Source organism: Cervus canadensis, chromosome 21, assembly GCF_019320065.1.
Source record: "Cervus canadensis isolate Bull #8, Minnesota chromosome 21, ASM1932006v1, whole genome shotgun sequence".
In the NCBI taxonomy this organism is placed as follows: Eukaryota; Metazoa; Chordata; class Mammalia; order Artiodactyla; family Cervidae; genus Cervus; species Cervus canadensis.
In genome coordinates this window covers 50,843,784-51,098,890 of record NC_057406.1, presented here as the reverse complement: position 1 = coordinate 51,098,890, position 255,107 = coordinate 50,843,784, and the positions used below count along the sequence as shown (strand labels likewise).

The 255,107-nt window shown below is 40.7% G+C and overlaps 1 long non-coding RNA gene across 3 annotated transcripts; it reads left to right on the top strand.

Annotated features, from left to right (window-relative positions):
- The first annotated feature begins 47,137 nt into the window (after nt 1-47,137).
- LOC122423545 lies at nt 47,138-196,140 on the top strand. 3 transcript variants are annotated; one of them, XR_006264173.1, is made up of 4 exons: nt 47,138-47,278; nt 86,327-86,445; nt 195,523-195,644; nt 195,923-196,140. It is a non-coding gene; the product is annotated as an uncharacterized LOC122423545 (long non-coding RNA). The 3 variants fall into 3 exon arrangements; XR_006264174.1 differs by having other exon boundaries at nt 195,523-195,648; XR_006264172.1 differs by lacking the exons at nt 195,523-195,644; nt 195,923-196,140 and adding an exon at nt 132,060-133,186.
- The last annotated feature ends 58,967 nt before the right edge of the window (nt 196,141-255,107 follow it).

The window sequence follows — 255,107 nt, the reverse complement described above, 5'->3', positions numbered from 1 at the left end:
TGACAAATCTCTAGGCAGATTTTAGTACATCTTTCTCAGTAATGGATAGATCAAGGGGACAAAACTATGAAAGAGTTGAAAAGTGAAAATAATGTATATGATCTCATGCTCAATAAAATATAAAGTGAAATACTATTTCAGATTGTGTTTAGCATGTCAACTTTTAATTAAAACTAAGAAAAATTAATCCTACAATTTTATGAATACACACATATGTCTTAAGACTGTATTTTAAAAAGTAAGGCTTTTGTGAAGACAAGATTCAGTAAAACCATTTCAGATTGGGAGAGGTATGGGAACAGAATTGAGGATGCACATAGGGAAATGTAACTTGTTAGTATTCAAGTTCATGTATTGGATTCTGGGTAGATAGGTGATTTTTCCTTATTAAAGTAATAAACAAAAAGGGAAGATCATTTAAATAAAATTTAGGGAATTTCCCTGATGGTCCAGTGGCTAAGACTCTGCGTTCCTGATGCAAGGGGCCCAGGTTTGATCCTTGGTCAGGAAACTAGATCTCACATGCCACAATTAAGATGGAAGTTCCCACATGCTGCAGCTAAGACCCAGTACAGTCAAATAAATAAGTAAATATTAAAAAATCAAATTCAGTGCAGCTGAGTATCTACGTCTGTATCTATATCTGTGTCTATATATGTATATCTGGAGATGGACTGCCCAAGTTAAAATTCTGGCTCTGCAGTCGGTCTCTCTGTACCTTAGTTCCCTTCTGTGTAATATGGAAGTATAATAATTATGTTTATTGCATCATGGTGAACACTAAATGAGCTAATGGATTTAAAGTCCTTAGATCATTATTTGACATAGATTAGGGGAGCAATACATGGTAGCAATTAATACTATTGCTCCTGAGAGAAAAATGACTTTTTGGATGTCCCACCCTTCTTTTCTCTTGGGTTTATTCATACTCATCCTTGATTCTTTCTCTTCTGAGATAATTAAGATAGTTCCGATCTCTTTAAGGCCCACTCCTTCACTCAAAACTCTGAATGCTGTCCTTATCTCCCCTGCCTCCCTGTCCTCTTCCCACGAACGAGCCTGTCCTTTCTTGCTTCTCCAAGCTCTTTGTATCAGTAAGGTTTGGACCCGGAAAACAGAAACCACTCTAGGTATCTCAAACAGTGAGGGGTATATTATAAAGAGTTGGAGACTCTCAAAGCTGAGAGACTCTCAAAGAGCTGAGTGTGGGGTGAGCAAAAGTCAGGAAAGTCATTTCTAGCTTTCAGGAAAACCGAATATGCACACCATTCTTTCCACCTGAAGCAACTTTCCTTCCCCTTCGATAAGTGAACTCTATCCAGCCTTTAGGACTTGGCTCCACAATCCCTTCTTTTGGGAAGGCGACTTGAAAATGTTAATAAATGTTAGCCTCCCCCAGTCTCCCAGCTTTTGGCGGAGGACACAGACTCCTGAGTCAAAGACACGGGAAGGCTTATTACTCACAGAAGTAGCAGTTGCCAGAGTAGCATCCTTTTCCTGTCCTGGTTCCCTGAGTTCGGGTTCTACAGGGTGAGCTAACGAGGCTTGGGTGGCGCTTGCACACTCAGTGGGTTGTATTACAGTGGAATCCTGGATTTAGAGAACCTGAAACTTTTCTAATGGGTTGCAAGAAAACCTGCCCAAAATCCGTCCCAGGGAGAGCCTTTATCTTTATTTTACTGGACGGTAAAAAAAAACTTGCTCTTTCTCTGAAGGGAAATACTATTTATATTTTCCAAGACTGTTTGCTCTGCAAATATCCATGAAAAATTCATCTCACCAAAAATGCAGTAAATGTTTCTGCTCACAAGATGGTAGAAATTTGAGAGACCGTGGAGAATTTGTCTCATACCACTTATTACAGTTTATTGTAAGTGCTTGTTCATTTGATATTTTCTCTAACTGTACTGTAAGTCGCTTGAGGGCAGGGTACAATCTCTTTTCATTGCTTTATCCCTAGGATAGTGATTGAGTGTGTGTGCGTAGTTGCTATTGTGTCCAACTCTTGGCAATCCCATGGACTAGAGTCCACCAAGCTCCTCTGTCCATGGAATATTTCAGGCATGAATCCTGGGGCGGGTTGCCATTTCCCCCTTCAGGGGGTCTTCCTGACCTAGGGATCGAACCAGAGTCTCTTGTGTCTCCTGCATTGGCAGGTAGGTTCTTTACCAATGAGCCATCTGGGGAGCCCAGGACAGTGACTAGTGCATGGTAAATGAAGTAAATATTTGTGGAATGAATGAATGCCCTCAGTTCTATGTGTAACAAAGGGTTGGGAATGGTGCTCCATGTATAGCTATTCTTATCTAAGGCTAGAGCAGTTTCTGGGAAGCAGTGCTGGGATTCTCTGAAAGGGTCATCGCTTCTCTGGATCATGCTTGGTCAACTATTTGGGAATGCGATTTCAGGAACAGGAGGATATGATGATGAGGTGCCCAACATTCTTCTCCTTTTCCCTCTTCCAGAGCATGTAAGTTGAGTGTACAAAGCCTCAGGAAAATTGCTGTGATATTTATTTGAAGTCTAATGCTATTTCTAGGCTGGTGAGTGAATGAAAGTCGCTCAGTCATGTCTGACTCTGTGCAACCTCATGGACTATATAGTCCATGGAATTCTCCAGGCCAGAATACTGGAGTTGGTAGCCTTTCCCATCTCCAGGGGATCTTCCCAACCCAGGGAGTGAACCCAGGTCTCACACATTGCAGGCAGATTCTTTACTAGCCTTGCCACAAGGAAAACTCTCTAGGCTGGTAACTGGCAGGTATTTCTGGTACAAGAAGAATCTTTAAACAATCCTCAAGGTATTTTGATAAAACAGTAACATCCACTGGAATGTAAGCTCCATGGGGGTATTTTGGAGATAACAGATCCTTAATATATTTTGTTGATTGCATTAAAGAAGTAAATTTATTGAGTGCTCACTATATGCCCAAATATACGACCAGGCATGGAGCTAAGCATTTAATATATTTCATTGGCACAGTGACACTATGAAGTAGGTCCTATATTAGCCCCATTTAGCTGACAAGGAAACTGAGGCTTAGAGAAATTAAGACTCACCCTGACCACGTTTGCAAGTGCTAGGCTAGTGTTCAGACCTAGGCATGACTCCACACAGAGCATCTTTGCCCACAGAGTGCCAAGGTTGGAGAGTTATCATTTATGGAGGAGGGTGGTAGAATGTTAACATATACTATGCTTTTCACTGGATCATTTTCTGATCCTATGACTTGAAGATTTGTAGCTTGACAAGTTTTATGCACTTGAACAAGATCAGATTGCTGATCTGTGAAACTTTTTGCCCTATAAAAATGTTATTTAATACTTTCACATATTTTCATCTCAACTGTGTGCTGTAAACATCTCAGAAAATGTGGTTTTCAAAAAGTAGCTTCAGAAACATTAATATTCTGAGTACAGGACATGCTTTGGTTCTCCAGACATGCCTGGCATCACAGTTTCACCTGGACCCTGAGGTCATCCAGAGGACGTTTTCATAGAAAATGGGGACCAGGGAGAGGATATTTCTCACCTAAGACCTGTGAGGACCAAAACGCACAGTGGAAAAGAACAGTGAAGACAGTGGCCACTGAAATCATTGAGCTAGATTAGCCGGGCTCTGCCAGATATTAAACCTTTACACTGTCAGAGTGAACTCCTGGCTGGAAATCTGAAGGGACAATTTGAGAAAACTCAAGCTCCCCAAAACGAATTTGCTGCTTTCAGCCATGACAAATCACCACAGTATTCAACAAGCCCAGTGATTACTGCGTTAGAGGACATAACCAGCATTGTTACTCCAAGTTAATATCCGAGGCTAAATATTCATTTACATCATTAGTGTTAGGAAACGCAGCCAGAAAATATTCAGGAGCCCGCTCTGTTGGCCGAGTCAGCCTGAAAGGAATCGCATCCTGTCAAGGGCTGAACTGAAGGCTGGGTCTTTGTGTGACTGGCATCGGTTCCAGTCCCGCCAGCAGACACACAATTCCCCGTTGTCCCTGTGATCCACGCTTCACCTTGCCTGTGGGGCAAGCGTGGTTTGATGTGACCTCTCTGAAGGCTCAATGCTGTGCCTCACCCTGTTGTCAGAGGAGGCTGGCAAGCCCAGGGACCACGGGGACGGGGACAGCAGTCACCCTTATTCTCCCGCGCTCGGTCACATAGGCAGTAGGCCACACGTACTAATGATCATTTAATAAGCATAGCCGTCTGACGGCAGATGACAACGTTTGATTTTGCCATGGAGATCGGAGATCTGGAAGCCAAGGAGTTTCTGTGTCATTGTGTTGGGAGTTTGTGGAGAATTAAACAAAATTAGATACAGCTACTTTCCTTTCTTATGAAATTTTCTCTCATTGAGAACAAATATATACTTTCTCCCCCTGATGACAAAATGGCTGTTTTAGAAGCTTATGGTATAAACTGTTTTAAATTCAAAGTAGCAATAGAAAAAAAAATTCAGTGACAACCACAATGAATATTTTGGTACATCTCTCTCTCTCTTTTTTTTCCCAGAGAGATCCTATAATAACTGTGATTTTTATTATTTTTAATTACTTTTTTCTATTATTTTTTATTGGGGTATAGCCACTCCACAATGTTGTGTTAGCTTCCACTACATAACAAAGTGACTCAGTCACATGGATATATATATACGTGTGTACATATATATATATACACACACGTATATATATGTATATATACTCCCTCTTGGGCGCCCCCTCTTCTTCCACGCGTAATCCCATCCACCTAGGTCACCAGAGAGTTTTTGTTTAGTCGCTAAGTTGTGTCTGGCTCTTTTGCAACCCCATGGACTATAGCCTGCTAGGCTTCTCCATCCATGGGATTTTCCAGGCAAGAATACTGGAGTTGGTTGCCATTTCCTTCTCCAAGGAATCTTCCTGACCCAGAGATGGAACCTGCGTCTCCTGCACTGCAGGCAGATTCTTTGCTACTGAGTCACCAGTGCTTCCCATTTATAATTTAAGTGTTAAGTCCATTTTATAAAACAAGTTGGCCTCATACTAGACACACTTTTGGCATCAGGTTTTTTTCCACTTTGTATGCTGTAAATATTTTATTGCCTTTTAAAAGAAGAATTCACTGGAGTATAGATGATTTACAATGCTGTGTTAGTCTCAGGCGTGCAGAAAAGTGAATCTGTTCCACCCACACACAGATCCACTCTCCTTTAGATGCTTTTTCCATCCAGGCCATTACACGGTACTGAGCTGCACAGTAGGTCCTTATTAGTTTTGATAAATAATCATCTCTTACCTAGTTGTTTCTTTTTTTTGTGGCTGTTTGGTATTCCGTGATGCAGATGGACTTTTCATACACAGGGTGTGGAGGAAAGGCAGAGGTTTAAACCAAAGCTCTATGAGGGCCTCAGTTTCCTCAGCTGTAAAATGGGAGTGTGAATATTTGCCTGGCAGCCTTGGAGGGTTGTCATGACAGTTTAAATGAGTTTCTGTGAAGCCTAGAACATGCTAAGCTCATCAAGAATTCTTGTTTATAGGTATGTTTATGGAACACTTGGGTAGCATTTCAGAGATAGGCCATGACACTGGAGTCTGTCTTCATCCTTTGGTCTTAACCCACCAAACATCAGAACCCAAGTTATGTCAAAACTATAATCCCTCAATTCTTCCTAATGCAGATTTTAAAGTTTTGGGTAAAATAAAACTTCTAAAGAATCACCACACACTTTTATGAAGTTGTCTTCTTTTCAACAAAGAACTGGTGTGACTGACTCGGCTTTCCTTTGCAGGTCTTGCGAGGGCTTTAGCCTTCAAACAGAATCACTGATGGGCTTTGATGTGAAGTGAAAGTCACTCAGTCCTTTCCGACTCTGCTACCCCATGGACTTTGCAGTCCATGGACTTCTCCAGGCCAGAATACTGGAGCGGGTAGCCTTTCCCTTCTCCAGGGGATCTTCCCAACCAGGGGATCGAACCCAGGTCTCCCACGTTGCAGGCAGATTCTTTACCAGCTGAGCCACCAGGGAAGCCCAAGAATACTGGAGTGGGTAGCTTATCCCTTCTCCAGGGATCTTCCCAATTCAGGAATTGAACCAGGGTCTCCTGCATTGCAGGCGGATTCTTTACCAACTGAGCTACCAGGGAAGCCATGGACTTCGATACTGGGTGGGAATTCAGAGGAGCCTCTCAGGGTCCAGGAATTAAAACATTTTGATGAATACTAATTTTTAGTAGTTCCCCAGATAATACTCTTTTACTTAAAATAGAGTGATAAGAACTTGCCACTCAAACCACTGAAATCATAGGTGTGTGCGTGCCCAGTCACTTCGGTGTGTTGGACTCTCTGTGACCCTGTGTGCTGTAGCCCACCAGGCTCCTGTGTCCATGGGGTTCTCCAGAGTTGCCATGCCCTCCTCCAGGGGATCTTCCCGACCCAGAGATGGAACCCACATCTTTTACGTCTCCTGCATTGGAAGGCGGGTTCTTTGCCACTGTGCCACCTGGGAAGCCCACTGAAATCCACATCCTTCCATATTTTTGGTTCCAAAACCCAACTCGGCTTTCCTTTGACAACAGAAAACCCTGTTTAGACCAACTCCTCCCAAGATGAGCAGCCCTTGACTGTGTATGTCCTGCTGCTACAGAGGTCCCTCCCGGGTTATCCTAACCTCCTGATAAGAGGGTAGGGCTGGCAAGGAGTTGTGCTTTCCTTCCTACAATGTACAGAGAAGGAAATGGCAACCCACTGCAGTATCCTTGCCTGGAGAATTCCACGAACAGAGGAGCCTGGAGGGCTACAGTCCATGGGGTCGCAAAGAGAGCAACTATCGCTCACTCGCTCACTCCTACAATGTGCAAAGTGTTAGGGCTCATGTTGATCACCACATGAGGTGGGGTGAGGCAGGGTTTATTTTTTAAAAAAAGGAAAACTAAAAGAATTCAACTTCTTTACATTGATTGCTGCCCAGACTAAACGTTAGCCACTGCGCCGTTTTTCATGCTAACGAGAAACTCTCTGATGGGGAATAAACCTCTGATCAACTTGTGTTGCCGAGAGAGGGATGGTTTTAAGAAGAGGTTATACACATCCTTCCTCTTGGAGGAAATGAACTTGGCGGATTGCGCCTCTTTATTGATACAGTTTTCTCTCCCCCTTTCTTTTTCTTTTCGAAATAAGTCCCCTGGAATGGTCGGGCGATGTGGGAAAATATTGTGACACTCAGGCCTGTTTACGTTTGCGGGGGGTGGGGTGGGGGGCGGCTGTTTTGTTTGCCTCGCCGGCCGCTGGGCCCCTCCTTTTCATGGTCGGCGGTCCCCCGACAGCTCGGATTCCTCCGCTGACATCTGCGGTAATGAGAGGCCTGACGGGAATAGATTTACAAAATGATGGGCCCACAATAGGACGGCGCTGTCCCCCAAACTTCGCTGGAGATAAGCAGATGGGGTCTGAAAACAGAGCGTTTGAACCGATTAGGTCGAGGTGACCGCCTTTATTCAGCGCACACTGGAGCGCTATTCGCGCCGGACCCCCCCCCCCCCGCCCCAACCCCAACCCCGACTTCCCTGCCGACCCCCCTTCTCCCCCCAGCGCTCGCCTCCCCTGGTTTGGAGCCGGGAGGGCCGCCGATGGCCGCCTTTCTCTGCCTCCCGCGCACTCGCCTTGGAGCCCGGCCCTTCCCGTCCCCAAGCGGAAGCCTGCTGGGCACCCACCTCGTGCCAACCGACTGAACGACAGAGAAAAGCCACCCCGCACGCCGCATAAAGAGAAGCCGGGGCAACACATGGGGCTTTCCCACTCGGCACAAATGATGGCTGTTTGTGCTAGTTAACCTTTTTCGGAGCCCGGGTCGCCCCTGCTGGGAGGCCGGGCCAGGCTGCAGGGAGTGCAAAGCCTGGCAGAGCCCGGCGTCGCCGGCGCGCCCGCCCGGGGCCCCCAGCACGCGCCGCCGCCTCCGCAGAATACCAAAGCCCCGGCCCCGCTCTCCATAAGTCAGCCGGCCCATGTGCTGCTGACAGCTTGGATTCCAGAAGAGAGGGGCCTCCAGGAAAACTCCGCACACCGCTCCTGGTGACCCGGACTGCCTGGCACGGTTTACCCTCCGAAGCCCTGAAAAGGAGGCCATGGAAAGGTTCCCACCCCGGGCTTTATAATGTTCGGTGTCTCCTCCACTAGCTGTGTCAGAGGCAACCTCCTTTGTACTTTGCAAGCCTAGAGTCAGGTCGTTAATACACTTTTTCTTTTCGCTGTATGTTTGTATTTTTAAAAACTTTTTAATCTTGTATTGGAATACAGAGAGTTAACAATATTATGATAGTTTCAGGTGAATAGCAAAGGGACTCAGGCATACATATACATGCATCCATCCTCCTCTAAGCTCCCCTTCCGGTCCAAGTCCCTGGGCTACGCCGTAGGTAGGATGCTGCTGGTTATCCGTTTTAAGTGTAGTGGTGTGTACACGCCCACCCCAAACTCCCTGACTGTCCCTTCCTTCCACCGCCCTCGCCCCTCGACTGTAAGTTCGGTTCTCTAGGTCTGTGAGTCCGTTTCTGTTGTGTAATTTCATGCGCATTATTTCTTTTTGGTTTCCACATTATCTCTGTGCTCATACTACCCTGAACACTCTGCTAATACTCTTTTTAATAACTTGTGCCTGGAGCTAATTAACTGAAGCAAAACCAAGAGAGGGTGATTGTATAAATGTGTTTCTAAGACCCATTCTCTGGGTCTCTGGGGAGAATTTTGACCGGTGTCAGAGCTGTAATGCTAGCTAAGGAAGAATGAGGACAAAAGGTGATCCTTTTGTGAAGGAAATTTTTGGAAATAGCTTTTCAGGGCAAAGTGGGGGGAAGCAGAAGTTTAAAACCAACGGGAGTGCCATGCCCAGGTGGAGGGCTGGTATTGCCACAACACTGAAATAGCCAAACGTAGTAAAAGGAATCAGATTTCTGCAAATTGCAGGTTGAACTAATCAGTGGAAATGCATTTATTCCAGCTGCCAGGGTTCTGAAGAGTGGGACTCCTACCCTCCAGTACACTCCAGAGAACAGTCTGTAGAGCTCACGTCCTCAAACCCCCCATCCCTGACTATCTCCTGCTGCCAGCCCAGACCTGTGGGGTTTTGTGCTAACTCAGTGCAGCTCGTTTATGAGGTGGTATTGTTCAGAATGGGGTGTTCACCTGGCAATGACTTTCCTGAGAACGGAGGGTTTGCTCAGGCACAGTTGAGATAGTTCATTAACCAGGAAAGCCATCACAGCATTTCCACAAATAGGTGAACAAACTCTAGCAATACAGATATCACATTCTGAGGAAAACCACCTCAGAAACAAAACCTTTGTTTATCAAAAGAAATCATAAAGGATTCACTAAAACATAATATTTGTGGCCACCAGTAGTGGTAAAGAGAAGAGGGACATAAGAGGATGCAAAGGTTGGGACCTTGAGCTACTGTTTATTGGGGATGTCTGAGATGAAATAAAAGTTAAGGACATCAATCATCTCTATTTTTTAAGTCCCATCCTTCATGGAAGCTCTCACGTACTTGGAGGATGGGCATTAATTGATTTTCGTAAAACCATAGGATGAAATATTAAATTTAGTTTGCAGTGGTGCTTTTTTTTGAGGTGCAAGCTCTCATAATCCTTTAGAAACATAAATGGTTCAAAGAACATTTAGTTTTGGGTTCACAACATTTGAATTTTGTCTCTGCTAGTCATTGGTTGTGTGATTTTGAACACATCTGTTAACTTCAGTGAGTCTTGCTGCTGTGGACTAAATGTTGTGTCCCCCTAATATTCATATAATTGAAGACCTAACCCCTGTACAATAGTAATCGGAGATGGGGCCTTTAGGAGGTAATAATGTCATGAGGGTGGAGCCCTTAAGAATGGAATTAGTGCCCTTAGAAGAAGGGACATGACAGAGATGACCTCACCCTCCACTGTGTGAGAATATAGCAAGAAGGTGACTGTTCCGAGCCAGGAAGCCAGAGTAGCTTAAATATACCTAAAAAAAGTAAACTGTGTCTTATTTTGCCTGAGGGTTATATTACTTCTTTTCAAAGGTATCTTGGTAATTCTATTTTATTGTTATTCTTTTGTTGTTCAGTCACTAAGTTGTGCCTGATTCTTTGCAACCCCATGGACTGCAGCACACCAGGCTTTCCTGTCCTTCATATCTCCCAGAGTTTGCTCAAATTCGTGTCTATTGAGTCAATGATGCTGTCTGACCATCTCAACCTCTGCCACCCCTTTCTCCTTTTGCCTTCAGTCTTTCCCAGCATGAGGGTCTTTTCCAATGAGTTGGTTCTTTGCATCAGATGGCCAGAGTATTGAAGCGTTAGCTAAGAATACTATTATGGATTCTTTATTGTTCTTTGTTGAGGACTAAAAGATGTAAATTGGAAAGTGCTGCATGATTGAAAAATAAAACACACTAGGCTTCTTGCAAATAGCATAGCTAGTTAAGAGAGCAGTCTCTGAAGTTAGACTGCCAGGGCCACTTGTCCAGTTCTGCTTCTTACTGGCTGTTTAATATTGAGAAATTAATTAACTGATGTTTCAGTTTCCTCATTTGTAAAGTGGTAACAATAACAGCACTTATCTGGTGGGGTTGTTATGAAGATAGACTGAGTTAATATACAAGAAATGCATAGACCAGTGCCAAGATTGATCTCCTGTTTTCTCCATCGTAATGATCATCATCATCATCATCATGGTCACATTTTGTAGTGAAATGTTTCCACACATTAAGATAAATTCCTGCGGATTCTTTACTGTCTGAGCCACTAGGGAAGCCCTAAGGTAAATTCCTAGAGGAGCTGAATTGCTGAGTCAGAGCATTTCCCACACAGATCCTTTAAGACTCAAGTTCAGTTCAGTTTAGCTGCTCAGTCGTGTCCGCCTTTTTGCAACCCCATGAACTGCAGCATGCCAGGCCTCCCTGTCCATCACCAACTCCCGGAGTCCACCCAAACCCATGTCCATTGAGTTGGTGATACCATCCAACCATCTTATCCTCTGTCGTCCCCTTCTCCTGCCCTCAATCTTTCCCAGCATCAGGGTCTTTTCCAATGAGTCAGCTGTTCACATCAGGTGGCCAAACTATTGGAATTTCAGCTTCAACATCAGTCCTTCCAATGAACACCGAGGACTGATCTCCTTTAGGATGGACTGGTTGGATCTCCTCACAGTCCAAGGGACTCTCAAGAGTCTTCTCCAACACCACAGTTCAAAAGCATAAATTCTTCGGTGCTCAGCTTTCGTTATAGTCCAACTCTGACATCCATATGCGACCACTGGAAAAACCATAACCTTGACTAGATGGACCTTTGTTGGCAAATTAATGTCTCTGCTTTTTAATATGCTATCTAGGTTGGTCATAACTTTCCTTCCAAGGAGTAAGCATCTTTTAATTTCATGGCTGCAATCACCATCTGCAGTGATTTTGGAGCCCAGAAAAAGAAAGTCAGCCACTGTTGCCACTGTTTCCCCATCCATTTGCCATGAGGTCATGGGACTGGATGCCATGATCTTAGTTTTCTGAATGTTGAGCTTTAAGCCAACTTTTTCACTCTCCTCTTTCACTTTCATCAAGAAGCTTTTTAGTTCCTCTTCATTTTCTGCCATAAGGGTGGTGTCATCTGCATATCTGAGGTTATTGACATTTCTCCTGGCAATCTTGATTCCAGCTTGTGCTTCCTCCAGCCCAGCGTTTCTCATGATGTTCTCTGCATATAAGTTAAATAAGCAGGGTGACAATAACCCCATCTAATAGGTCCAGTAGTAAATTTGGCAGCTGGGCTAGGTGTGTTTTGTCATTAGCCTTTCTTGGACACCAGAAGAGTCAATGCTGATCAAAACCAGATGCAGGTACTGCAATGCTGAGCTTCTCCAGTCACGGTGACAACATAAGTGTCCCTGAGAACATTTCCTGGAGGTGTCTTGTGGGTCTCTCGGCACTTAGCTCACCCACGTCCTGTCTATTGATGGATCTGGGAACAGTTCTGTTCGTTATGCCCCTGAGCAGCCATTCATCATGAGACACCCTGTCAGGGAGTGATCATAGCCACTGTGACAAATAAATGTACTTAGCGAGTTATATGGTTCAAATAAATCAAAGTTGATTTGGTCTGGTCTCACTGTGTCACTGGGCTAACAGTCATTCTGATAAGTGGCAAGGTTGATGACCATCTGGGTTTGCTAGGTTTGTTCACGGGTAGCATTTTAAGGGGAGCAAGCGTCCAGGGTTAGCTGTCGCTTGGTGTGAATGGGGCAGCGTGCCTGGGGGAGCAGCGAGTGAAGTGTGTCTCCCTCATTTGGGCACATTGGGAAATGTGACTGGGCATGTCTCTCTTGCCCCCACTCTGTGCCCCAAGGAAGCATGGCTGGACCCAAAGGACCCTGTTCTCACCCACTTTTTGGTTCCTCCCTGTAGACCCAAGCTCTCCTCCCAGACAGAAGGAAGGAGTGGGGGTGGTGGGAGAGACTCAAATCACTGGCTGATTTCCTGTTTGATCTTCCTTTGTAGGTGAGCTAAAGGCCAGAGAACAAACAGATAATAAAAGAACAAGAAATCCTTGAAAAAGGAGAGGCAGAGTGGGTCTTAGGGTTTGTGAAAATAAGCCGAAAGGGAAGATCAGATTCTGTTATCCTTTCAATCTGCTTACGCTGAGTAAAAAGAATAATTGAATTAAATTGGCAGAAGGAACATTTTTGGAGGAGCAGGGGATGAATAGGCTTCCCAGGTGGCACTTGTGGTAAAGAACCCACCTGCCAATGCAGGAGCTGTTTAAGAGACTGAGGTTTGAACCCTGGGTCAGGAAGATCCTCTGGAGGAGGGCATGGCAAGCCACTCCAATATTCTTGGCCTGGAGAATCCCACAGACAGAGGAGCCTGGCAGGTTATGGTCCAGAGGGTCGAACAGAGTTGGACATTACTGAAGCGACTTAACACACATGCACACAGGAGTTGAATAACAACTATGTTTACCCAAAGTTTATAGCACATGCCATGTCCCCAGACATGCCTGTGCCTTGAGTGGATGAATGAGTGATGGTAACAATAAGGTCTTATAGACCTGGATTTTTATCTTAGATTCAGCAGTTTTTATCTCTGTGGCCTTAGGCAAGTCCTATACACATTCTGACAAATCTAGACAACATATTAAAAAGCTGAGACATCACTTTGCTGACAAAGATTAATATATTCAAAGCTATGGTTTTTCCATAGTCATGTACAGACATGAGAGCTGGACCATAAAGAAGGCTGAGCACCAAAGAATTGATGCCTTCAAACTGTGGTGCTAGAGAAGACTCTTGAGAGTCGCTTGGGCAGCAAGGTGCTCAAACCAGTCAATCCTAAAGGAAATCAACCCTGTATATTCACTGAAAGGACTGATGCTGAAGCTGAAGCTCCAATACTTTGGCGACTTGATGCAAAGAGCTGACTCACTGGAAAAGACCCCAATGCTGGGAAGGATTGAAAGCAAAAGGAGAATGGGGTGGCAGAGAATGAGATGGTTAGATAGCCTCAGTGACTCCATGGATGTACGTTTGAGTAAATCTGGGAGATAGTAAAGGACAGGGAGGCCTGGCATGCTGCAGTCCATGGGGTCACAAAAGAGTTGGACGTGACTGAGCGACTGAACAACAATGGCAACACTGATACTGAGCCAAGTTAGATGAAAGAAATAATCTTGCTATACAAAGATAGTCCTCAGACTAACATATTTCAGAGCTGGGGTTATTTTCCTCTCTGAGAGTGCGAGGGGTGTGCTTACCCAGCCACAAGAGCCTGCTAGATACCAGCTCCTTCCATCAGCCTCTTGACAATGAGGCTTGTTTCCAAGCTGCCTTGCCCAGGAGTTGGGGGTAGTTTTTTTCTGTTGTCAGGTAACCTGGACATCATGGTTTTCCTGTCTTCTGTGATCCCTACCCTAGGTCTTGTGGGTCGTTTATACTCCCCATTCACTCCCCACGTTAGTCAAGCAGAGCTTGTCATTTGTGCCTTTGAAGGATGTCTGGGTTTTCAGTGGCCGCCTCACCCCTCCACTGCCAGGTGGCCCTCAGTGGTGCCAGCTCCCGCCCCCAGAAGCCTGTGCAGCGCCCTCTGCCTCCTGTGCCACCGCTCTCTGAATGGGACCTCGTAACCCTCACTGCTATCTCAAAGTAGGGTATTCAAATCCATGGTCTTGTCAACCCCATTTCTTATGGTTGGACCCTGACAGCTCCCCGGCTTCTTTAGTCATCAGTGACCAGTTTGCATGTGTGTGTGTGTGTGTGTGTGTGTGTAGGGGGCCTGGAGGAGGGCTGGAAGGGCTTCCTGAGACCCTCATAATCATACCGATAGGCACCTGCTTACTCCATTAAAGCATAAGGCATGTTCTTGTCTCCTTGATGGGTGGACCTGATTTTCATTGTGTCTATTCTAGTCCAAGCTTGTGCCCTGTTTCCAAAGAAGTCATTGCATCAACTGTGTGAGGCACTCTCATCATTTCCACTTTGTGGAGGAGGAGACAGATTCAGAGGGTTAAGGCATTTCCCCAAACATTACATAATTTCTAGGTGGCTGATCTAAGACTCAATTGCAAGCATTAAAAACATAACAGTTGAAGTGAATTAAATAGCTGTCTGCTTCGTATCTGGTACTAAGTAGCTAATACAGAGGGAACAATGTGAAGAGTAGACTTTAAATTTACTCTTGGCACATGACTGAGAGGCAAACCTGGGATGTGAGAATAGACTTGAGTTCAAATCCAGATTTTTTGCTTCTTCCTTGTGTGATCTTAAATTAGCCTCATATTGCAGAACTGGGAAGTAGGATGTATGGGAAATAATAATGAGATCAGCTGCCCAGAATGTGGGGTTTGGGGAGAACAAATATGAATGAAAAAGGTAGATTGGGATTCATATTGTTCTTTTGTCATTTGTGGCTGTCAGTTGTTAAAAGAATGACTTTGAATATTCTCTCTACATTTTGATGGTTTCTCACCTTGCAAGTCCCAGTCCCTGGACTCTCTGACACCTGGGATGCCTGTGTGCGGACAGGTTCTGTCAGATGGGACCACCCAAATGAGAACTGATTTAGAAGACAGGAGTGAGAGGAACTGGCCACACACGGGGGTGAGTCAGTCTTTTGGGTGTGGTGGAGCAATAATACACTCTTCATCTGGGGCGACAGTGGGAGTTTCTGGTGCTGGTTCCCAAGAGAGGAAGCTGAGCAGAGTTGGCAGTAATATGTCTCTAGAGAATCCCATGGGGTGTCTACTTTACATAACTTTTAATAAACCCCTCTCTGCTTAAACCAGCCAATGTAGATTCTGTTATTTGTCATCAGGGACTCTGACAAATATGTCACACTGAAGCAAGCCTGTGAGCCAATTTATGGCTTAGAGTTCAAGGAAACATCTGTGTATCTCTCTCAAAAGTCAAAATTTCTTTAACCTTCCTATCTAGACAGAAGTGTTTTCATTTCTGCTGGGCCTTCAGAGGCATTCAGGTATTTCTATTGCCTTTGCAATATTGCTCAATTTTTTTTTTCTGATTTATGGTGATAAAAAAGGAAAAAATATGGAGGTATAATCCACAGACATACCAGCATTTTACATCTTCTTTCAGAAGAAACTATTTAAAATGATGATTCAATGAATTTTCTTTCAAATCTCAATGATGTCCTCTGTGGCTCTTCTTTTCTCTGAGAAGGATCTTGCTAAAGACTGTCTTTAAAAGCTAAATTTTAGGGGTAACAGAGATCCACTTTGGGAGAAAAGACATTCCCATTAAAAATTTGATAATTCAAGTAATACGGTTCCCAGAGTCCAACCTCTCTTGTGACACTGACCTATCTTAGGGGTATCTTCAAATCAGAAAATACCAGAAAAGAAATTTTAGCTCATTGAACTCTCTAACCACTCACCTGAAATGGTCTAATTTGTGGGTGAATCAAGTGAATCACATCACTCTTGAACTTCAAGCAGGCTGATGCCATTTCCTGTTTGGCATCAGCAAAGACATCCCAAAGGCCTCATTCACATCCCACTCCAAGTGCTATGACCTTGACTGTGCTGTGCTGTGCTTAGATCGCTCAGCCCTGTCTGACGCTCTGCGACCCCATGGACTGTAGCCTGCCAGGCACCTCTGTCCATGGGGATTCTCCAGGCAAAATACTGGAGTGGGTTGCCATGCCCTCCTCCAGGGGATCTTCCCAACCCAGTGACCAAATCCAGGTCTCCCACATTGGAGGTGGATTCTTTACCATCTGAGCCACCAGGGAAGCCCGTGACCCTGACTACTTCTATCCAAATCTCTTGCTGCAGATTGCAAGCTTCCCAGTCCACAGTTTTGTTGGTACAGGAGTGTCAGCTTGCAGTAAAGGCAGGGCAATATGGATATGAGCTCCATGATTAGTTATACTGGTTTGACTGGAGCCAGCAGAAGCAACTACTTGCTTGTCTCACCCAGAGTTCTTCAGCAGAAAGAGTTGGATGGATGAATATTAGGGTCTGTCTTACTGTGTCACCGATCTGGTTTGCCCAAACTTCTTCCTTCCAATATTGTGTCACCACTGTATAGGGAACAGGCTGATTGGACAGCCTGGTATGACCACTGTCCTGGTCTTTCTGGGCAGTCCCTTTAGCAGATCTGTAACTGGTCGGCTCCTTCCAGGGGCTGTTGCACCATGGTATGTGCTGGGGTCAAAAGTAAATGTAAAGTCGCTCGGTCGTGTCTGACTCTTTGTGACCCCATGGACTGTAGCCTATCAGGCTCCTCTGTCCATGGGATTTTCCAGGCAAGAGTACTGGAGTGGGTTGCCATTTCCTCCTCCAGAGGATCTTCCTGACCCAGGGATCGAACCCGGGTCTCCAGCATTGCAGACAAATGCTTTCTTTACGTCTGAGCCACCAGGGAAGCTGGGGTCAAAGCCAGGCAAGAATCTGTGCTCTGTTAAATCTAGTAGATACTAGTTGTGTTAAATGGATGCGTGTTTTCTCACAGCTTCTGTCATCTGTTTACTCCTTTATTGTAGAGCCCTAGTTTTTTGTCAGATGTTTAACTCTACCTATTTATGAAAATGGTACTCGAACTTGAACACACATTAGATTATGTGTTTTGCTCCCTATCAGGCTTACCTCCTAAATTCTTTGTATGTGGAACTTTTGTTTTATTCCTTCTTTGAGAAAATACTAATTTGAATAGAAGCAAAAACAAATTCCCATCTCTTCCACCTTTATCCTTTTTTAAAAATATATTTATTTCTTTATTTTTGGCTGCGCAGCAGTGCCGGCTTTCTCTTGTGGAGCGCGGGCTCCAGGTGCGAGGAGTTCAGCAGTTGCAGCAGCTGGCTCACTAGCTGCGGCTCACAGGCTCTAGGGCATGGCTCAACATCAGTGGTGCACGGGCTTAATTGCTCCGAGGTATGTGGGATATTCCCCAACCAGGGACTGAACCGATGTCCCCTGTATTGGCAGGCAGATTCTTAACCACTGGACCTCCAGGGAAGTCCTAACTTGATGCTTGTTCATTTTTAAACCTCAGTATCAGGACCTCCCTGGCAGTCCGGTGGTTAAGACTCTGCTTCCACTGAAGGGAGCACGGGTTCTATCTCTGTTTGGGTAAGATCTCGTGTGCCTCGAAGCCAGCCAAAAATAAATAAGTTTAAATGGTTAGCTCTTTAAAAAAAAAAATCAAGTGATATGGGCTCCTTTGAATGATTGCCTAGCCACAGGTTGCTATTTTATGTTCTTTAATTATGATGAGAAAATATTAAGTAGTTCAAGTCATGAATTTCTTATGTTTGCAGAATCTCTATTAAGGTTAATATTTCTTGGCTTAGTTTAAAATAAGTTTCCAAGGACTAACTGTACAATTTGTATTTCTATCACCTAGGAAAAAGCTCGTTCCAACACGCATATGTACTCTCACACATCTTTCTGATACATAATGCTGGCTAGAGCACAAATATAAAATATTATTTAGTCTTTCTCTAGGTACAACCATCAGTGAGTTAAAAATCCAGAAAGCGTTTCTACTCACCATATAAAATGGAATTTAAGAGCCTTTCATTTATTTTAAGTAGATTATTGCTCCATTGTATGTAAAACATCACATATGATAGTTGGCTTTCTTGTTCCAATGAAACATCTCTTTTTATTACATACAGTTAGCATATCATTAGAAAGCAGGCAGTTTGAAAACATCATATTTGTAGTTCACACTTTTTTTTGGAGCCACCCCTTCTGTAGCAGTTGAAGGCCTTGATTTGCACTTCACTGATGAGGGGCCAGAACACTGAGGGATTTAGCTTTTCAAGCTCAGATTCAACTCCAATGTGCTGGAATGGAATACAAAGTACAGCTCTGCATTCATTATCACTTAATTATGCAACTAGTTGGGTTTTCAAAGGCATTTTCCTCCCCAAAGCAAAATCTGTGCCAGGTACTTTTGTTTCTCTGGAATGACATTTTCATATTAAAAAAAATTAAGTTTTCTTCCATTGCAAATTTAGGAATACTCTTATGTCACTTTTACCCGCAATGGTCTATTTGAGAACATAGGGCACTGTTCTTTTTTTTTTTCAAATAAGTTGTTCTTAAATGTAAAATAGCAACTATAGTCTTTGTCTTGCAAGTGATTTAGCCAAGGAGGAAAATAATCAAATCCATTTTGTGCTTCTCTGATTTCATTTTTATTGCCAGTTTAAGAGTCACTAACACAAAAACTAAGAACAGTGAATCTTTCCATCCTCCAGACTCGGGTTTTTCATCCTCAGCTCTATTGACATCTGGGGCTGGGTAGTTCTTTGTCGGTGGGGGCCTGTGCTGGGCCTTATAGATGTTCACCAGCCTCGCTGGCCTCTAACCGCAAGCTTCCAGGAGCACTCTCTCCCCTCCTTGCCTGCTGCAAATCATGACAACCCCAAAGGTCTTCAGATATTGTCAAACGTTCCCCTGATTGAGAGCCACTGGTCTGGAACTGGGAGAGACTAAAGTAATTATTTCTGCACTCTGGTTTTGTACTCTTTCCCTGGCTGGTATAATTGCGAATCATTTTCTGTAGTCTTCAGTTCTTCATTTTACAGCATCATACCAACAAACTACTTGGATGTGGAGGTTGTTATACTATTTCTGTCTAAAAGCTTTAGTGGAATTACTTAGAGACTTATCTCTCAGGCTCTGTCTTACCCTGCCCTGCCCCGCCCCCTTACTCATTTTCAAAAGTGAAACTATTTTTATTCTTTCTATGATGTCAGGTCATATCTGTCCTCTTCTCAAAACCCTCTAGTGGTTCCCGCCTGAGTCAGAGGCAAAGTATAGTCTTTCCAGTGCCTCAAGGGTCCTCCAGGATCTGGCCTCTCTCCTAACTCAGACTTTACTTTCTCTGGATCCCTCCTTACCTGTGTCAACCACATCAGTCTCCCGGCTGATCATGGGTACAGTGCAGCGCATGCCCACCTGTGAGTTTTCCCTGGTGTTCCACCCTCTGACCTGAATACCCCCCCACCCCCCTGAACTCAGAGAGCTGTGTGTGTCCCTCCCACAGTGTCTCCAGGTTTCTGCTCAGATGAGAGGCCTCTCCTATCAACCCATCCCCCATTCCCTACCATTCTCTATCCCCCTCCCCCGCAATCCCCCATCCAGATTTATTTTTCTCCAAAACACCTGTCACCACGTGGCATAGTACTCACTCATATTCTGGCTTCCTCCATGGACTGTGAGCATCAGGAGAGCTGCGCCACCTCCCTTTCAGAGGCTGTCCCAGTGTCGGGCACAGTGACCTATCCTGCAAGTGTTTAGTGCTCAATAAATGCTTGTTAAAGCACTGAATGCTCTTTCTGTCAATGCATTTAGTTCAGGTGGGTTTTGGTTCTGTTTTAATTTTCTTGCCAAATTAGAGATCCAGATCCAGAGATGGACTATTATCCATCCTCAGAGAAAGACCTCACCTCCTAATCTGAGGGTAATAAATTTTTTTTGTTGTTGTTGTTGTTATGAAGGGAAAGCCTGATTATAGAGCCTGCATTTATTCAGGACTTTTTTAGTTGCAAGGGGCCAAAAACACCTAACTCAGATGGGTTTAAGCAAAGAAGGGAAGGTATTTGTTTGTGTAATTGATATTCTGGGTCATAACTGGCCTTAGGCATGGCTGGATCAGTTATGAACTCATGGCCTCAGAAATTCTTTTCTTTCTGGAATCTCTGCTCCCTCCCTATGGCTTCATCTTTCTTTTCACATGGTGGCAGGAAATGGCCAAATGGAGCTACAGGTTTCCCTTCTACCAGTTTGCCAAACCTCCTAGAAAGAGTTCCGCTTTCCTGAGGGTTCGTGCAAACATCCTGACCTTTGAATCGGTTACTGTGCCATTTTTGGGACACATGCCCCATTGGACAGATGAATTGAAAGTGGGGGGTGAGTATTTTCTTAAAGGACTGTTAGCAAACTCTTGCCTGAAGAATCTGGAATGGATGCTGGGCAGACAGCAGTAGGTGTTTTAGGTGTCTGTACACAGTCAAGGCCAGCTTCCTTCCCATCCCCAGCCATGACAATCCCAAAAGTTTCTCAAAGTCTCACTGGAGGGCAGGCCACTTGGACTGTTTGCTATAAATTCCATGAAAGGAACCAAAATATTACTGAAAATGTAATGCGAGCGGGAAAATATGTACTTCCAGTCGAGAACCATCGTGATGGGAAAGAAAATATGGCTCATCTTCTTGGGAAGGGACCAAGACTCCCAAGGAGCAGGCACAAATCTGAGCACTTACCACCCCAACTGCTCTAAGGAGATTGGTCAGGGTGGACTTCTGGTTTGCAGAGTAGATTAAAGCACATTTGAAGCAAGAGCTTATAGGTAGCTTCCATTTCCTAACAGTGAAGCTAGGGCTTTAAGTATGTAAATTTTAAAAGTATATTTGTATATTTAAAGACTTACTGTAATGTAAAGAAATATAAAAATTTAAATATTTAAGGAATAGCAGTTAGAAAGGCATGAATCCATTACTGACTTCATCAGGGATGTTACATTATTGGCCAATTTAGAGACCAAGGGACACATGTCTGCTTGCCCTGCTTTTAGCTGCACAAACTTTTTGAAGATGTGCAAACACATCAGTGGCTCTTTTGAGTAAGTGAATATATGTATGTCTCTAGAAAGTGTGAGAGCAAAGTTAGGGGAAATAAGAGAAAGGAGAGTTGAGTGATGGAGTGAACCAGCTTGAAGTGCCTTACACTCCCAAGTGAGGATTAAAGGGTGTTTTTATAGTGATAATCTTTGTTACAACTCACATATGCATGTGTTTGAGATGTATGTACATGTTTGTGCATAAACATGCATATCTGTAATGCGTGCCTGCTTCCCTGGTGGCTCAGCCGGTGAAGAGTCTGCCGGCAGTGCAGGAGGCTGGTTCCATTCTTGGGTTGGGAAGATCCGCTGGAGAAGGGGTAGGCTACCCACTCTAGTATTCTTGGGCTTCCCTGGTGGCTCAGCTGGTAAAGAATCCGCCTGCAATGCAGGAGACCTGGGTTTGATCCCTGGGCTGGGAAGATCCCCGGCGAAGGGAAAGACTACCCACTCCTGTATTCTGGCCTGGAGAATTCCATGGATTGTATAGTCCATAGGGTCACAAAGAGTCAGATGTGACTGAGCGACTTAAAAAAAAAAAATATATATATATATATATATATATATATGCATGTATATACACATATGCTATATACACATACATGTATTATGTAATTTTATTATACACATTTTATAATATAGTTATATAAATGTATACTATTAGGGCTTCCCAGGTGGTGCTAGTGGTAAAGAACCTGCTTGCCAATGCAGGTGACATAAGATCCCTGAGTGGGGAAAATCCCCTGGAGGAGGTCATGGCAACTCACTCTAGTATTCTTGCCTGAAGAATCCCATGAACAGAGGAGCCTGGTGGGCTATGGTCCATAGGGTCACAAAGAGTCAGACATGACTGAAGTGACTTAGCATGCACGTATACCATTATTGATATATTATAAATTATATAAAATATAATTCTACTAAATATATTTTAAACATATAAAATATTTGTTTTGGTTCTCTTTTACTTCTTCAACTTTCTAAACATCACTGGGCTCCAACTGAAGGTCATAATGAGACTCACATCTTTGATGAATGAAATTTTCTTCTCAAAGGTGTATCTAGCCTCTCTGCCATTTCTTCTTTGGGAGCTATAAAAACTGGAACTCTCACCTGGGAGCCTCTGGAGAGTCAGGTTGGAAAATCCTGTCACCCAGCCTCATGGAAGGGTACCTTGACAACTCTCCAAGGGGGCCAGGTGATGTCTGTCACTTCCTAGCTGCTTGGGAAGTGTTGGGAGAAGAGGGGGCCGGCCCTGATGTGCAAGGACAGGATACAGAGGAGAAGTGCAGTGTGCAGAAGTGCAACCAGGATTAAAGATGGGCCAAAACCCAAATTGCAGTCATTAGAAAAGAGGCAAATATACTATTACTGATTTCACATCAAAGTTTTCTGTTCTTGAATACTCATGACCCAGCTTCTTTTGAGTCTACAGCACAAAGGAGGGAGGGAGTGTGATACTGTCATTTTATCATAGATGAAAAGATTGCTTCAGAGGGATTTAAAGAAAATTATATCTCCATGTCAGAACTCCCTGGGTTCAGAAAGTCTAAAGGTCTAAGATGAAACAGGATGTGGAAGTTGTTATTATGTGTTTAGGGAAGAAAAGAGAAAGTGTCTGTTAGGATTTATTATATACCACCTGTGGGTGTGACCTCTGAAAGCTTGCTGGGTTGTACTGCTCAAAACAGGAATTCAGAATAAAAATGTGAGTTGCTTAGAGTCAGGGTCCCCAGGTATAATATCCAGCACGTGCTCTGCTCAGAAGTGATGCTAAATTGGTTCAGGCTTGGAAACGCACTGTGATTTACCATTTTCTTTCCTTTGACAGTCTCATCTGTATTTTAATCAAGGATGCTTTTTTGGTTATTGTTTAAATTGCATGTTCCAGTCTGTCTACAGGTATTCAGTCTTGGCTCAGGGGCTGAGATTTATTTTTTTTTTTCCTTTGAAAATGGCAGATTTGGAAATGTTCCGGGAAAATGGTTCTTCCTTGAGCTTCTTAGTTGGGTGGTGATTAACTTCAGAAGGAGGGAGATACTTTATAGACTAATTCTTGTATCCTTCCCAATTCTTCAGCAATAAACATTGTATAATTTGGAGCAGAAGGTAGTGTAGGATTAATACCTACCAAATGGTGCAGATGGGAAGGGGCATGAGGAAACCCTAGTGTGAAAAGATCACTCTAAGCATGCGATTGCTGAATTGAGTGCTTTACAAATTATCTATTTCTGGCATTAGATGGGCTGAATGTAAATAGCATCCTAATCACCTTTTGGCTGTATGGACTTGAGTAAATAACTTAACATCCTTAAGCCTCAGTTGACTTCATCTGTAAAATGGGGACAATATTGTAGCTACCTCAAAGGGTTCTTGTGATGATTAACTAAAATGTTGCATATAAATATAAATATATATATATATATAAATGTTGCATATAAATATATATATATATATATATATATGTATATATTAGGTCCTAGGAAAGATTCTATCAAATTAGAAAATGAGGGAAATTTTAGAGAAGAGTGATATTTCTTCTTAGCAGGGGGGTGGACAACTGCAATACTGTCAGTCTTATATTGACTGAATTGCTTTTCTGGTTTTTGGTTGTGGGCTTTCAGATTTGACTTGGGACTTTTTTTCCTATATAAGTGTTAATATGGAAGATTGTCATGGAAATGACATACCAAATGGCATCAATTTTGTTAAGAGAAACTCAAAAGCTTGCAAAGCTGCTGGGAATAATTTTTCTGTGACTCTCATGTTCACCCTGGCAGCAAAACAGTCCCTCTACTCACAAGATTTATTCACATTTGCTGATCACATGGGCACCTTCCATTTCTTTCTTTTCCTTTAGGCTTTGTATTTTCATCACCATTAATTAAGATTTCAATCTTACAATTCTTCCTGACATTAGACACTTTGCCATCAATTCTTGAGCACCAGTAGATTCTGTGGCTTTCTTCTTGACACGTGTCTGTGCTTGTTTCATCCTTAATAGGATGCTTGCTGAGTTCACCTCTAGGTGTCCACCCTACACTCCATCCATTCACTAGTATGATCATAACTGTCCTTCATGGGGACTGGAGGAATTTGCGGTTTTGTTTCTAGCAAGTTCTGTAGAATTTTGATGATGGAAGCATTAGAAATCACTAATAAACAGACAGGGAACTGATGATAATAAAAGCATGCTGGGTTTGTGGTATCATACCATCACCACGATACTGAACTACAAAAACTCAGAAGGAACAAATCACTAACAATGAACCTCAGCAATCCTTTAACATTTACTTTTCTTCTCACCCATTATATTGGGTTGGCCAAAAAGTTAGTTCAGGTTTTTTCCATAACTTTTTGGCCAACCCAGTACTAGAGCCTGGGCATCCCAAGTTGAATCAGAACCATTCACAGCAGCTTAATAGAACTGCAGATCGACAGATCCACCACCAGGAGTTGTGATCTGGAGGTGCTGGAGGAAATCTGAAAAATGCAACAAAGGGATGTGATGAAGAGTCATTGCAGGGAGGCTGGGAGGGAGGAGGGCTGCTCATTTATGTAGATGACTGAGAAGCCTCTCTGAGAACATGCAGGCGGCTCTGAGACCTGAAGGATATGAAGATGTGGGCTCTATGAAGACTTGGGAAAGAGAATTCCAGGCAGAGGGGGCAGCCAGAGCACAAGCGCGGTGTGCTTGTGAAGGAGAAAGAGAAACAGTGCGACAGAGAAAGGAGAGAGGCCCAAACCTCAGTTATTTAAAGGTCACTTTACGGAGTCTGTGTTTCATTATCATTGCACTGTGCTGTGATTTACATTTTAAAAAGGTCACTCCAAGTGGGCTCCGTGGGTCACACCAGGCCCACGGCCTGGGTACAAGCAGGTTGGAAGCTGTTAGGAAGTCTTGGTGAGAGCTGATGGTAGAAATGATGTCTCAATTGGAATGGAAGGATGAGTAGGAACTGGCCAAGTGAAGAGGGTGGAGAGTGGAGAGTTTCAGAAAGAATGGCAGGTGCAAGGTGCCGAGGTGGAAAGACGTGCTGTGTGAAGGTAAAAGAGGAGCTGCAGGGCAGAGAGAGTCCAGATGAGATAGACTCCAATGGATTACTGAGATAAAAATGGTAAGTATTCAGGATGACTGAAGGATACTGGTATCTTTTGAATGACAACCTTGTTTTAGGTGTCAGCACTTTCCATATGTTAATAATACAGCCTGCTCTGATTTTTTCACGAGAACTTAGAAATTTGGGGACTTGTTTCTTTATTTTTAAATGTTAGCAAGGTAGTTTAAAAAAAAAAAAGAAGCAAGCATTTTTAAACCCAGCATGTCTGTGGGCTGGATTTGGCTTATGGCTTTGCGATACGTGGTCTTTGAGCAGCACAAAAACCAAATGATGCCTTTGTGCAAATTAAGGAAGGCATCTTTCTCTATATTTCCCTCCATCTGAAGGGTAACTGTCATATTACACAGACATACCAGAGAGGACTGTGATGAACATGGCCCTACCATGGTTGTGCAATGTGGAGTTTGCACAAGTTAGCAGCCTCGTCTTTGAACAAGAATACAGGGTGGGAAGAAGAGACAGGAAAACAAGAAATAGGAAGGGCAGTGTGTTCGTGAGTCAGCTTGCACTGACCCCTCAAAACTGCTCGTGCATATCTTTCCCCAGCTCTGCTCTCACTAACATCACGTTGGAAGTTGGAAATCAATCATGCATGTTTGGAGTATTTACATCATGGAAATTGGCAACAAATCAGGGCTTTATCCTCCCAGAGAGCTGGTTGTTAAACACTGGTGAGGGCACAGCGGGACAAGATCATATCCTGGAGGGCTGAGATAACCCTGAAGGATGTGGGTTTAGACTATAGGCAAGGAAAAGATGACACAGTGACCTAATCGGAACTCCTCTGCATTCCTGGCCTCTTCATTCAAAGGTCCCTCCACTTCTGACCTAACTAAAACTTGTTTTCCTTTGACAAGATGACTTCCTTTGCACCCCCCTGGGGTAGAAGCTGTTCATCCTCACTTATCTTTGATCACACACAGAAGAAAGAAGGGAACAATATTCTTGTGTCCCCCTACTGGCTCTTGCAACCATTAACAATCCCCTCTCCTTTGACATACCTGGTATGTTGCCCAAACATCCTTTGCTTGACCACTGAAACTTAGCAGAATTACTGTTCATTTTCCCAAATGAGAGTTTGGTGCCTCCCTCCCACCCTTCTCATCGACTCTAAGGTCATCAGTTTCCTGGGAGACTCTGCTCATGTGGATGGTCCAGCATTCTAATCTCATGATCGTTAACTTTGTCAGTGTCAGGGATACCTCGCCTTAGCTCCACTTCAGACACACTCACCTGCAGCCGTATCCTGGATTGCAAGGCCAACTTAGGAACTGTTGTATCTTTGAAATGTGGTTATGATGACACCTTGTCTGCAAGCTTGAATTAACAGGGTTAAGTGACATACTGTATGGAAAGCATCTAGAAAATGCCTGGTATTTAACAGGTATCCAATGAATATTTCTTTTCTTGCCTTTTCAAGACAGAAGCATAATTTTGAAACTCTGGTATTTCTTCTCCCTTTATTTTAGAGTGTTATTGGAATTTGACGTAAATGTCTGATGCTTATATAGTAAATCCTCTGCTAGGTGACATCCTTAGAGATCTGTGTTCTCTCTAGCACTCAGGAGCTGCTGGCATCCAATATTATGGGTGGCAATTGTGCTAACATGCACAACACAATACCCACCCTTTTAATTACAGAACATTCTTGCAGTAAAGTGACACTGATTCTCATCTGATTAATATTTATAGTTTTCAGTTTTGGCTAAATGCCAGCTATCTTCATCATGTGAATTTCCTCAGCTTCTCAGCTCCCCTTTGCTGCATCTTTTCCTTTAGCTTATTTGTGTGAGTATATATCTTTGTTCTGCCCAGTTCAAGAGTGCTGTGGATTCTTTAAATTGCAAGCTTTCTACCTATGAGGAATTTTTAATGTGCAGTTGTAGCTAAATATAAGTAATCAGGATGAATTTCATGTGACTTTTAAGAAAACCACTTGAATGATTACATTTGTGGGGGTGCAGGAAAGTGTCACAGTGAACCATAACTTTGATTTTTGCTCAATAATTGGTTCTCCTGATTAATAAGTTAAAGGAGCATTAGATATCTCTCATCTCTACCCTCCTTTTGGTTATATTTATAAATCTTCCATTTGCTTAAGACTCAAAAATCTATATTCTGACATATGGGCCACATCTGAAGCAGCTAGTACTAAGGAATTTATATTTTTTCCAAAACTTTTGCAAGTGTGGGAATGTGTTGGCCATAGTAATAGTTATGATGCACAGTTTGTTACATATTACTATTGAAAAATATCCAAATTCAGAATGTATCAGAGGTGAAATTATTTTCCCTGAAGCAGAAAGACCATACATATTAAGGATTTCATCTTCCAAATCTCTTTATCATCCATTTCACTACCAGTGGCACCTATCTAATATGTCCTCATTATTTTGTGTTTTGACAATTTCAGTAGCAACCTAAATGCTTTCCTAGACGCCTTTTCATCCAGACTCCCACTCTCATGCTTAATGCTGTTCAGTGGTAGCCCACTCCCCAGGGCACTGTTTTTTTAGAAGTATTTCAAGGGGAAAGAGTAGGGTTTCCCAGCAGTGCCTGGTGGGCAGGGTTGTGGACAGGAAGCAGGATGTCAGATCCTATTCCTGTTTCAGCTAAGGCAGCTGTATTTTGGTCAATTTCATTGTATTTGAGTTTCTTGCAAGATTCAGCTTAAAACAAGTGTTCTGCTCTTGAAAAACTATTGGTCTTCAAGACAAAGTCCACATTCTTGGCACGATATTCACGTCTCTTCCCCACATGCCTCCACACCACTGGTCCATCTTCCTCTGTCTTCTCTCTTGTTTGGCTCACAGTGAACTCTTCATTCATTCCTTAAACAATATGTCTTGAAGCCTTTGCTCATTCTGTGATTTCTTCCTCTGGAGTTTCTTCCTTACTAGGAGAATACATTGTTCATTTAACAACTATTTTAGAGCATCTGCTACGTTCCAGGTTCTGATCTGGGTGCTGGGGATGCCTACTGACTCGTCACGGTCCAGTTGATGACATCTGTACAGCACTATCTAGACAAAAATCATCTGATGCTGCCTCTATACTTCCATGACACTTTGCTCTACTGATAATATTTTCTAATTAATTACATTATGCTCTGGTTTTTGTGTGTGTTTCTTTTTGAGACAGATATCCTACTTGTGGGTATATTTTCCCCTATCTAAATTGTCGATTAGGTGCTCAAGAAATGTTTGTTGGGTAAAAGAATAAAGAGTTTAAAAAAGAATCAATTTAGGACTTCCCTGGTGGTCCAGTGGTTATGAATCCTCCCGCCAATGCAGGCGACACAGGTTTGATCCCGGCTCCAGGAAGCCTCCACATGTTGTGGGGCAACTGACCTGGTATGCCACAACTCCTGAGCCTGTACTCCAGAGCCCGAGAGCTGCAGCTAGAAAAATGCCCGAGCAACACAGTGAAAGGTCCCACCTGCTGCAACTGAGACCTGATGCAGCCAAAACTAAATAAATATTTTAAAAACTCTAGGTACCCCTGTTGAACAGTGAGTACCATGAGCGAGGGGTCTTTGTCTAGTTTGCCTTACACATGGCAGGTGTTCAATGATTATTTTTGAACTGGTGAAGGGGCCTCATCTCTGTTGTGAAGCCAGCAGCTGTTGAAGTGGGAATAGAGAAGATGAAGAGCATTTTGAGGTGCTCTTGGTGGGGAAAGCTGCTCTGCTGGGTGGTTGGTGGGGTTGAAGGTGCCCTGAACATCCCCTGAACAGTCTGTAACAATCTTGGGGTACTTATCTTTTGGTTTCAGTTATCTTTTCTACAGTGGGAATGATGCCATGATTCCGTCTATTCAGAAGTAACTTTTGAATCAAAGAGCATGCCTTCTAAGAACTCTTACCTTTAATTCTGGAAAATTAAAAAAGCAATTTTGGATGGGTAGATTTTTTAAAAATCTTTTAAGCAAGTTTATACATTACACGCTTGTTTTTCTTTTTCCTTCATCTCATGAAAAGCACATAGATATTTTTATGGTTGACTTTTTTCTCTTACATTAAATGATAGGAACAACAAATAAATGTAACAGTAGATTTTGAAATTTTAATCACAAAATTAGCCTAATTCATGGTGTTCATATCTAGAAATCATAAAAGTGTGGGAGAAATTTATTTGATGAACATGAGATTTTAGTTGGAGAAGTTATAGAGGGTCAATATCACAAACATGATTTAGCATAACTTTAAATATGGATTTTGTTAAAGAAAAGAAAAATGACTGTAACAAAAGACTGGGGAAAATTTGAGGTTAGTAGACAATGTAACAATTTCTTCAACACCAAGGGTTGACTTGAAAAGAGGACAAATTCTGTTTCTGCAGAAAGCAGAACTGCAGGAAGTGGGTTTGAGTTACTAAGTTAGTCAAACAAAGACTGTTGGTTCCTCAAGGGTTGCCAGCTTCTGGAATGAGATCTATTCTAGAAAGATTTGGGAGTATTCTTGACTCAGAAAGCTTTAGAAACATGCTGGGATTTTACCTGGCTGAAAGTGTTTTAGATGGTGGTCTGGGAGGGAATGGGGGCATCCAGCTTGGGACTCAGTGAATCTCAACTTTCTACTGCTTCTGTTATTCTGCAAAGGAATAAAAGCAGTTGGCCAGCACAGAAAGAAAAAAGAAAAACAGATATGAGTTGTGATTAAAGCTGAACAACTCCTTGGCTCTTTGTGGGCTGTATTAGGTTTAGGTGGGGCAGTTAACTGTTCCTTGTTTATGATTGACCTCTGTTGGTGCAGCTGGTGTCCTTGACCAGTTGCGGGATGGTGTGGAGATGGGCAAGGACATAGCACAGATTTTCCTGGAAGTTTCTAAACCAGAGAGCATGACTTGGATCAAATATAATCCCAGTGGCCCTGTTCTCATCTGCAGCCTAGCTCTGCCCCCTGCTGTCGGCTGCATCACTCACTACTACGCTTCTCCTGTCTTCAAAAATTATCTTGAGTGCAAAGAATAGCAGTGGGTGGAGGAGGAATTTCAGGGTTTCTTGGGGGTTTTTATCTTCAGAACTATCCCCTCCATGGAAAAGCAGCCCATTCAGGTAAGTCCAAAGAGCAGGTGTCACTCATATTCTGATCTCCAACGCTCCCCCAGTCTTGGCGATGATCTGCAGACCAGAATGTCAGAGGAGAGGTTGGGAAGTTATCTGGGACTTGGCTGGTAGGCTGGAGCCCAGGAGGTTCTACCCGTGATGCTGACCCCATTGCGGCTGCCCAGAGATTGCAGGGCGCTCTGAACTGCGTTGCGCCCGCAGGGACTGGCTGAGCGGGCCAGCTCCCTGAAGAGGCGGAGGGCGGCACCCACCGCCCCCCATTTCCCGCCCCCGGACCTGGCCCTCGCAGCTCCAGGTAGACGGGAGGGTCGCAGTTCTCGCCCTCTGGGTAAGTCTGCCCTCTGCCCCACCTCGAGATTCCCGCCGCCTCCGCGAGTGGAGGCGGCTCGGGTGCCTTTGCAAAGCCCGAGGGGCAGCGGCGAGCGCCCGCGCCCGCCACGGTGATCGCCGGCCCCCTCCGCCCGGCGGACCTGTCTCAGGGCTGCGGGCAGCGAAGAAGCGCCCAGCTCTCGCCCCCGCCGCAGCCGCCGCCGCCGCGGCGGGACGAGAAGCACACGCTCCTTAATCCCCCGCCCCCCGTTGCCCCGGCGACGGCCCAGACGAGCAGGTGATGCATTGACAGCGAGCAGATGGTCCCCCGCGGAGGCGAGCGCGGCCCACAATGAGCCCCGCGCGGCGATCCCACTGCCGCCCTCCCCCGCCCGGCCGGCCCGCTGCGGCCCGCATGCTAATGCGGAGGGTGGAGGGGGGGGTGTGCTGCGGGGGCTGCGGGGGCTGCGGGGGCTGCGGGGGCGGGGCCATGGGGCCGGCGGAGGGCACGCCCCACCCTGCTCTTTGCAGGCCGGCTCACCTCATTTTTCTGAATGCCCTCCCCAAATCCCTGCGCCAGAATAGACCCGCTCCCCCGCCCGGCCCGCTCCGGCTCTCTTCTAATTCTCCCCAAGTGGTTAATTTCCATTGAACTAAACGCTTAACCCCCTCCTTCCGTGGCCCTTACCCCCATTCTGCAGCCCCTACCCACATCTGCTCCCTGCTGGCATTTAATATTCAATTTTGGAAGACCAGAGGAATGGATTTAGCATCGCACCCCCTACCCCCACCCCGCGCCCGGTCCCTGATTCTAGAGTTGGCCTTGACACTTTCTAAATGTGTACAAACCTATCGTTTATCTCACATCCTTCACCCTCTTGCTTCAGGACGTTTAGGCAGATTCTCTTGGCTTTTCTATCTGAAATTTCAAAAATAAATCACTCTTCTCTTGTAACCACCGTGCTGCTCCCTCCAGGGAAACCTTCCCCATTCACAGTCCCTCCTCCTCCCATTGATTTGACACCCCGCCCTCCTCACCCTATTCACCGCTGTGTGGCAAACTGAGGCGATCTTATAGTAAGTGCATGAAAACTGCTAGGCACTATTCACAATTTTAATACTAACTTCATAGCTGTCACATAAATTCATTCCCGAGCCTACTCTATAATGGCCAAGAAGGAACTCTGAGGGAAGAAGAAGAAAAAAAATCTGAAGACCCTGTTCTGGTGTCTTTTTTTGATTTGCAGGTGTTTCTTGAAACCATTACTACAGTAACTACAGATAGCTTTTTCTAGCTGCCACATAGGGTGCTGAAAGAAAACAACAACAAAAAACCAACCTCCTTTTCATTTTACAGTAGATAAAAAAATGCCAATAAAGGCTTAAAAAAGGGACGGAGGGAGAAAGAGAAAAAGAGACTAGTGAATAAAGTTGGGACAATACAGGGTCACAGAGCTGTCGAACCAATGTCATAGTGTGGCTGTCGGGCAGGACTACAGAAAACTTCTTGTTTCTTGATTTTTATGGAGATTTGGTCTAAGGCATGTAGCACTCTCTTAACAGGTTTAGAACAAGTGGCAAAGAAAGAACTCTTCACAATAAACTCCCTTCTGATGGGCTTTATGCCCACAAACACCTGGGATTTACAAAGAGGCATTGCAGAGGAGAAAAGGAGGGGAGAGGGCCAGGCTATTGTGGGGAAATGATGCCTCATGTACTCGTGGTCCTAAGAGAGGGTCGTTTTATTTTAAAACTTGTCTTGGATGCTCGCTGTGCAAACTTACAAGGACAAAAGAAGCATTAGGCTCTCCTAGTGGCTTATAATGACTTTTTCAAATGCTTCTAACTCATTTTGGGGCTTCATTTTGATAAGGTTTCAAATCAGTGAATTTTGTAGTCACCAGAATTCAAGGAAAATCGACTTATAGGATTTTGAAGGCAGAAAAGTTAGAAACCATTATGTAAGACTTAGGGGGAAAAGTGGTTAGAATGTTCACTTGTGGCACATACAACCTTTGCATTTATGTAAACATTTTATGAGCTTTTTTTCTCCAGGAAGGTTAATAATTTTATGCTTATTTCCTTCCAGTTTCTTGCTTTTCCTTCATTTTTCTTTTTGAAGGTTTTAATTGTTGTTTTTGCTTCTCTTTTTGGCTTTTTCTTTTATTCTGCTCTTTGTAGTTTCTTTTCCAATAATTTTGGGAGATAGGTTAAAGAATTACAAAGGGAGAAATTTCCTTTGGATAGAGTGGCCAAGTAAAGATACTCGGAGAAGATCTAACCTGTAAAGCAAGTGGAGGACCAGACGGAAGGTCAAGAAAAAGAAGCATGTGTGCAGAGATCCTAAGGCAGAGAGGAGCTTGAAGGGTCCTGGGTCTCTGAAAGAAGGTGGTGTGGCTGGAGAACTCTTAAGTGGGAGAAGCATACGTGAGATGACATAGAGAGCTTAGCCAGGACCAGATCATGGAGAGCTGTGTCAGGCATAGGAGAAGACTGTATTTTATCCTAGAAAAAGTAGGGAGCTATTGAAGGAGTTTAAGTGAGGGAGCTCTTTGATCGAATTTCTGTTTTTAGAAGGTCATTACTGCTGCTCTGTGGAGTATAGTGAGAAGAATGGAAGGAATAGGGAGTGAGGTGACTGGTTAGGAAACTGTTAGGAGGCTGTTGTAATAATACAGATAAGAAATAATGGTGTCTGGATGAAGATAGCATTAATGGAAATGAAGAGAATGGATGGATTTGGGATCTACTTTAGAGAAACAATGATGGGACTTGATGGATGGGAGCATGTGAGTGAGGTGATGAGAGAAAGGGAGGAACCAAGGAGAGAGGATGTAGGGCTGAAGAACTTGGAGACAGTGGTCATACTATGGAAATAGGGGAGAGAACAAAGATGGGAGACAGGCTTGAATAAGGGTGTGAGGCAAGAAATCTGTTTCAACATGTTGTTTCTGAGCTGTTATTGAGAGGCCAAATCAAGATGGTAGGCTTAGGGACAGACACCTAAGAGGCCCTAGGCCCCCTGTTGGGCTTCCCAAGTGGCAATAGTGGTGAAGAACCCACCTTTCAATGCAGGAGACTTAAGAGATGTGGGTTTGGTCTCTGGGTTTGGAAGATCCCCTGGAGGAGGGCATGGCAACCCACTCCGGTATTCTTGCCTGGAGAATCCCATGGACAGAGGAGCTTGGCGGGCTACAGTGCATAGGGTTGGCAAAAAGCTGGACATAACTCAAGTGACTGAGCACGGGCCCCCTGTCATTCCTTAGCTTCCTTGGGATCTTTAACATTTCTTGGCAAGAAGGCATGAGCTGAGCTGCAAAGATTCCCTACCTCCTGAATCTGAACTGGGAATACTGAGCATCAGAGGATGAGGTGAAAAGTATTGAGCTAGGGAAAGATCCATTAAAGATCATAATCAAATGGGTGACTTGAATAAGCAGAAGCTATGAAACGTACTTGAAGGGGAGGAAATTATTTGTTAGAGGAGAAAGTGGCAGAGAGAAGTAAGTTTATGTAAAGAAACTGTGCCATGTGACTAGAGTAACATTAGAATGAAGGTGTATAAAGTCATGAAGTTGAGGTCTTTACAGTCACTTTTGACCCAGACTGAATCTCTTAGTTTAGACTGTGAAATAACAATAATGACGTGCAAATTGCTGGAAAGCCTATTTAAGAAACAAAATAAAACAAAACCACAAACACATAAAATTGAGAATAAGAAGAGATGTATCTAAAAATTAGGGTTTATGTTCAGAAAATCATTCCCTTCATTCCTTCATTCCCTTCAGTCCTGGTTTCATAGGGTAAAGGCTGATGTTCTGCATCAAGCTAATCATCTATATTAACATAGGCCAAATTACTCTCTGAGTAATGGGCTCCTGATAGAGATGAATTGGGGATTGAAGCTTGAGTTCAAGCCAGAATGGAATTCCCACTCTGTCCAGTCTGAAATGACTGGTTATAACTCACAAGGAAAGTAGTGATTGGCAGGCCTATTGCCAAGGTCTGTGAGGTATGCTTACCATATCGACCCCAGGAACTTGCCTTGTAGAAACCAGACTTGCTATGTCCAGGCACAGGAAGGCAGACGGGTAAGCAAGGTGAAAACACAGAGTCAGAGATATACCTACATGACCTTCTTCATGATGTGACTCTGGATAAATTTAGCCCTATAGGTATAAGCTTTTCTCCAACCTCACCAATTATCTCTTGAGGGGGGTACCATTTCTATATTTTCCCTTGAGGCATAAAACAGAAGCTAGTATACCTATAATTCCAAGGAAATAAAATCCATGAACCAGAGTTTCCTCTTAATTTAGTACATATAGAGATTTAAAATAGAAGAAACCCCTATGTAGAAAAATTTTGGGGGGATACATTTAAAAGCCTCAACAAAATTATCATATTGACATGCAAAAACAATTAAAATTCACTCAAGAGAGATGGAGGGCTTAACTTAAACAGTAGTCATGACAAAGATGAAAAATGCTTTCAAATAATTAACTCTCAAAAAGGCTCTAAGCCCAGACAGTTTTACAAGCAAGCTCTTTCAATGTTTTAAAGAAACAGAAGTTCCACATTACGGAAACTGTTATAGTACATAAAAACTGGTGAAATTTTTAAAATGCATTTGATAGCCAACTGGACAAAAGTAGTGTAAAAAAACAAAGTCAATAAAATGTTTTGCTTGTGAATATAGATGCCAATATCCTAAAATACCCATGAACACATTAAATTCATCCCTTTACATAAAACACATTATTTTATATAAATAATATATATATATTGTCTCATATTTTATATGCCCAGTAGATACTATTTCAGGATAGTTTTAGTGATAGTTTTGATGTTGGGAATTGTAAGAACCAAATATATCACAATAGTTGATTGAACAAGAAAAATCATAGGAGAATGCAATTAAATACTAGATATTTTGATAATATACAACTATTCTTTATAAAAATTTTTATAAATTAGAAGCAGGCAGATACTTATTTAATATAATCTATCTTAATGTAGGAATCATTATCATACTTATTGAAAAATACTGGAGGACTTTCAAATTATAAATAAGACAAGGATACCTACAATGTAACTGTTATTTTATATTATCCTGAAAAGTCTAGGAAATGAAATAAAACATGAAACAGAAATAAGTAGGATAGTCAGTTGAAAAGAAGAGAAAGACTACTAATCGCAGATATTTTATTGCTCATTGATAAAATCTGAGAAAAATCAATGAAAAAATGATCACTTTGAATAAGTTGTATGTGTGTGTATGTGTATGTGTTGCTCAGTCGTGTCCAACTCTTAAAGATCCCATGGACTGTAGCCCACCAGGCTCCTCTGTTCCCGGAATTCTCCAGGCAAGAATACTGAAGTGGGTTGCCATTCCCTTCTCCATAGAATCTTCCTGACCCAGGGATTGAACCCTGGTCTCCCGCATTGCAGGCAGATGGATTCTTCACTGTCTGACACCCATTTACAGGGATACCCATTGAATAAGCTAATTGATGCCAAATAAAAGTGAAAATTTGATAATTTAAAATTATTAATAAAGATAAGTATATATGTGTGTGTGTATATATATATATATATACATACATACATACATACATATACTTTAAGGTCAAATTTGGAAAACTGGAACATAATTTTCTAGAAAAACACAATTAAAAAAATGACTCAAAAGAAGTAGAAAACATAAAGAGCCCTGTAGATCTTAGATAAATTGAATCAGTAGTTAAAAATTTTCCCTGAAGAACACATCAGGATAAGATTTGACCAATACAGTCATTCAAATATTTAGGGTATAGCTAGTTTCAACCCTATACAAACTTCACCAACAATTAGAGGGGAATATCCTCCAAATCATTTTATGAAGTTTGGATAATTGGTACCAAAACAAGGCAAAGACATTCTAAGAGGGAAAAAGTCAATTTCAGTGATGATCATTGAAGCAATAAAGCTAGATAAAATAGTAACAAATGAAATCCAGCAATGTAGTAGAAAGAAAATACATTTTGACCAAGTTATTTTCATTCTATGAATACGCGATTTGTTTAATATTGGAAATTTGATTAATGTAATGGCACTTTAACAGATTAAAAGGAAAATATGAACATATTAATAGATGCAGAGATGATATTCAATAGAATTCATCATTTTTTCCTAATTAAAAACAAGCAACATCCCCTCACCAAATCCCCCAAATCTTTGCAAACAAGGAAGAGAAGAAAACTTGTTTACAAAGTTCTTAACAAAGCAATCTACAGAGAACAAATAAATAAGCAACAAACATACTTGATGCTTGCTTTCAACTGTTGACAATTATGAATAAAGCTGCTATAAATATCCAATCATGCAGAATTTTTTTTTTTAATGGAACCCAAGTTTTCACATCCTTTGGGTAAATACTAAAGAGCATGGTTGCTGGATCATATGGAAAGAGTGTGTTTAGTTTTGTCATTTTGAGACCTTTTAAAGAAATTTATCAGAAGTGCCTCCCACTTTCTCTAGCCTTGCCCTTTCTACCTAGAATATGGTGGTGGTGCTGCTGCTAAGTCACATCAGGCATGTGCAACTCTGTGTGACCCCATAGACGGCAGCCCACCAGGCTCCCCCGTCCCTGGGATTCTCCAGGCAAGAACACTGGAGTGGGTTGCCATTTCCTTCTCCAATGCATGAAAGTGAAAAGTGAAAGTGAAGTCGCTCAGTTGTGTCTGACTCTTTGTGACCCCATGGACTGCAGCCCACCAGGCTCCTCTGCTCATGGGACTCTACAGGCAAGAGTACTGGAGTGGGTCGCCATTGAATATGGTGCAAATCTTAGTAATTCCTAGAACTCATGGGGGCCTGTGCATGCAAGCTTTATTTATTTCAGTGTATCAACAATAAATCTGTTTTGGGGAAAAACATGGATGTGTACTACCACTAAGCTGTTCAGTGCTATTTTAGAGATGTAAGCTAGTGCAGTAAGACTATAAAAAAATGGAAAGGAACAAACATAGTGTCACTAGTAGCAGATGATACAGTTGTTCACACCAAAACCCCAAATAATTTATAGACATATATTTGAGAATTAATATGAGAGTTTAGCTAACTTGCTGCTTTAAAACAGTATATAAAATTAAATCACATTTTTTGAACCCTTAACATAATTAGAAAAACATGTAATTTAATGTTTTGCATTTATAGTGCAAAATAAGTAAAACTGACCAAACAAAAAAATCCCAGTAGTACCTAAGATTACATCTTACCAAAGACAATCAAGAACTTTATGTGGAAAAGTATATAATTTTATTGACAGTCACTGAAAAGAAATATGTTCATAGTTAGGATGATTCAGCATCTTAAAAATGTCATTTTCCTCATTGTTTCATCGTGGTTAAGCTATTCTTTCTCCATCTGCTGTTTATAGGGAGTTGAGCTCGTGGAATGGATGTCTAAAGAGATATAGCCGGGAGCAATGGGAGAAAAAGCATTTTCATTGACTCTAAACCAGATTCTTTGCAGTCAGGATGCAGGTAGTGTATGAGAGGTAATGCATCTTCTTACATATTTTTATGTCAGTAGGTTTACTCCATTTTAGCCAACAGTTTTGGTTCTTGATTCAGTGCTGTTGGTCTTATAGTTTGGAACATCCCCTTCAGTTCAGTTCAGTTCAGTCGCTCAGTCGTGTCTGACTCTTTGTGACCCCATGAACCACAGCACGCTAGGCCTCCCTGTCCATCACCAACTCCCGGAGTTTACCCAAACTCATGTCCATTGAGTCGGTGATGCCATCCAACCATTTCATCCTCTGTCATCCCCTTCTCCTCCTGCCCTCAATCTTTCCCAGCATCAGAGTCTCTTCCAATGAGTCAGCTCTTCGCATCAGGTGGCCAAAGTATTGGAGCTTCTGCTTCAACATCAGTCCTTCCAATGAACACCCAGGACTGATCTCCTTTAGGATTGACTGGTTGCATCTCCTTGCAGTCCAAGGGACTCTCAAGAGTCTTCTCCAACGCCACAGTTCAAAAGCATCAATTCTTCTGCGCTCAGCATCCCCTTAGTTTCCATGTTTATCCACATCATTGTAAATTATAGCATCCTATTTTAATCCCCTCATAAAAAATTTTGCCATGCTAAGGATACATTACATCTCTGCTAGGAAAACCTGGAGAGACAGCCCCTATTTTCTCTGCCATTCTTTCTTTTGTGTACTTAAAAGATGGCTCTAGATCATTAGGGTGTGGCTTATCTCCTCACTTTAAAGCAACTGGTTTACTCCTGATAAGTTCCATAAGTCAAGGTTTTTAAGAAAAGACAGAGACTTTTCCCTGACATATAACCATCTGGTAATGTTAAGAATGATACTATATTCATTGCCTTTTCCTGCTGTAACAAATTATCACACACTTACTGGTTTGCTGCTGCTGTTGCTGCTAAGTCGTTTCAGTTGTGTCCAACTCTATGAGACCCCACAGATGGCAGCCCACCAGGCTCCCCTGTCCCTGGGATTCTCCAGGCAAGAACACTGGAGTGGGTTGCCATTTCCTTCTCCAATGCATGAAAGTGAAAAGTAAAAGTGAAGTTGCTCAGTCATGTCTGACTCTTTGCGACCCCATGGACTGCAGCCTACCAGGCTCCTCCGTCCATGGGATTTTCCAGACAAGAATACTGGAATGGGTTGCCGTTGCCTTCTCCGACTTACTGGTTTAAAGCAACACAAATCTGTTATTTGTGGTTCTGCAGGTCTTATGTCTGACGTGGGTCTCACTGGGCAATCAAGGTTGCGTTCCTTTCTGGAGACTTTGGGGAGCTTCTGGTTCCTTGCCTTTTCCAGCTTCTGGAAACCACCTACATCCCTTGGTCCCTGTCACCTTCACTGCAGCAACACTGGGTTGCTCTTCCTCATAGTGTGTTTCTGACCTTGTTTTCTGCCTTCCTCAGCAACTTTTAGGGATCCTGGTAATGACACTGGGCTCACCTGGATCATATAGGCCAAAGCCCTCCCCTCAGTGTCCTTAAATAAATCCCATTTGCAAAGTCCCTTTTGCCATGTAAGGTAACATGGTTGTAGACCTCTTAGAGGGTGGCCAGGCTGTCCACCATCACTTCCCATCCCCATCACCTTGCTTGCTCTGCTCTGGCTACGTTGCCCCACATCCAGACTCAGTGCTTACCATTCTCTCTCTTTTGCCTCGGGGAAAGCATTCTCATAGCTCCTTTACTTGGTTCATGCCTCTGTCCAGACGCCATTCCTCAGAGGGCCTGGCTCTATCTAAAGTCCATTCTCTGCTTTTCCCCCCTTTTATGGTGCTTCCTTTTCCCCCATAGCTTGTTTCTCTGACTCCCCTGCTGGAAAGTCAGCTTCCTGAGGGCAGAGACTTGGTCAGTTTTGCTTCCCTGGGTCACCCAGCATCTAGCCCAGTGCCTGACACATAGGAGCGCAAGTAAATGCATAAATAAATCACATCCTTAATTGCATCCTTTAGCACAACCTTTTCTTCAGTGAGCTGGACCAAAATGAAATCTCTGCAATTAGAATTAGCTAAATTTAAATTGAAGTATGAAAAGTATGACCATTGCACTTGGCTTTTTCACTGAGAATGCTATTTGAGAACACAATCTGAGTAGCCAGACTTAAAACTGACATCAGGAAGTGATGAACTCGATGTGACGCATTAAATATCTTTCTGTGAATCACCCTGCTGCTGATTGCACCTTTTGAGACTGGAGATTGATAATAATAATACCATCACTTTTGCTACCATCTATGGAATACTACTATGTGCCAGTTACTAAGCTCTTTGCATGTATTATTGTATTTACTTTTTTCACTCCATGTGGTTTTGGAGCACACATTTAGTGTTTTGTCTATCCCAGGAAAGTATTTTCACCACTCAGTACTTCTTTTGAGAAACTGCTGCTAACACTGTCACAGGTGGTCCTGAGGATAGCCTGAGCGCAGGACCTTGGCAGTGGGTGGGCAGTTGACCCAGTCTGGACCAGTCAGAGTCCCCATAGTGGGAGTCCAGTGACTGACACAACTGTCAAGCCAATCAAAATTCTTTTTCTCAATTTTTAAACTCCAGTTGAGAAGAGAGGGTTCTTTTTCCTCTTGGGTCAAGAACTACAAGGATTTGAACCCAAAGCTGCCTCTGGTCTGTGAAGTAAATAGCTGGAAAAAATGGAGCAGGGACCAGAGTTGAAAAGTCCTGACTTATGTATTATACAACCTGGTTTTCTGCATTTGATGGATGAACAAACATATCTCAGAGCAGACTTATATACTTGCCAGAGGTTGAGTAGCTAGTAAAGAGTAAATGGGGGAATTTGAGCCACAAGTCAGCCTGACTTCAACAGCCATATTTGCTTTCACTTTGATGTACTGCATCCCGGCCTCTCAGATTCATGAATACCTCTACATATTCTTCCCATCCTGTGTGATTTCTGAAAACTCATAACAGTGAAATGCATGCCTTGTATTATTAGCAGAGAATGTCTTGGACAGTTTTTGATCATCTATTCATCTTATATTCTGATGAGTTTGTTTACTTGATACTCCAGGGCTGGAATGACTTATTTGCTTCATCTTTTGTGCCACATCTAACAGATTAGAAATGGCCACCTAGAGCTTTGTGTTGAGAAGGATTCTGAGGCTTCCTCTTGGCTAACAGAAAAGGAGGAAAGTAGAGTGAGGAAATGAGCTACTAAATTCACTTCAACTGTTTGATAATTTGGATTACATTTTGGAACTGTGGAGCTATAACATTTTAGTGTTCCAAGAGTGTTGTATCAACAACGAAATTTTTCATTTCAAAGAATGTTTCAGTTGTTAGCCAGAGGCTTACCTGTGTGCCAAACCAAATCCAGTAATCCCATCACTAACAAGATGATGGCATCTTACTCGGAGCACCTTCCTCTCCAAAACACCCAGACAGTCCTATCCCACAGTGATAGGAACAGAGACATGACCTGAATTTAGATTCCAGAATGGAATGTCATTAATGAGACCACTTTTCTGGTGAGAGAGATGTTAAATCACAGCCACCCTGAAAAATTGTCATGCCCCAGTATTGTTGAACGTTTTCTAACAGCCAAATTGGGCCTCACATTTTGTGGGTTGGAAGTTCCATTTCTTCATCTTTGGACCAAGTTACTTAGCAATGGCCAATCAAACTATGCGCCCACCATATTGTTTTGCGTGTTTGACTAGAACACTGACAGATTAATAGGAAGGGTAAATAGCAGAGCACAACTGCAGGGGCCCAGTGTGGGGCGGCAGGATTGACTGCTCCGGACTTTGTTGTGTTTGCTCAGAGGAAGCCGCAGCAAAAGCCTGCTGGGACGAGGTGACCTGGGTCACAGGCATTTGTTTCTTGTCTCTATAGAAAACAATTGTCTTCTCAATGGAAGATGGCTTTTTCTGAATCTACATGGTTCCACTGATGAGGAAGCCTCTGCCCTTCCATGGTGCTTGCTAAAACACACACATACAAATAAAACGGCCACACAAAAGTTCACATTTACTGTATTCCCCAGAGATGCCATTGATTTAGGTTAACCAGGAGAGAAGCCTAACTTTGGAAAGTTTATCTTGAGGGTCTCTATAAACCTTCACTTCTTCATAGCTAACTCCCAATCTTTCATGTTTATGAAGTTTTAAAATGGTCCAGCTACCTCCCCATACCCCTGGTTCTTGAGGGCAGAATCCATTAACATTTAGCACTGTTGACTTTGTAAATTCCAGCTTTGGTGGAAGGACATTCTAATCTCAAAATCGCTCTACTCTGAATTGGTAGGAATGAAATATGTTAATAATAATAAAAAAAACCCACGTTGGGCAAGGTATAATCAACCCAAAGTGATGGCTTTATCTCAAAGTGAGAACTATGTCTTTAGTGGATAGATTGCTTTGAATTTTTTCTTTAGAATTATGTTTAATTTTAATAAAAGACCTCAAAGGATTCTACACCAATTTTTCACTAATCTTTCTTGATCTCTCTCTTTGCTTCTATATTATTATAGCAAATAATATTATATTAGTAAATATGTGTATAATTAATTAGTAAATGTATTGAAGTGTTATTGGTAGTTGTGGCAGGAATCATTTTAGTTCCTGGGTCTCATTGAGCCTTATGCATTTCTTAAACTGAAAAAAATCACCATGGAGGGGGAACCTCACAAACACAAGAAATAAAAACCTCTCAGTGAACTAAAAACTAAGACCAACCTCAATGTTAAGAAAAGTCAAGGCATTTGCATTGATATAAGAGCCTGGTGGTGCTAGTGGTCAAGAATCTGCGTGCCAATGCAGGAGACAGAAGAGATTTGAGTTCAATCCCTGGGTTGGGAAGATTCCCTGGAGGAGAGCATGGCAACTCCAGTATACTTGGCAGGAGAATCCCATGGACAGAGGAGCCTGGCAGGCTGCAGTCCATGGGGTCACAAAGAGTTGGACACGCTGAAGTGACTTAGCACTCTAGCCTTTTATTGAATTAAAATCAACCAGTTATTCATTTGGCACCCACTCTGTTCTCTTCTGGTGGCTCAGACGGTAAAGAATCTGCCAGCAATGCAGGAGACCTGGATTCGATCCCTGGGTTGGAAAGATCCCCTGGAGAAGGAAATGGCCACCCACTCTGGTATTCTTGCCTGGAGAATTTAATGGACAGAGGAGCCTGGTGGGCTATCGTCCATGGGGCTGCAGAGAGTTGGACCTGACGGAGCACCTAGCACACTGTGCTGCCCTGAGGAGAGTTCCTGTCCTTAGGGAGCTGATGGTCTTGGGTGAAGAATGGGGACTGAAAATTATTCAAGGAATTACAATACAGTGTGCCTGGCGCCTCGGTGTGGTAACCCTAGGAGGCTACAGACAGGTACAGGGGAGGAAACTATAATTTCTCAAGATAGCAGAAGATGCATGCCTTTCTAGTCTTGTGGCTTTTTCGTATTAGAGCTTAATTTAATCTTATTTGTAGAGTGTGAAAAAAAGAACAGCTCTCTAGTTTGATGCCTATATTATAGAAACATAAGATGTGGGGAAGGAATATTTTGCTGTAATTTTCCTGGAGGCAGGAAATGCATCTGTCTCATTCACTGTGATGGTGTGAACCTGGCACTGGTTCTGGACCCCATAAATATCTGTGGAATATTTATGGATGATGCAAAGCCCAAAGACCTCTGTTACCACTTTTTAGCTGTGTAACCTTTAGCATGGCCTGGGGTTTCTCTGCATGCCCATGTCTTCACCTGTCATATGTAACACCCTTCCATGCCATAGTATTGTCATAAGATCAACTATGTGGAAAGTCTTAATTTAAGGACTTTTCTTGTGTTTACTTATTTCACCTTCCACAAAAAATATGAAACAGGTAAAATTATTATCCCACTTTACAGATGATTTTGTGAACTATAAAGTACCATATGACTCAAATAAAAGGCATTGTAATGAAGATTTTTAATATTCCAGAAGACAAAAGTATAGGACTAGTCCTCTACAAATCTTGTGTCCATGAATCTCTTGTCTGAGACTCTGTGTTTGTCCTACTCTGCCTTTCTCTCAGATTCTTGCTGTGAGAATATTTCAGGAGCCCATTTAATTGAGGAACTTTGGGTTGTAAAGAACTAAACACTTTACAAATCTCCAGAAAGAAAAATGTATGTTTTTGTTGTGAGTACACAGCACTGGATTTGAAACCAGAAAGCCAGTGGGACTTGTCCCGCCTAGAGCGACCAGCTCCTCTTTGTCTAGGGGTGCAAGGCATCTCTGTGCTCCTCTTCACACGCACTCATCTTCCTCCCACTTCGTGTGGCCCTTTCGGTATCCTCATCGCTGTGGTACGTCCGTGGTTACCATGGCCTCTCCAGCCCCATCCTGCCACATGGCTATTCAGTGTCTACTCTCTCGATTCTTTGGATTATTTACCCATTATTCTCACTTTCATGGGCTTCCTAGGTGGCCCTAGTGGTGAAGAACCCATATGTCAATGGAGGAGATGTAAGAGACGTGGGTTCAATCCCTGGGTTGATCCCTGGTTTGATCCCTGGATCCCTGCATGGCAGGGAGGGCATGGCAGCCCACTACAGTATTCTTGTCTGGAGGATCCCATTGATAGAGGAGCTTGACGGGCTACGGTCTATAGGGTCACAAAGAGTCAGATACGACTGAAGAGACTTACCATGCCCTCACTTTCATTCTTGACGTGGTCCAGCTCCTTTTCTCATGCCAGGCACTTCATCATTCTCTACCCAGCTAATGGCCCAAATAGCTGAAGTGGAGGGGCGAGTGGGATCCTGTGCTGTGGTGTCTGGTCAGGGCTGTGGCCAGCAGCTCTCTTGGGAAGGGCTTTGAGCAATGAGACAAACGCAGGGTGAATATCTTTCCTGTATCTTCTATTGCTGTCCAGCAACCAGATCTAGTATGGAACTGAGATACCAGTTTGTTTGTTAAATTTATCAAATAGAGCTTTTCATTAAATAGTCTCATGTTAAAAAAGAGAAGAGGTTGATAGAAATGATAAAGTTTCTTTCTAATTTTAAAAAAGGTTGTATTAAAACATTTTGTGTTTAGCTCTTTGGTGAGTAATCTTTAAAGTAGAAAAGGGTTTTGGAGTAATGACCCCCCAGATTTTAAGTCAAGTTGGATAAGGAGTGTAGTGATTTTTTTAGTCTCTGTATTATGATCAATTAGCAAGAAGCTATGCAATCAATTTGATGGACTACTAAGTACATTTGTCACAAAGAGTTGGATATGACTGAGCCAGTAACACACACACACACACCTTGGGCTTCCCTGGTAGCTCAGACGGTAAAGAATTTGCCTGCAATGCAGGAGACCTGGGTTCAGTCCCGAGGTCAGGAAGATTCCCTGGAGAAAGGAATGGCAACCCACTCCAGTATTCGAGAATCCTAGAGAATCCTCAGGGACAGAGGAGCTTGGTGGGCTATAGTTCATGGGGTCGCAAAGAGTTGGACACAGCTGAACAACTTGAAGGTGGGAGGAGAAGGGGATGACAGAGGATGAGATGGTTGGATGGCATCACTGTCTCAATGGACATGAGTTTGAGTAAACTCTGGGAGGTGGTGATGAACAGGGAGGCCTGGTGTGCTGCAGTCCATGGGGTTGCAAAGAGTCGGACACGACTGAGCGGCTGAACTGAACTGAGCAACTAAGACACACAACTACATTTTAAAAATGAGAACTAGACCAAAAAGAATAGAGAAGATCAGTATGTTGTGTACCTGGTAAGGTATTTATTGCTTGCTGACACTTCTAGTTCATGTGTGTCGGTGTTCATTGGCTATGATGTAAGATGCATTTTTTTTTTTCCCACCATGGGGCATGGCCAGAAGGCTTGAAAGCTACTAATGCAGTAGTTGAGAATTGGATTTGAGGTCCTATGACTCTGGATTCAAATTCTAGCTTTACCATGTAGGAGCCGTGTTACTCTTTAAGTCACAGTTTCCCCTTCAGTAAAATGGGTTTAATAAGACTTACCTCATATGGTTATGATGCTAAGAAAATGTGGATAAAGTGCTTAGCACTACACTCAACAAATGGTAGCTTATTTTACTATTTTAACTGAAATTGACCTCTGTTAACTGTTAATTTGATTGAGTAATAGAAGCTTCTGGGAATTCTTTACATTCAATACATGGATTCACTTTGCTATACAGCAGAAAGTAAAGCAACATTGTTAAGCAACTATACTCTAACAAAAATTAATTTAAAAAAAGACGTGGCTAGGTAGCAGGATCTGGGATAGGAAATGGATGACAAATAGAAAAGAGCAGAGAAAATGTCACAGACATTTTAATGTCAACTGAAAAGTCCATTTCTAGATATTCTCATGCGCTCCAAAGTGACTTCCAAGTCTCTTTGTCAATGCAGTCATCAAAAATATTAATATTCAATATTGTTATGAATGCTCAAAAATCTTCAGAGACTTTTGAAAGAAAAGTAGGAGACCTGGTAGCTCATGGGCTGAAGATGGGAAAGGAAAAGATGGAGAATAATTGTCTTAGTCCATTCAGGCTGTTAAACAAAATACCATAATCTGTGTGGCTTATAAACAGCAGAAATTTATTTCTCACAGTTCTGGAGCCTGGAATTCAGAGATCAGGGTGCAGCATAGTCAAGTTCTGGGGGAAGCCCTCTTGCAGGTTGTAGACTGCTGACTTCTTGCTGTGTCCCCACAGGGTGGAAGGGGACCTCTCTGGTGCCCTTTCATGAGGGCATTACGCCATTCATGAGGCTTCACTCTGATGACCTAATCACCCCAAAGGCTTCACGTCCTAAAACCATAATACTGGGCATTAGAATTTTAACATGTAATTTGGAGGTGGTGGTGGGACACAAAAATTAGTCCATAGCAATAATGCAATGGAACAGGAGGGTGGGGAGGCTAAGGGATAGGGGAGCAGGGGAGAGGTATTCCAGCTTATTACTTGAATGAAAAAAAAAAGCAAAAAGATAGCACTAAGTCATGTCCGACTCTTGCGATCCCATGAACTGTTGCCCACCAGGCTTCTCTGTCCCTGGGTTTCTCCAGGCAAGCATACTGGAGCGGGTTGCCATTTTCTTCTCCGAGGGAACTTCCTGACCCAGGACTTGAACCCAGGTCTCCTGCATTGCGGGCAGATACTTTACCGACTGAGCTACGCAGGAAGCCTTGATGATCTTACTACTGGAATAAGGTATGACTTATTTCTGTATCACCAATTGCTCTTAATACAATGAATAAAAGTGTCATTTTATTACACTCGTTGTGTGAGTCAGGAGTTCAGCCGAAGCACAGTGGGGATGGCTTGCTTCTGCTCCATGAAGTCTGGGGCGTTAGCGGAAAGTCATGAAGACTGAGACCGACTCAGATGGCTGTGGACTGAAACGGTCTGGAAGCCCCTCCCTCACATGCCTGGCGCCCGGGCTGACTGGAAGACCGGGTTCATCAGGGACTGTCCATCAGTGCATCTCCCTGGGGCTTCTCAACAGGATGTAGACTTCCTCAATAGGGGCTCCTCAGTGAGGGCAGTCAGGCTTCTTACATGATGGCTCCAAGAGTAAGTGTTCTCAGCAGACCAGAAAGAAGATGCCTTTCATCAGTGGTAAATAATCTGCCTGTCAATGAGGAGAGGATGGCAACCCACTCCAGTGTTCTTGCCTGGAGAATCCTATGCACAGAGGAGCCTGGCCGGTTACTGTCCATGGGGTTGCAAAGAGTCAGACGACTGAAGCTGTTCAATACACAGCCAGTCAATGTAGAATGATGTAAGCGATGTGGGTTCGATCCCTGGGAAGATCCCCTGGAGAAGGAAATGGCAACCCACTCCAGTAATCTTGCCTGGAAAATTCCATGGACAGAAGAGCCTGGCAAGCTACAGTCCATGAGGTCACAAAGAGATGGACACATCTGAACATGCATGCACAGAGGCAGGGAAGACTCACTGGTATTTGATTTTAGATTGTCATGAGGTATCTTCAGGCTAGACTGAGTTTCCTAATGACACTCCTGTGGTTAATTCTGAAACATAAGATCTGCAGTCTGTGACTCCTCTCCTCCCAAAGGACCCTCTCCGAGAGCTGGAAAGTGATGACTGGTGAACTGCTGGGTAGCAGGCTTGCTGGTCTGGGGCAGTGCTGCAAAGATATGAAAATTCAATGAGGAAAAAGTTTATTTACCAAGCAAGAATAGCACTGAAACATGTATATTACCGTATGTAAAGATAGATGACCAGTGCAAGTTCGATGCATGAAGCAGGACACTCAAAGCTGGTCCTCTGGGACCACCCAGAGGGGTGGGGTGGGGAGGAAGGAGGGAGGGGTTCAGAATGGGGGGACACATGCACACCTGTGGCTGATTCATGTCGATGTGTGGCAAAACCCACCACAATATTGTAAAGTAATTTGCCTCCAATTAAAATAAATAAATTAATTTAAAAAATTATTTACCAAGCAGCAATGAAAAGTATCTCCTGTCTCCCCATTGTCTCCACATTTTTAAATTGGTTTTATTTTTACTGAAAGTTGCTACTGCTTAGGAACTGGGTTGGGAATTAGAAGAATTCTTGGTTTTTAGTCCCAAATTCATGGTTAAATGGTCAGATGACCCCAGGCAAGCTGCTTTGCTTTCAGTATATTGTATGTTCTTGGAGGTCACTCTGTTTCCCATGGCTTTCCAAATATGTTGACTTTATAGCAAACCAAAGCCATACATAATGTATTGTGTATGCATAAACTACAAAAGCGAGTTTTGACCTGAACTTACCACAGATTAAAAGCTCAATGTTGATGAAAGTACATTAATATGAGACTCTTACTTTGCTGTTGAATAGATTGTCTAATTGCTACAACTTTTCTGGAAAGCAGTTTGGCTCAATTTTTATTATTTTTTATCTAATTTCATTCAATTTTTAAGTTTTCAAATTTAATTTTTTTATTTTTGACTACTCCATGAGATTTGTGGAATGTTAGTTTCTTGACCTGGGTTTGAATCTGTCAGAAAATAAGAGCATGGAGTTCTAGTCACTGGACTGCCAGGGAATTCCTGGCTCAATTTTATGCATCAAGTATATTGAAATGTCCATATCCATCGATACCTTTCATCGCTTCTGAGAATCTTTCTTAAGAAAATAGAGTGTGAGACCAAGATTTCTGTACGAGGGTTGTCACTACATTGTTCTGTTTAGTTTTGCAGTAATTGAAACCACTTAAGTTGTCTAGTAATATGAACATTCTGTAACTTACAGGTGCCCAGAGATAGTGATATTCTGTGACTAGAAGAATCTTATTTTCAAAAAAGTACTTGTATACAATAAAGTTACATATGTGCCAAGTCGATTCAGTTGTGCCCAACGCTTTGTGACCCACTGGACTGCTCTGTCCATGGAACTGTCCAGGCAAGAATACTGGAGTGGGTTGCCGTGCCCTCCTCCAGGCGATCGTCCTGACACAGGGATTGAACCCATGTCTCTTACTGCTCCTACATTGACAGGCAGGTTCTTTACTACCGGTGCCACCTGGGAAGCCCATAAAGTTGCATAGAGTAATTAAAATCTGCATTGAGAAAAACTGGAAGGAACTGTATCTGGATAAAAGATATCTGGGTAAAAACATCTGGATAAAATTATTGATGATTTTGTCCCTTTTGAAGTCTTTCTGTTTTTTAAAAATCTATAATGAATGTGTGTTTTCGTCAGAATCAGAAAAGGAAGTGAATGGTACTGATAGATGTCTTTTACAATTTGCTTTTTTGTTTTAGTCTTGTTTCTGCTCAGAAAGATAGCTGTCAGGTTAAGGCCTCTCAGAGTCTGACAATCAAAACGCTGTGTCTTCTGCCCCTTTCCTCCCCCAACTCCCCACTCCCTCTAACCCCAGTTGGGCTTCCCATACTGGGCACTGGCTTTGAAATTGTGACATGGAAAAATCAAGCCTGGATATTCCAGATGTTCAGCCCTAGACAGTATATGAAAAAGCAGAGACATCACTTTGCCGACAAAGGTCCATATAGTTGAAGCTATGGTTTTTCCAGTAGTCACGTATGGATGGACCATACCTGAAAATCTATCTTTCCAGTTCAATTGGATGATAAAGAAGGTTGAGCACTGAAGAGTTGATGTTTTAAAACTGTGGTGTTGGAAAAGACTCTTGAGAGTCTCTTGGGCTGCAAGGAGATCAAACCAGTCATTCCTAAAGGAAAGCAGTTCTGAATACTTATTGGAAGGACTGATGCTGAAGCTGAAGCTATACTTTGGCCACCTGATGAGAAGAGCTGACTCATTAGAAAAGACCCTGATGCTGGGAAAGATTGAAGGAGGAGAAGTGGACAGCAGAGGACGAGATGGTTGGGTGGCATCCCTGACTCGATGGACATAAGTTTGAGCAAACTCTGGGAGATAGTGATAGACAGGGAAGACTGGCGTGCTGCAGTCCATGATGTCGCAAACAGTCAGATGCAATTTAGTGACTGAACAACACAGTTTAGCTTGGAATTCTTGGGTGGTGATGGAGTCTGCAGGCACTAGGGTGGCGTGCATGTGGCCTCCTGGAAGAAGGCCTCAAATCTACAGGGCTATTAGCTGGATTTTGCTGGAGTAAATTACCATTGCTTTGTAAGAACATTGACGAATTACCATGAAAATGCTGTCATCATCAGCACAAATGTTTCTCAAAGCTTCACTTCAGTGGGATTTTTTTGGTCCAGATTCATAAGATTCACTTATTAGTTCTCAGAAAAGGAAAGACTAGGCCTTGAGGTTATTTGCACTTTCCTTGAATTCACTGGACTCTTTTTTTCCTATAGGGCTTGTTTTGTATCCAGGCTTATGCACAACTTTTATAAAAGGCAGTAGCAATTCTGTGTGCACTTGAAATGGGAGAGAATTCCCAAGCCATTGCCTCCTGTTAAACACCAAGGAGATTACCTCTTAGTCAAGAGTAAAAGAGTCTGAATTAGGGACAATGGGGATTTCACCTTTAAAAGTCTGATCCAGGAAACAACTGTGGGTTACAATTTGTATGCGGTTTGCAGTTTGAAGTTTAAGCTTCTGGTTAATAAAATGACATAAGCAAACTATAAATGTGACTATCACATGCATTATGTTTGCAGTTCCTTGGGTAATAAGTACCTTTCTTAAAGCAGAGTCCTATTGTCAAAATGGCTATTCTACCCTAAGCAATCTATAGATTCAATGCAATCCCTATCAAGCTACCAACGGTATTTTACACAGAACTAGACCAAAGAATTTCACAATTTGTATGGAAATACAAAAAACCTCGAATAGCCAAAGTAATCTTGAAAAAGAAGAATGGAACTGGAGGAATCAACCTGCCTGACTTCAGACTCTACTACAAAGCCACAGTCATCAAGACAGTGTGGTACTGGCACAAAGACAGAAATATAGACCAATGGAACAGAATAGAAAGCCCAGAGATAAATCCACGAACCTATGGACACCTTATCTTTGACAAAGGAGGCAAGGATATACAATGGAAAAAAGACAACCTCTTTAACAAGTGGTGCTGGGAAAACTGGTCAACCACTTGCAAAAGAATGAAACTAGAACACTTTCTAACACCATACACAAAAATAAACTCAAAATGGATTAAAGATCTAAATGTAAGACCAGAAACTATAAAACTCCTAGAGGAGAACATAGGCAAAACACTCTCCGACATAAATCACAGCAAGATCCTCTATGACCCACCTCCCAGAATATTGGAAATAAAAGCAAAACTAAACAAATGGGACCTAATGAAACTTAAAAGCTTTTGCACTACAAAGAAACTATAAGTAAGGTGAAAAGACAGCCCTCAGATTGGGAGAAAATAATAGCAAATGAAGAAACAGACAAAGGATTAATCTCAAAAATATACAAGCAACTCCTGCAGCTCAATTCCAGAAAAATAAATGACCCAATCAAAAAATGGGCCAAAGAACTAAACAGACATTTCTCCAAAGAAGACATACAGATGGCTAACAAACACATGAAAAGATGCTCAACATCACTCATTATCAGAGAAATGCAAATCAAAACCACAATGAGGTACCATTACACGCCAGTCAGGATGGCTGCTATCCAAAGTCTACAAGCAATAAATGCTGGAGAGGGTGTGGAGAAAAGGGAACCCTCTTACACTGTTGGTGGGAATGCAAACTAGTACAGCCACTATGGAAAACAGTGTGGAGATTCCTTAAAAAACTGGAAATAGAACTGCCATATGACCCAGCAATCCACTTCTGGGCATACACACTGAGGAAACCAGATCTGAAAGAGACACATGCACCCCAATGTTCATCGCAGCACTGTTTATAATAGCCAGGACATGGAAGCAACCTAGATGCCCATCAGCAGATGAATGGATAAGGAAGCTGTGGTACATATACACCATGGAATATTACTCAGCCGTTAAAAAGAATTCATTTGAATCAGTTCTAATGAGATGGATGAAACTGGAGCCCATTATACAGAGTGAAGTAAGCCAGAAAGATAAAGAACATTACAGCATACTAACACATATATATGGAATTTAGAAAGATGGTAACGATAACCCTATATGCAAAACAGAAAAAGAGACACAGAAATACAGAACAGACTTTTGAACTCTGTGGGAGAAGGTGAGGGTGGGATATTTCAAAAGAACAGCATGTATACTATCTATGGTGAAACAGATCACCAGCCCAGGTGGGATGCATGAGACAAGTGCTCGGGCCTGGTGCACTGGGAAGACCCAGAGGAATCGGGTGGAGAGGGAGATGGGAGGGGGGATCGGGATGGGGAATAAGTGTAAATCTATGGCTGATTCATATCAATGTATGACAAAACCCACTGAAATGTTGTGAAGTAATTAGCCTCCAACTAATAAAAAAATTAAAAAAAAAAAAAAAAAGCAGAGTCCTAAGAAACTGCATACAGGCTAAACTGCATACAGGGGATTTAGAAGGGCAGGCCACCTTTATGAGGATGAAAACTGTACTTTGTCCATTGACTACTCTTTGAATGCTAGCATTTTATATTTGTCTGAACACTTTTTTGTTGTTGCTGTTTAGTCGCTGAGTCCTGTCTGACTCTTTGCGACCCCATGGACTGTAGCCTGCCAGGCTCCTCTGTCCATGAGGTTTCCCAGGCAAGGATACTGGAGTAGTTGCTATTCCCTTCTCCAGGAGACCTTCCCCACTCAGGGACTGAACCCGTGTTTCCTGCATTGCAAATGGATGCGTTCCTATCTCTGGTTAAAATTTAAAAGCAGGCTAAATAAAATCAGAAGAGTGGTTAGCAAGTTTATTAAATAATATAGTATTCAACATAAATATTTATAGGCTGAATTTATACTACCAGTTAGAATTATAGAACTTATACTAGAATTAGAATTTAAACTACCAATTTTGTTCTTACAGTGTGATCACATTCAGAAATGTTATTTCTCCAAGGCACATTGTGTGAAACTTTACCCATTTTGTATTTATTAATTTAAGTTTGCTGTTGGTATTGATTTCATTTTAAAATGAGTGGACCTGGCTAAGGCAGACTGAGAGGGCCAGGTAGGAAAAAAAAAATCTATCTTTCCTGTTTTTTTTCCTAATCTGCATATAGATAGATTACCTAATACAAGGGTTACATATATGCTTTTGCAACCAGCAAAGTAGACAGAAAAACAATCTCTCATTTCCTTGAAATAATTAAAAAAAAAAAAAAACCTAAATAGAAATCCACTAAAATAGAGAAAAGTTTGGCTTTTTGTATTTGGGTTGGCCAAAAAGTTCATTTGGGTTTTTCCATACCATCTTAGCAAAAACCTGAATGAACTATTTGGCCAACCCAATATTATGTCAGGAAGTTTACAATCAGAATAGCAACATCCCAGCATTTTGTGTCAAAATACAAGACATTTTGTGTCAAAATACAAGGCATTTTGTGTCATTAAAAAGCATATGTTATTTTGAATTACAAATGGCAGCATTGATACTCTGAGTATCAAAATATCTTTCTCCAGTCCTGCCCAAAGACACAATGTGGGTTTAAGCCCTTATGACATCTAGATTTTTCAAACAGAAGTCATTTTTTGCAGTGCAATGGCTGAATGGAAATGCAGGAGGTCTCCTATCATTGGAACTCTGCAGGCTCATGGTCTCTTGGTTGCAGAAAAGAGCAGCTGTGCTGAAACATAATTACTCAACCCAGCGTTGCCCCCTGATCATGGAGGGCCCCACAGTTACCCCTTCTGAGGAAGCAGAGCAGAGGATGCTTACTTCTCAGCCAGTACAAGCCAGTGTCCTTGGTGAGTTAGGGAGAAATCCTCCATGTGAATTCCAGTTGCTTGACTCAGGATGCAGTTAGTACACTCTTATAATTATATTCAGAGATGAGGAGCAGTCTCAGAATGCACTGTGCACAGAAATTCATATCCATCCAATCATTTAGCAGAAATCGCCTTTCAGGGAGGAGACACCTCCCATCCACCTCCATACGGTTTTCAGATAGGGACATACCACTTTACAATCTCACCAACAGTAAGTTGAGCATTCCTCTTTTTCTTTCTTATTTATTTATTTATTTTTTTCCCCTTTTTCTACATTCTCATAAACATTATCATAAAGCCATTCTGACAGATGTGAGATCATATCTCACTGTAGTTTTGATTTCATTTTCCTGATGATTAGTGATGTTGAGCATCTTTACATATGTCTGTTGGCCATCCATATGTCTTCTTTGGAAAAATATTTGGTTAGGTACCCTGCTCATTTTTTAATCAGATATTTTTTTATATTGAGGTATATGAATTCTTTGTATATTTTGTATATTAATCCTCAATAGGATATGTTGTTTGCAAACATCTCCTCTCATTCAATAGTCTGCCTTTTTGTTTTGTTGATAGCTTCCTTCACTGTGCAAAAGTTTTATTTATTTATTTATTTTTTTAGTTTGATGTAGTCTCATTTGTTTAATTCTGCTTTTGTTTCTCTTGCCTAAGGAAAACAGATTCAAAAATATATTGCTAAGACTGATGTCTAAGGAACTTACTGCCTATATTTTATTCTAGATGTTTTATGATTTTAGGTCTTTCATTTAAGTCTTTAATCTATTTTGAGTTTGTTTTGTGTATAGTGTGAGAAGGTGGTCCAGTTTCTTTCTTTATTTTTTTCCATATAGCTCTATTCAGTTCAGTTCAGTTCAGTTGCTCAGTCGTGTCCGACTCTTTGTGACCCTGTGAATCACAGCACACCAGGCCTCCCTGTCCATCACCAACTCCCAGAGTTTACCCAAACCCACGTCCGTCGAGTTGGTGATGCCATCCAGCCATCTCATCCTGTTGTCCCCTTCTCCTCCTGCCCCCAATCCCTCTCAGCATCAGGGTCTTTTCAAATGAGTCAACTCTTCGCATGAGGTGGCCAAAGTACTGGAGTTTCAGCTTCAGCATCAGTCCTTGCAATGAACACCCAGGACTGATCTCCTTTAGGATGGACTGGTTGGATCTCCTTGCAGTCCAAGGGACTCTCAAGAGTCTTCTCCAATACCACAGTTCAAAAGCATCAATTCTTCAGTGCTCAGCTTTCTTCACAGTCCAACTCTCACATTCATACATGACCACTGGAAAAACTGTAACCTTGACTAGACGGACCTTTGTTGGCAAAGTCATGTCTCTGCTTTTTTTTCTTTCTTTCTTTTTTTTTTAATTTTTTTTTTTTTTTTATTAGTTGGAGGCTAATTACTTCACAACATTTCAGTGGGTTTTGTCATACATTGATATGAATCAGCCATAGAGTTACACGTATTCCCCATCCCGATCCCCCCTCCCACCTCCCTCTCCACCCGATTCCTCTGGGTCTTCCCAGTGCACCAGGCCCGAGCACTTGTCTCATGCATCCCACCTGGGCTGGTGATCTGTTTCACCATAGATAGTATACATGCTGTTCTTTTGAAACATCCCACCCTCACCTTCTCCCACAGAGTTCAAAAGTCTGTTCTGTATTTCTGTGTCTCTTTTTCTGTTTTGCATATAGGGTTATCATTACCATCTTTCTAAATTCCATATATATGTGTTAGTATGCTGTAATGTTCTTTATCTTTCTGGCTTACTTCACTCTGTATAAGGGGCTCCAGTTTCATCCATCTCATTAGACTGTTTCAAATGAATTCTTTTTAACGGCTGAGTAATATTCCATGGTGTATATGTACCACAGCTTCCTTATCCATTCATCTGCTGATGGGCATCTAGGTTGCTTCCATGTCCTGGCTATTATAAACAGTGCTGCGATGAACATTGGGGTGCACGTGTCTCTTTCAGATCTGGTTTCCTCAGTGTGTATGCCCAGAAGTGGGATTGCTGGGTCATATGGCAGTTCTATTTCCAGTTTTTTAAGAAATCTCCACACTGTTTTCCATAGCGGCTGTACTAGTTTGCATTCCCACCAACAGTGTAAGAGGGTTCCCTTTTCTCCACACCCTCTCCAGCATTTATTGCTTGTAGACTTTTGGATAGCAGCCATCCTGACTGGCGTGTAATGGTACCTCATTGTGGTTTTGATTTGCATTTCTCTGATAATGAGTGATGTTGAGCATCTTTTCATGTGTTTGTTAGCCATCTGTATGTCTTCTTTGGAGAAATGTCTGTTTAGTTCTTTGGCCCATTTTTTGATTGGGTCATTTATTTTTCTGGAATTGAGCTGCAGGAGTTGCTTGTATATTTTTGAGATTAATCCTTTGTCTGTTCCTTCATTTGCTATTATTTTCTCCCAATCTGAGGGCTGTCTTTTCACCTTACTTATAGTTTCCTTTGTAGTGCAAAAGCTTTTAAGTTTCATTAGGTCCCATTTGTTTAGTTTTGCTTTTATTTCCAATATTCTGGGAGGTGGGTCATAGAGGATCTTGCTGCTTTTTAATACGCTATCTGGGTTGGTCATAACTTTCCTTCCAGGGAGTAAACGTCTTTATTTCATGGCTGCAATCACCATCTGCAGTGATTTTGGAGCCCCCAAAAATAAAGTCCGATACTGTTTCCACTGTTTCCCCATCTCTTTGCCATGAAGTGATGGGACTGAATGCCATGATCTTAGTTTTCTGCATGTTGAGCTTTAAGCCAACTTTTTCACTCTCCTATTTCACTTTCATCAAGAGGCTCTCTAGTTCTTCTTCACTTTCTGCCATAAAGGTGGCGTTATCTGCATATTTGATTTTATTATTTCTCCTGGCAATCTTGATTCCAGCTTGTGGTTCATCCAGCCCAGCGTTTCTCATGATGTACTCTGCATGTAAGTTAAATAAACAGGGTGACAATATACAGCCTTGACATACTCCTTTTCCTATTTGGAACCAGTCTGTTGTTCCATGTCCAGTTCTAACTGTTGCTTATATAGCTCTATAGTTTTTCCAATACTGTTTATTGAAAATGCTGTCTTTTCCCCATTGTATATTCTTGCCTCTGTTATTATAGATTTGTTTTCGTGTGTATGCTCAGTTGTGTCTGATTCTTTGTGACCCCATGGACTGTAGCCTGGCAGGCCCCACTGTCCATGAAATTTTCCAGGCAAGAATACTGGAGCGGGTTGCCATTTCCTACTTCAGGGGAACTTCCTGACCCAGGGATCAAACTCATATTTCTGGCATCTCCTGCATTGTCAGGTAGATTCTTTACCACTGCATCACCTGGGAAGCCCCAGTTGTATATTAATTGACCATATAAGCATGGGTTTCTTTCTGGGCTTGCCATTGTATTCTGTTGATCTATGTGACTGTTTTTGTGCCAGTAACATATTTTTTCGATTACTGTAGCTTTGGAGTATAGTTTGAAATCAGAGAGTATGATACCTCCAACTTTGTTCTTTTTTCTTAAGATTGTTTTGGATATTTGGGATCTTTTGTGGTTCCCTACCAACTTTAGGATTCTTGATTCTAGTTCTGTGAAAAATGCCATTGATATTTTGATAAGGATAGCATTGAATCTCTAGATTGCCTTGAGTATTATGGCCATTTTAACAATGTTAATCCTTCCAATTCATGAACACAGTATATCTTTCCACCTGTTTGTGTCATCTTCAATTTCTTTTATCAGTGCTTTATAGTTTTCAGTGTACAAGTCTTTTATTTCCTTGGCTAGGTTATTCCTAGGTATTTACTTTTTTTGATGCAATTGTAAATGGGATTATTTTATTAATTTTTCCTTCTGATAGTTTGTTATTAGTGTATAGAAACACAACTGATTTCTGTATATTAATTTTGTTTCCTGAAAAGTTACTGAATTTATTTATTAGTTCTAATAGTTTTTTGATGGCATCTTTAGGGTTTTCTCTATGTAGTGCCATGTCCTCTACAAATAGCAGTTACTTCTTCCTTTCCAATTTGGATTCCTTTTAATTTTTTGCTTGTCTGATTGCTTCAGTCAGGACTTCCAATATTATGCTGAATCAAAGTGATGAGAGTGGTCATCCTTGTCTTGTTTCTGATCTTAGAGGAAATGCTTTTACTTTTTTAAAAAAATTATTTATTTTAGTTGGAGGCTAATTACTTTACAATATTAAAGTGGTTTTTGCCATACGTTGATATGAATCAGTCATGGATTTACATGTGTTCCCCATCCTGAACCCCCCTCCCACCTGCTTTTACTTTTTGACCATGGAATGTGATGTTGGCTGTGGGTTTGTTATATATGACCTTCATTATGTTGAGGTGTGTTCCTTCTATACAGACTTTGCTGAGAGTTTTTAACTCATAAATAGATGTTGAATTTTGTGAAAAATTTTCCTGTATCCGTTGAGATCATCATATGATTTTTATTCTTCATTTTGTTAAGGTGATGTTTCACATTGACTGATTTGCAAATATTGAACCATCCTTGCATCCCTTTGATCATGATGAATACACTTTGAATATATTATTGAATTTGATTTGCTGATATTTTGTTGAGCAGTTTTGTGTCTATGTTCATCAGTGATATTAGCCTATAATTATCTTTTCTGTGGTGTCATTGTCTAGTTTTGGAATCAGGGTGATGCTAGCTTTGTAGAATGAGTTCAGACATGTTCCTTCTTCAGTTTTCTGGGATAGTTCAAGAAGAGAGGTATTGACACTTCTTTACATGTTTGGTATCAGATCTAATCCCTTGAATCTATTTTTCACTTCCACTGTATAATCGTAAGGGATTTGATTTAGGTCATACCTGAATGGTCTAGTGGTTTTCCCTGCTTTGTTCTTGCTGACTCTGTAGAGCTTCCCCATCTTTGGCTGCAAAGAATATAATCAATCTGATTTTGGTATTGAGCATCTGGTGATGTCCATGTGTAGAGTCTTCTCTTGTGTTGTTGGAAGAGGGTGTTTGCTATGATCAGTGTGTTCTCTTGGCAGAACTCCATTAGCCTTTGTCCTGCTTCATTCTGTACTCCAAGGTCAAATTTTCCTGTTACTCTAGGCATTTCTTGACTTCCTACTTTATGCAGGTCAGGAAGCAACAGTTAGAACTGGACATGGGACAACAGACTGATTCCAAATAGGGAAAGGAGTACGTCAAGGCTGTATATTGTCACCCTGCTTATTTGACTTATATGCAGAGTACATCATAAAAAACGCTGGGCTGGATGAAGTACAAGCTGGAATCAAGATTGCTGGGAGAAACATCAATAACCTCATTATGCAGATGACACCACCCTTATGGCAGAAAGCGAAGAAGAACTAAAGAGGCTCTTGATGAAAATGAAAGAGGAGAGTATAAAAGTTGGTTTAAAACTCAACATTCAGAAAACTAAGAACATGGCATCTGGTCCCATCACTCCATGGCAAATAGATGGGGAAACAGTGGAAAGAGTGACAGACTTTATATTTTTGGGCTCCAAAATCACTGCACATTTCTAGGAATTTATCCATTCCTTCTACATTGTCCTATTTGTGGCATGTACGAGTCATAGTAATTTCTTATAATCCTTCATATTTTTATGGTATAGGTTGTAACTTCTGCTGCATTTCTGATTTTATTTATTTGGGCTCTCTCTCTATTTTTTCCTTAATGAGGTCTGGCTAGAGGTTTGTAAGCTTTGTCTTTTCAAAGAATCAGCTTTCAGCTTAGTTAATCTTTCTCGTTTGTTTTTTTTAAGTCTTTATTAATTTATGCTCTGATCTTTATTATTTCCTTCCTTGTAGTAAATTTTGGGCTTTGCTTGTTGTTTTTTATCTAGTTTCTTTAGGTGTTAGCTTAGATTATTTAATTAATATTTTTCTTATTTCCTGATGTGGGACTATGTCTTGAGTTTCCCTCTTAAAACTGCTTTTGCTGCATCACATAGATTTTGGATCAAGGTGTTCCCATTTTCCTTTATCTCAAGAATTTTTAAAATTTCCTTTTTGGACTTTTAGGCTATCTTCCACAGCTTGTCAAAAATGGAAATAACTCTCAATTTTAGAAATGATGATTAGATGGATCAACATAGCTGAATCTTAAACTCCACTGTATCTATCCTTGGGTCTAGACTAAATAAGTTTGCAAGAGATTTGGATATTACGAATGTGCTTATTTTTCTTTAAAACATCTTACATTTGCCTATCACTCTGTAATTTCCAAAGTTCTTTTCTGTATATTTTTTCTTTTATTCTTGAGACAGCCCTAAGATTGAAAAAGGGTAGTAATTTTATATGCAGTTTTCTATTTGTGGAAATGGAGACTCAGAAAGGTTAGAGATATACTGTATGTTGGCTATGTCATTTAATCAAGGTATCAGTTTTACAGTGGAGGAAACCAGAGCCCAGAGAAGTTAGGTAACTTATTCAAAATTACACAGCTAGTAAATGCAGAGCTGAGTCAAGAATTCAAGAACTCTGGACTCCTATATCAGAGCTCTTTCTACCACCCCCTGAAATTAATCTCTGATCCAATTTCATGAGAATAAATGCAGACACGGCAAATACAATATCATTTATGTCCATGTGTCTTTAAGTGTTATGGAAATATTTTGTAAATGCAAAGTACATCTGGAAGGCAGTCTTTGCATATTTCTCTAATCAGGATTGTATTGTTCAACTTCTTAGCAGACCTAAAATTTCCTGATTTTAATTTGTAAGCACACGGTATTGTCTATCCTCTAAAATGGACAAGGCAGAGAGGGGGAGTTCAGGAGGGAGGGGACCCATGTATGCCCATGGCCGGTTCATGTTGATGTATGACAGAGGCCATCAGAATATTGTAAAGTAATTATCTTCCAGTAAATATAAAGAAATGGATTAAGAAAATAAATGGACAGTGCAATGCAGGATTATGTTGTTCGGGAATTAGGAAGAGCTGCTTGTCATCTTCAAAGCAAGAAGCTCTGATTCAGATTTAAAAAAAGATTCCATTGTTTGTTGTCTGAGCTAAGTGACCAGGGTGCCAGCAGTCTTTTGCCTTCTCTCCAAGCATATGTTCAAAATGGCATATTTGCATATGTGTAAGAACATGAAATAAAATTTCACCATAATGCAATAAATGGGGTCCAAAAATTTGATTCTCATAAAACATGTTGCCTAATTGGAGGTTAGTGGAAGACAATATTTTTAGTCAGTCTGTACTGTTCCAAAGACCACTAAAGATCAATGTCGTGGTGTTTTTAACAGATTGTATGTTGCACAAGAAAATCCTCAAATGACCATGGTTAGTCACTTTCTAACATGTCTTTGAGCAACTCATCTTATGGTAAGAATTTAATCTTGTTAGAGGGTGAAAACCAATTGCCTGATATCCAAATTCACATTTAATGGATACTTATGCTGACACATATATTTAACTCCTAGTTTATGGATAGACTTTCTTATTTTGTTGATAAATAGGCTGTTTATAACCCCAAATCCACTTTCTTACAGGAATTTTCCACGTAACAACATTTTCTAAGTGTCCAAGGCTGAGCCCCCAGGCAGCTCATGGTCTTCTTATTAGGTTCTGAAGCCAGCCTCTTGCATGTGCAGTTACTCAGTTCTCTGCGACCCCAGGGACTGTAGCCCACCAGGCTGCTCTGTCCATGGAATTTTCCAGGCAAAAATACTGGAGTGGGTTGCCATTTCCTCCTCCAGGGGGTCTTCCCAAAGAAAAGCCAACCTCAGAAATCTTTTAAAGCAAAACTTTTAAACTCAGTCCTGTTGCACAGATGGATAGTAACTCAGTTACCTGAGAGCCCAGTTCTAGGATCCCAGTGTAGGACCTTAGCAGAAATGACTAGGGACAAACCAAATCTTCTTCTTGGTCTGGAGGATACAGATGAATCACAATTCCCAGCCTCCCTTGCAGCTGGATGTAGCTATGGAATTTGTTCTTGTCAATAGATATTTATGGAAGGGATAGATCCCATGTCCAGGCTTTACCCATAAAAATTTTACCCCAGTGATTCCAACATTCTCTTATTTTCTATTTACTGTTTAGAAGAGAAGATCCCCAACCCCTAGGAATTGACCAAGCAGAGGTCCCTGACTCCTTGTGTTGAAGGCTACCTGATGATTACCTGCATGGATTGTTGGATATACAAAAAATAAATTTCAACTGTGTGAAGCCACTGAGCTTAATGAATTTATCTATCATAGCAGTGAGGATTCACTTATACTCCTATGAGTCCAGTGTCCTTGAAGATAAATCACTTTGGTCTAAACTCTTTGGTAAGTTGGGACAGAAGCCAGGAGGAGGTTCAGGGTACAAGGAGCTCTCAAGGTAGCTGAGGAGGAAGGCTTCTTACAGCAAAGATATGGAGAAAGGCAAGGGTATGAGGGGCCTCAATAGTAGGTGTTTACTCAGCCGTGAAAGAATGTCTTTTAGCTGTTGCAAGTGTTCCAGATAGTGAAAAGTCAATGTCATCAGCAGCTCTGCTTGTGCATAGCTTGCTTCATACAAAAACTTTCTTAATTGAGAGATTGACTTTATAAATATATGTAAGTAATCCTTCTTGAACCACCCAAGTTTTAATTTAAGGCTGTTCTATAGCTGGAGAAAATATGAAACCCAATTGGGGAGCTGTAGAAGTCATTAGATTTCCCCTCTCAGATATGTTATGAGGCTAAACACGGCCAGGATACTGAGATCCATCCTGGCAAATAAGAGACCTCTAATGGCTAATGGTTGAAATTAAAAGACGCTTACTCCTTGGAAGAAAAGCTATGACCAACCTAGACGGCATATTAAAAAGCAGAGACATTACTTTGCCAACGAAGGTCTGTCTAGTCAAGGCTATGGTTTTTCCAGTAGTCATGTGTGGATGTGAGAGTTGGAATATAAAGAAAGCTGAGCGCCAAAGTTGATGCTTTTGAACTGTGGTGTTGTAGAATATTCTTGAGAGTCCCTTGGACAGCAAGGAGATCCAACCAGTCCATCCTGAAGGAAATCAGTCCTGAATATTCATTGGAAGGACTGAAGCTGAAACTCCAATACTTTGGCCTCCTGATGCGAAGAACTGACTCATTTGAAAAGACCCTGATGCTGAGAAAGATTGAAGGCAGGAGGAGAAGGGGACGACAGAGGATGAGATGGTTGGATGGCATCCCTGACTCAATGGACATGAGTTTGAGTAAACTCCGGGAATTGGTGATGGACAGGGAGGCCTGGCGTGCTGCAGTCCATGGGGTTGCAAAGAGTCGGACACGACTGAGCGACTTAACTGAACTGACTTGGCTGACTTTGGCTTGAAGACTCCCTGAAGTTCTAGATGCACTCTCCTTGATTGCATGGCAATCTAGGAAGCTTCCACCCAAAAGTCCTTCTTTCCTTCTTTTCCTCTGTCCTTCCCTTAGGGTCAGGTTCGTCCCTCCCCATTTTTCCACAGATATTTCCTTGAATAAACTTCTGCATGTCTAGTCTGTTGTGGTGTTCCCTAGTCAGAGGACCTAAATTTAATCCAGAAATCATTCTCATCTTTCTGTTGGAAGTCTGATTCTCTTAAAATGTAAGGAATTTGTGGCTATCTCATTTAGTTCCTTGATTGGGTGAGATTCTTTTATAGACTATGAGTATTTCCCCTTGAGCTGTACATAGAATCTTGGGCAAGGTATGGTCACAGAGACCCCTGTGACCCACCTAAGAAATGAGAAAATCAAGTTGCAAAAGTCCCTGAGAAGATAACTACTTGCTTTTAAACTCCAGGATTCCTAATGGAGATGGGAAAAATGATGAACTAAAGGATTCACTAAAACCATACTAGGCTGAATGTTTTCCATCTGGGGTCTCACTGGATTTTTAAATGAAAATCCATTTCAAGTAGACACTTTTTATCCCAAACATGGAGTGAAGTTCTTTTTTTTTTTTTTTTAATTTTTTTATTTTTATTTTTATTTTTATTTTTTTATTCTTTGAATCAGCCATGGATTTACATGTATTCCCAATCCCGATCCCCCCTCCCACCTCCCTCTCCACCCGATTCCTCTGGGTCTTCCCAGTGCACCAGGCCAGAGCACTTGTCTCATGCATCCCACCTGGGCTGGTGATCTGTTTCACCATAGATAGTATACATGCTGTTCTTTTGAAATATCCCACCCTCACCTTCTCCCACAGAGTTCAAAAGTCTGTTCTGTATTTCTGTGTCTCTTTTTCTGTTTTGCATATAGGGTTATCGTTATCACCTTTTAAAATTCCATATATATGTGTTAGTATGCTGTAATGTTCTTTATCTTTCTGGCTTACTTCTGGAGTGAAGTTCTGATAAGAGGCAGAGCTGATATTTGAACCCAGATCTTCTCTATTCCGTAACCCTTCATATTCTTTCTCCTTGACCACATGTTTCTTCAGAAAGCAGTTTTGCAGTGAAGTTTTAGAAAAGTAGTCTGCTTTCTTCTTACAAGCTGGTGCTAGAAACTTACCAGTTTCAGAGTCTGTGGAGGAGGAAAGGCCTCCTTCCATAGTTTGTTGGAGTTGCCCTCCCCAGCCCCCTACGTCTTCTTTTTGTGAAATGTCTCATAATTAAAAACTAAAGATTCTATACAGACACAGAGGCTTTTCAGTATGAACCCCATTTCCAAAAGTGGTTATTATGCATGGATGTGCTTAGAGAATTAGATTTCTGTAGTCTTGACTTTAATTGCCCTGTCTAGATATGTGATTAAGCTTTTGTTCTTTGTTTCAAAATGACCAGTCAATGGAGTTGTGTAGTTTTAATTTTATCTGAAGTGTAGTTGGAGAACAGGCAACAGAGCCTAAGGCTTTTTTCCCCTTATCCTTCTCAGTTACTATGGCTATTACTTCAAAATTTTCAGATCTTATTAAACTCCAGGAGTGGTATGAAATAACATTATGTGATGGCCAAGTTTATAAGGACAATGTGGAATTTTTTTTATTAAAAAGATGTAATACAAAGTGGGAACAAAGATCGAATTCTATTTGTGCGTTTACCACCCGACACCAGCTCCTTCCCCAAGACAAAGCATGTCCGTGTGAATCTTGTGGCAAGTCGAGGAAAGCATAGTTTAATATAAAACTGTAGGTCCCTGTCTGGAACATCTGTTACCATGGCAACTGCTTTAAAAGCCTGGAAGACCAAGCTATTTGGGCAACTTAACTATACGTTTTTGTAAGTATGTGAACTAAAAATATTTAAAAAACAGACACAAGTAGATCCCCATTCAGCTGACCTGGTTGACACTGAGTTAAGGCATTGCTGTGACAACTGGAGGGATTACACAAAGAAATGTGGTTAAGGAACAACAGCTTCTGTCGGGAGACAGTCTGGGTACCATGACTGTCATTTTCTCAACTGCCTTCAGGGAGATGGTCAGCTGGATGCGGCTTACAGCCCCCCTGCTAAACAAGTACCATTAGCTCCATCTTTTCTGCATCTGTCAACCACAGATGGAGGTGCAAACTAACCATTTCCAGGGCACAAACTCAGAAAAGAGAGAAGTAAATTTTCTCAGAGAAAGACGGGATGCCCCCTGCCAGTGACTCCTATTCCTAAGTATATTCAAAGTGAGTCTTTGGTGGGAAAGTGATCCAGGGATTTGGTCTTACCTACACATTCATTTGGAACTGCAAATTCGCCCAAATCATCCCCTTCTCATCAGAGGCAGTAGGTTTAAAGTAGAAAAGAAATAAAGGTTTCCAGTGACTTATAGCCACCAGGTTGAAATTCTGTGAGCATTGTAGTTCTTCAACACATATTGGTGATCAAGTTAACTGAGGAAAGATCACAAGAGGGAGATGAAGCGTCAGGCTCAGGTGTCCTTCCTCTGTGTCATGTGTGGACTATTTAATCTTCTCAGAAATTGCATTTTCAGAACCAGCAGTTGGACCAGGCAATCTCTTTTTTGAGAAATCTTTTCATCATCCTGATGAACTTTTCAAAGAAGATGATATTACTTTAGAAATCAAAGAAGACATAAATAACCTGAATGCATAAAGGATTTTCCTAGATTATTAGTTTATTTGATGTGTGTGTATGAATCCTCAATAGAGTCTGATTTTTTGCAACCCTATGGACTGTAGCCCACCAGGCTCCTCTGTTCATGGGATTCTCCAGGCAAGAATATGGAATGGGTGCCATGCCCTCCTCCAGAGTATCTTCCTGACCCATAGATTGAACCTGCATCTCCTGCAGCTCCTGTATTGGCAGGCAGATTCTTTACCACTGAGCCACCAGGGAAGCCCCAATTTATTTGATAAAGAGATACATTAGAAACAGCCTTGAGTCTGTGAGGAATTTCTAAATGAAGGAATGCCAAAGGGTTCAGATTGAAGAGGGAAGTTGCAACCAAATTTCAAAGGTCTACTGACAAACCTCCATCTTTAAGCAAGAATTGATTTTTTTATGGGAAGGTATGCAGTACTGTGTCCCCAAGGAGACAGCAGAGGAAATATTCAGTGTTCAATTTCTAAATGCTTACTTTATGTTTTGGTCTTTTTTTTTTTTCCTCATGTGTGCTATGTTTCTGTTATTTGCATAACAAGAATGGTGGATATTGAGTTTAAAGTCTACTTTTTCCTGGTCCAGAGAACATGGCAGTTCTAAAACTGGAGGTTTGAGTCCAAACATTAGTGAGCTAAGGCAGGGGTGAAAAGTCTCTGACTGAATTTTGAAAAACCCTGTTTGTTCCCAGTAAATGTCTTATAAATGTCAAAAGCCTTCATACTCAAAGGAGGTCTGTTCTAGAAACATCACTGATACCAACATCAAGTAGACAAAGAAGAATCTGTAGATCTTGGATTCTTAGTAAGTGAAGTTATTAGTATTGGAAAGTTAAAAGGAATACTGTACAAGTAGATGCTTGAAATGTCTCCAGTGTAACTCATAGACACTTATTCAGAGTTTGACAGGATCTCCTCTCTAAGGAGAGAAAAGGACAGAAAAGTTTATTTTTAAGAGGAAAATCAGGGAAAGAAGAAGAGGACTCTCATAACTTAGGAGGGGACGAGTGGGAGAGAGATTTGACTTCTCAGTGTTGAGAGGACCAGAGGAAAGGGCAGCAGAGGAAAGGTGCTGAAGAGAGTTTATTTGAAGGAAAAGACTCCTTCAAAGACTTCTAGGAGAGCAGAAAAGGTAGGTCTTACTTTTTTTGTTTCATGTGTATAGCACAGTGATTCAGTTATCCTTATACATACATACATATATATATATATATATAATACACAGTTGGAAAGATCCCCTGGAGAGGGGAATGGCCACCCACTCCAGTATTCTTGCCTGGAGAATTCTATGGACAGAGGAGCCTGGTGGGCTACAGTCCATGGAGTCGCAGAGTCGGACACAGTTGAGCGACTTTCACTTCACTTCACGTTTATATATATTCTTTTTCAGGTTCTTTCCTCATATAGGTCATTACAAAATACTGAGTGCTATATAGTATGTCCTTGTTGGTTACCTGTTTTATATATAGCAGTGTGTATATGTTAATCCCAAACTCCTAATTTATCCTCCCCAGCACTCCCATCCCCCCGCCCCATTTCCCCTTTGGTAACCATAGGTGTGCTTTATATGTCTGTGAGTTTATTTATGTTTTGTAAATGAATTCATTTGTATCTTTTTTCTTTTAGATTCCACATATACTTTTATATGTGATATCATATGACATTTGCCTTTCCCCGTCTGACTTACTTCCCTTAGTATAATCTTAAATCCATCCATGTTGCTGCAAATGCCATTATTTCATTCTTTTTAATAGCTGAGTAATATTCCTTGTGTGTGTGTGTGTGTGTGTGTGTGTGTGTGTACACGCATGTGTGTGACCACATCTCCTTTATCCATTCACATGTCAACAGACATTCAGGCTGCTTCCATGTGTTGGCTATTGCAAATAGTACTGCTATGAATATTCGGGTGCATGTATCTTTTCGAGTTAGAGATTTCTTCAGATATATGCCCATTATAAAGGAAGAAACCAAACAACCCAATCAAAAATATTTTCTAGATATATGCCCAGGAGTGGGATCGCTGGGTCATATGGCAGTTCTGTTTTTAGTTTTTTTTTGTGAAATCTCCATACTCTTCTTCATGGTAGCTGCACCAATTCTCACCATCAGTGTATGAGGGTTCCCTTTTCTCTGCATCCTCAACTACGTTTGTTATTTGTGTTCTCTTTGATTACAGTCATTATAGCAGGTGTGAGGTGGTATCTCATTTTGGTTTTGATTTGCATTTCCCTGGTGATTAACCATATTAAGCATCTTTTTATGTGCCTGTTGGCTAGCGGCATATCCTTTTTGGAAAAATGTTTATTCAGATCTTTTTTTAACCAGTTGTTTTTTGATGTTGAGTTGTATAAGCTGTTTACGTATTTTGGATATTGGATCTCATTGCTTATATAATTTGCAAATATTTTCTCTCATTCAGTATATCATCTTTTTATTTTGTCAATAGTTTCCTTTGCTGTGCAAAAACTTTCAATTTTAATTAAGGTCCATTTGTTTAGTTTTGCTTTTATTTCCTTTGCTTTATGAAACAGATCCAAAAAAACATTGCTTTAATTTATGTCAAAGAGTGTTCTGCCTGTGTGTTCCTCTAGGAGTCAACATGACTTCTTATGTTGCCTTAGTAGTCTTTAGGGTACCCATCTCTCCAGTTACCCAGTTGGGTAATTTCAGATGTGCACAATGTTGCAGAACAGAGGTTTCAAATGGATGTCAGCATTTGATACAGATGTATTTAGTTTTACCCACATAGTGTTTTAAAAGTTTTTGAATTATTGCCAATTCTAAAAATAACTCAAGGGATTTCACTTAGAAATCCAGATTTCTGGATGGCTGAGGATTAGATGGGGTCCATGCTCTTCCATTTGCTGTAGTTCTTGTTTTAATCCTAACTCTGTTCCAACAGCAGGGCTGTTTTGGGAAAATTACTTAAACTCCAGAGCTGGGTAGGTTTTCTATTTTCTGTAGAGTGGAGAGAATGTTAGGTTCATAAAATGATTGCTAAGGTTAGTGGATATCGACTAAAAGAATGAATGTGGAAACACCCAGCAGAATTGGAGGGTCCAGTAAAATATCAGTTTCCTCTTTTACCTTCTGTTCTTTTTTTCTGTTATATAAAATAGACACCTGTTACTTGGTCATAGAAACAAGGTGAGCAATACAGTTATGTTGGCAATATGTTCAATAATAACCAACATTATCTGCTTTGATGTTTGATGTCAATTCACTCTAAAGTACAGAAGTGCTAGCTAGCACCTTCTCGACAGCCTGTAAACAAACTCAAAACTTCAGTTTCTTTTTACGGCTCCCTGTCTTCACTTGGCACCTCTCTCCATGGACTGTGAACTCTTTTTAGTCAGATTTAACACCTGCCCTGTTTACTCTTGTTCTTAGCACTTAGGGCAACACATGCACTAATAGGAATTAAGTACATATTTGTTGAATGAATGATTATATGAAAGGAGATAATTATATATAGAGAGATAGATAATTATGCACATATAATTATAATACATAATTAAATATTATCTGGTAATTATATAAAACTAAATATAAAATTATATAAAATCAAATATAAAATATAGTCAATCTATCATATATTTATGTTATAGAGAATTTAAGTATATAACTAAACATAATTATAGAAACATAAAATATATATCTGGGAGAGAAGTACTGCACATATAACTAGAAGGGCAATTTCTGTTTGGAATTATATGAAAAATTGTTTTTTATTCTTTAAAGTATTCATGATGTCTTAATTCATTAAAAAATTTTTCTTTTTAAAATATAATTTGTAATATATGGAAAGCATATAGGACAGTGTCTGACACATAGAAGATGTTTATTTGTTTATTCAAGAAATTGATCTACATTGTTCTAATCACAAAGCACTGTTATTTGAATGATTTGTTTAAAAAATGAAAATTCAATGTATACCAGGATGGAAATAAAAAATGTGCACCTAAAAGAGTAGTTACAGGATGGAGGGCTGATAGAGGTCGGCAGGAAGAAGCCAGGATGGAACAGTCTAGGGCTCTAGTTGCCAGACTGGAGTGTCAGCAGTAGGGTTTTCCTGAGGGAACCTCCCCTCCGTCAGTCTGCTCAAGCTCTGGGTGCCTCAGCCAGCGCTCTGTTACTTGCCCGTCTGTGATGTCCAGCGCTTGCCACTGTCACAGCTCACAGAGTCGTCATCCCCGTGTGACTGTGAGACCTGAAAAGCAGGTATGAGATCATCAGTCACTTCTGTCCTTGCTTTTGCAGGGAAATGGCAGTGTGCGCGCACACTTGTTATGGATAGTAGCTGGCATTATCTTTTTGTAAAAATCTAGGGGAAAATATGTACACCAGATTTTCTAGTATGGAATAGAGGCTAGAGGAGAGTTTTCAGAGTCGGGGGAAGACGAGCGTGTGAAAATATGAGTGGAAGTTTTAAAGGTTACCCTACAGATACTTGATTTTTAAGAGGGAAGAATTTGTCTATAATGATTGGATTTCCTTTAAAGTGGAATGACATTTCTCCCTTTCTCAACAGAAGGTTCTGGTTTTCTTTAGAGAAGACATTTCCTGGTGTCACAGTTGCCCATCTAAAAATTGTGCCAGGCCTGAAAGATGAAGGATGCTGCCATGTAAATCCTGAAAATGGGGTTTCTTGACATAGCACTTGGCTCTCAGCCCACTGCTACTGCTTCTGAGGACTCTTCTGTGATGAGTTTTAATCATTCATTACTGACTGAAGCTTTATCAGGGGCTGCTCACAGTCTCAGAAGCTGTTGCTCCTGGGTGGCAGGTTCACGAAGATGTCTGAATCTGAGATTATGAAAACTTGGGACATATAGGGGGGCTTCCCAGTTAGCAGAGTGGTATAGAATCACCCTGCCAATGCAGAAGACCCAGGAGACTCAGGTTCGATCCCTGGGTTGGGAAGATTCCTTGGAGGAGGAAATAGCAACCCACTCCAGTATTCCTGTCTGGAAATTTGCATGGATAAAGGAGCCTGGTGGCCTACAGTCCACGGGCTCACAAAGAGTCAGACACTGCTGAGCACACACACACACACACACACACACACACTCTTACACACACACACTCACACAGACACACTCACACACACACTCACACATAGGGACATATGGGGGGCAGGAAGAGGTGATAAGTTTTTGGTTGTGTGTAGAAAGCATTTCTTAAAACAGTTCAGTTTGAAATTGTTGCCCCAATTTCCTTTTTCCTTTTCATGATCAAGTTTTAATACAAAGGTTTCACATCTGAAGAAAAAAAAAATTAGCTCATTTCTGTAAGCCAAAATCTTTCAATTTGTATTAGTAGTAACTGACATCAAGATGTGTAGACATCTTGAAAAATGGAAATTTCTTCTCCCTTTTCTATTCACCATTCGAGGAAGAAAATTTTCCAATGAGCTTGGGTTGGGGAAGAGATCCTAGACATCATGAGCTCTTTGGAGACTAAATACTTGGAAGGAAATAATACTGTTTTTGATAGAGTAAAGATAGTTGATTACCAGTGAAAAGTGATACTGGTCACATATAATCCACTGCTTTCTTGCTAAAGAAATGAATTTATTCCTTTTCCATTTAATGGTATGCATTCGTATTCTCAAATTTAAAAATGATAGCAATATAGTAACATTTCACCCACGGATAACGGGGATCAATGTAGCATTTCTCAAAGTGTGATTTGTGGGCATACATGAGGTTAATAGATGTTCAATGTAAAAAAAGGGCTATGTTCAAAGTTTGGCTAAGGTTGAATGAGGTCATAATGGTGGATACTAGTACACTCTCACTCCTGTCCCTTTGAGAATAGATTAGGACACGGGACTGCAGAGGGAAGAGCCTGTGAGGACACGGCAACAAGGAGCGGAAAGCCAAGAAGAGGGGCCTCAGAAAATAGCAACCCTGCTGCACCTTGCCTTGGGACTTCTAACCTTCAGAGCTTTGAGAAAACAAATTTCTGTGGTTTCATCCAACACTGGCTAAGCCAGTGTACCTTTCAACTCACCAAGAAGGAAGCTGCCGCACTGATTTGGCCCCCTGACCAATGACCTGCATTCTTCATCTGATTTGGAGGCAGACACATCTGGGTTGGAATCCTTTGCTACCCTGGGCAACTCACATGACCACTTTGAGCTCTGCTTCATCTGCAAAATATTTCTGACAGCACCTGTTAAATGGTTTTGTGGTGAATATCAATGAGATAATACACATAGAACACCCAGCAAGAATAGTGCATTGAGACTAAATGTTACTTTAAAATTTATACCTGTTTCCTTAGTTTTTGCAGTTAGAGGTCTATTGTGAAACACCCACATGCTCTGGAGTAGGCTTAAAAGAAGCAGGTACCCTGACTGAATGATCTTGGCAAACCTCTCAACCAAGAAAATTGTGTTCCCAATGTCTTCAGCTTCAACAACAATAACACCTTCCCTCTTTTGTTGAGCACTTGAGAATCAAGTTAGTTTTAAAACTGTTATGGAAATTCTCAAACATCATGCTATTGTATCCACAAATTCTTCAGTATGCATCATTCATTGATACGGATGTCCGTATCTACACCTAAATTTACATTTCTTTACGTTTATACATCAGACCATACTACGATTTGTTTTTGTTGTTATTTAGCCGCTACCTAAGTAGAGTCAAACTCTTTGCGACCGCATGAACTATAGCCCACCAGGTTCCTCTCTCCATGAAGTTCTCCCAGCAAGAATACTGGAATGGGTTGCTATTTCCTCCTCCAGGGGATCTTCCCAAAGGGATCAAATCCACATCTCCATTGCAGGCAGATTCTTTACCGCTGAGCCACCAGGGAAGCCCATGCTATGATCATACATAACAAAATGAACAATAATTCATCAACACAGTGAAATATTAGTTCCCATTTCTTTTTCCCAACTTGTCTTAAAAAATGTCATTTTATGTTTCATAGGATTGAATCAAGATTCAAACAAATTGAACACTCTGAATATGCTGTTCTTTCTTTTATGTTCTCTTTAATTTTGTGACACCCTCCCTTTCCTCTTCCCTCTAGCCCATGCCATTGTTTTGTTAGAGAAAATAGGTCATATATTTGTAAAATGTCCCACATCCTGGATTTCAGTGATTGCTTCATTGATATGCCTTTTAACTTGTTCTCCCAACCTCTATTTTTGGGAACAGCTGGTGAGATCTAGAGGTTCCATTAGACATTGACACAATTTTTTAGGGAAGGTGCCTCAAAGATGGTGCTATGTTCTTGTTATATCATATCATGAGGCATACTAGTCACCCCCTTTTTAGATATTTTAAGATTGATCAATGAACATAGATGGTGTTAACATGATCCTATCACTGTAAATTCCCCATCCGCCATTCGCTAATAATTTTTAACATCCGTTTTTAGTCATTTTAGTATTAATTGTAAAAGCAATCAGCATAGCCCCATTTTTGCATTGAGTAACAAGCTGGCAATTGCATAATTTTATCATTCCTTTGGCACTTATTAGCTACAATATTCCTATAAAGAAGAACTTTCTGACATCAACTATTTGGTTACTCAGGACCACAGGAAAGGAAGGGTAAAACATTTCCTATGGTTTTACTCATTTAATGAATATCTGTGTGGCCCAGGAATAGTGTTAAGTGTCGAGACACAAGAGCAACCATATCTGCACTCTACTGTTAGGAGGCCTGAAGTGAAAGTCACTCAATTGTGTCTGACTCTGCAACCCCATGGACAAGTCTATGGAATTCTCCAGGCCAGCATACTGGAGTGGGTAACCTTTCTCTTCTCCAAGTGATCTTCCCAACCCAGGGGTCGAATCCAGGTCTCCTGCATTGCGGGTGGATTCTTTATCATCTGAGCCACCAGGAAAGCCCTGGACCCAGTTAGGAAGCTTGTGGACCCAGTAATGCAGATGATAAATAAATGATTGCCATATTGTGTGGGATATTATACAGTACTTGATTCTGTGGGAGTCCTTCTGGGATTGGGTCTTATATTATTGCTTTTAATCTATTTTGTATAGTGCATTAATTTGTTAGAGTTGCTGTAACAAAATACTATGGACTGGATGGATTAAACAGCATAAATTTGTTTTCTCAAAATACTGAAGGTTAGAAGTCCAAAGTCTAGGTGCAGCAGGGTTGTTGTTTTCTGAGACCGCTCTTCTAAGCTTTCAGCTCCTTATTGCTGTGTTCTCATATGGTCTTCCCTCTGTAGCTCTCTGTGCCCTGATCTATTCTAAAAAGGACAGTGATAAGATTGGATTAGGATCCACCATTATGACCTTGTTTAACCTTAATTATGGGCTTCCCAGGAGGTGCTGGTGGTAAAGAGCCCTCCTGCTAATGCAGAAGACATAAGAGACATAGGTTCAATTCCTGGATGATGAAGATCCTCTGGAGGAGGGCATGGTAACCACTCCAGTGCTCTTGCTCTATCCCATGGATAGAGGATCCTGGTGGGCTATAGTCTGTAGGGCTAAAAAGAGTCAGACACGACTGAAGCAACTTAGCAAGCGAGCAACCTTAATTATATCTTTAAAGGGATTATCTCCAAACACTCACATTCTGAGGTAATGGAGGCTAGGACTTCACCATATGAATTTTGTGGGGACACAGTTCAGCCCATAACATAAAGTTGTTGTTGTTCAGTCTCTGAGTCGTGTCTGACTCTTTGTGACCCCATGGACTGCAGCGTGTCAGGCTTCCCTGTCCTTTATTATCTCCTGGAGTTTGCTCAAACTCATGTCCATTGAGTTGGTGATGTCACCTAACCTTCTCATCCTCTGCTGTCCCCTTCTCCTCCTGCCTTCAATCTTTCCCAGCATCAGGGTCTTTTCCAGTGAGTCAGCACTTTGCATTAGGTGGCCAAAGTTCTGGAGCTTCAGCTTCAGAATCAGTCCTTCCTGATGAATATTCAGGGTTGATTTCCTTTAGGATTGATTGGTTTGATCTCTTTGCAGTCCAAGGGACTCTCAAGAGTCTTCTCTAGCACCACAGTTCGAGAGCATCAATTCTTTGGCGCTCAGTTTTCTTTACAGTCCAACTCTCATATCTGTACATGACTCCTGGAAAAACCATAGCTTTCACTATATGGATCTTTGTTGGCAAAGTGGTGTTTTTGCTTTTTAATACTCTATGTTTGTCATAACATTCCTTCCAAGGAGAATAAGGTAAGGCTGAATATTTATGCATTGTCTCTTTCACTAGCTTCAAGCCTTTTTAGGGAGCAGGAACCTTCTATTACAACTCATAAATTCCTAATACAGTTCTAGTAAATTTCTAGTAAGAGGTTTCTAGAAAGTTAAGTCACAATGAAAACATTCATTGAAAGCTGTGTGAAGGAGAAAATAGTATAACTCTTGTTTCTTGGGCACTTACTGTGGATCAGGCAAAGTAGTTGACATATGTTACTTCAGCTTCAAAAGGACCCTCAGTTAACTTTTAAGGGAGAGGAACTTGAGAGGTAAGAGATGCTGACTTATCTGGGCAGTCATAAGGACTAAGTATAGGATGCAAGACGTGAACCCACAGCTCATGGTTTTATCACAATATTATACAACTCATGATATTTCAGTTCAGTTCAGTCACTCAGTCGTGTCCGACTCTTTGCGACCCCATGAATCACAGCACACCAGGCCTCCCTGTCCATCACCAACTCCTGGAGTCCAACCAAAGCCATGTCCATCGAGTCGGTGATGCCGTCCAACCATCTCATCCTCTGTCGTCCCCTTCTCTTTCTGCCCTCAATCTTTCCCAGCATCAGGGTCTTTTCAAATGAGTCAGCTCTCCGCATCAGGTGGCCCAAATTTTGGAGTTTCAGCTTCAACATCAGTCCCTCCAATGAACACTCAGGACTGATCTCCTTTAGGATGGACTGGCTGGATCTCCTTGCAGTCCAAGGGACTCTCAAGAGTTTTCTCCAGCACCACAGTTCAAAAGCATCAATTCTTCAGTGCTCAGCTTTCCCCATAGTCCAACTCTCTCATCCATACATGACCACTGGAAAAACCATAGCCTTGACTAGACGGACCTTGGTTGGCAAAGTAATGTCTCTGCTTAACTTAACATGATATTTAGGAATGTGTTTTATAAATGGTTGGTCTTCATAAAAGGTTAGGTATAAATGCAGTTTGGTGGAAATAGCATGGACTCTAGGGTCAAAATGGCCTTTATTTAATTCTCAACTCTATCGCTCCTCACTGTGTGGTCTTGGACCCTTAGTTTCTCTGAGCCACAGTTTCCCAGCCTAGAAAATGGAAAGAATGATAACATGACTTAATGGATTGCTGTGAGCATTTGAGAGGCTGTATACACAGATCTTAGCACAATGTCTGAAAGATCAGATTCTGGGTGATAACTACTCTTCCAGTCTCTTTACTATCCTTCATATGTTTCTATACTCAGTGATTTTTCTTATTTGGTGATAGGTAGTTACCACAAAGGAATGAAGATAAAGAGGGTTTAGTAATGGATTACGTTATTACAGCTGACCTCAGAGCTGCAGATCAAGTTTATAGGTTCATTTATAAGTTCATCCCCACAGTATGTATCTTGTGCCCTCTGTGTGTGAGAAAATGGAAAAGGCCCTGTCTACAGGAGCCTGACCTCACAGGGCTTCACTTCTAGGTGAGGATTGATGTAGATGTTTCTAGCATTAAGTGCCAGGGCTTTCCATCCATCTATTTTCCAAAATGGCCCCAATGTCATACGATACAAAGATTATCACGGAGGCATAAACTGGACAAACCACCAGTGCCATGCACTTCCTTTTAAATTCATCTTCAGTTAATAAGGTTGAGTGAATTTCTATGTTAAGCAAATAAAGAATTTCATATATAAAAAATAGAAATATATATATGAAATCTCAGTAGAATTACCTAGGAATATAATTTTCCACTTGTTATCTTTAGATGAGTCGCTGAGAGTTTTGACTTCATTCAGAGTGTTCATTTGCTAATTCTTTTTTGGCAACTCATTAAATTTTAACTAGATGCACACTCTTTCTGCTTAACTTGGGGGGAAAAGCATAGTTTAAATATCTGTCAAGTCCGTCATCCTTACTCGTAGAAATGTGCCTAATTGTAAGCCTCGAAACGCTGATCTGCCAGGAGGAATGCCACAGATGTCACCCAGGGAACGTGCACATGTAGAAATGGTGGAGCCCAAATCTCCCCAGAATTTTCCTGGTGCATTAATACTGAAGGGCTTGATTTGGAAATTTCCCATTCAACCCTACTAAAGAGTCGGGGGTGGGGTGCGGAGAGAAAACCCACTTATCTTAAAGATTCATGATTCAAGCGCCTGATAGAAGCTGCAGTTTCCATAGTGCTGGGCCCTAGATTTCCCTTTAATGTAATTAAGCCTCGAGATTTATGAATACAACAGGCCAGAACTTGATCCGTGTTCATTTTCAATTACTGCAGTGAAAGGGCTCCATCCAGATGTCTCTATTTACCACGTTCAGGCAGGCCGGACCGAGGGCTGCGGGGGGAGGGCCCACAAATTGTCACACTTGTTAATTCTTCACAGAGGATACTCAGCCGAGGTCCTGGCTTTGACCCTGTGACAAAAGGCCGGGGGCCCCCGGGGCAAGGGCGTCAATGCTTCCAGGGACAACACGGTGACCCACGGGGGTCACTCCCTCGGCTTTGTAGGTATTTGTGTAAGAATGGGGTCCAGTCCTTATTTTTATTTTTGTTACAGTTCTGGGAGCATCCAAAGGAAAAGCCTGGCTCTGATGTGAAAGACAAACATATATAATGAGAGCATCAAGTGTCCCCTGGCAACAGTAACCACGAGAAAATGCTACAGGGGAAACACACAGTATGCAGTGACCCACATAATCCGGCCTATTTGGGAAGCATTGTTTTATTTTTCTTTTGAAGGGTGGTGTGTGTGTGTGTGTGTGTGTGTGTGTGTGTGTTTTCTTTTTAATGTTCCCAGGTCTGCAATTTAGTTTTGTCGGGAATATGGGAACACAATGTCTTTTCTCTTGCTACAGTTACAGTCCTACTTGTTCTATAACCACCTAATACCCACCTGCTAGCACAGCCTAAAATATTCTATTTTTTCCCCCTTTATTTTTTCCTTGACAAAATTTCTGTGCTTTCCATGACCATTCTACAGGTTTCTTAGGCGTGTGCTAAGGGCTTTCTTACACTAGTGTGGACGTTTGCATTGAGGTATCATTTTAAAAGGAAAATCCCTCACAAAAGCCTGAGAAATAAGAGCCCAGCGGGAGACTCCGAACCTCTAATGAAATGTACTGCATCCGTAAAAAGCCCCAAATCCTACCCCACACTTTTCCTCTGCGGCGTGTGTCTAGCCCATCATTTTATTTTCTCAACTCATAGACCAGAGTCGTTACTTTGTGAACAAGAATGAATTGGGATATGGCTTTTGTTGAACAATAATTGGCTGTTATATTAACATGTGGCTCAGTAAAATGGAATTGTTGGCCAATTCTCTTCCATTTCAGAAGGTTGTTTCTTGAAAGTACTGCAAATCTCCTCCTTGATTAGCCCCTTTAAATCAATTTTGAGTTTTTCTTTTTTGAATCATGGCCTTTACAGACCTTAAATTCATTTCGGTGAATTTAAAGAGATTTGAATAGAACAAGGGATTGTTCAAAAATAAAGCTTTCACTCAGACATATTCCATTCTTGTGCTTCAGAGCAACACTTCTTTTTTTCCTTCTTTAAGAAATGATTTAATGATTCAACACCAAATCTAACAGAGTACGTTATACATGAATTTTTCCCTCTGGCTCTAAGGCATGTATTTCAGGTACAAATAGCATGTTTTCTGACCATCTTATTTTATTTAATTTTTTTGGAAGGTGAATGGACCAAGTATACAGGGCCAGAGAATAGGACTGAGGGTTTTGTGATTAGTCACTCCTCGAAGGCTCTTATACCGGCAGTTTTAGCAATTTATTTGTACCTTTTGCAGAAACACTGGTGTAGACTTCAGGAAACCCTGCAACCTTCAGTTGCTAGAGGGAATTAGAGCCAAGGGTATGTATTGGAACCGTTGTTTTGTAGCAGTATTGAGACAGTGCTACTGTACCAGAATATTAGTTCCGCCAAATTTCAGTTAGTTCTTTTGCTACTTCTGGCCAATAGATCATGTTGGCATCAGTATGTGTGTATGCTGTGTTAAGGTGCTTCAGTAGAGTCAGACTCTTTGCGACCCCATGGACTGTAGCCCGCCAGGCTCCTCTGTCCTTGGGATTCTCCAGGCAAGAATACTGGAGAGGGTTGCCATGCCCTTCTCCAGGGATCTTACCAACCCAAGGATTGATCCCATGTCTCTTATGTCTCCTGCATTGGCAGGCGGGTTCTTTTACTATCACTAGTGGCACCTGGGGATCTGGTATCAGTACACTTTATTTTCTAAAGTATTTTTGAGTTTACCTTTATTTGGTCTGAATCTTCTCATTGCCTCTTTACCTCCCTTCTACATTCTTTTCCTCCCTTCTCTCTTTTTCTCATTTCTTATTAGTCTCAGTGGATTTTCCCCCCCGTACCTCTATATTTATGTTTATGGTGATAATGACCCAGTAAAATGTGTGTGTGTGCCCAGGACAATGTGACTTTTCCCCTTTCTAGTATTTCCTTTGAATTTAAAAAATGCAACATTATATGAAACGCATATATATATAAATAATTTTATATGGTTAATAATGATTATGGAAGTTTTTGTTGCAGAAGACTCTGTCACGAGTTCAGTTTTGTGGCAGAGAACCGTCTGTGTAAAACCCCTGTAGATGGTAGGTTTGGGTTCTAGGTGGCAGAGCATGGTATCCCCAGAGGGGACAGAAATTGAAAATCGAAAGAACCAAAGGGTGATTCTCACCTGATCTTCTCTGGAAAACCTGGAGAAGCCAAGTTCAATTACAGGAATGGACACAAACAGGCCCAAAGGACTGGTGTGTATACTGAGCAGAACTGAAGAATGTGGGAGTCCAGCCTGGAGGACTCTTGGAGGGGCCATTCGCACCCCCCTGGGATCCTTACAGTCGTGGATGGCAAGGTCCCCTCTCATCACACTGCCCCTGGTCAGTTTTAACCCACACAACCTCCAACCTGGGGCCAAGGTGACCCTTCTAAAATGTACTTTTGCTTAAAAAAATCACACCGTGGCTTGAAACCTTCTTATACCTCCAGCTCCATAGCCTCCAGAATAAATTCCAAACTCCTTTACATGTGCAAGGTCCTTTGCCGTCTAAACTGTTTCTTTTCCAGCTTTTATCTGCCACTGAACTCCCTATCTTCTCTCGGCCTGCCATCTCTCTGGACTACTCACGGTTCCCTGAAGTTACCATCATGTTCCCGGGTGTGTGGTGTGCGCTCCCTTTCTGCCCATCTGACATTCAGGACCAAGTTTGGATGGTGTGTTCCTTAGGAAGTCTTCTGTGATATCCCCGGACTGGCTTGGATGGCCCTCCTCTAGTGGAGCTGTTTGAGACTCACCTGTTTAATTTTCTGTTCACCAATAGACTCAGAGAACCAGAAGCACATGTGTAAAGAATGCCAGATTTTGTCAACAGTAGAGACAATATAAGTAAGCTGTATGATATGACTACCAACTCTGCTCACCCTATCCCACCCTCTCGTGCTTAATGACAGAAAGCAACAATAAATTTAATGGACTATTGCATATGAAAAATGAGCTTCTAAAAGCAGTTTTTGAACACTCTGGTTAGCAACTGTCTACAAATTATTAGTTCTTACTTGAGTAAAGACACTGGTCTATGCCAGACCTTCTTGCCATATCCAAGTAGCTTCTTGCAATCTTGTTGGAGATCAAATGATCTCAGTAGCACTGTGTGTTATGTAAGAGCCTATGGGCTTTCAGTGAGGACTGCACGCTTCTATCTAAGAGGGTCACATGGCTGCTGGTATCAGAATTTTCCTATCTTTGTTTTGAAATTTCAGAAAACCTGTGTCTAGATGTTGATGGATCCAGAAACCTGAATTTTTCAGAGGTGAAGATGATTGTATTGAGAAAACAATATAAGTTCTCAGTCAGTGAAAGGAGGATTTGGTTAGGTAGTACTTTAGAAATAGATCTGGGTTGACATTAATTTAAATACCATTCCCATGCTAGCTTTAGAAATAAATAGCTATTCTAAGTAGCTCTTGGATATAAGTCAGAGCCCCAAAGTTATCTTTTAAAAATGTCTTTGTGAACAAAGTTGGATTAGATTAGAAACAGAGTTCAACTGGTGTTCTTTTCCAGAAATGTTTTTTACTGTCAATTGACTTTATTTGTAACTGTTTTTCTATTTGAATCTCATGTATTATAATAGGATATAATAATATATACCTCATTGGCTTCCCTGATGGCTCGATAGTAAAGCATCTGCCTGCAATGCAGGAGACCCAGGTTCAATCCCTGGGTTGGGAAGATCCCCTGGAGAAGGAAATGGCAACCCACTCCAGTACTCTTGCCTGAAAAATCCCATGGACAGGGGAGCCTGGTGGGCTACAGTCCGTGGGGTCGCAAAGAGTGACTTCACGTTTCACTTTCATTGGTTCATTTATTCAACTGTTGAATCATTCATCCATTTATCCACTTATCTGTTCACTCCTCATCCTTCCCTCCACCCATCAATCCAGTTGTTTCTTCTCCTACCTATGTCTGCATCCATCCATTTATCTACCCAGTAAAAGTTGTGTAAGCATCTACCCAGGATTAGGCATTTCTTAGTCATTGAGGGGATTCAGAAATAATCAGGGCAGTCTTTCTTCTCAAAGTGCTTAACGGTTACTAATGGTCTCTTGAAAGCAAAAGTAAAAGTGTTAGTCACTCAGTCATGTCTGACTCTTTGAGACCCCATGGAATCAGGCTCTTCTGTCCATGAAATTCTCCAGGGAAAAGTACTGGAGTAGGTTGCCATCTCCTTCTCCAGGGGACCTTCCTGACCCAGGGATCGAACCTGACTCTCCTGCATGGCAGGCAGATTCTTTACCATCTGAGCCATCAGGAAGCCCCAGACTCTAATGGTCTCTTAGAGCATTAAAATTAAGACCTGAATATGGAGGAAAGAGAGCCAAGGAAGAAGACAGAGTGTGATGCCGCCATGCAGCTGGGAAAGTGTGAAGGATGGTGGGGACCCTGAGGTATGTGGAAGAGGAGCTGAGTGTGTCCGGGGGAGAATGGTGCCTGTGGCTGGAAAGGCAGTTTGGATAAAGGGGCAGAGGGTCTTAAATGTCAAACAAAGGAGTGTGGAGAACCTGGGGTGATTTCTGAGCAGGGAAAATAACACAAAGGTTAACTATTCTTTAGGAAGATCAATCCAGGTCAATTTGGGAGATGGATTGGAGGAGAGGGATAAGAGAGAGATAAGAGGCAGAGAGACTGGTTAGTGCTTCTAGATAATTAGGTTTGCTCTGATCCGGGTCACTTATAACACATGGACTGTGTCACAGTTAAGTTAGGGGACTTTCCCATTAAAACTCCTCCGGTACTGGTCATATTTCAGGAATAGAGGAGAGCGGTTATGTTTATGTGACTCTTTGGTTTACGTCCAATGTTGACTTTCTCCTAAGTGTTCAGGAGGGTGATTTGTACATTGAAAAGTACTGTTCTTGAGCTGGAACCTTCAGGTAGCTTTTGTTGGAGTGACAGATGAAGGCTTAGAGAAAAGATACAATTATCTAAGTCTAGGTTTGAGATTGGGGGAAAGAGGGGCCTCTTCTCTTAGTAAAATAACATCAGCATTAGAAACCTTTGTCCTACACGTATTGGTTGTGATATCTTTTGTGTAACTACGGTGAAAACAAATATTTGACTCATTAGTGATATAGCTTGCTTTGAAACCAATGCTGGGGATATGGAAAACTAAGACAGATGAAGAATTCTAATTCCCTTCTCAAGGTCACCGATTTCAAAGGAAACAAAGTTAGCATCATGCACAGTATGACCAGTAGATTCCTTTCTTACAGGGTGGATAGAGTGTTTGCAAAGTTGTTTGCTGTTGTGGCTATGTAGTTGCTAAGTCATGCCTGACTCTTTTCAACCCCACGGCCTGTAGCCCGCCAGGCTCCTCTGTCCGTGGAATCCTCCAGTCAAGAATACTGGAGTGGGTAGCCATTCCCTTCTCCAGGGGATTTTCCCGACCCAGGGATTGAACCTGGGTCTCCTGCATTGCAGGCAGATTCTTTACTGTCTTAGCCACCAGTTATGTAAGGGCAAAAATATCTTTGTTCTCTCTGAAGCAAGCTCTGTTTTACGTGCCTGCATGCAGTTGTTAACAGAGCACATGTACAAATAAACTCCTTCATTTGGGGGAGTGGGCTGCTTTCATGCTTCCTTCCATTGTAAGAGAATATCTTATCCCTACCCATTGATCATTCCTGCTGAGCCTTGTCAAAAAACAACCAACCAACCTAAAACTTCATTGCAGAAATGGGCCTTGGTTACCACTAGGTTTCCAGCCTCCCGAGAAAATGTGCCCGTTTCCCTGGTCTGTGGAGCTCTGCCCAGGGCCACACGCTGTCAGCGCCCCTTTCCCTATAATGCAGTAAACCATTTAGTTCAGCGGATACTGTCGGATTCTGAGAACTTCAGCTCTTCAAATCAACTGAGACGCAAGCTCTGGGAGTCGACACTTTTTTCTGCCTTTCTTGTGTATCACTTTCTGTATTATTTTATATAAATGCACATGCCCCTGTTGAATAACATATATTTTAATTGTAATAAAAAAGGAACCAAAATGACTCTGTACTACATGCGTGTGCACACACTGAATTGTAAAAGGCAAGTGAGAAACACTTCGAAACAAAGGCAGGGGGCCTCAGTCTTCACGGCTTGGTCATGCGGACCCATCTCAGAAGAGGGGGAGACTGCAGAAGCAGGCCAAGGGGTTTTCTCTTCCTGGAAATGGGGGGACATGAGTAAAATTTGGCACTTTCTCAGCATAGCAGCTGTGCCTGTCTTCACAAGAAAGCGCCGTCATGCAATCCGTGAATTCATGTTAAATAATTGCTCTTTGTGTAAGGTGACTATTGTATGCTGTCCCTCATTATGAATATCTTGCAGTCTAATTTTCAGCACTCTTAATTCCGTTCAAAGTGAGATGAAACTCTGAAAGCATATGTTACTGTAAAGCTCGAGTCACAGACTGCTGTATATTTTGCAGATTATTCAGCAGCTGTCTTAAAAATTAAAGAGCAAAGAGCTACCTCGTCTAAACGCTTATCACGTGGCAGAGGCTGGATTGACTGATTGGTGGGCTGATTCAGGGAGGTGGTGGGCGAGGCGTGAGCTCTGCATTCGAGGGCGTGGGGATTAGAGCTCACAGTAGCCCCTCTACACTGAAGAGGGGCCTGACGGAGGACAGCATCGTTGTGCAGAGCATGCGGGCAGGAGCCAGTGTGGCTGGGCTGCCTCTGGGCAGGCCCGCCAACCCTGGCTGGTGCCAGGTGAGGGGAAAGCCCTAAGAACAGGCTGCCTTAGGTATGGTGTCACCCTGTGGCTTTCTCCCAGTAGCAGGTGGAGTAGTTTGAGGGACAGGTGAGACTATGTGAATGTTTAGGTTGTGGTAGTTTAGTCAGTAAGCCGTGTCTAATCATGCGACCCCATGGATCGTAGTCTGCCAGGCTCCTCTGTCCATGGGATTTCCCAGGCAAGAATACTGAGTGGTTGCCATTTCCTTCTCCAGGGGCTCTTCCCCACCCAGGGATCGAACTTGCGTTTCCTGTGTCTCCTGCATTGCAGGCACTTCTTTACCACTGAGCAGCCAGGGAAGCCCGAATGTATAGATAGTGTATTAATTTCATTGACTTGACCAGAATCCACGAGAAAAGGAAGGGGTCTCTGGTACCCAGAAGTTTTCAGACACTCATGTTTGAATTGACAATTTAATCAAGTCAGTCCCCTCTACATATGTACTTTTCTTTTTTGCTTCTTTTGATTCCCACGAGGCACTCTTCCTTGGGGAGACCTGTGCCACATCCAGGGGGGTCTCACAGGGCTTCCTAACTCTCTGACCACAGTGGGCTTATCTAGCACCACCTTTATAACCATGTCATTATTGTATGCTAGCCCATCATGGGCCATGCCATCCTGACTCAGCTATAACTAAGTACACATGGCCCTGGCATGCTCCTGTGGTCGAGATCTTGCAACAATCGTTCTCTTAATTCATTATGTCTTATAAACCCATTTGGTAGTAAGCTGACATTCATAGGTTTCCACTGTCCTTATATGTTTGGTTCTCATGTTTGGTGAAGGCTGGCTCTTCCTCAGATAGTTAAACTAGTTTATTTCTAAACTATAACTTTTCTTGACCATATATATGAACACCATATATATGAAAGTGAAAGTTGCTCAGTAGTGTCTGAGTCTTTGCAACCAATGGACTATACAGTCCATGGAATTCTCCAGGCCAGAATACTGGAGTGGGTAGCCTATCCCTTCTCCAGGGGATCTTCCCAGCCCAGGAATTGAACTGGGATCTCTTTAGCAACTGAGCTACCAGAGAAGCCATATATATATACAAAACAATTGCGTGAAGAGTGGCAATAGTAGACACTTACTTGTGTCTGACTCTTTGTGACCTCATGGACTGTAGCCCACCAGGTTTCTCTGTCCAAGGGATTCTCCAGGCAAGAATATTGGAGTGGGTAGCCATTCCCTTCTCCAGGGGAGCTTTCCTACCAAGGATTGAACCTAGATGTCCTGCATTGCAGGCAGATTCTTCACCATCTGAACAACTAGGGAAGCCCATATAATTTGATTATATTTATATATATATAGGTATCTTTATATCACATCGTAAGTTTTACTCACCATTTGAATCCTCTATTATCAATTGATACTTCATTAGACTGGTATTAGAAGAGCTAACACAGGTAAGATGCCTGGGTCAGGTAGGTGTTTGGTAAATGATTGCTTTTGTGATTATCTCCCCAGGTCCTGGAGCTAGCAGAGGAGGGATAGGCACAGCAACCCAGGCTCCAGAGCCCACATGTTACCTGCCTCGCTCATGGCACATCCTTCCACGTGAAAAGGAAAGCCAAGTTCACTCTTTGGTATGGGGGATGAGTCTCTCTCTACTGTTTAATTCCAGTTCATTTGATAAATACCGTAACATATGTTTGTGTTACAATTCTATCTGGTTATTACCATTTACTGGAGGTCTAATAATCTTCATGTTCATTTGAAAGCCTGTTCATTAAGAAAGGACCCAGTATTCAATGTATTTCTCATTTTGATTCCAAAATCTGACATTTCACTTGTGCTGTTTCAAAGGGTAAAACTTTGGACCTGGTGAAAATGTGAGTTAGCAGGATGAGTTCCAGAACATATGCCTAACGCTGGGGTATCAGATGGCGTTGCACTGCCTTGGTAACCAGTCCAGATGTGGCACCTAAGTGCTTGCAGCGTCTACTTAATTACGTCTACCATCTCAGAGCACTGGGGTTAGCTGCCAGTACTCACTGCATCTGTCACACAGCCTGTTCCCAGGGGAACAATATTGGGCTCTTTATGACTTACATTTAGAGTGGGGTTGAGGTGGGGAATTCAAGTCATCAGTTTTAAGTTTCTCTCTCTAATTGTCCCTATTACAGATTTTCTTTCAGTGGTTTCACTTTTGAATAACTGTATTTTATAATACACAATGATATTATATCAAATAGAAATAGAGAGTTCCAAAAAGCTTAGGTTGCTACAGTTTTTCATAATAAAATTAACAGGAGGTCCTCCTTGATCACTACTTAGGTTAAAACTTCTGCATATTAAGAAAGGTTAGTAGGTTAAATATATAACCCCATTAGAATGGTGTTATTACAATAAAAGGTTAATGATTTTTTAAAGAATATATATATATATATATATAGCAAATTAGTTGCCCATTAGCTTGATGTAATGCAGAAAGCTGACAAGTGAATTTGCAGGTGTGTGTTGTGCAAGAAGTGTTGTGAGAGGATTGAAATCACAGCAGAATAGTCTTTCTTTCTGTACTGCTGTTTTGAAGGGAGTTAGAATAATGGTAAAAGTTATCAGTGTATATTTGGCAGCATTTTGGGGATGGATTTAATTCAAATCCCCCTTGTTTAGTAGCCAGCCTAGGATCCCTGGGACTATCATTTAATCTTCCAGGCAGCTTTCTTGCCTGAATAGAGGCCGTACGAACTCCTCTTCAGAGCTGTTGAGATGTGCTCAGTAACTTCTTTCTCCCGACCCTGTGCTTGATTTTTCAAGAGAGTGGATGGACCTGAACTTACAGTCTTTTTCTTTTAACCCGATTTGCTGATCTGAAAGGACAGAGGTCAGTCTCCTCCGATCCCCAAGACTGGATCATTTTGGAAATTGTTCCTATGTTCTCACCTGCCCCAATCTCCCAGCTGTTCTTGCTGAAGCAAAGTTTTGATCCCAAGTGTCCTTCTTCTAGCTCTTTCCTAGGCATTACCCAGAGCACAGGTGGCCAGTGGGGCACATGTTCCTCCTCCACCCTGAGACAGGATGCTCTTTCCCATGAAACCCGAACGGTCTCAACGTCCTTCTTAAGGCAGTGTCCAGATAGCTGCCACCAATGGATCTGAGTTGGTATTCTTTATCCTGACCTGACAGCCCTAGAGGAAGAAAATTTGTAGCACACAGATTTGAATGCAAAGAACTTGACCCAAAGACGATCCCACAAATATTTTTACCTTCCTTTTTACACGAGCACAGAGAGATTAAATGTTACTCAAGAGATTAAGTGTTACTCTTGAATTCAGACCCAGGATTAAAATTTGGGGCTCTTGACCTCAAAATTAAGCTTCCTTTTAGTCTAGGTTTTCGATTTTCATGTATGAAAGAAAGGGCTGTCTCCCTGGAAATGGGTGGCTGCAGGAAGCAGTGAGTTTGAAGTCTTTGTGGAGTTATCCAGCCACAGACTGGGTGACAGTGGGGTGGGAATGGGATGCGGCCATTCACACATCCACTGGGACGTCAGATTAAATCATCTTTAAGATGTCTTCTGGGCCCCTGATTCTAAGATTCTCTTTACAATGTCACTCAAGAATGCAATTTCCTGAACTTCAGATATTTCAGGAAGTAACTTCCATGTCTGGCGCTCATTTGTTACTAGACATTCAAGACTCTAAATGACATTTCGGTTAATTAAGTTTTGTCTGGGATCATATAACACATTCAGCAATTCTGATCGTGTCAGTACATTTGCTGATTATAAAGTTATTGTAGACTTGTAAAAATTGGGAAATTTGGAAAATAAGGATTGTTACATAAATACCTAATATTTTAAAGTCAAGGCACTCTTAAATGCATGACTAGATATCATGTCTATTTTTTTCAGTAGGAAAGAAATCTTATTCATCTGAGCATCCTTTTAAAAAAGGATCTGTAAGAGAGTTGATAACTTAAGATAATTCTAGAATACGAAATTTCAAAAAGTACACATCTGTCCACTTCTGACTGCAATAAATGTTAAGTAGATTTTCAAGATTTTTTTCTTTTTAGTGGGTATCAGAGTGATGTTCTTATTGAACGTTAAAAGCCACAGTAAGCCTCTCTTGTCTCCTGCCTTCCCCTTGCAGAGCTGTAAATCTGACTTCTGCCTGTCCTATTGTTCAGAAAAAAGCAGACATATTGTGCTGATTGCTATTAAATTAAAGCAGAAAGGGAGAGACACAAACGTGGAAGGCCATCCTACCAGCGGGGCTACCTCTGTCTTTTATTTTGCATTTTGGGAGGGTCAGAAAGTCATGACAGGCATCTGACCTCTGATAACCTCTTTGGTGCTTCTGTGTGCAGTTTTTTGGGGAAGAACTTAATTAAATACAATTGAATTTCCCTGCTAACACTGCCACTGAAAGGACTCCTTTTAGATGGCGCGGTGTTTGCTGGTGAGGAACAAACAAAGATGCTTCTTTTGTTCCTCAAAGAAAAGTTTGCATATGTTAGTTAAGGATTTGTGATTTCTTTTGACTGGATTGGCAGGTTCCTAAAAATTCAATGAGACTTCTGAAATGGTACCCACAATAAAAGAGGAAACATATAACTGACTGAAAGCCTAACTTTCCTTATTCCTGATAATTATTGTTAAGGCTAATATTTTTCCAAAGAGTTTACTATATTTATTTGTACTCAAGTAGAAATTAGGATTATAGATTTATAATGAGGTTACTAATATTTGACCACACAAAATATAACTTGTCCATCTCCTGAAATCTCTGGTCACCAGAGGAAGAGAACTTGCAGCAGATGTAGTTTTAGTGCTTTTTTTTCAGAAACTATAACAAGAAGTGTTGACAAAGAATATACAGTTTTTGGTTATGAACCATTTATTATTATGCATATTAATTGTTAAATAAGAAGCCTGTCTGTAAGTTACAATTTGATAAAAAACAATAATTACATAAATATGTGGATTAGAAATCCATTTTCCCATTGTTATTCTTGGGCTTCTGAAATCAGTAGCTGACTCTTAGAACCTGAGGAATCAATTTTATAATAGTGCCATATGAAAAGAATAGGTTATTTTATTCAAGTTTGAGTCTTAGTGCCTATTTTAGGAGGAATTAGGTTTACATCTTCTTCGATTCAAAGAACTTTTTAATCCTGAGATGATTTTGTTTTCCTTGAGGAGAGGATTAGAAAAAGGAATTGATGCTTTTGCATTTAAAGTTGATTACTGTGTGTGTTAAGCCTGCTCCCTCACCTCCACACCCTTTCCCTCTATTTCTGAGCTTTCCCAGGTCTCTAGTTATTTAGGGGGAAAGTCAACATTGACCCCATTGCCCTTTCTGGTTTCGGTCTCATCTCCTGTTTTCTATTCACGGCTGAGCTCCGAAAGGTTGAGTGTTCTACACTTAACGGCTCTTGTGTCTGCTTCACTATCTTTCTGAAATCTAGTTTTTATGTTCACCCCTGTGTTGCGTACTGTGTACTCCAGATGAAGTCACCAGCATCAGGACCACCATGTAAGAAGGCAGGAAGGGTGTACCCTACCCAAGGCTCCAGGCCAAGGGGATAAAAATCAGGCTGAAATTCAGCCCCATTTGCTGGTAAACCAACTCCTGTTTTGGGACTGTATCTGCCCAGAGCGGGTAGGGTTTTTTTTTTTTTTTTGCACTTTCCCCAAAGTCTCCATTGGGTTAGCTGTAGCTTCTTTGACCGTATCCTTGGTCAAGTCTCAGCCTTTGCTGCCTGATCTTATTCTTTAAAATATAGACCTTTTAAAAGATAATAAATAAGCATGCAGTCAAGAGGGAAATCATTAGTTTTTAAAGAATCCACAATTCTTTGCCAACTGGTGTCTGCCCAAGACAGTTAAAATCTTAAATCACCATGGGGTTGGGATGAATTATATTTTCTGTTTATATAGCAAAATGCTAGTTGAAGGAAGGAAAATTCAAAGCTGGAATCCTTATGAGAAATTAATGTAAGCATCTTACCAGATCACTCTCTGCCTCACACGCCTTAGCCCAGTCACACTGAAATATTCACGAAAGATCCCAGAACGCAGAGAACTAACACAGGTGTAGCTACTCGGCAGGTTTGTGTTGGACTCTAGCTCCCCTGCCTCCTGCATGTTCACTGGAAGGACTGACGCTGAAGCTGAAACTCCAATACTTTGGCCACCTGATGTGAAGAACTGTCTCATTGGAAAAGAGGCGTGGGAACGCTGGGAAAGATTGAAGGCGGGAGGAGAAGGGGATGACAGAGGATGAGATGGTTGGATGGTATCACCGGCTTGAAGGACATGAATTTGAGCAAGCTCCAGGAGTTGGTGATGGACAGGAAAGCCTGGCGTGCTGCAGTCCATGGGGTCGCAAAGAGTTGGACACGGCTGAGTGACTGAACTGAACTGAACTCAGCACCTCCACTTCCTTAGTGATTTTGCCATGTTGTTTTAGTCACTAAGTCAGGTCTGACTCTTTTTTGCTCCCATGAACTGTAGCCCACCAGGCTCCTCTGTCCATTAGATTTCCCAGGCAGAAACACTGAAGTGGGTTGCCATTTCCATCTCCAGGTGATCTTCCAGACTCAGGGACTGAACCCACATCTCCTGAATTGGCAGATGGATTCTTTACCACTGAGCCACCAAGGAAGCCCGAGTCCTGCTGGTACAACCTTTTAAAACCAGTTACCAGCTACAGAGATTAGTAGATTACTACCTTGCTGTGTGGAAATCACTGTCACCTGGGAGCTTGTTATATAAAAACAGAATCTCAGGTCTCACTTGGAACCTTCTGAATCAGGATCTGCATTTTAACTAGTTTCCAAGGTGATGTGAATGCCTTATAAAACGTAAGAAGCACTGGGTTAGTAGCAGGTACCTTAAAGATTAGTCTATTCCCTAACTCTCCCAATATATAAGGAAACATGTTTGTTTATGAAGACTCAGGAAATGATATTGGGACTGTTGCAAAGAGAATGAAATATTGACGAGGTCTTGGTCAAAATCAGGAAGTAATTTTCAGACGAAGAAAACCTCTAATGAAACACTCCACATTAGATTAGAACTAGGTAGATGATCTAAATATTTAAAATGGTTTTAAACAAGGGAGAAAAATGTTTTTCAGTATAATACCTTGATCCTCTGCTTGGAAATAAAACATTTACCTTTTAAAAGTGAGACCACATGTCTTGAAAGATACATACACACCATGTCAGGGCAAACACATCTTTTAATTTGGTGGCAGTTAGATGACTATGTAAGGATTTCAAAAGCTACCTCCTGGCTTCCGTTTTCCATTCCAGTCCCAGGGCAAAGCAAGTATTTGCTTTTACCATAGCGGACATCCAAGTTCTTGGGAAATGTTTCCACAAAGCCAGCTGCCCTTTAAGAATCCCCCTGGGAACCATTGTTTCGGTTACTAACCGTCAAGTGCCTACAACCCCCGTTTGCAAAGGTATTTGTCTGATGGGGAGGGCTTATGTGTCTTCAGCTCTTTTTGAGGAGGACACTCAAGACTCTTGTTTGGAAGACTTTGTCCCCTCTCAGACCTTTGGGCTCATTTGAAGACTCCAGCCCAGCCATCCTCTTGCAGCCTGAGGAAAGCAAAATAAATAAACACACCCAGCCAGCCCCTCTGTAATATCTCATGTATGACAATTGTTGGGTTGAAAATTCTGAAGTGCTTTTCACTTTGAAGGCTTCGTTGGATGAGTGTATTTTTGGAGCAAAGTTCCTGTTGATGAATGCTGGGACCACCTGGAATTTTGTCTTTTTCCCTTGCTCTCTAACCAGTTCCGGAATAGATTTTTCCCTGGGCAGGTCACCTTTGTTCTCCCTACCACTGACCTTCTCTCCTCCTTTTTAAAAGGAGCCTTGCATGCATTTAATGGCTGACCTTTCATGCCATGGGCTTCCAGTGGCTCAGTGGTAAAGAATCCGCCGGCAGTGCAGGAGATATGGGTTTGATTCCTGGGTCAAGAAGATGCCCTGGAGGAGGGCATGGCAACCCACTCCAGTATTCTTGCCTGGAGAATCCCATGGGCAGAGGAGCCTGGCGGGCTCCGTGGGGGCACAAAGAGCCGGACACGAGCACACACGAAACAATGGAGTCCACACACCATTTCATGCCGTATGCTAACTTGAGCAAAAAGCTGTCATCAAGCACTGCTTTGGAAACTCGAGTTAACAGAACTGCCACTGACAGAGACCTGGTTACTACAAACTGAGATGCAGGGCTTGGCCAAGGACTTCACTGAGGATCCAGTTTTTATGCTTCACACATCTAATAGGTAGCTCAAGAATGTAGAATCTGTGTGTGTGTGTGTGTGTGCAAGTGTGTGCATGCCCGTGTGCATAAACAGAACAAAAACTTGAACTCTCTGTCACAGACCACCTGTTTTCACATCATTGTGGTCACAAAGTGTTTTTTTTTTTCATTCTTTCTCTTTTTTATATAGCTGAGCTGTCCTATTTTTCAGTAACTTGCCTCTTCTCTAACATATGGGCTGTAACCGTGTTTCTTTTCATTAGACCTGGGCCTTATTTGTCATTTACACCATACTTTTGCCTTTCTCTTTCATTTTGAAAGAAAGAGAGGTTCTATTATTTTAGAGCAAAGCACCTCTGGTTTATGTGGCGACTCTTGTGGCTTTCTAAATGCACTTGATTTAGCTTTCAATGTGTAATTACCGCCAAACAAGTTAATTGCTTTATAAGTGTCCAAAATCCCCTGGTTTAATTTTGCTTTCATTTACCAACCTTCATTATACATCCACTGTTCAACATAAACACAAATGATTGTTAATGAATGCCTAATGCCATATTCATTAGAAAATCAGGTTAATGACTGGCAATGAATATCCCAGCTACTTTATTTTTTCAAGCCTTCTTTTTTTTTTTTTGCTTGTTGATTACAATAGCTTTTTTGTTTACCGAAAAAGTCTACCTGCATTCTAGGCTTGCTTAAAAGTTCAGGATAGAGCTTTTCTAAGGAATCAGATAAGCCCATCTCTGATTCTTCTTTCTTCTTACAGCTGCATTTACTCTTTAGAGAGAGTCTCCTATTAAAATGAAACAGAATGCACAGGATTTCCTTGGACTGTTGGCTACCATGATGGCTTGTTGTTTGGAGAGCAGAAATCTCAGGATGGCTGTGTACAGATGTTCAGGTGGTGCACTGAACAACCAAAGTGATGTATTGTTTGTATCACACATTCTGTGAATGATAGCACTCAGTTGTTCATATACAACAGGCAGAGCTCTGAATAGTGGTGTTGAGAAATCTCCATTGATTTAAAAGCAGTGTAGTTTGGGACAGCATCCAGTTCTTAGTGCTGACTGCCCTCGGCAAGTGTTACCTACTCAGAAGACAAGCAGGTGTGTGAAGCAATGTGGTTGGAGTGAGTAGCAGGAAGTTCACTGAAGATGATTGAGTTGGAAGTTATGGAACTGAGCCTAACTCTCCATCTGGTGATTCTTGCTTTGTAACTGAGATTCCGTCTCCTTCCTGAAGACAGGGTGTTGCTTTCTCAATCAAACCTAATAGCTAGACTTTGAAGACCAGATGTGCTCATAACTGAATATAGGACTATGGGATAGATCTGGGAGTCCAGACTTTGAAATTTGACCACTGGCTTGTCATTGCATGTGTGCATAGTTTTGAGCATTTTTCTCATCTATTCAATGAGAATGTTGGTGATTTAGGATCTCTTTCAGTTCTTACACTCTAGATTCTTTAATACATGGGAGAGGATCATCGGAGAGTCTACCTGTTTTCTTTTAGGATCACGGGAGAGTCTACCTGTTTTCTTTTAGGATCACAGGAGAGTCTACCTGTTTTCCTTTAGGATCATGGGAGAGTTCACCTGTATTCTTTTAGGATAATGGGAGGATTCACCTGTGTTCTTTAAGTACGTTGGTAGGATGCTTACCTGTGCCCAGCACAAAGTTGATGTCAGGGAACAGATAGCTCCAATCTCTGGTTCTTTTCTTACTTTGTAAAAGTAGACTCTTCCTTTACTGTGTAAAAAACACATTTTCTGACCTCATGAAGAGACAAATAAGTGGTTTACATGCCTCCAGCTGCACCTGCCAGGCAGTACCCCGTGGGGTATGTTTATGGTATCACTGAATCTCAGTGCTCTGAAAGCTTTCTAGGCACCCTCCACTCCCTCAATGGTTTCCTCCCATCATTTGACTGTTTTTCTTCCTCCTGGAAACTCCTTCTTCTCTTGTCATACTCTTTCAGTCTTGGTTACTTTGATCTCAGAGATGCTACTCTAAGATGTTCCTTCTTCCAGTTTTGTCTAAGTCAACATAATCCACACTCCTTTGCTCCCCACACACCTGGATCGCATGTATCTCTCATTTATAGCATTTAGTATCATTGAAAATTTGCCTTTATTTATGTGATTCTTTTGCCTACCATCTTCTGCTTTGGACTCTAATCGCCCTGAGGAGAGGGAGTGGTGGAGTCACCGTTGCTTTCTTTGGTATTTCGTCATACACTTAAGTCCTGGTCATAGCTCAGTCAGGGTCTCTCCTTCTTAACACCAGGTCATTTGGGCCAATAAAATGCTGAGGCACAATATTAGCAAACACTGACCAACAAAAAGCCAAAGACCTTGAGGACTGTGACTAGCCAAACAAAAAACCAGCAAGTTGCAAAACAGAAATATGAAAATAATTCCTGATACGGTCTTTTTAAGGTTTTGTATTTTAACTAAAACTAGACGACTCCTTACCATTGTCACATCCTCATGGATGTCTTTCCTGACCTCCCTGAATGAACTTACTGTATCTATTGTATATCTGTGTCAGTTAGATTTCTGCAATGATGATTCTGCATAACAAGCAATTCCTAAATCAGTAGCTTACCATCATCAGCAGCCATTTTTTATTCATGTTTGCAGGTCATGTTTGCATGTTTGTGGGTTGGCCTTGTCTCTGCTAGCCACATCTGGGATTGGCTTCAGGCTGTGGGTTAGGTTTGAATCTGTTACATTTGCCTCCTCCTATCTGGGACCAGCAGCTACTTGGGGCATTTTTTTCTCTTGTCAACATACAAATGTAAGAGGCCCAGCCAAGCCCTGCACATATATTTAAAACCTCTTCTCATGTCACGCTTACAAACATGTCATTGGCCAAAACAAGTCATGGGGCCTTGGTCAGCACCAATGGGACAATGAAACGTACTTTATTTACTCAAGTGGGACATACTTCAAAGTCACGTTGCAAAGGGTATACATGTTTAATTCCATTTCATCCTAATACATCACTGTGCTGTCAAAATTCTTAGTTTCTCTCATTCATAATATCTGTCACTGTTGAAAATTTATGTTTATTTGTATAATTCTTAATTACTACCTATGTCTTCCTCTGGACTCTTTTTTTTTCCATTTATTTTTATTAGTTGGAGGCTAATTACTTTACAATATTGTAGTGGTTTTTGCCATACATTGACATGAATCAGCCATGGATTTACATGTATTTCCCATCCCGATCCCCACTCCCGCTTCCCTCCCCACCCTCTGGACTCTTGATGGTAGAAATTGTATCTATTTGGCCTCACTATTGTTTCCCTAGCACCCTGGACAGTGTCCTGGCCAATATCAGGCACTAAGTGAATAAATAGCCATTGTCTGAATTTTTAAATTGAAGAATAATTGATTTACAATATTATATTAATTTCAGGGATACAGCATAGGGATTCAGTATCTTTACACTTTATAATCTACTAAAAGTTATTGAGATAATGGCTATAATTCCCTGTGCTGTATTCCTGTTGCTTACCATTTTATACATCGTCGTTTGTATCTCTTAATCCTGTGTGACTAATTTGCCCCTCCCCATTCCTTCTACCTGTTGGTAACTGCTAGTTTGTTTTCCATATTTATGAATCTGTTTCTGTTTTGCATATGCATTCATTTATATTATTTTTTAGATTCTACATGTAAGTGATATATAGCATTTGTCTTTATCTGACTTACTAAGCATAGTATTCTCTAGGTCCATCCACATCACTGCAGATGGCAGAATTTCATTCTTTTTCATGGCTGGATAATATTCCATCAAAAAATAAAAGGAGTAGATTCTGATCTCCCCCCAGTTTAACTCAGGAATGGAAATATAGCTTTGTAAGAATTATTAAAGTGGTTCTAAATGCCTTGCTTCAAACTTTTCAGAAATCCTCCAGCTCTACCCCCATTGTGAGACATGCAACCCTCTGAAAGAACAGGGTGTCCCACGTACACGCGAGTAAGCAGGCTGTCCTTGGCAGGACTGTGTCCATTGTGTCATCATTTGGAGTTCAGTCGCTTGATACTCTTGATTTAAAAAATAGTCACAACCTAAAAGTTAAAAGTTATGTTTTATTTGGTGGGAATTTTTAGGACCTCAACCCTGGGAAACAGCATCTCAAGTAATCTTGAGAGAACTGTTCGGAGGTGGTGAGGAGGGGGGAGGAGCCAGATTATATAGAAGTTTTGCAACAAAGGGCAGATAGTCTGAACATCAAAAGATTATTGTTAATTATAGAAAACCAGATATCCCAAGTTAAAGAACTTTGTGCTTTTCTGTGTATGGGAAGATGCAAGAGTCTGGGCTCAGTGGAATCATCCCTTTCATGTGCCCCTCAGCTATCCTGGGCTGCTCTCCTGTGCTTGTTCACATCTGAGCTCCCTGGGGGCTCACCATTCGGAGTGACTGCAGCCTGGTACCTGCTGGATCACAGGTATTCTTCTCCTTCCTGAGCCCTGGGGGCTCACCAGCTCACATTGGAGGTCTGTAATCTCTGATAGCTGTGACATCCATGTTTACTGATATGGCAGGAAATAGTCCATTTCTCAGTACATAAAATGATTTGTTCCTTCACTTAAAAAATGTATAACTGGAGAAAGATTTATTTTTTAGATTTCAAAATAAGGAGAATGCTAAAAGACATTTCCCATCGTACTTTGGATCCCTGTTTGAAAATCATTCTACCCCTTTTTCCTTTACACACAGATATGTGCCCTGAAGAAAATAAAAAAAAAAAAATCATGTATCATTAATCAACCTGACGAGCAAGAATAGAAAGGCAGTGCTTGTATTGGTATGACATGCAGAAAAGAGGATAATGATGCCATCTTAGTATAATCAATAAAAAGAAACAACTGAGTCCATCAAGCAAAAGGCTGATGTGTTAGTAGTGTTTTCCTCAGTCTACCTTGTACTCGCGAGTGGCTAATGATCCCCTCTTAGGGAGAGCGTAAGTGACTGTCCTGCAGTGTGCATGTGCATGTCTGTAAGTGGCTGTGATGTGCACGTGGAGATGGTCGCCATAGCTGGCCCAGCCAGCTGTCATGGAGCTTTGGTAGCACTAGGTTTAGTCCTACCAGAGCTTGTTTTTTTTTTTTTAACAAAAGTAGGACCAAGGGGAAAAAAGAACCTTTCAGCCAACACTGAAATTTACATCCTAAGGGCTCTAATTGCCTTCATTTCCTTCCTATTTACCATGAAGAGAAAGGTAATGTTCTTTAGAGATGACCACAGAGCTCAGGGCTTTAGAGATGACCACAAGGGCTTCCCTGGTGGTTCAGCTGGTAAAGAATCTGCCTTCAATGCGGGAGACCTAGGTTCAATCCCTGAGCTGGGAAGATGCCCTGGGAAAGGAAAAAGCTACTCACTCTAGTATTCTGATCTGGAGAATTCCACGGACTTTATAGTCCATGGGGGTTGCAAAGAGTCAGACACGACTGAGCAACTTTAACTTACTTCCTTACAGACCTCAGAGACACTGATGAAATCAGAAAGTCCTAAAGCCTAGGGGAGGGGACAATTCTAGTTTTATCATCAATTGTTTCCACTTTCCAAAAATTGTGAGCAGAATTGCTCTAAGTTACTGCTTGCTGAAAAGTAGTGTATGGTGACTGGAAATAGAAATCAAGAGTAGGAACCAAGTGATATAGAAAATCACATGTTAAAAGATGAAAGTAAAAGGCCAGCTGAGGGAAGATGCAAAACATGACCTTGTTAAAAAACATGACCTGGTTTTCTAACTGCTAAAACTCAGGAACATATCTAAATAAGGCATCTGCAATATGTTGTTTCATTAGTTATTTTTCCGTTTGGACCTTGAGTAACTGAAGGGGTTCCATGACTCCCAGCATGGACTGTATTGTGGAGGAAACAGACTCCAGTAAAATCCCCTGAGTTTTGCCACTCCACTCTTCATGCACAGGCTCTGAGAGGTCAAGGCTTCTTAAGAGGGGACCACAGGCCCGTTCACTTGGCAGAGAGTGGTGCAGGGGACAGTGAGAACCATACATTGCTAATGAGCTTGTGCTACAGTCTACACAACTTCTCAGGCTTACAGACAGGTGCCACCTGAATACCCACCACTCCTTTCCTCATGGCGAGGACTGAGAAACAAGTGCAGTCCTGTGGAAGCATCAGCATCAGCTGGATCCTCTTTCAAATTGTTGAAATCTCCTCCCTTTTCTCCTCCGTTCTCCTCCTTTCTGCTCCTCTTCGTTCTCATTCTCTGTGTGTGTGACTTTGGAGGAATTATAGAAGTAGGAATACAAAATTTTAAGATGTACATCTTTCAAAGACTTTCATATTATTTGTCATTGTTTGTAGTAGATTGACTACTATACATTTTATTACGTAGTATATATTATACATTGTATATTATGTGTGGTACATTGTATATTATTGTATATAGAACATATTTTATGTAATATATTAGACATCATATATAATACTACATGTATTATGGGCTTCCCTGGTGGTTCAGATGATAAAGAATCTGCCTGCAATTCAGGAGACCTGGGTTTGATCCCTGGGAAGGGAATGGTTATCCACTCCCGTATTCTTGTCTGGAGAATTCCATGGACAGAGGAGCCTGGCAGGCTACAGTCCACAGGGTTGCCAAAGAGTTGGACACAACTTAATGACTAAACAACAATAACAACTGTACCTCAAATAACTATATGGTGTGTGTTCTAATATCATACATTACATGTTGTATTCTATTTACTGACACCTGTGGGGGTCAGCTGGCGGTCCTAAAACCAACAGTAAAGGAAACATCTTTTCCTTCTAGAAACCCATCATATAGTGAGAAACAGAAATAGTGGAAAATAAGCAGCACAAATACATAAGGTAATTGCAGGTAATGAAAACTGCAGTGGTGTAAAGAAGTAAGTTGGGGTACTGAGGTTGAGGTTGATTTATGGTGACAGGCGGTTGCTGCTTTAGCTAGGGTGGGGTGGCCAGAGAGGCCCTTTTTGAAGAGGCAGTCTATAAGAGGAAGACACTCAGGTAAAGCTCTGGTTGGCAGAAAGTTCTTGGAGGTAGACTGCACCTAGCAGAAAGAACATCCTGGAGACGGTCTGGGCTTAGCACATCTAAGAGCTGACAGAATGTCAGTGAAGCTGGAAGCAGATAGAGCAGTGGGCAGGCGCCAGATTATACAGGAACTTGTGTGATGAATTGTGGCCAATGAAGGGAGCTTGTATTTTGTTCTGCTTGTAAGGCAGAAGCCATATGAGAGTTTATTTTATGGCTGGGGATGCAATGATCTGATTTGCTTTTTACGTTTCTCTGGCTGTTTGCATATGATGAAGTGTTGGGGAAATAAGAGACCTTGAGTCCCAGCAGGAAGTTACTAGAATGCTCCAGTGGTGGCTGGGACTAGGTTCATGGCAGTTGAGTGAGTGAGAAGTACAGGAGTTGGAGAAAAGGACAATATTGTTTATATACTTTGAAAATTATCTCCAAATTATTGAAACCAAAGCTACCAATTAGCTTGGAATAAATGTAATGAAATATTTTTAAGACACATATGGAGAGAAGTACAAAAGGTTATTAAATACTTAATGATTAAAGGAGGACCTGAATTAAGGAAGAGACTCTAAGCTAAGGAATGAGAGATAATCACAGTGTTTTTGTTGAAATTCAAGAGCTTATCCTACAAGTTGTTTGGAAGATCAAAGACTAAGTATAAATAAAAGAGTTATGAAGAAGAAAATATGGGAACTTCTATCAGCTATCAACACTTTCATAAAGATACAAGACAATGAGCTATTGGATCAAGTATAGACCAATGAAACAGGATAGGATATGTAAATCTTATATATGAGAAGGGACATTAGATACTGGTGGGAAAAGGAAGAATTCCCTAATGCATCTTTCATCAGTTCGGTTCAGTTCATTCGCTCAGTCGTGTCCAACTCTTTGCGACCCCATGGACTGCAGCACGCCAGGCTTCCCTGTCCATCACCAACTCCTGGAGCTTGCTCAAACTCATGTCCGTTGAGTCGGTGATGCCATACAACCATCTCATCCTCTGTCATCCCCTTCTCCTCCTGCCTTCAATCTTTCCCAGCATCAGGGTCTTTTCCAGTGATCATCTCTCATAGCATATAGAAAAGTAAATCTTGGATGATTTTGTGACCCACATATGAAAGGAATAACTTTCAGAAGAAAATAAAAATATTTTTGTGATATTAAATGTTTAGAAAGGTTTTCTTCAGCAAGGAATGTAAATCACAAACTTTGAAAGTATGTTGATACATGCTTATGTATGGCAGAAATAATACAATATTGTAAAGCAATTATCCTCCAAATAAAAGTAAATAAATTAAAAAAAAGAATAACAGTATAATGATAAATTTTACTACCTTAAAACTGAACTTATTTTTCACCAAAATTTTTTTCACTCAGTTTGGAAAGATGAATTAACAGTAAATATTCAGAAAGTAAATACTAACAAAGGATTGGTATCTCGAATATCCAGAGGATTCATAGCAGTTGGTAAGAAAAAGGTAAATAATGGGGTAGAAAAATGAGCACAGGATAGGAATTGACAATTCACAAACAGGAAAGCTGAATATCCAATAAATGTGCTAATTGATGTTTAGGTTTACTTGTATCTATCAGTTGACATAAATTATAAGATCTTAAGTTAACAACTGTTGGCAAATGTATAGAGAAATAAGAAGTCTTGTACTCGCTGCTGTGGGATCACTTTGGAGAGCATATTCATGAGCTAACATAGTAGTAGAATGCAAACATTTGTCCCAACAATTCCCATCAGCTGTGAATTTAGAGACTATGTGTACTCAGGGACAGACACTGAAGAATGTTTTTGTTGCCTTAATTTTTGGTAATGATAAACTGAAAAGACATACCTGTCTATTAACAGGAGAATGGATAAATACACTGCAGCATATTTATACAAAGGACTGTTGCAAGAAATTTAAAGGAATGAGTTAAAGCTACACATACCATCAAGGATAAATCTCAATAACCTGATGCTGTGTGGATAAATCAAGTCACAGAAATACTTCCACTTGAGACATAGACAGACAAGTCAGATAGTTGGCGGTAAAAGTATTTTGTTGTTCAGTCGCTCGGTTGTGTCTGACTCTGCAACCCCATGGACTTCAGCACACCAGCCTTCCGTGTCCTTCACCATCTCCCAGGGTTTGCTCAAACTCATGTTCATTGAATAAAAGTGTATTTCACATCAAATCTGGATTGAAGGACTGAGCAATGTTTCAAAAAACAAAAATATTATATGTCATTTTCCTGCTTACAAACCTCGAACAGGCTTTGATTTAACTCTCAGTACAATCCAAGGTCTTTATTATGGCTCTAAGACCTTGCACCATCTGGACCCAACTACCTTCCTAGCCTCATCACACATCTCTTTTTCTCCAGCCTCTCTCTACTCCAGCTTTCAAGCCCACTTTGCTCCCGGGCCCTTTGCACTTCTTGTTCTGTCTACCTGGAATGCACCTTGCTCCCTCCCTTCTTCCAGTTCTCAGCCCCACTTGCCTCGGAACTAGAGAAACCTGGTTGGATGGAACATGCAGGATTGGAGCTCTGCTAAGTAAATCAGTTTGGAGTTACCCATTAGTTTGTGCCAAAGGATCTAAAACAATGGTGTCCAAATTTTAACTGCAAACTCCTAACAATGAAAAAATAAATTGAGTGGCTGTCTCCACTTACTTACTTACTGTCTCCAGTTTATTTACATATGTGTATTACTCCATTCATTAGCATTCTATGAACTGTGTTATAATGTATTTATAAATTGGTTATCCCTGGTTGCTCAGAAAGTAAAGAATCTGCCTGTGATGCAGGAGACCCAGGTTCAGTTCCTGTCTCAGGAAGATCCCCTGGAGAAGAGAATGGCTACCCACTCCAGTGTTTTTGCCTGGAGAATTCCATGGACAGAGGAACCTGGTAGACTCCAGTCCATGGGGTTGCAAACAGTCGGACAAAATATATCATAAATACATACTGCATCAAATTAAAAAATGAATGAAATAAAGAAGTGAATATTATTTTTTTATGTCTAATCATGATTTGTATATCTTTAAATAATGTCAAGAAACATTATACACAACAAGCAAGCAACCTTAGTTGCTTAGTCATGTCTGATTCTTGCAACCCTTTGGACTGTAGCCCACCAGGCTCTTCTGTCCATGGGAGTTTTCAAGGCAAGAATACTGGAGTGGGTTGCCATTTCCTTTTCCAGGGGATTTTTCAGACCCAGGGATCAACCCACATCTGTATTGGCAGGTGGATTCTTTACCCACTGGTCCATTGGGGAAGCCTCTATTTTACACAAGGGTTATTGTTAATAATAGTGGGTATAAATTTTTTATATAAGTAGCTTTATATATATATATAAAATCTTTAGAAGTCTTCTCAATGAATTTCAATTATCTTGACCAACACTGTGACAACTTATTTGAGATTGTCATTCTTTTTACTGCATAGTGTGGCAGATGAAGGTATCTTACTAGAAAAAAGAGGATTGTTGATTCAGCCATTGTCTCAGTTATTTCAACAAATCCTGATTCTGTGTCTGCTGCGTGCTAAATGTGAGCTCCTAAGCACAGGGCCCAGACTGTCTGTCTTGGTTAGATCCTCAGCTCCGGACAGTATGTGTGGTGCATGGTAGATGCTTTCTATCTGTTTGAATATCCAGTTGGCAATTGTTGAATAAATGAATGAATGAGCTGAGTGCTCTGCAGGTGCTGGAGAGACCCAGGTGAGTCTCTGACCCTGCTTTTCTATTGCCATGTTTAGCTGTTGTTCGCAGAATGACCTTGCTTTGGCCTTGAAGCTTCTACTCTGTCCCATTGCCCCCAATAGCCTTGTTTCCCTGCCCACAGCTCCACACTGGATAGGATTTGCTCTGCCATGGTTGGGAGTCAAGCTCGGAGGTTGGATTCCATCCAGACCCAGGACTGGCTGTTCACTCACCCCACACCTCGTTGCTTGTTTCCCTTTGCTTTGCTAGAGCCTTTCTTGGTAGCATTGTTGGAAGATAGTTGTTCAGTTCAGTTCAGTCACTCAGTCATGTCCAACTCTTTGTGACCCCATGAACTGCAGCACGCCAGGCCTCCCTGTCTATCACCAACTCCCGGAGTTTACTCAAACCCATGTTCATTGAGTCGGTGATGCCATCCAACCATCTCAGCCTCTGTCGTCCCCTTCTCCTCCTGCCCTCAATCTTTCCCAGCATCAGGGTCTTTTCCAATGAGTCAGCTCTTCGCATCAGCTGGCCAAAGTATTGGAGTTTCAGCTTCAACATCAGTCCTTCCAATGAACACCCAGGACTTATCTCCTTTAGGATGGACTGGTTGGATCTCCTTGCAGTCCAAGGGACTCTCAAGAGTCTTCTCCAGCACCACAGTTCAAAAGCATCAATTCTTCGGCACTCAGCTTTCTTCACAGTCCAACTCTCACATCCATACATGACCACTGGAAAAACCATAACCTTGACTAGATGGACCTTTGTTGACAAAGTAATGTCTCTGCTTTTTAATATGCTGTCCAGTTTGGTTATAATTTTCCTTCCAAGAAGTAAGTGTCTTTTAATTTCATGGTTGCAATCACCATCCACAGTGATTTTGGAGCCCCCCAAAATAAAGTCAGCCACTGTTTCCACTGTTTCCCTATCTCTTTGCCATGAATTGATGGGACTGGATGCCATGATCTTCATTTTCTGAATGTTGAGCTTTAAGTCAACTTTTTCACTCTCCTCTTTCACTTTCATCAAGAGGCTCTTTAGTTCTTCCTCACTTTCTGCCATAAGGCTGGTTTCATCTGCATATCTGAGGTTATTGATATTTCTCCTGGCAATCTTGATTCCAGCTTGTGCTTCCTCCAGCCCAGCGTTTCTCATGATGTACTCTGCATATAAGTTAATAAGCAGGGTGACAATATACAGCCTTGACGTACTCCTTTTCCTATTTGGAACCAGGCTGTTGTTCCATGTCCAGTTCTAACTGTTGCTTCCTGACCTGCATACAGGTTTCTCAAGAGGCAGGTCAGGTGGTCTGGTATTCCCATCTCTTTCAGAATTTTCCACAATTTATTGTGATCCGCACAGTCAAAGGCTTTGGTATAGTCAATAAAGCAGAAGTTTTTCTGGAACTCTCTTGCTTTTTCAATGGTCCAATCAATATTGGCAATTTGATCTCTGGTTCCTCTGCCTTTTCTAAAACCAGCTTGAACATCTGGAAGTTCACGGTTCACGTATTGCTGAAGCCTGGCTTGGAGAATTTTAAGCATCACTTGTTAGGATTTGTGAAAAAAATACTTTGTCTTCTGAAATGTATGCTTTCAGTTGGTTTCACATTTCAGATCATAGTCAAATCAGTGATGGTGCATTAAACATCTATTTTAAAGTTATGTGCTATTCAAGTCTTGTATACAAGCTATAGTTGTTTCATGTGGAGAAAGATATGAGAATTGGTCATAAACAGGTCAGTAACCCTCACACGCATCCTTTCCATAGCAAGTACTAAAACAGATATTTGAACGAATGAACCAGAGGTGGCTGGGTGAACTGAGGGCTGTAAGGAGTAGGTGAAGGTAGGGCAGGTCCTAAGACTTGTGTTCTAGAAAATAGCATCATTTTCTCAGCAGGAGTAAGTGTGCTGGATTAGGAAAGGAGGGCATTTTCAGACCTTTTATGAGAGTAATTTCGAAAGTAGAGAGTCTTCATCTCAGCATACCAGGTAGCAAGCTTGTTCTCTGTCTCCTCTCTGATTTTCAGTAGCTGGTTAATCCTCTATGACCAAGGTGGTCTGAGGACACCTTTTATATTCAACTAAGTGCTTCTGCAGATATTTAAGTCTAGCTTTTCTAATACCCAATATAAAAGTTTGAAAGGAAAAGAGATGAGAATTCACTTGCTTTGGAAAAAATAATATTAATTGCCCCAGATGATATCTGGCAAGTCAGGATCCTACAGAAATGATAACAAGCTGCAGATGGCATTATTTCATCCTTTTTTTAAATGCCTGGGTAACATATGAAGTACTCCTACAACTCAACGCAAGAAAACAAATCATTGGATTAAAAAATGATCACGTGACTTGAATGGATGTTTCTCCAAAGAATATATACAAATGGCCAACAAACATTTGGAAAGATACTCAACACCATTTGCAATGCAGGAAATGCAAATTAAAACCACAGTGAGATAGTTCTACATACTCATTAGGATGGCTGTGATTGAAAAAACAGAAAATAACAAGTGCTGGTAAGGATGTGGGAAAACTGGAACCCTTGTACACTGCTAGTGGGAATGTAAAGGAAAAAGCCACTGTGGGGTATAGAACTGAAAACAGAGACTCAAACAGACACAAGTATGCCAGTGTCCATAGAAGCACTATTCACAACAGTCAAAATGTGGACATAACCCAGTGTCATCAATTGATGACTGGATAGTCATAATGTGGTATATCTATATGGTGGAATATTACTCAGCTATAAAAGGAATGAAATTTTGATGTTTGCTACAGCATAAATGGACCTTGGAAATAGTATTCTAGGTTAAAAAAAATATTGCATGATTCCGCCTATATGTGGTATTTAGAGTTGGCAAATTCAGAGAGACACAAAGTAGAATTTGTCAGGGAATCTGAGGGAAGGAGTTAAAGGGAGGGCTATCTCTTATTGAATATAGAGTCTCTGAGATGATGAAAATTTTCTGGGATTAGTCGTGATGACTACTGCACAAAATTGTGAACCTACTTAATGCCACTGAATTATATACTCAAAGTGCCTAAAATGGTATAAATTTTCAGTTTTGTATATTTTTGTAATTATAAAAATTATATTACAGTATAATTATAATTTAATAATTACAAAAATTATAAAAATAATATTTGTAACTATAAAAAATAAAGATGAAATGATGCAAAGCACTTAAAACTATGCCTGGAACTTGGTAGGTGCTCTATAAGTGGTACAAATGTTAATCTTGTGTGAGATACTGAGGATGCAATTGTAAGAGAGTGAAAAGACATGTACAGAGGAATGAAAATTAGACCAGCAGTAGAATTTCCAGCACCAATGCTGGAGGCCAAAGACTTTGAAATAACATCGTTAATGTGCTGAGAATAAGTTAACCTTGAGTCACTAGCGAAATGATCTTTCAAGGATGGGGATTAAATAGAGTTGAAGTGAAAACAGAGAGATTTCACCACAAACAGACCATAATGAAAGGAATTTCTAAAACTGCTGTTTCGAGAAAGAGCAAAATGGCCCCAGAGAGACCTGAGATGCAAGAAGATGTGAAAACAGGGCAGCTGGGAGTGCAGGTGAGTTCAGCATGTGCTGCCTAAGTTTAGACTGAACCTCACGACCTCTCTGGGCCTCCTGTCTTCAGGGATAGTGGACTCCTCAGCAAATTCCCTGGATCTGAGGTCAACCTCTTTTGTGACACTAGGGTTAGAAACCAGTTGGATGGCTTGGCAAATGAATCCATGAAGGTAGGAGAGGAATAAGAGGGGCACTCAAGGGAAGGTCTGTGACTTTCATTCCATGAAAGACATCCCTATTTGCCTTGGACAGTCCAGGTTTACACCTGTCGTGTTTCCAGAGTAACTCTTAGTAGGCTCCCCTCTCATGCTCAAAAATGTCTCAAATTGTTCAAAGCAGTCATGGTGGGGGGCGGGGGGTGGGAGGTGTTGGTCCTAGATCCTGTTCAGTCTACCAGGAAGTCATCGAGGATTGTACTCTGAACGAGATGAGGAGCCACTGCAGGGCTGTGAGTGGTTGGATGTGACTTAGGTTTAACAGGACCATTCCGGCTGACTTCTTGGAGCTGAAGAAGCTAGCAGGTGTGGATTTCCCCCAGGAGATTGGGGTTCTGTGGGAGGGGTACCTGGGCAGCCCAGCCTGATCCTCAGGACTCCTTCCCAGATCTAACACCTGGAGGCTCAGTCAACACTCCAATGTGTGTGGAAGTTCAACCCACTTCGGAGCTGGTTCACTTCATGACAGCTGCAGCAAAAAACAGCTGAAAAGAGTGGGTGTGACTTCAGCTTATTCTGTGTCTTCTAAGCAGTCCCATACTGCAGGAGCGGTTGCAATATTTTGGCTCATGCTAACCCTCTTTTGTGATAAACTTTATGCCTAAGGACCAAAGGCTCATATTCATGACAAGTTCAGGAAGATGATAAGTGGCAGGGACTTTGAACACTTAGCCAGTATTTGAGTAACCTCCCTTACTACGGTGTGTGTGACATTGATCAGATGAGTTTCAGGGCTTAGAGTATTGAGACAGGAGGGGTAAGTCCATATCAATAAGCCAGAGATAACCTGGGGTCAGGACAAGATGGAATTTCAAGGGGTCAATTCACTTATAGAGAAGAGTTTGGAACTACCACCGGGTTTTGGATTACTGTGTTCCAGATTACTTAGAAATGTGATGCTGAGGGTACTGGTACCTGTTTTCAGGCTGTGGCTTGAGTGGGTGGAAACTGAATAAATGGTAAAGGGTACTGCTTATACAGACAGATCCCGAGGGCAGAAATCCTGAGTTCAAATCTTGGCTTTGCTGCTTTTTGGCCTGTGACGTGGGAGATAAGTCTCATCTTTCTATGCCTCAGCATCCTCGTCTGGAAGATGGGGAAATAATAGCACCAACCTCATAAGGTTATTGTAGGAGTTAAGTGAGTTCAATGTCAAGTGCCTAGCACTGTGCCTTGCGTGCATGGAAAGCCAGCTACATACATTAGCTTTTACTAGCATTTCTTCTGACTAGTGCGCTTTATATTTGAATCTCTCTTTTTCACAAGGCTGGTCCTTTTTGATCACAGTGATTGGCATGTTGTCATCTTTCTGGCTTGAGAAGTAGGTGAATTATTTCCTCTGAAGTTCTCTCTAAATCCATCAGCAAATTTATTGGTTTTAAACAAAGTCAGGCTTAACATGTATCTCAAGTTTTCATTTTCACTTCAAATATGAAAAAAAAAATCAAGCTAAACTTCATCGGATTTCAAAGTAAAACTGCTTTTTTGGGGGAGGGGGAGTGGTTTAAATCTGATTAGACAAGTGAAATTTAGAACTCTGGTAAACAGAAATGATGAAATCCATTGTCCTCAGGAAAATAAGTCCAGAATTCTCTAGTGAAGAAGGTGACATCATTTCAGCTCATTTTAATCATTTAAAAACTTTATTGAGCATTTATGAATTTATTTGTGAATCCAGTTTTACCTGTGTAGCTTTCATATTCTACCAATGGGTTACTTACAACACAAGAGTGAGTACACCTCAAGGAAGAATATATTTGGATTCATTACTCATCATAAGTGTAATTATTGTTTAACAATATTATGAAGGGCTGATGATGACATGCAGGTGTTTAAACATGCAGTGCCAATAGATTTGACACGGTATTCAGTTCTAGGCGTATACATTTTTAAAGGCTTCTATTCACTGGGGGGACAATAAAGCCCCACACAATGGCAAGTGTGTTTGCTAAAAACATGAAGTGACTGGTTAATTTTTAGTCTTTAGATTTTAAAATGGAGTTTTTTGGGGGGCAGTGATATGTGTTTTTTGACTTGCTAGTCTATACATTATACTTTCCAACCAGTTTTTGGATATAGAATTTGGGCTTGCTTTCTTGTGACACCTACACTGAAGTGGACCATGAAGTGACATAGCTTTATCTGGGTTGCACTGTGATCTCATTTGTGTAAAAAAAAAGAAAAGCATGTATATAACAGCGCTATATATGCATCAAAATTTACTGAAAGCAACCCCAGAACATTTTTGCAGTGTTGCTTGGCTCTTGAGAGTGATAAAATCAGCATACCCTTCTGTACTGTTTAAGACTTTTGGAGTGAGCATTCTTTATTTTTATAATTTAGAAAACAGATATATTTAGTGATACAGGTTGTCTTTCTTATGAATTGAATAGCAGTATTTTTCTTAAATGGAAGAACTGTCCCAAGCTGCAGTTACATTTCTTGCCTCAAAAGGCTTTAAAAATCTAAGATTGTGGAGAAATCTGCTTCTAATGTAATGCTTAACAAGTTTAAATAGTTGCACTAAGGCTCTTGGAAAGGGAATAGTGCACAGATGAAAGGGCAGATCAGAGTTAAGTCACTGAATGGTTTAATTCCTCACAAGCAGTCTAGGTGGCATATCAGGAAGGGCTTTTCCGTCTTCAAACTGCAGAAAGGACATTATAGGTGTTCATAGCATCTGTATGAGTCTAGAGAACTGGGTTTGGAAAATAGCAACTAAGGTATCTCTATAGGTTAGGAAAGAAAAACCTTTGCCTGGTACCATGTGGCTCAGTGGTAAAAGAATCTGCTTGCAATGCAGGAGATGCTCAGGAGACCCGGGTTCAGTCCCTGGATTGGGAAGATCCCTGGGAGAAGAAAATGGCAACCTGCTCCAGTATTCTTGCCTGGAGAATCCCATGGAGAGTGAAGCCTGGTGGGCCACAGTCCATGGGGTCACAAAGAGTTGGATACAACTGAGCGACTAAACAACAAAGGATTGGGCAGAAGCTGGAGGGTCTGTCTGCCCCTTCGGTTTCTACTGGCTGCTGCCTCCCAGTGGAGAATTTCCTCCCCACGATGTGAAGAGTTGGTTTGATACTGAATAGACCAGGAAACAAAAGTGAAAATAAAACCAGGTAAAATAAAACAAACACAAAACTCCAAACCAAGCAAAACCCAGACAAATGTTCCTACTGGGGAAATCTGAGGAATCAATGTATAAGTCTGTCTTTCTTTCTTTCTTTTTTTTTAACTCTTTGCATGAATTTTGAAGCAGAAAGAGAGAGAGAAATATTTGCTGCAAGAGGTCAAACACCAGATAGGGTGGGACTGTGATTTAAGTGTGTACCAAAAATGGGCTTTGTCTTCTGATTTGCAGGATGGCCGGCTTGCCTGAGGCTCCATGGCAGCACTTTATATGACAGATTCCCCTGTGGGCTGGGGGACAGCAGATGCTTTCTGATAACTAACCTCACGTCTAAAGGTGCAGGGGAGCCACTTGTGTTCCATAGACCCCTGAAGATGAAGGGGGAGTGTTTGCTGAGCCAAATACTCAGTTCTTTCCTCCACATTCTCCAATCGGGCAAGGCATTCCACCCTCAGGGGACGATGAGGGGCCAGGAATGATTTGCAGGCAGGGTTTTCTCTTCAGGACAAAACAAAACCGGAGGGTATTTTTTGTAAAGAAGGTGAGAGTTTGTAGGAGGAGGACTAGACTCTTAGTATGGGAATCCGTGTCTTAGAATGAAGCCCTCGCGTTCTGACATTTGGAAGAGCTACAGCCAGCTCACCCAGACCGATAGAGAAGCCATTCAGTTCACATGCTTTGACAGTGTCTATCGAGATCACGGTCCTTGAGGGATAGCCCTGAATCTTCTAATAGGAGAATAAACATTGGCAAAAAGAGAGAGGAAGCCCATTCGCTAGGCTTTGAGCCATCATATCAAGGACTGGCAGATTTTAAGACAAACCAATTGCACAAAGTGTTAGTTGCTCAGTCGTGTCTGACTCCTTGCGACCCCATGCACTGTAGCCTGCCAGGCTCCTCTGTCCATGGGAGTCTCCGGGTAAGAATACTGAGGTGGGTAGCCATTCCCTTCTTCAGGGGACCTTCCTGACGAGGGCTCGAACCCTGGGCTGCAGGCAGGTTCATTACCAACCGAGCCACCAGGGAAGCCTGAATGGTCACTGGAAGGACTGAGGCTGAAGGTGAAGCTCCAACACTTTGGCTGCCTGATGCGAAGCGCAAGCTCATTGGGAAAAAACCCCTGATTCTGGGAATGATTGAGGGCAGGAGGAGAAGTGGGCAACAGAGGATAAGATAGTTGGATGGCATCACTGAACTCAATGGACATGAGTTTGAACAAACTCTGGGAGACAGTGAAAGACAGGGCAGTTTGGCGTGCTGCAGTCCAGGAGGCTGTGAAGAGTCAGACACAACTTAGTGACTGAACAACAACAGCAATTGCACAAAAGGACCAAGAAGATTCAATAGAAAAACTGGCATTAGAAGAAACGAGCATATTTCAGAAACCAGAAAGAAATTTTCACTCTAAAAAGATACCTAATTAATGTCCTCTGGGAGATTCTGAGAAAATCCATAAAATAGGAACAACTATGTCTTGGAAAAATAAGCAGTCAGCAAACAGAAAGAGTTCAAGAATCAAACATATGCCTACTGAAAGTCAATAATTTAACAGAAAATTGCAAAAAAGTTGTGGAAAATCTCCTAGAATATAAAGCAAAATGATAGGAACAAAAAAATACAAGAGGAAAGGTAAAGTATGGGGAAATCGACTAAACAGTAGTCCAAGCAAACATGAAAGATGAGAAGAGAACTACTGGCGAATTTGCTCTGAAGTACCTGTGCCTCCTTAATGGTGCATCACTGACGCTTCTAGCCAGACACTGAAGGGACCGCCATGCCTGGGCACTGATATTGGTCATCCGCTTCTTCAGTCACTGAATCTGAGTCACCCTCTCAACTACTTTCTATCCCATGCAGCTGTGCATAGCCACATGACCCATTTTGAACCAGCTTCCCTAGCTTCTTTTTCTTCCTTTGTTCATTTTCTTTTCTTTCCTTCCTTCTTCATGTCACACTCATTAGAATGGCTGCCACGAAGGTTTAGGTGCACTCCTGCTATATTTATTCTTCTTCCTTATTTTATCTCTCTAGTGTCAGAGGAAGAGTAGAGGCCATGGATTTGGGGGCAGGAGGCCCACTGCTCATCTGTAGCTTCTTCCTTCCTTCTTCATGGCCCCTAATGACTTGACTATTTTCTCCTCTGCTACTTCTGCCTTAGTGTCTTCATGAACACCATAAAGCAGTCCTCATGAAATCCTAAAGTCTCAATAGTCTATTATGATTCTACAGTGCTCGAAAGAACATTTTGTTACTAAAATGTAAAAACAGAAGTAGATGAAATTGGCCACATAAATCGTGAAGCACAAAGTCCTGTTCCAGTTCTCTGGCCAAGGCAGAAAAAAAAATCACTAACTTTTCATCAGGATAAAAAGTAGAAACAAAGAAAAGTCATGACTCTATCTTTTAACTTCCCAGTAAAATAACCAATGAGTTGATGGCACCTGTCACTGAACAGTTCGTTGTATTACTACCCATAACTCTCCAATAGGTATAGGCATTAATACATGTTGGTGACCCTCCACCTGGCTATTATGAATTCTCTATGAATATTGTCATTGAATTGTCATAAATATCTTACCAGATGAGAGTTGCTGTTATCCTTATCTTACAGGTGAGAAAGTGAAGGCAAAGGAAAGGAAAGCCCCTTGCCCAAGTGGGAGACCCAGGATCGGGCCTGGGCAGCCTGGCTCCGGGGTGCGTGCTGAGATCCACGGCACACATTGCTTCTTTGTGCTGAAGAGCATGTCTCTTTCTTACTGTTACACCTGTTGCCATTGTCACCATTGTTGTTACCCCGATTGTGCTTTCGCCTTCCTCCCACCCACCTCAAATAAGCCTGGGTTGCAAGTGAGAGCTCTGGAGCAGAGTGGGGGAGTGCGGGGAGTGTTCTAGATTCAGATCGTAAGAGCTTTGGCTTTGACCTTACCTTCACCGGTCATTATCCTGTCAATGACACTGCTCCCATTGGACTTTGGTTCAGCAGAGAGTTGGGTGATTTGCCCAAGGATGGAGAGTTGGTGCTTGGAGCCTGAGCTAGTGGAGCTGCTCTGATGGGTCTTGACACGCCAGTTCCTTCAGGTTGGAATTACAGTGAGCATTGCTGTAAAATGCTGTGAAATGGGCAGCCTGAGTGTATATTGAGTTGGTCAAAAAATTTGTTTGGGTTTTCCCATACCAACTTATGGAAAAACCCAAACGACCTTTCTGGCCAACCCAGTGTCACATAGAATAGATTTTGGGACCCTGAAGGGGAAAATTTGTCTGAACTAGAGTTTAGAAGTTTGATATATAAAGCCAAATCTAATTACCAGGGTGGATTTCATCAACAACATGTTTTATGTAAGTTTGAGAGTAGTGGAAGGCAGCTGGGAAATTTATTTAACCTCTCGGTGACTCATTTTCCTCCTCTGTAAAATGGGGAGGATAAAATAATGATGTCACTGGTTACTGGGAAGAGTTGAGGCGTTAAGGATGTCAAAAGTGTTTAGGACATTGTAGTAGATACTCCATAAAGTGTTAGTTACTGGTGGCATATAATGAGTAGTAAACAAATTATAAAACATATTCCTAAAAAATAAACTACAGTTAGGGAGAATCACGCTATCTTTTTCTTCCAAATGCAATTGTATCCTTATCTTTTGGTGGATCTCGGCATACTTATTTTGGCAATTTTACAACTTGGTATTCTATTCATCCTCATAATTAGACCTGCTTTTATCAAACTTTTAATCCCTAGTTCCAGTAATTTTTTTCCCCTCTGGGTTTCCCAAATTTATTCTATGTGATGTGTACTCAAGTTGTTTGTAACACAGCAGTACTCTCTGAGACACCATCTTCTTTGCCAAGAACTGTTTTACATCTTACACATCTTTTGGTGTTGTTTGGTAGGAAGCATTGCATTTATTATCAACAGCACAGGTTTAAGAAATTACACTTTATGAAAAAAGAAATCTCACTGCAGAAGCTTAACATCTGTTTGTGCAATGACCTCAGTAGGTAACTCTGAATCCCCTTTGGTAAATTTCCTTTTAAAATTCTGGCTCTTCTACTTCTAATTTGGTATAAAAAACTTTCATCAGAGGAAATTGGGCAGAAAACCTTGCCAGCATAGCTAACTTCTTGTCCTTTAAGAAATTATACTTTGATTTTAGAGGTTTGACTGCTAGATAACAAAATTATCATGGTGGAACAAGCCATAGAAATAATAAATACAGTAATTCTTCTTTGCCTATTGTGTGCTTTTGCTATTCATAAATTTTAGGGCCCCAGATATTAGATACACTTACGTAAGGCCTCACGAACGGTAATTATCTTTGGCCAAAGAGAAAACCCAAACGAATGCTAAGCTGCATTATCGCTTGGCTTCTGACATGAGCTGATAATCAGATTTTCTTGCTTAAATCCATGGTGCTCCAACAATGCTACCCACTGTCTGTGCTTCCCGATATTACCCTTAATTAGAAAGAACAGAAACACAAATCTGAATTATTTCAAAATCTGGTTTCCATGGTCAGTGGTTTGAAGGGCTTAACTTTATTATAAATAAACCTGGCTTTATTGGCTAATGAAATCTGAAATGCGAAGCCTGGGATAGAGAGAGTGTAATACTCTGATGTTTACACATCAGAATAGCCAGTGTGGGCAAAGTGTTTTGTAATAAATCATTGGATAATTGAATTATGATTCCTTTGTCCAAGTACGATCTAAACCCCAAACACCAACAGGAACCTGGAAGGAACTTTATATTTTCTTGAGAAGCAATGTTTGTAGGTTTAATAACATATGTACCCATAGCTATCCAAAAGCCACTGACCTTTTATTTAGTGTCTCCTACTTTAGTAATTTTTTTGCTTTGACACACTGGAGTACGTAGTTACAAGTGTGTGATGGTCTGGCCCTGCACACATATACATCCCTCAACAATTTAATATGAAATATTCACAATGGACTTTTTTCCCACAGAGAATAATGTGTGGGCTGGCATCTGAGTGAGGCAGATGATGAGATGGGAGACGGGTTGTACTTTTATTTATAGTCTTATAAAAAGAGAGCTAACAATAAGGGAGAATGCCTGATCTCATTTGAAGGGCTAATTAATAACCAAGTGGAGATAGTAAATTTGTTCCTCTCCTGAAAACAAGCTAACTCTTAGAACCTCTGTCACATAAAAGGAACTCAGAAGCTATTGACAAATATATATTTGTATGTAAGTGTGTGCAGTGGCTCAGTCGTATTTGACTCTTTGCGACCCCATGGACTGTAGCCTGGCAGTCTCCGCTGTCCGTGGAATTTTTCAGGCAAGAATACTGGAGTGGGTTGCCATTTCCTTCTCCACTATATGTGTATATATTCTTTTAAATATATTATATATATATTTATACGCATATCCTGTTTTATATGTTATATATCTCTATCCATCTATTCTGTATTTTTGAGGATGGTGGGGGCCTAAGGATTTATGTGTTTGTAAACTGTGGCTCTGATCCCTTTTATTCTCTGTTTAATGTTTTTTCCCTAAGACTCTATCTTTTTTCTTTGTGAATGTTGTCTTTTTGATTTTAACCCTTATCAGTATTTCCTCCACTCATTGTCTCACCAACTCTGTGCTAGGCACTTTGCAATTACATTCTCTCTTAAACATTCATAGTAATAGAAGTCACTCTTAAATCCTGTTTTCCAGATGAGGGCATTGACATCAAGAATGATAGAACAATTTCCCTGGGATCAGAGACGCAGTAAAAAGTGGAGGGCAGGATTCCAGCTCAGGCACTATGGTTTTCAGTGCTGTGTTATACTGTCCTGCCAAACTGTACGTTAGTTTTTTTTTAGATTATTCCCTTTGTCTTCACTGCAATTTTGTTTCATTGGTTGGGGTAGATGCTCCTTTTCCTCTGGTCACCAGGGACTGGGATGAATGTGTCTGGGGTTCAAGCTTCTGTGACTTAAGTGACTCATTATGGAGGTATTTGTCTTAGGTGGGGGCGGGGCTGAGGGTAAGAAGAGTTGCCTTTACTACTTTCCAACAAATGTTTTATATATATATATATATGTGTGTATATATATATATATATATATATATATATATATATATTGTCCCTTGGGACTTTTAAAAAATTGGGAAGCACTGCTTTAAAACAAAAGCATTCACCCACAAGGATAAAAAACAAAGAGAGGAGACAATATCAAGGAAGCATTTTCAACAATTTCTTGAAAGTTGTGAAGTTGGTTAAAAAGTGGTCACAGGAGGAGTGATTTCCCAGGGCAAGTCTACACAGGGGTCCTACAAGGAGAAGTGAGTCAATTCATCTACCTCTAAGAAAACTGGAACTCGAAGGTGTCACATATTTTCTAAAGCAGGGCTGAAATAAGGGGCTGGTGACAGTCTGGATGCAGGGCTCTGTTTTTCCTTAGCTCAACCTCCAGAGTCAGGACAGAGATTTTGTTGTTGTTCAGTCACTAAGTCGTGTCTGACTCTTTGAGATCCCATGAACTCTAACATGCCAGGATCCTCTGTCCCCAACCATCTCCTGGAGTTTGCTCAAATTCATGTCCCTTGAATCAGTGATGCTATCTTATCTCATTCTCTGCTGCCCCCTTCTCCTTTTGTCTTCAATCTTTCCCAGCATCAGGGTCTTTTCTAGTGAGTCGGCTCTTCACATCAGATGGCCAAAGTATTATTGGAGCTTCAGCAATGGTCCTTCCAATGAATATTCAGGGTTGATTTCCTTTAGGATTGACTGGTTTGATCTCCTTGCAGTCCAAGGAACTCTTAAGAGTCTTCTCCAACACCACAGTACAAAAGCATCAGTCCTTCAGCACTCAGCCTTCCTTATGGTCTAACTCTCTCATCAATGAATGACTACTGGAAAAACCATAACTGACTAGACGGACCTTTGTCGGCAAAGTCATCTCTCTTTTTTTGAGAATACCGTCTGGGTTTTTCATAGCTTTCCTTCCAAGAAGAAGAGATTTATTATCCAGTAAAATTAAGTTAGAGAGGGACACTGGGCTCAGAGATAAAGTGGGATCTCCAAACAGGGGATTCCTGAAATTTAGAAAGTGACCCTTTCTCCTGTTCTGTTCCCTGAGTGCCATCAACCAAGCAACTATTTCCCAGGCTGGGATTTGGAGGAATCTTCTTTGGAGAAACCAGAGAAAAACCCTCACATCCTGACATTGAGGAGTCTCTCATGGAAAGGGCAGGATAACTGACTCATGCCACAGTGAGGCCCAGTAATCAACAAAGCTTCCAGTGAGTCCACAGTTTGCAGTCAGCCTCTTAGTGCCTTACTATTAAATATGAATGGATAGCCAAGATTGCCAATAACTTTTGATAAATTTCAGTTTTCAGGAGAGTTTTTCTGCTGATGCAACTGTTGTTAAAACTGTGTATTTTATGGAGGGTGAAATATGAATATGATAGATTATTTTGAAACATAAATTTTAGTACATCTAGAGTTGATGATTTTTATAGAATAATTTTCGTAAAAATATTTGGCTCTGTGCAAATCCATTCTATGTAAATCCGAATTTCATCTTAAGTTTAAGTAGTGGCTTTGTCATGTTCCCTCTGATATTTCTCATAATTTGTGGAGGCTTTATAAGAAAATGAAGCTGGCTTAATGATTTTCATATAATTCAAAACACTTGTTATGTAATTCCTTGGTGATCTTCCTAATCCAGCTCTCAAAGGGAGGCTGGTTTCAGCTCCTTACTCTGTGGCTCACTGTATGTTGGCAAGACCAAAATACCTCTTTATTTTAGTTGTAAGGGTTTGTAGTTTATCTTTCACTTTTGGAATGAGTAAATTACCTAGGACTTTTTGGCTCAACTGGTTAGGTAATGTGTCAACAAGGTGAAGTGCACATCATTCTTATCAGCACAACCCTTATCAGAACTGATCCATTTTCCCCAAGGTGAAATAGACTATTCCATGACCACAGACTGCATTTGGATCCTCATATCACAAAAACAAGTCTCTAAGGACCAGACAGAATTGGCAAAGCAGTAGAGCTCACCCAACTCAAGCTGTCTCACCAAAAAGTAATTTAAAGTCAGCAGACATTTGTCTTGTGTTTATGAGATGGTTGTAGCCACTCTAGACCCTGCAGTCTCTTACTGTGAAACCTTGGCCCTGGTTGCCCCAATGAAATCTCATTGCATCACTTTGGTTCTGAACTTCAAACCCTGCAGCTAATAGCATTGTAATGTGCTGGTGTGTCAGATCTGAGCATTTGTTTTATCCCTGAAGTTTAGGGGAATCACTCACTTAAACTGTATGGATCAAGATTTTGAGTTGTGTCAGTTTAGTTCAGCCACTCAGTCATGTCCAACTCTGAGACCCCATGGACTGCAGCATGCCAGGCCTCCCTGTTCATCACCAACTCCTGGAGTTTGCTCAAACTCATGTCCATTGAGTTGGTGATGCCATCCAACCACCTCATCCTCTGTCATTCCCTTCTCCTCCTGTCTTCAATTTTGCCCAGCATCAGGGTGTTTTCCAATGAGTCAGTTCTTTGCATCAGGTGGCTAAAGTTTTGGAGTTTCAGCTTCAGCATCAGTCCTTCCAATGAATATTTAGGGTTGATTTCCTTTAGGATTGACTGGTTTGATCTCCTTGCAGTCCAAGGGACTTTCAAGAGCCTTCTCCAACACCACAGTTCAAAATAATCAATTCTTCGGTGCTCAGCTTTCTTTATAGTCCAACTCTCACATCTGTACATGACTACTGAACAAACCATAGCTTTGACTAGACAGACCTTTGTTGACAAAGTAATGTCTCTTTTTTAGTATGCTGTCTAGGTTGGTCATAGCTTTTCTTCCAAGGAGTAAGCGTCTTTTAATTTCATGGCTGCAATCACCATCTGCAGTGATTTTGGAGCCCAAGAAAATAAAGCCTGTCATTGTTTCCATTGTTTTCCCATCTATTTGTCATGAAGCAATGGAACCAGATATCATGATCTTAGTTTTTTGAATGTTGAGCTGTGTAGATTCCCAATAATTGTTTCTGGAAGTAGAATAAAGATATATAGGGAATGAAAAGTAACAAACATCCTTCCCATTGGTAGTAATAACAGAGGCTGCAACACTTTGAGAAGTCAGCTTTGGGTAAGAGTAAAGCTAAAGCTTTACACCGACCATTTGTCCCCACACCCAGTTTGTCATCAACGCTAACTTGATCACAAGGATTGGCTGAAGTTTACTTAACTCTAATGCTGCCTTGAAACATAGCTCAGTGGGGAGAGATTAAGAGTAGCAATCAAGATCACATGGGGCATCATTCTACTCCATTGAATGGTGGGTGATGCTTAATGTCAAATAGTAGGTTTATTCAGTATTTATATTTAGACACTTGGGGTAATATTCTTAAGTGGCCACCCTCAGTCTCAATTTGAATTTCTGCTTGCTGGAATTCCATACTTATTTCTGATTACAAGTCTTCATGCTCAGTTAAAGAATGGTTCTGGGAACTTCCGAAGTAGTTCAGTGGTTAAGAATCCTCTCTTCAATGCAAGGGATGCGGATTTGATTCCTGGTCAGAGAACTACAACCCCACATACCTCAGAGCAACTAACTCCGCCTGCCACAGCTCCTGAGCCTCTGCACTCCAGAGCCCACGAGCCACAGCTGGAGAGCTGCTGCGCCATAATGGAAGATACCCATGATGCAGTGTGAGATCCCAAGTGCCGCAGCTAATACCTGATGAAGCCAAAATAAATTAATTAATTAAAAAAAAAGAATGGTTTTGGATTTCAGAAAAACCAGGTTTAAAAATTTTTCTGCCAAATACTAAGGCTACTGAGGAAATCCAGTCCTTTCCTTTTGGTCTGCAACGGTGGTCCATTTCTCATCCTCCTAGGAGATCAATGCTCAGACAGAGCAGTTCCAAATTTTGTACCCCTCTTCCCTTGCACTCTAATAACAGTTGCTGCTAGGTGTCCTGAAGCCCATGCTTCCCCTACAGATTGCCAGGAGAGAAAGAAAACACACCTTCATTGGCTACTGTACTTATAATGGTTCCTAAAACCAAGCAAGGAAACCGCAGCGATCTTGGCAAGCAAACAATTGAAAGTCCAGGTGCTGGCAGTATGCAGAGCCCCAGAATCAACATGACTTGGGAGGAGAGGGGGTTGAAGAACAAAGAAAGGTGCTTTCATTCAGAGAAATTTATTTCTTTTAAATATTTGCGATCTGCAGTCGCTTAACACAGGAGGCCACTTGGCACGATTTCCCCACAAAGGGGAGGGCTGGGTGGTAACGAGCAGATGCTTGAGTGGCCTGTGGCGTGAGGTGTACCATCCGTCAAGAAGATCAATATTTGTTGTTCTTGTATCTTTGTGGTGAAAGTTTGCTCTTCTTAAACAAAAGAAAGGTGGGGGTTGTGCTTTAATATATAGAGCATGGGTTTCACTTCAGGCAGTAAATTAACTGAGAGCAGCAAGGATTTCACAGACAGGACCATGTCCCCACCTCCCCTGCCCCATGATGACATCTTCCATGTTTGAAGCAGTAAGATGCATCTAGCTCATGACACTGACTGTCTTTTCTTCATGCATTGCTTTATGTTCCGGTTAGACCATACCCGGATGAAAGATGCAATATGAATGTAGTGCTGTATTATTTCAGAAATCTATGTTTTAAAGGGTACATTGATCCAGTTCAGTTTGATTCAGCATGTGTCTTGTGAGGTAGGAACTGTGCTAGGCTCTAGGGTGGCCAGGATGGAGAAGATGGGGAATTGCCTCTTTAGATTTTTTTTTTTTTCATTTATTTATATTAGTTGGAGGTGAATTACTTTACAATATTGTAGTGGTTTTTGCCATACATTGATATGAATCAGCCATGGATTTACATGTGTTCCGCATCCTGAACCCCCCTCCCACCTGCCTCCCCATCCCATCCTTCTGGGTCATCCTAGTGCACCAGCTCTGAGCGCTTGTCTCATGCATCAAATCTGGGCTGGCGATCTGTTTCACAATTGATAATATAGATGTTTCAATGCTATTCTCTTGGATCATCCCTCCCTTGCCTTCTCCCACAGAGTCCAAAAGTGTGTTCTATACATCTGTGTCTCTTTTTCTGCCTTGCATTTAGGGTTATTGTTACCATCTTTCTAAATTCCACATATATGTGTTAGTATACTGTATTGGTGTTTTTCTTTCTGGCTTACTTCACTCTGTATAATGGGCTTCAGTTTTATCCACCTCATTAGAGCTGATTCAAATGTATTCTTTTTAATGGCTGAGTAATATTTCATTGTGTATATGTACCACAGCTTTCTTATCCATTCATCTGCTGATGGACATCTAGGTTGCTTCCATGTCCTGGCTATTATAAACTGTGCTGCGATGAACATTGTGGTACATGTGTCTCTTTCAGATCTGGTTTCCTTGGTGTGTGTGCCCAGGAGTGGGATTGCTGGATCATATGGCAGTTCTATTTCCAGATTTTTAAGGAATTTCCACACTGTTCTCCATAGTGGCTGTACTAGTTTGCATTCCCACCAACAGTGTAAGAGGGTTCCCTTTTCTCCACACCCTCTTCAGCATTTATTGCTTGCAGACTTTTGGATAGCAGCCATTCTGACTGGTGTGAAATAGTACCTCATTGTGGTTTTGATTTGCATTTCTCTAATAATGAGTGATGTTGAGCATCTTTTCATGTGTTTGTTAGCCATCTGTATGTCTTCTTTGGAGAAATGTCTGTTTAGTTCTTTGGCCCGTTTTTTGATTGGGTCATTTATTTTTCTGGAATTGAGCTGCAGGAGTTGCTTGTATGTTTTTGAGATTAATTCTTTGTCTGTTGCTTCATTTGCTACTGTTTTCTCCCATTCTGAAGGCTGTCTTTTCACCTTGCTTATAGTTCCCTTTGTTGTGCAAAAGCTTTTAAGTTTAATTAGGTCCCATTTGTTTATTTTTGCTTTTATTTCTAATATTCTGGGAGGTGGGTCATAGAGGATCCTGCTGTGATTTATGTCGGAGAGTGTTTTGCCTATGTTCTCCTCTAGGAGTTTTATAGTTTCTGGTCTTACATTTAGATCTTTAATCCATTTTGAGTTTATTTTTGTGTATGGTGTTAGAAAGTGTTCTAGTTTCATTCTTTTACAAGTGGTTGACCAGTTTTCCCCGCACCACTTGTTAAAGAGTGGTGCTTTTTTTCCATTGTATATCCTTGCCTCCTTTGTCGAAGATAAGGTGTCCATAGGTATTTGGATTTATCTCTGGGCTTTCTATTTTGTTCCATTGATCTATATTTCTGTCTTTGTGCCAGTACCATACTGTCTTGATGACTGTGGCTTTGTAGTATAGCCTGAAGTCAGGCAGGTTAATTCCTCCAGTTCCATTCTTCTTTTTCAAGGTTGCTTTGGCTATTCGAGGTTTTTTGTATTTCCATACAAATTGTGAAATTATTTGTTCTAGTTCTATGAAAAATACCATTGGTAGCTTGATAGGGGTTGCATTGAATCTATAGATTGCTTTGGGTAGTATAGTCATTTTCACAATATTGATTCTTCTAATCCATGAACATGGTATATTCCGCCATCTGTTTGTGTCCTCTTTGATTTCTTTCACCAGTGTATAGTTTTCTATATTTAGGTCTTTTGTTTCTTTAGGTAGATATATTCCTAAGTATTTTATTCTTTTTGTTGCAATGGTGAATGGTATTGTTTCCTTAATTTCTCTTTCTATTTTCTCATTGTTAGTGTATAGGGATGCAAGGGATTTCTGTGTGTTAATTTTATATCCTGCAACTTTACTATATTCATTGATTAGCTCTAGTAATTTTCTGGTAGAGTCTTTAGGGTTTTCTATGTAGAGATCATGTCATCTGCAAACAGTGAGCATTTTATTTCCTCTTTTCCTATCTGGATTCCTTTTATTTCTTTTTCTGCTCTGATTGCTGTGGCCAAAACTTCCAAAACTATGTTGAATAGTAGTGGTAGTAGTGGTGAGAGTGGGCACCCTTGCCTTGTTCCTGACTTTAGGGGAAATGCTTTCACTTTTTCACCATTGAGGATAATGTTTGCTGTGGGTTTGTCATATATAGCTTTTATTGTGTTGAGGTATGTTCCTTCTATTCCTGCTTTCTGGAGAGTTTTTGTTATAAAATGGATGTTGAATTTTGTCAAAGACTCTTTCTGCATCTATTGAGATAATCATATGGTTTTTATCTTTCCATTTGTTTGTGGTGTATTACATTGATTGATTTGTGGATATTAAAGAATCCTTGCATTCCTGGGATAAAGCCTACTTGGTCCTGATGTATGATCTTTTAAATATGCTGTTGGATTCTGTTTGCTAGAATTTTGTTAAGGATTTTTGCATCTATGTTCATCAGTGATATTGGCCTGTAGTTTTCTTTTTTTTTTTTGTGGCATCTTTGTCTGGTTTTGGAATTAGGGTGATGGTGGCCTCATAGAATGAGTTTGGAAGTTTACCTTCTTCTGCAGTTTCCTGGAAGAGTTTGAGTAAGATAGGTGTTAGCTCTTCTCTAAATTTTTGGTAGAATTCAGCTTTGAAGCCATCTGGTCCTGGGCTTTTGTTTCCTGGAAGATTTCTGATTACAGTTTCAATTTCTATGCTTGTGATGGGCATGTTAAGATCTTCTATTTCTTCCTGGTTCAGTTTTGGAAAGTTATACTTTTCTAAGAATTTGTCCATTTCTTCCAGGTTGTCCATTTTATTGGCATATAGCTGCTGTCAGTAGTCTCTTATAATCCTTTGTATTTCTGTGTTGTCTGTTGTGATCTCTCCATTTTCATTTCTAATTTTGTTGATTTGATTCTTCTCCCTTTGTTTCTTGATGAGTCTGGCTAATGGTTTGTCAATTTTATTTATCTTTAAAAAAAAACAGGTTTTAGCTTTATTGATTTTTGCTATGATTTTATGCTATTTTTATGATTTTTTCTTTTGAATTTATTTCTGCCCTAATTTTTAAGATTTCTTTCCTTCTACTAACCCTGGGGTTATTCACTTCTTCTTTCTCTAGTTGCTTTAGGTGTAGAGTTAGGTTATTTATTTGACTTTTTTCTTGTTTCTTGAGGTAAGCCTGTAATGGTATGAACTTTCCCCTTAGCACTGCTTTTACAGTGTCCCATAGGTTTTGGGTTGTTGTGTTTTCATTTTCATTAGTTTCTATGCATATTTTGATTTCTTTTTTGATTTCTTCTATGATTTGTTGGTTATTCAGAAGCGTGTTATTTAGCCTCCATATGTTTGAATTTTTAATAGTTTTTTTTCCTGTAATTGAGATCTAATCTTACTGCATTGTGGTCAGAAAAGATGACTGGAATGATTTCAATTTTTTTGATTTTCCCAAGGCTAGATTTATGGCCCAGGATGTGATCTATTCTGGAGAAGGTTCCATGTGCACTTGAGAAAAAGGTGAAATTGATTGTTTTGGGGTGAAATGTCCTATAGATACCAATTAGGTCTAGTTGGTCCATTGTGTCATTTAAAGTTTGTATTTCCTTTTTAACTTTCTATTTAGTTGATCTGTCTATAGGTGTGAGTGGGGTATTAAAATCTCCCACTATTATTGTGTTATTGTTAATTTCCCCTTTCATACTTGTTAGCATTTGCCTTACATATTGCAGTGCTCCTATGTTGGGTGCATATATATTTATAATTGTTATATCTTCTCAGATTGATCTTTTGATCATTATGTAGTGTCCTTCTTTGTCTCTTTTCACAGCCTCTATTTTAAAGTCTATTTTATCTGATATGAGTATTGTGACTCCTGCTTTCTTTTGGTCTCCGTTTGCGTGAAATATTTTTTTTCCAGCCCTTTACTTTTAGTCTGTATGTGTCCCTTGTTTTGAGGTGGGTCTCTTGTGGACAGCATATATAGGGGCTCTTTAGATTTTTGATGCCCCAGGTTCCTTAATTTGTCAAACAGACCACAGAGAGAGCCCTGTGAGATCAGGGTTTGGGAAAGGGATAAATAGATGGTGGGTCATGATCAGCCTCATATACCATGGGAAAGATATTTTGTTCTTTAGAAAGTGTGTTTTATGTCTTTATTGTATATACAAATCATCTGGGAATTTTTTAATTAATTTGTATTGGAGTAGAGTTGCTTAACAATGTTGCATTAGTTTCCACTGTACAGTGAAATGAATCAGTTATATGTATACACATATCCTCTGTGTTTTGGATTTACTTCCTATTTGGGTCACCACAGAGCACCGAATAGAGTTCCCTGTGCTATACAGTATGCTCTCATTAGTTGTCTATTTTACGTGTGTGCCAAGTTGCTTCAGTTGTGTCCAACTCTATGCGACCTCATGGGCTGTAGCCAAAATCAAAATCAGCCTTTGATTTTCCATTTCTGACCATGATCATGGGATCAGTTGCCAGGCCCAAGATGATGGTAGTGATGAAGAAGGAGTTTTTGGAGTCTCAATTGACCCCATGAGCACTTGGGACCTTGCCTCAGCTGACAGGTGGCATGTTCCTCTTGCAGTGTGTGTTGCTTTGGTTAAAAGCAACAAATATACCTTTCGTTAAAATAACAAGGAGGGATTAGTTTGCTATTTTTGCCTTAAATAAACCAAACCCAAGTGGCATGAGGAGAAAAAATACTGGAATATCATAAATCTAAACCAAATTTCTTATCAGCTGAGCAGAAGTAAACTCCAGGAGTTGGTGATGGACAGGGAGGCCGGGCGTGCTGCAGTCCATGGGGTCGCAAAGAGTGACATGACAGAGCAACTGAACTGAGCAGAAATTAGGAAAGGACACCATTCTGTGCAGTGGACCTTAGTAGATACAGATATTGAAGTAGACCTTTATATAGAGCTTTTATTTGTTTGTGACCTAGAGTAGAGGTCTGAGCTTGAGAAAAAGTTATGGAATCATACAGGGGTTGTAAGAAAGTCTTGAGAGTGGATTAGATGATGAAAAGTGGGGAAAAGAAATGAGGGCTGAGACTGGAACTCAGAGGGATAATATTTTAGGGACACGAAAGGAGAGAGAAACTGAGAAGGCATGTGACCAAGAAAGGTGAGAAAGAGGCAGGAGCTGACAGTTGTGGAGGAGCAAGAGGAGGAGACCAGATGATCTGTTCTCTGGTTTTGAATATTTTCAATCAACGGATGAGAACCCAGAGGGTCAGTCAGCAGAATCTTATAGAAATATATATTGTATACTATCTATGGTGAAACAGATCACCAGCCCAGGTGGCATGCATGAGACAAGTGCTCGGGCCTGGTGCACTGGGAAGACCCAGAGGAATCGGGTGGAGAGGGAGGTGGGAGGGGGGATCGGGATGGGGAATACGTGTAAATCTATGGCTGATTCATATCAATGTATGACAAAACCCACTGAAATGTTGTGAAGTAATTAGCCTCCAACTAATAAAAAAAAAAAAAAAAGTTCAATAACAAGTCAAAAAAAAAAAAAAAAGAAATATATATTTAAAAAAATTGCAGATAGTAGGGTTGATAACTAGCCAAAACTTATGGCCTCCCACTTCTCACTTTCCTTGGTGCTTCCTAATTGTGGTGGGAAGTACCCAATCCACAGGCCGACTTTTGAGTTTAAATTTCAAGTTAACCATGGATGAATTGTGTGACCTAGGCCAAGTTCCTTATCCTCACTTCTCCTTAGTATTCCTAAGTTAAAATAAGGACAAATATGGGACTTTCCTGGTGGTCCAGTGGTTAAGACTCTGCTCTCTTAATGCAAGGGGCCCGGGTTCAATCCCTGGTCAGAGAAGTAGATCCCATGTTCTGCAACTAAGACCCAGCACAGCCAAATAAATTTTAAAAAATGGGGACAGTCGTATATCTGCTCCTAGAGTTCATTGTGAGGGATAAGGGCCACAAAACAAAGTTCTTGGAATGTGCCTGTCCCCCATCAAATGGCTGATGACCGTTAGCATGACTGTTAGCAATGTTTAAAGGAGGTTATGGGTTTCAACAGGATGGAGAGTCGAGTTGGCATAAAATAGTAAAGAAAGACAAAAAGAAATGTACTAAGGATGCTCATTTAATTTGATAACTAGGACCATTCGGTAACTTTAGCAAAAGTAGGTTTTCAAGAGTCATAGAGCTCAAACTAGGTTGCTGAGACTCAAGGAGGTGAGAGAATGTGAGGCCTTGGCTCCATCATCTGCTATGTGACCTTGGGCAAGCTGTTTAACCTCTCTGGATCAGTCTCCTGAGCCATAAAGCAAGAGGAGAAGGAGACCGGATGACCTATTATCTGTTTTTGAGTATTTTCAATCAACCGATGCAAACCCAGAGGGTCAGTCAGCAGAATGTTATAGAAATATATATTTTTAAAAAATTGCAGATAGTAGGGTTGATAACTAGCCAAAACTTATGGCCTCCCACTTCTCATTTTCCTTGGGGCTGCTCCTTTCAGAGCAAGATACGTACATGATCTGATAGACTATAGCCCACCAGGTTCCTCCGTCCATGGAATTCTCCAGGCAGGAATACTGGAGTGGGTAGCCATTCCCTTCTCCAGGAGATCTCCCCAAACCAGGGATTGATCCTAGGTCTCCTGCATTGCAGGCAGATTCTTTACCATCTGAGCCACCAGGGAAACCCCACATGTATGCCAGTATAGATGTAAGTGCAGACAAGAGTATGTGTCTGTCCATGCACACAAACACATACACACACATGTGCAAACACAAGTCATGCTGTCCAGAGATCCCTATGACAAGACTGCATGTAAGCAGATTGTGCCACAGACCACAGAGTCAAGCACCGCTTACTAAAAACCTACCATGTTCTGGATGTTCTGCTAGGTGTTGGTGGGGGAAGGGGGACGCATGGATAAATCTGTCAATGTGATTATCCTTGAAGATCTTATAATTTAGTAGAGACATTAGGAATTTATCAAAGGGCAATGAGTTCTATGACACAGTTCAAATATTTATTAAATGCTGACTCTGCACCAAGCACCATGCTGGGGACAGGGGAACAACAGTGAGGAAAGTCAGGGGAGTGTAAAGTTATTTCTAACAGTGAAGTCTTTCAGCTTTTTTATGAACCCTGGTGGCTCAGATGGTAAAAAATCTGCCCTGAAATGCAGGAGACCTGGGTTCAATCTCTGGGTCAGGAAGATCCCCTGGATAAGGAAATGGCAGCCCACTCCAGTATTCTTGCCTGAAGAATCCCATGGACAGAGGAGCCTGGTGGGCTACAGTCCATGGGGTCACAAAGAGTAGGACATGACTGAGTGACTGACACATTCACTTTCACACTGACTAAGGAAATGGCAACCCACTCCAGTACTCTTGTCTGGAAAATCCCATGGACGGAGGAGCCTGGTAGGCTGCAGTCCATGGGGTCGTGAAGAGTCAGACATGCCTGAGCGACTTCACTTTCACTTTTCACTTTTATGCATTGGAGAAGGAAATGGCAACCCACTCCAGTGTTCTTGCCTGGAGAATCCCAGGGATGGGCTCACACAGAGTTGGACATGACTGAAGTGACTTAGCAGTAGCAGCAGTAGCAATAGTAGCTGAGTGACCTTGACATTCAGCTGGGAGCTCACCGTCTGCTGGCGTCAGTCTTGGCAGTAGGTTAGGGATCACGGCCTGGAGAACTATAAGAAGGGTCAGGAAGGGGAGAGGGAGAGCTGGGGTCTTGTTCTCCTCACTCTCCCCACTTCACTGGCAAACCATAGTTCTCTCTTTTTCTAGAACTGAGAGTGAAGCGCTTCTCAGTCCCTAAACATGCCCCAGGAAGCTTCCTGTGACTGCTACCCCTCACCAGCATTCTGCTGGCACTGTGGGTGGCTTCAGCACAATCCACTGGCTGGAAAAGTCTCCCCAAGGTTGGAGACCCCTGTAGCATAGACCCCAGAGGCTTCCTGGAGAATAGTTATGTTTGCTCCTCCCAAGTATAATTGGGCTTCCCTGATAGCTCAGTTGGTAAAGAATCTGCCTGCAGTGCGGGAGGCCTGGGTTTGATCTCTGTGTTGGGAAGATCCCTTGGAGAAGGGAAAGGCTACCTACTCCAGTATTCTGGCCTGGAGAATTCCATGGACTGTGTAGTCCTGGGGTTGCAAAGAGTCGGACACAACTGAGCCACTTTCACTTTCCCAAGTATAATTAGGAGAGATGAAATGGCTTCAAAATGTCATTGTTCACTCAGATGTAGCTCACGTCAGTCTTCAGAATTGCCTCATAGCCCACCAGAGGTGGATGAAGCCTGACTGGGCCTTGCCCAGATAAGTTTGCATTTCCTGAAGGCTTTCTTGCTCTTTCTCTGCCATTTCCAAAGGCTCCCGTTCTTCTCACACTAAAACATGTGAGAAAACTCTCGGATTCTGACAGGACGCTTTCAGGCTACTTGCCCTCCTGAAGAAGCCATGGTTCCCACTGGAATCCTGAAAGCTTCTGCCCCATTCTCACCACTGTCTTGCAAAGAGCTTGGGGTGGGATCTGCCATCCACCCAGGCCTGGGTGAAAACCACTTTTCATGGGTTGACAGAAATCTCACTGGGCGGAGGAGGGGTGGAATTTTCAGTCGTTTGGCTTTTGGAGGGAAATGATGCAAACACAAACCCTGGGCTTAGTTCTTGGGAAATTCAGGAAGGGTCTCCCAGAAGGGGAGGGGAAGAAGGACGTTTGTCAACGTGCCCGTGCTCCCCGTGCTCACAGAAATGCTTCCTCCTTTGTTCCTACTGGACTCCGAAGAATACAGCTCTAGCACAAAGCCAAGGAGGCACTGGCAAGTAAAAGCAGCAGTGTTTTCTAATCTCCCTGGATCAAAACCACGCAAGTTTCGATTCTGTAAAGACTCTTCCTTAGCATGCTGGATTAGTCACATGGATTAATATAGCAAGTCGCCTTTACTCACAGCTTTGAGCTGGCCACCCTCCCTCTCTGGCCCCTCCCTCCCGCCCCCACCTCCCACCATTTAAATCCTGTGGAAGTCTGAGAGAACAAAAGGACTGGAATCTTCTATGAGTGCCCCGGCCATTGGGCCCATTGGCCCAGCCCCTCTGGAAGGTGGGCTCTTGTAATCTCTCAGTGTGCAAAGCGCTTGTTTGTCCCTCTGTGCCCCAGGGGAAACTCATGGTGTCTTGTGGGCCCTACATTCTGCATGATTTCCTGTGATTGAAAAGTTGCACGTTGCTGTCCTTCACATGGAAACCAGAGCAAAGACTGAATGAAAGCCAGTTAGGACATGTTGAGGGGTATTCGATAAGGCCCTTGGTTAGATAGGTATGCAAATGTTGGTCCCAGCCCTTTTTGGCCTGTTTGTCTTTCATAAACCCACACTTCCCTGTTTTCTGGGATAAGATCAGTCAGCCTATGTGTGATTCAACAACAGCCATGACAACAGCTAAAGTTTGTTGAACTTGACTATCTGCCAGGTATTGATTTAACACTTCACCTGAAGTATTCATTTCACCCTCAGAGAACCCCTCTGGGGCAGCATATTATCCTTTGCATTTCCCGACAGAGTAGCTGGCATCAGGGATGCTCAGCATCTGGATAGGGGCTTAGGCCACTGCTAAGTGGTGGGGCTGAAATAGCTCAGTCACTCTCCAGAGCCTAGGATCCTAAACTCTGCTGCTACTTTTTCATAGCTTGAAGCCAGTTTGTTTAAGCATTTTTTGGCTGCAGTGGGTCATCATGGCTACTTGTGGGCTTTCTCTAGTTGCAGTGAGTGGGGACTGCTCTCTGGTTGCGGTGCCCAGGTTTCTCACTGTACTGACTTCTCTCGTCGCAGAGCACAGGCTCTCGGGTGAGCAGGCTTTGGTATTTGTTGCACGTGGGCTCAGTAGTTGTGCTCCGAGGCTCTAGAGCACGGGCTCAGTAGTGGTGCACAGGCTTAGCTGCTCCGTGGCATGTGGGATGTGAACCCATATCCCCAGCCAAGGCAGATTCTTAACCACTGGGCCGCCAAGGGAAGCCCTCATTTAAGCTTTTTTACATCATTACCTTCAACAGTGAGATAAATACTTCTAGGCTGTGTTTTAAGTTTCTTACTTCAGAGCGAGGACATAAAATGGCAGTTTCTGTTCTGAGCCCACAGCACATAGTTCTTATCATTCAGAGGCTGGAAAGCCCTGACTGAAACCTTGTTGGACCAAACAACAGAGAGGGGGAAATGCCAGGAGGACAGGGGAGTGGCTAGGGAGGGGAGAGAAAGCAAAGTTGTGAAATGAATCAGCAGGTACAGTTACAATGGCATCTTGTCCTTGTCTGTCCGAATGTCACTGTGATGTGGGGAAGGGACTCGTTTTTGCTTTTTCTTACCTCTCTCTTGCACGGCATTCTCCTCCCTCCCTTTCCTTCCAGGGTGAGCATCCCTTCTTGTGCCTCCACCAATGTGATCTCCTCTTCAAACTGACCAGCAAGGAAGATTCTGCCCTCTCCAGGGAGCTTCTTGGCCTTGTTTATCAGAGCAGGGTGATGGGAGAGTGAAGAACCAGAAAGAAAAAAAAAAAAAGAATACAAAATGTATGCAGAGCAAGAGAAGAAGAAAAATGATGATGTCAAGGAGGGCAAGAAGAAAGGGCGAGGGAACTTATGATGCCATCTGGTGTGGAGGAGGGCTTTGGGGACTTGTGGGGGTACATGGGGAGAAGTGGTGGACTGTGTTGCAATATAGGAGAGAGCAGCAAGGGAAATGATGGGGCAGGAAGTTAGGGGGAAAGGCTTTTAAGGAATTTGTTGTGTGAGATGGTTAGTTAGCATCACTGTCTCAATGAACCTCTAAGAGATAGTGAAGGGAAGCCTGGTGTGCTGCAGTCCATGGGGTTGCAAAGAGTCGGACACAACAACAGCAATGAATCTAAACCTTCTTCCATCTTTCCTCAACATACTGGAATTAAAGATTTGTTTTAATCTTTTAGTCTGAACAATTTTTGGATACCAGTTAAATTTGATTTTACTAAGACTTCTCGGCATATCTGGGTAAGACGGGCTACAAGTGGGCTCCCCTTTTTGGAGGTTACACACCCCAGGAGGTTAAAATTCCCAGGTTGTGAACATGGGTGTTATCTTTTTCTTGGTCCAACTTCAGCCCCATCAGTAAAATATGTGGACCTGCCAGTTGTTTTTCCTTGGATATATAAGGGGTAGTAGCTCTGTTTATTCACTTTTTGTTCATAATGATATTTGCAGAGAGCCAACTCTATGCAAACCAGTAGTGAGCAAGGTATGGTCCCTGCCCTTGAAAGCTGGCTCCCCAGGGAAGGAAGCAGAAAAGAAACCACTAAAAGCCTGTAAACAACATCAGTACAGATTGTGAAAAGATCAATAAAGGAAATAAAATTGGAGCTACTTCCTGCAAAGGCAACATGACAGGAAAATAAGAATCTAGTTGTCTATAGAGCTCTGAAAAAAAAGTATGTTATGAATTTTCAGGGAAATGCCTCAGACATATATTTCTAATAAGATTTTCTCACATCTCTCTTTTTTAAAATTCAAGTATTCAGACAGATCAATAGAATTTCCCCAGTCTGAACAAAGGAGAGAAAATGGACTGAAAAAAAAAAAAAACAAAAACAATAACCCCCTGGGGAACACACAGGATGATAACCAACGGTGGCTGGAGTCCCTGAAGGAGAGGAGACAGAGTAACACAGAGAACTATTTGAAGAGATAATGACTGGAAATTCCCCAAATTTGGTGAAAGACATAAACCCTCATGTTCAAAAAGCTGAGAGAATCCCAAGTAGATAAACCCAAAGAAATCCAGGCTACAACACTTCCTAAAGAAATGTCTGAAAACACAAGATAAAATCAAGATATTGCATTAGCTGCCTTTAAAGTGCTGGTGTAAATTCTAAAAAGTGAAGATTTCGTGTCTTCAGGGCAGGGGAAAATATGACTGGAGAATCATATAGTGATAACTGGTCCTATAACTAGGATCCAGAAAGAAATATTTGGCACATTTATAAGAGTCTCACAGGGACTTCCCTTGTGGTCCAGTGGTTAAGACTCTGACCTCTCAATGCAGGGGGCTTAGGTTCAGTCCCTGGTTGCGGAACTAGGATCTCTCAGTCAATAAATAAACACATAAAACATCAGGATATTTTAAGAAGTGGGCACCTCACAGAAAAGAATTTAGTGAAGGGGCAGTATGCTGAGAAGTGGGGAGGATTTAGGCTCTATAACTTGAGGCATGAGGGAGTTAAGGTAAGGAGGCTGGAAGGCGGTGACTATTTCTAGGTGTTGTTACCAGCACCTGGTGGAAGTTGGAGCTGTCTGCTGACAGAAATTATAATGTAGAAGGACGTGCTGGAACTGTGATGAAATGCGGTGGGAGAATTAGACACTTTCTGTTCATCCCCTCAGTGTCTCAGGGCCTCCCACGATCCAAACCCAACTGGGAGCCAAAAGAAGAGGAAGGCTGGTGATACACTCAGTGGAGACATGCCTCTTGTGGCACAGATCTTGCCAGAAGAGAGAAGAAAGTAATTGTAGGTGGGACGGAGGTAAATAGAGAATAACCAGCACCCTGTATGTTGAAGTTGAATGGTTCCATGAAGACCTATAAGACCTTCTAGAACTAACACGCAAAAAGATGTCCTTTTCATTCTAGGGAACTGGAATGCAAAAGTAGGAAGTCAAGAAACACCTGCAGTAACAGGCAAATTTGGCCTTGGAGTACAGAATGAAGCAGGGCAAAGGCTAATAGAGTTTTGCCAAGAGAATGCTCTGGTCATAGCAAATGCCCTCTTCCAACAACACAAGAGAAGACTCTACACATGGACATCACCAGATGGCTAACACCAAAATCAGATTGATTATATCCTTTGCAGCCAAAGATGGAGAAGTTCTATACAGTCAGCAAAAACAAGACCGGGGGCTGAATGTGGCTCAGATCATGAACTTCATATTGCCAAATTCAGGCTTAAATTGAAAAAAGTGGGGAAAACCACTAGACCATTCGGCTATGACCTAAATAAAATTCCTTATGATTATACAGTGGAAGTGAGAAATATATTTAAGGGACTAGATCTGATAGACAGAGGGCCTGATGAACTATGGACAGAGGTTCATGATATTGTACAGGAGACAGGGATCAAGACCATGCCCAAGAAAAAGAAATGCAAAAAGGCAAAATGGTTGTCTGAGGAGGCCTTACAAATAGCTGTGAAAGAAGAGAAGCAAAAAGCAAAGGAGAAAAGGAAAGATATTTGCATTTGAGTGCAGAGTTCCAAAGAATAGCAAGGAGAGATAAGAAAGCCTTCTCCAGTGATCAATGCAAAGAAATAGAGGAAAACAATGAAATGGGAAAGACTAGAGATCTCTTCAAGAAAATTAGAGATAACAAGGGAACATTTCATGCAAAGATGGGCTCAATAAAGGACAGAGATGGTATGGACCTAATAGAAGCAGAAGATATTAAGAAGAGCTGGCAAGAATACACAGAAGAACTATTCATGATCCAGATAACCATGATGGCATGATCACGTACCTAGAGCCAGACATCCTGGAATGTGAAGTCAACTGGGCCTTAGGAAGCATCACTACAGACAAAGTTAGTGGAGGTGATGGAATTCCAGTGGAGCTATTTCAAATCCTAAAAGATGATGCTGTGAAAGTGCTGCACTCAATATGTCAGCAAATTTGGAAAACTCAGCAGTAGCCACAGGACTGGAAAAGGTCAGTTTTCATTCCAATCCCAAGAAAGGCAATGCCAAAGAATGCTCAAACTACCACACAATTACACTCACCTCACATGCTAGTGAAGTAATGCTCAAAATTCTCCAAACCAGGCTTCAGCAATATGTGAACAGTGAACTTCCAGATGTTCAAGCTGGTTTTAGAAAAGGCAGAAGAACCAGAGATCAAATTGCCAACATCTGCTGGATTATCGAAAAAGCAAGAGAGTTCCAGAAAAACATTTATTTCTGCTTTATTGACAATGCCAAAGCCTTTGACTGTGTGGATCACAATAAACTGTGGAAAATTCTGAAAGGTATGGGAATATCAGACCACCTGACCTGCCTCTTGAGAAATCTGTATGCAGGTCAGGAAGCAACAGTTAGAACTGAACATGGAACAACAGCCTGGTTCCAAATAGGAAAAGGAGTACGTCAAGGCTGTATATTGTCACCCTGCTTATTTAACTTCTATGCAGAGTACATCGTGAGAAATTCTGGGCTGGAGGAAGCACAAACTGGAATCAAGATTGCTGGGAGAAATATCAATAACCTCAGATATGCAGATAACACCACCCTTATGGCAGAAAGTGAAGAAGAACTAAAGAGCCTCTTGATGAAAGTGAAAGAGGAGAGTGAAAAAGTTGGCTTAAAACTCAACATTTAGAAAACTAAGATCATGGCATCTGGTCCCATCACTTCATGGGAAATAGATGGGGAGACAGTGGAAACAGTGGCAGACTTTATTGTTTTGGGCTCTAAAATCACTGTGGATGGTGACTGCAGCCATGAAATTAAAAGATGCTTACTCCTTGGAAGGAAAGTTATGACCAACCTAGACAGCATATTAAAAAGCGGAGACATTACTTTGCCAACAAAGGTCCGTCTGGTCAAGGCTATGGTTTTTCCAGTAGTCATGTATGGATGTGAGAGGTGGACTGTGAAGAAAGCTGAGCGCCGAAAAGTTGATGCTTTTGAACTGTGGTGTTGGAGAAGGCTCTTGAGAGTCCCTTGGACTGCAAGGAGATCCAACCAGTCCATTCTAAAGGAGATCAGTCCTGGGTGTTCATTGGAAGGACTGATGTTGAAGCTGAACCTCCAATACTCTGGCCACCTGATGCAAAGAGCTGACTCGTTTGAAAAGACCCTGATGCTGGGAAAGATTGAGGGCAGGAGGAGAAGGGGATGACAGAGGATGAGATGGCTGGATGGCATCACTGACTCAATGGACTTGAGTTTGGGTGAACTGGGAGTTGGTGATGGACAGGGAGGCCTGGAGTGCTGCAGTTTATGGGGTCACAAAGAGTCAGACGTGACTGAGAGACTGAACTGAACTGTATGTTGACTAAGGAGTGAGGACTTTTGGTGTCACTATTAATCAGCTGACTGAATTTGGAAAAGTCACCTGTATTCTTTGAGCTAAAATGTACTTCTCTGTTACATAAAGGCTTGAGATTAGAAAATCTTGAATATTATCTTTCAACTGTATGTCTTCTGTAGAAGTTCCTTGTCACTGCTGTTGGGTGCCATCTGGGTTTCAGTTATTCTAAAACTGAAGTATTTAAAGATTAAATACTTTCAGATGACAATAAATATTCTCTTACAACCCTGAACTTAATTGACTTTCTACTTCCTCCAGATTCACCAACTTCCCCCATCTCCTTAGGAGAACATTATGTCACCCACAGCATATTGTTATATGCTGGGTGTCTATTTTATCCATCTAGTTCTCTCACCAGTGAGTACTATGTTTTCCAAAAATCCATTGTCTTTTCTCTAACCTGTGTATACCAGTTGTATATGTACTGTGATCATGTTACAATTAAATATTACATGAGGGCAAAAGAGTTGTTTCTTTGAAAATACTACGTTGAATGCTTCAGAAACGGTTTTAAATTAGGCTTACAATTACTGATAGTCGTAAGAATCTAAGAGGAAATTACTAAATCTAGAATGAATTTGCATTTAGCTCATTCTGGAAGCATCCCACTCTACTTTAGGAAATGGAAACCAGAAACTGCAGGTAGGTAACTGTAGATGTGTATTATGAATGTAACCTATGCCAGAAAGAAAACTTGAAACTCCATCAGCTCTTAGACCCATGCTCAAAGAAAAGGCCTTGGCCCTACATCAAAAGTTTGGTTAACAGTATGCAGACATATGCAGATGTATGTTTTAAATAATAAAAACACACACACACACAATATATAGGAAGAATATTTGGATTTCTTGATTTTTTTTGATTAACTGATCATTTATTAGATATAATCGTTAGAAGGCTTGTACTATCCTTGATATTTAGCATGTTTTTCTCTGTAAGAAGTAACTGTCACTAAACTTACTTCATAAGCTATTTACTTCATTAATAGCAGCCTGTGGATTAAGACTTCACAGACTGTTAGCTAGTTAATACTTCTGAGTCTAGGCTAGTACCTTGTGAAATTAAACCATTTTCTTTGAAACTAATGCATTGTGTCTTAAGATTGTGAAACTGTGTTTATCCAAGAAATGCTGGGTAGCCTGGGGGTATGAGCTATGAAATGGAAAGATATTTGCTATTGAATGACTTGCTGTTATCTCTTGAGTGTTCAAATTCTATGGTTTCCTCTACACACAAATGCTTTTAAAAGTAACTCTTTTTTTTAGAAATGATGTGTGTACTCAGTTGTGTCTGACTCTTTGTGATACCATGGGCAGCATAGGATTTTCCTGGCAAGACTACTGGAGTGAGAGGCCGTTTCCTCCTCCAGGGGATCGTCCCAACGCAGGGACCAAGCTGACCTCTCTGGTGTCTCCTGCATTGGCAGGTGGAATCTTTCCCTCTGAACACCTGGAAAGCCTTTTTGAGAAGAAACAGTCCTTAGTTTATTTTCAGTGTGTATGAGAACTAAAATCCTTTGCTTGATATCTGGCTACTCCTTTGGAGACATAGCGTTGCTTTGTCATGATAAACAGTCACTTCAAATGTCAAATACAGTCTGCTGTCTCTCCTGGAAGTAACATGTTAGAAGATCTTTAAGACCTATCTCTCTACATGGTAGATGATGTGAGGTGATTGATGTAAGACTGGATTTGATAGGAGACTGGAAGGAGAAGGAGAACATGGAAGAAGGAAAGAGCTATGACTAGTTGACAGAGTTATTACAATTTATGGTTTTTTGAAAAAACCCATGTTCTGCAAAATCATATACAAAAATGGAAAAAATAAAGTTGAACTGATCATTCATAGCATATGCAGTTTTGGAAAGTTACAGAAATAGTAACAATTCTGACAAAAATACTGATGATGTTAAACGGATATGTTGAATTTCTGCTAAAGAACCAGAGCAGTAAATGCAACATTTTGAAAACCTTTTAATTTTTGTTTATTGCATCCCCAAAGTATGGGAAATTCCCTAGATGGCCAAACAGTACAAAGAACCATATGACCCATCAATCTCGCTACTGGCATATACCCTGAGAAAACTGTAATTCAAAAAGACACATGTACCTCAGTGTTCATCGCAGCATTATTTACAATAGCCAGGAAAGAACCTAGATGTACATCAGCAGATGAATGGATGAAGATGTGGCACATATATACAATGGAATATTGCTCAGCTATAAAAAATGAATGAAACTGGGTCATCTGTTCATATGGATGAACCTAGAGTCAGTTATACAGCGTGAAGTAAGTCAGAAAAAGAAAACCAAATATTGTATATTAACACATGCACATGTATTTATCTATATCATATGAAATCTAGAAAAATGATACAGATGAACCTATTTGCAGCACAGGAGTAGAGATGCAGATGTAGAGAATGGACTTGTGGACAGAGTGGGGGAGGGGAAGGTGGGACAAACCAAGAGAGTGGCTCTGAAATATATATACTCCCTTGTGTAAGTAACTAGCTAGTGAGAAGCTGCCATAGAGCACAGACCGCTCAGCTCAGCGGGGAGCGGATATATGTGTACTTACAGCGGGTTTATGTTGTTGTGCAGCAGGAACTAATACGACATTGTGAAGTAATTATACTCCAACTGAAAAAGAAGAGCGGGTTTCCAGACCCAGCAAGGTAGCCCCTTTTAACAGCGGAGATTTCTTAAAAAACTGGAAATAGAACTGCCATATGACCCAGCAATCCCACTCCTGGGCATACACACTGAGGAAACCAGATCTGAAAGAGACACGTGCACCCCAATGTTCATCACAGCACTGTTTATAATAGCCAGGACATGGAAGCAACCTAGATGCCCATCAGCAGATGAATGGATAAGGAAGCTGTGGTACATATACACCATGGGAATATTACTCAGCCGTTAAAAAGAATTCATTTGAATCAGTCCTAATGAGATGGATGAAACTGGAGCCCCTTATACAGAGTGAAGTAAGCCAGAAAGATAAAGAACATTACAGCATACTAACACATATATATGGAATTTAGAAAGATGGTAACGATAACCCTATATGCAAAACAGAAAAAGAGACACAGAAATACAGAACAGACTTTTGAACTCTGTGGGAGAAGGTGAGGGTGGGATATTTCAAAAGAACAGCATGTATACTATCTATGGTGAAACAGATCACCAGCCCAGGTGGGATGCATGAGACAAGTGCTCCGGCCTGGTGCACTGGGAAGACCCAGAGGAATCGGGTGGAGAGGGAGGTGGGAGGGGGGATCGGGATGGGGAATACGTGTAAATCTATGGCTGATTCATATCAATGTATGACAAAACCCACTGAAATGTTGTGAAGTAATTAGCCTCCAACTAATAAAAAAAAAATGCAAAAGCAGGGCATACTTTTTAACTTTTTTCTCCTTTTCAGATGCAAAAGAGAGCACATTGTGCAAGGTGTCTGCATCTTTCATTTTTCAGTTAATAATCTATCTTGAAGTTCTTTCCACATCAGTACTTTCCCTTTTTATTGCTAAATGTGACTTTTAAAGAATCTTTAGGTAGTTTAATGTCAGAAAATACAAGAAAGTGTTAAGGTTGCTAAATTTTGTAGGCAAGGGCAAATGCATCATGATCTGGGAGATTTGCACGATTCGCTCTGCAGGACGGAGCTACCGGTCAGACAGAGTGAGCAGGTGTGACGGTGGGTCCTCCGGAACTGGCTGTGTTCAGCTCTATCGCTGTGCTGTGCTTGGTCGCTCAGTCGTGTCTGACTCTGCGGCCCCATGGACTGTAGCCAACTAGGTCCCTCTGTCCATGGGGATTGTCCAGGTAAGAATACTGGAGGGGGTTGCCATTGCCTTCTCCACTTGACCGTCTGACCCACCAGGAAGCTCTACTAGGGCAAGTTAAATTCAGCTGCTTTTACTAGTGGTTCAAACATTAACACATGGGGAAAGCTAGATATGAAAAAAAAAATGTGATTTTCAAATGACTGCATTATATTGACCTCATCCCTTATTTACCAATGACAAATGAGCTAATTTTCTTTATAGAAATTCACATTGTAACAGGCCATATTTGAAGAATTCGAGTAATATTTAAATGTTTACCATGATCCATCTGCTTCACAGATTATGCTTTTCGAGGAGAAATTAACTTCTTATTCTATAAGGTATTAATAGCAAAATAACAGAATAGTGTTATTACATTTTTTGGCCAACATATTTGAGAATTCTTCACATAAAAGCAGGGGCTATAAGCTACATCTGGTGGGTGGCAATTTATTCCAGTATTGGAAAGATTAGATAGAAGCAATAATAATTGTAGGTAACATTTATTGACCATTTAGTGGTGTCATTAACTCTGCTTAGCACTTTGATATTTTATTTTAAGAACACACAGCTTGTCGACCACAGAGCTAAATTTTCAAACCAGAGTTTCATTTCAGAACCTCCTCTCACCCGAACACCAACTACTGCCTTCCGTAACTGTTGCATATGATGTGTGAGATCATTTTGTGCAGTCCCCGAAGAGACTGGGCTTTTCACAGGGATGTGATCAAGAAGACTTTATTCAAAAACCACAATTTTCATGCCAAGAAAGTCTTGCCCATCTTGAGATAAATGATACATTTATCCGTCTTTACTTCTAAGGGTAGATACTAATTGCTTTAGCTTTTCCATCCACTGCAACATGTGGATAATAATACTGTCATTTCTTAGAGGTTATCTTTAATAGTTTCAAATAAATTCTTCAATCAGTATTTGTAGCTGAGAAAATTTATGAAAAAATGTATTTGAAACAAGGAATTTAGCAAGCTATGCCTAACCCCAGTACCTCTTAACATTTCAGGCTTCATTTATGTAATTTAGGATTTGGAATATTCAGTTCAGTTCAGTTCAGTCACTGAGATGTGTCTGAATCTTTGTGATCCCATGGACTGCAGGACGCAGGCCTCCCTGTCCATCATCAACTCCTGGAGTTTACTCAAACTCATGCTCATTGAGTCTGTGATGTCATCCAAGCATCTGATCTTCTGTCGTCCCCTTCTTTTCCTGCCTTCAATCTTTCTTAGCATCAGGGGCTTTTCAAATGAGTCAACTCTTCGCATCAGGTGGCCAAAGTACTGGAGTTTCAGCTTCAGCATCAGTCCTTCCAATGAATATTCAGGACTGATTTCCTTTAGGATGGACTGGTTGGATCTCCTTGCAGTCCAAGGGACTCTCAGGAGTCTTCTCCAACACCACAGTTCAAAAGCATCAATTCTTTGGCGCTCAACTTTCTTTATAGTCCAACTCTCACATCCATACATGACTATTAGAAAAACCATAGCTTTGACTAGATGGACTTTTGTTGGTAAAGTAATGTCTCTGCTTTTTAATACGCTGTCTAGGTTGGTCATAACTTTCCTTCCAAGGAGTAAGCATCTATATTTCATGGCTGCAATCACCATCTGGAGTGATTTTGGAGTCACCAAAAATAAAGTCTGCCACTGTTTCCACTGTTTCCCCATCTATTTATCGTGAAGTGATGGGACCAGATACCATGATCTTAGTTTTCTGAATGTTGAGTTTTAAGCCAACTTTCTCACTTTCCTCTTTCACTTTCATCAAGAGGCTCTTCAGTTCTTCTTCACTTTCTGCCATAAGAGTGGTGTCATCTCTTGTCTGAGGTTATTAATATTTCTCCCTGCAATCTTGACTCCAGCTAGTGCTTCATCTAGCTGAGCATTTCTCATGATGTACTCTGCATATAAGTTAAATAAGCACCGTGACAATACACAGCCTTGACATACTCCTTCTCCTATTTGGAACCAGGCTGTTTTTCCATGTTCAGTTCTAACTGTTGCTTCCTGACCTGCATACAGATTTCTCAAGAGGCAGGTCAGGTGGTCTGGTATTCCCGTCTCTTGAAGAATTTCCCACAGTTTATTGTGATCCACACAGTCAAAGGCTTTGGCATTGTCAATAAAGCAGAAATAGATGCTTTCTGGAACTCTCTTGCTTTCTGATGACCCAGCAGATGTTGGCAATTTGATCTCTGGTTCTGCCTTTTCTAAAACCAGCTTGAACATCTGGAAGTTCACGGTTCATGTATTGCTGAAGCCTGGCTTGGAGAATTTTGAGCATTACTTCACTAGCGTGTGAGATGAGTGCAATTGTGTGGTAGTTTGAGCATTCTTTAGCACTGCCTTTCTTGGGATTGGAATGAGAACTGACATTTTCCAGTCCTGTGGCCACTGCTGAGTTTTCCAGATTTGCTGACATATTGAGTGCAGCACTTTCACAGTATCATCTTTTAGGATTTGAAATAGCTCCACTGGAATTCCATCACCTCCACTAGCTTTGTTTGTAGTGATCCTTCCTAAGGCCCAGTTGACTTCACATTCCAGGATGTCTGGCTCTAGGTGAGTGATCACACCATCGTGATTATCTGGGTTGTGAAGATCTTTTTTGTACAGTTCTTCTGTGTATTCTTGCCAGCTCTTCTTAATATCTTCTGCTCCTGTTAGGTCCATACCATTTCTGTCATTTATTGAGCCCATCTTTGCATGAAATGTTCCTTCGTTATCTCTAATTTTCTTGAAGAGATCTCTAGTCTTTCCCATTCCTTTGTTTCCCTCTATTTCTTTGCATTGATCAGTGAAGAAGGCTTTCCTATCTCTCCTTGCTATTCTTTGGAACTCTTCATTCAGATGCTTATATCTTACCTTTTCTCCTTTGCTTTTTGCTTCTCTTCTTTCACAGCTATTTGTAAGGCCTCCTCAGATCAACATTTTGCCTTTTTGCATTTCTTTTTCTTGGGCATGGTCTTGATCCCTATCTCCTGTACAATGTCATGAACCTCCATCCATAGTTCATCAGGAACTATGATGAACTATGATGAACTATCAGATCTAGTCCCTTAAATCTATTTCTCACTTCCACTGTATAATCATAAGGGATTTGATTTAGGTCATACCTGAATGGTCTAGTGGTTTTCCCTACGTTCTTCAATTTAAGCCTGAATCTGGCAATACGAAGTTCATGATCTGAGCCACAGTCAGCCCCTGGTCTTGTTTTTGCTGACTGTATAGAGCTTCTCCATCTTTGGCTGCAAAGAATATAATCAATCTGATTTTGGTGTTGGGTATCTGGTGATGTCCATGTGTAGTCTTCTCTTGTGTTGTTGGAAGAGGGTGTTTGGTATGACCAGAGCATTCTCTTGGCAAAACTCTATTAGCCTTTGCCCTGCTTCATTCTGTACTCCAAGGCCAAATTTGCCTGTTACTGCAGGTGTTTCTTGACTTCCTACTTTTGCATTCCAGTCCCCTATAATGAAAAGGACATCTTTTTTGGGTGTTAGTTCTAGAAGGCTTGTAGTTTTTCATAGAACCGTGCACCTTCAACTTCTCAGCATTACTCGTTGGGGCCTAGGTTTGGATTACTATGATATTTAAGGTTTGCCTTGGAAACGAACAGAGATCATTATGTTGCTTTTGAGATTGCATCCAAGTACTGCATTTTGGACTGTTTTGTTGACTATGATGGTTACTCCATTTCTTCTAAGGGATTCCTGCCCACAGTAGTAGATACAATGGTCATCTGAGTTAAATTCACCCATTTCAGTCCATTTTAGTTTGCTGAGTCCTAAAATGTCGACTTTCACTCTTGCCATCTCCTGTTTGACCACTACCAATTTGCCTTGATTCATGGACCTAACATGCCAGGTTCCTAGGCAATATTGCTCTTTATAGCATCAGACCTTGCTTCCATCACCAGTCACATCCACAACTGGGTGTTGTTTTTGCTTTGGCTCCATCCTTTCATTCTTTCAGGAGTTATTTCTCCACTGATCTGCAGTAGAATATTGGACACCTACTGACCTGGGGAGTTAATCTTTCAGTGTCCTTTTTGCCTATTCATACTGTTTTTGGGGTTCTAAGGGTAAGAATATTGAAGTGGTTTTGCCATTCCCTTCTCCAGTGGACCACATTTTGTCAGAACTCTCCACCATGACCCATTTGTCTTGGGTGGCCCTACACGGCATGGCTCATATTTTCATTGAGTTAGACAAGGCTGTAGTCCATGTGATTAGAATGGTTAGTTTTCTGTGATTGTGGTTTTCTCTCTCTCTGCTTGCTGATGGAGAAGGATAACAGGCTTATGGAAGCTTCCTGATGGGAGAGACTGACTGAGGGGGAAACTGGGTTTTGTTCTGATGGGTGGGGCCATGCTCAGTAAATCTTTAACCCAATTTTCTGTTGATGGGTAGAGCTGTGTTCCCTCCCTGCTATTTACTGGGGTCTGCCTGCAATATGGGAGACCTGGGTTCGATTCCTGGGTTGGGAAGATCCTCTGGAGAAGGAAATGGCAACCCACTCCAGTACCCTTGCCCAGAAAATCCCATGGACGGGGGAGCCCAGTAGACTACAGTCCATGGGCTCGCAAAGAGTCAGACACGACTGAGTGACTTCACAAACTATGGTGGCAGAGAAGGTAATGGCAACTCACTCCAGGACTCTCGCCTGGAAACTCCCATGGATGGAGGAGCCTGGTAGGCTGCAGTCTGTAGGGTCACTAAGAATCGGACACGACTGAGTGACTTCACTTTCACTTTTCACTTTCATGCATTGGAGAAGGAAATGGCAACCCACTCCAGTGTTCTTGCCTGGAGAATCCCAGGGACGGCGGAGCCTGGTGGGCTGCCGTCTATGGGGTTGCACAGAGTCAGACACGACTGAAGCGACTTAGCAGCAGCAGCAAACTATGGTGGAGATAATGAAGATAATGGTGACCTCCCTCTAGAGACCCATGCATGGACTGCCGCACTCAGTGCCCCCAACCCTGCAGCAGGCCACCACCGACCCACGCCTCCCGGAGATTCCCGGACACCCACAGGCAAGTCTGGGACAGTCTCCTGTGGAGTCACTGCTCCTTTCTCCTGGGACCTGGTGCACAAGTTTCTGTTGTGCCCTCCAAGAGACTATTTCCCAGTCCTGTGTAACTTCTGACAGCTCTGTGGTGGGGTTAGTGGTGACCTTCTCCAAGAGAGCTTATGCCATACCCAGGTCTGCTGCACCCAGAGCCCCTGCCCCTGCAGCAGGCCACTGCTGACCCTTACCTCTGCAGGAGACACTCAAACACAGTTCTGTCTCAGTCTCTGTGGGGTCCCTGGGTCCTGGTGCTCACAAGGTTTGTTTGAGCCCTCTGAGCTATTGGGATTATTTTTAGTAAACCTTTAATTTAATTAACTATAAATCCATTGACTAATTATATAGCTCCTTTCATGTATTTGAATCATATTATTTATAACAGTCATTTCAGGCAGGCCAATCTATGTTTAAATTTTTTCTGTGTTTACCATGGCCTTTAATCTTGGTTAATCTTTCAGTTTATTAAGGACATTTTAAAGTAAAATTTAAAGAAGCACATTTGCTTGGTATATCTTCTGATCCCTTGCATATCTTTTTTTTTTTTTTTTTCCCTTGCATATCTTAACAAAGCATTTTTTTTTCTGTTGTCTTCCCATATGAAAGTAAAATTATTTGGTGTTTGTAGATGATAATTCATTGTCTGTGGTATTTAAAATTGCATAAGAAGCAGGATACTAGCTTAATTCTGGTACTAAGGTGTATGGATGTCTGTTCTTTTTCTGTGAAAATGCTTGCATAGTTTTTCTTTATCCTTGAAATGAAAAACAGAATTTGCTATTATAAGCCTATATGACACCCTTAGAATTAATTTTATTGAAAACACAGTGAGTGCTTTGGTCTGAATTATCAGGATATTTTCATCTCTGGATCACTTTTACTTTATTTAATTAGTTAATTAATTTTGGCTGTGCTGGCTCTTAATTGCTGTGCGGGCTTATCTCTAGTTGTGGTGAGTGGGGGGCTGTTCTCTAGCTGCAGTTCACGGGGTTCTCACTATGGTCGCTTCTCTTGTTGTGGAGGAGCCAGGGCTCTGGGGTGTATAGGCTTCAGTAGCTGGGACTCCTGACTCTGGAGCACAGGTTCAAGGTTGTGGTGCCTGGGCTTAGTTGCTCCGTGTTGGGTGGAATCTTCCCAGACCAGGGATCGAACCAGTGTCTCCTGCACTGGCAGGCTAATTCTTTACCACTGAGGCACCAGGGAAGCTCTCATTTTTCTTAAATTATGTCTTTGCTCATTGCATGAATTTCAGTTGTTCTCTATTTTTATCTGCGAACTCCTTTATTTCTTAGGTGTAATTTGTGTTATTTGTCTTTATTGTCCTTACTTACTATTCACTGTTGGTTTTCATTTCTTTGTCCTTTTTCCCCCTCAGAATGGGTGCACTTTTCAGGTTTGCCCTGCATATCAGGATTCTTTCAAATACAACTAACAGAAGCCATGTCCAGGGTGGGGGCCCTGCCCTTGAGTTAGTAATGTAGTCTTGCATTCCAGAAGAAAATCACTATATCTGTGTGTTGTCACCATCCCCAGTGAACTCTTCTCTGAAGCCCCCAGCAGACTTCCCCTCAGGTCTCTTTGACTTTACCCAAGTCCCCCACTCTCCCCTGAACCAATCGTGGTAAAAGGAATGCGGTTCTCATTCACAGGGACTTCACCCTGAACTGAAGAATTGGACTCTTTCTGAGCTGTGGGTACTTGAATCAAAGGTGGTTTCTGTTTGCAGGGATCATGGTTTCTGTTTGTACCAGCGGTGTTTGCTGCACCTTCCTTGCTAGTGATTTGATTTTCTTGCAGTGTTGCTCATTCCATTTACTCATCCATTTACTTGATGTTGCTATTGGACATTTAATTTCTGTGGAATTGTTCCTTATCTCACTCTGCTCTGCTTTCTCTCTACTTAATGGATCTTTGCTGGTCATCCTGATGTTTTTAAACCACCTAATGCTCTTGTCCTTTCATCTTATTCTGTTCTTTTGCAGGTTCCTGTTTCATAAGGCTCTGTCTCGTATCCTGTTAAGGATGCCAAACAGTTTTCTAGAATTTCCAAAATGGTTGGTTGCAGGAGGTTTTTCTGAGCTTTTGGGATGATGCGTTCTCTTCCTCAGTTGGCTCTATTCTGTGTAACTGCTTATCCATTTATACATAGCATTGTATAAGTTCATAGTTTTTCATCTTTTTTAAAATTTGGCTGCACCTGGTGTTAGTTGTGGCACGTAGGATCTAGTTCCCTGAACAGGGATCAAATCCCGGCCCCCTGCTCTGGGAATGTAGTCAACCACCAGACCACCAGAGAAGTCCCTCATATTTTTTCATCTTTGAGTGGGCAGCAGTATATTTTCCTTGAGGCTTTCTAGAAGACACAGCACGTGCTTTGCTTCTGTTCGTTATCTACTTGGAAGTTATTTGATCTTTTTTAGGCTTGATGCTGGGAACTAGGTTCATAAGAGCCAAGTCTGTTCTCAGGGGATAGCCTACATCCTTACCCCAACCCTAACCCAACCCTAAGCCAGGCCTGCCTCTGCCTCTGTCTGGTGCTGTTCCTCCTGATACAGTGAGACCTCCCTCCCACTGCCTGATTATCTGGTACTCACGGATTATAAGAGGGTTACAGCTCCAGTAAGCACTGTTACCAGGAAACTTTTCTTTGGCCTGACACCTGATGTGCAGGGTCTGCATCTTCTGGGATAGACTGTACAATCGCCACTCTCCCCTGCACATCCAGGCAGGGCTCTGGCGCAGGGAGTGGAGTACACGCCTCGCCTCAAGGATCAGTGTCTACAATATGTACAGGAGGCTCTGCCTTTTAAATTTTTTTATTTCTATTTTTGGCCACAAACCCTTGTTCACTGGGCCAGGAGATAGACAGGGGCAGAGGAAAAAGTCTCTTTCCTATTTTCCAATCAGCTTGGACTCCTTTGCTAATTATTCAGAGATTGGATATGGCACTGATGACTGTTCTCATTCCATCTCATCTGGATATAAATGCCTCTTAAAATCTAGCTTAGGGTGTCTCTGAGGCTTAGATTTGAACAAAAAGTGAAGAGAGGCTGCACCTGGATTGATGGCTAGACATTCACATTCTTCTAATAATGTTTCTCTCTCTCTCTGTCTCTGGGTACCTGATCCCTCACTCTTCTCTTTCTCTTCTCTTCAGCTTTCTCTTGCTGCTTGCACTTAGACAATCATGGACCTCCCTAAATGTGCCTGTATCCCCTGGATCCACCAGAATTTTCCAGCCATTTGATTTATTCCCTGTGTCTGGATTTCAGATTTCTGAGAATGGAGTGTCTGAGTGGTCCAATTTGACCCAGAATTTATCTAAACACCTGTGGGGTGTGTGTGTGTGTGTGTGTGTGTGTGTGTGTCTGTGTGTGTGTGTGTCTGTGTGTGTGTGTCTGTGTGTGTGTGTGAGACATGGTACTAGGCTGTGGGTAGTTCCCTTTCTCTAAGCAGGGGTTGACATATTTATTATTGATTGAAATGAATGAAATAGGCAAAAACCTGAGGTTCCCAGTAGAGGAAAGGGACGGTGTGCTCATTGCCACCTACTAAGCCTTCACTGCTCAGCCCATACACAGAAGTCTTCAGAATTCTCAAGTGGAATTCTGCATGGAGGGATTCAGTGTCCACTGGCCAACCCTCTGGCATCATCATGGCCATCGCAGCAGCTGCTCCCTTTGTGCCATGAAAACACAGCCTCAAGAAGTTTGAATTAGATTAGCTCTCATCTTTGTGGATGAGTGAGGAGGACTTCTTTATCTCGATCCAAGATGCAGCTGCCCCCACCCCTCTTTATTGTGTAACAAAGATGAAAATGGCTGAAAACAACTTAATTTTACACAGATATAGGAGAGCCTTCAGATGCATGGCCTGTCCCTGTTTTGATTGCATCAGCTGACATCTGGTAACGTGCATGAGCTTGGCCACTGGTCTGGGTTCAAAGATGACAAACATAAAAATCTTTTTTCTGTATATATACATGCAGGACATGTGGCTAGACTAATTGGTAGTGCTTATTATGGTAACGTCAATAAATTTGTACTATTAAAGCTAGCAGCCCTGGAGAAAAATGTTGGACTTTTCCCCCATGTTTCAATTCAAGCATTACTAAAAATTCTGGCTTCTGAAATACCATTAAAAGGCATGTCAGGAGGTATTCCTAGGCTGACTGTATTGCTTCTTTTAAGATTATTCAACTACATAATTCCTTTTGTAAATATTCTTTAGGAAATGGAGAACTGTGTCCACAGTCTAATTTTTAGAAAAATAATTGATTTTAGCATACTTCTCTTTTTAAAGCAATTCTTTAATTTCAATTTCCTGAATTATTTTTATCTCAGGGTAAAAAGAAGTCAAACTGAATTGATTTTGTGATTCAAAGGCCTATGTAGAAATAAACTAAAAGAGGATATTAAATATCTCAATTTCTGTGGGAAGACTTTGTGTGTACTTGGTATAGAAGAGTTTTGCTTTCCTTTGTGAACATTAGAAATTTTAAATTTTGTTAATCACATTGGCAGCAACATTTTTCCTTTGAAAATAGATCATTCCATTTGGATTTGTACTAAAACTCTAACATGTACATATTTTCTTTTTCTTTTTTTCAATGTTACAACATCTCCAACAGGCCCTCACAATGCTCTGCATCCTGGATGTGGAGTGAAAGTTGTAAACAGGGTAAACAGGCAGAGGGTTCTTGAACAGTACCCTTGAATTACCCCCTGCACTTGTCTGGTTATTTTCGTTCTGACATCTGGAAGGGCAGCAGAGACCTGGCGACAGGACAATGAGGTTTTCCTATCAGCGCTGACCCTCAGAAACTGACGTCATCTCTGTAATTTAATCCAGTCCCATTGTCTCTGCATGTTGTAGCTTCTGTCATGGGGTTTTGTTTAAGAATAGATTTGTTTTTCTAGAAAGAGAGAGAGGGAAATGCATATGTAATCTTTGAATTTTTTTTAACTTAAAAAAGAGCTTGGATTTTTTTTTTTTTTTTGTCATTTACAAGCTCTCTGATTAACTTGCTTAAACTTCTTAGAGAGTGTATATGATGAGGTCATGAAGCTATACTTGAGCAGATTGGAGGACTAGAGGTTGTGCCTATAGGGCACCTACTACAGTGCTTATTTAACTTATATGCAGAGTACATCATGTGAAATGCCAGGCTGGATGAAGCACAAGCTGGAATCAAGATTGCTGGGAGAAATATCAATAACCTCAGATATGCAGATGACACCACCCTTATGGCAGAAAGCAAAGAAGAACTAAAGAACCTCTTGATGAAAGTGAAAGAGGAGAGTGAAAAAGTTGGCTTAAAGCTCAACATGCAGAAAACTAAGATCATGGCATCCGGTCCCATCACTTCATGGCAAATAGATGGGGAAATAATGGAAACAGTGAGAGACTTTCTTTTTGGGGGCTCCAAAATCACTGTGGATGGTGACTGCAGCCATGAAATTAAAAGATGCTTGCTCCTTGGAATAAAAGCTATGACCAACCTAGATATCATATTAAAAGGCAGAGACAAACAAAAGTCCTTCTAGTCAAAGCTATGGTTTTTCCAGTAGTCATGTGTGGATATGAGAGCTGAACTGTAAAGAAATCTGAGTGCTGAAGAATTGATGCTTTTGAACTGTGATGTTGGGAAAGACTTGAGAGTCCCTTGGACAGCAAGGAGATCCAACCAGTCCATCCTAAAGGAAATCAGTCCTGAATATTCATTGGAAGAACTGACGCTGAAGCTGAAACTCCAATACTTTGGCCACCTGATGTGAAGAACTGACTCACTGGAAAAGACCCTGATGCTGGGAAAGATTGAAGGCGGGAGGAGAAGGGGACGACAGAGGATGAGATGGTTGGATGGCATCACCGACTCAATGGACATGAGTTTGAGTTGGTGATGGACAGGGAGGCCTGTCGTGCTGCAGTCCATGAGGTCACAAAGCGTCAGACAGGACTGAGTGACTGAACTGACTGACTGACTGACTACAGTGCCTGATACACAGTAGGAACTCAATGCATATTCATTCTTTTCTGCACCCTCTCTTAATGTGAACACCATTTGTAGTGAGATCCAATAAGGCACCATTCCTTGCCTATATCTCTATTAGAGTAGAAGGTCATGTGTGCGTGCTTAGTTGCTCAGTCATGTCTGACTCTTTGCAACCCCATGAATGGCATGCCAGGCTCCTCTGTCTATGTGATTTTCCAGGTAAGAATACTGAAGTGGGTAGCCATTCACTTCTTCAGGGGCTCTCATCAACCCAGGGATTGAACATGGGTCTCCTGCATTGCAGGCAGATTCTTTACCATCTGAGCCACCAGGAAAGCCCATAGAATGCCATATCCCAGACTTAATGGGAAGAGAGAGGAAGTCTGTTACTGTCACCTGATATACTTACAATCCTTTTAGTCTTCGAAAGTTGGTTCCTCAGTTAAAAGGAGAAGGTTGAGGAGGACCATCAATTAACTTGAGTATCTGCTGAGTCTTTGAGACCCATCACATGCCAGGGGTGTCCAACCCAGCAACCCTCTACCTTGAAAGTCTGTAGAAATGCAGACATGCCTGCAAATTGATCAACTTTGTGTAACCATCCTTCCCTGTCTATCTTTCTCCTCCTTCTCCATCAACATCATCACATATTATTTATTTGAAATATTGATTATACAACATACCCTGTGGATGCATTGTAGGTTAAGAATATTATAGATGAGGAAGAAACTGAGAAATGATAGGCATATAAAACCGAAGTGTACTTTCCCTCTAGTCTAAGGGATCTTTCTTTCTTTTTAAAATGTAAAATAGACTTAAGCTAGGCAACTCTTTAATCAAGACATAATGGGCATAAAATACACGGCTCATATTTAAGGGACACAAATACAAGATTTGACATATATACACCTATGAAACCTTCACCACACTCACAATAGTGACATAACCATTACCCACCCCCCAAAGTTTCCTCATTTACCTTTGTAATCCTTCCATCCTATCTCTCCATGCCTCTCATCCCTAGGCAATCACTCACTGGTTACTTTTTTCTCACTGTAGACTGGTTTGCATTTTCTAGAATTTTACGAATGTGAAATCATGCAGTGTGTACTCTTTTTTGGAGGGAGGGTCAGGCTTCTTTCAGAATGATGATTGTGAGCTTTGTCTGTGCTGTTGCATATACCAACAGTTTGCTCCTTATCAGAGCTCAGTAGTATTCCATTGTATGAATACACCAGAGTGTGTTTATTCATTCACTTGTTGAGGGGCATTTGGATTGTTCCCAGTCTAGGGCTTTTATAAATAAAGTTGGTACAAACATTTGTGTACAAGTCTTCATGTGGGGATATGTTTTCATTTCCCTTGGATAAGTACCTAGGGTGGAAATGGTTAGATCATCCCATAGTTTAACTTTCTTCTTAACAACTCTAATTTTTTTAGAAACTGCTGAATTGTTTCCATTGTGATTCATCTGCTTAAGTTCCCACCAGCAGTGTCTGAGAGTTCCAGTTGCTCCATCATCTCAGCAACAGTTTAGTTGTTTTAATTAGCCATTCTAATAGGTATGTAATGGTTTTAATTTCCTTATTAATGACTAATGTTGAATATCTTTTTACACTCCAATTTGCTATTGGCATATCTTTTCTGGTGAAGTGCCTGTTCAAATATTTTGCCAAGGTTCCCCTTCCCTGTGTCATGGCCAGGAATCTCTTAGAAGGTGGTAAGCTAGACAGTCTTAGCCACCACCTCATTTTTCTCCTGACTCTCTAGGTTCACTGTCCTTTTTGATTTCCATGTTAATTTTTTTTCTAGCAAATTTTAAGAAGTTTTTCCCACTTTCTAAGAAACACTGTTAAATGCATTTCATAATAGATGGTTTTATTTAAATTCTGAGTGAATTATTTGGGTACAGACGATCTTCTGAATATCACCGGAAATTCTGAAATACCATGACCTTACTAGAGTATCAGTAACACATAAATGAAATAAAAATTCAAATCTATATTTGAATTTACCCAATAATCTATATATCTTAATATGTCATCCTGCCTTAGACACCCAAAATGCAAACACAGCTGACCATTGAACGATGAAGGGTAAGGGGCACCAACCCTTCTGCACAGTCTGAAATCAGTGAATGACTAATAGCCCTCTGTATCCCTAGTTCCCTCAGATTCACAGCACCTAATCTATGCATTCAACCAACCAAGAACTGTGCAGTACTGTAGTATTTACTCTTGGAAAAAAAAAATCTCTGTATAAGCAGACCCACGCAGTTCAACTCTGCGTTGTTCAAGGTTCCACTTGAATATTTATGTCTTGAATTGTTTTTATTGTGAAGGTTAAGAAAAAACTCATCTAAATGTAATCTATTTATAGTTTAAAAATCAGTCAGATGATGAAACATCAGCATGTTTATGTTGAACATGAATGAGTATTCCAAGTTGTTTTTATAAAAATGTGCTTCTGTGTATCTTCACGACAAAGGAGAGATAGGTTCGCCCCTTGCGGCTCCATGGTCGTGTCTCTACAGAGTTGGATTCAGCGAATGTGTTGGAGGAAACTGCTGAGATCAGCCTCAGGTTCCTGCCTTCTTCCTCCTCTCCTGCTCTCCCCCTGCCACATTGCTTCCCATTCCAGCCCCTTTCTGCCAGTGCATGCCTCGCCAGCCCCTGTGAACCGGGAATCAGCAAGAAACTCCACAGAGCATCTCTTTCATTTGACAAGTGTCAAGGATCTGGCAACAGCAGGATGATGCTGCAGTCTGAAAACTGAAAAGGACAAAAGTATTGGGGGAAAATAAAAACCCTTCTGGAAGCTCGTACCTTATAGAGAAATCTGGTCTTGGAGGAGAGGATTATAAAGATTGAACACAACAGAACCATTTCAAATGACCAGGAAACCTTTCTTCAGGCCTCCTTAGAAGAGTTTGCTGTCCAGAAGCCAGATGCTACTCTGAGCTGTCCCTGGATGACTTCTGTTTCAAGTGTATCAGTACAGCAGGAAAACACAGAATCTGAAATGTTGAGTTCTAGATAATGGTGAAAGAATTCGTATAGATTTTCAAAAGGAACCTGGAAACATGGGTCTGTTTCTTTGCCCTGTGAGGATGCTTTGGTTATTCTCTGTGTAGGTGAGATAGGGCAGGTGCTGGGAGAGACAGTTCCTTGAGAGAGGATGCACACAAGAAGAGACAGAACTTTATGTCTGCACTGCTTAGCATGCTAGCCGCCAGCTCCATGCAGCAATTCAAATGTAAATTAGTTAAAATATTAAATTTAGTTTTTCAGTTGCACTAGCCACATTTCAAATATTTACTAGCTACCAAAGCACACCTCTAGAACAGTTCCATCTGTGTAGAAAGCTCTTAGTCAATGCTGTTTAAAGGGATACTTACATTTTAAGGTGTTTCCCTGGTGGCTCAGTTGGTAAACAGTCTGCTTGCAGTGCAGGAGACCCAGGTTCAATCCCTGGATTGGGAAGCTCCTCTGGAGAATGGAATGGCAACCCACTCCAGTATTCTTGCCCGGGGAATCCTACGGACAGAGGAGCCTGTTGGGCTATAGACCATGGGGTGGCAAAGAGCTTCCCACCAGTTTATACTTTACATTTTAGAGAGGTGGATGGTTAAGCAGAGATGGAAGGAGAACCAGTAGACAGAAAAGAAGAAAATCAGAAATATGGATGGAGAGCCAGAGAGGGCAACATCTAAAGAGACAACATGAGCTACAAAAGTAGGGAACATAGCAAGTAGAGAAGTGCTGCCTCGCAGACAAGGAGGAAGAGGATACAGAAGTAATTATTGGCTTAGGTGACTAAGGTTTGGTGCCGACCATGTGGAGAGCAGTTTCAGTAGTGGAGGCAGAATTCAAATAGGAGTTTGGAACAAGAAAATAGAGGTGATCAGGGTAAACCATACTTACTTTCCCCAAATGTTTGGCTGTATAAAGGGAAAAGACAAATAAGATAACAATAGTAGAGCTGAAAGGTCTGGCTCACTTCCGGGTATAGAAGAAGGAATGGGAATTCCCAACAGAAACAGAAACATGGACAATCAATACAACGTCGTATGGGGAGAAGTGACAAGGGCTGAAATGAAGAGGCCAGCTCAAGGCTGGATTGAGTTTTTTGTTTTTTCTTTTTTGTGTGGATCATTTTAAAAGTCTTTATTAAATTTGTTACAATACTGCTTCTGTTTCATGTTTTGGTGTTTTGGCCCCAAGGCATGTGGGATCTTAGGTCCCCAGCCAGGAATCAGACTCATACCCTTGGCGTTGGAAGGCAAAGTCTTAACCGCTGAACCTCTGCGGAAGTCCCTGGATTGAATCTTAAAGAAAAGAGGACAGGGAGAGTTGGGTGGGTGGAGAGAGAGAGGAAGAGCGTGGAGAAGTTCATGGTACTTGGCTGCATCCTCTCAGTGGTCATGCTGGGAATGGCTCCTGAGGTTGTAGAGATTGGAGAAGGTTCGTGTGGTTATCCTGGCAGGTCCACAGAGGTGAGGAAATGAGTGCTAGGGAATTAATGTGGTATTCCCTTCCAAGTACCATGTAGGATTTTACATGGAGAACTTCTGGAGACAACATCTTAACACCAAATCATGACTACAGGAAAGGGTAAGAATCTCTGGGTAACCTAGTCATGACATAAGTTGGGAAAGGAAGGGAGACTCTATAGCACACCTCAGCTCACTCCATGGATGAGTCTATGCCACTCTCCACAGAATTAACACTGATTGCCGCTTCCTGTTTGCCCAACCAGCTTGAGAGTCACGTCAAGCCATTCATTTTTCCTAGTAATGCATTTTCAGTGTTTTATGAATTGATATCTATGAGAAAATAATATTTTGCTCAAAATAAGAGGGTAGATCCATAATCAGCTCCTCTCATGTTCCAGATTAGTGTTTATTAATGGTTCCTTCAAACTGGATGCCCCAGGATTAAGTAGATTGGATGCTTTGAGGATTTAGTCATTGATTGTAACTAAGAATAACCACATTTCATAGATGATAGGCTTTGTTAAGAACCATATTAGGCAGTTTACACAGTTTACCATTTAATCCATAAAATGCTGCAAAGGAGATATTATCCTTTCTCTTTCTCTTTACCTTTTATAAACACATGAGGGAACTGAGGCTTAAAGGAACTGGGTAGGACTAATCAGTGGTGAAGTCTGGCACGAAGCTCGGGATGTAGGACTTCCAAATTATTCTGTTGCCCCTACGTTTTCTGGACAAAAGTACATGGAAAACACCATAGCAGGTGCTCTTTGACCAAAAATGGAAATGTAGGAAAAAATGATATGTTTTTCCTACAGTTAGAGTTTTAGAGTAGAGAGACAAAAGATGATAATTACAGGCCAGTGGCAGTCAAAAGGATAATGCTAATTAGGTGGAATGGAAGATGCCCCTAGTTACTATGTTCAGTATCAACTTCCAGTGCCCATGGGCAGGAACTCTCAAACTACGGTCTACCAAAGTCTTGTGGTTCCTAGACTGCTCTTGTGTAATATTCAAGACAATTTAAAGTATTTCCTTGATCTCTGCATGCTTAAAATTTATATCCTGTAGTTCCAACCATCTCACTGGTGCTGAGCTCTAGGTACTAGGACACAGTAAATAGCAAACAGAACCTGCCCATGTCCTCAGTGAGGTGATAGTCTAGCCGGTGATGTAGGTATTTTCCTAAATGATTAAAAATATAAAACAAAAATGACAGTTGTTATTTTATGGCACTGACTCTCTTTTTGCTTGTGAAATCTCTCTTGACTGGCTCATTAAATCAGCTCCTCCTCTGCTGATTTATTCTGGCGAGGCAGTTCTTTTTCAGCCATGAATAGGAGGGAGGATCTTGGGGGACTTGGCTATGGTAAAATGGTCTGCAAACTAAAGATATTTGGGAACCACTGACCTATAGCAATGCCCCGAGAATTGCATTAGAGAACATTTCAATTCCCCATCTCTCTTTCTCAGAGTTCATACATTTGCATGCAGAGAACGTGAAGGCCAAGGTCAGAAAGCAGTTTGATGTAAAACCTCTCTGGAGCAAATCAGCATTGCCTTACCCTAGAAAATGCAAAAATGCATGCAAACTTAGGTATTTTTATCTTGCACTGTGTATGTGGAATAAATGCTTACTTTCTGACTGCACAGAGATCTTTCCCTTTTTTGAGAGAAATTATCTGCTGATTAAGGCTTCTACTTTGGGGACAGTGAGCTTGAAATCTTGACTGGGTTCTTAAATCTTCATGCTAAGAGCACCAGGTGTATTTTCTGATGAAATGAGGAGGTAAGTGTTTATTTAAAGAGATCAAAAAGTTCATCCTGCTTGGGACAGCACTAACGGTACTCACTACAAATTTATGTTCACCTCTTACGCATCAAGGGCAGAGAGCATCCTGGTACTTGGCTTTGACAAGCCATCTTCACATGGACTATGTTACTCATTTTGAGAAAAAGAAGATGGAAGCCAGTTTATTTCAAAAAAGGCATTTGGTTGTGAAAACTGGGCATCTCGCATTGGGTTGCAGCCTCTCAGAAGACGAAAATAATTACAGTTTGCTTTAAAATAATATGGACTCCCCATCATCACCTATCTGAAAGGAGGCAAAGAAAAAGGGACAGAGCTTGAAACTGGAAAAGAAAAAAAACAATCCCAACTTTTGTGAATGTATAGGCATTCAACTCACACTGTTCATTAACACACATATTGCTAACGTTTGGCAATGAAGCAGACATTTTTCTTGAGTAGGGTCGAAAAACTAATTATTCACCATATGGTGGTTGGCGCAGCAACAATTGCTAAAGTCGTGGAAGCAAAGGGAAGTTGGCTGAGTGATTTCTTTGGGCAGTTTGCACAGCTCTGACTCTCTTGACATATGCCATTCATGTGGCCTCTGGAGAACAGATGGGCCAGGGCTGGGAACGGAGGGGACGTCGTGGCTGGGATCTGGTGGCAGCCCTCGTCTCTTTATCCTTCAGAATGACTTGGAGTCACATGGCATGCGAAAATAACAAGTAGGGGATTGTACTCAGAGGATTTCCCTGCCTTCTTTTATAAAGCCACAGCGTAATTTTGACTGCCTTTTCGTATTTTGTTTATTAAAGGGATCAGGGTTTTAGATGAAAGAGATTCCTTGGTTGTGGGTAGAGTCTAGCCTGTGCCAGTGACCCTTGCTCATTGTCAGCAGGAAAAATGCTGGCAGTTTGATAAGGGATAAGAAAATAGAGGGTTTTTTAAAATTAAAATTTAAATTACTCCTTGTTTGTTTTCCTCCCATTTGTAAATCTCACATCAGCAGGTTAAGATAAGAGCTGGTTCAGATAGGATACTCAAACCTTCTGAAGCGAGTTAGTATGGGTTATTATTATTATTATTTTCTCTTCAGAGGATCCCAGGCAGCAATGCTGAGAGTCAGATGGGCATTGAATAGATACAGCTTGGGTGCTTTCTGGATATTACATTGTCCAAAAGAAACAAGATAGAAGAAGGAGGAAAAAGTCACCAATTAGAGAGTAGCTGGGTATTAATATGCATAAAGCAGATCAAACTGAAATTGCTCACTCAGTAACTTCAATTTTAATTAAGAAGCACTAGCAGTTAGGCAGGGCCTGCAAGCTACAACCTTGGGAAGGTACTTAGGCTGCCATTCTTGCTTTGCAATGATAGCCCTGGAACTCATACTAAATATAGGCCTTTGTTCTTGGTCATAATTCTGGACTTTGACTTCCAAAGCTGACTCCTCACAGAGAGAGACATCTTGAGTGACAGTTACGGTGTTTTACATTTCAGAGCTTTTAAAAGCAAAATTGCTTGGTGATTTGAAATGAAAGAATTACAGGCATTTTTTCTTGTCTTCCTACATTTTGAAATTTTATCATTGAAAATTCGATCCTAGTACAAGAAGACGATCTTGAAACCAGGTGGTTAAACAACAGAAAAGCATTTTCTCATAGTTCTGGGAACTGGAATGAAATCAAGCTGTGGGCAGGGCTTGTTCCCTATAGGAGGGTTCTCCCTTGCCCCTTTTGTGTTTCTGGTCTTTGCCAGCAATCCTTTGTGTTCCTTAGTTTTCAGCTGCATCATCTGATCATCATCAGATGACCTCACTGGGTGTCTCTGGGGCTCTTCGCCCTTTCTAAGGACACTGGCCATAGTAGATTAAGGGCCCACTACTATTCCAATTGGCCTCATCTTAACTTACACCTAAAGTTCATCCTTAAAGACTCTTTTCAAATAGGTCACTTTCACAGGTACATAGTTAGGACTTGAATAGCTCTTTCTGGGGACAAAATTCAACTCATAGTAGGTGCCCAGCCTGGGACAGGTATGGCTGAGAAGACAATAGCAACCAGCTAGATATAATCCTGCCCCTGGAAAGCCTCCGTGAAACAGAAGAAAGGCAAGCACATACAGTATTTTCAGGTAGCTGTTGTTCAATCGCTCAGTTGTGTCCGACTCTTTTGACCCCAGACTGCCGCATGACAGGTTTCCCTGTCCTTCATCATCTCCTAGAGTTTGCTCAAACTCATGTCCATTGAGTCGGTGATGCCATCCAACCATCTCATCCTCTGTCATCCCCTTCTCCTCATGCCTTCAATCTTTCCCAGCATCAGAGTCTTTTCCAATGAGTCGGCTCTTTGTATCAAGTGACCAGAATATTGGAGCTTTAGCTTCAGCATCAGTCCTTCTGATGAATATTCAGGGTTGATTTCCCTTAGGACTGACTGATTTCCTTTAGGATTTTCAGGTAGGGATAAATACTATTTAGAAAATCAGACAGGGTAAAAATATTAAAATATAGGTGGCTATTTTAACTGGAGCAGTCAGTAGAGGACTCCTTTCCACCCCCTCAGATTTATTGAGGTGTGACTAACAAATAAAAATTGTATATATTTAAAGTGTGAAAGATGATATTTTTATATATGTATACATTGTGAAATGATTCCCAAATTCAAGCTAATTAACATATTCATCACTTCACATAGTTACCATATGTTTATTAATTTTTTTGTGGTGAAGACACTTGTGACCTACTCTTATAGCAAATTTCAAGCATACAATGCAGTATTATTAACTATAGTCACCCTTTAGTCTCCAGAATTTATCTGATAACCAAAGTTTGTACCCTTGGACCAGCATCTCACCATGTTTCCGTCCCACTGAGCCCTTGGAAACCACTTTTCCACTCTGTTTCTCTGTGTCCAGCCTTATAGATTCCACGTGTAAGTGAGATCACACAGTATTTGTCTTTCTGTATCTGGCTTATTTCACTCAACATAATGTTCCCCAGGTTTCCATGTTCATCTATGTTGTTGCAAATGGCAGATTTCCTTCTTTTTTTTAAGGCTTAATATTATTTGTATTACATAATATTAATCTTTCTATTCACATGTATATATACATTTTCATTATCATTCATCTGTTGATGAACACTTATTTCCATATTTTAGCTATTGTGAGCAATGCTGTACTAAACATGGGCATGCAGATATCTCTTTGAGAGAGTAATTTCATCTCTTTGGGTATATATCCAGAAGTGGGATTGCTGGATGATACAGTAGTTCTATTTTTTAGTTTTTGAGGTTCATCCATTTTGTTTTTCATAATGACTATATAAACTTACATTATCACCAACCATGTTTAAGAGTTGCCTTTTCTCTATATCCTTGCCAACACTTATCATTTGACTTTTTAATAATAGCCATACTACCAGGTGTAGAGTGAGATCTCATTGTGGTTTTGATTTGCATTCTCTGATGATTAGTGATATTGAACACCTTGGCCATTTATATGTTTTCTTTAGAAAAATGTCTATTCAGGTCCTGTACCCAGTTTTTAATAAGGTGGTTACTTTTTTTGTTATTGAGTAATACGGGTTTTAGATATTAGCCACTTTTCAGATATATGGTTTGCAAATATATTTTATCATTCTACAGGTTGCATTTTCATTTCGTTGATTCTTTCCTTTTCTATGCAGAGGCTTTTTGTTTGTTTGATGTAGTCCAACTTGTTTACTTTTGGTTTTTTTGCCTGTGCTTCTGATATCATATCCAAAAAATAATTGCCAAGACCAATGTCATGGAGCTTTTCCTCTGTGTTCTTCTAGGTGTTTGACATTTAAGTCTTTAATCAATGTTGAGTTGGATTTTCTATATGGTGTAAAATACAGGTTCAATTTCATTGTTTTGCATTTGGGAATCTAGTTTTCCCAACACTGTTTGTTGAAGAGACTTTCTTTTCTCCTTCGCCTTTGTCCTGGTGACTTTGTCAAAAATAAGTTGGCTGGATGTGCATGGCTTTCTTTCTTTCTTTGCTCTCTGTTCTGTTTCATTGGCCTATATATCTGTTTTATGCCAATACCATACTGTTGTGGTCACTGTAGCATTGTAATATAATTTGAAATTAGGAAATATGATACCTCCAGCTCTGTTTTTCTTTAGGTAGGCAGGGTATTTGGTAGCTCCATACAAATTTTAGGATTTTTTTTTTCTATTTCTGTAAAAAATGTCATTGACATTTTGATAGGGATTGCATTGAATCTGGATTCATTGCAATAGAGATTGCACTGAATCTGAAGATCGCTGAGGGCAGTGCTCTGAAGATCACTTTGTTGGAAGTTTGTTAGAACTGAAGATCAATTTGTTAGATAATAAGGACATTTTGACAATATTAATCCTAAGTCATGAATACAGGATATCTTTTCATTTATTTGTGTCCTTATTTTCTTTCATTAATGTTTTATAGTATTCAGTGTATAGATATTTAACTTCCTTGGTTCAATTTATTCCTAAGTATTTTATTTTTTGAATTTTTTATAAGTGGGATTGTTTTCTTAATTTTTTGGAAAGTTCATTATTAGCATATAGGAACATGATGGAATTTGTATGATGACTTTTGTATTCTATAACTTTACTGAATTTATCTATTAATTCTAACAGTTTTTTGGTGTAGCCTTTAGGATTTTCTGTCATGTAATCTACATGTAAGATAAGATCATGTATTCTACAAAGAGATAATTTTCCTTTTTCTTTTCTGATTTGGATTTCTTTCATTTCTTTTTCTTGCCTAATTGTTGTGACTAAGACTTCTAATAATGTGATTAATAAAAGTGGTGAGAGTAGATACCCTTATCCTATTCCTAATCTTAGAGAAAAAACTGAAAACCATTGTGTGTGATGTTAGCTATGGGTTTGTCTTGTATAGCCTTTGTTATGTTGAGGTGCATTCCTTCTATACCTAATTTATTGAAAGTTTTTATCATGAAAGAATGTAGAAGTTTGTCAGATTTTTTTTTCTGCAGCTACTGAGATGATAATATGAATTTTATCCCTCATTATGTTAATGTGGAGTAACACATTTACTCATTTGTGTATGTTGAACTATCCTTGCAACCCAAGGATGGGTCCCATTTGATTGCAGTATATGATTCATTTATTGTGCTGCTGAATTCAGCACATTTGCTAGTTTTTTTTTTTTTTTGAGGATGTTTGCCATCTATGTTCATCAGTATTTTGGCCTGTGATTCTCTTTCCTTGTAGTGTCCTTGCCTGATTTTGGTATCAGAGTACTGCTGGCTTTGTAAAATGAACTTAGAGGTGTTTCTTCCTTTTCAATTTTTTGGGGAGAGTTTGAGGAGGATTGGTATTAATTCTTCCTTAAATGTTTGGTAGAATTCCCCAGTAGAACCACATGGTTCTGTACTTTTCTTTTTGGGGGCAGATTTTGGATAGTTAAGGACTCTTAAACGGCTACGTCAGCAACTTCCCTGTGCTGTTCTTAGTCTTCCACTTCAAATTCACCCGCACTTAATTGCCTGAAGGATTTTCCCCAAACACTGCTTTCACCACAGTGACTTAGTGCCTCTGGGATAGAAGAAAGTTACTTTAGAAGAAAGCTTCAGTGCTGCTATCAGTGGAAGGAGATGATTGTAAGAGTTAAATGAGCTAGTTTTGTGGAAGGTACTAAGCTCGGAACCCAGCACACACACAGGTCCTTGAGAAGCAAGTGCTCCAGTGTGTGAGGTTTTTCATTTTCTTCTTTTACTCCTTCTTTCTTTATATTTCTTTTGAAGAAACTTTTTTCATTGTCATCCTCTTTTCTTCCTCTGTGTATTTCTTAGAACTTCCCCCTCCCAATTTCTGTTAATTGAAATCCTCACCATTTCCCAGAGCCCATTTCAAAGACTGTGCATCTCCCCACTGCATAGGGTGGGAAGGTTAGAACCCATCCACTTACGACTTCTCTGCAGGACTTTACACCTCCAAGCCTACACGTCTACTCTGTGTCCTAACTCATCTCCTCTGGTTGGCAAGGACTATTTCTATGTCCAGCTCTTTTATTTCATTCCATATGTTTAGGATGCTAACACATTTGGCTGTTGTTCATACTTTTTTCTAAGATAAATATTTATTTGTTAATGGACTTGAATTTTATTAACATAATCTCAGATTTGCTGAGGTTCAGAACTGTATTTGGAGCAGTGGATTGGACATATGAGTCTTATGCTCTTTTCCTAAGAAAGGTGCAATCTAAGACAGTGGTTCTACAGGCTAGTCTGACTTTCCGGTATGCACAGTTTTCCTTGGAAAGCAGATTAAAAAGAAAAAAGACAAAAAACTCACCAGAAAAAAGTACAAGTAGGTGGATATTAAAGTTTTTTGTTTTTCTTTTCAGAACAAATAACTTACATGTTTATATTTGTGTTATCTACTTGACTCTATAGATATTTGAAGTTGTTGACACCTGGTCTATAGGTAGGAATGTAATATTTGAACATGAATCAATATGTGAGAGCAAGAGCAATGTGTTCCATGATTTATAAGGAACTTTCTTGCACATTGTACTTGAATCTTATGTCAAGTTCCTGAGATAGAGGGAAATAGTTATCCTTGTTTTATGGGTGATATTACCAAGGTTCAGAGAGTTTGATTTCTGTTCACCTGTCATGAAGCAGCTAATGCTGCTGCTGTGTGTGTGCTCAGTCATGTCCGGCTCTTTGAGACCCCAGGGACCGTAGCCCATCATTCTCCTCTGTCCATGGAATTTTCCAGCCAAGGATACTGGAATGGGTTGCCATTTCCTGCTCCGGGGGATCTGATCTTCCCATCCCAGGGGTCAAATCTGCATCTCTATCGTCTCCTGCATTGGGAGATGGGTTCTTACCACTAGCACCATCTGAGAAGCCCAAATGAGCTAATATTCATCCCCAAATCTTCTGTCTCTACATTTAGTTGCACCTCTATAGTCATGAAAATAGTGCATTATTGTTCAAAACATTTACTGCCTTGAATTGTTGGAGGATTTTACTTCTCTGCCTCATTGACATCAAGGTTGGCTATGTGACTTGTTTTGGCCGGTGAGGTATGAAGAGAAGTGTGTCACTTCTGTGCAGAAATTGCGAGAGCTGTGTCCTCTTTCCCCTCTGCTCTGATACCAGCAGTGCTCCACGCAGAGCCTGCTCCTCTGCAGGAGACCGAGGATGAAGCTGATGTGGAGCAGAGCTAATGCCAACTTGTAGATGAACAGAAATAGAGAATGAGAATAATTCTTCATTTCCATTAACCGCAAAATTAGCAGATTGTTTGTTACTGCAGCATAAGTTAGTCTTAAACTGACTCATTAATATAGCTTGAAACCAAGTGCTAGGTGATTTCTTATGAGCAGTAGATCTAGAAGAGTGGTTCAGACAATCCTACTTATAGGGTTGGAGCAATCAGTCGTAAACATAACACATTAATGGATGACTACTTTAATCATCCTAGCTTCCTTCCCCTTCTAGAAAAAGTCAGGCCCTGTGTTTCTGTAGAGGTATCATGCTGTAGTCATGTAATAGACCAGAATCTTTTCTGGTCCTAACTATCTTGTGCCATATGGTAGAGAAGCAGGTTCAATCTCTGGGTTGGGAAGATCCCCTGGAGTTAGGCATGGCAACCCATTCCAGTATTTATGCCTGGAGAATTCCATGGACAGAGGAGCCTGGTGGGCTATAGTCCATAGGGTTGCAAAGAGTCAGACACGAATGAAATAATTTAGCACAGCACAGCACAACCTTCAGGAACCTGATGTTTCTGAGCTTCAGTTATCTCATCTGTAAAATGGGAATATTAATGTCTACTAACCCTACATGCCAGAACTACTGTGAGAAGTTGCTATCCCATTGGTGCAGATTTCCACCACAGCTTTTGTTACCCTATGTGGCAACAGTATGTTTGCTTATTTTGCTCCTTCTGGACTGGAGTCTCTAGAAGGTCGAGATGGGGTTTCCTTTAGTTATTGCTATAAGACCACTCTTTAGCACAGTGCCTTGCAGAGAGTAGATGGTAACACGAATTGTTAGGCGAAAGTTGTAAGTCTTCTTTGAGAGTGAATGACACCTGGAACAAAGGCCTTTCCAAGAGGTGGTAGTTGTCTTGTTGACTTTCATGAAAGCACACCCAGTCATGTCTGCCTCTGCGCACTCTGGAGAAATGGGAGTGCTAACAGTTTGTAGAAGAGTAGTCATCAGTCTCTCCCCATCCAAGTGCAAGTAGACGTGAGAAGACAGAGCAGAATCAGAGCCTAAATTTTACCAGCTAATGGTAAAGCTGGATGGGAGCCAGTGGCAGTTTTGCTTGGTGTGCTTACAGAATGAGCATTGAAAGGACCAGGTGAGTCCATCCTGTGCAAGAGCAGCGGGCATATAAGGAAAAAGGAGCATGACAGAAGCAATACATCCTATTTTCCTGCTTTGGGAGCAGTGATTCCTGTAGCTGGCAACCTGGCCAGTCTTACCCTGGGAAGAGGAGGAAGCTGGGGGATGGGAGAGAGGACCAATGAGACTTGGACATTGAGTTCCTCCTACACTTAAATATAAACACATGGAAACAAGATAGATGAGGAAGGCAGGTCATCTTTGCAAACAAAGGAGTCCAGTAAGGAACACAGGTAACTATAATTCATGATGATACAGTGGTGAGAAATAAAGCCCAAGGAGGGTTAGAACGGAGAAAAATGATGAAAAAGGATACAACTAGAAAGCAAAAGAGGAGGATTTAGGAATAAAAGTGATAGACAAGCACAACGTCGTGCTTGTCTTGGCCAACTATTGAAATAAATTCAGGCCACATTGTGCCTCTATTCTGCGGGCTTGAGCAGCCAACCACTTCAGTTTAAAGTTAATGGTTACAGATTATCCAGACTTTGACACCAAGGGACTTATTGACGCTAATGGGTCTAATCCTATTAGAATTCTCTGTGCTCTCCTGGGAGCCATTCCTTTACCTCCAGTGGAACTACCTCCTCATTCTTGAATTTACAGAATAAAATAAAACAGTCTGAAAATCATTAGTAACATCAACACAGATGTAGATCTGCAAAATTAAGAGCCACATCTTCTGTATATAGCTCGATCTGCAATAGGATTGACTCATTAAATTTTTAAAGTGGAATATTAAAAGTATGATACTCATCCCAACCCAACAGTATAAATAGAGAATGCTCTGATATTGGTCTGAGTGTAAGGGAGGGTGTTATAAAGTCACATGAGAGTTGTTTGTTACTTATATTTTGTCATTGCTTCTGCCACTGGAAAGGTGAATGAGCGAAGGAAGTACAACAACATTTTATCTCCCTTGAAAGTTTATGGCATTTTAATTTTCTTAAATTTCGGAGTTATAAATCACAGTCTGTTTTGAAGTCTGACATCTTTGCCTGCCCAAATGAGTCATTTCACTTGACAATTTCTTTTTATCGCCTTTGTCAAAAAGACTGTCCAAAATGAACAGTGATATTATCATACAGCAATATTAGAGTCATAAAAAAGTCTTCAAGAATATTTATTGACATGGAAAATTTCTAACAGTGGAGAGTTAAAGACGCATAAACATAAAATCATCTGTATTATTGTAGGTGTTATATATGTGTGTGTATGTGTGTGTATATATATGTCTCTCCATGGGTACATATATACATTACACATTTTACATGTATTATGTTAATATATATTACAATCATCTGTTTCTCCATAAAGAAAGAACGGAGAAAGACCAGAATAAAAATAGCATGAAAATGCTAATAGTGATTATATATTTTTCCTTTTTAATGCTTTATTTGCCAAATTTTGTGCCATGAGCATGTATGCTTTTATTATTGGCAAATTGAAAGCCTTTCTGTTTTGAAAAGCCCAATAGCATCATTTGGTTTAGTCTCTTTTGGACTATCTTAGTAGCCACTGAAAGAGCAAGGTGACAAAGTAAAAGATGTTAACAATTCTTACACGCAAACCTGTGACCCCTGTGCTGTGAAAAGGCAGTGACGGGAGCCCTCTGTGTGTGCCCGTCGGGTAAGTGCCGCCTCCTGTGCTGCCTCAGCCCCGAATGCGAATCTATCTCACTGTCCTCAGCACATCATTTCACAGTCTCCTCTGCGTTTTTTCCCTCCCTCCCTAGGTCAGGATATTCTGAAGGGCACAAACCATGCTTTAGCTATCTTTGTATTCCTAGCTTTCGGCACGGTAGCTAGAACATACTAAGTGCTCCATAATTGTTTTCAATTCAGAAATGGTCAAGAAATACAGAGGAGGACCAGCTCCCTTTCCTTCCGAGGCACTGATTTCATAGTGTTGGAAGAATCTTTGGAATTGACCTACCCTCACCCAGGACAGACTGCCCCCTCCACATTCATTCCATTCTGTCAGCACAATGGCTTGCCCACTCCTGGAGCTAGGAAACCAGTGCTGGGAGAGGAAATGTATTCTGTCACGGCCTGCCTGTACTTATTGGAAAGGTGGTCCACCTAAGTGGTGACTCAGTCATGGCTGACTCTTTGTGACACCATGGATTGTAGCTCACAAGTTCCTCTGCCCATGGGATTCTCTAGGCAAGAATACTGGAGTGGGTTGCCATGCTCCCCTCCAGGGTATCTTTCCTGACTCAGGGATCGAACCAGGATCTCCCACGTTGCAGATTCTTTACGTCTGAGCCACCAGGGAAGCCTTCTAAAGAACTGAAATATTTTTGGCTCAATAAATGTTTTCATTAAGTGGAACTGGACAGTGGGGGAAGGACTGGGTTTGCGGGAGGGGGAGAGATGCATTCTGGTATTGCTGTAGAAATAATGAAAGCATAGCTAGAAGAGGATGACTTTAATAAAAGCGTGTCAGTATGTATGATACTCTTTATATAACTGGCAGAGACTGAATTTGGAATATAAGACTCTCTGATGTTTTTATCTGCTCTGATTTCCCTTTTCCTCTGGTAACATCACCGTCCTCCCCTGCTAGCAGTTTCCTAAAACTTGGGTGGAACGACCCTACTCCAAATTTCCAGGAATGAATGAGTCTATGATTGAAATGAGTTAAAATATTCATCAGAGCATTTAATTCTGCTGGGCACTGTGATGCAGGTTTGGGGATTGGCATCTGATCCAAGGAGAGGCCATGACATCTTGCCCTGGTGATTTTACTGAAACTGATGAGAAAGAAGAAGGCTTTCCCCTTGATGAGATGGCTAACCTGTAGGATATCAGCCTGGAGCATGGGTGACCTACTTTATCCTCATCCTTATCTCCACCAGAGGAGACCTTCTGAGAATGGAGTGGATGCAGGAAAAGCAGTGCCAGAGATGGATCTGAATTCTGAGGGCATCATTTCTACACACTTCAATTCAGTTATTCCTGAGTCAAGATCCTCCTCTTTTTTTTTTTTTCAGTGCAAAGTAATAAGCTTGTTTTTTTTTTTTTTGCTTAAGCCTGTTTGAATAGATTCTAGTCCTTTTCAATGAATGGAAACCCATCTAATACAGAGGTCTGTTTTCATACCTTTGTAGGATTGAATTCCTAGCACTGGAAGAGTCTTTGGAATTGATCCACCCTCACCCAGAACAGACCACCCTTCTCAACATTCACTCAATTCTTTCAACAATATGTGAATGGGAAACCAGTGCTGGGAGAGATAAGCCATTGCACTCTTGCTGCCTGTGTTTACTGGAAAGATGTCTTCAACATCTGGTCTTCATCTGTCCTCTAGAGTAACAGAGGCTAGTGGTCCTGTCCCTTCAGCTATGTGAGCATCACTGAAAACCAGGTTCCTTTCTCAATCAAACTTATCTTATCCAGACTAAATATCATCTCTCCCTTTCAGTTCAGTTGCTCAGTCATGTCCGACTCTTTGTGACCCCATGGACTGCAGCACGCCAGGCCTCCCTGTCCATCACCAACTCCCGAAGTTTACTCAAACTCATGTCCATTGAGTCAGTGATGCCATCCAACCATCCCATCTTCTGTCGTTCACTTCTCCTCCCACCTTCAATCTTTCCCAGCATCAGGATCTTTTCAAATGAGTCAGCTCTTCACATCAGATGGCCAAAGTATTGGAGTTTCAGCTTCAACACCAATCCTTCCAATGCATATTCAGGACTGATTTCCTTTAGGGTGGACTGGTTGGATCTCCCTGCAGTCCAAGGGACTCTCAAGAGTCTTCTCCAACACCACAGTTCAAAAGCATCAATTCTTTGAAGCTCAGCTTTCTTTACAGTCCAACTCTCACATCCATACATGACCACTGGAAAAACCATAGGCTTGACTAGATGGACCTTTGTTGACAAAGTAATGTCTCTGCTTTTTAATATGCTGTCTAAGTTGGTCAAAACTTTCCTTCCAAGGAGTAAGCATCTTTTCATTTCAGGGCTGCAGTCAACATCTGCAGTGATTCTGGAGCCCTGAAAAATAAAGTCTGCCACTGTTTCCACTGTTTCTCCATCTATTTGCCATGAAGTGATGGGACCAGATACCATGATCTTAGTTTTCTGAATGTTGAGCTTTAAGTCAACCTTTTCACTCTTCTCTTTTATTTTTATCATGAGGCTCTTTAGTTCTTCTCCACTTTCTGCCATAAGGGTGGTGTCATCTGCATATCTGAGGTTATTGATATTTCTTCTGGCAATCCTGATTCCAACTTGCGCTTCCTCCAGCCCAGCATTTCTCATTATGTACTCTGCATGTAAGTTAAATAAGCAGGGTGACAATATACAGCCTTGATATACTCCTTTTCCTATTAGTACAAGGTTTTTCTCTGAGTGTGATCTGCAGTGTTTTCAGATAGAATATAGGACACTCAGTTTATCCTTCAGATCATTTTTAGTGGTATAAGCATGTCCCATGCAATACATTTTTGTTTATCTGAAATTCAGGCCTACCTAAGCACCCTGGAATTTTGTCTGTTAAATCTGACAACCCTAACCACAGAGAATCTGTATCGGAATCACCTGGGAGCTCCCCACCCTGGGGATCCTGATTCAAAATGTGTACACTTGTTCACTGAAGCTTGAGAAAGACTGCTTTATTTCTCACACTCTTACTTGTCTTCCCTCAGGCATGCTCTTCTTGAATAATGTTCCACATTTTTGGAATGCTCAAAAGTAAAGCAATCTTAAGCAGCATCAAGGCTCTGGGGTATTTTGTGAAACATATTGAGTGCTTTTTATATATCAGACACAGGTCTAGGTAATGAACAAGAGTACATAGGACCCTGCCTTTTGGAATGGGCACTCCAGTAGGAGAGCCAGGCAGTAAACAAGTGAACAAACAAATAGATTATTATATCACTTTAGGCAGTGATAAGTCCTATGTCATTTTCTTCATGTCATATTTCTTCAAGTTAATTTAAGGAAAAAGTACTGAGATTGAGAGGTGATATTTTAGATAATGTGATCAAAGAAGGCCTCTCAGAGGAGGTGAGATTTCTGCAGAGACTGAAGGAGGCAAGAGGTTGAGTCAATGCCAATGTCCAGGGGAAATGACATTCTAAGCAGAGGCAAGAGCAAAGGCATGGGATCTAGGAGGGAATAATCTCAGGGAGGTCAAGAGGCTAGAGTGGAGCTAAAAAGATGGAGTGTGGTAAGGTGGTAGGTTGGCATGGAGGTAAGAAGGAAGTAGACCACGTCAGATCTTGTGACCATGATTTGTTGTTGTTTAGCTGCTCAGTCATGCCCGACTCTTTTGCAACCCCATTGACTGTAGCCTGCCAGGCTCCTTTGTCCATGAGATTTCCCAGGCACAGATACTGGAGTGGGTGGCCATTTCCTTCTCCAGGGGGTCTAAGAGGTTTTCATCTTTCCGTAAGTGCAGGGGGAAGTCATTGGAAGAGTTTGAATAAAGAAGATTTAATTTAATCTGATTTAATCTTTAAAAAGATGCCTCTGGTGGCTCCATGGAGAATAGGCTGAGGAGCACAAGGATGGACATTGGATCCTGATGTTGAGCTTATCGTAGGGTCTTGGTTCCTGCCTTTGGCAACCTGTTCTTGTCTTGCTGACTTTCTCCCAGTCCTCTCTAGAGCTCCATAGTAAATCGGTGGAAGAATATGAGCTCTGACATCCAATGGCCTTGGCCAGCTGTGCCAATTAGTATCTGTGGGATACTAGCCAAGACTTAACTACCCGGGGCCTTGTTTTCTTAATTAAAAAAAAAAATGAGGGTAATAATTATACCTACCTCATCAGGTTTTTGTGGGAAATTAAATTAGTAAGTACACGTAAAATGCTTGGAACAGTTCCTGGCACATCACAATAAATAATAAATGCCCAGTAAATGTTAGATACTATCATGACTCAGCACAGCACTCTCTTTCCTTAGGACAATATTGCCCACTTCCCCTATTCATCTGGCTAATTTCTGCTCATCCTTTACACTTCCTATTGTCATAAGAAGTCTCCCCTATCACCTTTGCCCCACTTAATTGGACCCAACAAGTCACAAGTCCAGGGGTAGGGAGACACACTCTTATTTTTGCGATGGTGCAGAGTTGTTCCAAAGCAAGGGTTGAGAATTAGGGCCATTTTTGGAGGCTTCCACCACAGAAGCCAAGAGAATCACAGCCAAAAGTTGCTGAAACACACACTTTTGGTCATTAAGGACCCCAGGGGCCTTGTTCCAAGATAACTTAAGCATCATGCTGTGACCTTCAAGGGTGATCTTATAAGAACCGGTTTCCCTGCCGCCCAGAGTGCTGGCTCTTTTCTTGGCTGGATTTGCTACTTTCTGAAGGGAAATGTTGCAAAAGGCAGTCTGGGGGATTGAGAGCCTGACAGGGCTGTGAGGGGGGAGGACCTGTGCACCAGTGGACACACACACTTTGAGCCATGTAAGGATCTCTCAGTGGAGACAACTCCAGTTGGATGGTAAAGCTTGGGGCCACGGGGCTCGGGGTCTGTAAACATCAGATCCTGTTAACGCTGCTGTTCTGGTTTGCCACCGAGTTGGTGCTCAGAAAGGCAGTCCCCCAACTCTGCCCGTGAATGAGGCCCGCCTGCCAACACCAGTTCCAGCTGTGAACATGTAATCAGCTCTTCTACGCCCCGAAAGGAGTCCCCGAGGCCTAAATTTAATTTTCATGCATATTTGTCATCTCGCTCTACTTTATGCAAACACAGTTCTGTCGCCAACACAGGCGCCAACTGTTTTGTTTGGATAATTGCTACAAGTCAACCCCAAACTACAGGGAGCTCCGTTTTTCAGAAAGCACGTTTTGGTTAATTTTCCGTTCACCACCAAATGATACCTTCCTTCGGCACCTCCTTCAGGGGTTCCGCGATGATTTCTGTAGGCATTTTCTTCCTTTTGAAGCGGTTCAACGCCAACGTCAGGTTTATTATCCTCCGCGCTGGGTCGGTTGGAAGGAGCAAAGAAAACAGGGGCACCGCGGATCATTTGCGGCTGCTGTTTTTCTTCCAAATAATTCTCTATTCATCTCGTCACAATCGGCCGGTCCTAGAGTGGCTGAACTAACCCGAGTAGAGGTTTGTGGCCATAATAGAGATGAGGAGAGAGAGGAAAATGAACTCTTGGAAAACAAAGGTCTTATTTTCATGGAAATGAATAGAAACTCTGAAATAAGGATGAGACATATGGAAAAGCATAAAATATGAACAGAACATTTTAAAATAGAAGGTCCTCAGAAACGCTCCATATGGCCCAGCGGTATTTAAGGTAACAGAAAACAGTCCATGGTGCAGCTGCAAATGTTCATTCCTGGGGTTCAGGACTCAGTTCACAAAACTGCACTTTCCACTTTGTCTTGAAGAAGGCTTCCTTTGTCTAACTCCTGGGACTAATTCTTTTAGGGTTAGGGGGAGAGTTAAACTAATAAGTTATTAATTAAGATCTGAAATTTTAATTAATTGTATTTCACTCTTAATGAAGTAATACATTACTCATAAGTCATCATCATTTCTCATCCTTTCCTACTTAAAAATCAATAGTTATGAAATAGTTATGAGTCAATAGTTATGAAAACTTCATGCAATTTTAGAGTTTATTGAGAGCTTATGGACTCTAAATATTGCAGCATAGTAATATTGCAGGGTTTATAATTGAAATATCAATCTAAAAATGATACAGGACATTAAAATGACCTCCCCTAAAAGCACAGTTGACATACACCATTAATGCCAGTCAGTGACTACTATTCAAAGAGTCAACAGAGGAGTTTCTGATTTTTGCCATAGTATTAAAAATGATTTGGGGAAATTGATGTGAACATCAAATAAGTTTATTATTTAGAATTCTCCATAGATAGTATGCATTTCAATATTATTTTTGCCCTGTAGAAAATGAAGATAATATTTGATCTACCAAATATGAAGCTAGGCCACATAGAATGATCACATCAGAGTCTGTCATATGACAGACTTAGCAAAGGAGAGTGCTTCTTTTTAATATCCTGAGTTGGGGTGGAACTCAGATCTCTGGATACCAGCTTTGTTTTTTTCTTGATTTGCATCTTAAGCTTGAATTTTGAAAATGAAATGTAATCAGGAGGAAAAAGAGAGAGAAATATATAACCCCACACAAAATTAATGAATCTGTTTTTGTATAGTCAATAGCACCTCTATATTTCTGACAGTGAGCATCAAAAATCTTCCTCTTACTTATTATCCTTTTTAAGTCTGTAATCTCTGCCAGTGCTTTAACCATGCTATTGTACTGACCTTTGTTTCTTCATTTTATGTTGTCTGCACAGTCCTGATCAACTAATTTAATTTTTCCTGTTGCTAAACTGTATTTTTTTTTTTTTTTGGCTGAGTTGACTGGATGTTTGGCTTTGTATAGACACAGCCTCACTGTAAGTTGGCCCCCTAATTCAATAATTCACCATGAAGACTGGTTTTTATCCTCAGTGTGTTGAACAGGCATCTAATCAACCATTAATTTCCTTTTTGTTGGATGAACATAATAACTATTTCTGTCTTTCTTTCTAATGGGAGACAGAGGCAAAGAGGCTTAGTGGCTGCCCTAAGTCAGAAATGAAGGTTGTGGAATTCAACTTTATGAATCCGTATAGTATTCAGGATTGATGTGGTGAGAAAAGACCAGACTTTGGGGGAAAAAGAGATGGAAGAAGAGATGGATATGTATACCTATTGGGTGCTAACCATTGTGCTAAGTACTTTAAGTCAAGCTTAGAGGATTGCTTCTGCCGATGAAGAGTTTGGAAGAGTTTGGGACAAGCCTCTTAGTTTCACTAGGTCTATTTCTTCATCATCTATAGAGTGCAACAGATAGAGTGGAACTGAGCAATATTTTATTTTTTTATGATACATCAATGCAATATTTCCAGTAGAAAATGAGCAATTATTATTGTTACCGGCAGCCTTGTCATTATTGTTCTTGTCTTTTGAATTCATTAAGAGCTGGTAATAAATGTTACTATATTTATGAGGATCAAAAGTCTTCATAACTTATCTAAGTAACTTTTTTATAAGTATCCCATTTATTTAAGAGTTACAGCAGATGAACCTAATAGCATTCTTATGCATTTAGACATTTGTGATGGAGAGATCAGTTTAAACTTGTAAAGAAGCACAGTTTCAGTTAATGTGATACAATAATAGTGACTAGTTTTATTAAAACTATTTGAATAGATGTGGAGATCAATCAGAATTGCATTGGTCAGAAAGAGAGGTGTCTTATATATCTAAATTAAATGGAATTTGGGGTGAATCAGGCCTCAAGGAAGGTCTGAACTAGGGAATATGAGCTTCCTTAAGACCTTCCATCTTGTGCCTCTCATTCTCTCTGCATGTCACTTTTATTTTCTCAGAGCAGCTTCTTCAACGAAAGCTGAAAACATGGCCTCCAATAACTTTCATTTCACATGTCACAGCATCGCCTCCCGAAAGGAACTGAGATATAGTCTCTTAGGTCCTAAGAACAAAAGCCCATTGAAACAGTCTCATTGTCTAAGCTTGCATCAATTGCATGAACCTGGACCCATCAACTATGGAAAGGAAGTAAGGTACCATCTTGAGTGATTTTATCATTGTAGTGAAATCTAATAATCACAAGACTCTCATTCTATGACTTAGAGCCATAGAATCATTGTCCCATGTGTATGTCTGAGTGGACAGACTAAAATATGATTATATGGAAATAAAACAGTGCCAACAGAGATTTCTTTAGAATCGTAAATGCTTGTTCTTATAACTTACGGCATTTACTTGGAAAACATTCATTCACAGAGTGCAACATGGTAGGCAGTATGTTGAATTCAAAAAAGTATAACTATACAGATTCTTCCCTCAAATAATTTATATTTTTTTTGTTAAAAAATGTGCACTTATCTAAGATTTTCAATTATACTGTGGTTCATGTCCATTGGGAATACAGGAAGAACTAGAGCCATTCAGAATTCAGGGAGAGGGCAGCGAGCATGAGCAGCAGGGGGAAGCTTCATCAAAACAGCAGCGCATATCCTGGGCCTTGAAGGCTAATACGCTGTCAACAGGTGGACAGCATTCTACATGGAGGACATTCTAAGTGGAATTGACATACAAAGGGGGAAAGAAGACCTCAATGCCAAAACAAGTAGCTAAGTGTTGTCACTGGTATATTATGTATGCAAGTACTTTGCCTAGCAAACACCCTTTGCAAAGATGATTTAGGCTGACTTTCTCCTGTCCCTTATCTGGTTATGCTTTGTTCTGAAATAATGGAATGTGAATTGGCGAGGCTTCATTGTAGTTGCTATTGTCTTCTCTGTAATACAATAAAGGTAAATTGCTCCAATGCTGAATCCTTCCTTCATGTGCACAAAAATTTCTTTTATTTAACAGAAACTTGTTACAAGTCAAGAGATAATAAATTCAAACTTTGTTCCAGTTTTGTTATTGAAAGTTACTACTTATGTACAAAAGTTTGTGGAGCACCTATGAGGGTGAAATTGACATATCCCATCTCTCTTCTTATGAAGTTTGGAGTGATTTTGAAGACAAGTTGATTGAATAAGTGTTTTCAAGTGTTGAGTGTTATGATAAAGCAAATCCGAAGAATGATGACAACATACAGAAGAAGGATCTGAGCAGACCAGGAGTTGTGAAAAACCATGGAGGGAGTAGAAACTAGTCAGAGGAACAGGGGCTGTGGAAAATACACCAGACAGAAAGAAACTGTCTAAATGTCAGGAGAGAGTATGAGAGTATGATGCATCCAAGGAACTAAACAGAATTTTCTCCTTTCTTTCTTGCCCTCTTTTATTCCCTCCCCGACCCCTCGCATGACTGTGATAGTAAGGTCAGAGTGAAGGAGCTGAGATATACACTTATTCACTAATCATTCTCTTGATTATATTCTTTCAGCTTTCTTAAATAATTTTCAACTTTTATTTTAAAATGACGTTTAATAAGCAGAACACCATATTTCTAGGATTGAACATAGAACAGTTTCTGATCAAGACCGTCAAGTAAGAAAGCTTGCTACCTGCTCTTTGCTGTTGTTTAGTCACTCAGTTGTGTCCGACTCTTTTCTACCCCATGGACTGCAGCATGCCAGGCTTCCCTGTCCTTCACTGTCTCCCAGAGTTTGCTCAAACTCATGTCCATTGAGTCAATGATGCCATGAAAGCATCTCATCCTCTGTTGTCCCCTTCTCCTCCAGCCTTCAATCTTTCCCAGCATCAGGGTCTTTTCCAATGAGTCAGCTCTTTGCATCATATGGCCAAAGTATTGGAGCTTCATTATTTCATAAGGGTTGCTAAACCTGCTCTTAGATTTAGTATTAAATGCATGTGCTACCATCTAGCTTTATTCAATTCTGCTGTCATACTTTATGTAGCTTTTAACCAAGATGCAGTGTTGTCCTCAGTCCTAGACCTTTGAGTTCTTTTGTGCTAGTTGTAGTAAACCTAATTGACAGAATTTTCATGAACTTGTTGGTCTTTACTATTAAGAAGACCATTCAAGACTCTAAGCTTTAAACTATGTGATTTCTCTTCTCAGTGTGGAATGTTACGTCTTTAAGAAGGAGATATCATTTGGTCTAATGATAACATGTTATTAAATTAATATTTTAATTGGGTTGCCTGATTATTCTAACCCCCTGCAGCCTTGAGGTATATTCCTTAAACATAATCTCTTGCCATAATGTCTGCTGCTTCAAAGAAGTGAAAGGAGATTTGTTAAGAGAGGAGATCATCACTCAAGATCATTGCCTCGTTGGTGTCAGCTGTCAGACTAATACATTTATTTGGACAACAGTAGTTTCTGACAGTTTATAAAGTTCTCTTTCTCGGTTGTGAAATATGATGGATGTGCCATACCAGTGACCTTTACACAAGGCCACATGTTAATATTCAGGACCTTCCTTTTGTTGGCCTCAAACAATGGCTGTCATTAAGAAAGCTTGGTTTGCCAATATGCCCTCTGTTAGGATGCTGGACTACTCCTGATTGGTCACTAGGAAGTATCATGTGCCTTTGATGGAAATGACACGGAAGATGTATGGTCGAGGTGCTGTGCCCAGCACCACTGCTGTGCGGGGGAGAAAACCACTATGACCCAAACAGCCCTGCCTTCAGACAATGTCGCACCAACCAAAGACAGCATATTGGGAAGAAAAATGCTTGTAAACTGCGTGTGTTAGAAGATGTATTGGCCAGACGGCCATAGGGCAAACTTTGAACTATTGAAATCTTTAGAAATATTGTTTGGTTCTGCAACAATACTTACAAACCTAATTAATCAAGCATAGATGGTTTATTTTCAGGCTTTCCACAGTGTGTTGCTTTAATGCAAGAATAGGGTCCGTTGGGTTCTTTTTGCTGTTTCACAGAGGCATGCAAAAACTCAGCATGGGCATTCATGTTCATACAAGTTGAAGCTCTAAATTTCAAAATAATATCTACATAGATCTCTGGTGATCCCTTCAACAAAGGCCAGGGTTGGGGGTAGCCTGGATTCCTTTTTCAATTGTTTCCGATTCTATGTGTGACTTTTTCTTCCCACCCTTCTTAATGTTATTCATCAGCATCATTTAAGAAAGATTATCATTCCCATTGCACTCTCTGGCTTAAGGGGAAAACACTTTTGCATTTTTTCTTATAGAATAAATACAATAAAGGGTTTCTTTCTTGAATATGTGCCCTTGAATGATGTGATTTAAAATGTTTTCCAGTCTTAGTATCTCATTTTAAAAGGGTCACTGAGAAACTGCACATTCTCAAGAGGGAAAGGGTGAGCAACTTAAAAACCATTTTATCTAAGAAGGCTGGGGTGCCATCTGGAGTGTTACGGATAGGCAGACAGGTAGCAGAAGCCCTTTGTGTCTCAAGCAAGCTGTGGCTGAAATAGCTCATCATTCAGATGAAAGAATTGTCCAAGTACTTGGTTGCATGCAAAACAGTGCTTGGCCAGAGTTTTAGCAAGACATGAAATATTACGCTGGGTCATGGCAGTTGAATGTGTGAGTACAATCCCCAAGGGTCAACTCCTGGTTATTTATTTAGAGGCAAATTATCGACTTTGTGGATTATCCATGTGCTCCCCACTGTGTCCTCCAGGGCTATGCCACTGTGTACCAGCTGGTCAGAATACCAGAGGCAGGAGAAAGGAAAGGGGTGGAAACTCAACCCACAATCACATTGCTTGTAAGCAATTCAGATTGAAGATGTGGTGGGAGGAGAGATGTTATTGGGAAAATGAAAAAATTAAAATCACTATGCAGTCCTGTTTTATACCCACCAGAATGGCACACATTGAAAAACACAATAAAGTAATAGCAGTGTTGACAAATATGTGGAATAATAGGAAGATTTATATACTGCTGGTAGGAGTGTCAGTTGGTAAAACCACTTTCGAAAACTGTAATATTGAAGACATGGATACACTAGGAATTGGCCATTCTGCTCCTAGAGAGATTAGAGTACATGCAACAGTGGACATGTATTTTAAAATGTTTATAGCAACCTCTTTTGTAATATTAAGAACAAAACAAAAGCAAATTTCATGCATATGCTTATCAGTAAGGGAATGGATGAATAATTTGTAGATATTTGTATAACGAAATTGAGTTGGTCTGTGGCTATTTGTTTCCTTTAAATAATACGTATATGTCATCTATGGGCTTCCCAGGTGGCTCAGTGGTAAAGAATCCATTTGCCAAGCAGGAGACATGGATTTGATCCCTGGATTGGAAAGATCCTCTGGAGAAGGAAATGGCAACCCACTCCAGTATTCTTGCCTGGGAAAGCCTATGGACAGAGGAGCCTGGTGGGCTATAGTCCTTGGGGTCACAAAGAGTTGGACACAATTTAACAACTAAACAGCAGCATATGTCTCCTATACTCTTGTAGCCATGATATTAAGTTATAAAACGTGAAATTCCCTACATACAACAATTTTTATCCTACAAAACAGCAATTTTATATGGTAACATAATATTTCCAAAAATAAAGTAGTTAAATAAAAGATGTTTCATGCAATGAAAAATAACCTCAGAGACTCACAGAATTATTAGTGCTAGAGGATATTTTAAAGGTCATTTTAATTTTTCCATCACTGAAGAAATCAAGGTCTTTAGACAGTTATTCAATGGATCCACCAGAAACCAAATGTAGTGGCTCTCAAATTATACCTCATGTTTAAGACATTTAAAAACAAAATATTTGGACATGCATCTGTATCCCTGGTTTGAAGACTCTATGATTAATGCAACTACATAAGGTGGATGGTGTCATGAGAGAAGGGTGAAGTGTATCTGAATACACCTGGGTGACCTTCCAGTGTCCTTTTACCAGAGGACTCTGATCCCTTGTGTCCTTTTACTAGAGGAAGAGAGGTGGTTGAGTAACATCAGGAGAAGGCACATCCCTCCCCCAGAAGGCAGGGAAGGCACCCTCTTACTCAGCAGAGTCCCTCAGCTAGGACAACTGCCTGCCCCTCTTGTGGTCATTTCATCCTCCCACATCCCTGGCAGACATCAGTAAATTCACCGTAGAGTGAGACACAGTACTGGAACTCTTAAAAAACTGATGCTCAAAGGGGTACTGGTGCCCAAAATGAAAGTTTCTTAGTAGAGGATATGATGAGCCAGAATGAATGATTATGGTGAACTGAGCAACATGGGCTAATCCTCGAGGAAAGACTTGCCTTGTTGCACCCAGGCAAGTCTGCAGAAAGAGAGGATGGAGGGGGATAAGGTGGACAGAATGAATAAAATGAGGTAAACTCTGGTTGAATGAAAAGGTATTATTTTCCACTTGAGTCCTTATTGCTGAAAGAGTCCATTTAGGAGCTACAGAAGGAGAGAAAGGAAGAACACTTTCCAACAATAGCAACAACAATAATAGCATCTAAGGCTTACTGAGTACCCCCTATGTGTCCACAGGGCTCTAAACTCTTGCTTATTAACTCCTTTAAAATCTGCACCTCAACCCTAAGTGGTAGATATGATCATTATTGCCATTTTGTGAATGGGAAAACTGAGGCACAGGGCACTTAAGTAGCTTGACTTAGGCAGCATAGCCCGGAAGAGGTGAACCAGATTTGATCCAAGAAGTCTGGGCTCAGAGCTTGTGCACTTGGCCTCTAGGCTCTACAGTGTTCAGGTCAGGGCTTGATGCCTTCAGCCTCCTCCCATGGGCTTAAAAAATGTCTCGTTCCGCCCCTAGGGGAAGTGGTGACATTGAGGTGGCAGACTTCATTCAAATCCATTATGTGGTCTAAGAATACTTTAAAAGCATGTGTCATTAGTTTTTAATATTAAATGAAGACCTAGTTAAGGTTTAGGTTTGATTTTAGTTATGTAGGAGATGAGTTTCCCTGGTGGCTCAGATGGTAAAGAATCTGCTTGCAATGCAGGAGACATGGGTTCCATCCCTCGATTGGGAAGATTCCCTGGAGAAGGGAATGGCAATCCACTCCAGTATTCTTGCCTGGAGAATTCCATGGGCAGAGAAGCCTGGAGGGCTACAGTCCCTGGGGTCACTAAGAGTCAGACACAACTGAGCAACTAACACACTTTCATGCAGGAGATGAAATAAATTATTTGGCTTCTATTTTGAACTTTCCAGGTGGCTCAGATGGTGAAGAATCTGCCTGTAGTGTGCAAGACCTGGGTTTGATCCCTGGGTTGGGAAGATCCTCTGGAGAAGAAAATGGCAACCCACTCCAGTATTCTTGCCTGGAGAATCCCAAGGACAGAGGAGCCTGGTGGGCTACAGTCCATGGGGTCGCAAAGAGTTGGACACGACTGAGTAACTAACACACACAGCACCTATTTATGCATACAGTTCAGGGCAAGATGAGCTTTGGGAATGAATTTCCTCTGGATTTTTATTTCTCCTTCTAGGACAAGTGCCTCTAGTCTCTTCATAACATGCTGGAGTTAGAAGCCCAAGAGAGCAAAAGACATAGGTCAGGGACACAAACACTTAGAAGTTCTGTGTTGAGGGAGAAATGCCAGGAGCAGGTGTGAGGAGTATGCCACCCTGCTCTGTGGCAGCCCAGAGGGGCTCAGCGTGCAGGGGGTACCACAATTGTCTTTTCCTAATGAACAGAAAATGAATAAATCTGCATCTGTCATGATGTATCGTGACCTATTTCACAGCTCAAGAGAAAGATGAATTGTTTCTGTGAAAAAATAACACTCAGCTCTGAGGTTTATCTTATTTGCCTTGAAATCTCCTGTCTGCCACAATATTATTTCAAGAGAAATAGCAACAGATGGAACACCTGTGCTACAGCTTAAGAGGCAGAGTTGCCTACACATTGAAAGAACCTGCTAAACTTGAATGTCAGGAAGAATTTCTTAAGATAAGAAACACCCAAAAATAAGTAGCTCAGAAAAGTAGGGTCTTTGCATCAGTGAGTGAGCATGGGGAGAGGTTTGGGTTAGACTGTGGGCTTTCGTGGGACCTGATTTCAGTCACCAGTCCTCAGGCAGAGTACTTAGCCTAAGGTGCCCTGTCTTCTTCTGCACAGAAGTCATGCTGGTTGCATCAACTGCTGGCAAAGGCATGTCCAGAAAGGTGGTCAGCGCTCACTATTTGTGAGCCGTTGTCGCGGACGTATGTATCCCTCCCTTCATTAAGCTGCTTCCCTGGTGGCTCCGTGGTAAAGAATCTACCTACCAATACAGGAGACACAGGTTTGATCCCTGGGTCAGGAAGATCCCTTGAAGGGATCATCCCATGGACAGAGGAGCCTGGCGGGCTACAGTCCATAGGGTCACAAAGAGTTGGACACAACTGAGCAACTTAGCACTTCATCAAGCCCAGTTCAGGGTAGTCACATGTTTCTTCTCACACCACTGGCATTGATGGGGCAGTAAAAAAAGACCAAACTCCTTCAAAATCTAAGACCTGTGTCCCAACCCCAGCTTCTCTGGTGCTTGATTCATGGTATAGACAGATGCTTGCTCTTCAACCTCAGGTTCCTCCTGAGTGAATAAGCTGAAGAGTTGTGGTCTGAATCAAGTGGGTGATTACTGGTGTGAAAGCAAATAGCATAAGGAATATCTAAGCTGTAAAGTAGCAGATACTTCTGGTGTCTGTTCTGAGGACTGTTCACAGAGATAATGCTTGGAGGAGAGAGACCTCCCTGAAGTCATGGCTTTAGCTTGTTCATGAATGTTTGGGATGTGTACAGTTTGTAACAGTACCTGACACTTCTGATGACTGAGACTTGTGGATATACGCATCATAGCCCCCAAGGGGCTTACTAACTACAAGGCTGGGACCCTGGGACCATGTGCTTGTATTTTTCAGAGCCTGCCAGATATTGGTGCATGAGCAGCTAAGATCGGGAAATACTGAAGCAGACTCAAGAGCCAAATAACGTAACAAAGAGCACTGGAATTTCAATCCTGAGCAAGGGATTTGGGCTCAAGTTCTGCCACTATCTTGGTAGGGAGATTTGAAAAATTGAAAAAAATAAAGAAAAAGCCATTGGAAATTGCAAAGGCCATTGCATTTCTATCAATACTCTCTGGTTGTTTAATGCCCAGATTACTGGTGAAATCAAGATTTCCAGGAAAAATCCTGGAAATCTGGAATCAAGCTGGAATCAAGATGGCCAGGAGAAATATCAATAACCTCAGATACACAGATGACACTACCCTTATGGCAGAAGGTGAAGAAGAACTAAAGAGCCTCTTGATGAAGTGAAAGAGGAGAGTGAAAAAGTTGGCTTAAAACTCAACATTCAGAAAACTAAGTTCATGGCATCCAGTCCCATCACTTCATGGCAAATAGATGGGGAAATAATGGTAACAGTGAGAGACTTTATCTTTTTTGGCTCCAAAATTACTGCAGATGGTGACTGCAGCCATGAAATTAAAAGACTCTTGCTCCTAGGAAGAAAAGCTATGACCAACCTAGACAGCATATTAAAAAGCTGAGACATTACTTTGCCAACAAAGGTCCATCTAGTCAAGGCTATGGTTTTTCCAATAGTCATGTATGGATGTGAGAGTTGGGCCATAAAGAAAGCTGAGCGCCAAAGAATTGATGCTTTTGACCTGTGATGTTGGAGAAGACTCTTGAGAGTCCTTGGACTGTAAGGAGATCCAACTAGTCCATCCTAAAGGAAATCAGCCCTGAATATTCATTGGAAGGACTATTGCTGACGCTGAGGATCCGATACTTTGGCCACCTGATGCAAAGAGCTGACTCATTTGAAAAGACCCTGATGCTGGGAAAGATTGAAGGCAGGAGGAGAAGGGGATGACAGAGGATGAGATGGTTGGATGGCATCACCGACTCAATGGACATGTGTTTGAGCAAGCTCTGGGGGTTGGTGAAGGACAGGGAAGCCTGGCGTGCTGCAGTCCATGGGGTCGCAAAGAGTCAGACATGACTGAGCGACTGAACGGAACTGAACTGGTGAAAGCAAAAGCGACTCAGTCGTGTCCTACTCTTTGCGACCCCATGGACTATATAGTCCGTGGAATTCTTCAGGCCACAGTACTGGAGTGGGTAGCCTTTCCCTTCTCCAGGGGATTTTCCTAACCCAGGGATTGAACCCAGGTCTCCCAAATTGTGGACAGATTCTTTACCAGCTGAGCCACAATGGAAGCCCAGACTACTGGTGGTTCTAGTCAATTCAGGAAACCTGGCAGTTGCATAATAGAGGAAACCTGAAATTCATGCGGGTGAAACTGGGAGGCTCTGAGTTGCTGTGCTGAAGTTCATTTTGCAAAAAATCAGCTGATCAATTTAACCTCAAAATGATGGATTCTGTTGATGTGGGTAACATTTTCCCTTTGTTGTGGTGCGTTAGTATATGATAGGAGTTCAATGAAGATTGGTTGAATAACTAAACAAACATAGTCACCAGCTGTCTCAACATCATATAAGTTGACTTTGATAATTATTCCCTATATAAAACTTGTCTATTTTCCTTTCTATCTATCTAAATTTGCCTTTTATGTGGCAAGTACAAAGTTACTTACTTGCTTTTCTGATAAGCAGTGAAATCTCTGATGCAGAGGCAGTGAGACTGAGGGCCCTGGTGGTATTTAAACAGAAGTGGGTGATGATGGATGGTGAGGGTCAGCCTCGATGACCTTTAAGTTCTCTTTCAACCCATAACTTCTGGAGCATGAGAGTGCTTACAGTGCTTTCAGGCCTTCCATTCTGTTTTTGATACCTGAACAAAAGAAAGAGGGCAGATCAAATGCTGTGGGTCCCAAGGTTGTTGATTTTCCTTTGGGATCAAGAGTCCCATAGCTACTGTTTTCAAAGATTCTAGAAGTTTTTCTGCATTTGGGAAAGACTAATATATTTGTTTACCAATTCAAACTCTGGGCTTTATGATGAAAAGGACGAGACAGTTAAGATTAAAATGAAAAGCTGGGTCTTTCCAAAGTGTTGGAAGAAGTTGAGACTTCTAGAACTCTATAGTTTACTTAAGCACAGAACTTGCAAATGCATCCCCCTGGCTCCAAGCCAAGTATTTAACAAATCATGTTCTGAGATGAAGATGGTATGACAGGAGGTAAATGACGGTGTGATTTTATAGGGCTGGCCGCAGCTCAAAGATGCACACTGGTGGCCCGTGGTGATTCAAAGAGCAGGTGTTATGTGGAATCCAAACCATGTATTTTTCTAAATTGAGTTACCAACATTTAAAAATCAGAAACTTACTTATATAAAAAACATATGTCTGCTTCTCCTGAAAATCCAGAAAAATCTGTCTTCACTAGGCCCACATCCCCTCTGGACAATAAAAGAAGGTCTGAGAAGTGACTGCCCCTTCTGATGGAATATACTCCCAGGGTGCTCCCACTTGACCTCTTCTCTCATTTCTAATATTATCTGTGGGGCCTCTGGAGGCATTTCTTTTGATTCCCTACTGAAGACCAAGCTGTGGTTTAGGACTGGTGTGTCCTGGTACCTAACATGGTGAGCATCTTTGCCACTTGACAGAACCTTGAGCACAGGGAATGCAAGTCTTTTTAAGAGCTGGTACACCCTGGGAGACTTCTCTGGTGGTCCAGTGGTTAAGGCCTTGCCTTCCAATGCAGGGGGCACAGGTTTGATCCCTGGTCAGGAAAATAAGATCCCCCATGTCTCAGGGCCAAAAAAAAAAAAAAAAACCACCAAAGTAAAATATAAAGAATCAATGTTGTAACAAATTCAGTAAAGACTTTAAAAATGGTCCACATTATAAAATCTAAAAAAAAAAAAAAATTATATTTTTTTTCCAAAAGGGAGTTGTCATATCCTGGCACAGTTTCTGCCACACAGTAGAACTGAAGAAATCCACTTCATTCCTCTCTCCACTCCACACTTCCTCACCTCTTAGGTTTTATTCTTGCCTATTCCCCAAGTCTAAACAATTTTTTTTTTCCAGTGAAAAGGGCTGCTGTTAATAATTATCCTTAGATAACACGTGTGAGTTGGACCCTTTGTGGGTATATTAGTTTCCGAGGACTGTCATAACAAAAGCCCCAAACTGGATGACTTAAAACAGAATTATTATCTCACAGTTCTGGAGGCAGAAGTTGGAGATTCCAGTGTCATCAGGATTGGCACCTTCTGGAGGTTCTAGGGGAGAATCCGTTTTGTGTCTTTCTCTTAGCTTCTGGAGGATGCCGCAGTCCTTGGTTACCTTGGCTTGTAGCTACATCACTCCACTCTCTGTCTCTGCCATCACATGGCATTCTTCCTGTGTGTCTGTTTTTTCTCCTTATAAGGACACTTAGTCACATTGGACTAAGGCCTTAACACTAACAACCTCAGGATTTCGCTGATGGCTTAGCAGTTAATCCGTCTGCAATGCAGGAGACACAGGAGATGCTGGTTTGATCCTTGGGTCGGGAAGAACCCTGGAGGAGGGCATGGCAACCCACTCCAGTATTCTTGCCTGGAGAATCCCATGGACAGAGGAGCCTGGAAGGCTACAGTCCATAGATTCACAAAGAGTCAGACATGACAGAAGAGACTTAGCCCAAAACACAGCAACCTCATCCTGATTTGACCGCATCTACAAAGACTGTGTTAACAAATAAGGTACGATCACCTATATAGAAGGTTAAAACCTCAACATATCTTCTTGGGGGGCTCAACTAAGCCCATAAGCTTCAAACAAACTTTCTCACCTGAAAAAAATAGAGCCAATAATTCTATTTGTTAGATGAGGTTCTCATGAGGCTACATGACCAGCATGCCCAGGCTCTCATTCAGCACCTGCAGCATAGCTTGACCTCAAGAAAAGCATGGTCCATGTCTTTTCTTCTGGTCCATGTGTTTTCTCTCCTCTTTTTCTCTTGCTTGGGCACCTGGATCCTTGGCTTCTTTGTCATTTTGTTTGCTGAGGAGAGAAACATGAAACCAAAAAATCCATCCATGACTTGATTTCATCCTTCCTGCCATTAATTTAGTAGGTGATATCGAAGTGTATTCCTTCAAAATAGTTTACCTTTTATAGTATTTCCAGAAAGGATTTAGTCTCCAATGGCAAATAGAAGACTGCTCTACGTTCACCAGTACAGCACCCCCTGGGCCTCCTGCTGCCAGTATAGCTTCTTTCAAAGAAGAAAGCCATGGAGAAGTGAGTCCCTCCCCAACACCATCCAGTGAGTGGGAAGAGACCCCACTCATCTTTACTGTCAGGCAAAATATGAACATGGGAGCCAGAGGCACACCCAAACGGACCTGGGGTAGTTTATTTCTAGAACAGTGAATGACAAAAACATGTGTTCAGGCCTACTCGGTAAACCCTTTGCACCTGGAGGCTGTAGGGACACACCCAGGGGCCTGTGAGACTTCAGAACCTGCCCTCTTGCAGTTCCAAGGGAGATTCTGTCCCATCTGTTGAGTATCAGTTCGTGGTTTCTGTTTTTTTACCTCTTTTCATTTGGTCATATTTTGCTTTTAACCTCAATAGAAACAAGCAAAATTATTTGACTCAATGGCAGATCCTGTTCTAGAACATTCTACAAAAACTGTAGTTGCCAAGTTTTCATGGAAATCCACTTGTTGCCATATATTATATTGGAGGAGAGAACAGGTGTGAGCTGATGACACATGTTTGATGATTCAGTTATTGTACCTGATAATGGTGATGAGGGCAATTATCATCAGCAGCAACCTAGCCTCCATTTATGAAGCTCTCACCACATGGCAGATACTGTGCTGAGCATTTCACATTATTTTATGAAATCCTCATATAACTGTCTTGGGCAGTTAATGTTATTATCCCCACTTTACAGATAAGGAGGTGGTGCTAGTGGTAAAGAAACTGCTTGCCAATGCAGGAGTCATAAGAGACGTGGGTTTGATCCCTGGATCTGGAAGATCCCCCGGAGAAGGGCATGGCAACCCACTCCAGTATTCTTATCTGGAGAATCCCATGGACAGAGGAGCCTGGCAGGCTACAGTCCACGGGGTCACAAAAAGTCAGACATGACTGAAGCGACTTTAGCATGCATGTACACACAGATAAGGAAGGTGTAAATTCATAGCACAAGTTAATGTGTATAAAAATTAAGTATAAAACTGCATAATAGGATGAATGAAGATGGACCAGAAAGAATAAGCTTTGAAATCATGGAAACCTGAGCTCAGAACTAGAAAGACTTGAGCTCAGATTTCTGCTTTCTCCTGTTTCAGTTCTTTAGCCATGATCAGGTCCCATAAATGTTCTTTGAGCCTGGAATTTTCTGTAAACTGACAATCACTGCCCTGATGAGATGTTGTTGATATAAAATTCCCTGAACACAGCAGGGCTGACTAAATGGTGGTTGTGAGGATAGCGGTGGTATTCTGACTGCAGGAGAAGAAATGTAAGGAAACAACGTGTACCTGCAAATAATCTAGAAAGTGTCATGTAGAATAAGGATTCAGTTCAGTTCAGTTCAGTTGCTCAGTCATGTCTGACTGTTTGCTACCCCATGAACCGCAGCACGCCATGCCTCCCTGTCCATCACCAACTCCTAGAGTCCACCCAAACCCATGTCCATCAAGTTGGTGATGCCATTCAACTATCTCATCCTCTGTCATCCCCTTCTCCTCCTGCCCTCAATCTTTCCCAGCATCAGGGTCTTTTCCAATGAGTCAGCTCTTCGCATAACGTGGCCCAAAGTATTGGAGTTTCAGCTTCAAAATCAGTCCTTCCAATGAACACCCAGGACTGATCTCCTTTAGGATGGACTGGTTGGGTCTCCTTGTAGTCCAAGGGACTCTCAAGAGTCTTCTCCAAAACCACAGTTCAAAAGCATCAGTTCATCGGTGCTAAGCTTTCTTTATAGTCCAACACTCACATCCATACATGACCACTGGAAAAATCATAGCCTTGACTAGACAGACCTTTGTTGGTAAAGTAATGTCTCTGCTTCTTAATATGCTGTCTAGGTTGGTCATAACTTTCCTTCCAAGGAGTAAACGTCTTTTAATTTCATGGCTGTCATCACCATCTGCAGTGATCTTGGAGCCCAGAAAAATAGTCAGCCACTGTTTCCACTGTTTCCCCATCTATCTGCCATGAAGTGATGGGACCAGATGCCATGATCTTAGTTTTCTGAATGTTGAGCTTTAAGCCAACTTCTTCACTCTCCTCTTTCACTTTCATCGTGAGGCTCTCTTTAGTTCTTCTTCGCTTTCTGCCATAAGGGTGGTGTCATCTGCATATCTGCTGTTATTGACATTTCTCCTGGCAATCTTGATTCCAGCTTGTGCTTCATCCAGCCCAGTGCTTCTCATGATGTACTCTGTATACAAGTTAAATAAGCAGGGTGACAATATACAGCCTTGACGTACTCCTTTTCCTATTTGGAACCAGTCTGTTGTTCTATGTCCAGTTCTAACTGTTGCTTCCTGACCTGCCCCCAAGGTCAGGGGCGGCGGCCAAGAGGATAAGAATAGACTCATTTTATGTAGCTCCTTTATGGTTTTATAATGTGCTAGTTTCTGCTGTTGAACAAAGTGAATCAGCTATATGTATTCATATATCCCCTCCCTCTTGGACTCTGCAGCATCCCATCCATCTAGGTCATCATGGAGCACCAAGCTGAGCTCACTGTGTTATGCAGCAGGTTCCTGCTAGCTATCTGTTTTACACATGATAGTGTATATGTATCAGTCCTAATCTCCTGATTCCTCCCACCCTGCCCTCCCTCGACTGTGTCCACAAGTTCGTTCTTTACATCTGTATCTCTATTCCTACCCTGCAAATAGGTTCATCCATACAGCTTTTGTAGATTCCACATTTATGCATTAACATTAGACATTTGTTTTTCTCTTTCTGACTTACTTCACCCTGTATGACAGACTCTAGGTCGATCTACATCTCTACAAATGACCTAATTTCATTCCTTTTTATGGTTGAGTAATATTCCATTGTATGTATGTTCCACATCTCCTTCATCCATTCATCTGTTAATGGACATTTATATTGCTTCCATGTCCTGGATATTGCTGCAAATAGTGCTGCAATGAACATTGGGGTGCATGTGTTGTTTTGAATTATGGTTTTCTCAGCGTATATGCCCAGGAATGGGACTCTTGGGTCATATGGTAGTTCTATATCTAGTTTTTTTGAGAAGCTTTCATACTGTTATCCATAATGGCTGTATCAATTTATATTTCCTCCAACAGTGCAAGAGGGTTCCCTTTTCTCCACACTCTCTCTAGCATTTATTGTTTGTAGATTTTTTTGATGATGGCCATACTGTATTTTAGGTAACTTTATGGGTAGATTTTGATGCAAATATTTGTACAGTTTATTGGAATTGACAAATAGAAGAAAGAGAGATTTTGAGAGCTTTCTTTGAACTAGAGACTAATATCCTTCCTGGGCTGTAAGTTGTACGGTTGGTGCTGGGAGATTTCCACCAAAGATGTTGAGTCAGAGATTCTTCTTTTCTGGGAGGATGGGCTTAATGATGGGATGTTGAGGATGCTGGCTAGTTAATACACTTTGATCCTTATGTATAAGGCAATGTAATAAAATCTGAATATGTATCTGCAATTATGGTCCATATAGGTATCTTTTGAGATAAAACTGTTATCTCCCCATGGCTTAGATGAGGAACTAGAGGCTTATAGAAATTCTGTTACTTTAGGGAGGGAGGAACCAGGATTCAAGCCTCCATTCTGACTCCAGGTCAGAGCACTCCTATTTTAAGATTCTAAATATGACACTAATAGCACTTGGGTACTGAACACCACAAAGAAGGTTGAGTGCTGACGAATTGACACTTTCAAAATGTGGTGCTAGAGAAGACTCTTCAGAGTGCCTTGGACTGCAAGGAGATTAAACCAGTCAATCCTAAAGGAAATCAACCCTGAATATTCATTGGAAGGACTGATGCTGAAGCGGCAGCTCCAATACTTTGGCCACCTGATGCAAAGAACTGACTCATTGGAAAAGACCCTGATGCTGGGAAAGATTGAGGGCAGGAGGAGAAGGGGATGGCAGAGGATGAGATGGTTATATAACATCACCAACTCAATGGCCATGAATATGATCAAACTCTGGGAGAGAGTGAGGACAGAGGAGCCAGGCATGTTACAGTTCATGGGGTCCAAAGAGTCGGACACAACTTAGCAACTGAACAGCACCAGCAACAATTGAGCACTTACTATGTACTAGATGGTTTACATTTTATTATGTTCTTCCCTCAGATACTTGCTAAGTTTGAAGAAATGTAAAGGCTTCACAGGTGGCTCAGTGGTAAAGAGTCCAAGTCCCAGTGCAGAAGATTGGGTTTGATCACTAGGTAGGTAAGATCCCCTGGAGAAGTAATAGGAAACTCACTCCAGTATTCTTGTCTGGAGAATCCCATGGACAGAGGAGCCTGTTGGGCTACAGTCCATGGGGTCACAGAGAGTCGGACATGACTGAAGTGACTGAGCACATACGCACACATTTCCACACCCACTTTGGGAATGCAAGATGCATTTGAAGTCTACATGTTTTTTTAATTTGCCAGTGATGCCTTTCAGTTCAGTTCAGTTCAGTCGCTCAGTCATGTCTGACTGTTTGTGACCCCATGAGCCACAGCATGCCAGGCCTCCCTGTCCATCACCAACTCCCAAAGTTCACCCAAACTCATGTCCATTGAGTCAGTGATGCCATTCAACCATCTCATCCTCTGTCGTCCCTTTCTCCTCCTGCCCTCAATCTTTCCCAGCATCAGGGCCTTTTCAAATGAGTCAGCTTTTCGCATCAGGTGGCCAAAGTATTGGAGCTTCAGTTTCAACATCAGTCCTTCCAGTGAATACCCATGACTGATCTCCTTGTAGTCCAAGGGACTCTCAAGAGTCTTCTCCAACACCATAGTTCAAAAACATCAATTCTTCGGCACTCAGCTTTCTTTATAGTCCAACTCTCACATCCTCACATGACCACTGGAAAAACCATAGCCTTGACTAGATGGACCTTTTGTTGACAAAGTAATGTCTCTGCTTTTTAATATGCTGTCTAGGTTCCTCATAACTTTCCCTCCAAGAAGTAATCGTCTTTTAATTTTATGGCTGCCATCACCATCTGCAGTGATTTTGGAGCCCCCCAAAGAATAACGTCAGCCACTGTTTCTACTGTTTCCCTATCTATTTGCCCTGAAGTGATGGGACCGGATGCCATGATCTTAGTTTTCTGAATGTTGAGCTTTAAGCCAACTTTTTCACTCTCCTCTTTCACTTTCATCAAGAGGTTCTTCAGTTCTTCTTCACTTTCTGCCATAAGGATGGTGTCATCTGCATATCTGAGGTTATTGATATTTCTCCCGGCAATCTTGATTCCAACTTGTGCTTCCTCCAGCCCCGCGTTTCTCATGATGTACTCTACATATAAGTTAAATAAGCAGAGTGACAATATACAGCCTTGACATACTCCTTTTCCTATTTGGAACCAGTCTGTTGTTCCATGTTCAGTTCTAACTGTTGCTTCCTGACCTGCATACAGATTTCTCAAGAGGTGGGTCAGGTGGTCTGGTATTCCCATCTCTTTCAGAATTTTCCATAGTTTGTTGTGATCCACACAGTCAAAGGCTTTGGCATAGTCAATAAAGCAGAAGTAGATGTTTTTCTGGAACTCTCTTGCTTTTTCAATGATCCAGCAGATGTTGGCAATTTGATTTGTGGTTCCTCTGCCTTTTCTAAAACCAGCTGAATATCTGGAAGTTCAAGTATTGCTGAAGCCTGGCTTGGAGAATTTTGAGCATTACTTTGCTAGCGTGTGAGATGAGTGCAATTGTGCAGTAGCTTGAACATTCTTTGGCATTGGAATGAAAACTGACCTTTTCCAGTCCTGTGACCACTGCTGAGTTTTCCAAATTTGCTGGTATATTGAGTGCAGCACTTTCACAGCATCATCTTTTAGGATTTGAAATAGTGCCACTGGAATTCCATCACCTCCACTAGCTTTGTTCATAGTGATGCTTCCTAAGGCGCACTTGACTTCACATTCCAGGATGTCTGGCTCTAGGTGAGTGATCACACCATCATAATTATCTGGGTCATGAAGATCTCTTTTGTATAGTTCTTCCGCGTATTCTTGCCCCCTCTTCTTAATATCTTCTGCTTCTGTTAGGTCCCTACCATTTCTGTCCTTTATTGAGCCCATCTTTGCACAAAATATTCCCTTGGTATCTCTACTTTTCTCGAGGAGATCTCTAGTCTTTCCCATTCTATTGTTTTCCTCTATTTCTTTCCATTGATCAGTGAAGAAGGCTTTCTTATCTATCCTTGCTATTCTTTGGAACTCTGCATTGAGATGCTTATATTTATCCTTTTCACTTCCCTTCTTTTCACAGCTATTTGTAAGGCCTCCTCAGACAGCCATTTTGCCTTTTTTGCATTTCTTTTTCTTGGGGATGGTCTTGATCCCTATCTCCTGTACAATGTCACAAACCTCTGTCCATAGTTCATCAGGCACTCTGTCTATCAGATCTAGTCCCTTAAATCTATTTCTCACTTCCACTGTATAATCATAAGGGATTTGATTTAGGTCATACCTGAATGGTCTAGTGGTTTTCCCCACTTTCTTCAATTTCAGCCTGAATTTGGCAATAAGGAGTTCATGATCTGAGCCACAGTCAGCTCCCAGTTTTGTTTTTGCTGACTGTATAGAGCTTCTCCCTCTTTGGCTGCAAAGAATATAATCAATCTGATTTCGGTGTTAGCCATCTGGTGATGCCTTGTGTTGTTCCAAATAATTGAGCCATTTGCATGCTAGTCAAAGTCCTTTAAAAGCTCATAGAAAGAGATTTAAAGCATGTTAGTTATCTTAATATACGACTGAAGAATTAGCTTTTAATTTGCATAGGTCAATGGACAGGATTTCTTAAATAAAAATGGGGTTTTTTTTGCACTTGTTACATGGCATGTGGGATGTTAGTTCCCCAACCAGGGGTTGAACCTGTGCCCCCTGCATTTGAAGTGGGGATTCTTAACCACTGGACTGCCAGGAAAGTCCCCCGAAAATGATCTTATATGTATGACATATATTAAGATTTGATATATATATATATATCTACATAGAAATGCATGTGTTGTATATATATATATTGCTTGAATAAAGAAAAAAATCAAACCTATTATTAGTATATATGTATGCCTTGTGTAGAGCCAACATCTGATTGAAACACTGTTTTAATTTTCCCATGGTTTGACATTTCTAATAAAACTCATGAAATAATTGCCTCTTGGATTTTAAATTGTCAGTCATAGTCTAAATGGGTTGTAAAATTGTTTGTTTTTCCATGACCTGTAACTCCAGAGTAATTTCAATTCAAAACATTTCCCCAAGTTTCAAATATGATGCTTTATTTTAGTCACTCATTCTTCCCTCTCCTAGAAGTTTCGAATTGTTTTCCTTGAAATTAAAAGTTTTAAGAGGATTCTGTAAAAATTATTTTGGGGGGAGGAGGTTCTTTCAAACAATAGGAAAGGAATAGATAGCACTTCATTTTCTTGAAGAAACATGGGAAACACATGAGCATAATGTCAGGGGATTTTAAAAATTTTCCCTCAGCTTGTTACAAACGTCGTGGATTTCTAAAACATCCAGTTATCAGGAGAGTTCTTTTCTTTTTCCTTTTTAAGTTTTAGCGGGGCGGGTAAATTCCTCACACTTGAGCGCCACTCTGGTTCTCCTTTGCCTTCTAGGTCTTATTCTGAGGCCTTGTGCTGCCATTGGCCTCTTCCGGAGAAGCCAGACCCCCTTTGCTTCGCCCAGAGTCTCCTGGAGTTCCTCAGAACTGGAGTTGGTGGGGAAGACAGCAGCCCCAGTAGGTACACCGACCCGCAAACCTAGATTCCCAAAGCCGGCTCCCAGGCGCGCCCGGAAATCCAGTCCGAATAGGCGCAGTTGCCATGGCACCTAAGATGCTCCCCAAGCATCCTCATCCCCGCCCCCGGGACAGACGCCTCCTTCCACCGCAGTCTGGCAGGAGCGCCCCTTCCTGGATTTGCTAGTACTCCTACCCATCTCCCCTCCAAGAGGTTAATCAAGGTTTGGTCCTTCCCCACTCCCGCCCTTACGCGTTTCCATACTGTTTGTTCACAGGCCCCTCCCAGGCCGGGGGTGAATGCTCACTTACGCTGACCGCTGCGAAGGAATTGTTCGTGAGTGCTGCCTATCTTCAAATCAATGCCTGCCCAGAACAACAGAAAGGGCCTCAGATGTACTGGTTTCCACAGAACCATTGTCAGGCTTCACAGAGGCCGTCTTGAACCTAATAAATAATGTCAAAAGTCTCTATCGCAGCCAAAAAATGTTCCTTTTGAAGCATTTCTAATAGTATTTTTGTTCCGCGGTGTCTCCCAGTGTCACAAAGAATTTGCACCTCACAGTGGGGATGGGGTGCATCGCGTGCCACTTCGCCCTGTGCCGGCAGGGATGGGCCCGCCCCGCTTTGTTCTGCTCCCCCAGCTAAACGGTTTCACTTGCCAACTTGGGCTTCAGTTTAAGGATGTTTTCTAGGGGCCTTTTGAGTCTCTAAACAGAGGTTTGGAAAACATAATTGAATGTCTGTAATTTAATAGTTAACATGAAATTTGATTACTCCCCATGTGCCTAGGGGAATTCTTCAGGCTATATTAAGGTTTTTATGTCAGAAACCTGAAGCTAGAACCTCTTTGGAGGCCCCAGAGACACATGGAACTAAGCTTAATTCAGAAGAGACACTTAGGGAACCTTTAGATCAACTTGTGGTTTTAGGCAGTGTTTTCGATTTTGGTTTAAGGTCGGTTAAACATAACAGTTTTTCACTGTGAGGCAATGCAGAAACTAATTTAGCAAATGATTTTGAGTTAGTTTTTTCTCTTTTTAATGTACTGTTTTTTCACAGAAACACAAGTCAGTGTTACCACGACTTTCACACACAGTTTGAATCGCAAGTTTCTTGCCATTTTTCCACAAACTTGGATTTATAGAATTTGATACATGGAGGCTGTAAAATCTTACTGCATTTTCCCCTTCAGTTCAATATATATAAAATATATATAAAGCACGTATACTACCATATGTATACTATATGTAGTATGTCTACATTTACGTGATCAGGGAACTCTGGTGTGGTGTGTATTTTTTTTAATATAATGCCTATAAATACCTTGGACACTAGTGTCTGTGGAATGCATTTGAGACAACATGACTCAAAACTCTATCTAAATATACTAGAATCCATGTAAACCAGTAGAGCTCAAAGTAAAGGCTTCTTTGCAAAAAAGTGAGGTAAGAATCAAAGCTAAAGAAAGCAGTCCTTCATAAATACCTCCAGAAACCCATTCTTCCTTGGAGGAAATGTAATGAGCTGTCTTAATTTACCTCATTTTGGATGCATATGGTTGGGAGTTTAGTTGGTCTAACTATGACCATAGTTTAGATAGTGATGGTAAAGAACATTTGCAGTTTTGACTGTCATGGTTATGGGGTACGGGTGTTCAGGTCTTTCTGAGAGGCACTAGAACTTAGACAAAAATGCCCCAAGGTCAGCGTAGTTAAATCTTTCTTACTGTCATTTTTTTCTGAAAATAATGTTGATTTGAACAATTGTAATTGAGTAAGAATCAATATTAAGAAATAAATAATACGTGTATTTGCATTTGAAGTGTGACTGAGGACTAGAACGAGGTCCTGTAGTATAAAATCATTGTTGCTAAGGTTTTGGGTTACAGCTTGCTTCTATTTTTTCAGGGGTATGTGACTTGATTTAAGGGATATTTATTACCACATGCTATAATAGTCTTCCTAAGAAGATAATGTGTCACTTTGGGGGAAAAAAAGTTTTTCTGAAAGTTTTGTTGAAAAATAGTGATGTTTTAAAAACTAGTACATGGAAGAAACAAAGTATTTAAGAGTATCTCTAGTGAACAATGTTTACAAGTAAGGAATCCTTTTTAATATGTAGGATAAGTAATAGTTATGACAGATAATGTTTCCTGAGTGTGTATTTTATATTAGAGACTGTTCTAAGCATTTAGAATATATTAATTCATTTAAGTCCTCAAAAATGGTTTCATGAAGTAGTTACTATTGCTATTAATGCTATTTCACATATGAGGAAACTTTATTATTAATGGTTATATATACATTTGTATATTTGAAGCTTATAATTATACATGCTTACTGACTCAGTTGTGTCTGACTCTTTGCTACCCTGTGGACTGTTGCCCGCCAGGCTCCTCTATCCATGGGATTCTCCAGACAAGAAAACTGGAATGGGTTGCCATGCCCTCCTCCAGGGTCTCTTCCCAACCCAGGTTTCCTGCATTGCAAGCAGATTCTTTACTGTCTGAGCTACCAGGGAAGCTTTCTATGTGATATTATTATACACTGTACAATATTTTCTGTATATAAGCCATATTATTGTATACTGTGTCATTAGAACTATTATATAAGTACAATGAATATATGTGTATATTCTATCTATATAGATATCATATATAAGTTAGTTTTTATTTCATGCTGTTGGTACCTAAGTGAGGTAAGTCTCGAAACTCTACTTATATCCCTCTCTTCCTTGTAACAAAGTGGAGAGTAGGAGGTGAGTGTTGTGAGTTGATGACATATGATATGTTTGAACACTTTGAAGAGCAGAGATGATCATCACACAGTCCTTTTTGTGTGAAGCAACATCATCTCTGTGAACGAAGTCTCAGAAACTTAAGAAAGGTAAGGTGGTTTTGAGGTTTGTTAAAGATGGTAGCACTTTCCAAGATTACTGGAGCTGACCTGCATCAAAGTGGTGGAAGGGACGGGACATCGTAGAGGGAGAGGTAAGGAAGAATTCAGGAGCTGGGCTGACGTGGATCTGAAGAGCCGGGAGGACGTGCCTGTAAATGTGATCTGAACTTAGCGCCTCGTCTCTCTATCCTTTGGCTGCAGTATCTTCTCGGTTAAATTGGGGTAACGTTTTGTTTACTGCAAGGGATACTTTGGGGATCAAGTTTCTATCAAAGCAAGGCGTTTTGAAAAGCACAACTGCCGTGCAAATGCAAATAATTATTTTGTGACTAGTATAGACAATGGTGGTGGTGGTTTAGTCACCCAGTTGTGTCTGACTCTTTGCAATCCCGTGGACTGTAGCCCGTCAGACTCCTCTGTCCATGGGATTCTCCAAGCAAGAATACTGGAGCAGGTTGCCATTTCCTCCTACAAGTATCAACAATAATTAGCTCAAATATCACCATCAGTTACACAGGGCTAATGGAAGGCTTCTAGATCCAGCTGCCTTATACTAACAGTGAGTATTATTTCTGGTGACCAGGTAATCTTGTCTCTATATTCTTTACCTTCATCAGAGCATTGTGGGGTTAAGTAGTACTGTAGTATCTCTTTTATTGATGCGGAAACAGACAAAGCAATTTGTTCAGACAGTGACTTCCTCCAACACTCATGTTCACAAGCATTCTGTATTTTAAAAATGAAGTAAATAGTTGATGAATTAACAAAATGTTTCATTAAGAACCCTCAGTTTAGAAGAGTTCAGAGTACAAAATGACAGTCGGCAGTATCTACCATCACAAGTAACCTTGTTTTTAAAGGTGGTTTTAAACTTAAAAAAAAAAAAAATTTCTTGGCTGTGACACATGGCCTGTGGGATCTTAGTTCCCTGACCATGGTTTGAACCCACGTTACCTGCATTGGAAGGTGGGTTCTTAACCATGGAACCACCAGGAAAGTCCCCCCAAGTTTTTTTTTTTTTAAGAATGATTCCAGTTGTAAGTGTATTTCATAATGAAAGAACCTTCTCACAATTCTCATGTTTTGCCTCTGTAGTTAGTCAGTTTCCAAAGCTTAAAGATTTGACAATCACAGATAATTTAATATACTTACATAGCAAACTCATTAAAGAAGAGAAAGGGCTGCATTTCATTTTGAAATTTACCTTTTAAGTAGACTATTTAGGAATGGATTATCTTTAGATTTCAGGGGATAAGGTTGAATTTTGAAATATCTTTAAAGATTAATATTTTAAGATTAAAGTTGAAACTTCAGTCTTACTGTTAGTCATACTACATTAACAGTACTCTTTTCTCCAAAGCTATTCACAATGATTTATACTTACTCATAAAAGTAATTACTGATACTCGGTGTTTAGCGAGTCCTTATTCTGTGCCAAGCACAGTTCTGATTCCTTTATTATAGTATTTTTCCATCCTCCTTTTAAAAAAGTGTTTTGTTTTGCTTTTTGCCACAAAGGTTTGTCCATCATTCTTGCTTGGTCTCTTTTGTTTATTTTTAGCAACTTTATTGAGATATAATTTGTACACTATACAAGTCATCCATTTTAAGTGTACAGTACACTGGTTTTTAGTATATTGACAAATACGTGCAGCCATCATCATGGTAAATTTTACATTTCACCCACTCAAACAGAAACTCTGTACTCTTTAGCTATCATCTTTCTGTTCTCTCCTTCTCCACTCTCCAGCTCTGAACAATCACTAATTTGCTTTCTGTCTCTATGGATTTCCGTATTCTGGGAATTTAATATGAATGGAATTATATAATATGTGATCTTTTGTGACTGGCTTCCTCCACTTAACATAATTTTTCAATATTCTTCCATGTTATAGGATGTCAATATGCTATTCCTTTTTATGACTGAATGATATTCCACTATGTGGCTAGACAACATTTTGTTTTTCCATTGGCATTATTTCCACTATTTGACTATTATGAATGATGCTGTGATAAACTTGTGTGTACAAGTTTTTGTGTAGATGTGTTTTCATTTCTCCTGGATGCGTCTCTCCTTTAATCCTCCCAATATTTCTGATGGCCTGTTGCTGTTACCTCTTTTCACACAAGTGGAAACTGACAAGAGGGAGGTTAAGTTACTCGTCCAGAGTCACATGGCCTAAACAAGGCAGAATCATAGAGCTGGGCTGATTCAGATCTTCCTTGTTACTTCTCTTTAGATCATCTTTGCTCCGATGGGTTCTGAGACTTTCCTATTAAAGATATCTAAGAAATTGCACAAAAGAAATAACTACTATTTAAATATATCCACCCACCCAGCCTTTACCTATCATCTGACTACATGACAAACACATTTCCCAAAGTGCATCTAGAAAATAAAACTTAACAAATGCAATAGCCAGCATGGAATTAACACCACTTGTATACATTATTCTTGGAAAAGTCACATTTTTCTCACTTTGCCCTAAATTACACTTATCTTCTTAATACACAGTGTGAATGGATATTTGGAATGGCAAAGACCATCCCCAATCATGTCTATTAATTAATCCTCTTGGGGTAGATTCTCTCCCTTCCTAATTCCTCTTTGGGATAAAATCAGTATTGCATGTTAGTTTCTTTCTTCCCACACCTCCTCTAGGTTAAAGTTGAATTCTTTGAGATTGAGATTTTTTTGTGTGTGTGTGACTTTAACAATGTCCTCTTCGCATGTCCTTGCATAGGGCCAACAATTGCTTGTTGACCCATTTTAACCTCTTTTGAGCGTCATCTTCAAAGTGTAACTGTCCTTGACAATGAAAGAGACCTTCCTATTGTCTGGTCCTTCCAGGCAAGCTATAGGATGGAGCTAAATGGCTTTCAGATGGAGGAGTTGACCAGAGGAAGGAGACAAAGTAAGCTGTTGTTCCTGAGTAACTTTGCGAAAGTTTCCCTTTTCTCTCTTAGAATGGTGCCTTTCTATAGAAGATGACAGACGTTTTGACAGGTGCAATATGCTTTGAACTGTTGTGTCCGAAAATTCTTTTGTCTTGGATTTTCCCAGCAGAGTGGTACATCTTGGGATGCTGATATGCATATTGTTTGCTTTTCATTTACTGTGGCGAAGTCTTCCTTCTCGCTTCCCCTCCACCTCTCTTTATAGGCCCTTTGCATGCATGTCACTAACCCAGATGGGAAGACAAGTATTGGTGCAGAAGCTTCTCCCTAACCTCCCCCAGCCTCCCCCTTTTTTTTTCTCAAAATGGAAATCACTTCTTGCATAGTTTTCTCATTATTGTTAGAAAAAAAGAAAAAGAAATTACTTAGAAGGAGACAAAAAACAGTGACACATCAGAGGCAATGACTGATAAATTAAAACCCTAATATGAATAGTACCTATGGACCATGTGTCAGGTACTATTCTAAGACCTTGACCTGAATTGTCTACTGTGGAAAAAAGTGAAAATTGTCTATGGTCTAATAAACCCAGTCACAATTACTATTTACATTTTGGAGCATATCTTTTAATACTTTTTTCTTAACATATTGCATCTTTGTACTCTTTTTGCAAAAATGAGCTCATTCTGCATACATTGTTCTATAAGCTGATTTTCCTCCCTATCACACTGAACTGTGGCTACCTTTGCAACATCATTAAATAGTGACCTTTATTGCTGTTTCAAAGACCTACAGAGAATTTCATTGCATAGTCGTAATGCAATTCGCCAATTCATTGTTTTGGGACATTTTAGTGACTCGCAGATGTCACTATTAGCAAATATTTTTGTAATTAATATGATGAATATATCTTACATGTTCTTATTTGTATTATTTTGACTATTTTTATGCTATAAATTCCTAAATGTGGAAGGCTGGTTGAAATGCATGCAAGATTTAACTTTTGCTTCTCTTTTGCCCTTGTCAGAAAGATTCCAAAGTATTTCACTGGACATGCTCTCTGACTTCCAGAACTTAAAGAACTGGTGATATTAGAAAAGATTTAGCCTAAACTAAAAATACACACCAGAGATCCTAAACTAAATCATTTTGCGTCTTCATCTTTTGTCATGGTAAAATTGATCTGCACAGATTTTTCTACTTTGGTATAAGTGTGGGAAAGTATTTATTTGACAAATTAGAGGACTTCTCTTGTTTTAGGGACTAAACTGGAGACTTCCAAGCAGTAACTGTTCCATATCTAGGTGGATATGGAAGCAGAACCTTAATATGACCCAATTTGTTTCTCTGGATGGTATTTTGGGTATTTCTGTTAAATGTGGTTGTTGCCCAGCATCTTGTCCCAAGTATGACTAAAAAGAACAGCCTGAACCAATGTAGGAGGGAATTGTTTATTAAATAAAATTGCCCTGGCTTCTGTAATACATGATTTTACTTTTTAAATTTTTCCTTAGTGCTCAAAATTTTTAGAATCAGAGGAAGAATGTACTAAATCTCCATTTTTATTTAGAGAGGCAGTTTTGGATTTTGCTAACATAAGAAATACTTAAAGATAATGTTGAGATGTTCAGTTATCTACCTTTCAGAAGCATCTAAAGATACTCTTACAAATAGTTGAAGGACCTTAGCATATGAGCAATAACAAACAGAAGTCAAAGACGGTCAAGATGTGTCCAAGTCTGACATAATAGTGACTATTTATGCTTACAGAGCATCTGAAAAATCAAAATACTGTGCCCTGTGGAAAATGATGAAACACAGCATCTATGATTTAGATTGAAAAAAAAAAAAAGGACAAGAATAAATTTAAATGCGTATGGAAATAATGAGTAAAGGTACTTGTAATTTTCAAGTAAGGACACATTAAGTAAAACTGGGTAATCTGCTAAAATGTGATTTTTATTTCCAATTTGTTTTTCTTGTAAAGCTTATCTTGTTTACTTGGTAACACCACCCCTGTCAACACACACACACACACACACACACACACACACACACACACGCTTTCCCACCCACCTCTGGGTTTTTTACTTTATTTTACTCAGTGGCTCTCCACAGTCTAAACTGAACCCTGGCTATGAAAAATCAGCATAGGTTATGAATTCGGCTAAGTGGGAAGAGTTACAAAGTCACTTCTGCTTTCGTTTAAGCAGCAGGATGCTGGCCGTTTGGCCGGCCGTGGGTCATGTGATCTGCTGACCTCTATCTGGGTTCCGTGACTCTGCCTAGTAACAATTGATTAATGGTGTATGGCGACTTTGAGAGCAGATCTCATCAGTTCCCCTGAGTGTGAAGACTTCCTCATTATCTTAGACCTTTCACTGCTGCCCTTAGGAAATTTTACTCACAAATTAGGTGGAACAAAGTCTTCTCAAAGAAAATTATTTTCGGTGTTTGGTCATCGGGGAGCAGAAGGCTTGATGGTCATTTACTGCATTGAAAAGGGGAGTGGGAGGCAAGTGATAATTACAGGACCCAGACAGCATTCAGGCTTCCTCCCTCTGTGCGCCAGGGCTGGGTTTTTAGAAGAAGCTATGTGAAAAAACAAACAACTGCAACAACAAACTTGTCACTCCAGTGGACGAGTTGGCCTCAAACAGTTTTTTGGTGGGGCATGGTGGGATAGGATATTGATGTTTGTGCTGGCATAGAGGTTATGAGCACATTTGTTTCTTGAGCTTTAACGTCCAAGAGCTGCCTGGATTCATTTCGGGGACTGCTGGTTGTCTACCCAATAAGTACTCTCTACTTCTCAGGAACAGAACCCAGTTTTACTTAAGGCAACAATGTGCCAGGTTGAGTGTTCACATCTCCATACTTCCCTGCAGCTAGAGTAGCTGTGTTAACAGCCTGTTCTGCTCAACTAGTTATAAATAGAGTTCTACTGGAAAAGCTACCATTTTCTGGATAAAAAAAGGACCAGATTTGGTTACATGTCTTTCGTCTCTGATGGGCTTCCCTGGTGGCTCAGATGGTAAAGAAGCTGCTTCCAGTGCTGGAGACCTGGGTTTGATCCTTGTGTTAGGAAGATCTCCTGGAGAAGGGAATGGCAACCCACTCCAGTATTCTTGCCTAGAAAATTCCATGGACAGAGGAGCCTGGTGGGCTACAGTCCGTGAGGCAGCAAGGAGTCAGACATGACTGAGCATGTCTGAGCACCTTTGTCTCTTGCTTTTCTGCTTCTTCCTGCTTCCTGACAGATGCAGTGCCTGGAGGCGCAGAAATCCTCTTCTGACTGTGCGGACAACAGCCACAGGTTAAGGGTGGTGCCTGTGGAATCAAGAAGGCAGCTGGGTCTTTGGGTCTGACTTCCTGGGCTGGTTATGAGCCCTGAGTTCTTTATGCTTGAATTCCTTGTTATGTAAGGAAAAATCAAACCCTTATTGGGTTAAGCCACTGAAATCTGGTTCCTATTACACACAACTGAATGCAGCCCTGATCAATGCTATTCAAATCCTGGCTGCATCATTTTCCACTTGGCTGATGCTCTCTAAACCTCACTTTCCTCATCTACCAAGTGGGTGTTGACAATAGCCGTCCCTGCCTCAGAGACTTGTTGTAAGGATGAAATGCAATAGACAATCCATGTCAAAATCATAGCGTGACATCTGACTGTGGAAGATGTTGATATAAATTAGATATTATTAGGGATTTAGCTCTGACTGCCGTCTCCTCTGATGTGCCACTATGTTTAGTCTCTCTGATATTCAAGTTAATACCGTCTTTTTAAGATCCAGATGATTAGATATTTATTACTGTTGGGATAGCATTTGACACATACTTATTTCCCACCTACTGTATATGTACCCAGTTCATGGACAGATTGCTAAATCAAGAAACAAGGTAGAATAAAATCTGTTAAATATTATGGGATTATGATCTGAGAGGCTGTTTCTATTTCCAGGGGGACGGAGAAGCTGGACTTTTAAAATGCTGAAATGTAGGTGATTTCTTGTACAATGTTGTGTTAGCTTCAGGCATACAGCAAAGTGTGTATATATATGTGTATGTGTGCATTTTTATATACATAAACACACACATATATGTTCATATTCTTTTTCACATTCTTTTCCATTATGTGTTATTACAAAGTATTGAATATAATTTCCTGTGCTATACAGTAGGTCACTGCTGTTTATTTTATATATAGCAGTGTGTTCAGTCATGTCCAACTCTGTGGTTCTATGAACCATATCTAGCCTGCCAGGCTCCTCTGTCCATGAGATTTCTCAGGCAAAAATATTTGAGTGGGTAGCCATTCCCTTCTCCAGGGGGTCTTCCTGATTCAGGGATTGAACCTGCATCTCTTACATCTCCTGCATTGGCAGGCAGAGTCTTTACCACTAGCGCCACCTGGGAACCCTCTATGTAGTAGTGCGTATCTGTTAATTCCGAGTCCCTGATTTATCCGTTCCTCCCCGCTTTCCTCTCTGGTAACCACAGTTTGTTTTCTCTGTCTGTGAGTCTGTTTCTGAGAAGCAAGAATCCTCCTGCAATGCGGGAGACCTGGGTTCAATCCCTGGGTTGGGAAGATCCCCTGGAGAAGGGAAAGGCTACCCACACCAGTATTCTGGCCTGGAGAATTCCATGGACTATACAGTCCATGGTATCGCAGAGAGTCGGACACGACTGAGCGACTTTCACTTTCTTTCAATCTGTTAATTCTGAATCCCTGATTTATCCCTTCCTCCCCCCTTTCCTCTTTGGTAACCATAGTTTGTTTCTCTGTCTGTGAGTCTATTTCTGAGAAACTAAGCATTTTCAAGGGGACACAAACCATGATTTGATCCCAGATCATTTATTTTTTACTGAATTAGAGATTTCTCTTTGTTTCCAGGGGCAAGGAATCAAGAGTTCAACTTGTGACTAAGCACACACTTTGGATTATGAAATCTTTTGAAAGCAAGGTTTGTTTATCAGGTGTTTGTGCCATTCAGAAAAACAAGGAAACTTTGGTATTTTCTGTTATTTATAACCAGAAAATACTTGCTTATTAACTCTTTTTATGCCAGGATGGGAGGGTAAAATGATGGCAGATGGGCAGCAATTGACTCCACTAATAATCAGTTTATCTTAGGCATTTCTTTCACCTTTAGATTGTGTTTTTTGATAATAAATGTTTTTTTTTTTTTTAATTATAGGCTTTAGGAAACCTAAGTTCTAATTGAAATTCTGTGTTACCTTGAGTTAATTATTTACCTTCTCTGGGCCCTGGTTTCAGAGAAGACTCATTCATTACTCTGGTAATGAGAAGGACTTTCAGGGATCATGCTTTAGGATTATAAGCTATTTCTAACTTTACCAACCTCCCTCGTATACCCACGATATCCTATTTTATCTACTTCCATTTGTTTGTGACTGTCCTTTCTTTTTGCTCTCCCAAGTAGTAGCTTAGCTTAGTCCAATATGCTTCTGTATTCTGTGATTCCATCTCTTTATATCAGACCTTAGGAGAGAGGGACAAATGGATCTAGAAGTTGACAGATGGTCTTGATTATAAACAGAAAGTACATATGTTTTGCCTCTATTGCATCATTACCACCATCATCACAGTCACCACCACTGTCATCATTATCACCGTTACCACCATCATCACTATCATCTAGTAGCTAAATTGTACTGATTAGTTAGTAGATGCTGGGCCCTGTACTAAGCACTTAATATATATTTCTGGCCAATGGAGCATAAAAGAAAGTCTCTCGGTCTTCTTAGGAAAGAACTACTTATTGCTGTCAAAAGGGAGGCACTTGAGAAGCAGCAGGTGTTTTTACACTGTGAAGGCAGGTCAGGAGAATTCCAGAGTTGCAGGACCAGATGCCCATCATGGCTAAACAGTTTTGTGGATTGCCCACCCCAGGCTGCTTGTTAACAGAAACATAAATACATGATTTAAGCCACTGCTGGTCAAGTTTCCTGTCCCTTGTAAGCAAAAGCATTCCAACGGATATAAATGACTACGTGCTAGACACCAAGGTAAGTCTTTTATGGTCATTGTCCCATTTAATCTCATAGCAATTCTAAGAGATAAGTACTGCTATTTCCCTAATTTTAGAGATGAGGAAACAAGTTGAAAAAGCTTATGTACCACATCCAAGGCACAGACTGTTAGTGACTCTCTGATGATGCCCTGTCTTCCCTGGAAGCCCTGAGTCACCTGTGGTTGCGGAGTGTCAGTATCATATCCTCGTACCTCTAAGTAGCAGGTAGATCTCCATAAGTTGGTGGGGTGATTATTGAGTGAATGCTCTGCTTTTCATTTCCAGTTCATTCCACCCTCTTTTTCATGTCGGCCTCAAGTCAATACAAGGATCACCATCAAGGGATGGTGCTTATTGATAAAACATTCTATTTTTCCCATGTTTCCAAATAGGCATGATGGAGTAAGACATAAAAATACCAAATAGTTATTTATATCATCAGCAGTGTTGCCATTTCATTTTACATTCTTAGGGGAACTGCTTAGATTAGGAACACTCAGGCATTAAGACTCGCAAGATTCATAAATTCTGTCTCAAGTCTTTGAGGAGATTCTGTCTCTTACTTTTTCCTCATCCCCAGAGTTACCTGAAAGGTGCCTTGGGTGGAGCTGGAACAAAGCTTTCAGTCTAACATGTTGTTGTTCAGTTGCTAAGTCATGTCCAACTCTGCGACTCCATGAATGGTAGCATGCCTGTCCTTCACTATTTCCCGGAGTTCGCTCAAACTCATGTCCCAACTGAATCAGTGATGCCATCCAATTAAAATGGAATTTTAACACATTATTGACTGGGGGATTTTTGCAGAAACTTATACTTGTGGAGTTAATACATCTCTGGTCAGTGATGTGCTAACAAAGTATGTATTGCATTAGAAAATTCTTTAGGTTACTCATTCTCTTTCAGCCTTAGTTTTCTGGACTTGTAAGAAGATGAACTCTTCACTAGCTCATTCTTTCCTTCTGTCGCAAAGTGTTTATTGAACAGCTACTATGTGTTAGGGAAGGTGTTAGATGCCAAGAACAGATAAAAAGAAGACATTACCTTTCTCCTTGAGGAGCATAGTGCCAGTGAGAGGGAAATATGAGGAGCTGTCAGAATGTAGAATAGGAGAAAATGGATTTATTAGGGGGTCAAAACAAAAATAAGGGTTAAAGGAAGAAGGTTTAAGGAGGAGAACTGGTTGGTCTAAGTCTGGGGACAGGAAACAGACTAGCAGGCTTGAGACTGCATGTCTGGAGCATAGAGAGTGAGGAGATCGTGGTCAGAGATGAGGTTGAATAAATTGGTGGAGGCCAGACCCAAGAGCCTGGAGGCCTTGATAAAGATTCTGATTTTCTACTGATAGTGATGAAAAGGTGTGGAAGGGTTTTTGTTAGTCGGATACACTCTGGATACAGACCAAAGAGTGGAAGCAGGCAGTCCAGCTTTGAGGCCGTACAACCATGGTCTAGGAAGAGAATGGTGGTAACTTGGACTGGTGACTTCCCATGTAGCTCAGGGGTAAAGAATCCTCCTGCCAATGCAGGAGACTCAGGTTTGATCCCTGGGTTGGGGAGATTCCCTGGAGAAGAAAGTGGCAACTCACTTTTTGCCTGGGAAATCTCATGGACAGAGGGGTCTGGTGGGCTACAGTCCATGGGATTACAGAAGAGTCAGACATGATTGAGCGACTGAACAACAACTAAGATAGTGGTTGTGGAAATGGACAAGTGGACAGGGTCTGAGGGTACCAGCTACCAGATCTCGTCTTCTTTGTCAGCACCTCACTCTGTGCCCATGTAATATGCTGATTGCAGACTAAGGTACAGGCTAAAAGGCTAGGAAACATTTTCAGTTCCGGCAAATTTGAAACATTGTTTTACGTTAAATAAAAGAGAATATGCAATCAAATGAAGCATTCATAGGACATTTTAAAGCCCTGTCGGGACTCTTGAGAGACATTTCCTGCTCAGGCCAGGAGGTTTTAGGCTCTACCTCCTGTTTCGTGGAGTGTTTGTCTGTGCACTTGTCATTTGCCTCTAAGAAGAAAGGTGCTTCTATGGAATAAAATGCTTTCCTGAGGTTTTACTAAACCCTCCCTCAGGGCAGTTTCCCCATGTAGAGCCCTTGTGACATGTCCACTTCACTACAGTGAACAGGTGAAGAGGTGGCACGTGCCATTGGTTCATCAGTAAGGACACCAGTGTGCCTGCTCTTTCGTGTGGCAGAGAAGATGGGGCACCTCACCCCAATACTGACTGACACATGCAGGGTGCCAGTCAGAGCTCAGTGCGTGGGCAGAGGTCAGCATGAGAATCTGATCCCAGCATCACTCCTCCAAGCGGTTCCACTGCCTCTGCATGTGCAGCTAGACAGACCTCATCTTGACAAACCACACAAGCCTGGCCTGTAATGTTATGTCCTTGGTTTTGTTTTTTTTTTTTTAATCTTTTTGCTTCTTTTTTTATAGTGGAGGAAAAAAGATGATTCTTGAAAAGCATATTTTTATCAAGTGGAGGAAAAATTAATTTCTGGAAGCATATTTTGAAGTGAGTTAGTTTTATTTTCCTTTGCCATAGGAAAAGATCCAATCAATAATCAAAAATGCCTCTGAGACTTTCTATAGAAAATGTGTCCCATTTTTGTTCTTTGTAAACAAATGTATCATCTAGCCAAGGGTAGTGTTCCAGCGACAGCAATGAGAGACAGGAGAAGCTGACTTAAACCTAAGGTGTATCCTGGATACCTACTGGAGTCAAGTCCAGCTGAGCTCAGCCACACCCAGCAGACCCAGAACCCAATCTACAAGTGTTGTTCAGTCACTCAGTCGTGTCCCACTCCTTGTGACTCCATGGACTGCAGCACACCAGGCTTCCCTGTCCTTCACTCTCTCCCAGAGTTTGCTCAAACTCATGTCCGTTGAGTTGATTATGCCATCCAACCATCTCATCCTCTGTTGCCCCCTTCTCCTTGTACCCTCAATATTTCCCAGCATCAGGCTCTTTTCCAATGAGTCAGCTCTTTGCATCAGGTGGCCAAAGTATTGGAGCATCAGTTTGAGCATCAGTCCTTCCAGTGAATATTCAGGGTTGATTTCCTCTAGGACTGACTGGTTTGATCTCCTTGCTGTCCAAGGCACTCTGAAGAGTCTTCTCCAGCACCAAAGTTTGAAACCATCATTTCTTCGGTGCTCAGCCTTCTTTATGGTCCAATTCTCACATCCATTCATGACTACTGGAAAAACCATAGTTTTGACTATATGTACCTTTGTCAGATGGAGAAGGAAATGGCAACCCACTCCAGTATTCTTGCCTGGGAAATCCCATGGACAGAAACCTGGTGGGCTACAGTCCATGGGGTCACAAAGAGTCAGACACCTTTGTCAGAAAGATGATGTCCCTGCTTTTTAGTACACTGTCTGGGTTTGTAATCGTTAGTCTTCCAAGGATCAAGCATCTTTTACTTTCATGACTGCAGTCACTGTCCACAGTGATTTTGGAGCCCAAGACAATAAAGTCTGTTTCTACAAGCTGGAGGGTGAGAAATACTGATTGTTGTAAAACGTTGTGATCAGGACTGTCTGTTACCCGCCATTGTCACAGCTGCCTGCCGTCAGCCGGTGCTGAGCACATCATGAGAAATGCCGGGCTGGATGAATGACAAGCTGGAATCAAGATAGGCAGGAGAAACATCAACAACCTCAGATGTACAGGTGATACTCCTCTAATGGTAGACAGCCAAGAGGAACTGAAGAGCCTCCTGATAAGGGTGAAGGAGGAGAGTGAAAGAGGTGGCTTAAAACTGAATATTAAAAAAACTAAGATCATGGCATCTGGCCCCATTGCTTCATGGCAAATAGAAGGGAAAAGATGGGAGTAGTGACAGATTTCCTCTTCTTGGGCTCTAAAATCACTGCAGTTGGTGACTGCAGCCATGAAATGAGAAGACGTTTGCTTCTTGGCAGGAAAGCTGTGACAAACCTAGAGAGCACGCTGAAAATCAGAGACGTTACTCTGCCGACAAAGGTCTGTATAATCAAAGCTATGGTCTTCCCAGTGGTCATGTACGGTTGTGAGAGCTCGACCATAAAGAAGGCTGAGCACTGGAGAATTGATGCCTTTGAACTGTGGCTCTGAAGAAGACTCTGGGTCCCTTGGACAGCAAGGAGATAAAAAACAGTCAATATTAAGGGAAATCAACCCTGACTACTCATTGGAAGGACATATGCTGAAGTTGAAACTCCAGGATTTGGGTCATCTGATGCAAACAGTTGACTCATTGGAAAAGACCCTGATGCTGGGAAAGATTGAAGGCAGGAGGAGGAGAGGGCATCAGAGGATGAGATGGTTGGATGGCATCACTGACGCAATGGACATGAACTTGGGCAAATGTCAGGAGATGGTGAGGGACAGAGAGGCCTGGCTTAGGGTTGCAAAGAGTTGGATCTGACTGGGAAACTAGACAGCAACAATTGTCACAGTATACCTTACTAATCCACATGGATGAAGTCGGCTAATTTTTGATGACTGACCAACTTGAGGACTATTGGTCAGGCATTTTGAAGAATGTCCCCCAGTTAGGATTTGTATGATGTTTTGCTTAAGGTTAGACTAGGAGTGTGGGTTTTGTGGAGGAGGAGGATCACAGAAGTAAAGTCCCATTCTCATCACATCATGTCAAGAATAGATGCTATCAATATGATTTAACAATGTTGACGTTGACCTTGATCATTCAGCTGAGGTACTGTTCATCAGTGGTCTCCACTGTGAAGTTACTCTCTTTATTCCCATTTCCAGACCGTACCCTTTGGATGGAAATCACTATGGGCAGCCCACACATAAGAATGGGAACATACAGTCCACTCTTTTAGGGTGAGTACCATTTCTAGGTTTTGCTAGTGTAAGTTACTGATGTTTTAATTGATTTTTATATGCAACAACTTATGTGAAATTTGTGAGTTCTAATAGTTTTTTGCATTTCTTGGGTTTTTATTATAAATGATAATACCATACAACTATGAAAATTCTGCCCTTTCTCTTTCAGCCCTTATATCTAATTTTTAAACATGTTTATGTTGAAAAAGGCCTCCAGGACTGTGTTGATCAAGCCTCATTAGGTTAAAATATGATAAGAAATACTGTCAAATCTCAGGTTTCCAAAATCAAAGATATGATTGCATCTACCCATTGGTAACAATTGGCTGTGAATGGATGCAGTCTTGCCTCCTTTCTTTTGGGATCCAGTGGAAGAAGGAGCTCCCATCTGAGAAATAATAGCCTTCTGATGGCATAGGGGAAAAGGCAATTGCAGAACCACATTGTAACTCTTCAGTTCAGTTCAGTTCAGTCACTCAGTCATGTCCAACTCTTTGCATCCCCATGGACTGCAGCACGCCAGACTTCCCTGTCCGTCACCAACCCACGGAGCCTACTCAAGCTTATGTCCCTTGCTTTGGTGATGCCATCCAATCATCTGATCCTCTGTCGTCCCCTTCTCCCCCCACCTTCAATCTTTCCCAGCATCAGGGTCTTTTCCAATGAGTCAGTTTTTCACATCAGGTGGCCAAAGTATTGGAATTTCAGCTTCAGCATCAGTCCTTCCAATGAAAATTCAGGACTGATCTCCTTTAGGATGGACTGGTTGGATCTCCTTGCAGTCCAAGGGACTCTCAAGAGTCTTCTCCAACACCACAATTCAAAAACATCAATTCTTTAGCACTTGGCTTTCTTTATGGTCCAACTCTCACATCCATACGTGACTACTGGAAAAACTATAGCTTTGACTAGATGGACCTTTGTTGACAAAGTAATGTCTCTGCTTTTTAATATGCTGTCTAGGTTGGTCATAGCTTTTCTTCCAAGGAGCAAGCATCTTTTAATTTTATGGCTGCAGTCACCATCTGCAGTGATTTTGGAGCCCCAAAATATAAAGTCTCTCACTAAAACCTTGTGTACACCAGGACCCAGGAGAAAGGAGCAGTGATTCCACAAGAAACTAACACAGACATGGTAACTCTTAGAGCTTCTCAATGGATGTGGCAGAGCCAGACTTGATAACAATGCCCTGGGAAGTCCACTCTGCTAATGGGGGGGCCCCATGGGAAAGCTGGCTAGAGATGAGCCTGGTAGAGAGGACAGGGGGTAGTTAGGAAAGGTATTATAAGATTGTAAGCTTCCACAAACACTAGGGAGAATGATAATGACAATAGTCACCCCTGTCTTTCTCCAATGTCTAAGAAAATGACTGAAAATATTTTTCATTAAATATTATGCTTGCTATAGGTTTTTGACAGCTGGTTACCATGTTATCAAAGTTCTCTCCTATTTGTAACTTTAACTTTTTAAAAATTTGGCTTGGTATTGAAATTCATTAGAAATTTTTTTCTAACATACACTGAGGTGAACATGTAATTTAAAAAAAAATGTCTATCTTGATTTTTGTAAAAAGACAACTGTTTGATCATGATACATTTCTAAAAAATATTATTTAAGAGTTTTGCCTCTATTTTATTAAGTGAAATTAATTCTAATCTTCTTATATGTCTTTACCTAATTTGGGCTATAAACTCATAGCCCCATGAAACGAATTGTGTTCCTTTCTGTATTGTTTTTAACTCTGTAACAGTTAGTTTATCTAAGATCAGGATTATTGGTTCCTTTGAAGTTTAGCTTAGTGTTTTGGGGAGCAGAGGGAAAGGATCTTAGGCATACAATGTTAATATCTTTAACATGTTGGTGCATTGGTTTTCTTTTTCTTCTTAATTCAATATTGGCTTTTTACATTACTTTCCAAAACTTAACATGGTTAATATATGTTTCAAAATTACTGGTGTATAGTTATTCATGATATTCTTGTATAGTTAAAAAGGTATATGTTACATTTTTTTTCTAATTCTGTTAACATTTTTTTTCTTTTATGTCAGACTTTCCACTAAAATAATTATTCCTGAAGCTTGTAGATGAAATAACCATAGAAACAAGTTTCTTCTTTTCTGGATGATCAGCCATAGGAAAATGGAATGTACAAGATGCTGATAAAAATATGGAATTTAAGGATTGAAATCCAATTGAACTTGGGTAAGGCATTTACTTTAAATTTTAGAAATAAACTATAGATGGGAAAAATGAGTGATTTTTTTCTCTAAGGATGATCTCTTTTCTCATGAAAGAAAACTCTAAAATGGAATGGAGCAGTTAATATAGACCCAAGCAGTTAAAATATCGGGTAGAAAGAGCATATCAATTAGGACCCTTGGAAACTAAAGGAGATCAGTTTTGAATTGAGCATAAAGTGTTTGACTAGATCGAAAGAATAGCAGCTGGAAACTTCTGTTTATCAGATTTGAAGAGGATGTAATTCTGGTTTTTTTCTTCCAGACAGAAAATGCTAAACCTTGAGAAGGATTCATTTATTCCATCCAAATGAAAATATAGTTTAAAATAAGTGTGCATGAGCATACACACACACACACACACACACACATGCACACACACCAGAAAAACTAATACTTCTTTTTGCTTTCAAACTTTAACTTTCTAGTTCAAATAATCAGTATCTGGAGGAATTCTGCAAGTGTGTTAGTCTGAAACTGCACATACATTAGTGCTGCTTCAGACCCATGAAATAATCAAGTAAGAGGCAAGGGCTTCTTTTCCCCTTTCCATCCCCCCCCCCACCCCACCTCTTCCTTGTCTCCCTTCTCCCCCTTATTCTCTTTCTTCTTCTTTTCCATAATTTCTATTTTCTTTAATTATCTTATTCCCATACCACCTCCTTATTCTTACCTTTAGACCTTGAGACATAGCACCCTAGTATATTAGTAAACTAGACATATTTTCAGTCATGACACTAAGAATGAAAGAATCCAGACCTTTCATTTTGTAGATGAGAAAATATGCCCTGAGAGTTAAATCATGTGCTCAAGATTACAGAGTGGATGATGGAGTTAAAGTTACAGTTAAGATGTGTCCTCTAGCAGAGTGGTACACTCTCCCTTATCATAGATTATGCCCAATACATAATGCTATGTTCATTTTTAAACTGATTATTAAAAGCAGTCATTTATGTCTATTGAATTTTACCTCTAGCTTTAGTTAGATAGTGTATAATGTATGCAAAACACATTCTTGTTCTTTTTTTGCCTTTTTTTAACCTTAGTGATTCTACATGGAGGAGGAGGGTCATAGTCTTTCTCTTATCAAACTGAACCTGGGCATGGTTTCCTAGTTGCCACCTCGTGGGTCAGTGGTGGATCTAAACTGGAGACATGAATTCCAGCTCCCAGATGGTCTGAGACTGAGTCACACCAGCATAGAAAGAATGACTAATGTCCTAACAGCTACACTTCATCAGGTGTTGGAGCAAAATAAACTGTGTTAAAAATATTCCTCCATTTCATGTCTTCTGGGAACACATAGGTAGCATAAAAATAAACTGGAACAAATGAGCAAACTAGACTTTACCTATGCATATAATGAATGTGTGATTTATTGGAAGCAGAGAGCCTGGAAAAGTTCTTGAGGAAAAGGCTTGGGTGACGGTTGACAGAGAAGAAAGTCATGCTAGGTTAGTCCAGGGGCCTGTCCTGTCCTCCCTGTGGCCCTCACTAGAGTCACTTCCCCTCCCTGGGCTTCAGTTTCCCCCTGTGTTGAAGGAGGAGTTTAGACTCACTGCTCTCTAAATTCTCTTTAGAGCAAGAGACTTTCAGTGGTTCAAGGCCTACGGTCCTATCTCGTCTTGACCTTGTACTATTTCCTGGGGGTCTGTTTTCTGTCGTTCTGTATCAGATATCAGAGGCGGTACAGTAGAGTTCTTCAAGGCTCTGTTGTATTTTTTTTCCTTTTTCTCTCTCTTTTTTCTATCTCTGGATAGCCTTTCAGTAGATAGGCTATCTATTCCTTTTGTGTCTGGTGAACTCCTACTGATCCTCTAAAACCCATCTTAAGAGTGACCTCTTGGACTTACCTCAATCCAGTCCCACAGTAAATAACTGCTTTTCTGCGTTTGCCCAGTACTCACATCATGTTTCTATCAGAGTGCCCACTATATTGTATCGTAAATATTTGTTGCCAAGTGCTGACATATCACATAGCTCCCCTGCTCAAAATCCTTTAGGGAAAGCTCATTAATTTCAGAATAAATTCCAAACTCAATCTGAAATCCAGAATCCTTTGTGGTATAAGCCCTGAGAACCTCTTGTTTCACATCTTGCCAGCCAAAACGCTTTCACATAAAGCTGGAGTGTTGAAAAGGGCTTCATCTCTAGCTCATTATTTCCCCAATGCCTCCAGTAATTACCCACCGCCCACTCTTTCCCACTGCAGATGTCACCACTCATAAGAACCTTACCTGAGCCTGCCTGGCTTCCCAGGGGCCCTCCCGTGGTACTCTATGGATCATAACCACCCTGCTGAGGCCCCTGCATTGGATTTGTTTTTCCCCCACTAGACCATGGCTTCAGAAGTTCTGGATCTTCTATCTGTATATCCCCAACACCCAGCTGAATGCCAGGGACTTTCTGGGTGCTCAGTAAATCCTGTTGAGTTTAATAAATTAAGAACAGTCATGGCCAATGGTGGTTCTGGTAGACATTGCATGAATATTAAACACTGATTTATAAACCTATAACAAGATAGCAGAAAAGATAAGCTGTAGGGCAGGAGATGTTCATGGAACAGACATTCCAAACCCGTGATTATGGTCATTACTATTGCTGCTGTTTGATTCTTCTTAGCTTTGGAGGGTGAAATCCAATCTGAACACACTGCTGCGCAGTCTGACTTGGGGCAGAGCTCTTCCCAGGGATTCAGCCCAGACGTCCCTCCCAAACAAAGCCACACAGCACCTTGGCTTTAACCCCATCGTCTATTTAGGGCATTTATTTGCTTCCACTGAGCTGTGCTCTCTCAACTCTGATTTTGTATTTGACCTCAGCAGCTGTAATATAATATTTTGAGGTGGTGTACAGTTGTTTTAAAACAGCACTTCATTCTGCAGGTTACAAAACTAACAGAGACCCTTAAAATAGCGCAAAGATAATGAGGACAAAAAGCAAACACCTCCACAGCTGTAGTCAGAAGTCATGTCCCTCCTCGTTTCTGGTTACTCTCCCTCTTAATTCCTGGCAGCCCTGCATTCATAGAGCTCTGGTCGCCAGCACCAAATGGTAATTTATCATCTTTCTTGGCAGGCTTCCTGCTTCATCCTGCACCTGCCTTCTTGAAAGAAAACAAGACATCAGATACTTACTCAAATAATGGAATAGCTGATCAACTAGGTTTCCACACAATAGTGAGTTATCCATGATAAAAGAACAACTTTTTTCATGTGTTATATGTGACATATGCATCCTTTCTCTTAAGATTTATGAACCCATGACTATGAGCATTGTTAATATAATCAAACCTTTTACAGCCTCACTCCGAAGCTTAAACTTACTATCAATTGGCTGCTAGAGGGGAGTCAATCAATTTCATAAATGCTTAAACACCTGCACTTTCTTTGGATCAGGGGGTAAAAATCAATACCAAGTCCTGATTTTTCTCCAAGTATAATGCAACCAAATCTTGCTTACAAGTTCAGGAGGACTTGTAATTCAGACAGCCTCACTTAAAAGACATTGTGAGCCTAATCCTGAGTGGTGGTGGTGGTGTTTTTTTTTTTTTTTTAATCACTTCTTTAAAAAAAAATCCTGAATCCAAATGAAAAAGCAAGACACTCAGGAAAAAAATAAGTGAAACGGGTACTGCTACTGCCATTTAGAATTAAGTTCTCTGTATGTGTGTGTGTATGCCCTGTAACAAACATTTATGACTATGTGCCTATTAAGTAAATGTGATACCACTCCATAAAATGTGCAAGACAGACAGATATGAGACAGCGGCCCAGCCTTCAGGGTGCTTTAATCTAGGAATGGATGAAGACCTTTAAACAACTTCCTCTAATTGTTATATAAAACAGAACAATCTAATTGTTGAGTATCCGGGAAAAGAAAAGAAGGATAAAAAGCAAAGGAAAGGAAAGAAAAAGAATAAAAAAGAAAATAAAAGGAAAGGATTGTCTGTAATGCTTGTTGCTACTAGCTAGGCTAGAAGCTCCATTTCTGTGCTTACATTTAATTTTTGTAATATGTGGTGAAAACACAGAGGGAAGTATAAATATTCTTAAAGGCTATTAATTCCTTTTTGTTGCCTATTTCTCCTTTAAAAAAATATGCAGAAAATGCAGAAAAGCTTCAAAATGCAGAAAAGCTGAGTCTCATAGAGGAAGAACTGTTTATTCGTCAGAAAGAATTAATTAAAATTCACGTTTTTTCCCTTCTGCTTTGTATTTTATTTAAATAGTATGAGTAGAATGTTGCAGATAAACTTGAAGTCACTTCCTTTCCCTTTTCCCATCCCACTCCTCACCCTTCCTGACTCTCTAGAGGTAACCCCTCCGGGAATTTAGTGTTTCCAGTTCAGTTTGCATGTTTCTAAGTTGACCCACTTGCTTACTCTTTGTACTTGTCATCGGTGATGTAATGTTATTAAAACTAGCTATTTTTCGTACCCCATTAGGCTTTTTTGAACATTGAATCCTGATGTGAAAGTGTATTATCAGGCTGTATGTTACTATTGAAACATTATTTATTGTTAGTCTTAGAAATAATTCTAATTCTTTTCATAAACAACTGCAGTACCCTTTACATGCTTAGAGTCTGCATAAATTCACACACACATATATTGCAGCTATCTTTTTGTTCCTCAGTAAATGAATCCATCTGCAATGTGGGAGACCTGGGTTTGATCCCTGGGTTGGGAAGATCCCCTGGAGAAGGGAACTCCAGTATTCTGGCCAGGAGAATTCCACGGACTGTATAGTCATGGGATCAAAAAGAGGTGGACATGGCTGAGCGACTTTCACTTCACCTCTACCCATGTGCATGCGCATTGTTAGAATCGTGCCTGGCCCACGCTGGGTACTGGATCAATTTGTTGTTCATAGAATGCCTGGCATCTCTGTTCCCATGAGATGCTTGGCAGCTTGAGGCTAATGTCTATCTTCATTTCTACTGACCCCTCACTAGCTGGCACAGTGTTGGTGAATTGACTGCAACCAGATGTCCTTCCTTCCTGGAAGGGATGATGTCTTATTGAAGCCTGGAAAGTTATCCAGTGAAGCATGGATGAACTGGAGAATAACAAGAGAAAAAGCCAGTGATGCTGAAAGCAGCCACCCCTGCCTTCTCTGCTTTTTGCCGGCTTCTTCCTAGATATGAATTTGGAATTGTCCCTTGTTAGCTTATATCTGTTTCATGATCATATTTTCTCTGTGGTCAAGTTGCAAAGCAAAATGGCTGCCAGGGGTTAGGAGAATCATTGTTTGGCCTTCCTTGGAAGTTTCCCTGGATACCCTAGAAGGTTATTTTTCCACTTTCTACACTTAGTGTGCTGTTTGATAGTGTGACACCTGGTGACTGGGGTTTTCTAGCTCTCCACCTGCTCACAAAATATGGCATTTCTTTGATCTAAAAATACTCTTCTTGTAAGATGTAGAAGAGAAAAAACCAAATTAAAAAGTTTAAATAGTCAAATTAAGCAAGCAGCATTCAAGATTAACCTGGGCTCCATCTGACGGCAGCTTTTGTTCCCCTCTCCCCCAAATCCAGGGAGGAAGAGGAAGAGACAGCCCCTATTTTTGCACATGCTTATCTTGACTGAATTGACAGTCCCTTGCTTTTTTCTTTGTTACTTCTTTGAATTTTTTTTCCTTTATTTATTTTTTTTTCCAGTGGGTTTTGTCATACATTGATATGAATCAGCCATAGATTTATACGTATTCCCCATCCCGATCCCCCCTCCCTCTTTGAATTTATTCAGAATTTAAAAATGACAAAGGGATACAAACAGAACTATTTTAACCATAGAGAGAAAAACATCTTGCTGATCAAACTAGATAACCAAATAGAAATTAGCCATTCTGACTCCTCTGGTGACACAGTGCATACGCATGCTCCTGAACAGTGGTCCTCAGCTGGACAGTCCAGGGGTGGGCCAGCTGACTAATAACATAAAGATCCAGACATAATTATGACCAACCCTGCAGATTTTGTTCCAAGGCATTTCCTCCTTCTATTTTGGATATCTAGTTTTCAGGAGTTTGGTCTCCTTTCTATATAAAAATATATTCTCCTATGCAATTATCATGATTTGACATTTTTTTCATGATTTGACATTTTTTAAGAAGTATTTTATTTATTCACTTGGCTGCCTTGGGTCTTAGTTGTGGCACACAGGATCTTTATAGCTTCATGCGGGGTCTTCTGCTGTGGTGCAGACTCTAGTTGTGGTGCTTGGGCTCAGTCGTTATGGCACGTGGGCTTACTTACTCCATAAGCAACATAGGATCTTAGTTCCCTGACCAGGGATCAAACCTGTGTCCCCTGCTTTGCAAGACAGATTCTTAACCACTGAACCGCCAGGGAAGTCCCCATGATTTGACCTGAAAGAGACCTCTTCAAGAATGCACTTGTTATATGCTTTTAGAAGCTTTTCGTAGAAGTTCATTAAAAAGAAGACACAGTGTCTGTGTTCAAGGAGTGTAAACTCTACTGTAGAGGATGCTGGTAAATTTGTCTGGCAAAGATCTTATCCTTTGCTTGCAATGTTGGTAGTTTTACTGGTGACATGGGTCTTCTGTCAAAGGCCGGGGAGAAGGAGAGTTGTTTAAGATGAGCACCAAAGTTGGCCTTGATCAATAGACCTCCCAAAGCAAGAGGTTCAGGATGGTGATACATAGATTTGTTGCAGCAGCATGAGTCCCATAAAAGTCAAAATGAATAAATAAACTAGCCTAAGAAATTTCTGAACAGTGATGGTGGGCAGTGTGCATGGACTATGTAATGGACTATGGACTATGCATCTCCACTAGATGCCAGGTCCTGCTTTCCCCACTGCCTTGTCCCCATGTGAGTCTCAGTCCCTTAGAAGCAATACCTGCTAATGGCATTATGTTCAGTGTCTTGACAGCGTCGTCTGTAAAATAATATCAGTAAAACTAGTTCCCTTTCCTACCCCATAGGACGTTTCTTCATTTGAAGTATAGTTGATTTACAATATTTGTCTTAATTTCTGCTGTACAGAAAAGTAATTCAGTTACACATACATATATATTCTTTTTTAAAAAATATTCTCTTCTATTATGGTTTATCACAGGATATTGAAGTGTAGTTCACTCTGTTATAGAGTAAGACCTTGTTATCCGTTACACACACATGCGTGCACACGCGCACACACACACACACACACACACACACACATATATATAATTTGACTCTGTTAACCCCAAACTCTTACTCAACCCTCCCTCTTGGCAACCACAAATCTGTTCTCTATGCCAGTCAATCCGTTTCTGTTTTGTAGATCAGTTCATCTTCATCTTATTTTAGATCCACATATAAGTGATATCACATGGTATTCGTCTTTCTCTTTCTGATTTATGTCATGTGGTATGATAATCTCTAGTCCCATCCATGTTGCCACAAATGGCTTTTTCTTTTTCACTTAGTCACAAAGTTGTATCTGTCTCATTGCGATTCTATGGACTGTAGCCCGCCAGGCTCCTCTGTCCATGAGATTTTCCAGGCAAGAATACTGGAATGGATAGCCATTCCCTTTTCCAGGCGATCTTCCCCACCCAGGATTGAAACTTGGTCTGCTACATTGCAGGCAGAGAGATTATTTCCTTCTTTTTTTGTGGCTGAGTAGTACTCCTGTGTGTGTGTGTGTGTGTGTGTGTGTGTGTGTGTGTGTGTTTGTGTGTGTACCATTATCTTTATGCATTCCTCTGTCAGTGGACATTTAGGTTATTTCTGCATCTTGGCCATAGTGAATAGCGCTGCTATGAACACAGAGGTGCATGTATCTTTTGAATTATAGTTTTGTCTGGATATATGCCCATGAGTGGGACTGCCGGATCATATGGTAATTCTATTTTTAGTTATTTGAAGAACATCCATACTGTTCTCTATAGTGGCTGTACCAACCTACCTTCCCACCAACAGTGTAGGAGGGTTCCCTTTTCTCCTTTTCTCTACGCCCTCCCATGGAGTTTTCTTGAACATCAAATAAGATACTGGCTGTGAAACTACTTTGTTAACTAGAAATGTCTCTTGAAATAATATTTATCATTTTATTGTATAATTCTAAGTCTATTAGAATAGAACAGAATGAAATGGAATCAAAATATATAATTTACCTACCATTTTGATAGAAGATAAACAGGTCAGGGACATTATCTGTGCTGTTTATGGCCACATTCCTAGCACCTAGCATAGGGTCTGGAACATAGAAGGAACTAGATAATTATTTGCTGAAGGAAAACAAGTGTTTCACAAAATGAGTGAAAAAATGTTGCTTGGCGCCATTTGCGTAGGTATCTATGGAGATATAAGGATAAATAAGGAGAAACTGTAAGAGATAAAAGTAATCATCCAATCAAACGGAAGCCCCATATGATCAGAGGGTGCTTTAGCTTCAGACTTTAATTTTGGAGTTATAAATAAGCATAATTCTTTTTGCTCTTAAGTCCACTAATTTTCTATTTTTCTACAGGTTAGACCCTACAAATCCCAGACTTTAAGTAAACCAGTCAAATCAAAAAGATCAAGTCACATGCTAAATTGTTGACTGTTGAATGGGAAATGTCAGGCTATAGAAATTGTAGGCTAAACTAATTTGGAGTATATGGAATAGCATTAAAAACCACTATTCAGTCAGCTAGTAAATACATCAGAGAGTCTGCTGTGTGCCTGGACAGTGCCAGGGACCACGGCTGCCATGGTCCCTAGAGCTTTTCCTTTGTCCATCCTGGATGGTTGGCTCATTTCCTTCCTTCATCCTTTGGGACACAGTAGTCAAATGGGTAGTATGCTCTGAATTAAACCTCTCTCTTTTCTAACCATTTCAGCATCACCTATGGGAACGTTTAGTTCATTTTACAAAGGACACCAATGGCAGAGTTCATTTTATAGCCACAGGGCTGCAGCACAACTGTGACCTAAAGCCTGGTGAACCTTTTAAGTGTGGGTTTACTCTAGGCATGGCAACCCACTCCAGTATTCTTGCCTGGAAAATTCCATGGACAGAGGAGCCTGGCAGGCTACAGTCCATGGGGTTGCAAAGAGTTGGACATGACTGAGCAACTAAGGCTTTACTCTAGGTATATGATTTAGAAGCATCGTCACTCTCAGATTTGAAGCTAACAGTGAAGAACATTAAATAAATATATTTCCAAGATGTTTCCAAGATATGTTTTGATGGCACAAGCTTCACAAGAACTGGTTTTTATAGAGAAGGGGAGGACAGCATTTTGCAAGTCCCCGTGAAATACACAGAGGACATATAACCCACCTCAGGCCAGGTGGTAAAGGATGGGAAAGAAACTCCTATCCCTCTCTGATGGGGAATGGCCCCAGGAGACAGGTTTCAGTTCAAAAGCAAAGCACGGGAGATATTCAAGGAAGAGATTGGCAATGTAGAATACTGTCCAGGCAGCCCTCCCCAGGTTGTACTAGAAGGGTTTGGAGTCACAAAGAAGTGTGAGAAATGAGACCAGACTAGGGGACAGACAGAGACGTACATGAATCAAAGTTGGGGTTATATGGGATCATATAGAGTTATGAAGGGGCATGATGGGGTTCGCCTATGATCCCAAATGCAGGTTAGGGAAGGCTGAGAATGTGTGGCAGGGAAGGAGATGGACTCCTGGCTAGAAATGTGACCAGGCTACCAAGGGTTATTATCCTTTAAGAACTTTTCTTACTCTGTGGGTGCCCTTCAGGTTCAGTCCAGAAAGGAAATATAACTATGACAAGTGAAAAGAACTCATTAAAAAGTTTAAAATAGAGAGGTATTATGGCTTCATTTAAACAACTTTTTTTTTCCCCTGTGGATGTCAGTTCAGCTTGGCCACCTGCTGGGTCTACCTTGACTAAAAGGTATTCTTTTTACAGTAACATTCATTTTCACTCCCCTGAGTATACCTGCAAACAAGTTTGTTTTATAAAATTGGATACACAAAAAGTAAAAGAAGAAAATTAAAATCACTGATTTCTTACTCTGAAGTAACCATAGTTATGAGTCTGCTTTCTTCAGACTAGAGTGGACTGCCGCACACATCTAATTTCATTTTACCAAACTGTGCTATTTTATGTTTTCAAAACTTAACATTATACTAAGTAAGTTTTGTTGCATAACTGCACCTCCTTTCAAACTGTATAATATTCTGCCATACAGGTGTCACATAATTTATGGTTAGGCATTTTGATAAAAAGCCTGCCATAGAGTCTTATATCTGAATCTTTGTGTGCATCTCTGATGATTTCCCCAGGATAAATCCCTAAAAATAGAATTACTGAAACAAAAGGTAGAAATACTCTTATGTGTCTTGACTGTGATTATAAGCATTCTTAATACAGGTTTATTTCTCTTCTATTAGAGTCCCTGTGTCAAGCAGCAACCAGTAACCATTTCCAGGTACCATGAATGTCATATTCTGATGAATTTCTCATCTATAAACATATTAGAAAATTTAAAAAGTAACTTCTGACAGAGGAAAGTCCTGAAACCAAAGTCAAGATATCTAGCTGTTATTTTCCACTGTGGCAGCAACCAGCTATTTTCCCTTAGGCCTGACACTACTTCTACAGACTCTTGAAAAATTCCCTCATTATCTCTGAAATCCGTGTGTTGAATTAGTAACCCTCAAGGTTCCTTTTAGCTGTCAAATTCTAATATCTTATTTTTTTCATAATTCTGTAAAAAAAAAGCTGTTTCAAGAGAAATAGAGTAATAATATGTTTCTGGCGGATATTCAGTAAATATTTGTTGAATGAGAGGAAAAATGAAAGTTACAAACTTTGATATAGAAAGTAGTTAAATCTTTAAAAGTTTTAATTAAACAATTTTTATTCTACTCAAAGAATAAACTACTGCCTGTCTTCTGTGGGTAATAATCTTTGTTAAATTTTATGGAAGACAAAAAATACAAACAAAGGATTTACAGAACTTTTACATGTATCAGTTATGGATTTTGGTGGGAGAGTTTAAAAATAAATAGGAATTACTATAACATTTACCCTTAATGTGATTGTAATCTCATAGAGACAGTTTGTGGACCCAGATGACATAGCTCAAATAAAATGGCTAAGAAAAATTTAAGGGTGTAAAGATACCACTAAGAAATTGTATAAGAAAGTGTTATGCTACTCCCAAGTGCAACCCTTAAATTTCTTGAAGACAAATATCAGAAGAAATCATACTATATTTTTAGGAAAACTACCCTCACTTTTGTTAAGGTAGGAGAGTTCAGGGGGACACTAAGACAAATACGAAAATGACCTGAGTTTGACAGTGTTACTGAGGCCAAAGACATGCCTTCAAATTCACCATTATAGTAAGGTGGCAAAACTCAACTCAACTTCTTGGAAATGGCTTCTGAAAAAGCAATGCAAAAGCAGATATGCATTTGGGATAGTTTGCCTAATAGGTTCATATTGTTGCAAAGCACTAAAGATCTCTTTGTCCACATTTAGTGACAACCATGTGGTATCCAGCAAACTAATCTCTTAGATCTTGTTATTTGGGCACTTGTCCTTTAATATTATTATTGTTAAGTTTTAATTTGCTTGGTCACCTTGTACTCTCCTCCACTGGTTAGCATATCCTCATTTTCCCAAAGAGCACTTGAGTTAAAAACCATTTACTTAAGACAGCCTTTAATGCCCATGACTTAGAAAGTTCATTCAAAAGCCAAAAGAGCAGAACTAATGTACAAAGCTTGGTGGATCTGGTTGCCTGGGCAGGTCGACTTGCCTTGCATATGTGAAGATATTAAATTCCTAACCAGTTAATTAAAAGAGCTTCTTCATGTGTCAGTGTAAGACCTGGTCTATAAATGGGGCATTAGGAGTTGACTCTTGTTTCAGGAAACAGCATCCTCTCCAAGTTTCTCACACTTTAAAACATTTGTTTTTTAGAAGTGCCTACTAGTTACCTGTGCAATTCTTGTCAACAGGCTAAATATTCTATTAAAAAATAAAGTTGACTTAGTTCTATAAAAAACTTAGTTAAAAAAAAAAAACTTAGTTCTATATTTTGGGGAGAGATAACTAGTTGGTTTTAATTAATTCAGATTTATAATTTTCCCTTTACTCTGATTTTAAGATTGAAAATGTAGCCATTCAATTTCAAACAGAGCAATGACAAAATTTTATAGAAAGACTGTGGAGGAGTCATCAAGAGATCAAGTGCTACAGTTCAATAGACATATATGTAAGTTCATGTTCCATTACTTCCTAGCTAATTGACCTTGACCTTGGGTAAATTATTAATCCCTTGTACCCTCAAATGCACCAAGCATAAAACGAGGGTGATATCCTGTCCTTGTAAGGTTGTTTTCAGGATCAACTCCTATAATTCATATAATATGTTGAGTAAGAGTGTTGGATTATGATAAAGGCTCTAACAGATTATTACATTTGGCCTTGAGACAGAGGGATACCTGAGAATTTTTGAAGTGCTTTTGTGAATATTATCGTATTTTATCCCCAAATGAGTTAAGAAGGGTGAAGTCACTTATCACTGAAAAGAGACAACACTACCTTCCATGCCAAAATGTTTTCACTCTACCTTAATGGAAAATCTAAAAATAAGCCTATACTATTTGGAAACTGAACATTCTAAAATTTAAATTTATTTTATTTATAACAAAGTTATGATTCCAGGAGAGCAGTAAGGTCTTATTGAGTTAAAGATCTCTGAGTTAGGAAGATTGATCCCCTAGAGAAGGGAATGGCTACTCACTCTAGTATTCTTGCTTGGGAAATCCTATGGACAGAGGACCCTGGCAAGCTACAGTCCATGGGGTCGCAAAGAGTTGGACATGACTTAACAACTAACACTTTCACTTTCAAGGTCTTATAATAGTGAAATCTGAGCCCTGACATAATGCTGGATTCCAGACTCTAAAACAGAATCAACTAAACCAATCATGACTCAGGATTCAAATTCCCATTTATGTGTTTCTGTTTTTGGATTCTTTGACCTATTCAATTGGTCTATTCATCTATTATGCTACCAAAACCACCACTATCCTAATTACTACAATTTTGTCAGGAATTATAATGTCTGGGAGGTTGAGGACACTAGCTTATTTTTCAAAACTGCTTGGCCATTTAATCACTCATGTGAATTTTAGGATCAACTTTTTGTAGGGTTTGAATTGAAATTATGTCAAACTTATAGATTAATTTGAGGAGAAGATATTTTTATGATGTTGAATCATGTCATCTATGAGCCTAGTATATCTCTTCTTTTGTTTCAATCACTTTTTGAGTCTTGCAATAAAGTTAGGAAAGGCCCAGTATGATGTTTCAATATGTAGTTTCAAATCCTTTTTTTTTAAGTTTAAGAAAGTTTTCTATTTTGCTCTTTTGCTTTGGTTTAATTATTCAGGAACTCCTAGTATCTGTATATTAGATAATCTTTGCTCATCTTTGTATTTGTCACTTTCTCTTAAAACTTAAAAAAAAAGTCTTTATTTCCATTGATTTAAAAAAATTCCCTTTTCACCTTCTATTCTTTAGCTCATTAGCTGAATGTTTTTTCCAAACTGTATCTTTCTATTTTTGTCTTCATTTCTTATAGGATATTTTATTTCTAGTTCTTTCCTGAGTTCTAGCACTTAGATTCTCAGCTTTAACAATTCTGATACATATTCTTTTTTCATATTCTATGTCATCTTCTTAATGTCTTTTAACTAATTTTTAAATAGTAAGTTGCATTTTGTGGACATACCTCTCTGGCATGCTTTCATCATCTCTGAAAATGTTACTATGCTCCACATTATCTCATTTCTTATTATAACATCATATGGGATTTGAACTTGATACTTCTCTGTCATTCAGTTTTTATGTGAAATTAGTTTTCCTGACCCTTTAGATTAAGGCAGAATTTAGGAAAGCTCTTCTAATGTCACAAAGCTCCTCTTTTATCTGTTATTTTTATGTAATGTTTAAAACTATGGTCTCTTGCTTCCAAAGATTTCCTTTCTCCACTTGGGTGGAAGTATTCTCTTTTTAAATCTTAATTTTCTATAATTGCTCAATTTTATTCAACTTCTAGTAGTTTCTCCAGAGTATGGTTCCTTAACTGGAAGGAGATCCATTTACATTTCGAGACTTCATAAGGATTGTCGTTGTTCGTTCGCTAAATTGTGTCCAACTCTTTTCAACCCCATGGACTGCAGCAAGCCAAACTTTCCTGTCCATCACTGTCTCCTGGAGTTTGTTCAAACTCTTATCCATTGAGTTAGTGATTCCATCCAACCATCTTACCTTCTGTCATCCCTTTCTCCTCCTGCCTTCAATCTTTCCCAGCATCAGAGTCTTTTCCAATGAGTCAGCCCTTCGCTTCAGGTTGCCAAAGTATTGGAACTTCAGCTCCAACATCAGTCCTTCCAATAAATATTCAGGGTTGATTTCCTTTAGGATTGACTGGTTTGATCTCCTTGCTGTCCAAGGGACTCTGAAAAGTCTTCTCCAGTACCACAGTTTGAAAACATCAATTCTTCAGCACTCAACATTCTTTATGAGGATTAAGCTGCTTCAGCCCTTTCAGTCCCTTACTTCATGCTCCTTGAACTCACTTGGTATTAGAGAGAGAATCCATTCTCAGTTTCATCTGGCTTCTCAAATTGACCCACTGTGCTTCCCAGCAAATGACTATTGGCTGTTTGGGATTCTGTTCATCATTAAATACAACCGTATATGCTTACCTCCACTTTCTCTTACGCAAGTGCCAATACCATGTGATTCTTATGGCTGTTGCCTAGTTTTTTGGTAAATTTCAATTGATCTTTTGCTATTTAATTTATGTTTGCTTTAATGTGGAGATTAAGTAAGATTGAAAACCACACTGTCATTACCATCTGCATAGAATCTCTAGATTGGACTTTAAAAAAAAAAGTGATGACAACAACAAATTTAGTAATTTTTTTTTATAGTGGGTATACCCAAGAATATTTATTGGGTTTCCTAGGTGGCTCTAGTGGAAAGAGCCCTCCTGCCAATGCAGGAAACTCAAGAGACGCGGGTTCCATCCCTGGGTTGGGGAGATCCCCTGAAGGAGGGCATGGCAAACCACTCCAGTATTCTTGCCTGGGAATCCCATTAACAGAGGAGCCTGGCAGGCTATGCTTCATAGAGTTGCAAAGAGTCAGACATGACTGAAGCGACTTATATGTAGGCACACAAGACATATTTATAAGGAAATATTAACATAAAGGGATAGGAAAAGATTCACCATGTGGTTAAAACTCAAAATGTAACTGATACAAGGCTATTTAAATTAAATAACCCTTAAGACAAAAAGCATTATTAGCAAAAAGAAAAATACATCATTACATAGAAATAATTCATCAGGAATATCTAGTCAGACATCAATATTCTTTTAAGAAAATAATCCTCAAATTATACAGAGATAAACTACAAGGAGAAGTTGACCAATATGTAATTTAAATGGTAATTTGTAACATATTACTTCCATATGCAAAACAATGATTAAAGTTGATCCAATAAAAATATATTTAAAATCATGCATAAGACAATTACAGAATACCTTTTTTTTTCAAAGATAATGGAAATTTCCAAAATATGAGTCTGTTGAAAGTCACAAATGAAAACTCAGTAATTAAATTGAAATTACACTGGCGACATTCTTCAATCACAAAGCAAAATAATTAGCAGATTCTTAACCACTGGACCACCAGGAAAGTCCCAAGACAGCATTTTAAAATACGGCTTGATATTGAAGTAATGTGACCTTCTGCTATAAATCACTATCTACCAGGATGCTGACCCTGTCTCTTATGTTGGCCTCTCCCTTCCCTGGATTATCAACATAGTGCATTTCTGTGGCTGTAATGATTGGTTTCTTCCAGGGTGGGTGGAGTCCAAAGCTATACCAGTTGAATTTTATCTCAGAACCACATTAAAGAAAAGGAGCTTTTGGGAGAAAGGTTCACCTTTCCTACTACATGTGAAAGTGAGATGTGTGAGATTTAGGGGCAGAGTTAGGGTTAAGCTAAAGCCATCTTACAACAACAAGAGGAGAAGGGAGCCAAGATGGAAAAGGGAAGAATGGAGAGACGGGAAAGCCAGGGCCTGATGATGTTTGAGTGCCTTATGGTGACATGCCTAAATCCAGCCTTGTTTCTGTTTTATGAGCTGATAAACCTCTTTGCATTTTTATCTCAAAAACTCTTAAACTGACTTTCTTAGAAATAAAATATGAGTCCTTTATAAAATTAACACATCTACATTTAGATATATTTGATTTTTGTAACTGGGGAAAATGTTTCATTTACTTAAACCCCAGATCATGACCCTAGCAATGCAGAAGCTGATGTTCTATAGGGAATATTGTCATAGCTTGAACAAAAACCTTAGTGGGTGTAACACGACTTTCTTTCTAAATGGCAACGAGCCCTGCTGAGTCAATGTTGACACATGTAACTCTTTCCTGGAAGGCAAGAAAATCTGAAAATTGACTGGTTTGCTCACTCACCCTGGCTTTTGTTTCCTAATGAACAGGTATTATTAGTCTTTCAGTATGATAACATGAAGCTGACCGATTTGCATCACTGGGTATTGTCCACTCTGTGTGTTTGAGTTTGTTCTCCTATTTAATATAAGCTCTACTGAAACTGGGTAGTCTCTGTTTGATCAGCAGCCTCTTATGAGTGCCTGCCTTCTCTCCTGGTTTGGACCAGGGAAAAGATAGATGTGGGATAATGTCTGAGGAGGTTTTCTTAGCAAAATCAACTTTCCCCAATTTTTCATCACTCCAAGGGATTTCAGTAGGACCTCTGATAGCTTTGGAAATCCAGTCACTCCAGCTTGGAATAGAATTGATGTTAGTCTCTTGCTTCACTTGTGTTGAGATCCTGGCCCAGCTGGTCTTAATCAACTACCCTCTTTTGCTGTGTCTTTGAATCATGATATCATATGATTGTCATGCTCATTTATTATCTGATGTTCATACTTGTAAACATTGATAAGTACTCTCCAGTCTCTGCTATTTCATCATCTGAAAAATGGGAATATTCATAAGTAACTTGCAGGTTTGTTGTGAGGTTGAAATGAGAGCAAAAACAGGGAACTTCACTGTCGATCTCCATGGATACTCCTCAGCCTGAATTGCTATCCCTAAACTCGCCCCAGTTCTCCTCTGACCTGTTAAGAGCCCATCAAACCCATTCCCCATAATAGGCCCCTCCCCAACCTCGTTCTCCCTTCAGTCTGTGCTCATTTCTATCCAGCACAATGGAGTGTTTATTTGTAGGTTTTCTGATCATTCTTATTCACTTACGTGTGGACCATTTTGGAGGGTCAGTTGTCGTCTACCTCTCTATTCCCAAGGGATGAACCACACCTAGAGCATTAGTGTGCTGCGCTCAATTGTGTCCAACTCCTTGCGACCCCCGTGGACTGTCGCCTGCCAGGCTGCTCTCTTCACGTAATTCTCTAGGCGAGAATACTGGAGTTATCACATGATGCCCTCCTTCAGGGGATCTTCCCAACCTGGGGATTGAACCCAGGTCTTCCACATTGCAGGCAGATTCTTTACCATCTGAGCCACCAGGGAAGCCCAAGAATATTGGAGTTAGTAGCCTATCCCTTCTCCAGGGGACCTTCGCGACCCAGAAATCAAACCAGGGTTTCCAGCACTGCAGGCAGATTCTTTACCAGCTGAGCTACCAGGGAAGCTCATTAGTAGTGGTCAGTAAATGCACGTAAAATGTTAAAAGAAAGAGAAAAGGAACTAACTTTTTAAAAAGTCAGCTATGTACCAAACACTTTTAAAAGCACTTTCACAACATAATTACATTTCATTCTTTCAATAAATCATTTTTACAGATGGAGAAATTAAGAGAGAAGTTAGTGGTTTGTGTAAGATCCCACAACTAGAGGGTATCAAACCAAGAATCCCATTCCATTTATATTTGCTTCCAAAAAGATTGCCTCAAAGCAATTGAAAATTCACCTCTTTCATGACTTCCTTAATCTTTGAAATTTTCTAGATCACTCTTACATATTTATGTTTCTCAAAAGGATGAAAAACATTTTGCAATTATGTGTATATATATTTGTATGGAACATTTGTATGAAAGAAAGTGAAAGTGTTAGTCACTTAGTTGTGTCCAATTCTTTAAGACCCCGTGGACTGTAGCCCACCAGGCTCCTCTGTCCATGGAATTCTCCAGGCAAGAATACTGAAGTGGGTTGCCATTTCCTTCTCCACAGTATCCAGTTCCAGTTCAGTCTCTCAGTCATGTCCAACTCTTTAAGACCCCGTGAACCGCAGCATGCCAGGCCTCCCTGTCCATCACCAACTGCCAGAGTTTACCCAAACCCTTGTTCACTGAGTCGGTGATGCCATTCAACCATCTCATCCTCTGTTGTCCCCTTCTCCTCCTGCCCCCAATCCCTCCCAGCATCAGGGTCTTTTCAATGTCAGATCTTCGCATCAGGTGGCCAAAGTATTGGAGTTTCAGCTTCAGCATCAGTCCTTCCAATGAACACCCAGGACTGATCTCCTTTAGGATGGACTGGTTGGATCTCCTTGCAGTCCAAGAGACTCTCAAGAGTCTTCTCCAACACCACAGTTCAAAAGCATCAATTTTTCAGTGCTCAGCTTTCTTTATAGTCCAACTTTTCACATCTTCACATGACCACTGGAAAAACGATAGCTTTGACTAGATGGACCTTTGTTAACAAAGTAATGTCTCTGCTTTTTAATATGCTGTCTAGGTTGGTCATAACTTTCCTTCCAAGGAGTGTCTCTTAATTTCATGGCTGCCATCATCATCTGCAGTGATTTTGGAGCCCCCCAAAATTAAGTCAGCCACTGTTTCCAGTTTCCCCATCTATTTGCCATGAAGTGATGGGACTGGATGCCATGAACTTAGTTTTCTGAATGTTGAGTTTTAAGCCAACTTTTTCACTCTCCTCTTTCACTTTCATCAAGAGGCTCTTTAGTTCTTCTTCACTTTCTGCCATAAGGGTGGTGTCATCTGCATATCTGCTGTTATTGACATTTCTCCTGGCAATCTTGATTCCAGCTTGTGCTTCCTCCAGCCCAGCATTTCTCATGATGTACTCTGCATATAAGTTAAATAAGCAGGGTGACAATATACAGCCTTGACGTACTCCTTTTCCTATTTGGAACCAGTCTGTTGTTCCATGTCTAGTTCTAATTGTTGCTTCCTGACCTGCATACAGGTTTTTCAAGAGGTGGGTCAGGTGGTCTGGTATTCCCATCTCTTTCAGAATTTTCCACAGTTTATTGTGATCCACACAGTCAAAGGCTTTGACATAGCCAATATAGCAAAAATAGATGTTTTTCTGGAACTCTCTTTCATTTTCAATGATCCAGCAGATGTTGCCTTTTCTAAAACCAGCTTGAACATCTGAAAGTTTACAGTTCACCTATTGCTAAGGCCTAGCTTGGTGAATTTTGAGCATTACTTTACTAGCATGTGAGATGAGTGCAATTGTGCAGTATTTTGAGCATTCTTTTGGATTGCCTTTCTTAGGGACTGGAATGAAAACTGACCTTTTCCAGTTCTGTAGCCACTGCTGAGTTTTCCAAATTTGCTGACATATTGAGTGCAGCACTTTCACAGCATCATCTTTTAGGAATTGAAATAGTGCCACTGGAATTCCATCACCTCCACTAGCTTTGTTCGTAGTGATGCTTTCTTTCTTTTTTTCATTTATTTTTATTACTCAGCCATTAAAAAGAATTCATTTGAATCAGTTCTAATGAGATGGATGAAACTGAAGCCCATTATACGAGTGAAGTAAGCCAGAAAGATAAAGACCAATACAGTATACTAGCGCATATATATGGAGTTTAGAAAGATGGTAACAATAACCCTATATGCAAAACAGAAAAAGAGACACAGATGTACAGAACAGAATTTTGGACTCCGTAGTGATGCTTTCTAAGGTCCACTTGACTTCACTTTCCAGGATGTCTGGCTCTAGGTGAGTGTGAGTGATCACACTATTGTGATAATCTGGGTCATGAAGATCTCTTTTGTACAGTTCTTCTGTGTATTCTTGCCACCTCTTCTTAATATCTTCTGCTTCTGTTAGGTCCATACCATTTCTGTGCTTTATTGAGCCCATCTTTGCATGAAATGTTCCCTTGTTATCTCTAATTTTCTTGAAGAGATCTCTAGTCTTTCCCATTCTGTTGTTTTCCTCTATTTCTTTGCATTGATCGTTGAGGAAGGCTTTCTTATCTCTCCTGCTATTCTGTGGAACTCTGCATTCAAATGGGAATATCTTTCCTTTTCTCCTTTGCTTTTCACTCTCTCATTTTCTCAGCTATTTGTAAGGCCTCCTCAGACAGCCATTTTGCTTTTTTGCATTTCTTTTTCTTGGGGATGGTCTTGATTCCTGTCTCCTGTACAATGTCACGAACCTCCATCCATAGTTCATCAGGCACTCTGTCTATCAGATCTAGTGCCTGAAATCTATTTCTTACTTCCACTGTATAGTCATAAGGGATTTGATTTAGGTCTCCACAGTATGTCTATACATAAACATTTGAAAGAGAGACAAGTTGATTTTCAAATTAAAAATGCCTTCTTCATATGGAACCCTTAAATGAATAGTTGCCTTGCCTTGACTTATTTAGCTATGAAGACTCTGCTGGAAAGAGTAAATCAGATTATTTTGAGTACTTTATTGTTGACTCACTATAATATCAGGTCATGATATTTGAATAGTGAGTGGAAAACATCATCATATTGATTTCCATATATGTAAATGAGTAATGGTAGTGTGTATTGCAAATTCCTCATATAATGGCTACACATTTGATAAGAAAAGCCAATACATTGTTTTAAAACACAATGAAGTTGTTTTCTTCTATAAATGCTGCTTCTTATAAATTCTCCATTTACATCTCAAAGGAGTTTTAGATGCTAAATATAGAATAAAATCCTGAGGAAAGTATGTACACCAAAGCAATTAATAGAACAGATTTTAAAGTCAGAAAGACCTGGATTGAAGTACTCTCTCACTGAAGATTACTTGCAGCATGACCTTGGGAAGATTACTTATCTTTTTTCAAGCTTCAGTCACCTTATCTATAACATGGGGCTTATAATAGTGTATGCCAGATAGAATTGTTGGCAGATTGAAATGATGATACACATAAAAGGGTTGAACACAGAGCTTGGCAATAAATGAACACTTCAGATCTATTAGCTATCTTTTCTCTTTTAAACTTAGTCTTGTTTAGTTCAGTTATGGCTACATGATAATTTTAATACAAGCTTTACATTTCTGACTCGTACAGCCAACTCCACCTGCTAGAGAGAGAGAGATACAGAGTAGTGAAGAAGCTTGGCCCAGCTGGACTAGAGAGAATCAGGGAGAGTCCCAGTGGGAAAGTGATGGGAGAGGTTAATCTTAAAGGGGGGAATCTCGTGGGAAAAAGAAAGGATCGGGGTGGGTATCAGGAGGACAAATTGACCTGGGAATATTCATGGGAAGTGAAGGATCAGGGTTTTATTTCTGCTTTCTCATTTCTACAGCATTCAAACATTTTATTCCTGAATGGAAAAATGAAGCTACTTTTTGGAATTGTATAAGAAATATTGGTTTCATAAATTATATACTCATAAAATTTTCTTTGACATAAAGTAAATAGAATATTAGTCAGATTTCTTCACCAGGGCTCAAATTATTATATGGTGTCTGGAACAAATGAAATGTTTCATTTTTACTCTCTTTTTTCAAGCAAATATGAGTCTGAGAAACTGCAAAACATTTAGCTATCTTATGTTGCATTGCAATACTTACATTTCTAATATATTTTCTCCTTGTCATTTCATTAAATATTAACTCAAAATATCAACATGATGAGACTATTGGTAACAATTTTTGTGTGTGTGTAGAAAACGGTACTTGTTACAGTGAAAAAGAGGCTTTCATTTTAGCAAATTAAGAAGTCATGGGTTTAAAATTTGTTATCAAATATTGATTTTATAGTTTTGATTTTCTTTTAAAGACCATAAAAATTTTTTGTTTCTTTCAAAGCATAGTTTTACCAAGATAAAATATTAAAGGAGCTGAAATAAATGATTGAAAATAAAGCAAAATATGATAGTCTTACTTAATCAATTTTTAAAAAATCAACTATGCATAATAAAAATTAAGCATACTTCCTAATGAATGAAAAATAAAGACTGAGAAATTTCATACCCAGAGGAGTTTTTTTTTTTTTTTTCCAGTGGGTTTTGTCATACATTGATATGAATCAGCCATGGATTTACATGTATTCCCAATCCCGATCCCCCCTCCCACCTCCCTCTCTACCCGATTCCTTCCCAGAGGAGTTTTATGTTTTCTTATACTTGTAATAATAAGCCTCTGGCTCACACTGAGTAGGAAAGAAGATTTTTAAAAACAGTCCAAATGGTCATTTTAAGCTTTGCATTTTTATTCTTCTCTGCTTCCTCTTCCCCAGATTCAAAGCCTCCATCTGTTGGGCCCAAAAGTGGGTTGTTTACTCTGACCATATGAACAGATAATCCTTTTCTCCCAGGTCTGTGTCTTTAAAAAGATATTAAATCTTTGCACGGTTGAACTATTTTTATGACTTCATTTCCAATATTTGAAATGTTTAGGTTCCAAGGGTTATATCCACACTGTCGCCAAATAACGACATCGTTTTTAAAAAATCAGTTTAATTAACTTTGATCACATATGGTACAGAGTCATATGGCATAAGTTCATTAGAATATATTCTGACATTCTTCCAAATCATTTAAATCCTAACCCCTTAAAATAGAATTAATTGCTAAAGAGGTAAATTAATGTATGGTAAATGTTTACCCAGTGAAATTTCCTGCAGTAAAATCAATTCAATTTCCAGTTATGTTCTATTAAAACAAACTGTAAAACTGATTTTATCTGGTATTGAGAGAGTTGGTGTCCTCAATTGCATAGCATCTTTCTGCTTTAGTGTTTTTTTTTAGATTAAAAGGGTTTTTTTTTTAACTTTTATTTTGCTATGTTATTTAATTTAAAATTTTATTTATTTATTTAAAATTTTTACTTATTTATTTTAAAATTATATTTGTTTATTTATTTTGTCAATGCCATATGGCCTGCAGGGTCCTAGTTCCCTGACCAGGGATTGAACTCATGCCCCTTGCATTGGGAGCATGAAGTCCCACCACTGGACTGCCAGGGAAGTCCTTACCTTGGTGTTCTTAAAGTGATCATTTCTTAGAGTTATACAGAATGTGTCCATGTTTTAGCTTTTAAAATACTAGCTTATTTTGGATTTACTTTGAATAACTCTGTAAGCTTGAAATCAAGTTGACTATTTTAGAATAACTCAGTAATTGGCTAGCAATTGGATTACTGCTGATCATTTCTACTCTGTCAAAAATATGGCCAAATTAAATAAATGCTGTCCATTAGTTTGCCTGTTTTATTGACTGATATCCATCTGTCTCACCTGGATTTCCTTCACTCACATTTTGGCCCATGCAGATCCTTCAAGACCCAACTCAAAGGCTACCACTTCCCTCTAGTCTCCAAATTTCTCGCCTGGACTTCTCCTCTACTGTCTTAAAGAACTTGATCGAGGCAGGTATTAGGCATTGAGCTGCCAATAGCTGTTTTTATATGTCCCCTATGTCTTATCTAAATTATTACTCATTGAGGGCCAAGTTGATTTATTTTTTATAATTTCTCTACATAGAAGCATAGGCTTCTATGTCTTAAGGCTCAGTAAATATTTATGGAACAAATTTATTTGGGGCCCAGTATTTGGCTCTTACAATGACTAATCTTTGCAGTAGATTCCACTTTATGTGAAATAATAATCACTATCAATTTTAAAGTACTTAGAGTGCACCCAGAATTTAACTAGGCTCTTAATTCATGTTATTTCTTTCACCTTTGCTATTGCTCTCTATATTAAGGATTGTTTTTATATATTTTTTTCATGTGAAAAATGTGAAGCTCAGAAAAGTTAGTTAACTTGCCTATGATTGTTCAGCTAGTATATTGACAGAAATGGGATTCAATGACACATCTTTCTGACCCCAGAGCTTGTGCTCTTCTGTGAAACAGTGATGTCCCTCAAGAATTACTGTCATTGGACAGGTAAGAACATTGGAGTTAAGAGAGCTTAATAATCTTGCCTAAGACCTCAGTCATGTCTGACTCTTTGGACCCCATGGCCCATAGCCCACCAGGCTCCTTTGTCCATGGGATTCCACTTGCAAGAGTACTGGAGTGGGTTGCCATTTCCTCCTGCAGGGGATCTACCCAACCCAGGGATTGAGCCTGTGTCTCCTGCATTGCCAGCAGATTCTTTACTGCTGAGCCACCAGGGAAGCCCATGTAACAAATAACCACTGCTGACATTTCTCTAGTAGATGCATTTTCCAATGTCTGTTTCTGATTTTTTTTTCCTTATCTTAAGGTAATTATATTAGATACTTTTTATACTGTTGGAGTGGGGTTCAACTTTTGAAAAACACACTATTTTTTTAATCGATCCTCTGGGATTACTTAAACAATTCTATTCATTTCAGATATTTATTGGTTGCATTTGTCCCTGAAACTTGGTGGAAATAGGATAATACAATAATATCCACTTTCCTTTTTTTTCCCTTTTGCTTCAGTTTACTGCTTCCCATTAAATATGTTCTTTTAAGAGATGAAATAATATATTAACTTCTAAAATCACCTCAAGTAAAGACCTACAGAAATGTCCATGTACTCTGGAATCATCATTGTTTATTTATCAGGAATATTAGTTTAATGATATATATTAAACTATCTATATATTATTATATATATAATATCTATATGTTTATATATATAATATATAAAGTAAATTGTGTCCAAGTAAAAGATAAATTGCATTTATGACTTTGGAGTCAAGATAACAAAGAAGGACATTTTGTGTATAGTTATTTATTATATAGTTTTATATGTCATTAGCATTGTCTTTGATCAATTCTGCCTTAACACTAACTTAGGGATTTTTCACCTCCATTTTCTCCTTTCATAGAATGCCAGGCATTGCTTAAAAGAAGAGATAGACAGTTTACCCTTGAACAAAAGACATTAAAATTGCACAGGTCCACTTATATAAGAATTTTTTTCTCTCAGAAATAGTATGCTGCTGCTGCTGCTGCTAAGTCACTTCAGTCATGTCTGACTCTGTGCGACCCCACAGATGGCAGCCCATCAGGCTCTACCGTCCCTGGGATTCTCCAGGCAAGAACACTGGAGTGGGCTGCCATTTCCTTCTCCAATGCATGAAAGTGAAAAGTGAAAGTGAAGTCGCTCAGTTGTGTCCGACTCTTAGCGACCCCATGGACTGCAGCCCACCAGGCTCCTCTGCCCATGGGATTTTCCAGGCAAGAGTACTGGAGAGGGTTGCCATTGCCTTCTCCGAATATATAGCACTATATAATCTCTGGTGTGTTGAATCTGTGGATATGGAACTGCAGATAAGGAAAACCACATGTATGGAAGGCTGACTATAAATTATGCCTGGATTTTGGGCTGTTTGGAGGGTTGGTGCCCATAACACCCTTCCTCCTACCCTCATTGTTCAAGGGTCAACTGGATTTAGAATGGACAGATAGTAGTTGTCAGAGCAGGTCTTCAGGTACTGAGAATAATCATGTGGGAAGATCCCTGTGGTTCATGGAGTGAATACCATTCCCACACTCGTCTAAGCATTTGTACAAGAAGCAGCTGCACGCAGACCAAGTCACACGAAGCAGGTGACCTCAGAGGGGATGCCATGCTGCTGCTGTGGGTGCCTGGAGCAGGAGGCCCTCATCTTCTCAGAGGACATCGGCCCTTTCCTAGAAGGGCCTTTCATAGGTTGACATCAGCCCAAACCCCATCAGGCCTGGGAATGGGGCCTTTTCCTTTTCAAAAAGTAGGACTTCTAAGATCAAAAATTCTAGGTGGTTGAATGTTTCATTTGGTGACATCAGAAATGTGATCTACTGGAAACAGTAGTGATATGAAGGCAATCAGAGCTCAGATTCTTTTCTCCTCTAGTCTCTTCTATATCCCCAGTTCTCACCTTGGCTGCATGTTGGGATCAACTCTGGGTGCTTTAGTGAATGTGGAAAATTGGGCTGCATCCCCAGAAAGTCTGATATACAGGCATACCTCCTTCTACTGTGCTTTATTCTATGATGCTTCATAGATATTGTATTTTTTATAAATTGAAGATTTGTGGCAACCCTGCATCAAGCAATTCTATTGGTGCCATTTTTCTAACAGCATTTGCTCACTTCATGTCCCAGTGTCCCTTTTTGGTAATTCTAGCAATATTCCAAGCCTTTCCAAAATTATTACATTTGTTATGGTGACCTGTGATCAGCGATCATTGATATTACCATTGTAATTGTCTTGGAGTGCTATGAACTGCATCCATACAAGACAGTGAACTTGATGAATGTTGTGTATGTTCTGACTGATGCACTGACTGCCCATTTCTCCCTTTCTTTCCCTCTCCTTGGGCTCCCCTCTTCCCTGAGACACAACAGTATTGAATTTAGGCCAGTTGACAACCCTGCAATGGCCTCTAGTGTTCAAGTTAGAAGAAAAATCACACATCTTTCACCTTAAATCAAAAACTAGAAATGATTAAGCTTTGTGAGGAAGGCATATAGGAAGTTAAGATAAGCCAAAAGCTAGGTTAGCCTCTTGTACCAGTTAACCAAGTTGTGAAATGCAAAGAAAAGTTCCTAAAGGAAATTAAGTGTTACACATACATGACAAGAAAGTGAAACAACTTGACTGCCAATGGAGAAAGTCCAAGTGGTCTGGATAGAAGATCAAACTAGCCACAACATTCCCTTAACCCGAAGCCTAATCCAGGGTAAGATCTGAAAACTCTTTTCAATTCTATGAAGACTGAGAGAGGGGAGGAAGCTGCAGAAGAGAAGTCTGAAACTATCAGAGGTTGGTTCATGAGGTTGAAGGAAAGAAGCCATCTCCATCACATCAAAGTGCAAGGTGAAGCAGCAGGTGCTTAGGTAGATGCTTCAACAAGTTATCCAAAGATCTAGCCAAGACAATTAATGAAGGTGATTATACTAAACAATAGATTTTCAATGTAGACAAAATAGCCTTCTGTGGGAAGAAGATGCCATCTAAGACTTCCATCATCAGAGAGCAGAAATCATGCCTGGCTTCAAGCACTTTAAAGGACAGTCTGGTGCATTAATATTGGTTGAAACGCAATATTCATTTACCATTCTGAGAAATCTTAGGGCCCTTAAGAATTGCATTAACTCTACTCAGCCTGTCTTGTTTTAATGGAACAACAAAGCCTGAATGGTAGCACATCTATTTACAACACAATTTACTGAATAATTTAAGCCCACTGTTGAGACCAGGAAAAAAGACTTCTTTTCAAAATATCACTGCTCATTGACAGTACACCTTGTCACCCAAGAGCTCCGATGGAGATGTATAATGAGATTAATACTGTTTTCATGCCTGCTAATACAACATCCATGCTGCATCCACTGGATCAATGAGTAATTTCAAATTTCAAGTCTTATTATTTAAGAAATACAGTTTGCTAAGCTACAGCTGCTATGGATGGTGATTTCCCTGATGGATCTGGATAAAAACTAAGTCTTCTGGAAAGAAAAAAAAAATCACTGTTCTTAGATGTCATTAAGAATTTTCGTGATTCATGGTAAAAGGTTAAAACATCAACATTAACAGAAGTTTGGAAGAAGTTGATTCCAACTTTCATGGATGACTTTAAGGAATCCAAGACTTCAGTGGAGGAAGGAACCACAGGTGTGGTGGAAATAGCAAGGTGAAGTACAGAATTAGAATAGAACAGAGGTGGAACTTAAATGTATGACTGAATTGCTGTAGTCTCATGATAAAACTAAACAGATGAGGAATTGCTTCTTATGGCTGGGCAAAGAAAGTGGTTTCTTGAGATGGAATCTAGTCCCAGTGAAGGTGCTGCAAAGATCATTGAAATGACTATAAAGGATTTAAAATATTATATCAACTTAGTCGATAAAGCAGTGGCAGGGCTTGAGAGGGTTGACCCCAGTTTTGAAAGAAGTTCTACTGTGGATAGAAACTGTCAAACAACACTGCACGTTTCAGAGAAATTGTTCATGAAAGAGGAGACAACAGATGGGGCAAACATCATTGTTGTCTTACTTTAAGAAATTGCCACAGCCACCCAAACCTTCAGCAGCCATCACCATAGAAAGAAGACCCTCTACCAGCAAAAAGATTATGACTTACTGAAGGTTCAGATAATAGTTGGCATTTTTGAGCAATAAAGTATTTTTAAAGTAATGTATGTAAAAAAGTTAAGGTATGTACATTTTTCTGACATAACTGTTAGTCCATATTTAATAGACTACCATGTAGTGTAAACCTGACTTATATACGCATTGCATGCGTGTTATGTTAAGTCACTTCAGTCATGTCTGACTCTTTGCAATCCTATGGACCGTAGCCCACCAGATTCCTCTATCCATGGGATTCTCCAAGCAAAAATACTGGAGTGGGTTGTCGTGCCCTTCTTCAGAGGATCTTCCCAACCCTGTGGGATCGAACCCACATCTCTTGAGTCTCCTGCATTAGCAGGTGGGTTCTTTACTACTAGTGCTACCTGAGAAATTAAATATGCACTGGGAAACCCCAAAATTCATGTGCAATAAAACAGACATTGCCTTATTGAAGTGGGCTGGAAATAAGCCCACCATATCTCTGTAACTGGAATAAATGTAGCCTATAGAATGGAATTTTTAAAAAGTTTCCCAGATAATTCTATTGTACAACCAACATTGAAAGCCACTGCTCTGAAGTACCCATTTTTTGCTGATATAATGTATTTATTTTACTTTCTTCTTTTTCTGGCACTGCCATAGATAACGTCCATGTTTCTAACAACTAACTTCACCTTATTCTCTACAGCTGGGAAAAGGAGACAAGCCTAGGTAGTTTCATAAAATTATATCTAGTGACTGAGAATAATTACCAGTATATTATTAAGCTTATTGTGGCTAGAGGTTTGCCAACAAAAAGAAACATTTTCTAATTATCAGAAGGGCAAGATAAATCATTAAATGTGTAATTATAACATTATTAATAATATGCCTTTCGGGCAGATTTTTAAATTGCAGATGGTAGGACACTGAATAAAGCAGGGAATTTTTCCCAAGTACCTAATTGGAATTATTTTAATGATTACAAAAAAGTATATTGTGAACGTTTTTGCAGAGATCAAGGCATTGAGAGCATGAGAACATTTGCCAACTACTGTTTTTTTTTTTTTTAAGCTAACTTGTCTTCTTCATCTTCACTTAATTTCAAATATGTAATGCAGTAAGATTTTCCATAACATTCACATACTCAATGATTTCCCATGGATATCCAGAGTTTGTTTCTTAAAAACGTTTATTTATTTGGCTTCATAGGGTCTTGGTTGTGGCACACAGGCCCCAGTGCCTACAGATTTCAGTAGCTGTGACATGCAGGTTTGGCTGTCCTGCAGCATGTGGGATCTTAGTTCCCCAAGCAGGAACTGAACCTGAGTCCTCTGCACTGCAAGGTGGATTCTTCACCACTGGACCACCAGGGAAGTCCCAGAGTATTTAATTATGATTCATTATATGACAGTAAATGATAAGTAGTAAAGAATGTTATAATGCCAGAGATCATGATTTCCATAATAGATAAGTGCCACCAAAATTAGATTTAAGTATAATTTATATTAATAAACTTCCTTTTAATGTTTTAGAAAAATTTAATATTAAATGCCATTTTATGGTGAATCTTTATGTAAAGTGAATTATTACAAATATATCTTTTGTATATATTTGGATTTCCATATGTTAGTTTTTTTCCAAAGTACCTACTAAAATATTGCTTTTCATGTCTTAAAAAAAAAAATGTTTAATCACCTAACCTAAGTTGATTGCCATATATTTCTACTCCAAATGTTAAGGTGGCAATATCTTGTGAGTACACATATGATGCTTGCTTTATTGCAGATGGTTAGTAGGATAAAGTGACTTCTCAGAAATTAAAATTTTGGTGTTTAGTGACCTTTTAAGACTTTTTTTTAGCAGCTAAAAAGAAGTTATTTGGAAACTGTCATAAACATTTTAAAGTATGGCAATATTATTAAAAATAATATTTCATAGGCTAGTTGAACTTTTCTGTGCAAATTACTGTATAAAAAAAGATACTGTCATGGTTATATCAGTGTAGAAAATACAATCTAGCTATTATCTGGAGTTTCTGCTATAATAATTAAGACTGATATGAAATCTAGAGAAACACTTCATACCACCAACTGAGAGATAATACATTTAGATAAAGCACAAACACAATCTACAGTATCTTTACAATCAGAACAGGGCTTCCCTCATAGCTCAGTTGGTAAAGAATCCACTTGCAATGAAGGAGATCCCAGTTTGATCCCTGGAAGGGGAAGATCCGCTGGAGAAGGGTTTGGCTACCCACTCCAGTATTCTTGGGCTTCTCTTGTGGCTCAGTTGGTAAAGAATCTGCCTGCATTTCCCCTGAAATCAGGAACAAGACAAGGGTGCCCACTCTCACCACTACTATTCAACATAGTGTTGGAAGTTTTGGCCACAGCAATCAGAGCAGAAAAAGAAGTAAAAGGAATCCAGATAGGAAAAGAAGAAGTGAAACTCTCACTGTTTGCAGATGACATGATCCTCTATATAGAAAACCCTAAAGACTCTACCAGAAAATTACTAGAGCTAATCAATGAATATAGTAAAGTTGCAGGATATAAAATTAACACACAGAAATCCCTTGCATTCCTATACACTAACAATGAAAAAACAGAAAGAGAAATTAAGGAAACAATACCATTCACCATTTCAACAAAAAGAATAAAATACTTGGGGAGTACATCTACCTAAAGAAACAAAAGACCTATACATAGAAAACTATAAAACACTGATGAAAGAAATCAAAGAGGACACAAACAGATGGAGAAACATACTGTGTTCATGGATTGGAAGAATCAATATTGTCAAAAATGGCTATTCTACCCAAAGCAATCTATAGATTCAATGCAATCCCTATCAAGCTACCAACGGTATTTTTCACAGAACTAGACCAAAGAATTTCACAATTTGTATGGAAATACAAAAAACCTCGAATAGCCAAAGTAATCTTGAGAAAGAAGAATGGAACTGGAGGAATCAACCTGCCTGACTTCAGACTCTACTACAAAGCCACAGTCATCAAGACAGTATGGTACTGGCACAAAGACAGAAATATAGACCAATGGAACAGAATAGAAAGCCCAGAGATAAATCCACGAACCTATGGACACCTTATCTTTGACAAAGGAGGCAAGGATATACAATGGAAAAAGACAACCTCTTTAACAAGTGGTGCTGGGAAAACTGGTCAACACTTGTAAAAGAATGAAACTAGAACACTTTCTAACACCATACACAAAAATAAACTCAAAATGGATTAAAGATCTAAATGTAAGACCAGAAACTATAAAACTCCTAGAGAGAAATCACAGCAGGATCCTCTATGACCCACCTCCCAGAATATTGGAAATAAAAGCAAAACTAAACAAATGGGACCTAATGAAACTTAAAAGCTTTTGCACTACAAAGGAAACTATAAGTAAGGTGAAAAGACAGCCCTCAGATTGGGAGAAAATAATAGCAAATGAAGAAACAGACAAAGGATTAATCTCAAAAATATACAAGCAACTCCTGAAGCTCAATTCCAGAAAAATAAATGACCCAATCAAAAAATGGGCCAAAGAACTAAACAGACATTTCTCCAAAGAAGACATACAGATGGCTAACAAACACATGAAAAGATGCTCAACATCACTCATTATCAGAGAAATGCAAATCAAAACCACAATGAGGTACCATTACACGCCAGTCAGGATGGCTGCTATCCAAAAGTCTGCAAGCAATAAATGCTGAAGAGGGTGTGGAGAAAAGGGAACCCTCTTACACTGTTGGTGGGAATGCAAACTAGTACAGCCACTATGGAAAACAGTGTGGAGATTTCTTAAAAAACTGGAAATAGAACTGCCATATGACCCAGCAATCCACTTCTGGGCATACACACTGAGGAAACCAGATCTGAAAGAGACACGTGCACCCCAATGTTCATCGCAGCACTGTTTATAATAGCCAGGACATGGAAGCAACCTAGATGCCCATCAGCAGACGAATGGATAAGGAAGCTGTGGTACATATACACCATGGAATATTACTCAGCCATTTAAAAAGAATTCATTTGAATCAGTTCTAATGAGATGGATGAAACTGGAGCCCATTATACAGAGTGAAGTAAGCCAGAAAGATAAAGAACATTACAGCTATAACACATATATATGGAATTTAGAAAGATGGTAACGATAACCCTATATGCAAAACAGAAAAAAGAGACACAGATGTACCAGAACAGACTTTTGGACTCTGTGGGAGAAGGCAAGGGTGGGATGTTTCGAGAGAACAGCATGTATATTATCTATAGTGAAACAGATCACCAGCCCAGGTGGGATGCATGAGACAAGTGCTCGGGCCTGGTGCACTGGGAAGACCCAGAGGAATCGAGTGGAGAGGGAGGTGGGAGGGGGGATCGGGATGGGGAATACGTGTAACTCCATGGCTGATTCATGTCAATGTATGACAAAACCCACTGCAATGTTGTGAAGTAATTAGCTTCCAACTAATAAAAATAATTGAAAAAAAAAAAGAATCTGCCCACAATGTGGGAGCCTTGGTTTTGATCCTTGGGTTGGGAAGATCCCCTGGAGAAGGGAAATGCTACCCACTCCAGTATTCTGGCCTGGAGAATTCCATGGACTGCAGAGTCCATGGGGTTGCAAAGAGTCGGATATGACTAAGTGACTTTCACTTTCAATTTCATCTCAGAACAGGTGGGTCTCAGAGCTGAGTTCCAGTGCTGAATTTGGAAAGCTTCTGAGAAGAAAGTTAACAGTTAGTTCTTTTGTTGGCTTATTGGAGTCAAGAGGTTGGAGAACCTGTGTGAATCAAGTTCTAAAAGTGGGAGGGAATTCCCTGGTGATCCAGTGTTTAGGACTTCCCACTTCCACTGTGGTGAGCTCTGGTTTGATCCCTGGTTAGGGAGCTAAGATCCCACATGCCAAGTGGCTCAGTTAGGAAAAAAAAAGAAAGGAAACCAAGCCAAACTAAACCAAACCAAAAGTTCTAAGACATGAAATGGTAAACTCTGTGAGCCAAAGGAAGGAGAAGGAAGAGGGAAAAAAAAAAAAACAACACATCCGCCATGAGAAAATATTTACCTCTTCAATTGTCTTTAGAGGAGCTTACCAGATAACAAGATTCAGCAAATGTTTAGTTAAATATATAGGTACAAAACTGTGGGACTTAATGAAGATCATTCCTTGAAAAGGATTTATAACAGGCTAAGTAGCCTTGAAAAAAATGAGCCTAAGGGACTTGGCTGGTGGTCCAGTGATTATGAATCCACCTTCCAATGCAGGGCACATGGCTTTGATCCCTGACCGGGAAACTAAGATGCCACGTGCTGTGGAGCAACCAAGCTGGGGCACCACACATAGAGAGTCCCTGTGCTTTGACGAAAGATCCCACATGATGCAATGAAGATCCTGTGTGCTGCAGCTAAGAGCTGACAGCCAAATATTGATAAATACATTTTAAAAATGAGTTTAACATACATTTCAAGCTTGCTTTTGATCCTGTGTGTTTCAGTTGGGCTTCCCTGGGGACTCAGTGGTAAAGAATCTGCCTGCCTTATTCGGGAGACACAGAGTCGATCCCTGGGTCAGAAAGATCCCCTGGGGAAGGAAATGGCGACCCACTGCAGTATTCTTGCCTGGGAAATCCCATGGACAGAGGGGCCTGGTGGGCCACAGTCCGTGGGGTTGAAAAAGTATTGAACACGATTTACTAACTAGAACAACAACAAAGCACTTCTGTTAACGTCAAGCCCTGAGGGCAGAAGCCATGCTGTCCATGCCTCCTTGTCCCTGCAGTGCCTTGCAGAGTGCCGGACTCGAGCAGAGCGTGACTGCATATTTATTAAAGGAATGAATGTAGAATTTTAAGATGGGAAAGACTTTTAGAGGTAATTTTGTCCAACCCTCTCTTTTAAAAACCAGGAAAATGAGACCCAGAAAGAAAAGGGACCAGCCAACAACAGTCACATCGCTCTTAAGATCAAAACTCTGGCTGGGACCTGAGATTCCCAAACTCATGTTCCAGTGCTCTTTCTATTTGGCCTTCAGAAGGTAAAGAATTCTGCCAGCTAGTTTTCAAATTGCCCGTGGAAAGTGGTCCAAATGGCAGGTGCAGCCACCGGACATAGTTACTCGATCTGTTCAGTTGTATTTACTTTTCAACATGTTTACTTTCCGAACCGGAGAGGCCAGCTCCATTAGGTGAATGACTAATCCACTAAAATGGGGTCTAAATAAATGAAGTGGCTTCTCAGTGGTGTGTGATGTGAAGAGGCAGGGAGAGGGAAAGGCAGGAACAGGAGAGGAGGACACAGGAAGAAATGCCTAATAAAAATTAGTTAAAAGCAAAACAGCTACTTTTTTCACCAAGATTTAAAAGCAATGCCATTGCACATGACTATTAATTTTATATTATCAGAGCCTAAGACATTACCTAAAATATAATTGCTATTCAATAATTTTGTTGTTGCTTTTAGTCACTAAGTTGTGCTAGATGATTTGCGACCCCATGGACTGTAGTCCTGTGAGGCCCCTCTGTCCATGAGATTTCCCAGGCAAGAATACTGGAGTGGGTTGCCATTTCCTTCTCCAGGTGACCTTCCTGACCCAGGGATCAAACCCATGTCTCCTGCACTGGTAGGAGGATTCTTTACCACTGAGCCATCTGGGAAGCCCGTCCAATAATTGAACTTTATTTTTTAGAATATTAAACACTTCTGAAATGAGCCTAGTTTTTTTGATTTACATTTTGTCTCATAAGTTTTTGCTGAAATAACTGATTGAAAAGCAAAAAAATAAAAAATCAATGTACTAACTAGGAGTTTGTAGTTAACTAAAACACAATGCACTTTTCCAGTATTTTTTTCCCACTGCATTGATTGGTATGTTAACTAATTTACTTAATTAATTTATTCAACTAATAAATTTAACTAATTTATTTAATTCCTAAATAATTTTAAAATAATTTTTTTGAAAAAAATTCAGAATGCAGAAAAGGAAAGTTAATAGCATATGAAATATAAGTGACTTCTGTGTTGGAAATGGTATTTTAGAAATACTTCCCCATGTTTCCTTTCAGTAAGCCAGTTTACCAGTAAATCAGTAAACCAGTTTATCGTCCTGCATATCAGAAAACATTATCATCCATTCATCTGAAAAATATGTGTACTCATGTTGAATTTATTAAAAAAAATAAAAACAATGCCATTGTGCATTTTGAGGCCAAGTGGTTTTTATAATCCTTGTCAATAAATTTGATCACTTTCCCCAAAATACAGTAGAATATAGTAATAAATAATAAAGAAATGTAATAGAAATCTAACTAGATATTTACATCTCTGTAAGTGGTTTTTGTCTCTTCACAATGATTAAAAGATATAAGAACAACATTCTACCATGAGCAGTTGGTTTTGTCAGTCATTCATTCATTCTTTCATCCATTCAGTAACATGTATAAGGTATCTGCTCTGTCCCAAATTAGATAATCCAGACACAAGGATAACTCAAAAAAGTAGTAATCCTTGCCATCCAGGAGCTCACAGTCTTCCTGGAAAAATGTACATATAAGTAATTTCAATACAACATAAGATATGCTTTGATAGAGGTGTGTATGCTGTGTTCCTATCCCAAGGAAGATGTGACTCGTTCTGTGTATGGAGCAGGGTGGGGGAACTCAGGAAAGACTACAAGGAAGGCGTAATGTTTGGAGTGAATCTTGAAGTAGGAATTGATTGTGTGTGTTAGTTGCTTAGTCCTGTCTGACTCCTTGCGACCCCATGTACTGTAGCCCACCAGGCTCCTCTGTCTGTGAAATTCTCCAAGCAAGAATACTGGAGAGGGTACCATTCCCTTCTCCAGGGGATCTGCCCAATCCAGGGATCAAACCCACATCTCCTGCATTGCAGGCAGACTCTTTACCATCTGAGCTGCCAAGGAAACCCATAGTATTCCTGTTAAAACAATGATTTTATTTCATTTACAGTATTACATAAAAACTGCTATAGGCCATTACTACAGTCCAACTACCTTTGTGTCTGGTTGTATCGTTACTTAACTCTAGTTCATCAGGAACATGTGTGACACTTCTGAGCTTCATAGTTGGTAGGTAAGGATGTGAGAACTCTGGAATTAGATGCCCCATTTCAAATATCCAGCATCCAGACTTTTCAGCACGTCTTTTCTTCTGTGTTTTAGTTTTCCATTTACCAATGGTGATAATAATAGAAGCTACCTCTAGAGCTGACATTAAACCCTGCATGGTCTCACCAGTTACTTCTGGTTGGCATCTGCTCATATCACTTTATGTCTGGGTCATTGAGGTTGTGAGGCATTTTGATGGTCTCTTTGTCGGACCCAGAGTTGTTGCAATGGCTAGATAAGAATGATTATACGTATATGTATGGCCGAGTCCCTTTGCTGTTCACCGGAAACTATCACAACATCATCGATCGGCTAGACCCGAATAAAACTTACTTTTTTCACTTAGAAAAAAAGAGAAATGCATTTTGTACATGTCAAGGACTTATCTTAGGCCTGGTACATGGTGCATCACGTGCGCTAAGTCGCTTTAGTCGTGTCTGACACTTTGTGACCCTGTGGACTGTAGCCCGCCAGGCTCCTCTGTCCATGGGATTCTCCAGGCAAGAATGCTGGAATGGGTTGCTATGCCCTCTTCCAGGAATCTTCCTGACCCAGGGATCAAATCTGAGCCTTTTATGTCTCCTGCATTGGCAGGTGGGTTCTTTACCACTAGTGCCACCTGGGAAGTCCTGGTGCATGGTAACGTTCAGTAAACATTGATGTTTTATTCATGAACTATCTGAAGGGTTTTTGCACATGATGGAAGATCTATAACGGTGGGTTGAATGCTTTAGTTTTCAGAGCTGTATTTACTTGTAATATAGCCTCTTTGTTTTTCCTGACTTCTTTCCCCAGTTCTTCCTCAACCACTGCTGGAAGTTCAGGCACATTTTGTCTCCAGTTCCTACCTTCATCCTGATAAAGCAACAGTTTTTGCCATCTGCATCCTCAGAGTTTCCTTCTCAATTCACCAGACCAATATGGTTTGGAAGAGTATTGAGAAGACCAGTCTTATTTATACCCCCCATACCCCTTTCCAAGAGAAATCACCCACTTCTCTCATTCACAGCTGATTGGACCAGAGATGGATATCTGATCCAAGGAGAGTCAATCTTAAGCTGGCTATCTAACCACCTATGGCCAATGCAGAAAGATAAGCTGGACTAATCAGCTTCTTTCATGGTGGGAAACATGAAGTGAATTTTCCACCTGGCAGTGTAGCTGAAGGTGAGGGCTAACTTAGCAATGGCAGCCCAGGGATATTTGCTCTTCAAAATTGTGAGAAACCGAAAAACATGTGGAGGATAGTAGGAGGAAACCAGTTTGTAGAAAGAGAAAGATGTCCTGAAAGTGATGCAGAGAAAAGAGACAAGTGAGAGATTAGACAAAAGGAAGAGGAGAAACAAGGACCAAAGCTGTTCCCAAGGACTTCCTGGGACCCTAATGACATTTTGGTCCTGTTCTGATGATGATGATGACAATAATGATAATATGTAGAATTTCTGGAGCATTTTGTATGTTTTAGGCTGTATTTTAAGCATTTATATGAAATAACTCAGTGCTCACAAGAAATTCACAAGGAAGGCTTTATTTTATCCCACTTTTATAGAATGCCTATTTGCAGCCTAATAGAAATCCCTCATATGCATTTATCCACATCTATATGTGTTTGAGAAAAAATACCTAAAAACTCAAGGAGTCATCTTGAGTGCTCTTTCTAAAGCCCTCAGGAGAGGGGACTTAACCACCACCTCCAAGGGTTGGTTTGCTACACAATGAAAACAAATGGATACACCTACTATGGGATAAGCACATTCATTATCAAGAATCTTTCTAACTACTACATGAGTTAAGCATATGTCCATTTTATAAATAAGGAGTCACAGTTCAGCTAGTGAACCTGCCCAAGGTAGCGAGTGAGTAAGTGACAAAGCTGGGTTGAAATTGGTTCCAGGGCCTGGGCTCTTTTCACTGAATCAGTGTTGTCTCTCATCTCAGTTTGGTCTGATCCCCTTTTTCACTTCCACCAGCATCCCCAACCTCTCCCTACACATACCACACACATGTGCACACGCGTGAACACACATACAGCATTGTAGAGGACTTGACGTTTGAAGTTCCAACCCAGCCCACCAGGAGACACCAGCTAACATGTTTGCCAAGGAGGTTCTGTCATGACAAATCTATAGGCTGTGTGATTACTCTCAGGACAAGTTGCACATGTTATACTTCAGAGCACATGTGATTTAACTCCAATATATCCAAACCCACATGTCAACAAGCCACTTAAGGGATATTGACATTAATGCCGCTGTTTAAAATTAAAAACTATATTGTTGTTGTTCAGTCACTAAGCTGTGTCTGACTCTTTGCTTGCCATGGCTTGCCTGTCCTTCACTATCTCCTGGAGTTTGCTGAAACTTATGTCCATAGAATCCATGATGTTATCCAACCATTTCATCTTCTGTTGCCCCCATTTCCTTCTGCTCACAATCTTTCCCAGCATCATGGTCTCTTCCAGTGAGTCGGCTCTTCACATCAGGTGGCTACACTGTGGAGTTTCAGCTTCTACATCAGTCCTTCCAATGAAAATTGTATGGTATTTCCTTAACAGAAATAATGTACATTTTGCAGTGTCTGATCATGGGATGCAGGGTGACGTGTCCCTGGATGCTCTCCATTGGACACGTGGTTGCATCTGCCAGGTCTACAGTCCTTTTGGTGAGCATGATTTTTTTGGTCTCACTGATTTAATGAAAGATTGATTTTCTTCCTTCCTGGCCAAAGATAAACCTCATGAAATGGTGATTTAATTCACAACACAAAAGCATGAAAGCCTTCCTTAAAATTAAAAGGAGTCTTCACACAAAAAAGAGCACGTTTATTCACAGTAATAGACCACTTTATTTTTTCTTAAAGGAAATAGAACTTTGCTAATTCTCACTAATGACAGAGGGTGCCCATTGTAGAAGAAGCAATTTTACTGATTACTGAATCGTATAAAATATTCTGAGAAAGAAATGAAATCTTGGTCATTCAAGACCCTGTTGTGGATCCATGTGTCTTGCTGAGAAATAGGCAACCACTGCTGTTTTAATTGGGAGAATAATCAGGTTTGCAGTTTAGTGAACTGAGATAATCACAAATACCATCCAAGTGAAAATGTACATTTCAACGATGATTAAAGAAGACACTTTCAGGTGATAAAAACTGGCAGATCCCATGGCACAAATGAACAACTCATTGACTTCAAGGTAAGTGTTTTTAGAGGTGTATTTAGTTTTCAGGCCATTAGGGGAACTAGGTTTCCGGTTATAGTTGAAAGAGTCTGTTCATCTGGCAAAATCCAACCAGTAATTTATTATCTCAGTGTACACTTAGAATCCCCATATTAAAATACATATTAAAATGTCTCATTTGACATGAAAGGTTAAAAGCACATGTGAAGTTAGAATACAGACCTGACTCACAAATGCATATAATGGATGACTAAGATGTTGAAAAGTAGTGGTTAATCAAAATGTTTAAATCAAGTGAATTTATTTATAAAATGAAGAAAAACAATAAAACATTCAGGATTTCAAAAAATATTATCTCAGAGTCCTGTAACAACAGCAACTGGAAGGTGGATTCTCCAGAGAAACTCTTGCATTTAACTGAGAAGAGATTCTTTTTCCAGGGTCACTATGAGCATTTCTGAACTTTTTTGCTGACATACAGCACCACCAGAATTGGCAAGAATTTTACACAAGCTGTTTCAAAGAAAGTGCAGATACACATATTTTAAGTTCAAATTTCTTCATTACTTTATTTTTTAAAGCACATAAATTCATCATGTAAGTGAGAGGTTGTTGTAGTTGGCTCTCCAAGCACAGTATTAACCTTATAGGAATTCACTTGTCATGTGTGAAAGGCATTCCTCTAAAAACTTTGTGTTTATGAGCTCTCAATGCTTATATCAACATTGTTAGGGGTTTTCCAGGTTGCTCCGCAGTAAAGAAGCCACCTGCCAATGCAGGAGATGCAGGAGACACGGGTTCAACACGGGACACAAGAAGACATGGGCAGATCCCCTGGAGGACAGCATGGCAATCCACTCCAGTATTCTTGCCAGGAAGATCCCATGGACAAAGGAGCCTGGCGAGATACAGTCCATGGGCTCCCAAAGAGTCGGACATGACAGAGCCGTTGAGCATGCAC